Source organism: Carcharodon carcharias, chromosome 2 (assembly GCF_017639515.1).
Source record: "Carcharodon carcharias isolate sCarCar2 chromosome 2, sCarCar2.pri, whole genome shotgun sequence".
NCBI lineage: Eukaryota > Metazoa > Chordata > Chondrichthyes > Lamniformes > Lamnidae > Carcharodon > Carcharodon carcharias.
The window spans coordinates 44945737-45234094 of NC_054468.1; the positions used below are offsets into that span (position 1 = coordinate 44945737).

At 42.6% G+C, this 288358-nt stretch overlaps 4 protein-coding genes across 11 annotated transcripts; 3 read left to right on the forward strand and 1 right to left on the reverse strand.

Annotated features, from left to right (window-relative positions):
• The first annotated feature begins 15707 nt into the window (after positions 1 to 15707).
• On the forward strand, positions 15708 to 146399 carry LOC121269648 (probable cation-transporting ATPase 13A4). Of its 4 annotated transcripts, none has more exons than XM_041174413.1 (30): positions 15727 to 15824; positions 37912 to 38085; positions 42529 to 42675; positions 43097 to 43167; positions 43273 to 43353; positions 47952 to 48021; positions 48113 to 48247; positions 48516 to 48588; positions 56151 to 56282; positions 59767 to 59934; positions 60734 to 60891; positions 62981 to 63169; positions 69788 to 69849; positions 78523 to 78673; positions 80774 to 80857; positions 81464 to 81620; positions 90153 to 90270; positions 94427 to 94551; positions 95177 to 95343; positions 95901 to 96008; positions 96156 to 96235; positions 97254 to 97296; positions 100540 to 100649; positions 119497 to 119593; positions 121005 to 121077; positions 123788 to 123962; positions 134368 to 134576; positions 137478 to 137566; positions 144155 to 144235; positions 145935 to 146399. In XM_041174413.1, exons 1-30 carry the CDS (start codon positions 15762 to 15764, stop codon positions 146223 to 146225), a joined length of 3681 nt encoding a protein of 1226 aa, XP_041030347.1. In that variant the 5' UTR covers positions 15727 to 15761; the 3' UTR covers positions 146226 to 146399. The 4 variants fall into 4 exon arrangements, with proteins under 4 accessions (XP_041030356.1, XP_041030347.1, XP_041030365.1 ...); XM_041174431.1 differs by lacking the exon at positions 145935 to 146399 and adding an exon at positions 145826 to 145915; XM_041174422.1 differs by lacking the exon at positions 37912 to 38085 and having other exon boundaries at positions 15708 to 15824.
• A 7946-nt stretch (positions 146400 to 154345) lies between these two features.
• plaat1 (phospholipase A and acyltransferase 1) lies at positions 154346 to 165138 on the reverse strand. The gene is made up of 4 exons (XM_041181969.1): positions 165028 to 165138; positions 161357 to 161495; positions 156721 to 156992; positions 154346 to 154477 (listed from the first exon to the last, which is right to left on the reverse strand). Exons 2-4 carry the CDS (start codon positions 161493 to 161495, stop codon positions 154376 to 154378), a joined length of 513 nt encoding a protein of 170 aa, XP_041037903.1. The 5' UTR covers positions 165028 to 165138; the 3' UTR covers positions 154346 to 154375.
• A 10334-nt stretch (positions 165139 to 175472) lies between these two features.
• polr2h (RNA polymerase II, I and III subunit H) lies at positions 175473 to 189546 on the forward strand. Its single transcript, XM_041177431.1, has 5 exons — positions 175473 to 175661; positions 179229 to 179312; positions 180200 to 180293; positions 185042 to 185125; positions 189106 to 189546. The coding sequence occupies exons 1-5, from the start codon at positions 175589 to 175591 to the stop codon at positions 189221 to 189223; spliced, it is 453 nt and encodes a 150-aa protein (XP_041033365.1). The 5' UTR covers positions 175473 to 175588; the 3' UTR covers positions 189224 to 189546.
• A 10351-nt stretch (positions 189547 to 199897) lies between these two features.
• On the forward strand, positions 199898 to 266735 carry LOC121289217. Of its 5 annotated transcripts, none has more exons than XM_041208432.1 (13): positions 199898 to 200182; positions 216268 to 216453; positions 217784 to 217846; positions 223689 to 223808; positions 232313 to 232392; positions 237086 to 237431; positions 239143 to 239216; positions 240478 to 240561; positions 241342 to 241471; positions 242265 to 242387; positions 246934 to 247064; positions 253786 to 253907; positions 266204 to 266735. In XM_041208432.1, the coding sequence occupies exons 1-12, from the start codon at positions 200107 to 200109 to the stop codon at positions 253873 to 253875; spliced, it is 1503 nt and encodes a 500-aa protein (XP_041064366.1). In that variant the 5' UTR covers positions 199898 to 200106; the 3' UTR covers positions 253876 to 253907; positions 266204 to 266735. The 5 variants fall into 5 exon arrangements, with proteins under 5 accessions (XP_041064366.1, XP_041064388.1, XP_041064375.1 ...); XM_041208454.1 differs by lacking the exon at positions 266204 to 266735 and adding an exon at positions 261548 to 261896; XM_041208441.1 differs by lacking the exon at positions 266204 to 266735 and adding an exon at positions 255828 to 256358.
• Positions 266736 to 288358: the final 21623 nt, after the last annotated feature.

The following is a 288358-nucleotide window of genomic DNA, read 5'->3' on the forward strand; positions in this document are numbered from 1 at the left end:
TAAAAGAAATTAGATTTGTTTTAAGCATCTAGGTCTGTGCTTATTTTTGTTTTTAAGTGAGGTACATAATGGCTTATTATGAATTACCCGAGAATGATTCGTCAGTAAAAACATTAACGACTTTGTAACTTCAGTTTATTCTCTCTTCCACCATGAATCTTGTGACACTTCTCTCTTGCGTGACCACAGTGAAGCTCAGCACAAGCTTCAGGAACAGTATCTCTTCCCCCGCAGCACTTTGCCGCCCTCTAGTCTGAACAATGATTTTAGTAACTTTGGATATTAACTTATAACCTCTATGTTCTAACTGGGAGTAGCAATGTTATTTGTGATGCAGAGTGAATGTGTGGGGGGAAGAGAGGGTGGGTTAATGTTTCGCTGTGCAACTTTAAACAGATCACTATCAATAGGGGCAGAGGACTGGTAGGACCCATATACTTTGGCAAGATTTTATTTTGTCAATTTTCCCCTCTTTTCATACATTTTGGGTTGGCCTTTTCCATTTCTCTTCACTATCTGAGTGTGTTTTCCTGTTGCAATGAATTGTTCCCAGAACTTCATCGCACTTTTAAACTCTCATGCTGGAGCTTCATAGAATGTATTTCTCAGATCATACCATGTGTGTGGACTGATACATTTAGTTTGATATACAGATTGTAGTGCAGTAGTGATTTATGTCGTACTCTGGATACCTATGTACACACACACATGAACATATAATTCCTAAATCATATTGGAAGAATACAATGGCATAAAATTCTGTCTATCAAAAAATATAATGCTGCCATATCTCAATATAACTTTCCAATCAATAACTATGTTTTTTAAAAATTATGTCTAAACTAAAAGGTCACACAGGTAGACAAGTATGTTAGCATCGCATAGAAATTGCGACCAAGAAATAGGACAAAGGATTGGAATGGCCAAAGATGCATTTCAAAAAATGAAAAAGATTATGATCAACTCAAAATGAGCCTTAAAAACAAAGCTGAGAATCTTGGAGTGCTAATCTCACTAATTTTGACATACGGAAGCCAGTGTTGGATGACCAGTGAAGCAATGCAGAGAAGATTCGAGGCTGCAGAGTTGTAGTTTTTGAGGAAAATAATGAAGAAATATTGGACAAGTGACACTACCAATCTAGGGGTGCTAGTAAAACGTGAGACCAAAAGAACTCAAGAGACTAAGATGAGGAATTTACCCAGCCTATTGGCTCCATGGCTCTGGAAATCACTTTCTTGCTTCTGATCAAAGGGTGCTTTTCAACTGGTGTACTAACTTCAACCTTCAGTGACACTGTCTTCATCTATTGGTTTACTGAGGTCAGCTGCTTTGCTTCACAACTGCTCAATTCCAGGAGAGCAGGACCATCTGTTTCAGTGACATCGAACATGCAGTTAACATCTTTTACTTTGTATGTCCTTCTGGTTTGGGTTACTCCGAGTTATCAAAGCTAGCTCCACCATATTCCTTCAGCATGATGTTGCTCAGTTTCAGAGCATCTTTCTTTGGATAATCATTCATTTCAATTTTTCAGGAAAGAGCAGGATGATGTTACTCTGTGCTGTGATATCAAGCTTCAAATTCACATTTATGGTTGAGAACTTATTTCTCACCCTCTTCCTGATGCGAATGGTTGTGTGAATTTATTTATTCTGGGAGCTGTCGCATCCAGCCATTTCATTCAGTTGTATGGTTCCTATGTCTATTGTGCCCTCAAACTCATCGTCATCTTCCAGGCTATGGATGTTTTGGTTTCTTTTCTTTCTCATTCGCTCTGTTGCTTTGTCTCAGATAACTCGTTAACCATCTTTCTTTGTTCTGCACATCTTTTTCCAGTAATCAGGCTTTTCGCAAGCTCTGCCGTTTGATCCATACACAGGACATTTCCTTCTGTCTGTGAACTCATTTGATTTTCCATAGCTCATGCACATCTTTCTCTCGATCTGGTGTGCATTCTTATGAATGGAAACAAGACAAAAGGACTTTAGGAAAAAGCCAGTTAATGAGATTATTACTGTGAGATTAATAACATGAAATAGTTATTAATTTGACTGGTATCAAAGTAGCTGATAAGTTGAATTGGAGGGAACATTGTACAGATCTGGGAGGGCAAAGGATATACACAATTATATGACCTCAGAAAATTAAATTTTTTTCGAGTAGATCCTCCAGTCATAAAACTTTTCTATACGACTGTAGTTGAGAGTGCTATCCTTTTTGGATGCCTTGCCTGGCACAGTTGTCTTAAGAAAGCAGACTCTTTGAGGGTACAAAGGTTATTGAACCAGGTTGGAAGGGTATTTGATGAGCAGATCTTTCTTGATGAAATCTGCTTTTGAAAAATTTTGTGGGGTATTAGACGGGGAGGAGAGGAATGAAGAGGTGGGGTGGGGTATGGAGGGCTAGAAGGGGCTGGGGAGGTTGGGGGTGATGATGGAAAGAGAGAGATGCAGCTGGGTTCATGGAATTAGGGAAGGGCATGGTGGAGTGTGGGCAGGGGCATGGTGGGTGTAGGCAGGTGTGAACGGGCATGGGGGGGGGGGGGAGAGGGGAAAGGGGTTCAGAGGGAGGGGTCCATGGTGTCAACTGATGAGGCATACTGGGGGAGCAAACTGAGGGAATTGTTGATAGGAAAGGATGGTGAAGGTTAAAGGGGGCAGTCGGAGCCAGAAGCGTGGAAGGCTGAGGGTCCTGTGATGATGGTTGAAGGCACACTATGGGTGGTTGGACTGGACACTGTAAAATCGGATTCTGGGGGTCAGCAGGATGAGGGGGGGGGATGTATATTGTCACAGGGGTGGGCTCCTCGGGAAGCCAGGGGAAGCGGGCATCCACCTGAATGGGACAGCAGGTAATGGGGGAGGGTGACCGTGGGAGGTCAAAAGTTACACCGGAGGGGTCAATGGTTATCGCTTGGGGGGGTGGAGGGTGTGGGTCACGGGGGGAGGTTGAAGGGTTAGACTCCATCTGGCTGCTTGCAACTCTCTAGAACCTTGAGGTGGAGATCTTGAGATGCTGTATAGGAGTTGGGTCATCAGGGGTGGGCGGAGTGGCAGGTCAGCTCAACTGGACAACTGAAGGGGAACCCCAGCTTGTAGTACTGACAATGCTAAGGCATTTCAACAGATAAGCGCGTGAAGGGCAAAGGCTCAGTGTACGCGGGAGGCTTCTTGCCAAAGGCTCGCAGGGGCCCTGGCAAAGATCCTTTCCTACCTGCACATGCATGATTCCGGGGGACATAGACCCAGCCTGGGGTGTCCCGCTGAAGACGGTGGAGGGATGGAGGGGCACAGGCTTAACGACTGTGAATTATAATTAAACTACATCAGACCTCATTGATGTGCAAGTCTACTCTATTTACAAAAGTGTAATAACATTAACAATTGTCGTGTGAAATCTTAACTTCTTAAATCTTTGTTCCCTACCACCTCTTCTAGGTACTCTCCCAACATCCACAGCAGGGGTGGAGGCAGCCTGCTGACCAGCTTTCCCGTTGTCTCAGATGACTTTGGCAGTCGTCCCCTAGAGACCCAAGGCCTGGCGACCCAAGGCCTGGAGGGCCCCAGCTTACTTTTGCTGCTCTGGTGTGGGGCAGCTGCTCTCTGTGCAGTCAGAGGATGAAGTTGAAGAGGTCACAGGCAAGGGGAATTCCAAAGGATTGGACACCCTCAGCAAGGCCTGAGTGGAGGTCTCAGGGGTGTCCAGCAGCCACTCCTCCTCTCTTTGGGTGCTCGTAGGCCCCTGCCTGACTTCTTGAGGAGAAGGGGCCTCTGGACGGAGGTCGAGGTGCCCATCCTGCTCTCATGTAGTCACGGCAAGATCTCACCCATGGCTAGAACGATGGAGTGCAGGTCTGCGCACAACTCTGTCAGAAACTTGGCGTCCTACTGGACGAAGTTCTCCATGGTATTTGCCAACCTCCCCATGGAGATCCATGCATGCACAGGTCAGAAACACCGATGTGCCATTCTGCTAAGGGCCTCCGACATCTCTGCCTGATGCTCCCCCGCCTCTCACTGCATCTCCAGTGTCTCGTTCAGGACTGATCCCAGAGGCTCATCATCTGACTCAGATGTCGCAGATGCCTCTTCCCCAGCAGCCCTCCAAGTGCCAGGGAACTTGGCTGACATTGTCTCCTCTTTCTGCGGACATGTGTCCATGTGGTGAGAACCAGAATGTGAGACCTTGCCTGATCTACATCTAGTATCCATCAAGGTGTGTGTCTCTGGGCTTGGTGGAGGATGCAGATGACTGATGTGACTGCTTTACAGGTGCACATTCTTCCTCCTCCCCAATGTCCTGGAACTCTGTGGGCTGGAGATACTGTTGGACAGGGCTTCCTCTTCTGGCCCTCCCCTCTTCTTGCTGGCAACTGTAAGTGAGAAAGGAGGAGCGAGTGACTGCATGAGCTGCCTCCACCATGAAGTAATGCATGACACTTAGATTTCTATGTGGTTACATGATGGGTGGAACCTTACTTGATGCGGGCCGCCCACCAACCCCTCCATCCACACAGGCACGGTCTGGTTCCTCCCCTGCCAGCTTGGCTGCCTGCTCCTCAAGCTCTGAGGTGCCTCAGTTCAGGCAGACCCCCTCCCATCTTCTCCCTCTCTCTTTCCTGTTGTGTCTCAACTTTTCCTGAACAAAGAGAGATGGGGTTGAGACCAATTGGGTTTCAGGTATCTTTCTCATTCTTCCACCCTTACAAATAACTCACTGGATTGTGTGCCATGTGATTGATGCACTGCAGGTTGTCCACAAGGGTTCTGGGGCAGGACCCTCCACAGCGGTGAGCCCATACAGATAGAAGGATAAGGTGCATAGAAGCATGTCATTAGCGATGCTTGCTGGTGCCCTCAATGCCTAACTCCTTTCTCACCACCCCACCCCCTGCCGAGATACCATCTGACCTCTCTTGTGGATGGGTCAGGGACCCACAGTGGCCTCTTCACCTGCAGACTAGACGAACTGCTGTGGGACTATGAGGCATCATCTTATCACATTGAGTAGTTCTTTTGTGCATGGGCTACTGGATAGTGCCCTTGCAACTGAGGCCCATGTCCCCTCTACCATTCAGTGAGGTGAATATGAGCGGTTGAGTGTTCATTTACCCTGGCGGCACGGATGAGGTTTTTCATCCATTTCTGGCACTGCAGGACCGTTCTCTGGTGGAGGCCTTGGGCACTGAACACTCTGCGACTTCCTCCCATACAGAGTTGGTCACACAGCTCGGCCTCCTCTTTCCATCCTCGGGGTACAGGATACCCCTCCTAGCCTCCACTGCGTTGAGCAGCACGTCGAGAAGAATGTCGCTGAATCTGGGGGCTGGAGCTCCCTGTGATCTGCAGGCCATCTCCTTATTCCACAGTGTGTTCGCAACAAAGAAGTTGATGATTGGGTGCTTTTTAAATATGGCACCTGAACATGATGACGGGGCATGCATCATCCAGCTCATCCTGCTGCATAAGATGTTGGGGAAACCCCAACTGCATAATTAATGGGACCAGCAACGCACAATTTGGGGCAAATTCCCACCAGGCTCCGTGGTGGGTAACATTCCCAGTTCCCACCCCCGCAACGGGACTTAGGCCCGGGATGTAAAATCCCAGCCATAGCCTGTTGTTCATTACAGCATACCTTCATGTTCAATCTTTGCATTTACCTTAAATCAATGTCAGCAGGGGAGGGATATAATTGCATGTGTGAGCACAAACAGTAAGTGTCTTTACATATCTTCCTAATGATAGATCACAATCAGAAGCAGCCACTGTGGTTGATTTTTTTTTGTTCTCTTTGTTTCTTAGCCCAAGGACATTGATGTCAGCTACAGTTCCTAAATTCTGCTGCAGCTAAGGTCAACTAAATCAACACAGGCCAAGGATCAAACTTATCTAAGAATGTTCAGTTAATTTTGTACCAACTTTGCCCCAAGACATTGCAAATCTTTTATTCATTGTTATAAGTCATATTATCTGTGCATTCAACTCTGCATGATACCAGACATTTTAACAGAGAAATTGAGGGACAAAGAGTACTTGGGCACACACTGTACATTGCTATTTTCAGTTTAGTGACAAATTGAAGAGTGTATGAAGTTTCTGTTTGGAGTTGTTATTAGCAGCTGTGGCATTGTTATTTGTATAAATATTGGCCTTAATCCAAGTCCAAACCAAATATGCATTTATCATTCATTGTTATTAAACTTCCAATGAAAGCCAAAGTGTTTACTAAATCTTCATGGAATATTATTTCTTCGCAAAGTGGAAGATTACCTTGTGGTCAACCATGCAGCCAGCATAACTTCTACATGGGAGTGATAATGAAGCAGGATTAAAATTTGAAACTAATTTGTGATTCTAGAAATACTTAAAAACAAGACTTTAAACTCCTGGCTGCATGCAACTACGTGTCTGGTTGGTACTATGGAAGTTGAGGAATAGGGCTTTCCAGTTGTGGATTCATTTCAACACAGCTCCCAGCCTCTTTTTGATGTTGGCACTTTCTCCTATTTGTCTTAAACCTCTCCTAAAACATAGCTTTTTTGGTAATTATCTCCACCCTTGCAATTCTCAAGGTTACTGTCTTTCTAATTGCACTGCATCCTTCACCATTATTACTTTACTCCAACCAAAGTTAGTTTCACCAATTGGAGAGCTTCAACATTAAAAGTCAGCCTCATAGTGGCCACATTTCTTCACCAAAACACTCACTTGGTTTAAGACAGTTGGTGTCAAGTGGATCTGGTATGCAGCATTGGATTTCAACAAGTGGAAATCAACTTTTGAGTTCAGTATTTTGCTTTCTGGATTTCAGGAAGGGATTTTTTTTTCTTGAAGAGTGAAAGCCAAAGAAGGTCCTTGGCCCAACCATCTTCAGCTGCTTCATCAATGACCTTCCTTCCATCGTAAGGTCAGAAATGGGGATGTTCGCGGATGATTGCACAATGTTTAGCACCATTCGCAACTCCTCAGATGTGTCCAAATGCAGCAGAACCTGGACAATAACCAGGCTTGGGCTGACAAATGGCAAGTAACATTCATGTCACACAAGTGCCAGGCAATGACCATCTCCAACCAGAGAAAATTTAACCATTGTCTGTTGACATTCAGTGGCATTACCATCGCTGAAACCCCCACTATCAACATCCTAGGGGTTACCATTGACCAGAACTGGACTGGACTAGCCATATAAATACTTTGGCTACAAGAGCAGATCAGAGGTTAGGAATCCTATGACGAGTAACTCACCTCCTGACTCCCCAAAGCCTGTCCACCATCTACAAGGCACAAGCCAGGAGTGTGATGGAATACTCTCTGCTTGCTTGGATGAGTGCAACTCCCACAACACTCAAGAAGCTCCACACCACCCAGGACAAGCAGCCTGCTCGATTGGTACCCCATCCACAAACATTCACTCCCTCTACCACCAACGCACAGTGACAGCAGTGTGTACCATCAACAAGATACACTGCTGGAACTTATCAAGGCTCCTCAGACAGCACCTTCTAAACCCACAACTGCTACCATGTAGAAGGACAAGGGCAGCAGATGCATGGGAACACCACCACCTGGAAGTTCCCCTCCAAGCCACACACCATCCTGACTTGGAAATGTATCGCCGTTCCTTCACTGCCACTGGGTCAAAATCCAGGAACTCCCTCCCTGATAGCACTGTGGCTGTACCTACATCACATGGACTTCAGTGGCTCAAGAAGGCAGCTTACCACCACCTTCTCAAGGACAATTAAGGATGAGAAATAAATGCTGGCCTAGCCAGCGATGCCCTCATCCCATGGATGAATTTAAAAAAATTTTCCCTTTCTGAAACCCAAAAAGCAAAATACTGAACTCAAAAGTTGACATTCCACATGTTGAAATCCAATGCCACATACCAGACTTACTTGACACCTACTGTTGTCTTAAACCATGTGAGAGTTTTGGTCAAGAAATGTGCCTACCATGAGGCTGACTCCCCTTCTTGCCAACCTGTGGGTTGGGTGAGTCCCTACAAGGGAAGACTGTGCACTTTATACCCAGCAAAAAAAACTTTAACTGTATGATTTCTCAGTAGTTTGGTTTAGAACATGATGATGGGTTTCCACAGACATCAAGCTGACTAGAAATTAAAGTTACTGTCTTCAACATTATTTGTGTTGCCTTCTTTGCAAACAATACTCTCAAACAGTTGTTAAAATTATTGTTCTTGTTACCGCTCATGCTGGTTGTTCTATAACTTACAGATTTATGTTGCCAGCACAATCAGCAGCTTAGGCAAGTTTTTTAAAAAGTATTATCGAGACAATAACTTGGAGAGTTTGTTGAAATGACTGATGTGACTTCTACCATTCAACTCCAGCTTTTAAGAAATAGAACAACCTGCCCTTTGGCACTTAGCTAAACGCCATAATGATCTTCAAAATGGACCCATTATTTGAAGTGGCAAGCACTGTCAAAATTTATGAGGAAACAATTTGGTAATTTATTATGATATGCTGCCATTCTACTTAAAAGTTGAATGTTAACAATGAATTTGCCTTTCATTGGGAAAGGAATATACTATGAAGATTAGAAAACTCCAGTTCCAGTAATTAACTTCTAGTCTTTCAATGCCCCAGAAAATTGTTATTAATGTCTGCAAAATAAAACATGTAGAATATGACAGTCATAACCCAACTTAGATTGACTAAAAAGTCAGGCCATTGGGTAAAAAAAAATGAGAATCAATAATCATAATTTTAATAATATTTACCTCATGTGGGATGACAAACCCGCTGGTGCATCCTTTTCCAGTTTTTTCCTTTCCTTTTCTCTAAAGGTGCTGACTTACACTGGGGTTTAGTTCCATGGACAATAGGTATCTGGAGCAAATGGAAACTTTTCATGTGCAAATCCAGAGAGTGAGTATTGGCAAGTTACTTAACTTTGGGTGATATTATAAAATCCAACAGCCACATCCATGTACTTTCCAGCAGAGTTCAGCTGCTAGAGCTTTGGTTGATTCCCCTTTCCTAGTTCAGGGCACTGAGTCCTCACCTGTACTTTTTTTTGCCTTTAGTCTCGACTATTCCAGTGCTTTTGTGGACAGCCTCCCGTCTTCCACCCTCTGTAAACTGAGGTACCCAAAATCCTACTGCTCATATCCTGACTTGCACCAAGTTCCATTTGCCCATCATTCCCATTGGCTTCTGCTTCTCAACTTTAAAATTCTCACCTTAGGTGCTCAAGTTACTCTATTTCTTTATGGAATATTATTTGCAGATTCAAAAACACCTCAGGCACTAAATGTGCACCTACCAGTACTGGAGTAATTGTACATGCAGATTACCACATCTCTACCTGGGCATCAGATGCGACCAATCTTCAGTATAATTATTTCCCTGCACATGCAGTGACCAAGCTATGCCATCTGTTGTAGTCTCACCTACAGACTGGGCCAACTGGGATAGTTGTCAATGCCACTGTGACATTATGTTTTATGCCACAGGATTCTACCAGTGCAGGGACATCTGGCTGAGGGTCAGTTCATCCTTGCATCCAGCAAGTGAAAGCCTATTTGACCTGGGAAATAGTTTCTGGGGAAGGAGGAGACACCAACTGGAAAGAGCTGCAGCCTTTTACTTCTGGTAGGCTTCTTGAATCCAGGAAAACCATGTAGCAATCAGAACTCTGCAATGACAACACCAAGACATAAATGGACAGAAAGGATGTCTGCTCCATTTCTGTGTTGGTGTTGGTGATTAACCAGCAAACAATGTCACCCTGCATGTTAATGCCCAATATCTAGGAGGTACCCACATTTTAGCAACACCAAGCTTCTGCGATATCGAGTCAAGAAATATGCCAATTAGGTTGATCTTTTTCAAAGTTTTATGTATTTCTTGGCCTTCTCTATAATAATCCATGCCCTGAACAGAAATAGTAAACAGCTGCTTCCCACACAATATGGCAATAGTTTTTCTGTACCTATAGCAAGCAGACAAGATTCCCTGTGGCATCGTAAATTCAGAAAATCATTCCCTATTTAATTTGCAGGAAGAAATTAAATGAAAACTCCACTGTCTCCAGGAGAATCCCTCTGAAAGCTTTTGAGTAGAGATTGTTAATATGGCAATCATAATGTTAAAACCAATTGCTAGTTAAACAGGTGATGGGCATTAATTATCCCAACTGAATAGAATAAAAAGGTACAGTTGGAACATTGTGTGGAAGCTACTAGCACTGAGGAGTTGTCTTGGAAATAAACCAGCTTTAACCAAAAGACCAGTCTGGATTAATTCTTCCACCACAACCTCTTATTGTTTGTAACAGATTTGTATGCCTTAAACAAAAACAAAAATACCTGGAAAAACTCAGCAGGTCTGAGAGCATCTGCGGAGAGGGATACAGTTGACGTTTTGAGTCCGTATGACCCTTCATCAGAACTAAGACATATAGAAATAAGATGAAATATAATCTGGTAGAAGGGGGTGAGACAGGAGAGCTCGATAGGGGGCCAGTGATAGGTGGAGGCCAAGAAGAGACTGCCAAAGATGTCATAGACAAAAGGACAAAGGGGTGTTGACAGTGGTGATATTATCTAAAGGATGTGCTAATGGGGACATTAGGGGCAGCAAGCAGGACAAGCTAGTGGCAGATGGCCCTAGTGCGGGTGGGGTGGGGGGAAGGGATCAAATGGACTAAAAGGTGGATATGAAACAATAGATCAAAATAAATTTAAAAAAGGAGGGAAAAGAAAAAAATATAGTTGTAAAAAAATTATAAATTATTGGAAAAAGGGGGATCGGAAAGGGGGTAGGGATGGAGGAGAGAGTTCATGATCTGAAATTGTTGAACTCAATATTAAGTCCGGAAGACTGTAAAGTGCCTGGACAGAAAATGAGGTGCTGTTCCTCCAGTTTGCGTTGAGCTTCACTGGAACATTGCAGCAGGCCAAGGACAGACATGTGGGCATGAGAGCAGGGTGGTGTGTTGAAATGGCAAGCAACAGGGAGGTCTGGGTCATGCTTGTGGACAGACCAAAGGTGTTGCCTTGCCCACTTCCAGTCTCCAGTTTGCCCTCTGTAACAAAGTATCCCCTGAGTCACAATAATGAATGCCATAGTAGACATGTTAATATACACAGTTTCCACATATACACTTATTTTCTAATGGACATCAGTACTTTAGGGTCTGGATTTAATGCAGCCCACCATGACGGGAATTATGGTGGCCAGGCCCATGTCATCGTTGGAGAGGCCTCATGTCAGTCTCCCAGTGGTGGCAAAACCTCCCCTGATTAATTCAGAGGGCAGAAGGGGCTGACGTGGTATTTCAGGCTGGTGGCAACAAGATGTCACTTAGGCTCATGAATGAGTCAATTGACAGCCATTATCCATGAGCCTACCACAACTTAGTGGTGGATTCAGGTTTAAATAGATGGGGCATGGCTTTCCTACGCTCTTGGAAGACCACCCAGCAAACCCTGTCGGGGTTGCCAGCGGCCCACGTGTGTGACCGCTGAAAGCCACCCCACTGTTGTTGTCTCCGACCCCTCTGCCCCCGCCTCCTGCAACCCCATCCCCTGCAACCCCACCCCACGATCCCTATTCCGTCTTCACTCACCATTGGTCTGGGATACCATGATGATCATGAGCTTCTGGTGAGTGCATTACCACTAGCAGCCACAGCTGCTGATGTGAAGAGCTGCTGGCCTATATTGGCCAGCAGTTCTTGGGCAGGACTTCTGCCACTGGGGTCCTCAACCAAGGGAAAGGCCCAACTGTGGTCATTTAAGTGCCTGAAAGGCACTTGGTTCTGTCAGGCTCCCCCAACAGAGAGTTCCTGGCCTATAAGTATCTTTTGAACTTGGTGCAATTAAAAGAATGGATTTTACTTCATTTTTGGAGGACAGCCAGCAGATATTTAAAAGAAATGTCCAAACTTGCATTCAGCGTGAATGACTGCTTTTAAAGGATTAAGCAGGCACAGTGCATAATTGTTTCAAAGCACATTTGTATCAATGTTCCAAGGATTAGCTGCTAATGTTTTACTTCTGTTAATAAAACTTGGCTTATTTTTAGCTACTAAGCGAAAAGCCACAAACAATTATTATTAAGGCGTTATTGACAATAAACAGTGTGTGTTTACCATGGCTCAGTTGGTAGCACTTTCGCCTCGGCGTTAGAAGGTTATGAGTTTTAATCCCACTCCAGGTCTTGAGCGCAAAAATCAAGGCCCTGAATGCCCTCTTGGGTGGACATAAAGAGATCCCATGGCACTATTTTGAAGAAGACATGTGGAGTTATCCTTGGTGTCCAACCCAGTATTTATTCCTCAACCAATATCTTAAAAATAGATTTTCTGGTCATATCATATTGCTGTGTGTGTGGGAGCTTCTTGTGTGCAACTTGGCTGCCATGTACCCTGCATTACAACACTGACTGGACTTCAAAAATGCTTCATTGGCTGCAAAAGCACTTTGAGGTACCTGGTGGTTGTGAAAGGCGCTATATAAATGCAAGTCAATTTTTTTTAACGGTTCTACACCTATCATTTGCCCTTACCTCCTGTTCCATTTTGGACATTCCTGAGTCAATGTGGAAATTAATTGATTCTTACCATTCCACTTCACCAGTAAGGGAGGATTGTAATTGTAAAAAGATATTCTCTTTTTTATTATTGTTACACAGAAAGGAATAATTAACACTTGAACAATAGAACTTGAATATGTCACTGCATGCCTAACCCAACTGTCTCTCATTAACCACTCTCTCCTGAATAGCAACTGTCTCAATTCATTTAAAAGGCACCTGCATCTACACCCAAAGTACTGTAACCTGCAAGGCTATGGATCAGGTGCTGGAAGGTGGGATTAAAACGGACGGCTAGTTTCTTTTTTTTTTCCTTTTTCGGTTGGTGCAGACATGATGAGCTGAATGGCCTCTTTCTGTGCTGTAACATTTCTATGGTTCTTTGGTTCTGAGATAAGATAAACATGACAAGAGGGTGACATTTTCTTAGGTTTCACAGAGTAAGGGCATTATTAAAAAAGAATAAAAGAACTATCTAATAGAATTTAGCAGTGATTTCTCCCTTCTACCCATATATGATCGTGCCTGGTCTATATTTGTTATAACCCATTGTGGCATGATTGAAGCAGGAACTCATCACATGGAATATGTAAGTTCAGAGCATGCCCCACACTTCATGTACAGTGTGCCACAGCATTCTGCAAAGTGACTTCAGCAAAACATTGGCTAAGACTGTAGCACTGAGCAAAAACATTGTGAGTGTATAACCATAAATCTCTGAAGGAATGGATGATACATACAAGAAGTTTAGAAATAAAGTAATCATATCTTATAGAACCAAATGTCCAGTACTGTTGAAAGGTCATCAACCTGAAGCGTCAACTCTGTTTCTCCCTCCACAGATGCTGCCAGACCTGCTGAGTATTTCCAGCATTTTCTGTTTTATTTTAGATTTCCAGCTACTGCATAATTTTGATTCTGCATAAGGGTCAATGTTACTGTTCTAAGCATGTAACCAACAAGTTTTAAAATGTTAAACCTGACCTAAACTCCCTTCCTTCAATAATAATTGGTGGGCACCTATGGGAAAAATAATACACAGGGCGGAATGGTCTGTGCCTGCTGGCGTCGAGCATGCTCAGTGGCGTGAGTGGACAATATGGCAGGAAGGCCAAGAATTGGTTTCACGACATCATGAAATGAGTTTCTGATTGTCCGCTCAGCCCGTCGATGGCGAGCCACATTTCCTGCCATGGGACGTTGGGAACCTCAGTGTAATATCTGTATATCATTGTAAGGCTAGCCTGCCGGACTCATCACCCCAGGGTGGATCATCCGCCACGTCAGCGTGATTGCATGCTGACGTGTTTCACAACTGCACATTAGTGACGTGCACCTGGTGAGTTGCACTTCACTCAGAACTTCGAGGTTTGTTTGCCTACCTTGCTTTGGGCAGCACTGACAGTCATCAGCGCCAGGCTTCACAGACAGCATGACAGCACTTTTAGGGGGGCTCGTGGGCAGGTTTCTACCTAACAGACCAGCCATATGGCGGGGGTGGCTTTTTAATGGCTGCAGAGTTCATGATTGCTTGAGGAAGGGGGAGAAGTGGCCTCAGGCAAGGGAAGAGGCTGCAGGTTGTGGGCTGTACTGAGGAAGGCGGGTATCCCACGGTTTGTGTGGGGGCACAAGTTTATCTGTGCAAGTGGCCTCAAGATGATGAGAGCTGAGGAGGCAGTCTCCAAAGGAGATGAGGCCAGATGGAGATGTAAGGGTGTGCATGAAAGAGTGAATGGTGATACCCCTTGAGTTGGCAGTGAGTCAGATGCCAGTGAATGTGTGATGGGCTTGAGTTTAGAGTGATGAAATGGTTGCCTTACCTGACGGCACGAATGAGATAATTTATCCTCTTTCTGCATTGGATGGCCAACCTCTTCTGTGCAGCATTTGCATTGATCAACAACACTATCGCCTACCAAGCTGGAGTGGTAATGTTGCGGCCCCTCCTGCGGTTAGAGCGTGAGTAGAGAACATCACGGTGGGACTTCACAGTGTCCAAGAGGTGTTCGAGCGTTGCATCACTAAACTTGGAGGCTGTAGTCTTCTTGCCTTTCGGGACCATGTCTTATTTGCAGCAATCCTGGGCTGGAAGCACTGAGAGGTGTATGAGTGGCTGTACTTTAAAAGTGGCACCCGGCGAGGTGACAGCATGGTGGGCAAATCGGAGCCCACCCGCCATGGAAATGGCAGGTTTCCCAGGAATGCATAATTAATGCGGTGGGTCTGGTATGATATGGCGTGAGAAGCCACCATTGCGGCAGTGGGTAAAATGTCATTTTACCCACCCGTTACTGCACTTAGTGCAAATCTGGGATGATTCCACCCACAATGTTATCCAATATTTTAGTTTCCCACACTCAGCACGATTCTGTTTGCACTCAGCTTATTTTTAAATTGTCTTCCTTTGTACTCTTCTTTAATTCAACCTCATTCTCATTCCACACCTATGATGTTTGCACATGATTTTCTTGAAGAACAAGTAAAGTTGATTACTGTGTTAAAATAGAAAATGCTGCAAACAGTCAGTGAGGCAGGCAGCTTCAGTGGAGTGAGGAAGGTGGGCTTAACATTTCAGATCTATGACCTTTCATCAGATGATTTTATTGCTGGAGATTTTATTGCTGGATGCCCAGCATCTGCATCCAACCTTTAAATGGTTAAATTAGACTTCAAAAGTGATTGAGACAATAGTATAATGAACTGTGGGAAGTACTGCATTGTAAGCCGGAATCTGGCTTGGCCTGAATAGCCAAGTGGTTATGGTACTGGGTTTGTAACCCCAAGATCAAGAGTTCAAATCTCACAATGGCAAACTATGAAACAATGTAAGCCAGAATCTGCTGTTGTTTCAGGTGTACAGCTGAAACCTAATGATTCCCTCCTAGTTTCATTCTACATAACGGCACTCATATCACTGAGTTTTCCCCAACTATCACCAAAACATTACTGTTCTCAAAGCAAGAAAGATTGAGAGAATGCTATACTGTATGGAACTATTCCAGTATTCAGCTGAATTGTTCAAACACAAGTTAAAAGGCTTATGCTAATAAGTGAGGCGTAGACAGGAAGTAGCTCTTTCAATAAAATAATTCCAATGTTTTCAGGTTATGCAAGTGCTTCTTTGAAGTCATTTCATACTGCGCAAGACAAAAAAACGTGGGCACATGAAACAGGATTGCAGTTATTTCTAATGGAAGAAAATATTCTGAAAGGTCACCATGATTTGCTTAATCCAGGAGAGGAAGGGGAACAGGTAAGTACATTTTTGAACAATATCTTTTGAAAGGTATGGAGTTTAATTCTGAGGTAACATATGTGACCTTAAATTTTCAGTAACTGTCAGCTTGCTGCCTGATTGAACAAGCTTATTATAATTGCATACAATCCTCTTAAATATTACCGTAGATGCTTAAATATTTTGTTTAGAATTGAGAATAAAGCTGAGTAGAAGAGCAAATTACAAATGTTGTAGTTCTAAATTTGAAGGAACAGATGACATCTAAAAGGAATGCTATCTGTTCTATGCTCTGTGCTGTGTGAGATAACAGGATTTCACCTGAAATATCATTTTCAGATCAGTTAATAATTCCTCCTAGACACAAGCAGGAAGAGGAAAAAAAAATTGGGAAAATAAAAAGAAATAGAGAGGCTGTCAGTTGGCTCCATGTCCTATGTATGAAACCATACAGTTCATAAAGTTCCCAGTTCAGTATATGGTCTTTTAGTAGATTTGATCCAGAACAGTAGTTAATGCTACAATTTACCTCAGAGTTGAGGAATAAAGAATTATTAGGTGGCCATTTCCTCAATGCTGTGTAGTTAGCCTTTTGAAAAGTTCATATGTGCAGATATAGGATAAGGATGATAATAATGTGCAGATATAGGATAAGGACGATAATGTATGTGATCAAACTTCACTGCCTTATACCTCCAACAGTCTTCTTATAGTCACATAGCCTTCAAATGTTAAAACCCCCACATGAGATATTGGTTGTCTGCCAGAATCTATGAAAATATATGTCACCTTCAAGAACGAAAGGAAAAAATTGGCAGGGCAGAGAGAATCAAAGTCGAGCAAAAAGAGATTATGCATTCATTAAAATGTTTAAAAATCATTTCTGTACTCACAACAAGTGCTAAAATATTGTATTCATTTACGATGGCATCCTTAGATATAGAAGGGAGAGAGAAACAATCTATCTTAATTTCTATTCTGGTGAATTGTGTGCATTAGAACAATAGTGCAAAATCAATATATCTTTAACAAATGTTAGCAATGATTTACTGTTGTAAGGATAATATTTAAGAAAAATTATCTAAATTCAACTTTGACAAACATCAGCAAAGTGGTATACAATTATTGCAAATATGAATAATTCATAACACGTAGAGCCTCATTAATGTGCCTTAATCTATCCTGCGTTGAGGCTTGCTTTTCCTGTGAAATTTTAGTCCATTTTAAATTTTGCTAATTGTTCTTATAGCAAGGATCATCTATTTTGAATTGATGCCATATAAATGATTAAAATAAATAAAATGCACATAAAGATATTTGAATGTTACCTTGCGGTTGTAAGCAACAGTGATGACAATACCATCAAGTTCTGCCAGACAGTTATAGTCAGATCTGAGGCTTAGCTTTCAGAACTTTGTTTTTTGAGAAAAGAACAAAATTGTCATTTAAGTTAAAGTCGTACAATTTGTGGCATTTCAAATTTAGAAAGATTTACATGGCAATTAAAAACTCAAAACTTTCAAGATCTGCAAGAAAGAATCCAGTATTTTCAAGAAGGTTGGGGATCAGTGTCAGGCAGGAATGCATTCAAGCTTAACTTTGTTGGAAGTATTCTTACTGTGGGACCAGAAGATTGAAGCCCATAACAGAGCTCGAGTGCATAGTCTAGGTTGGCACCCCAGTACAGCGATGACAATGCTGAGATCAAATCAGAGATTTTATTCTTTCAATGAAGCATTAAACCGAGGCCTATTTTTTGTTTGTTTTGCATGAATATTAAAGATGACATGACATTACTTTAAAAAGCGGGAAGTTGCTTGGTCAAAAAACACATTGCTTCATGGTTTGATATGCTGGTATTTGGATGATGGGGGGAGGGGTGAGTGGTGCGGATGCGCAGGTATGTGTTACCATTTGCAGGTGAACTCTACATGTGAGTCTGTGACAGGCTAGTGATCTGTTCTGCCGGATTATTGTCAAGTGATGAATTTCATTTGGGAGTTAATTGTATTTATCTGGTGAGCATTAATCTGGAACACACCTGTGCTCACATTTATAAAATCAGACTGAAAGATGTAAAGGAATGCTTATAGGTATTGTTATGAGTGGTGAGGATGTGTGTCAGGGACTCTGTCTTTCTTTCCCAATCCTCGATTGATCATAAGTGTTTTATTGTAATTTATAAGAATGAAGGTATTAATTCAGTGTCTGTACTTAACCATTGATGTGCTGATTGCAAATAATTCAGTCCAACAGGCTTTCTTGAGTTTAAACACAGTTTTTGTTGAGTTAAAAACCCACCCAGGTAAAGATATAAAAATATTTAAAAAGGTAAACCTTCATCCCAACTTTTGCAATACACTCACTCACTCACTCACACACATCACAAGCATGTAAAATTACAAGTCATACAGTAGAGTAGGTTAACTTTTAGCTAACTTTAAGAGACGGTCTCTTTTAACATGTAATTAGCTTTTTCCCCAAAAGTCAATGCTATTTTACCTTAGGTTTCCTTTGATTAAAATTTTCTTTCTATGGTGGACTCCAAAATGTATCAAAGAGATGGCCCTGAACTTGAGAGAGAAGAGAAAGAGATGGTGTTAGTAGTTCATTTGTAGGCTCATTTTCAGACTGCCAAAAGCAACCAGGGTGTTGTGTAAAAAGATATCAAAATGGTGATTCTGGTCACATGACCTTTCTCTAAATGATGAGTATTCCACAGAAGTTAATGTCTGAACAGACCTTGGCTATTGTAGTATGGCTTATGTGATAAATTTCTTTAATGTCCCTGCCATCAGACCATTCTTCCCTATGATTAATATTACACATACTCACATCACATCATCATGACAGTATATAATGACTAGGCTCCAGTCTAGTCACCACCTGGCTATCTTAGCTCTAAAAGCAAAGCTTTACATGGAATAGATAACATTAATTTAAAAGATACAGGTTGGAAGTCATATATTGTTTCCTGCTTACCCAACTGCAGGGAAAATTTGTTTTACATTTTTCAGTACCTCTGTATTTTGCAAACAGTAATTTTGTAGTTGATTGCATTAAGCAAGGCTTTGAATTTTTAAACTGCTCTGTCATCGTGGCAAAACTCTACACAAGAAAAGCAAGAAACCTCTTAATGTCCAGCATTATTAAGATGATAATGTAAAGGATATGTCAAATGACGTATTCCTGTTGTTGATTATCATCTGAATACTGCGTCCACTTGACCCTTCTGGGGCAAAATCCTGGAAGGGGTGGCAGAGGCTGGAGAACTTGCTAAACAGCTGCTTGCTACATTTCCACTCAAAATTATCAGAAAAAAAAGTGGAAAGTCCAGGCAGAATGTCACAGGATATAAGGCAATAGGACTGAATGGATTTAGGGTGAACTGGAAAGAATTGTTAAGTTAATATCGTAAAATCGTTGCTTGGAAAGATGAAGTTACATTATGTGCACTCTCAATTTCAAAAAATAAGAAAACAAAAAGATTGCATTTAAGGTATGGTTGGTCTGACAGGATTTTGTCACAAGTTTTTGTAGTTTCAGGACAAAGTATGCTGCGATTTTATATCTTTTTAAATGAAAATGTTTGCTTACTTCCTAACAAAGGTACAGGGCATTGTCTTCAGCTCACATATAATGCTTTAATTCAAGAACCTATCACATGTTTGGCAGTGACAACACAGCTAGGTTTATTTACCATTTTATGTTAATCCTTTAAACTATTAAACATCATGCAAGCTGTATTTACTGGAAGTAAGATGTCTACCTTGTTCATTTGCATTTATTTGCAAAAAATATTTGCAGTCATTAAAAGAAAGTACTTTCAAACCGTTCTACACTCCAAGGGGTCAGTGTTTATGTAATGCCCATGCCGGTCATAACCCTGAACCTGTGGTTTGAGTGGATATTAGAGATCCCAAGGCATCATTCTAAGAAAACAAGGTTGTTCTCCTCATGCATTGGCCAAATCTTAAATCAACAGCACCAAAACAGATTAACAGGTTATTCACCTAATGCTGTTTATGGAATCTTACACTGCAAAAAATGGGTGCTGCATTTGCCTCCATGACAAGTTAGTGTAAGTCTTCACTTTAAGTTGCCCTGCTAAACGACACTTAGTTTTAACGTCCTAAGGGTCTTTTTTTCCGAATTGCGTCACCATTTTTGGTTTACATAATCTGCAATCTGCATCCCTCCCCACTGACTTCTGGGCCAGACACTGCCATGTTCCGATGCTGCAGCCTCCGGCACCATCACCAGAGATCGAAGCTGTTGGGGGAGAGCAAGGCCTGTGATGTAGGAGCAGGAGTGCAGGGCAGAGTCAGGAAGCTGCTGATCACGTGAAGTGTGAGGAACCCAGATCAGGGGTGGGGTCAAGGGATCGAGCCCCTAGCTCCATTCCTGCTCACCACCCCTTCTCCATCTGTGGCTGGGCTGGAGCTGGAGTGGGGGTGAGGATGAGGAGGATGGGGGTGAGACAGAGTGGGAAAAGAGACATAGAGAGAGAGAGATGGATTGAGAAAGAAGAGAGAGAGAGAGGCTTAGTGGGAAAAGAGAGCAAGCAAAAACCTGAGCTGAGTTCCAGGAATGCTGTGGGTTAGACAAAGAAGCTGTGCTACTTAGGGCTTGTTTGGGTGATTTAATGTTATCTAATTTGAATTTATACAGTATTTCTGTTAAATTCATTGATTTCTTTTATTTTGCAAAGTACTCCAGCTAGGAATGCACAGTGCTGCACATGTAGGGTGCAGCATTTCAACTTTTACATTGTTTTTTCCTGGCAAGAAATGTCTGAAGGAACCTAACTCCAGCTTTAACAGTGAGCAGAGGATTCACTTAAAGTCATTTCACTTATAAGTCTTGACTTTCAGGATCGCAACCACAACTTTAAGTGAGGAATACCTGTACTGCAATTCAAAGCAACTTGTAGGTGAAACACTTTGGGATGTTCCTGAGAGTCATTATGTAAATACAAATCTTTTTCACTTTAATATAAATTCCCCATGGAGAATAAATATTTAACATTATCATGTGAACAATCATAAATTAGAAATGAAGAAACAGATGTATCCTCCCAATAAGTAAAGTACCATTGGAAATGTAAAGATACTTTTTAAATGGCTTTTTCAAGTAATTGCTGATTGCTGGTAATTTTATAAGCTAAATAATGCAGCAATTGTTTTCTTTCCCAATGTGACACAATTACAATTGAAGGACTTTTAATTTGGTGGCTAAGTGATCAGTGCATGTTGGATGTAGGAGTACTTTTGTTCAGCTAGTCCGTCATGTGAGATACAACATTCATCATTGTAATAAACTTGGAAAGCAGGATTAGTTTCTTGTAAGGAACAGTAAACTTTATTTACAGACTCCAGATGAGGCTACATGCTTGTTCCCCGTGCTTAGGGCAGATTCTTCAATACAGTCACACGATCCCTATAACAGTAAGAAATGATTTTATTTACAATCATTATAAATAATAAGCAGGGGCTTGAGCAGCCCCATTTAAAAGAAATCTACTCCTGGAAGAATTGCCTTGCCTTTTTAAAAAATATTACCACACTAATTCCTTAACCAAATGTAGAATTTAGTGTAAGGCATTTTTTGGATTCATTTGCATTTTTAAAATATCATTCATGGGATGTGGGCTTCACTGGCTGGGCCAGCATTTATTGCCCATCCCAAGTTGACCTTGAGAAGGTGGTGGTGTACTGTCTTCTTGAACCATTGCAGTCCATGTGGTGTAGGTACACCCACAGTGCTGTTAGGAAGGGAGTTCCAGGATTTTGACCCAGCGATAGTGGAGGAATGGTGATATATTTCCAAGTCAGGGTGGTGAGTGACTTGGAGGGGAACTTCCAGGTGGTGGCTTTCCCACCTATCTGCTGTCCTTGTCCTTCTAGACAATAGTGGTCATGGGTTTGGAAGGTGCTGCCAAGGGAACCTTGGTGAATTTCTGCAGTACATCTTGTAGACGGTACACACTGCTGTTACTGTGCGTTAGTGGTGGAGGGAGTGAATGTTTGTGGTTATGGTGCCAATCAAGTGGGTTGCTTTGTCCTGGATGGTTTCAAGCTTCTTGAGTGCTGTTGGAGCTGCACTCATCCAGGCAAGTGGGGAGTATTCCAATCTCGCTCCTGACTTGTGCCTTGTAGATGGTAGACAGGCTTGGGGAGTCAGGAGGTGATCTACTTGTCCCAGAATTCCTAGCCTCTGACCTGCTCTTGTAGCCACTGTATTTATATAGCAAGTCCAGTTCAGTTTCTGGTCAATGGTAACCCCCAGGATATTGATAGTGGGGGATTCAGCGCTGGTAATGCCATTGAACAGCAAGGGGTGATGGTTAGATTCTCTCTTGTTGGAGATGTCATTGCCTGGCATTTTTGTGTCGCAAATGTTACTTGCCACTTGTCAGCCCAACTCTGGATATTTTCCAGATCTTGTTGCATTTGGACATGGATTGCTTCAGTATCTAAGGAGTTGCAAATGGTGCTGAACATTGTGCAATCATCAGCAAATATCCCCACTTCTGACCTTATGATGGAAGGAATGTCATTGATGAAGCAGCTGAAGATGGTTGGACCGAGGACGCTACCCTGAGGAACTCCTACAGTGATGTCCTGGAATTGAGATGAATGTTCTCCAACAATCACAACCATCCTCCTTTATGCTAGGTATGACTCCAACCTGTGGAGAGTTTTCCCCCTGATTCCCATTGACTCCAGTTTTGCTAGGGTCCCTTGAGATCACATTCGGCCAAATGCTGCCTTGATGTCAAGGACAGTCACTCTCACCTCACCTCAGGAGTTCAGCTCTTTTGTCCATGTTTGAACCAAGGCTGCAATGAGGTCAGGAGTTGAGTGGCCCTGGGGGAACCCAAACTTGGTGTCACTGAGCAGGTTATTGCTAAGCAAGTGCCACTTGATAGCAATGTTGATGATCTCTTCCATTACTTTACTGATGATTAAGAGTAGACTGATGGGGCACTAATTGGCCAGTTTGGATTTGTCCTGCTTTTTGTGTACAGGATATACCTGGGCAATTTTCCACATAGGCGGGTAGATGTCAGCGTTTTAGCTGTACTGGAACAGCTGGGCTAGGGGCGCGGCAAGTTCTGGAGCACAAGTCTTCAGTACTATTCATTTAATGTAAAAAAAAGGTAACATTTTTCAGATTACAACTTGAATTCTGTGCAAAATATAAAAACAATGAAGTCTTACAAAATATTATAGAGTTGGTTTTAAAAGTCCAGATAGAATGAAGTTTGAGCAAACTTGCTAAAATGGGTTTAAATAAGGTAGTCTGCTCAATTGGAGTCTGAAATTAAACATTTTTGGTGATAAGTAAAGATGTAATAGTTTTCTCAGACCACTAACTTGTTTGGTGTGAAATTGGGATCTCTTAGGTGCTATGGGTGATGTTTGGGTATCCAAATGGCATCTGTGGTCATACACACTTTTGGGGCAAGCTGCTTTGAACCCCATACTGATGAGGGCATTAGTGCACCCATGGTGAATGGCCACTAAAAGTTTGCAGAGAAGACAGATCATGATGTCAATCACCATACAAAGCTGATTTGACATCAGGGTTCCATTTTCATATTCAAAGCTCCAGCTAATGCCCTCTCTTAACCTTGTACAGCTGAGCAAGTTTCAGGAACACACATTCAGCAGCAGAAAGGACCTCTCCACCAGCAATATTTAAAGGGTTCATCAACTGTTCACAGCTTAGTTGTTGGTTGATTTCATCCAGCAGTTAGTTTGATTTGATAATCGTTTGCTGCTTTCCATAGTTGTTTAAAATTGCAAAGGTCTAGAGGCAGTGGTCTGGCACGTTAACAAGGATTTTTTGTTGGCTTCAAGGCCACTGCACAAACCAGTTGTCCCAGACTTGAGTATGCTAGCAGCAGCGTGACTTGGATAATGAGCAGAGGTCACACAGAGCATGGCAAGCTGCTGGAAAAGAAGGAGGAGGGGCAGAAGGGCTCTCAGCAAGCAATATCTGCTCAGGGTGTTCAGGAAGCAATTCTCCTACTTGAAGCACAATATTGCAAATATGTGCAACATTTTTGCTTCAATAATGCTGTTCTTAGTGAAATCTGCTACCTGCTACAGCCACAACTGCAACCTCCAAGCAGAGTATGGGCAGCATTACCAGTGGCTGTGAAACTGACCATGGAATGAACTTTTATGTATCTGGTTTCTTCCAGGCTGGAGCTAGTGATATTTGCAACACCTCTTTGCCACCTATGGTTTCATAAGGGAGGCCAACGAAGCTCTCTAATCAATGACAACTAATTACTCTCTTTCCAGTGACTAGCAGGCAGAGTAAGCACATGGTTTCAATAAGATTGCAGGCTTCCCCATGGTATATGTTATCATTGGCTGCATCCACCTCATTTTTTGGGTGCCACATGTTAGCTTTATCTTAATTTGGAAATGAAGGGGATTCCACTCCCTCAGCATCCAGCTGGTGTATGACCATAAGCAGTGAGTCCTGCAGGTCAATACCTGGTCGTGATACCTTCATTCTGTGCAGTCCAGTATGCCAGATGCATTTGAGCTGCCACACCAAAGTGAATGATGGCTACTGGGTGTGAAAGTGTCTCTGTTGATCTCATGGCTGATGAATCTGGTGTCCAAAGCAGGCACACAAGTGTACAATGAGAATCATGGTGTCAAAAAAATATGATAGACTAGACCATTACTGCACTCAAAGAATGCTTCCACTTGCTGGCCTGCTCTGGAGGAGCTCTGCAGCACTCAGCAGAGCAGTGTCAATGCTCATGCTAGTCTGCTGCATGTTGCACAACCTCTCCAAAATGATGCCATAATCCATATCACCAGCTATACAGCAAAGAGCTACGGAGCAGGAACTAGATGAGGAGGCAACCTAGACAGCCCCTTTCTGGCTGAGTTGTCCATGAGGCACTCATCCTTGTGTGATACCAGTAATCACAGCTCCAATTCTCCATTTATCAATAGTTCCATACTTTACTCCTGTCAGTGTCTTCTTGGCTGCCATGTAAAAGTTAAATCCATCACAAAATAAACATTTGAAACAAAATTTATAAATGAAATCATTCCATTTTGCATACAAAAGCTGATGAATCACCTTGTGCATTCACTTAATGCCTGTTTTCTGCGCGCCTTTGCTTATCTTAGTGCTCCCATGCAAAGTCACCTCAGTGGCTGCAGCATGCTGCTGACTTTCAGTCAAGGAGACTGCAGGTGGCCTTGGAGGATGACATTGAGCAGATCTGGGCCTAAAAGCCCTAGCTACATGCTGCAGTATCTTGACATGAGTGGCAGCAGTCTGAGCCAGCAGACTGTGGGCATCAGAATATCCAAGGATATTCATTTAGGAAGGACAGGCAAAAAGGGAAAGGAGGTGGTGTTGTGCTGATAATAGGGATGGGATCAGTACATTAGTAAGGGAGGATCTCAGATTGGAAGAACGAAATATGGAATCTGGGTGGAACTAAGAAACAGCAAGGGGCAGCAAATATTGGTAGATGTTTATAGGCCACCAAACAGTAGTATGGGGTATGGTACTAATCTAGAGTCCATGACTGAGGAAGTGCTGAAGAAGAGTCATACGGACTCGAAACATTAACTCTGTCTTTCTCTCTGCAGATGCTCTCAGACCTGTTGAGTAGTGGTAATTAATAATCTTGCTGTAAAAGAACTTTTAGGGATGAGTGACCATAACGTGATAGAATTTTACATGATTTTTGAAAGTGAGGTAATTCAACCTGAAGTCTGAATGTTAAGTTTGAACAAAGGAAATTATGAAGATATAAGGGGCGGCAAATTGGTTGAGGTGGATTGGGAAAATACATTAAAAGGCATGATAGTACATAGGCAATGGATAGTCTTTAAAGAATTATTACATAGTTTACAGAAGGCTTGTCCAATCTTTTCGCATGAGGGGCCACATTACAACATTTTTCGCACTCAAGAGGCTGATGAGCAAATTTTGGAAAGATAAGTTTTGGCAGAACATTAAACATGAATTTCAAAAAACACCTGAGGTATGAAAAGAAACAACTTGCTGAGCAAAAAGAACAATATCAAAGCAGTGAATCGATAAAAAAAAAAGAGTAATAAATCAAGATGAGTATTAGAGTGTGATTCGGCAGTGTGTGTGTGTGTGTGTCCGGCTTATTCCCAGTCTCAAGGTGCTCACTCACTCACTTCCACCCACTGTCAGAGTGGATGAAGGTGCATTTGGCGTGTAGGGGTGAGGGTAAATAAGAACCCTGAGCCAGGCTTTTGCACACATTCTCCCCCATCACACACTCCCCATCCCCTTCCCTCTCTCCCCCTCACTCTCCCTCTCTCCTCCTCACATTCTCTCTTTCTCTCTCTCTGTCTCTCTCCCTCACATATTCTCCCTCTCTTCCCTCACACACTCCATCTCACACTCTTTCTCTCCCCCCTCACACTCTTTCTCTCCCCCTCACACTCTCGCAGTCTCCACTCACTGACTCAGACACAGGTGGGCCCCACTCTGGCTCACCTGGGCCCTGCTCTGGCTCCCTTGCACACCACTCTGGCTCGCCTGGGTCCTGCTCTGGCTCCCTTGTGCCCTGCTTGAGCTCCCTCACGCCCCACTCCCCGCCTTCATTCTCCATGTCCTGGAACTTACCTTAAAAACTTACCTTCCCACTGTTTGTTGCTCATCTAATCACAGGCTGCTTGCTCTCTGCATTGCTCTACAGCATTTTGCAAATATAGTTCAGTTGAATGTCCAACAAGTTTTGGCAGGCAGTGGCTAGAGGCCTCAGAGGCCACAATGCAGCTTGAGTCGGACAAGCCTGATATACAGCAATTATACATTCCTTCAAGGCACAAAAACCCGAAAAGAAAAGTCAGTCAACCATAGCTAACAAAGGCAATTAAGGATTGTATAAGATTAAAATAAAAGGCCTATAAAGTTGCCAGAAATGTTAGTAAACCTGAGGATTAGGAGCATTTCAGAATGCAACAAAGGAGGACCATGAAATTGATAAAGAAAGGGGGAATAGGATATGAATAGAAAGTGGCAAAAAACATAAAAATGGACTTTAAAAACTTCTATAGGTATGTATAAAGGAAATATTTGGCTAAGGCAAACGTGGATCGGTTACAGGGAGAGTCAGGAGGATTTATAATGGGGAATAGAGAAATGGCAGAGAAGCTAAATGATTACTTTGTGCCTGTCTTCACTGAGGAAGATACAATAAATCTAGAATTAGAGATCCAAGGGACTAAGGAGAATGAAGAATTGAGGGAAATCAGTATTGGTAAGAAGATTGCATTGCAGAAATTAATGGGACTGAAGATTGAAAAGTTCCTGGGACCTGATATTCTACACCCCAGAGTGTTGAAAGAGGTAGCTGTGGAGATAGTGGATGCATTGGTGATCGTCTTCCAAAATACTATAGATTCTGGAATGGTTCTTGCAAGTTGGAAGGTAGCAAATGTCACCCCATTATTTAAGGAGGGAGGGAGAGAGAAAATGAGGAACTACAGACCTGTTAGCCTTACTTTAGTTGTAGGGAAAATATTGGAATCTGTTACAAAGGATGTGATAAATGGATGTTTAGATATAATGATCTGATTGGGCATAGTCGACATGGATTTATGAATAGGAAATCATGTTTGATGAACCTGTTGGAGTTTGTTGAGGATGTTATTATCAGAATTGATAAAGGGGAGTCAGTGGACATAATGTACTTGGATTTTCAGAAGGCTTTCGTTAAAGTACCCCACAGGAGGTTGGTTAGCAAAATTGAAACACATGGGATAGGAGGTAATATACTGGCATGGATAAAGGATTGGTTAACAGGCAAAAAACAGAAAGGAGGAATAAACGGGTCATTCTTGCTTTGGCAGGCTGTGACTAGTGGGTTACCGCAAAGATCAGTACTTGGGCCCCACCTGTTCACAATTTTTATCAATGGTTTGGATGTGGGGACCAAATGTAATATTTCCAAGTTCGCAGATGACACAAAGCCAGGTGGGAATGTGTATTGTGAGGAAGATGCAAAGCGGGTTCAAGAGGATTTGGACAGACTTAGTGAATGGGCAAGAACATGGCAGATGGAATATAATATGGAAGAATGTGAGGTTATCCACTTATAAAAGGAACAGATGTGCAGAGTAATTCTTAAATGGTGAGAGATTAGAAAGTGTAGATGTACAAAGAAACCTGGGTATCCTTGCCAAAAAATTACTGAAAGCTAACATGTAGGTGCAGCAGGCAATTAGGGAGGCTAATGGAATGTAAGCCTGTATCGCAAGAGGATTTGAGTATAGGAGTGGCTAAGCCTTGCTTCAATTGTGTAGAACCTTGGTCAGACCACACCTGGAGTATTGTGTGCAGTTTTGGTCTCCTTATCTTAGGAAGGATATTATTACCATAAAGGGAATGCAACGAATGTTCACCAGACTTTTTCCCAGGATGGTGGGACTGCCCTGAGAAGGAAGATTGAGGAAACTGGGCCTGTTTTCCTTAGAGTTTCAAAGAATGAGAGGTGATCTCATTGAAGCCCACAAAATACTTAAAGAGATAGACAGGATAGGTTCAGGTAAGATGTTTCCCCTGGCAATAAAGGCTAACATTCCATTAGCCTCCCGAATTGCCTGCTGCACCTACGAGTTAGCTTTCAGTGATTTATTTGCAAGGACACCCAGGTTTCTTTGTACATTTACACTTTCTAATCTCTCACCATTTAAGAAATACTCTGCACATCTGTTCCTTCTACAAGTGGATAACCTCACATTCTTCCACATTATATTCCATCTGCCATGTTCTTGCCCATTCACTAAGTCTATCCAAATCCTCTTGAACCCGCTTTGCATCTTCCTCACATGGGCCACAATTTCAAAATAAGAGGGAATAAGCCACTTAGGATTGAGATGAGGAGAAATTTTTTTTCTCAGGGGTTGTGAATCTTTAGAATTCTCTACCCCAGAGGGCTGTGGAAACTCAGTCAATTGTGTATGTTATAGCAGAAATTAATGGTCAATTAAAGGCCAGCCATGGTGAAATGTGCGCTGCAGCGCTGCCTATGTGCCGAGCCTGTGTGGAGGAGGCCGAGCGCTGAAGTGCACACGTTAAAAAGCTCCCTGAGGGAGCAAATAATTTTGAAAAGAAAAAATAAAGAAGTTAGAAATGTTAACAACATGTCCCCTCATGCGACTCTGTTACATGAGCAGGGACATGTTAGAAATTAGTTTGAAAATTATTATTTTTTTAAATCACTGATCGATACCTCATTCCGCCCGTGGATGAGGTTTTGCAAAAAACCTTTGGGCAGCAAGACATTTCATTTAATTAGATCTTTAATGGCCTTAATATACCTGTTAATTGTTGGCGGGCACACTGCGCGAGCCCGCTGACCAAGATATTGCTCACCCAACGCCATCGCGCATCATTTTACGCTCGTATGAGTAGGGCGTGAGCCCACCTGATGAGCGCAATATTCTGCCCATTGAACTGCACGATCAGCCATGGTTATATGGAATGACAGAGCAGGCATGATAGGCTGAATGGCCTACTCCTGCTTCTATGTTCCGATGTTCCTAGAAAGAGCAAAGGTGGACTGTGGGAGAATGAATGCTGCCTTACTGAGTGAGGACTATAGATTCGTAATCCATGGAGCCACTTCCACACCCCTGGGATGGCACCTCATCAACCCAAGTTTTTTTACTTTGTTCATGGGATGCGGGCATCACTGACAAGGCCAGCGTTTATTGCCCATCTTTAATTGGTCTTGAGAAGGTAATCTATTGGAGGACAGATTGCTGGACTCCTGTGAATGTCTGCTAGGCACTTTGCACACTGTAATCCACAGTCATGATGGCAACAGTCTGAGTGTGCAAGGTAGCAAGCCGACCTTGCATGGCAGCAGACTGAGTGTCCACTCCTATAAACAGAGTTCTGGTGGAAGCTGATTGCGCTGCAATGGAAGCTGAGACATTGGCTATCAGACACTATATCATGTTTGGGACCACAAGAGTTCTGATGGAGTTGGCCACCATTTCCATACTGGAAGGAATGGGTTCCAAGCTTTTTGCCAAACCCTGTGGCAAGTTGATGCTGGTCTCCATGCTCTATAACATTGGAGGTAGGCACTTTGAAAGGCTTTCTAATGATTCAAGCGTTTTGTTGTTCATACTCATCAGTCTTTCTCTGTAGGTTGCCCCATCAAAGTGCTCATCTGAGCCCTCTGCAGCAGAACTCATGCACAACCTCACCCTCTTGCACCTGCACTAACTGTTTCCCTTGCTCTGACTGCAGGTCACTCATGCTTGGTGTCTTGCCTCCATTCTTTCCTCTAAATTGTGCACAGTTTCAGTGTGTGAACTGGTGGCTAGGATCGTGAGAGCAAATGACGGTGGGGTTTCTTCATCACTGTCCTGCGTATCTGAAAGGGGAAAGGTACAAGGGGATGCGGGAAAGTAAAGAGTGCGGGGCTTACACCTTCTGCAACTTGTAAATCAGGAGACAGTTTGAGAGGAAGGGGAAGTGGGATAAGAACATAAGAAATAGGAGCAGGAGTAGGCCATATGGCCCTACGAGCCTGCTACAACATTTAATAAGATCATGGCTGATCCTTGATCACAACTCTACTTTCTTATCTGACTTCCCTCCCCTTGGTTTCCCTAGAGACCAAAAAAGATGTATCCACTGGGTTGTGAGTTGATATTCCCACCAGTCTCAGTAGAAAAGGGTCTTCTGAATTTCCTATATAATTTCCTGGTGATTATCTTATACTGATAGCCTGTAGTTTTGTTCTTCCCTATAAGTGGAGACATTTCTTTTGTCTACCCTATCAAAGCTATTCATAATTTTGAGAATCTTTATTAAGTCACACCTAAGCCTTCTCTTTTCAAAAGAAAAGAGATTCAACCTGTTCATCTTTACCTGATACGTATAATGGGCTGGATTTTCATCCTCAAGGCGAGTAGCAGGAGTTGGGAAAATTCCCAGCTTCGCAAACCCACCTTGGGAGAAAATGGCTCTGGAGACGCAATCTTCATTTCTGGGGGGTGTGGGCTGCAGTAAGACCAGCCAGCCCGGGAAAGGGTTTGGAGGCAGCCACGGGGGCCTCAGTGCTGTGGGACTTTGTCCAAGTAAAAATAAAAACGCAAAGGCCCTCACATCCCCTCATACCCCCCACACACTCCCCATACCCCATCAATGCCACCTCATGCCTCTCCACCCCATCTCCATACCCCTCATGCCAATCTATGGCTCTTCTATGCCCATTCACCCTCCATAAACTGTATAGAGGCAATGAATTCTATAGTGACAGTAAAAGAAAAGCTTTAATAAAACAATCATTCATTAATTACTTTCTATTTTCTTTAAAAAATTCCTTTTACTACCAGCCAATAAAAGTGTCAATTATCCAGACCCTTTAAAGTATCAATAGCAGAAACTACAAGCATTTGAAACCTCCTAATCTTGTATAAATAAATATTGTGCAATTGAGAGAAGAGATCAGAGACCAAGAGCTATCAATCAAGCAATATTTTCCCTGGGGCTCAGCTGTTTTAACAGACTAAACAATTCCTTAGATCCCTGCCAAGAATGCATAATAAGGCTACCACTATAGGGTACATTGGTTCTTTCCAATGTACAGTGGGTGAATGGGCATGAAGTGCCATAGTTTGGCATGGGGATATAAGGGACTTGGGGGTGGGTAGTGGGGCATAGCCTGGCATTGGGGGCATAAGGAGGACCTTTTGAACTTAGCTTTCAAAAGGTTCCCTCATCCAGATTATAGTTCATGATACCTCTGAGGTGCTGTGAACTACAACACTTTGAAAAGTTATCCTGACTCCATGAAAATTGCGGAGGACTAGGACATGCCCTTCCCTGCAATGGAGCCAGCCAGGTTGGGAGTGGAGAGTGTGGGCTCATGACCTGAACCAGCCTGCATCCTTAAAAGGCACTCCTAAAACTCAGAAACCACAGGAATGGGGTTGGGAATCCTGGAATTGGGGACCCATGTGCTTTTTTTAAAGGGCTTCCAAGTCATCCTGACTTGGCGAAAATCTAGGCCAACCTCTCAGTTCTAATGTCTAGGGTTAAGTAGGACGATTAGCTACGACCATACCATCACCCTCAATGGTTTCAACCCCTGTTATCCTGACATAAAAAAACACTGAGACTGACATCATATCATCAGATGCCCTCTTTGAGTGTTTATCTGCAATCCTTATTGTTAGCTGAGATGTTCACCTGTTTAAATAAATGGGTATTGTCTTTACTAAAATAACAGTGTAGAACTTCAGACAAGCATCTTAAGCTGGTAGCTTATGGCATAATTCTATAACACAGCATGTACTATTCCATTGCTGACTGAGGAACAGAGTAATCAGTCACATTGAGGTTAACATTCTTATGTTTTTGGCAAGCTTTGTACTCACTGAAGTGAAATATGCATTGAGGTTGTAATTCTTTTACATTTTGTCCATTGTTAGTACTGAGTATTCCTATGTCAAGTTGATATGATTTAAATAGATAATGTTTCTTCTGCAAAAGTAAAATACGACGGATGCTGGAAACTTGAAATAAAAACAGAAAATGCTGGAAATGCTCAGCAGGTCTGGCAGCATCTGTGGAAAAAGAAATAGAAATAATGGATGGAATCTTGTGCTGCTCCCGGGAACATGAAGCAAGACAGGAGGGGGAGCTTAAATGTGCAGCAGGCCAAAACTCAGCTTCCCGACAGCGAGATGAAACTAAGGTATTAAGTTCAGGAAAGGTTGAGCTTTCCAATGGCAAGCATCATTAAGCCATTTTGCATGCATCTGGATATTATCCATGCTCATTAAAGGGCAATCTTGCCAGAATTAAGTGCACCTTTCAAATTAAGTTATTGGCAAGAAAAACGTGCCCTCACATTCATGACTGCATATAAGTTCGTGCAGCAGGCGAGGAGTTGGAGTGTGTAGCTGCTGTTTTTTTTCCACTTCGGGGAGCTCTGTTCCACAAGAGGTGATGGTTGACATTGGGTGGCGGCATTCAAAAGGCAATCGGTCAGGGCTGTCCCAGGGAGGGAGGGAGGCTGCAGCCTAAGGGGCGTGAGGCAGAGCTGTCAGAGGGAAGGAAGGAGGCGTGGAGGCAGGGAGAGAGGCTGTCTGAGGCAGGGAGGGAGGCATGGAGGCAAGAGGAGAGGCTGTCCGAGGCAGTGAGGGAGGCAGGGAGGGAAAGTGAGGGTGCAGGGAAGGGCCTAGCCTCATGCGTATGGCGGTCATGTTGTAGCAGTGGGATGGTTGGGAGGGGTTGGGGGAGGCGAGTGGTGGGTGGGGGTCTTTCTGGGCAGGGCTGGTCAAAGATATAGTCTGAAGGGGTGGGGTCAGTGCTGTCAATGGTGAGGTCCTAGGTGTTGAACTGAGGGTGCTTGGCAGTGGAAGGAGCAGTCACAGTGAGAAGGGCAAGTGGAATATGGTAAAATGGCAGGCCCAGGGTCACAGTCGGGCATTGTCTGGTCTCATGGGGGATGTCACAGAAGCAAAGATGGCATGGATAAAGGGAGGGGTCAGTGTCAGGATGGACATGGAAATGGTAATGGGTGCAGGCAGAGAGGGGAGAGAAGGCATGTGGAGAGTGGAGAGCTATATGGTCAAGGGTAAGAGAGGGGAGAGGAATTGTTATACTCGGTGGGTCAAGGGTGATGGGGGAGGCTGGTGGGTGACAAGGGGAGTGTAGAAGATGGTGGAACAAGTCTGAAATTTGACGAGCACCGTATCTAAAAGGTCTTCTTGGGAACACATTTGCTCTGAAAGTGCGATCCTTCAAAGTGGGGCTGAGAGATGTTTTAGGAGGGTGGAGTTAATGGTGAGCACAATTGGCCAACTAAAGGGACATCTTAATAATCATGAGTTAAAGGGATGAGAACTATGGTCAGGTATGTTCTCAACTGCATGGTCACCTTCTGAATAGGTAGCATTGCTGCCTGACCCCTGGGTCTCATTCAGCCGAGATCCCAGCAAGGTCAGGAGAAAGAGGAGAAGATGTGCTGAGGGACAGCTCCTGCTGACCGAGGGGGGGGGAAGGGCAGGAGGTAGTGGTAGCCCTATGATCTCTTGTAGCGGGCACAGGGAGGAAACTGGACCATGCAGGGAACCGTATGTACCTGCAGCTCACCAATCTTATTTAACTACAGTCTATACGTTCACATACATGCAAGATAAACATAATTTAGACCTTATTACATTCACCTATTACTCTGACCCCACCTGATACTTTACTATTTCCTACTCACTGCTTTCTGTCCCTCCTAATTTTTTTTTTCACCTTTCACCTTGTCTTTTTCCTTGTAATATTACCTCCTAGTTCCCTCATCCCTGCCAAATTAATTTAAATCCACCCTAAAAGCACTAGCAAATCGCCCCACAAGGACATAAGCAAAATATTGCGGTTGCTGGAAATTTGAAATAAAAACAGAAAATGCTGGAATAAACTCAGCTGATCTGTCAGCATCTGTGGAGAGAGAAACAGAGTCAACGTGTTGAGTCTGTATGAACCTTCTTCAGAGCCCCACAAGGACATTGGTCTTGATGCTGTTCAGGTGTAACATGTCCGGCCTCTACAGACACCACCTGCCCCAGAATTGGTCCCAGAAATCTAAAGCCACCGCTTCCACATCATCTTTCCAGCCATTCATCTGCTTTATTCTCCTATTGTTATACTCACCAGCACATGTAATCGGGAGATTACTACCTTTGAGATCCTGCCTACTAGGTCTTTCCTAGTCTTGTTGCAGGACCTCATCCCTGTTTCCATTTATGTTTTGTTCTAGATATAGACCACAACTGTTGGCTGTTCACCCTCCCCTCCTCAGAATGCTCTGCACCTGCTTATTAACATCTTTGACCCTGACAGCTGGGATGCGACATATCACACTGGATTCATATCTATAGCTACAGAAACACCTGCCTGTTCCTCTAACTATCGAGTTTCCTTTCACTATTGATTTCCTAATCGTGGGCTGGATTTTATGCAACCCCCTCCCCTCCACCAATGGCAGGGTGGTTTTGGGAGTGTGTGGTTAACAGGCAAGGGAGTGGACAATAAAATGCCATGGTTACTGTGTCTGCTTTGCACCTGCCCATCCCTGCACTGGCCACAATATTACCAGTGGTGGGAGAGACCGAGCCAAGTGTTCAGCCCGGCTGCTGTCACTGCACAGGCTGCTGGTGGGCAAAGTGGGTGCCTCCTTAATGGCCCCTGGGGCCTAATGGAAGCCCTCAAAAGCTCACCTCCCTCATCCCCCCCTCTCCTAGCCTGACTACCCTGGACCCCAGACCCCTCACCTCCACCACCACCCCCCCCCCACCAATCCCCCCAACTCCTGGGGGCCTCCCAACATGGTACTGGCAAGACCCCCAGTCATACCTCTGGTCCTGGTTCCAGTGCAGCATGCCATCCTGCAGACCCCACTGCACTACTGGTAGTGGCCACTGCTCCAGACAGCGCAGCTGGTACTGGAGTTACTGGCCTCTGAGGCAGGACTTCCTGTTGCTGAGGTACTCAAGTGGGCCATTAAATGGGCGTGGAAAGAGCCTGTCAAACAGTGGCAGGCTCACTGCCAGATTTTACTCATAGGAGCTGGACCACCACCCCCAGTGTAAAAGCAGCTCCTTCCACCTGCAAACCTCCACTGTCCTCACTTCAGGTGCAACCTGGTCTGGCCTGTACAGGTTCCATCCGCCGGTCCCAGCGAACCTATGAATAAGGTGATTACAGTCAGGATGTTCCATAGATGTGATTTTAAGAGAAACCTTTCCTTTGTGGGGTCTGGAGGAGCAGGAGTGATCCTCTGATACCTTGGCTCTGGGCTCCCCACCTCCTTTGCGGTAAGATTCTTGACACATCCAGCCCTCGACCCATCTCGCTGTCTGAGGATTTCTCTTGTTGCTGGTGGGCAGCTAAAGGACAAGAAAAGTTTATTTACATCAGTACAAGAAAATTTATGGGTAAAATAGCCCTTTGCCTGCTAAATTAAAGAGCTACCTATTATTCCAAATGGGTATAATGAAGTAATCAGAATGTAAATTTTACACTTTGGTGAAATGTAAGAACCGGATCTTGATATTAAAGAGCCAAGATTAAACTCCAAGCCAGAATCCAGGAGTGCGAGTCCAGATCATCCAATTTTCATCCTCCCACACTGGCCAACTGCCACTTTCATACATACGAACAAAAGAAATAGGAGCAGAAGTAGACCAATCGCCCCCTTGAGCCTTCTTTGCCATTCAATAAGATCATGGCTGGTCTTTTGTGTTTAGAATTCCACATTCCCATCTACCTCCAATAACCTTTGATTACCTTGCCTAACAAGAATCTATCTCCTTCTGCCTTAAAAATATTCAATAACCCCACCTCCACCGCCTTCGGAGGAAGAGAGTTCCAACCCTCTGAGAGAGAGAATTTCTCCTCATCTCTGTCCTATAAGGGCAATACCTAATTTTAAAACAGTGTCCCATCTTAAACTGCCAAGCAATTGGACGGTGCTAATTAAAATGAGGCCCGGTAGGTAAAACCTGCCAAGTCTTCAACTCACACTCCTGGGGCAGAATTTTCTGGTCAGTGTGTGGGGGCAGGCCTGACATGCCAATGCGCAAAATGATGTGCAATGACATCGGGCAAGCGTCCTGACGTCATTGCTCGCCATTACGATATTTCGTTCGGCAGGCATGCGCCGGAGTCAGCTGCGCGCCCGCTGAAATGCAAATGGCCTATTAAGGCCATTAAGAAATCAATTGAGCCACTTGTTAACACTGTCCATCCAACCTTAAGGTTGTCAGGCAAGCGGAAAGCTCAAGTAGCCTTCGCATTTTTCAGGAAACCTCATCCATAGGCGGGATGAGGTTTCCTGAAGCTTTTATTAAATAAATAAATTCATTTCCATAAATATAAAAACATGTCCTCACTCATGTGATACATGTCACATGAGGGGACCTGTTTAAATAAATAAATTTTTTAATCAATTCCTTAATTATTTTCATATCCATTCAATCTCCCTGAGGCATCTCCATGCATCAGGGAGATTGCTGTGCTCTTTCGGATACATGCGTGAAAGAGCGCAGGCCCTGACTCTCCCTCCTCCCCCCACACAGGGAGCGCTGCTGGGTGGGCCTTAATTGGCCCTCCCGTGTAAAATGGCGGCGTGGAGCCAATTGTGGGTGGCGATCGGCTCCGTGCACGGCCCCACCTGCTCCCACCCAGCCTACCCACCATTGGAAAAGTCCTGCCCTTGGATTCTGGATTGGAGTTTAACCTTGGCTCTTTAATTTCAAGATCCGGTTCTTACATTTCACTAAAATGTAAAATTTACATTCCGATTGCTTCTTATTCAAAACCTCTGGAATAATGGGTAGCTCTTTAATTTAGCAGGCAAAGGGCTATTTTTACCCGTAAACTTTCTTGTACTAATGTAAATAAACTTTTCTTGCCCTATTACCTCAACCTTATGTTTTTAAAACTATCTTCAATATTTTGCTTCTGTTAGCAGATTCAGTGGTTAATAATGAATAAGTAAGTCAAATTCTGTATTTACAACAAGGATTCCCAGGATGTTTTTGTGGGTATCTTGCAATTGGTTGTGGTTTATATTGTATGCCACTATGTGCAAGTTGAGTTTTTTAGAAACCTGCCTTTACCTTGTGATCATTTATGGAATTTGTTCATGATAGGTGCTTATATGTGTCCATCTCTGAATCAAGCTAACAATTTGTAACTTTCCCTCAGAGATACGAATTAAATTCTAGTTGACAACAAGCTTCTACTTATTTATCATAACTAATGGGTTTTTAAGGGACAACCAAACTTAGATACAGTTCCACTTTAGTGGCAGAGTTACATATTTCACCTTATATGTTGCAATGATCCTATCATGGCCTAGCCAGCAACACCCACATCCTGTAAATGAATTTTTAAAAACATTAGAAATCAGCAAGATATCCAACTTACCATAAGCATTACTACAGGTGAGCCATTACTCTGCCCTGAAATTTATCTTATAATACAAAATATTGCAGAGTTTCTTTACTAATAGCAAGTACTGATGAACTACTATGCTTTCTGTTCTGTAAAGGACATATTTGGTTATAAGTCCAGTCGCTGCCGCAGTGTCCTGTTTATCATAGGATCTGTCCTAACCTGTGGATTTCTGCTGCTTCTGTTTTACTGGAGGCCCGAATGGGATGTCTGGGCTAAGTGTATTCAGTGCACTCTGCAAGAAGCTGACATTGTACTGCTTAGAACAACGGTAAGTGTTACCCGTATCTGTAATAAAATAGTAGGGGTTATAGAGACCTTCCTACACTTTATGATGGGTTGGGAGAAAGGTGCTTGCACCCATTGGATGCAAGTACCCCCATTGGACATCTGAGCTTGTTTTCAGTATTCTGCCAGCTGTGGCTGTTTGACATGATGCCCATAACCCTTCCAGATTAGAGGCAGGAACATTTCTACCAAACCAGTGGTCACTTGATCAGGAAAGGCAATAACAGGCTTGAAATTCTGGCTTATTTAAGGCACTCACTGAAGATACATGAAACATCAACATCAACCATAAACCGCTATATAGAGGAGGTGACTGAAGCTCTGTACAGGAAGACAAGCATGCACTCCAGCTGTGACCACCAGCAGCAACAAAGGCAGCCATTGTTATATAAGGCTATGAAGCACCACAACATGAGGGACACATTAAACTGCACACAGATAACACAGATGTGCACAAGTTGGCCATTTTATGGGAAGCACATGGGGGTTTAAGTCCAGAAATACAGCTTAACTCATTTTTTGTTTTACTTACTATTTCCAATGATTTTTCTTTATTGATAATTTTGATGCCTTTGGGCCGATTTTTGAGTGGAGCATAAATCAAGTGGATAGGGGCAGGTTATGTGGTGCATCTGCCTGAAGGAGCTGGTGTTGTGCCCTTGCAATTTTCATGATACAGCTGAATGTTCATTAATTTTCAGAGATGCCATCAAGTAGCACACTCCCTGTGGATATTTTACTGATTAGGAGGGAGGATGCTATTTATAGGGGAGAGGAGTTTCATTATGGGGGGCAGTGACCAGCATGGTTATGCAGCACAAACAAAATGAATTCCAACAGGGTGCTGAAGTTCTCTGATGTAATGGCAGAGGTATTGATTGAACAAGTGCTCAGCAGGACAGAGGTCCTCTTCTCATCTTCCCATCAGTGATGGGTGACAAGATAAAGCAATTGACAGGCATGGAGAGAATTTGCAGAAAATTTCAATGTTAACAACATTGTACCCAGGATCTCATCTCAGTGCAGAGAAAAAAAATAATGGTCTGATTGGGAAAACTAGGGTAGGTGCCCACTTTGACATCTTTCATATTCCCTGAAAGCCTACTTTAGGACCCTACCTTAACCTCAGAATTATCAATCCTTCCCTACCCCACTTCCCATGGATCTCCTCAATGCAGCATGGAAATCTTTACTGTGCATTCTTTCTGCTTAAACTCAAATCTTCAAAGTTTGCTGCTGCTCTCACAACTACTTCTCCTTCTTAGCCTTGCTTGCTGCTTCTTCCTGTCAACATGTACAGAAGGTTGATCTGCCTCATACACCATTAACACATTTAAACAGGAACATATATATAACCCTTATAGGAGAAGCTGGCAGGCAACAGGAAATAGATTGCCAAAACACGAGGAAAACGTTGCTATCAACATCACTGGGAAGAACATTGAAACCGCATTGATGATGGCCAGGTTGGAAATCAAGCACAGGGAATATTTCCTTTCTTTTCTCTTTCTACTCTACTCTCAGTTCCATAGCACATCACACAGTTAGCATGACAACCTAGTGATACATTGTACTGCCATTCATTGTTGTCACCTAGCCATCCCATATGCTAACTCTTGTCCCTCTCCCCCTTTTCTAAGTTCGTCAGTTGACTTGGGCATTATCAGACAAACTGAAGAGGAGAGTTCTTCAGATGATCCTGTCAGTAACTCTTGTCCTTCCAAGTACTAGCATAGAAAATGGCACCTCAAGTGAAATAGATCAAAGTTGGACGGGTCTTTCATGGATGATTCACCAAACACCAAGTGAAAAGGAACAGGCGCGAGTGGAAAGAACAACAACTCTGCTAAAGAGAACAGAAATGCTGGGGTACAATTTCTGTGGGAGTTCTTCACTTTCCCATTGCAACTTGGAGGAAGAGCAGCAGAAGTCCTACAAAAATGTTGTAATTGGCTGTTACTCCAATTATTTGGGGTTTCCACATACAAGCTTCCTTCAAAATTATTACAAAATATTGGAGATTGTTTCATTGTGTGTTCAGGGTCTAGATGGGGGTTCTTTGGAGCTTGTCTATTCTCCCATAGTAAGCTGCTATGTAGTTAGTTAAAATCATTAATCTTTATTAATGGCTACATTGTATATATTGGGAACTATGCATAAGGATGGAACTTTTCCTCCCTCCAGATCTCTGTTACTCCATCATGTGATGTTACATCATCATTACACCAGCATCATATACTTCTGATGTTAACTCTTTAGTTTACATCTCTCCCAAGTCTTTATCCCTAGCATAGTTACTCCTCCTACATTTCTCCAAAAGTCTCAGACTTCACAGGATTAGTCTCTGAGTTGCCTTGACCAATCTTCCTGGTCTCATTTGATCTCCTGATCTCAATAAGATCATGGCTGATCTGACTGTATTTCGAATTCCACATTCCCACCCACCCCCAATAACATTTGATTTCCTTGACTAACAAAAGTCTATCTATCTCCACCTTAAAAATATTCAATGACCCTGCCCCCACTGCCTTCTGAGGCAGAGAGTTCCAAAGTCGTAAAACCCTCTGAGAGAATAAAGGTCTCCTCATCTCTGCCTTAATTTTAAAGCACTGCCCCCTAGTTCTGGACTCACTCACAAGAGGTCACATCCTTTCCATGCCCACCTTGTGGATACTGTTCAGGATCTTATATACTTCAATCAGGTCACCCCTCACTCTTCTTGTATGTATTAGACACCTGAGATCAAGAATATCCTGTATTCTCCCTCCTGTCAGTGTGAGCGTTCTTCTCCTGGGAAGCTGTAAAGCTTTGTCTTATTTCTTCTCCTTTCTCTTCAGGATCTGAGTAGTAAGCCCAAGTTTCTATTGGCTTCCATGGATATTAACATGCTCCCGTATTTTCTTATGAAACCCTGGTCTGTCTCAATCCTGTACGATCGCAGTTGTGGAGTTCTTTCAATAATTGTGCCTTTTCTCTGTTGTTCTCAGACCGGTACTCTCTCCCTGGGCTTTAGCACTGGTAACTCACGTGCTCTGTGCCTGTGGTTAAAGATATGAGCCTGTTTGTTTCTCTGTTCTTCCTCATGCTGTTTTATCCTCTCATGGTCATTTAAGGTGATATTGGGTTTCAATTTCTTGTTGTGTTCTCCATATCCTTCCCATCAATAACTCAGATAGTGATAAACTATTTTGTAGTGGTGAGGTTCGGTAATTCAGAAGAGTTAGGTTAAGGTCTTCATTCTTCTTCTGCAAACCTTTGATGGTTTGTACAACCTCTTCACCAGACTGAGGTTAATGAGGTGAACTAGTTACGTTTACGAATCTGTTGTCCTTTGCAAAATTTTGGAATAACTCATTAGCAAATTGTGGCCCATTTTTGGACACAGCAATGTCCAGAATGCCATGTGCTGCATGGATTTTCTGCAATGATTGAATTATTTCTTCCACTGTGATGCTGTGAAATCTGTTTACTTCAATCCACCTTGAGTAGTAATCAATGACAATAAATGTTCTCCCCTTAAAGTCAATAAGTCCATTCCCAGGTGCTCCAATGGCCTAGATGGAAAAGTAGAAGGTGATAGTGTTTTTTTTTTTGCTTTTGGCTGTTTACTGCACAGGTAAGACAATTAGAAATCATTTCTTCTATAGAACAGGTATTGCCTGGCCACCAAACAGATCGCTGGGCTCTCATGTGACATTTTGCTATCCTTAAATGACCTTGGTGAAGTCTTTGCAGAATATCAAGCCAAAGTGCTCTCAAAAGTGTTAATTATTTAAGTTGAGATTTTTCACCCTTTCTCAGGAGAAGACCTGCCTTAGACAGCTGCTGGCCAATCCGAAGGCCGGCAGCTATGTAGTCCCAGCAGCACCACCGGTAGCCATTGCTGGGACTAGCAGCCCCCAGTACTAAGAAACCCAGACTGACAAGTAAGTCCAGGATTGGTTGTTGTGGCAAAGGAGATAAGTGGGGGTGAGAGGATGAGTGGAGGAGGGGGTGGAGGGCTAGGTTCAAGAGACTGGGATGGGAAGGTTAAATGGTGGGGGGGGGATGTTCTTGAGTGGGGTGCCTCTGATGGGCCAGGGGGCCCCAAAAGGAATTAGCTCATGTGAAAAATACCAGAGGTGGCAGGATGAAGACCCTAAGTGACCATCAGGGCCTCAATAGGTGCAAGGACAGATGGGGCCACTCAACACCTTCTCCCGCCTCCTAAAATTTCAGACTGGTCTGGGGCAGGCATGTAGGTGGCAGGGAGATTACCCACATGATTTTATGTGCCCCATGGCTTCAAACCCACTGGTGGTGGGGCTTAAACTCTAGCCCATTAGCAATTTGCTCCCAGTCCATTGATGGAATTTGGATTCATGATTAGACATTTACGAAATGAACACACACTTTCAGTAATTATTTTTTTCCTTTTTTTGTTCAGGATGAATTTAAAATCTGGACTAAGAAGAAAGTAATGTGGATTCACTTGCCTTTAGTCAGTGACCCTGCAAGAGCTGAACAACAACATTCGCTTCTCTCTGATGAGACATCATTGCTGCACAGAATCATCATGAAACCTGATTTAAAAGTAAGAGTCGCCTTTCAAATTCTGCTTTCGTCTCAATAGTTTTTTTTTGTAGTTAAAAATATCTCCGCAGCAACATTTCTGAAGCTCTTAATTTAGTTGAAATGGAAGAGATTAGGAACATTTGTGGGTCTGGCAGCATCTGTGGAGAGAGAAACAGAGATAACATTTCAAGTCCATATGACTCTTCTTCAGAAGTCTTCCGAAGAAGAGTCATATGGACTCAAAACGTGAACTCTGTTTCTCTCTCCATGGATGCTGCCAGACCTGCTGAGTTTTTCCAGCAGTTTCTGTTTTTATTTCAGATTTCCAGCATCTGCAGTATTTTGCTTTTATATCAGGAAGATTTGTATTTGATATTGTCTGTTTATATGATAAAATTCATTTTTCAAAATATTTTTATTCTCTTGACTGACCTTTATAGGTACGATATATTGAAATTAAAAAGATCAGGTACATTTGGGACCTTAATGAAAAGCAGTTCGTTAGAGCTGAGTAAGTTTTTGCAAATCTCTGTTTTTCTGGAAGTTTATTAATTAATTAAATAAAGCTAATTTTAAGCTTCTTCAAATGTATTCTTTAACTCATTACTTTATGCAGAGTACTGGAAGACAGCCAGTCCTGTGCTGGTATTTGTTATACATTTGGCTCTGGATTGACAACCACAGAAGAAACTATCAGGTAGTTAGTAAAAATAATAATTTGGCTTGATAATACATTCTGTTAATGTGTGTGTAAGAGACAGAGAGAGAAAATGTTCTATTATTTGATTTAATGGTCAACTAACTTTACCTGGTTGCATATCCATTTTTAGGGCTTGTAATTATTGATTTTGCACATGTTGCCATAAATGTGAACAGTAATTTTCCTTCTTTAAATCAAGTATTTCTGAGAAGAGACTCTTCTATGTGATTTGTGCATAAATTAAGAAACTCAAATATTACACACAAATGTTCTGCTGAAGTTTTATAAACAAAATGGGTGTATGCAAAACAGAAACGAGTGAAAAACCACAAAAAGCTCCTCAGTTAAAATGCTTTCAGAACAAGCTGCAGAATTCCAAACTTCTTGGGGGTTGAATTTTCACTCCAAAATAAGCAGAATCTGGATGGATGGGTTGGAAATCAGGGTGGATCCCAGTTCCACCAGATCCCCACTTCTTTTCCACTCATCAAAATTCATTGATGATTTTGGGTGTGTGTATTGAAATGCTGTGCAAATGATGGAAGGATATCATACAATAAAATTAAGCCATACAATGTAACGTCTTCCATTTTCATAAAAGCAAGAAAATCGGGTGCATACTTGTTCAGTAATATTAAGGGTATTGGGGTTTTGAAGATTATAAAGGCCAGAGATTACCTATTGCAATTGATCACAGCTTGATTGATTGTTGTTGAGAAACCATTTCTATTAAATTGTTCTCGGAACATAGGCCGAGTTTGAAAAATAATTGTTCTCATTGCTAGCTCTCCGATACTATGGCAACGTGCCAGAGCAAGTTTCTCCTTCCCCACCTGAGGCTAGCACTCCAAGCAAGCCTCAAATGACATTGGCATCTACACTATTTATGGAAATCAGACTACTGATACCAGAACAGAACTGGAAGAAATTTGGGCACTTAATGCTTTATTTTTGGTTGTAAACATTTCACAATGCAGTACTGACAATTTATTAGGTTAGGATATTAACCTATGGGGACCCTGTGTGGCAGTGACCCAGCAGTGGTTTTCCCTAAGTTGGCCAATTAATGGCCAGAGGGCCGACTCACTGTCAAATTTAGTTCGGTAGGCGGACCCTCAAAGCTGGAGGACCAATAGGACACCCTCCAGCTTGGAAGGAACAGCAGTATGCCATTGCAGGGAAGAGAAGAAGAGCGCTTCCAGCTTGAGACTCCTTCTTAGCAACTTTTTAAGCTTATAAACTAAAAAATAGCTACAGCTGCCAGGCCACCATGGACAGCCTATGGCAGGTGGTGGGGGGGCTGGGGTGGGTGGTGCCTCAAAGCCTCCTGGAGTACTGGTTCCTCTGTCTGCCATTGGGAAACTGCTTCCAGGCAGCTGGCCTAGTGTCTGATGCCTTGAGGCACAAACAGGCCGACTGGAAAAGGCTAGTCAGTTACTGACAATTGGCCTCAATAGGCCATTTACTCACCTCAATTGCTGCCCCTTTGCTTGTGGGCTTCTGACCCCAATTCTGCCTCCAGGAAAATGGTCCAGGGTGGGATAGTACCAGCAAAGTGGCCCAATGGCCAGCGGCACAAGCTTTCATGCCTGCCCACCTCCAAACACACCACCTCATGGGAGCAAAATTCTGTTTATGTTTACAGGAACATTTACACAATATTTGGAACAATGCTGACAATAACTTGCCCATTTCATTTCAACAATCACTAAAAGTGGATTGTGTGCGAGGTGAAAAATCTGAGGTTGATTAGTAAGCCAGTGATGGGGCAGAGGAGAAGGAACTTCACTCATTACATGCTTTGACTGGTGACAAAACCTTTTTAAAAAAATGTTCTAAAGCTTGCCAGTGACATCTCTCATCTTGATGAAAGCTGAAAAATAAACAGATGTTTATTGTTTAGATATAATGGTCCCAAAAATCCATGTTGCAATTTGTGTCCCTGCTTTGTTTACTGGTATGAATGTAGTGCCAACCTGAGCTCATCAATAGTATCCCTCACTGTGGATGGGATAGAAAGCAGGGTGTGATCAAAGTCACTCTCAGTCTGCAGTTTAAAGTGCAACTCAGTAGTTGGTCCCAACATGGAAAATGGGCATAAGTGCCTGAAGCAGCTGTAAAAGGTTTATTGCCAGTGCTTAGATCAGCTGTTCACAAGCCTGTGCTTCACTTAAACAAATTCAACTGATCTTGATAGAAATGGAGTATATTATGTTTCCTTAAGCCAATCAACTCATCTGCCTGTGCATGTTGGTAAAGGGATGGGCATAGGAAAAAGGGCTTTCCACCCAAACAAGAAACTATGGCAGATTGAATAAATGGGCAAAACAGTGATAGAAATGGACCCTGCCAATAATTTTAAGACCCATGTTAAGTTGCATTTTCATTGCACACCAAACTCACACTGTAAATGCAATATTATTTATCTTCTTTTGGAAAAGTAAATTCTTAAAATTGCATTGTATGTCTTGTACATTTTTGCCCCTTGCCAAAGAAATGCAACAAAGCTTTAGACATTTCAAACACTGACATAAGATTTAAGCATTTCAGTGGTTTTGATGTGAGTGCACACCCATAGCCCAGTGACCTGACTGGTCTCCAAGTTTTCTCTGATCACGGCTATATTCGTTATTGGCTGGAATACTGATTGTGGCTTCTACAATACTAACAGAAGGAGAAGACAGATTATTTTAGCCAGTACCCAGAGGTGAAAAATTGGTGTTCCTACTCCCTGTACCATCCAATCCCCATGGACAGTTTGATTTAATTTTCAGCAAAATACTACAGATGCTGGAAAACTGAACTAAAAACATAAAACACTAGAAATACTCAACAGGTCAGGCACCATCTGTGGAGCGAGAAACAGAGCTGGGTTTTGCTGGGGGCGAAGTTTAACACACAGTAATCCTGGAGTACATGCTTCCTTCTGGTCCTGTCGAATTTAACGCTAATATCTGATTACAATATCTAGAATCCATTTCCTGGTCACAACCAGCCATGTTGACAGGCTGATGGGTGTCAGGCATGTAGGGCTGCAGAATCCATGAGGGATTGGTTATGGTTGGGTTGGGGTTCCTGGGGGAGGCTAGGAAGGATGCAGGTAGAATTGCAAAAATAATGCTGAGATATTCTGTATAAAATAAATTGTGGTGCACTGGTAATACACAGATAATCACTTTTACAGTTATAGAGAAGATTTCAGAAGGGCTGAGGAGAATTTCACAGGCCTGGCAGGACATGGGGTCGGTGGGTTGTCAGGGAGGAAATCGCAGGTCATGGAAGACATCAGAAAAGCATTTGGTGGGGGAGTGGTTGGGGACATCTGGTCACAGGGGATGCTTACAGACTAGCTTGATGGGTGGGGGCTTGGACTTTTGTTCTTCCTGGTCCACAAGCATTGTTGGAAAGGCACTCACCTCCCTTCAGCTACTGGGTTTCATGAAGCTAAGGAAAACCAGCCAGCCAACATTAAAGATGGAATGCAGATAAAATTTGGGGCATGTAGCCTTGATTAAAACAGGAAGTGGGTAGATTAGGTTTAGTTTTGAAATTTCTTACATTTTAACTTTCCACCTGATCCTTCCATTTTTTTTAATTGTTCAAGTGGATGTTGCTGGCAACAACAGCATTTATCGCCCATTACTAATAATCCAGGGACTTCCTTAGGCCATGTCAGAGGGCAGTTAAAAGCCAACACATTGTTGTGGGTCGGAGGTCGCAGTTAGGCTAGACCAGATAAGATCAACAGGTTTCCTTCCCAAAATGACATTAGTAAGCTAGATGGGTTTTTACAACAGTCCAGTAGTTTCATGGTGACCAATATTGATACTATCTTTTTAATTCCAGATTTAATTAATTAACTGAATTTTCATTCTCCAGCTGCTGTGGTGGGATTTGAACTCATGACCCTGGATTATTAGTCCAGTAACATAATTACTATGTTACTTTTGGGTTAAAATTACTCCCAATTTTTCAGGTCGATGACCTTTCATCAGAATTGGCAAAAATTAGAGATATTTCAGATCCTAACCATCGGTTCCATTTTTTCAAAGCCAGCAATGGTTCTGCTGTTTCCATTTATGCTTCCTCTAGACTCAACTTTTGTTTATTTACTTGTCCCATTACCAGCCTTTTGTCTTAACCATCATCTGTTTGTCATGTAAACATCCCAGCCTTTCATCCTGCCACAGGCTTTCCCTTTTGTTCTTTCCTCCCCACCTCTCCCTGCTTTTACCTGTCTCTGTACTTGCTTAAAGACTGTTTTAACTTTTGTAGGTCCTGTCAAAAGGCCATAGGCCTGAAATGTTAAGTCTGTTCCTCTTGCAACAGATGTTAAGCGTATTGGGCTTTTATTTATTTAACTTTTATTGGACAGAGGACAAACGTTACATTTTATTCAATTGATGGTGTTTGCTTTAATTTGGAATATTGTTTAATTTTTCACATTGTGTGAATCTATATCCCTCATTTCATAAACAAAAAGATTTAGCAATGAAGTTATTTATGTACATTTCTATCATCATTATTGCATATTTAAATGGCAGTGAAATGGAGATTGGTCCTCTTTCTAATAACCCTATAATGTTTAAATGCAGGAGGTTAATATTTGGACGTAATACAATTGAAATCCAAATTGCTCCCATTTGGAAGCTACTTTGTAAAGAGGTAAGTTTCATTTTATGTGGTTTTTAATTATTTTTCCCAATTTAAATGTAAACAGATAACTTTTTTTGGCTTTCTTTTTCTTTCTTTGTAGGTTTTAAATCCATTTTATACATTTCAAATATTTAGTGTGTGTCTGTGGCTTTCCGAGGATTACACAGAATATTCAGTTGCACTCATAATTATGTCACTCATTTCCATTGCCTTTTCTGTGTATGATGTGCGTCAGGTGAGTTTTAAAGCAGAGATAATATTTAAAGCTGTGCCTGGTGTTATCTTCATTAATATTTTACAATTCAACTGCTTGCTTTCTGATTCCAAACATGTCTGAACTTTTAAATCTTTCATTTGAAATTTGTTAAGAAAATGCATATTTAATTTGCACTTACACCTTCACTTCAGGTTCTGAGATCTAACTGATGAATTACGATTTAATTTAATTGGAAAAGGTAACAGAGTAGGCAGATTAAATTCTTATGTTACTTTACTGTTTGCAGCAATCTATAAAGTTGTACAAACTTGTGGAAACTCACAATAACATGATGGTCACCGTCTGCAGAAAAGATGGAGGTGAGCAGTTTTCAATGCCTGAAGGCACAAGTTTGCGAACATTTCAAGATTTCAAAATACAATCATTTTGATAGCTAGAGCTGTATTTGGATGTTCAAATAATGCCTCAGCCTGGTTTGCTTTTACTTCACAATGCATCATTCATTCCTTCATCTTTCTTCCTTATTTGTATATTTTTGTTCATTGTGTAGGTTACCCTCTTCCCTGGATCAGCTACTTGACCCTTGTGGTTTGTAGGTCTACTTTGGATATCAATTAATTAATATACACTTTACTTGTGCTACTAGCAACACATTTATTAACCTAAGCCCCTTAGCATTTAAATCGATATCAATGTAAAAAATTCTGATACACATACCTGCTGGTGTATACTCACAAACCTCGGTTTCTTGTGAGACAGACAAGATAGGGTGGTCAAACCATCCCGTTCTGTAGCTCATGTTGATAACTGACCAACTGCAGCCAAGAGTCTCCTGCATATTCGGTTCTTATAACTGTCTGTTGGACCTATATTTGCAGTGATGTCAATTTCTCGTTGGCACAGTGCTTTCAGCCTCAAATTACACCCCCCCCCCCACAACCCCAATGATATGATGGGTCCTTGGGGTCATCACAACTGCCCGCATCCTGATTGCAGCATTCAAACCATGCTGGGCTGGTCCTTTGTTCCAGGGTTGTGTGTGTGTGTTGATGCAGTTTGACTCATTTCTGTCTACAAGTCTGGGCATGTTCTCTCTCGTCTGGTCAGTGTCTGGGCATGTTCCATCTCTTCTGGTCGTTGTCTGTCCACAACCTAACCCTCTTCCTGTCAGCTCTTGGTTCATCAAGCAATCATTTTGTGTTATACTAAAAACACATTGCTCAATCTCTAATACTACACTCGATATGACTTTTATAAAGAAAACCAATACATAAGTTGTTTAAAAAATGTGCCTCAAAGAACCAAACTACAAAAATATCAATATCAAAATATCAACATCTGTAATAGTAAATGCTTGGCAAGTTCCATTCTGACAATTTCACCGTGATCTTGTTCTATCTCTATATTGCAAAAGTCAGTGGTTAAGTTACAGATGTTATTCTCTTCAATTACTAAATGAAACCACACTATCTGTTGTTTGACAACAATGTATAGGTTGCTGCTGTCAGGGTTATTAACACTTTCATGTACACAGTTGAAATATTGATCCTTGCAATAAACTTCTCTTGGATGTGCCAATTCTTTGCCCAGCAATATGCCCAATAAAAGCTTCCAAGTATTATCCTGCAATGCACATCCTAATTTTTATAGGATCCTTCTCAATTTAGTACTAATGTATGGGCAGAAATGTCCTGCAAACTAATACCAATTAGTTGGATCAGACTAACAAAATTAATTTCACTCTGAACCATAACAGTCTTGTAGCAGAGGAGACTTAAGACTTTCATTTATCAGATTAGAGGCAGAATCATCCCAGACTTGTACTAAGTGAGGCAGCGGGCAGGAAAAAGAATGTTTTACCTATCACCTACAATGGTGGCTTCTCACGCCATATTGTCCCAATCTTGCAGCATTAATTATGCATTCCCGGGACACACACTGTTTCAATGGTGGGCAGTCTCTCATTCACCTGCCACACCATCATCTCGCTGCTTCATCACCCTGGGCACCATATTTAAAGCACAGCCATGCACACGACTCTCAGTGTTTCTAGCCGAGGACTGCTGCATGGAAGACATGGCCCCGAAAGGCAAAAAGACTGCAGCACCCAGGTTCATTGACGTGTCCCTCCAGCACCTTTTGGATGCTATGGAAGCTTGCTGTTATGTCTTCTACCCCCGCTCTGGTCACAAGATGGGCAGCACATTACCAATCCGGTTTGGGAGGTGGTAGTAATGATGGTCAGAGCCAACACCCAGTACAAGAGGAAGAATGATCTCCTTCATTCCACCAGGGTCAACTACTCTTTTCATCACTCTCAGCTCACACACTCTCAAACTCAGCACACATCCATAGGGCCCTCACTCACTGCCAGTTCAAAGGACATCACCATTCACTCTCTCAACCACACCTTCATTGTCCTCATCCCATCCATGGGACCACTCAGCATGCAAGCATGTCAGGCATACTTATCATCTGGCCTGGCAGGTGTCCTGCTTGCACTCTCTCCATCTCTATTCATGCAGGACAAGCTGGCAAACAACAACAGGGAGAGGTCACAGACTGGTGGAGGGATGCCTGAAATTAGAGTTCTCACGGACTTTGAACCAGAGCTATCCAGCTGGCAAGCAAGAATCTGGAGCATTCCTGTACTGATGGTGAGGTTGGCGCAGCTCTACAAAGTGAGGATCCAGCAGTGCAACATCGATCAGACAACCATGCTGTGAGTGATGTGTCCTGTTTCACAAGGCACTCCCATGCACGAATCATCTCTCCTCTCCTTGCTTTTGCAGGCACATCTGGGAAACAGCTGAAGGATACCATGACCCAAGGCCTCCAATCAAGCCCAAATAAACTTCTGAAGTGGAATCTGAACGCAGCTTCATTGAAGACCCATCACAGCGCTCACTCACACACTCTACCAGTGCAGAGACACACAGCTCGGTGGGACCTAGCTTTAGAGTTGCCTTGGGATCACAATCTGGTGAGCGCATCACACTTTCTGATCCACAGCAGGTGGTAGCAGGGGTTTCCCAGGTGTCCAGCACTCAGAGGACTGCTGGAGGCCTGAAATTCACTGAGTCCAAGTCAGATAACGAACCTCTGGACTCAGTCATGTCACAGTTTCTGGAGCTGCAAAGGCAAGCTTAGAAACATCAGGAAGAGATGTCTGCTGCACTCCTCAGATTGTAAGGCATGATGGAGGAGTCCACCTGCCTTCAGACGGAGGTGATAGCATCTGCATGCCAATGCATCAAGGTCAACACTGGTCGGATGATGGCCGTCATGGAGACCATGGTCCAGGGCATTGCTCCTGCACCATTGAGTGGGCTGAACTCTATCGTCAATACCATAGTTGGCCTCCGACAGTGTATATGCGAGAGGGGTGTGGGGCAGCCCAATCTCACTCCAGCCATCCCCTCTCCTCAAGGAGTCAGCCAGGAGCCATCAAGCACCCATAGGGAGGAAGATCAATGGGTGTACCCCCCCAGGGCTACCCATCCAGATGACTCTGGGAATGTCTGGTCCATCCGAATCCCCTCGTCCTCTGACCTCAGCAGCCCCAACTCCACAGGCCAAGGAGGGTGCCACTGCCACACAGCAGGCCCCTGAAAGCAGGTGGGGCCCTCCAGGTCTCGGCCCTCCAGAGGACACCATCAAGGTCATCACAGCCAGGGTGTAGCAGTCAGCAAGCTGCCTCCACCTCCGCTGTGGATGTCCAGGGAGCACCAAGATGTAACGGCGGGGTTAGGAAATTTAAGAAGATGTAGTTGCACAGCTTGGGCATGAGTGTTAATTGTGTATAATGTTCACGATTGTGAAAAAGCTCCCAAGAATGTCTCCCTATCTATGTCACCTTGTTTTGATAAGCAATGTTCATGTCACTCAGGTGTGAAACCTTTCTGCACCAGGTAACAATGGGTGTCTCAGTCCAGGGCCTCTTGCCTGTGCCTTGTGCAGCATTCAGACCAAAGTGACACACTCCCTGGACACATTAGTGCTGACTTGGTGCTTGTCATTGCTGCCAGAATGTCGTGGGCATGCGTCACAGAGTTCTGTCATTCTCTCTCTGTGCTCTCAGCACCTTTTAAGCTGGGCATGGCCCCATCTCTTCAGCATCTGTGACCAGTGATGCTGTGCTCCCGTAGGGGTCAGGTGCTGAAGGCGGACAAAGGATCAGATGCTTTTAAAGTTTCATGGCTGCATCTCCATGAAACGACCCCGATCACAGAGCGGAAGTGACTTGCCCTCGGCCAGACAGGAGTCAGACATTCTCAGATGCGATGTGAAGGTCTATGGAGTGTCCTCACTGGACGTCGTCATCATCCTCCTGCAATTGAGCAACTGAGGGCTCCATTACATCCCCATGACAGTCTGCCATAAGCCAGACTGGAATCAAAAGCTCATAAATTCAATGTGAGGATCTATGGTGTTTCCACGTTATGAGGGCCTCCCGAGTGCACCTGCCTTGTCTGGCCAGTGAGAGGGCCTCATCGCCGTCATCATCACCTAGGACCTCCTCACCCTCATCATCATTGACGTCTTCTTCATTGGAGGAGACCCCCAGCTCCTGCATCTCCTCCTCAGCCAGCTCCTCTCCCATTTGTAGCACCAGGTTGTAAAGGGCACAGCAGGCAATGACGATGCATGAACCCTCTGTGGACTATATTGCAGGGCTCCACCAGACTGGTCCAGGGACCAGAACCTCAGTTCAGCTTCCTGATGGTTTGCTCCACCAAGTTGCAAGCTGCAGCATGAGCCTCATTACACCATCGCTCTGCTGTAGTCTGAGATGCCGCACAGGTGTCATCAGCCACAGCCTCTGCAGGTAGCCCTTGTCCCCAAGGCGCCACCCCTCCAGCCTCTGTGGGCCCTGGAAGACGTCAGGGATCTGTGACCAACTGAGAATGTAGGAGTCATGGGACATTCTCTGGAAACCGTGCGCAGACCTGCAGGATGCGTTTGTGGTGGTTGCAAACCAGCTGCACATTTAGCGAATGGAATCCTTTGCAGTTGACATAGTTGACCGTTTGTTGCAATGGAGACCTGCGAGTGCAGTCAATCGAACCTTGCACCTGTGGGAAACCTGAGATCTAGGCAAATCCAATTGCTCTTGCATCCTGACTCTCTTGGTCCCAGGCGAAATGTTCAAATTGTGTGGCATCCGTGACCTCATGGATGTATTTATGGGTGGAGGCTTGTGATATCCCACAGAGGTCACCTGTGGAGCCCTGAATAAAGCCACTGGTGTAAAAATTGAGCACCACAGTCACTTTCACAGTCACTGGCAGTGGATGCCCTCCATGTCCCGGTGGCACTAAATCCTCAGTAGCTGGTAGATGTGACTGACCAGTTACCTAGACATATGCAGTCTTCAGCAGCACTGGTTCTCGGTCATCTGCAGGAATGAAAGGCAACGTCTATTGACCATGGGTCTAGCTAGCCGCTGGCCAGCGACAGCTTTTTGTGGCTCTTCAGCAGCGTATGTGGAAGCCCCAGCCATCCCTTGTTCCTGGATGTGCTGCCCCTGCCTTGGCACAGCCAGACGCCTCCGTTGCTCTCTTCTCCATTATCTCTGCTCGCTGTATGTTATGAGGCATACAGCTAGTTCACCAAGCTCCATGCTCCTGATGTACTCCTCCTGCAGAATGAAAGATAGAGATGTGTGGGTTATTTTGGATGTTCTAAGAACCTCCCTTGGTTAAGTCTGAAGGCCCCTTAACACATCCCAGAGAGTGCTGGCCACCATTTGGCCAGAGTTTAGTGCACTGAACCCCAGAACCCCAACCACCTCTGCCCCACTTCACCTGACCGATTGGCGGCAGCTTTGCCCACTGGACTGCATGCTGTACTCTCAGCTCAGCTGCAGTCATCCTCCTAACATACACTGCAAGGCTGCACTGTTAGCTTGAGCCATGGGGGAGGCTGGTCCAAACCAGGATGATGACATTGCAAGGGGCTGTAAGCACCTCCACCAGTGACTGAAAAACACTTCAAAATAAGGTCAGTTATGAAATAAGAATCTAACTCATTTTACACCTTATAAATGAACACGCAGAATACTGTTCAGGAAAGCTCAATTTAATTCCTTTCGATACTCATAACATCAGAAGTAATAAAACATGCTGCTTTATCCCATTAACAAATGAAAATCACTTGACATACTTAGCAAAATTTTCTAGCCACAGTGACGGGTTTGGAGGCAGGGTGGGGTGGATGGAGGGTTGAGGAAAATGGAGACCAGCCACATGGATTATCTCTCCAAAGCATTCCCACTGCTGAAGAGCTTTCCAATGGGTGGCTTGGGAATTGAATTGGCTGCCCACTTTATAGATGCCAGTAGCCAATTAAAATTATTTAGGTCAAAATTAGGGGTGATTTTGCAGCCTTGCTGGCATTTTGCCACTGGCGGAATAGCAGCCCACCCTGTGCAGAAGCAGCCAGGTCAATGGAGCCGGCCCACCTATAGCAGGCCAGGGAGCCTTTGGAGCCAGACGGTCCATGGCACAAAAACGTGGCTGCGGGTCCAATAGGTCATAACTATGGCCAAAACAATTCCTCTACAGGAATTTCCCTCTTCTCCAAGAGGCCTACTGACTTCAACCCTCATCAATTTTGATTTAGATCCAAGCCCCCAAGGGTGTCTCCATATGAGGTGCCCTTGTGGTTTCCAACCTACTACAGCAGCACTCATCTTTCCCTGCTGATGCTCCATAGCTGCTGGCCCTCTGAGTCGGCAACATCAAGAATCACTCCAAGAACAGCAAGCTCTGTTGTGACCAATTATGAGGCCTCCTCCCTGAACATTGCGCTCCTGGTCTCACTGCCAACAATTCTGGGCAGGGAACCCCATTTGGCCCTGATGTCAGAATATTAAAGACTGCAGGAAAATCTAGAACACTAGTTCCATTTTCCACTCTGTTCCCATCAATCTGCAATGTTAACACCAGTATACTTGATAGCTGAAGAGGCTCCTCCTGGAGTTCAGTCAGAGCCTCATTAATAAATGTTAATCATGGTCCCACAACCTATAAGAGACACTGATAGCATTTTAACCTGCTCTAGAACCTTGCACCTACACATTCAGAAAGAGAAATTCTAGAAAAAGTAATAGAAATTAATGGACTAAATATAATGGCAGCACACTTGCAATTTCCTGATCTGTACTCCCCCAATCCAAACCTAGCCAATGAGAGTGCAGCTTTGTAGCTTATCCTTAATTTTGTGAGACAGGCAAAAAATGGAGTCTGTAGCTCAGGAATTAAACTATGTTAAATGATGCAGTGTAAGCCATGTCGCTATTTAGAATAAATTAAAGGCACAGGAAAAATGTACAACTATGCCTGTTGCACAGTTGGCTGAACAAGTTAAAATCTCCTTGGACATTGTTGTCTATTGCTGGATCATTTCAAGACCTACCTGTCTGTATCATTTACTTTAATAGCATTTTCTTTCACACCAGCAATCAGACAGTGACAAGCAGTAGATATCAATCTTCTAAGTGAGAGAGCGAGCAACTCCTCGATAATAGCTCCTTTCATTAAATAGCCTCCCATCTTCAGCCTCTATCAGTCTATTGTATTATTTCTTGATTATTTTTATTGATATTACTTTAGACATTGGTGCTCTAAACATGTTTTTCTTCTAGGCTACAATTATACCATCTTACACATTCCTTCTCCTCTCTGCATCCTCAGTATATTGAAATATATTCATTGTATGGTTTCCCATGCTAGCTCACTCTCTCCTAAGACTTCAAAAGCACAGAACATCTTACCAGATTCAGCTTTTCCTCTCTCTTACAGGTTTATATTACCAGATTTAGTACCACTAAATTAATGTTATAATTTACTCAGAAGTGTACAGAGCACATAAACCGAAGTGGATTGAATAGTTTACAAATTGTTGCTTGTACTTACAGCATATGAGAAAGTGCCATCAAGCGAGCTGGCACCTGGTGATGTTTTTTTAGTTATGGGCAATAAGCAAATATTGTCCTGTGATGCCGTACTAATCCATGGAGGCTGCATTGTCAATGAGAGCATGCTTACAGGTAAGGATCTTTTCCAAATATAAGCAAAATACTGAGGATGCTGGAAATCTGAAATAAAAACAGAAAATGATCAAAAGTCTCAGCAGGTCTGGCAGCATCTATGGAGAGATAAACAGAGTTAATGTTTTGCTTCCAAATGACTCTTGTTCAGAGCTGAAGAGAGGTGGAAGTGTGAAATAAAAGCAGAAAATGCTGAAGATGTCATACAGACTGGAAATGTTAACCCTGTTTCTCCCTGCACAGATGCTGCCAAACCTGCTGAGTTTTTCAAGCATTTCCTGTTTTTATTTCAGATTTCCAGCATCTGCAGTGTTTTGCTTTTATCTATACAGGTGGAAGTATGTTGGATTTAAACTGTTGGAGAGGATGTTTAGTGGAGCAGGTGGAGCAAAATAGAAGATCAGGGATGGGTGGGAGCTCAGGAGGGATTTGACAAAGATGTCATGGAGACAAGACAAAGGGAGTGTTAATGGTAATGTTAAAGACTAAAGAGGGTGCAAATAATGGCATAAAGGTTAGGTAGCAGAATGTGTTAATAGCAGAACAAGAGTCAGTGTTCTGTGAAAGCAAAACAAGTTATAGATAGCCCCATGGCAGGAGGGGTTTGGGGAAGAAAACATTTTAAAAGGTCAAAATGGAGGAGTGAGTTCATGGTCTGAAGTTATTGATCTCTAAGTCCGGAAGGCTATGAAGTGCCGAATCAGAAGATGAGATATTGTTCCTTCAGGTTACATTGGGCTTCACTGGAACATTGCAGCAGACCAAGGACGGAAATGTGGGCACAGGATCAAGATGGTGAATTGAATTGGCAAGTGACAGGAAGGCTGGCGTCATGCTTGCAGGCAGACCGAAGCTGTTCCGCAAAGCGGTCACACAGTCTGCGTTTAGTCTCCCCAATGTAGAGGAAACCACATTGTGAGCAGTGAACACAGCAGAAATTGAAGGAAGTGCAAGTGATTCGCTGCTTCATCTGAAAGGAGTGTTTGTTTGGTGCCTTGGACAGTGAGGAGGGAGGAGGTAAAGGGGCAGGTGTTACACCTTCTGCAATTGCATGGGAAGGTGCCGTGGAAATAGGATCTGTTGTTGGGGGTGATGGAGGAGTGGACCAGGGTGTCATGGAGGGAACAGTTCCTATGGATGCTGACAGGGGAAGCGAGGGAAGATGTGTTTGGTGGTGGCATCATGCTGGAGTTGGCAGAAATGGCGGAGAACGACCTTTTGAATGCATAGGTTGGTGGGGTGAAAAGCGAGGACAAGGCGAACCCAATCATTATTCTAGGACGGAGGGAAAAGTGTAAGAGCAGAGGTGTGAGAGATGGGTTGGAAACAGTTGAGGGCCTTGTCAACCTCAGCCAGGAGGAAAGCTTGGCACTGAAAAAAAAGGAAGACATTGTTTTGGAAGGTGGCATCATCGGAGCAGATGCAACAGAGGAGGAGAAACTGGGAGAATGGGATGGAGTCCTTACAGAAAGCAGGGTAAGAGGAGCTGTACTCAAGATAGCTGTGGGAGTTTGTGGGCCTATAATGAATATTGGTAGACAGTCTATCACAAGAAATGGAGACAGAGGAGCCAAGGAAGGGAAGGGAAGTGTTGGAGATAGACCATGTGAGAGAGGGGTGGAAATTATAAGTGAAATCGATAAATCTTTTTCACTTGTGTTCCAATCTTATCCTACTTGTTCTCTGAAAAATTAAAAGTTATGAAATTAATTGTCACTTGTACATATGCTAGTGGCCACCTCAAGAGCAATAAAGCAAAGGACATCAAATGTCCTCAGGGATAGAAAAATTGAAGCAATAGAGAAATAGAGCAATAGATTGAGTTGGAAATTCCTTTTTCTGTAAGTCAGATAATTTTTTGACTTCCAACAAGGGAATCAAGGGATATGGGGAGTGAGCAGGAAAGTGGAGTTGAGGCAAAAGATCAGTCATGATCATACAGAATGATGGTGCAGTCTCGAAAGGCTATATGGTTTACTCCCACTCCTCTTTCTTATATTCCTTCCTTCCTGGAGAACAAAAGAAATTCGAAGAATTTGAAGAAGGTGGTTATCCCTGCATCATTAAGATGTGACAGGGCTCTACCAATGGGCATACTAAGTTGACAGGAGCCTCTAACTTACCATGTGATGTTAGGATGGATTTTATTCAGTATAGCTTTAATTTTCTTTCTTTCATTCGAGAATTTTCATTCCTTTTGTTATTGATTGTGCGTGACACTAGCAAGTGAGCATTAATTGGACATCTCTGGTTTCCTCAAGGCCAATAGCAGTCAACCATTTAATGTAGGTCAGAAATCATATATGGATAAAACCATGTAGGGGTGAGGGGCCCCTTTCCTAAACTGTTAGTCATGTATTCTACTTTGGTAGATGAGCAGAGTATTTCCTAAATGGTAAGATATTGCAAAATGTAGATGTACAAAGGGTCCTGGATGTCCTTGTCCATAAGTCACTGAAGGCTAACATGCAGGTGCAGCAGGCTATTAGGAAGGCTAATAGAATGCTAGCCTTTATCGCAAGAGGATTTGAGTACAGGAGTAGTGAAGTCTTGCTTCAGTTGTATAGAAGTTTGGTTAGACCGCACCTGGAGTGCTGTGTGCAGTTATGGTCCCCTGACCTCAGAAATGATACTATTTCCATAGAGGGAGTGCAAGAAAGGTTCACCAGACTTGTTCCAAGGATGGCAGATGAATAGAGATTGGGCAAACTGGGCCTGTATTCTCTAGAGTTTTGAAGAATGAGAGGTGATCCCATTGAAACCTACAAAATACTTAAAGAGATAGACAGGGTAGATGCAGGTAAGCTGCTTTCCCTGGTTGGGTTAGCACCAGGGGACACAATTTCAAAATAAGGGGGAAGCCACTTAGAACTGAGATGAGGAGAAATTTCTTTACTCAGAGGGTTGTGAATCTTTGGAATTCTCTACTCCATAGGGCCATGGAAGTTCAGTCATTGAGTATGTTTAAGGTAGAAATTGATAGATTTCTGATTAACAATAACATAAATGGCTATGGGGATAGTGTAGGTAAAAGGCATCAAAGTGTTCGATCAACCATGATTGTATTGAATGGCGGAGCAGGTTTGATTGGCTGAATGGCCTTCTCCTGTTCCTATGTTCCTGTTGTGGTCACTTACCCTGCAATTGTAGGCTATAGCCCTTTAAGAACTGATGCAGCATACTGTCTCCCTTCCTCTTCAGCACTTTCACCCACCCACCACACCCCACCACCTCCTGCCCCACCACCACCACTGACTGTGGTGAGCTCCAGCCTGTCATTCAAAATAATTTCAGGAGCTTGCCTGCTATAGATAATGAACTGGAAAATCCAGCAGACCTGACTCTTGGGTAGTGCCAGAAACAGAAAACCTCCACATATTTTTACTGCTTGATTGCTTTATTGTGAATTCGGGGAATACAGTAATCAATTACTTTTGATTGATAACTTCGTTGATTTATTTATTATTTGATCTTACTATATAAGGTGAAAGTATTCCTGTAACAAAGACACCATTGCCAAGCATAGCTATCCCTTGCTGTTGGAAGGGCTCGACTGAAGATTACAAGCGCCACATCCTTTTCTGTGGAACCCAAGTGATTCAGTCAAAGGCAACAGGCCAGGGTGAAGTAAAAGCTGTTGTCTATCGAACAGGTATGTCTCCTATGAGATAAAAAATATAAATTATTTGGAGTGTAAATGTTCCCATTAATGTTGTGGAATATAACTTCTCCACCTGCTGCATTGCATTTCATTTCAGTTGGGATATATTTTTTTGTCCTCACCATCTATGTATTAATCATCACCTAGGTAGAATGCATAAAATAATTATTGGAAGGAAAATTGATCGGGGTTTATTCCTTACATATAATCCTAACCTGCCTGATTTTCCCTCCTGCACTCCATCTAAGTGATGCTTAATATCTGAGTGGTATACATGGAGATCTAACTCAGCATGCCTTCTTGTGTTTTTAAGATTAGGTACTAGAGTTATTGATGCTGCAGCAATGTGTTGTGTTACTGAAAGGTAAAGCTTTGATTCCTCAATTTTCACCAATGGGTTCAGCTACATGACTGGGAAGGAAGATGAGAGCAAAAGCATTGATTCTTCCTCAGCTGAAAGAAGAAAATATAGTTAGGATATCATTGAGATTTAATTTATTCACATATTAGCATTGTCAAGATCTGCAAGAGGATGGATTCTTCATCCACTAAGGAAAACTTTTACTAATAGGAGCTTAAATAGTTTACAGTATGTAATACTGTGTAGCATCTTTAGTAATGATGGAAATAGCAGTTCCTCAAACCAATGGTAATCTGTGTATATCAGAATAGAAAAGATTTGTTTTATCTTTCACAATCATATTGCTATCGAAAACAACTTGATAACTGATAATTTAATTATGTCCTTAATAGCTTCTTCTCTTTATCACCAATGAAATTGTCACTTCAGGTTTTACTACTACCAAAGGGGAGTTAGTGAGGTCCATTATGTTCCCAAAACCAATGGACTTCAAACTATATCAAGATGCCTTTCGATTCCTGGTATGCCTGACAGTTATTGCAGCAATTGGGATGATCTATTCAGTCTGTATCCTTGTGCTAAATGGGGTAAGTTAACAGCAGTTACTGTACATGATTGCACCAGAAATAAAAAATCGATGTATCATATCTGTTCTTTTCATGGATTGATTTAAAAATTGTCTTCCTCATTTTGAGCTTATAGCCTTAGGCCAGAACTTTCCAGCCCAAATGCAGCAAGAACTGGACAATATCTAGGCTTGGGCTGACTAGTTACAGGCAACATTTGCATCACACAAATGCCAGGCAATGATCATCTCCAACAAGAGTGAATCTAGGCAAGTGGTGGCATAGTGGTATTGTCGCTGGGACCCAGGGTAATGCTCTGGGGACCTGTGTTTAAATCCCACCACAGCAGATGATGAAATTTGAATTCAAGAGAGAATCTAACCATTGCCCCTTGACATTCAATGGCTTACCCATCACTGAATTCTCCACTATCAACATCCTGGAGGTTACTATTGACCAGAAATTGAACTAGACTAGCCAGAAAAATATAATGGCTACAAGAGCAGATAAGAAGCTAGGAATCTTGTGACTAGTAACTCACCTCCTGACTCCCCAAAGCCTGTCCACCGTCTACAAGGCACAAGTCAGGAGTGTAATGGAATACCCCCAGCTTGCCTGGATGAGTGCAGCTCCAACAACACTCAAGAAGCTTGACACCATCCAGGACAAAGCAGCCGCTTGATTCGCACCACATTCACAAACATTCACTCCCTCCACCACCAACGAACAGTGGCAGCAGTGTGTACCATCTACAAGATGCACTGCACAAATTCACCAAGGCTCCTTAGGCAGCACCTTATAAACCCATGATCATTACCATCTAGAAGAACCAGGGCAGCAGATACATGGGAGCACAACCACCTGGAAGTGCCCCCCCCCCCCATGTCACTCACCATCCTGACTTGGAAAATAATACCATTTCTTCACTATCGCTGGGTCAAAATTCTGGAAGTCACTGTTAGTGTACCTACATCACATGGACTGCAGCGGTTCAAGAAGGTATCTCAGCACTACCTTCTCAACGGCAATTAGGAATGGGCAATAAATGCTGGCCTAGCCAGTGATGCCCACATCCAGTAAAAAAATTTTTTTTTAATTTTTTATGTCAGAGCTTGACTCTTAATCTATACTTAAACTTGACAAAGACTTACCAGAACCTACCACCTGAACCTAATTCGCTACTCACTCGGTCTCCACCTCACTCGAGTGTAGTCTCCCAACCATACACTCCTTACTGACCAGAAGTTGCTGTCAAAAATATTCCACTTCCATGTCGGAAGCTGCTTGAAAACAGCATCTTGCTGTCTGGTTCCCAATTTAAATGTTTTAAGTGACAAGTTCCTGTACCTATATTGTCAGCACAGGCTAAACTTGCCACAAAAAGTTAGGGCATGTGTGCTTCAGCCTAAATATCTTTTTAATGGCTTGGTTAGACTTAATCATGAAAAAAGAAAAGCCAGGCACTTTTCAGAAACTCAGGATGTCCCAAAGCACAAATTAAGTGAAGTGCAGTCACTGTTGCAATGGAGGAATGTAGTTACTACCAAGCAACTTCCCTGACACTGGAAATTACCTTTTATGATGAGGAGTTTCATTCCTTCAGCTTTTAATTGTTGTTGGAGACTTTTTAAAAAACTTTTTCTTTCTAATTTTTTCTCTCACTCCTAATCCAAATTTTCTTTCTTTTCACTTTTCTTTTCGTACATGATTTGACATTAAATCCTAACTGACATTTCCTGGTTCAGATGTTGTGAGGTTTATTAACAATGATTGATTAAGGAAACAGACAGTTGCTTGAACTATTTACACAAATTCCAGATACCCCAGGGGAATCACCCTGTTTGGATCTTTGAACTTCAAGCAACTTCCTGTGCAAAAGATCATAGAAATTACGTTGGCAAGGGCAAGATTAACAAATTCATTCAGCAGCTATATATAGTAAATTCAGGCCCAAAATTATTATATCATTCAGTTGAGTTTACGTACTGTACTTATTAATCAGCCCTTAGAAATCATTAAAAGGTTTTTGTGTAGCATCTATTTTGTTTTAGAAATACTTTTGATATTCTTGATTTGCTGTAAGATGATTGACAATATTCTACTCTGGCAGGTACCAGCAGGGAAAATCGTGAGGAAAGTATTAGATGTGATAACTATTGCTGTATCTCCTGCCTTACCTGCTGCTGTGACTATAGGCATAATATACGCCCAAAAAAGACTGAAGAATAAGGGAATCTTTTGCATTAGCCCACAGAGGATCAATATTTGTGGACAGTTGAACCTTATCTGCTTTGACAAGGTGTGCTTTTGTTTAAACTTGATTATGTTAACTTGCCGTTGACTGCATAGTAATCACAAAGTAATCCTTTCATTACCACAACTGTTCATGCTGGTTTAAGCTTGTACTTCATGCTGTATCGCTGTCACTCATGTAGTGTGAATTTGAAACCATGGATGGAATGAGGAACTGGTGGACCAGATGTAACTCAATGTTTTGCTAAAACTGTATTTGTAAGCTGGAGTCTCTTCATATCTGTTTTTGTATAGTTCAGCAAACGCAGACAAAGGATAGGTGAATTAAATTAAATATCATTTTTTCCGACCCTTCAGGTGGTGTTGATTCATGCTGAATAGTCTAATGCAGCAGTATCTGCCTCAGGGAAATCTCAATGTTACTTCCAATGTCACATATATAGTGGAAGTTATAACATGGGATCAATTTGAAATTTAAGTTGGAGAAAATGGGCCGGAAGACTTAAGCCACATCCACTTAACTCTAGTTAAATCTGCTCAGACAGGTTCCTTGATCTTTTAGGAAGGCACTTGTCAAAAGTGAGCATTCCTCCGCAGCCGAGACCATGCAGCAGCTCCATTGGCATGTATGGAGTTGGGCCTCTGAAGCCTTTCTGCCCACTCAAGCAACGCAAAAGCATGAAATTGCCACCAAATGCTCCAGAACTTTTCACCCTCAGGTGCAAATTAATGTGTCTTTTAGGGGGCAGCAGAACAATTGGACGACTGGACAAGTTGTAGAAAACCCTTGCGAAACGTGGCCATGGTGCAGGCGGTGGCATTCATAGCCTCTTGCAATGTCTTTATTAAAGTTTGGACCAGTATCCCTCATGGTTCAAGCTAAAGGTGTAGCCTTGCAGTGCAGGTTATGGGGATGCCCGTGCCTGACTTCGGAGCACAGCATGCAGACCAGTGGCCAAAGTTGCTGCCAATCAGTCAGGTGGAGTGGGTAAGGCTTTGGACAGCCAATGAGTGCACTAGCAACTGCCCATCCAAGTGGGGCCAGCACACTCTAGCATGCGTGAAGGGGCCTTGAGACTTAACCAAGAGAGGTCCTTAGGACATATTTGCTAACCCACGCGTCTCTGTCTCTTTGATCCTGCAGGAGGAGAACATCAGAATCATGGAGCCTGGTGATTTAGTGGTGTGTCTCATGGCTTACAGGGAGCCAAGAACAAAGAGAACAGTGCCTGGCTCGCCACAGTGAGGAGCACCACCCTCAAGATGAAGGTGCAGCTGGCCCTCCTCTGCAGGCAGTTGAAGATCCACAGTAAGCCGTCAATCATAGGTGCCTCACTGACCCAGGGTTTATTGACTATGTTTGTCATTCCTGCAGATGACCAAGAACCAGTGTCACCAAAGACTGCGCATGTCTAGGGAACTGCTCAGTCACATATGCCACCTGCTGCAGGATTTGGTGCCATGGGGCTATGGAGGACATCCACTGCAAGTAGCCATGAAAGTGACCGGGGCACTCAACTTTTAGCCCAGTGGTTCCTTTCAGGGGTCCACAGGTGACCTGTGCGAAATCTTGCAAGCTTCCACCCATAAATATATCCAGGAAGTCAGCATCCTCACCTTGCATCTGTGAACGTTTGATTCCTGTGAGACTGGCAGGATCCATACCCTCTGTGCTAAGGCTCAAGTCATGGAGACCAAAGGAGGCCGTAATTGTTGCAAGGTTCCAGGAAGATGATGATGACATACAGTGAGGACACTCCTTAGGTCTTCACATTGTCTCTGTGAAGGTCCGACTCCTGTCTGGCTGAGGGCAGCTCACATGCGCTCCATGATCAGGATCAAATCATGGGGATGCAGCTTCATGAAGCCAGGAAGCAAGAACCCTGAGATTTGCACAGATTGGTTCAGCGGGTATGCACTGGAGTTGGCTGTGTGCCCGCTGAACTGTCAAAGACCTGTTAAGGCCATTAATAATCTAAATGAACCAATTGTCAGGGCTGCCCGTCCAACCTTAAGGTTGGCAGGCAGGCAAAGAGCCCAGGCAGTCTTCGCATTTTTCATGGAATCTCAATATTGCAACAAAATGTTTCAGCAAAATTCATAAACATGTCCCACCTCATGTGACAATGTCACATAAAGAGACATGTCTGAATAATTTTATTTATTCTTTCTTTCAATTTTTGAGAATGAAATTAATCTCCCTGAGGCAGCTCTGTGCCTCAGGGAGACTTCTGCACTCTTTCACGCATGCCCTGACTCTCCCTCCTCCCCCCGCCCACACAGATAGCACTTTGCACTTCTGGGTGCGCATCACACTGGGCGGGCCTTAATTGTCCCGCCCAAGTAAAACGGCAGCACGCAGCTGATTGCAGGTGGCGATCGCCTGCCCACCTGATGGACAGAAGATTCTCCCCCTACATCCTCTGTAGGTCTCAGGTCCCTGACATCTTCCAGGGTCTACCGAGGTTGCAGGGTTGGCTCCTCTGGGACCAGGGCTACCCACAGAGGACCTGGCTGATGACACTTGTGCATTGACCTCAGACTGCAGCAGAGAGACTTTACAACGAGCCTTATGCTGCAACCCAGACTTTAATGGAGCAAACTATAGGCATCTTGAAACTGAGACTCCAGTGCCTTAACAGGTCTGGTGGAGCACTGCAATATAGTCCACCAAGGGTGTTGTGTATCATCGTATCTTGCTGCGCACTACACAAACTGACGCTGCAATGGGGGGAAGACCTGGCTGAGGAGAAGATGGAAAAGCTGCACCTATCCTCCAATGAAGAAGACGGTGAAGGGGATGAGGATGATGAGGTCCTCCAAGGTTAGGATGCTGGCAATGAAGCCATCGCACTGGCCAGACGAGGCAGGTATGCTCGGGAGGCCCTCATACTGTAAGATTCTTAGAAGATGATGATGAGATGTAGTGATGAGATCCTTGCCTTACATTTGTGAATGTTTGACTCCTGTGTGGTTGATGATAGCAGATATAGCCTCAGTGCTCAGGCTCATGCTATGGAGATACAGCAGAAGCCCTAATAGTCGCTCAATTCCAGGAGGATGATGACAACATGCAGTGAGAGCACTCAATAGATCTTCACATAGCCTCTGAGAATGTCTGACTCCTGTCTGGCCGAAGGCAGCTAGTTTCCCTCTGTGATCAGGGTCATGTCATGGAGATACAGCCATGAAACTTTAAATGCACCTGCTCCTTTGGCACCTGTCCCCTCCAGGACTACACCAACACTGGATACAGATGCTGAAGAGATCGGTTGGGCCAGCTCCACCTCTAAGTCACTGAGAGCACACAGAGAGAATGACGGAACTCTGTGACACCTGCCCACAACATTCCGGCAGCAATGACAAGCACCATCAATAATATGCCCAGTGAGTATGAAGCCAGACCATCACTTTGCTTCGAAAATTAATACTGCACAGGGAAGAGGCCCTGGACTGAGACAACTGCCTTTATCTTGTGCAGGAACCAAAATTTTCTGAATGACATCTGATTGACATGAAAACTGCTCATCAGAACAAGGAGCCATAGGCAGGGAGACATTCTTGAGAGTTTATTTACAATAGTGAACATAATGTACAAGTGATTAACACCTGTGCCCAGGCTGTGCAACCTAAATAGCCAAGTGGTTATGGTACTAGGTTTGTAACCCCAAGATCAAGAGTTCAAATCTCACAATGGCAAACTATGAAACAATGTAACTTCATCTAAAACAGATGGAAACGGGTTTGTACTCGAAAGAGTTACATCTTCTTAACCTTTGTAACTCTGCTGCTATGTCTTTGTGCTTCCCTGACATCCTCAGTGGAGGTGGAGGTAGCCTGCTGACTGCTATGCCCTGGTGCCTGTGATGACTTTAGCAGGCATCCTCTGGAGGGCTGAGACCTGGAGGGCCCCAGCCTGCCTTGGGTATCCTGCTGTGGACCAGGTGCACCCTCCTCAGCCTTTGGAGCTGGAGATGATGGGGTCACAGGAAGAGGAGATTTGGATCGGCCAGACATTCCAAAGTCACCAGGGTGTTGAGTTGCTGGTCCTCCTCCTTATGGGTGCCCGACGGCCTGTGGTTGACTTCTTGAGGAGAAGGGGAAGCTGGAGTGAAATCGAGCTGCCCGGCACCCCCCTTGCATTGATACTTTTGGAGACCAACTATGAGTCAGCGATGGAGTGCAGCAGTGCAGGAGCGACATCTTGGACCAAAGTCTCCATGGCGGCTGCCATCCTGCCAATATTGACCTCAGTGCATCAGCATGCTGGCAGTATTACCTCAGACTGAAGGCAGATGGACTATTCCATTGTCCCTTGTAATCTGAGGAGTGCAGCGGACATCCCTTCCTGATGTTCCTGTAACTGTCTTTGCAGCTCCAACAACTGATTGAGGATGGCGTCCAGAGACTCATCATCTGACACTGGTTCAGCAGATTCTTTGCCTCCTGTAGTCCAAGTGCTGGCGACCTCAGATGTTCCTGTCTCTCCCTGCTGTGGAACAGATTGTTCATTGTGATCCCAAGGCTGCTCTACATCAAGGTCCCACCGAGGTGTGTGTCACTGTACTAGTGGAGAGTATGGGTGAGCGCCATGACTGGTCTTCAATGGTGCTGCCCTCAGGGACCTCCATCCAAGAAGCTCTCAGGACTGGAGTCAGGGTCAAGGTTGCCTGGGAGTGACGTGTTAGATGTCCTAGAAGGGGAAGTATGGATTATTGATTCTTGGCAGCCGTGTTACACACAGAACAGTGGACTCAGAGTAGCGTTGACAGAGGGATGATGTGGTGCAGGATCCTCACGTGGGTGCTTGCCGTTGAATTCACCATTGCCACAGGAATGGTCCACATCCTCCCTGGCCAGCTCCAATGCATGGCTCTCAAACAGAGTGAGAACCTTGATGTCTGGCACTCCACCCCAGTCTGAGACATCTCCTGTTGATTGTGCGTGATCTTATCCTACATAAAGACAGGTGAAGAGAGTGTGAGGAAGCCAAATGAGAAGGATGCCAGGTATGTGTCTTTGCAGAATGGAGCATTGACGGGATGAGGAGGCGATCTCCAGAGGAGAAGAGGTCAGATGGAGATGTGAGGGTGTGCGTGAGAGAGAGTGGCGATGTTCCTTGAGCTGGCAGTGAATGAAATGCCAGTGAATGTGTGATGGGCTTGTGAATTTATAAGTTGAGAGTGACGAAACGGTTGACTTACCCTGGCGGTACAGATGAGATCATTCGTCCTTTTTCTGTACTGGATGTCTGGCCTCTTGTGTGCAGCATTGGCTCTGACTACCTCTGCCATTGCCTCCCAAGCTGGAATGGTGAGACTGATGGGACTCCTGCGCTAGAGCTGGGGTAAAGACCATTGCAGCTCCATGATGTCCAGATGGCATCCCAGGGATGCATCACTGAATCGGGGGCTACACATTTCTTGGCTTTGGGGGCCATGTCTTCACCAGAGCAGTCCTGGACTGCAAGCATTGAGAAGTGCGCGCGGCTGCAGTTTAAATATGGTGCCTGGAGTGAGAAAACGGTGAGGTAATGGTGTGGTGGGAAAATTGGTGGCCGCCTGACAGTGAGACGATGTGTTTCCTGTGACTGCATAATTAATGAGGTGGGAAGGGGACGATATGATGCAAAAATCCACCATTGCGGTCAGCAGGTAAAATGTCTTTTTTCACACCTACTATCGCACTTAGTGCAAATCTGGGATGACTCTGCCCTGCGTTTTTAAAGTGGTTGTGATTTTTACCCCATTTTACTCCACTCGTTGCCCCAAAACTACCCCCAAATTGTCATTAATTCAGAGAAAAATCTAATCCTTAGTATTTCGTTCCACAAATGATGAATGACTGCTGAAATAAAGGACCAGAGTAGCTTCATGTTTGTTTTGATAATTAACTTGATCTTCATGCAGTTATTCATCTACCCATGTAATATGTAATATCAACATACCAACAGTAGAGGATGCTATCAATATTATTCAATGTTATAAGCAAAACACCTAGCTCAAACTAACAAATCTGTTATTTTATTGCTAAGTATTACAGCAAGATATTACTACCTCGACAAAAGGAAAATGAGGCAAAACTAATAACATTATTTGCAAGAAGCTATCCCATTTCAGACATATATTCCCCTTAAATAGATTGATGAGGTCTGATTGCATTCAGGGAGCCATGTAGATTGGCTAACTATACAGACTTTGAGACAGAACAAAGGATAGCTTTGAAAGATGTCCCAGACAGCTGGCTGAGTCAATTTTTAATTCAGACTTACTCCATCTAGAATCATGCAAAATAAAGATTTTAAAAAATTATGTTCATTGCACATGTTTTCTTCTCAAGTCTACTCTTCTTACAAAAATAAATGGATGGAGTAAACTATACCCTGATTGATTATGGAAAACCAATGCATTTTCAATCAATTGCTTTTAGTACAAGCATTTAATATGTTAATCTTGAAATTCTTCTCTCTACTATTTGAAAGAAATTGAATAAAGTCTTTACAAAAATTGTAGAGCAGAATTTTAGTCAAATATGTTAAACATTAGTGCACAAGTAATTCAATGCATAACACAGGGCATAATATTTTTGTACTATGAGCAGCATATTGCTTTACATCACATTATTCTCTTCAACAGAATTATTTACTATTTTGTACTTTATGCAGACTGGAACACTGACTGAAGATGGATTGGATTTGTGGGGCTTAGTATCAACAAAAGGGAAAGGGTATGTCCCCTTGAAATTATAGAACCAAAAACTTTTAAATGGTTTCATAGTTGAAGATGCACAGTGTAAGAGAATCATAGCAATATATTGTGTAAGCTGCTAAATGGATATCAGAGTCCACTTGCCAACCAGTCAGCCCCCTCTTCTCGTACAGTATGAATCTTTTTTCTCCTGACATTGGTATTTTCTTGCGGATTGTCCTGATAAGCACAAGATGAAAAGTTTTGACAAAAAAGTTTCTTTTTTCAGCAATACATATTAAATCCTCAGCAAAAGATTGTTTTTAGCATCCACACATTAGCTATTGTGGGAGGTAGTTTTCTGGTATTTCTGTTTTATCGGTTTTTCATTTTCTGTTTTTATTTCAGATTTCCAGCATCTGTTGTATTTTGCTTTTATCTTAGTGTTTAATTCACTGCCCCTTCTCTTCCAGGAGTGCTTACCTTGAAGTAGTACTGCTCTTCTCTCTGACAGGATTTCCATTTGTCTCTTTCACCCTGTTCACCTTCATTGCTTTGCGTTTCCCTCCTGAAGTTTGACAAGGTGTTTACCAAAACTTGCTTTCGCACCCTTAATTCCTTCCTCAGCAACTGTCTCCATCTCCGACTTACCCCACATGGATTCCAACTGAAGCTCTATCCCTCATGTTTCGAACCCAGCCACCCAGTACTGCAAAAGGTATCTCTGGGACATAGAACATTCCTCGAACTGCTGTTCTCACCACATCCTGAGGTCCACTCTGTGTCATGCACCGCCATATGAACACAAACGACCTCTCCCTCCAGCTGCACCGACTCACTCTATCTCAAAGCTGTCCTTGTCCCCAGTTTCATTTTATTCATCGTCTCATCCGATGCCTTAACAAGAAACGTTTTGAGCAGAATTTTCCCAGAGTTGTATGAAGTGCAGTAGCAGGTGGGTAAAATGGAGCCCTACCCACCGATGAAAATGGTGGGTTTTCACGCCACATCTTCCCGAGCCCGCCTCATTATATATTCACTCGCACAAAACACACCGTTTCCATGGCGGGTGGTCTCTCATTTGCCTGCTCACCATCACCCTGCTGTTGCATCATGCCAGCTGCCATCTTTAAAAGGCAGCTGCCAGCAAAGTGCTCAATGCCATCAGCTCACCACCACTCCCTGGGAGATGGCCATCAAAGGCAAAATGTCTGCAGCCCCCCAGCTTCAACGAAGGGTTCATCGAGTGACTGCTGGATGCTGTGGAGGCCCGCCGGGATGTGCTCTACCCCAGCTCTGACCACAGGATGAGTAGCAATGTCACCAACCCGGCTTGGGAGCAGTGGCAGCAGTAGTCAGTGCGAACGCCCTGCAGAGGAGGGCAGCCACCCAGTACTGCAAAAGGATGAATGATCTCCTCTGTACCACCAGGGCAAGTCACTCTTTTCATCACTCCCAACTCTCAAACTCACAAACCCATCACACGTCACTCCCAGGCAACCTTGACCCTGACTCCAGTCCTGAGAGCATCTTGGATGGAGGTCTCTGAGGGCAGCACCGTTGAAGACCAGTCATGGCGCTCATCCATACGCTCCACTAGTGCAGTGACACACACCTCAGTGAGACCTTGATGTAGGGCAGCCTTGGGATCACAATGAACAATCTGTTCCACAGCAGGGAGAGACAGGGACATCTGAGGTCGCCAGCACTTGGACTACAGGAGGCAAAGAATCTGCTGAACCAGTGTCAGATGATGAGTCTCTGGACACCGTCCTCAATCAGTTGTTGGAGCTGCAAAGACAATTACAGGAACATCAGGAAGGGATGTCCGCTGCACTCCTCAGATTATAAGGGACAATGGAATAATCCATCTGCCTTCAGTCTGAGGTAATAGTGCCAGCATGCTAATGCACTAAGGTCAACATTGGCAGGATGGCAGCCGCCTTGGAGACTTTGGTCCAAGACGTCGCTCCTGCACTGCTGCACTCCATCGCTGACGCATAGTTGGCCTCCAAAAGTATCAATGCAAGGGCGTGCCGGGCAGCTCGATCTCACTCCAGCTATCACTTCCTCTCACGGAGTCAGCCACGGGCACTCAGGCACCCATAAAGAGGAGGATCAGCAGCTGCACACTCTGGCCATCCATCCAGGTGACTCTGGGAGTGACTGGCCCATCTGACTCCCCTCTTCCTATGACCTCCGCAAATCCAGCTTCACAGGCTGAGGAGGGTGCCAATGCCACAAAGCAGGACTCCGAAAGCAGGCCGGGGCCCTCCAAGTCTCGGCCCTCCAGAGGACGCCTGCCAAAGTCATCACAGACAGGGCTTCACAATCAGCAGGCTGCCTCCATCTCTGCTGTAGATGCCCAGAGAGCACCAAGATGTAGCGGCAGGGTTAGGAAAGTTAGGTAAAAGTAGTTGCATAGCCTTGGCAAGGGCGTTGATCACTTGTACATACTATTCACTATTGTCAATAAACTCCTAAGAATGTCACCCTGCCTGTGGCTCCTTGTTCTGATGAGCAGTGTTCTTGTCACTCAGATTTGAAACCTTTCTGCACAAGATAAAAGGCAGGTTTCTCAGTCCATGGCATCTTCCCTATGCTCTGTGCAGCCTTCAGACCACAGTGATGATCCAGCCTCACAATCCCTGGAAACATTACTGGTAGTGCTGGTCATTGCTGCCAGAATGTAGTGGGCAGATGCCATAGGGTTCTCTCATACTCTATATATATAAAAAAATGTCCAGTGTAGAAAGGCAAAGTATTTTCCAATTTAAAAAACACACAAACACATTACAAGTAAAAGTCCAACTTGGTGGCCACTGTTTTGCAGCCTTTGTCTGAATAGATCTTTTCATTCTCGGGAAAGTACGTCATTTCCTCGGCTATTTCAGTCATGATCTGCTTGTCCACCTCGTAAACTCGGGCTTTCAGTTCTTCTCTGACGCACACCAGCATCTGTGACCAGTGATGCTGTGCACCAGCTCCTGAAGGGCTAAGGTGCTGAAGGCGGGCACAACATCAGATGTGCCTAAAGTTTCATGGTTGCATCTCTGAGATGGCCCTGATCATGGAGCGCAAGCAAGCTGCCCTTGGCCAGACAGGAGTCAGACATTCTCAGAGGCTATGTGAAGATCTAAGGAGTGTCCTCATGTTGTTATCATCCTTCTGCGATTAGGTCCTCCACTGCACCTCCATAACAGGAGCACTCTCACAGTCAAACATTCACAACTGTGTTGTGAGGATCAATGGGGACACCTCACTGCATCATCTTCCACAGATCTGGCAGATATGAGGGCCTCATCATCAGCACTGAGGACCCCCTCACCCTCATCCCCGTCGGCATCCTCCTCATCGGAAGAGACGTGCAGCTCCCCCATCTCCTCCTCAGCCAGCTCCTCACCCCGTTGCAGTGCCATGTTATAAAGGGCGCAGTAGATGACAACGATGTGTGACACCCTCTGTGGACTGTATTGCAGGGCTCCACAGACCAGTCTTGGCACCAGAACCGCATCTTCAGCATTCCGATGGTCTGCTACACCAAGTTGCGAGCTGCTTCATGAGCCTCATTATAGCGTCACTCTGCTGCAGTCTGAGGCCACTGCACAGGTGTCATCAACCACGGCTTCTGCGGGTAGTCCTTGTCCCCAAGGAGCCAACCCTGCAGCCTCTGTGAACCCTGGAATTCTGCAGGGATCTGCGAGCAACTCAGGATGTAGGCATTATGCACACTCCCTGGCAACCATGTGCATACCTGCAGGATGCGTTTCTGGTGGTCGCACACCAGCTGCACATTCAGTGAGTGGAAACCTTTGCAGTTGATGATGTCCACCGAGCGTAGCAATTGCATCCTGCACCTGTGGGAATCCCGAGATCAAGGCGAATCCAACGGCCCTTGCATCCTGGCTGCCCCGGTCCCGAGTGAAATGCACAAAGTTGTGCGTCAAGGAGAAGATACCATCCGTGACTTCATGGATGCACATATGGGTGGAGCATTGTGAAAGCCCACAGAGGTCACCTATGGAGCCCTGAAGGTTGCCACTGGCATAGAAATTGAGCACTGTGGTCACTTTCACAGCCACTGGCACTGGATGCACTCCATGTCCCCTTGGCGCTAAGTCCTGCAGTAAGTGGCAGATGTGAGCCAGCGGGTCCCTAGACATGCGCAGTCGTCGGCGACACTGGTTCTCAGTCATCTGCAGGAATGGCAGGCGGTGTCTAAAGACCCTGGGTGTTGCTAGGTGCCAACCAGCCATGGCTCACTGTCGCTCCTGGGCAGTGTGTGTGGGAGCCCCTGCTGCCCCTGCCTTTGCACGGCCAGGTGCCTCAGTCACTCTATCCTCCATCTTCTATGGTCTCTTTAGGCCATCAGGCATACAGCCAGGTCACCAGGATCCATGATCCTGATGTGGTCTTCCTGCAGCATGAAGGAGAAGAGAGATGTGGTTATCATGGCTGTACTTAGCATCTTTCCTGGCCTCTGTAACCGCCCCTTAATGCTTCCTGGATAGTGCTGGTCACCCCTCGGATGGCCAGAGATGACTGCGCTGCATGGCTGCCCTGTCAACCTGAAACATGGGGGATGGGGGACACTGGTCCAAACCAGGATGCTGAGATTGCAAGGGGCTGTGAGCACCTCCAGCAGTGACTGCTACATGGCCAGCACTGGCGAGGAGTTACAGTGCAACTCCTCCATGGTCCAATAAAGTGGTGGCAAACTCGAGGTCTGTGCTGGGAGGGTGGGGAGGCTTGGGGGGTGGGTGGGGGTTGTAGGCGTTGGGGGGTGGGGGGGGTGCAGGTAAGGTACGGAGTGCCTGGTGGTCCTTTGGTGCCTCCACGATGCTTGCATGGGTGGACAGGTTAGGAGCCTGACCCCAATCATATCACTGCGCCTGATTTGTCTTAGTTGAGGGGGAATGGTCAGTTTATACCCCGCCACCCCTCAGCAGTCGCCTGTGGGGCCAGGCATCAGTTTCCCCCACCCCACCCCTGCGGCCTGTAAACAATGGGTGAGCTGTGGAGAATGCTGCTGCTCACTCACCTTGGTTCCCCCTTGGTGAAGGCTGCCAAGTGCATGTCACCTGCGTGCTGTTGTGAAACACATCAGTGTGCTTTCCCGCCGACGTGGACGGATGATACAGCGGGGTTCCAAGAGCCTAGCAAGGTGGCCTTTTAATTATATGCTAATGTATTACAATTAGCTCCTCACCGACTGATGGTGGGAAATGTGGCCCGCTCTCAGTGGGCTGAGCGGAAGATCGCGACCTGCCTTCACGCTGTCATGAAGTGGGTCCTGCCATATTTTCTGGGCACGTCACCTAACACACCCACCACCAGTGGGCTCGGAAAATTCCGCCCTTTCTCTTCCTTTCAGATGTTAAGGAACACATGCTCCAACAAATTATTGATACCATTGCCTATCCAGATCCCTCCACCCCTTCCCGCCCCCCGACCCTATTCCTTCTTCTAACCCCAGCCCTTGCCGTGTATTCACCATACCCTCTGACCTTCCCCTCTCTGCTGAACGTTCTGTACTCAGCAAAGGACTCAGTTTCATACCCTTACGCCCTGACCCCAATGAGTTTCAGGCTCGGCACGATGCTGAAGTCTTCTTCTGCCGCCTTTGTCTCTGTGCTCACTTCTTTAGGCAGGAGCCCCCTGACATTCAATGGATCTTTCACCCACCTCCAATATTCTCCCTCCACTTGGACCCCTCCCTCTGACCTTTTACCTGCTCTTGATCTTTTCATTGAGAACTGTCAGTGTGACATCGGCCGTCTCAATTTCTCTGCTCCTCTCACCCATTCTAACCTGTCTTCTTCTGAACTTGCTGCATTCAGTTCTTTTAGGTCCAACCCTGACTTTGTTATCAAACCTGCCGACAAGAGTGGTGCAGTTGTTTGGTGTACTGACCTCTACCTTGCAGAGACTGAGTGCCGACTCTCAGACACTTCTTCCGACCTCTCCCTGGACCATAACCCCACCACCGAACATCAGGCCATTGTTTCCAGGACTGTCACTGACCTCATCTCCTCTGGCGATCTTCCCTCCATAGCTTCCAACCATAATATATAATCTCCCAATCCCAGACAGCCCACTTCCACCTCCTTCCCAAAATCCACAAACAGGACAGTCCCAGTAGACCCATCGTGTCAGCCTTTTCCTGCCCCAAGGAACTAATTTCTTCCTATCTTGACTCCATTCTCTTTCCCCTTGTCCAGTCTCTTCCCACCTACATCTGCGATTCCTCTGATGTCTTACATCATATCAACAATTTCCAGTTCCCTGGTGCTAACCACCTCCTCTTCACTATGGACGTCCAATCCCACTACACCTCCATCCCTCAACAGCATGGTCTGAGGGCTCCGCTTCTACCTCGAATTGAGACCTGAACAATCCCATCCACCACCACTCTCCTCCATCTGACTAAACTTGTTCTCTCACTGAGCAATTTCTCTGTAAACTTGTCTCACTTCCTCCAAATAAAAGGTGTGGCTATGGGTACCTGCATGGGTCCCAGTTTAGCCTGTCTCTTTATGGGGTATGTGGAACATTCCTTGTTCCAGTCCATTTAGGCCCCATCCCACAACTCTTTCTCCGGTACATCGATGACTGTTTCAGTGCCACTTCATGCTCTCATCTGGACTTCAAAAAATTTAACAATTTTGCTTTCAATTTCCACTGCTCTATCACCTTCACAGGATCCATCTCTGACACTTCCCTCCACTTCCTTGACCACTCTGTCTCCATTTCTGCTGATAGACTGTCCACCAATATTTATTACAAGCACCCTGACTCCCACAGCTACCTCGACTAAAGTTCCTCACACCCTGCTTCCTGTATGGATTCCATCCCATTCTCTCAGTTGCTTCGCCTCCGTCGCATCTGTTCTGATGATGCCGCTTTCCAAAACAGCGCTTCTGACATGTCTTCCTTCTTTCTTAACTGAGGTTTTCCACCCATAGTGGTTGACAGGGCCCTCAACTGTATCCGACCCATCTCCCGCACATCCGCCCTCACACCTTCCTCTCCCTTCCAGAACCATGATAGGGTCCCCCTTGTCCTCACTTTTCACCCCACCAGCCTCTGCATTCAAAGGATCATCCTCCACCAACTCCAGCATGATGCCACCACCAAACACATCTTCCCTTCAACCTCCTGACGGCATTCCGTAGGGACCTCTCCCTCCGGGATACCCTGGTCCACTCCCCCATCATGCCTAGCTCCTCATCTTCTTCCCATGGCACCTTCCCATGCAATCGCAGAAGGTGCAACACCTGCCCCTTTACCTCTTCCCTCCTCATCCTTCAAAGGCCCAAACGTTTCTTTCAGGTGAAGCAATGCTTCACTTGTACCTCCTTCAATTTGGTCTACTGCATTCGCTGTTCCCAATGTGGTCTCCCCTGCATTGGAGATCAAACGCAGACTGGGTGACCGCTTTGTGGGACACCTTCGGTTTGTCCGCAGGTATGACCCAGACCTTCCTGTCGCTTGCCATTTCAACACACCATCCTGTTCTCTTGTTCACATGTCCATCCTTGGCTTGCTGCAATATTCCAGTGAAGCCCAATGCAAACCGGTGGAACAACACCTCATCTTCTGATTAGGCACTGGGGCAGATCAGCTGTGATCTTATTGAATGGTGGAGCAGGCTTGAGGGGCCGAATGACCTACTTCTGGTCCTGTTTCTTAAGTTCTTCTGTTTTGCAGCCTTCTGGTCTTAACATTGAGTTCAACAACGTCAGGTCATGAACTCTGTCCTGTACCTTTTAAATCCCCTTTTTAAAAAAAAATTTATCCACTTATTTTCATTTTTGTTCATTTATTCATTGTTTTATCCCCTTTTTATCCCTTTTTCCATTCTCTTTCCCCAATCACCGCCCCCTCCCCCATTCCACCCCCAAAAGGGCCATCTGTTACTTGTTCCATGTTTTTTTTCACAGAGTGCTTACCCTTGTTCTACTATTAACACATTCTGCTTTCTTATCTTTATGCCAAGATCAGTACCTCCTTTAGCCCTTACCACTACCATTAACACTCCCGTCGTCTTTTTGTCCATGACATCTTTGTCAATCTCTCCTTTGGCCCCACTGATTGCTGGCCTTCTATCAGCTTCACCTGCTCCACCCCTTAAACAGTATAAATTTAATCACATTTCTACTTCTCTTTAGCTCTGAAGGATGATACAGACTCAAAACCTTAACTCTGTTTCTCTCTCCACAGATGCTGTCAGACCTGCTGAGTTTTTCCAGCATTTTCTGTTGTTATTATGGTAGGCTTCTCTATTGGTCATGGACTATAAGAAAAGTGTTAGATCAGAAGTCATCATACAGCAAAGATTCTAATAGTGAGCGACTTCTATGCTTTAGCTACATTGTTTGATATATTTGGCAAATGCAGTCATCCAGCCAATTCATGATTACATTGTTGGACCTCTTGTCATGCAATTCTCTTTAAGACATACAAGTCTTTCTTTGGCCCATCAATTTTAAACAAAATAAAAAGTTCCTACTTAGAATATCTTTGAGAAATATTTTCATCTTTCAAAATATTTAAATAACATTTTCTGTCATTAATGATTTTGATCGTTCGATGTGGTTTTAGAATATCTACAAAAAATGATGAGTGCTTTAAATAGTTAACCATGAATGCGCAAAAGGGCACAGATTTATGACTACTCTTGTTCGTCTAACAAAACACTTCTAATGTCCAGTTTACAGAATATATTCAAGTTTAGCAGTGGAGATATGTTACCATGGGGGCCGTTTTTGGGTGCTATGGCCAGTTGTCACTCCCTGGTCCTCTTAGACAACACTCTTCAAGGTGACCCACTGGACTTAAAAATGTTTGAGACCACTCACTGGGTAAGAGATAGATGACAAGTTTTAAAGAAATTGTACGCTTTCATTTTCACAAATTAAGACTCAAATTAATTTCTTCACTGCAATTTTTAGCATTATCATTTTCTAAAAGCATTTTTTTGATTCTATTTATTCCTATCTCTGCCCCTCATTTAGCCTTACAATCTTGTCTCCTGAACTCTGCATTCCTCTGACCACTTGTGCATACCCCACTACCTTTTGACCCACCATTGCTAACTAACTTCAGTGCCTAGCTACTATCTTTGGAATGCCCTTCCTAAATTCCTTCTCCTCCTTTAAGATTGTCCTTGAAATTAATCTGTTTGACCAAGCTTTTGATTCACCCTCCTAATATATTTTTTTCCCCCTAATACCTCAGCATCCATTTCTGACTTATGCCTGTGAAATGCTTTGGGATGTTTTTCTATGCTAAAGGTTCTATATAAATGTAAATTGTTGCTTTTGTCATTATTTCAGCATTGTGTTGTGCGAATTGCAATGTAATTGTTCCAGGGAGCCTGTAATGTCTCAGAACATACTGGTGACCTAAAAATTACTTTAACATCTTGAAAGTAATTTAACCTAACTTGCTAGGCAGAAAACTGGTGGGATTGAATTAGTTGCCACTTTTACACCATGCCTGCATTTAAGTTCCATTGAAGGTAACAAGAAGTAAAATTGGGCAGTGTGTAAATCAGTGGTCTGATCGGACCACATCAGCCGTCTATCAAGTGGATTAGGTTAGAATTCCTCCCAATCCCCATCCTCATGTTAACGTTGTCTTCTTTTGATTTTTAGCCTTATTTTCTAAAGTCTGTTCACTTCCAAGCACAAATCCTTCCCTTGTTGGGAGGACACGCTGATGGAAAATTGATTTTGACTGGGACTGCTGAGCTTGGCTGTGTTAATTATATATTCATTATGTTTAATTTTATGAAGGTAGTCAGCTTTAACTGGAGACTCACTTCTGCCCTGATAAGTAGACACAGACCGAAACAATGATTGTTGTTAGGAAGTCCACGCTTGTAATGTGAAACTTTGTAAATAAATGCTTATTAAAGTGTGCAAAAAATTGGCTTGAGTTCCATTGTTTACCAATTGGATTCCTGGAGTATAACAAGCTGTTGGGAAAGAGATCATGCTGGGGAGGAAACTGTTATGAACTTATTCTGTGTGGGAAACACATCTACAAAATATTCCCTCGTGAAACCCATGAATGTACTGATCAGCAAAACAATATGAGTAAGAAACTGCATTTAGCAAAAACGGACCTAATACGGATTTTGTAGCTTAGGTTGTGTTGTTCTGTTGGAGCTGCTGTCTTTTAGCCTGGACTTAAACTAAGGCCATATTTGCCCGAAACAGAAACAGAAAATGCAGGAAAAACTCAACAGCTCTGGCAGCTTCTGTGGAGAGAGAAACTGAGTTAACGTTTCAAATCCATATGATCTTTCATATAGACCTTCATAGGATCATACAAACTCGAAACGTTAACTCTGTTTCTCTCTCTACAGATGCTGCCAGACCTGCTGTGTTTTTCCAGCATTTTCTGTTTTTGTTTCATATTTCCGGCATCTGCAGTATTTTGCTTTCGCCATATTTGCTTGTTCCAAAGGGCCAAGTGAATATTTCAGATCCCATAGCACTGTTTGAAGAATAACAGCAAGTTCTTCCAGTTTCCTGACCACCTGACTAGCATTTTCCCTCTCAGCCGACAGCATTAAAAGCCGAATAACTGGTCATTAATCTCATTTGCTGTTTGTGAAACTTTGTTGTATGTAAATTGGCTATTGTGCCTGTCTATAGATTCACAGTGACTATAATTCCTGAGTAATCATTAGCTATGAAGAACTTTGGGATGTCTTAAGTATGTGTTTCTCTGCAAATACAAGCTCTTTCCATCTTTCCACTTCATATGCTTTGAATCTGTCAGTTTACTTGCTGTGTTAAGATTGCACATCTAGTTATTAGTGTATAAAAGGTCATCGTCCAAATTTATTCAGACTGCCTTTGCTGTTGCTGTATACAAATATGCTAAGATATATTTCAATTTAAAGCAAATTAAAAGTTTAATTAAACCATATATTTTTGAACTCATGACAGGAGTTGAAAGAAAATACAATGTTAAAGCAGCAAAATGAGGAAGCACATTCATTTATTGTCAAACCAGGACCTACAGCTAATAAGGTACATGATCTATTTTTTTTTAACCGATACACAGTGCTTTCATTCAAAACCAGGAATTCAATTCATCAGAAAATTCCTGCTTTGCACTCTTAAAGCAATGATTTTCAGCTTATCTATCTGTATGCAAGTGTTTGTATAAATTCACCAGGATGAAGCCAAGGATGGGAAGCTATATTTAAAAGGAGAGATTGGACATGTTGGAACTATTTTCACTGGAACAAAGATTGGTAAGAGGAAATAAAATAGGACTCAGTATTAAGGAGCCATCAATTTAACTTTATCGCTAAGAGAATGAGGAAACAGATTAGAAGAAATTTCCTGACACAATAGATTGTTGGAGAATGGAATGTTTTGCCACAGGAAGGTTAAGGTATCTCTCCCAGGAAAATTGGATAAATGTTTAAAGCAGAAGAAGGTATTTGGCTACATGCAGAGAGCGAGTAGTGGGTTTAGTTTTGTATTTCTTTTAACACTGATGCAAGAGACTGAATGGCCTCATACGCTGTAAAACCCTATGATCCTAATAGCAGCAAAGTGCCTAAAATATATTAAAAAGTAATTCACTTATCAAATTCCTTAACAAGACAATGTTATTGTATATTACAGGTATCAAAAGAAGGAATTATAGTCCTGAAGCAATACCCATTCTCACCAGCACTGCAGAGAATGTCAGTTGTAACCCAAGTGATTGGAAAAGAAAAACTGACTGTCTACCTTAAGGGAGCACCAGAGATGGTTATTCATCTTTGTAAACCTGAAACAGGTTTGAACGGCATGAAAATGAAAGCACTTGATGAATCATTTATTAATATTATAATGAGTAACAGCTTCAGAAGGGGCCGATGCTAATAATGGGACAATTCAATCTTTACAGTTCAACAAATCTGTCAATTTGTGGGTTGATAAGAATAATAAATTCCAGATTGGAATTGAAATGCAGTTAGTTCACTTGGTTAAGGTATCTTGACATCCTTCTAGTCTCACTCTGAGATGATTGAAGGAAGTCCACAGTCTCTACAGTCCACAGTTCATGGTTAACTCCTGTATAGAATGCTGTATAAAACTGTAAAGCTATATAGAATGCTAGTTAGGCCTCAGCTGGAGTACTGTGTGCAGTTCTGGTTGGCACACTATAGGAAGGATATGATTGCACTGGAGAGGGTGCAGAGGAGATTCACCAGATGTTGCCTGGGCTGGAGCATTTCAGTTATGAAGAGAGACTGGATAGGTTAGGGTTGCTTTCCTTGGAGCACAGCAGGCTGCGGAGGTACCTGATAGTGGTAAACAAAATTATGAGGGACGTAGATAGGGAGAAACTTTTCCCCTTAGTGATGGTGTCAATAACCAGGGAGCATAGATTTAAGGTAAGGGGCAGGAGGTTCAGAGGGGATCTGAGGAAGGATTTTTTCACCCAGAGGTTGCTTGGAATCTGGAGGGGGTGGTAGAGGCTGAAAGCTTTGCAACATTCAAGAAGTATTTAGATGAGCACATGAAATGCCATAGCATATAAGGCTACAGGCCAAGTGCTGGAAAATGGGATGAGAATAGAGAGATACTTGATGGCAGGCCCAGACACGATGGGCCCAAGGGCCTGTTTCTGTGCTGTATAAATCTATGAATCTAAAAGTCTATTATGATCAGTTCTTGAGAAAAATTAGAGTAGTAACTGAAACCCGTGATACATGTTGCTGTCAGTAAACATGTTGGGAGAAAGTCAATACTACAAGAAGTGCTTAATGATATTTCTCAGAAATACTTCTAACTGCCTCAAATACAATGAATTCCATTGAAGTACAGTAATTGTTATCATCTACAGAAATGCAACACCTATTTATACCCAGTGTGATCGAACAAACAAAGATACACAATGAGGTAATCTGTTCTGAGTGTACAGTGGTTGATGTGTTGACCAGCTGTACCATCATCATAGTGGAGATAGAGGCTTCTCAGAATGCTGATCATTCTCTGGTACCACTTCCACCAGAGATGCCATGATAATCTCATGGGCGGCAGCTGGAATAGGCATAACAGACAAGATGAATTCCTTCTGTGCTGCATCATTCTATCAGGCTACCCCTGTTCTTCTTTGAATAGTGTCATATGAACTGCAATGTTCATTATGAACCTTTGTGCTTAGCAGATGGGATCTCTGTTTAACATATCAGCCTAAAGTCACCATGTCCAACAGTGCCATATGCCTTCATTATTGTTCTATGATGTCGACATAATTTACCTGCTAAAATTCTGGAGTGGAGCTCAAACCCACAACCTGCTCACCTAGAGGTGAGAGTGCTATCAATTGATCAAAGATCAAATAAAAAGCACTATTACAGGATAACTTTTAATTTAAAAAAAAACATTGCTTTTTTGGCTGCACAATTGAGCTCTATAGCACCTCTGCTGCCAGCATAATGGAAAGGGCTCATGATGTGCTTATGGCTGCTCCCAGTGCGACCCACGTGGTGCTCTTTGTCAGGAAGGACATCAGCACAGGTAAGTCATACTTGCATGAGAAGCATCAGGAGTGTCAGACCATAACTTTAAAACAAACCTTCCGACTGATTTTCTGTATGTTTTGAAGATTGGAATGTGCAGATCAAGTGTACACATGCCAATCACAGCAAGCTAAACAGGTGCAAAGTTGCACGAGAAACCTGCACTTTGTTCTTGAAAGGAACAGGCATGCAACTTGCAACTAAGGAGCTTTTGACTCCCCAATACTGTAGCAGTATTTGTGGATGTATAGTGGCTTATTTTTGGAGGCCTTTTGGTGAGTCGACACAACCATTTAGGGAGGGCAGCAGGGTTTGTTCACCTATATATACCAAGTCTGCAAGGGTATGGAGAATGTAGTTGCAGTACCATTGGGTGTGCAAGATGACCAACAAAGGGGAGCAGAGGTTGCAGGGGGACACTCTGCAAGGAGGGAGGAGGATGAGGGCTCTTCACAGAAGGCCCTGACCATGACAGGTTTTCAGAGAGCATTTCCCATACCTCCATCTCATCCAGGAGCAATGGAGCATTTGGAAGGGGCCTTAGAACACTTACCAGAGCAGATCTCCAAGTTAACTGTGCATATGTTGTATCTTCTACAACCTTACATCATGGGGCACAGCCATTATCACCAGACATCCTGAATTCTCCATGGTGGGGTGTAGGGGTGTGGGGGTGGAGGAGGAGGAGGCAGGGTGGATACAACAGGGACCCTTCAGCTCTGATGCGTTGTCCAAGATTTCCTGTTTAGATTCCACATCCCTCAGGGAAACATCCTTTCACTGCCATAAATCCCTCATTCCTCACCTTATTATCCATGTGTAACGTCCCATCACCACATCCCCTTGGCCAGGATCTTGCAATAAAAGCAATCACTAAGAATCTTTGCATTACATCTTTATGCATAAACACTTACAAAAACAAAAATGTATCATTCATATTTATGCATTCCTTTAGTGCCTGCTTTGCCTGTCCTCATGATCCTACACAGTACTACCCATGGCTCGTGGAAGACTGCTGACTATCAATGGGCGAGACTGCAGGTGACCTTGCAGGATGACCTCATACAGCTCTGCCTTAGACGGCCCGGCTTTAGACTGCATCACCTCAGGATGGGTGACAGCAGTCCGGGCTGGCTGCCTGACAGGCAGCAGAAAACACTGATGAAGAGGCAGTGCTGGGAGGATGAATGCTGTCATCCTGAGAGAGAGCAGCAGGTTTGTACTCAATGGAGCCATTGCTACTCCCACAGGCAGCACCTCTGCAATCTTAGCAATCTGCTGTGTAATGACTTGATGTAAAGGACAGGTTTCAACAAGAAACAGAAACTTTATTACAGCGAGCTTTTCAGATGCCACATGCTTGGACCAGGTCCTTGACATGAAGCCCTGCACCCCGGATTACCTCTGTTTAGGGCTCATTGGTCGGAGCCTCCAGGAATTTCACGTGACAACTGATAGATAGTAGGAGAGACTATACCTTTATTTACTAAATCTCCTCCCCTTTAGTTTTTTTATATGTATGTATGTGTATGTATGTGTATGTGTATGTATGCATATGTATGTATATAGATGAAGTCTCTGAGGTGCTTTCCTTATTCAGTTAGAGCGGTGCAGCTCTACCACTTGAGATTCTTCCACCGGATCGACATGATTAGGAACTGCAGCACAAGACACATTATTAAAAAGTGGCAGTTCAGGGTTAGTCAACCCTACAGAGACATTGGGCATGTCTATTCTAGGTTGATCTGCCACCTCAGGGATTAATGGTTCTACATTAATTACAGGCAGAATAGTAGGTTGTTGCAATGTCTCTCTATCCTGAAGATGGTCCATGTGTTTTTGAACAATTCTGTCTTCCACATCCACCTGGAAAGATAAAGGACCAGCTTCTGGGACAATGGTTCCAGGAACCCAACAAGGTACACTTCCAAAATTCCGCACAAATGCTGTCTCCTACAATGAATCTGTGAACTTTGCTATGAATATCGTGATTCAATTTTTGATTTCTCTGTTTCCTCTCTACCTTCCCCTTTAAGTATGGAAACACCAGACTTAACCTTGCATGTAGATGGTGCTTCATCGATAATTCAGACATCGTTGAACCTGTAGTTGAATGAGGCATTGTACAATAACCGAGAAGAAAGCAGGAAAGTTTGCACAGCTCTCTCAGCTAAACCATTTGATGAGGGATAGTTTGGGGCTGGTTTAATGTGTCTGATTCCATCTAAACTCATGAATCTCTGAAACTCTGTTCCGGTAAAGACTGTACCATTATCTGAAACAATGATTTCCGAGAGGCCATGTGTGCTAAAGCAATGATGCAGCTTTTCAATCATTGTGCTCGATGTTGGTGATCTGACTTCATACACATCTATCCATTTAAAATATGAATCTACGATCAATAAAAGTATGATAACTAAGAATGGACCTACATAATCAATATGTAGTCTAACCCAGGGTCAACCAGGTCACTCTGACAGATGCAGTGGAGCTGAAACAGGCAACTTCTGTTGTTGCTGACAGTGGAGACAGTGCTTGATCATGCTTTCAATGTCACTGTCAATGTCTGGCTACTAGACATAGCTTCACGCAAGCATTTTCATCTTTGAGACGCCTGGCTGCGCACTGTAAAGCTCTGTCAAGTGTGGTTCTCCTCTTTGTGAAGGAAAGATAACTCTTAATCCCCACAATGAGATTCCATCTTGACAACTTAGCTCTGTTTTACGGGCATGGAGCAGTCTTATTTCTTCAGACACTGGTGAATTTGACCACCGTTGCAATACAAGGTCTCAGATTTTTGACAAAATTGGACCTCTCTTCATCCAATTTCTAATTTGCTTCACAAACACAGGTGAAGAGTCTAAGAAATTCAGCACAAGCACAACTTCTTGTGGCGCTGGAGCACGTACAATGCTATCTGGTAACGTGAGACGACTGAGTGCATGTGAATTTGCAATATGCAAGGCAGGGCAGTGCATAAAGATAGAGTCATACACAGATAATATCAAAGTCCAGTGTTGAATTCTTGCTGATGTTGTTAGCAGAATGGCCTTATCCTCACCGAATAAGCCCATTAGTGGATTATGGTCCTATACAATGGTGAAATGTCTTCCAGACAGAAACCGGTGGACTTTCTTCACTCCAAATATCACCGATAAATCTTCCTTTTTTAGTAGGTAATAACCCTCCTTGGCTGTGGAGAAGGTTCTCAATTTATAGTCCCCACAAACGCATCTAATTTGGTCAGGCTTAACAGCTGGAACTATGCATGCTGCCTATTCTGAGAATTGGAAAGGTTGGATGATGCCTACCTTTTCTAACTGGCACAATTCTGCATGCACCGCCTCCATCAACACATAAGATACAGGTCTGGCCTTAGAGAAACATGGTGTTGCCTGAGAATCCACATATATTTTTGCTTGCAAGCCTTTTAACTTCTCTAATTCACCCTGAAATACACTGTCATATTTCCTTAGCAGTTCAGGAACTTCTGTTCTCAAGTGAAATATTTCAGACCAGTCAAGCTTGATTTTTTTGTAACTAGTCTCAGCCAAAAGACTAAGTCCTTTTCCTGTTACTATTATCATTGGAAGCTGAGCTATCTGTTGCCTTTCAGACACTGGTACTGTGGCAATGCCTTTTACCTGTATAGATTCTTCACTGTATGTCTTTAATTTAGCGGTTGTCCGCTCCAGATTCAGTGGCTGGGTACCTTGATTTGAGTATTTAAATGCTTGCTTTCCAACCGCTGTATTTGAGGCTCCCATATCCACCTCCATTATTAGTGGCTTCCCATTAACTTGGATTGTGACTGTGGTAGGTTTGGTTTTTACAGTGGTGATATTGTATGGGGAATAGATGCTGTATTGGCAACTTAAGGTTCTGCAGTATTTTTCAATTCAGTCATGTTGGTTTGCTGCTTTATGGGCTATCTTGACTGCGGCCTGCAGTGCCTTACTATGTGACCTTTCTGATGCCATTCTGCCTCCTTGAAACTGCAGGTGTCCGATATGTAGTCACCTCCACATACCAAATTAACCTTGGAGTTGCGGTTGAAGTGTTTCTAGTAGGCCTTTCCATGTTTCTAATAGCGGACATTGCCTCTCACTTCACTGCTGTGTCTCTGGTTTACGCGCCTTGCCCGCCGGTAGATTCCTGCCCCCCATGAAGAATGGCACCATATTGCGTGTGTTGCAAAGCCTGCACAGCAATTTCCATGGCTAGTGCTATTTCCAGGGCTCACTTCAAATCAGTGTCGACCTCTGTGAATAAACAGCACTGAATGGCTTCGTCATGAACTCCACAAACTAATGGTCGCTCAGCATGTTATTTAGTGTTGCAATGTTCTGTCAACTGCTTCAACTTCGCTATATAGATTGCGATGGACTCTCCCGGGGCCCTAACTTTGGAATTAATCTTGAACCTTTGCATTATTATGGATGGCTTCAGCTGGAAATGCATTTGCACTAGGTCCACTAATTCATTAAAGGACTTAGAATTTGGCGTGTTCAGGGCTGTCAGGCTGCAGAAAAGATTGTATGTCTTGCTACTGGACACACAAAATGATTGCTTTCTGCTTTTCCTCTGCTCCGAAATAAAATCCAAGGTGCTCTGCATACTATCTTCAGTCTTTCCTAGTCACATCATAAGGGTCGATTTTGCTGAAGAGTGTTATGACTAGTGAGTAGTCTTTTCTTTTTTAAGATTTGACGTATTCACGTTAACAAGGTGAGGTGCAGCATTGGAGCTATTTTACCCTTATTGCCAAATGTAATGAATTGACATACCGGACAGGTTTCAACAAGAAACATAAACTTTATTACAGAGAGTTCTTCAGATGCTACATGCTTGAACAGGATCCTCAACAAGAATACCCGCCCCCTCAGATTACCTGTGCTCAGGGCTCATTGGTCAGAGCCCACAAGAACATCATGTGGCCCTTGATAATCAGGGCTATACCTTCAGTCACTACAGCTTGCAGACAGCATGCTGGACTGCCACGAGAGCTTGCATACCCCTTTGAGCAATGAGATCCACAGACCTGATGGCAATAGCCTGAGTCTACACGGCAGCAAGAATTGATCTCATGACCTCTGTCTGAGCTTCCATTACAGTGCTGAGGTATTGGCTGCCTTCTTCCTGTGCTGCAATAGAAGCTGAGAGAGCAAACACCAAATGCTGTAGCACTGCTGTCATGAAGTTGGCCACCATTTCCCCCGGAAAGGATGTCCTCTGCCAAATTTAAGCTGGACTCCTCCGTGCCCTTTGACTTTAACAGGAGACTGCCTGGCAGGCTAGCCAAATACACCAAACAAGTTGGTGTCCATGCTCATCAGCATTCTCCTGTATGCTGTCCATCAAAGTCTTCATCGGAGCTCCCTGCAGCAGAACTTGTGTATGATTTTATTCTCGGGGAACTGGCGATCCTTTCCTTTCACCCTTTCACTCAAGCCCAGTGACTGATGCAGATCCCATATTACCCTCCAAGGCACATGCAATGTCAGTATCTGAGCTTGTCACTGCAAGTGTCAGATCAAGTGATGGTGCTTCTTCATCAGTGATGTGGGGTTGCTTTCTCTCTCCTACCTGAGACTGATGTGGCTGGACAGCCAACAGTCCTTGGGTATCTGAAAGCAAAAAATCAATAGGGGAGGGTTGATATAAGATATCCAGTGCGTTGGAAAGCAAAAATTCACACCGTCTGCAGCTTTCAGTTCATGCCAGATAATGGGATGACGGTGAACTGAGAATTATGAATGAGCATAAGACAGGAACATACCATCATCCTCAATGCTTTTGGTAACATCAGAACTAATGCAGCCAAACCCATGATGTGGAGAGCCATCTCCTCTATAAGGTTCTGGCGATGAAGGCATTCTTGTCCTTTGTAAATTCTGTTCTGCACCCTTCTATTGTGCGCTACCATATCCTGCAAGAGAAAGGGAAGAATATCAATGATTGTTCTGTAATGTATTTGGGCACTGTGCCCGTGAGAGCTGAGTAGCTTGAAGTACATTGACACAGCTAGAGGTGTGTGTGAGGCTGGCACCATTGGGAGGGTGATGTGGATTCTCTTAATGTAGGGCCTTAGTCCTGACTGCTAGGACTGCTTGTGGATGAGTGAAGGGGGTGTGGTGTATTGAGCAGGGTGAGACATTGGTGGTTTGGCAGGTAGGAGATGTCATGTAAAAATGCACTCACTAATCCTGATCACCTGCATGAGGTCAATGGCACTGCTGCCAGGCTCAGCACCAGATTCCTTGCGTAGATCTTCCTGGCCAGTTGCACCCATTCGCTTTGGAGGGCAATCCTGGATGGCTTCCTGCAGAAACATGGCCTCTCTACTCCTGTCCATCTCCATGCCTAAAGCTTTTAGTGCCACATCCTTGAACCTGGGATTCTGCCAGGTGTTCTATTTGCTTTGTTTCCAGTTGCAGACTATTGTTGTACTGGCAGAGAGCAACAGTTTCCTTTCAGACAGCACAGTTCGCTTTAAGAGGAGCAAACTGCCTTTAAGAGTTGAGGGCTAGCTGGAACACATACTAATCTTGTTGAGCACGAAACCATCCAGCAGCATGGGTCACATGTGGCTGCACAATAAAACCAGGCAAATAAGGATGCAGCATGAAATTTGCATATTGCCTGCCTCAATGGGAATGGGTATGGGAGTTGTAATCCACATCCAAAATCAGGTGTACCTAAGTTTTTATCTCTTTATATTTGTCCTTGTCAGAGAGGGGAATATGTTGTAATAATGCTAAATTACTGTAATTTACATCATAAATTCACAAATCTTGCAGTTCCACGGAGTTTCTCAACTGAACTACAGCGTTACACGAAGCAGGGTTTTCGAGTTATTGGATTTGCATTTAAGTCTCTTTGGAATGGCAGAGACATCACAGTAGCCAATTTAAAAAGGTGAGTCAGACCAGTATACTCCAATCACTATACACTGGGATATTCCTCCTTCAGTGCATTAATCATGCCACTTTATATTTGGAACAGAACACAATTTCAAAGAAACATGTAAATTTATTAATTCAAACTTCCACAAAATGATTTAATAAATGTCAATTGTTGCTTATCCATAATCTGTTTCGATTTTGTTGCAGCATTCACACTGTTGGAGGAGTATACAACTAAACATAACAAGCAAAATTTTGAGTCTGGTGTATAGATTTAAAAGTTGGTCCCAAACAAGAGGAGGCACAAACAGTTTTCTAACATGTTTTTATTATTCAATAAGCTCCTCAGATTTTTTAAGATATTCTTTATAAAAGGTGTAGTGTTTCTGACATACACTAAACACAAAACATTTACTCATATAAATGTAAATATCAAGTCTACTCTTAAGTAAGGTATAAAATTCTTATTTAAAAAAAAACCACTAACAAAACGGTACGGCTGTGTAGCTTAGCAAAATATAGAGCTTAATTTTCCTGCCTTTTTTCCTGAGAGTTCCCATTTCCTGTATGCAAAGGCCACCAAAAGTGGCTGGAGATCGTTGGATTATTCCCCTCTTTATGATGCCCATGGTATACAGGGGTCCCTCAGAAAAGTGGTGATGGGTGTAATTGAGACCCAAGGTGACTTCATATCTTCTATTTCCATGGGTGTCCAACACCAGGCAGAGGAAAACTCAACCCTGTCCCTGACTTCTTAGAGTGCGAGCTTGCACCAGAAGTTACAAATAGATGTATTTATATGGAATATTGAATCCAAATATCAAATGTTAAAAGTTAACTCTTCAAGTTTATTACATCTGTCACTCCAATCTGATTTTCCATGTCAACAGTGCAAACAGTTCTGTTGAAACCTTCTGGGATTGTGCAGTAAGCTATCCTATACTTCTGAATGTGTGTAACACATACCCCATTGTTCTATATTATCCGTGCAGAAAGAAAGGGTGAGTTTTCCTTCCATTTGTGACTTTGATTGTTTGGATTTTTTTTAATTTGAAGTGCTGGCTGGCACCCAATCCAATTGACACCAGAATCTGTCCTAAGATATCTTCATCTGCAACTATTTGTTTGCAGTTTGAAAGGGAAGCCAGAAAATTTGAGAACTGTTCCAAGGGAGTTTACTGGAAACCAGGATAACTTTATATGCCTCAGATAAAGGCAAAATACCGCAGATACTGGAAATCTGAAACAAAAACAGAAAATGCTGGAAAAACTCAGCAGGTCTAGTAGCATCTATGGCGAGAGAAACAGGGTTAAGATTTCAAGTCTGTATGACCCTTCTTCAGAGCTGAAAAGAAGTGGAAATGTGACGAAAGTTACTTGTTTTGTGTAAGGGGAGTGGGGCAGGTGGACCTGGACAGAAGGCCAGCGATAGGTGGGGACAAAGGAGGGATTGACAAAGATGTCATGAACTAAAGGACAAAGGGAATGTTAATCGTAGTGGTTAGTGCTAAAAAGGTGGTGATAGTGGCATAAAGGCAAGAAAGCAGAACGTGATAATAGCAGAACAAGGTTAGCATTGTATGAATTTGGTCTACTGCATCTGTTGCTCCCAATGTGGTCTTCTCTACATCGTAAGACCAAAAGCAGACTGGGTGACCGTTTTGCGGAACACCTCCGCTCTGTCCGCAAGCATGACCCAGACCTTCCAGTGGCTTGCCATTTCTACACACCATCCTGCTCTCATGCCCACATGTCCATCCTTGGCCTGCTTCAATGTTCCAGTGAAGCCTAACACAAACCGGAGGAACAGCACCTCATCTTCCGATTACACACTTTACAGTCTTCCAGTCTTAACATTGAGTTCAACAACTTCAGACCATGAACTTTTTCCTCCATCCTCACTCCCTTTTTTAATCCCCCTTTTTTCTACATTCATTTTTATTTTTTATCCACTTATTTTTATTTTTATTCATTTATCCGTTGTTTTATCCCCTTTTGTATCCCATTTCTATCCTATTTTCTATACTTTTTTTCCCCACCACAGCCCCCTCACCCCTATCCCATACAGGGCCATCTGTTACTTTTTCCATGTTGTTCTTTCACAAAATGCTATCCCTGTTCTGCTCTTATCACATTCTGCTTTCTTACCTTTATGCCACTATCAGCACCTTTTTTTTTTAGCACTAACAGTACCATTAACAGTCCCTTTGTCCTTTAGTTTATGACATCTTTGTTAATCCCTCCTTTGTCCCCACCTATCATTGGCCTTCTATCCAGCTCCACCTGCCCCACCCCACTTAAACAGTGTAGATTTCATCACATTTCCACTTCTCTTCAGCTCTGAAGAAGGGTCATACAGACTCAAAACGTTAATTCTCTTTCCCTCTCCACAGATGCTGCTAGACCTGCTGAGTTTTTCCAGCATTTTCTGTTTAACTTTATATGCACATTGGGAGGAGATCAGAATTCCGGTCTAAGAGAAAATTGCACACCCTTTTCTACATACAAAGGAATGCAGAAATACCAGCATCTATCAAAATCTAGTTTTTATTTTGCATAAATATGAGAACTGTATTTTATGGATAACGTTATAGGCAACAAGAGAGATGGGATAATTTACCCCCTTTTCTCATCTCTCAGCTGAAAGGAACAAAATATATTTTTGAGCGATGTGACCCTAAAGAACAGACACGAAACAGGCTTTCTTGTAGGTTTAAAACAAAAGACAGGCCAAATCTTTATTTCTCACAATACACAAAAAGTAATCACAACAACACTCACTCTTCACAAATACTAGATACACGCACAAGAAGAATCGATTTCTAAAGATGTAACATGCATTTAGATTCCTTAATGGGTAAAAGAAGATACTTCTAATCAGTCCTCAAGATGGTAGTTAAAAATATTACAGGCCTGAAGGATTCCCTCTTGATCTACTGAAGAAAAATGAAGGTTTCTTGTGATGGATTCACACTGGTTCACCCCAAACAACAGCTAACTTCTGTTTTTTTTTTTATTCGATTATGGGGGTGTCCATGGCTAGGCCAGCATTTATTGCACATTCCCAATTGCCCTTGCTCAGAGGGCATTTTAAGAATCAACAATATTTCTGTTGATCTGGAGCCATGTGTAGGCTAGACCAGGTAAGGATGTCAGATTTCCTTCCCTAAAGGACATTAGTGAACCAGATGGGTTTTTACAACAATCAGCAATGGTTTCATGGTTGTCACCAAACTTTTAATTCCAGATTTTTATTGAATTCAAATTTCACCATCTGCCATGGTGGGATTTGAACCTGGGACCCCAGAGCATTACCTTGAGTCTCTGGAATTCTACTCCAGTGATAATAGTGATAATACCACTATGCCACAACCTCCCTGCTTTCCAGTCAAAAGTTGGGCAAACCCCTGTAGTGAAGAACTACATTCTAGCAGGTAAAATAAGTCAGCCCCAATTCTCTACCTAAGGTGACTTTTGAGGTAGGATCCTCCCTTGGGCTTCTCTCTGGTCTTTGTATAACAGATCGACTTTCCCTGACCTGTCCATGTGGATTAATAAGGTACTTACAGTATTTCTGATCACAAGCCAGTTTCTGTCACATGAAAACAGCATCAATGTTATCCATTGTCCACACAATAGGTTGATGGTTAAGCAATTTGTTGCACAATTAAGGATGTCTGCTAGCTCATCAACATTCCAACTATGATTAGCCCCTGAAATGTTGTTCTTTGAACTTCATCATCAGGGGGGCCAGCAAGTCTAACAACCATTGTCATTTTAAATCTCTTCCATTGAAATGGTGGTGAGGTCAATCAACATGTGGGATTTTCATTTGAATTTTTTGTAATTACTTCCAGCGATATGTTCAGACATGCCTGTCTCTGTACAGAAACCACAAAATAAGTCACCTGACTCTCTGGGGCTTCATTTTGTGAAGGTACAGTGTCCATATTCAATGTTGCTTTCTAGAAGTAAGATGTCTATCCCCCAATACGCTTTATAGACATATGATGTAACTGTAACGATATCTAGCACCTGAATCCTATTTTTACCGATCTATAAGCAGAGTATTGGCTCAAAGCACTTAACTGAAAAATATACAGGCTCAAATGTGCATCAGGTGCATACAAATTATAATAATTGCTTTATTTTTTCTTAATTTATCATAGGGAAGATGTGGAATCTGACCTAGTATTTCTTGGGTTACTGATTCTGGAGAACAAACTGAAACCACAGACAATTCCTGTTCTATCTGAATTGTCCAATGCCAGGATTCGAACAGTTATGATCACAGGTGCTTGGGAAATTTCTTATGTCTTATTCAATCTATTGTAAATATGCTAACATGTTACCTAATGGCTCATTCAGTTAAGGTAGTGAGCCATACAAATTAGAAAACTCCCAAATTCAGTCTGTCTGGAATTAGCCAATCCCAAACAATGGGCTATAGTGGTGTTATAATTGACCTGAGATCAAAGGAGAAAATTGGCTGACATGACCATTCCTAACTACTATCTAGTGATTGCTGTAGATGGCAGGGAAGACCACAATTGGAGTCCGTGGTCCAGTGGGTTGCTGAGACTCACAGCCTAGGTAAACACATTAGCTCCAATTTATGATGAACTGAAAACTTGCCAATTACAATGAGATAGAGTATTCCTTAAAATTAAGACTTGTCATGTTCTCCAAGTTTTGTAAGGATAAGATTCATGGCTTATTAGAGAGTGTTTTTTTTACTTGGTCTAATTTGCATATTAATACTGTGTGAAGAACTTTTTGAGAAACATATGCCACTGGTGCAAAGATTGATGAACGACTCAAAGCATGTGATTGGGCAGTGATAAAATGATTCAGTTTTCTTTTTCATTTAGCAGTGAGACTGTTACAAACCGTTTTTAAAGTGCAGTCACTTTCCACAGGCGATAACTTGCAGACAGCTGTTACAGTGGCGAGAAATGCTGGGATGATTCCATTAACTCACAAAATCATTTTAATTGAAGCCTCAAAAGCAAAGGAATCAGTTCCAGCTGTCATCAGCTGGAAGTTAATGGAAAATGGCAAGAACAATGATCAGATTTGTACTGATGTAAGCATTGAATGAATATTAGGTGCTTGTATTCCCAATAATGTTGTATTTTATGAATATCCTGCAATAATTAGTTATCAGTGAGTCACAAAATTATAATCTTCTGAGGAACGTTATAAATTTTGTGAACAATATCTAAGCAGTATACCAATAGAACCAATAGTTTGAATTTCCATCAAGTCACTCAGTCAGCCATTTCAAGTGATTATATTTGTGTATGTATGTTGGCCCATACATTGGGATATTGGGCTGTAGTTTATGGAATGATGTAACAGGTATTGTAATATTATGAGGGTTTTTGAGCACTGGGTTACTAATTTTTCAATTTTATGATGCATAAAATAAAATTAGTACTAAACTGTAAAATGAAAGCTTTCAATTCATTATTACTGTGTGAGTTATTTGTCCAAAATTACTCATAGGCCACACAAGCTTTAATTTCATTGCTATTATCAACTTTACTCTAACACACACCCAAGTGTATTATAGGAATATTATTTTTGGCTGTATAATTTTGTCTAATAATATTAAAAACAAAATGTATTTATATGTTCAAGGAAACCAAAATTCCTATAGATGGGTTTGAAAAGAAAAACTTCCATTTTGTTATGACTGGAAAATCCTATGACATTTTAATACAACACTTCTATCATTTACTACCTAAGGTAAGTTATCTAATACATTATCTAATACAAAGAATATCTGTATAATCATATTAAGTCTAATTTTCTTAAATGATGTCTTTGTGCATGTATAACAATATCATTAAGCACTACTCCAAGTAAAACTTCTCAACTGCATTTTCATTCCAGTTGCTTATAAGTGCTACAGTTTTTGCCAGAATGTCACCAAACCAGAAGGGGAGCCTGATAGAGGAGTTTCAAAAATTGGAGTAAGTTTTATAAATGCATAGTTTTGACTAAAATAAAGACATGCTAAGTCAAAGAAAAAATGGTCTCCAGTGAGCACCATTAGCTATGAGCAATAATTTACCATGATTTCAATTGTATGATTTTCAATTGATTCACCGTAAGCAAAGGCCAATTCGGATATCAAATTGTTTCATTTAAAGAGCAATAAAGCTGTAAGATGGTGTTACTCATTAAGATTGTAATCACTGGGTAAAAGCATAGTGAACACTTTATAATAGACTATTTTTAATGTCCTTATTTTCATATTGCCATCAATTAAATTTATTCACCTGTCTCTGGTAGCAGTCTGACCATAAATCTAAAATCAGAGCTAAAATAATTTATTTTCATTTATTGGTCTTATGCAAATAAGTTTCCCTTGACAATTCAACAAATCTTCTGCATTCTTTTATGCCAATAATTTCCTGTTCCTTTTCTCTACAACTGTACTGTTAAACATAGATTAAGAAAAATTTCTGCAGAATCAATATCACAAGATGGATTCAGATCCAAAAGACCATTCATTGTATGTTCATGCAGCCACCTAGAACAAACCTACCGCCCATCTTCATAGAATCAAGCTGTTTCTTAAATAATTCCTGAATACTTCCTCCATTACAGTTCCTGGAAGTATGGAAGTGTCCACTTACTGCTCAACTTTGTGTAAATTAGAACTTCAAAACATCACATTTACCCCCTAGTTATTTTTGCAGTAAATCTGAGTGAGCTTTAGGTCCTAAATGTTATTTCAGTGCATAAGTGATAGTTTAATCTTTAGGTCTATAAGCATAATTAGTATCAAATGTCTGAAGCAATGCAATGAATTAACTTTCAGCACTTTCAAACTGCACATGTAGAATTTCAAAAGAGACTTTACATGTAATTTAATAATCCAGTTAAAGAGATTATGTACATTCTTGAAGAAAAGTATCTAGAGATGGACCATTCTTCTGAGAATACTTGGACATTTCTTGGAAATTACTTTCTTTTATTTTCCAGTTATTATGTGGGAATGTGTGGAGATGGTGCAAATGACTGTGGGGTAAGTCAGAATTCTAATCAGTAGAATCCAGTTAACATCCATCTATAAAATATTATATTTTTGTTTTAGACCACATAAAATAGAATCTCTGTAAAATATCTTGTCAGATACTTTACAAGCGAGAACAGCGAGTAGCAAGAAAAAATTAAGGGTGGCTATGCTAACATTAACCCTGAGCCAGTACACTGTAATATTTAATATTAATAAATTAAATGTAAATATATGTAGCATTAACAAAACTTGAAGATTAGCGCAATATGAGTCATATCCTACTTATAGGTAGAACTAATTTAGTTTCATTAGAACTAATTTAGTTTCATTGATTTAGTACAACTATAAAATGAAGAAACCTAAGTAATTTTTGATCATAGCCTTTCAATCTTGCAGAAGAAAATGGTTTGCATTGATATGAATGGAATTAGTAGATAATCTTCTTGCACAAGTTATGTCATTCAAAGTGTGAATTGTTTCAATCGAATTTAAATGTTTATCTACAGTGCACATATCAGTTTTTTGTGTGAATAAAGAAGATATGCAAGATTATAAGAAAATGAAATCATTCACAGAACATACTAAAAACTAGTCAAGGGCAGAGTTTCGTACAGGAGACAAAGGTTCAAATTCCGCTATGGCAGCTGGTGGAATTTGAATTCAATTAATAAAAAAATTGGAATTGAAAGCTAGTCTCAGTAAAACATGACCATAACAACTAATATTGATTGTCGTTCAAAAAAAACTCCATCTGGTTCACTAATGTCCTTAAGGGAAGGAAAGCTGCCATCATCATCTGGTCTGGCCTACACGTGACTCTAGACCCACTGCAATATGATTGACTTCTAACTGCCCTCTGAAATGGCCTAGTAAGAGATTCAGTCTAAGGATAATTAGGGATGGGCAACAAAGCTGGCCTTGCCAGAGACAACCACATCCCATGAAAGAATAAAGGAAAAAAAACTCAAAAACCTGTTAATGTCTTTCAGTAAAATAAAATTAGAACCGATTCATAATAGCAATCTAGAGTGAGGCATTTAAAGGAATCAGAGAAGTAATCAAATGAAAATGTACAGAAATTGAGGTTCCTCTTTTGAATACTCTAAAGGTTTGCCTGGTGAGACCTTGAGCTGTATCTGAATCTTGTGAGATGAGCAGGTTAATAGGTAGGTGTACAGCTTAGGCTGTCTTCACTGACTGCTTGCTTTATTTGTCTAGAACTTTAATGAAACAAGCTAGAAATATCATCAGTTTAGTTGCCATTTAGTTTAAAACAGTCTTTGTGGTGTGAGCCAGATTGCAATCTTGCCTGCAGTGTCTACCATGTTACATCAAATTAAGAGGTCTGTAATCTTTCCATATAGGCAATAGATAGTAAAACTAAGTGTTTTCAGTGTGAGGGCATCATGCCAAGCTAGAATCCACTATTGCCTCAAATTATTGTGCATTTTCCAGCTGAAGGAGACTGAAGAGCAATCAAGAATGGCTATTCTTGGTAAATTCCCTTTCTGTAGTTTGAGTTGCTTAAACCAATTGTAGCACTCCAACTCAGGAATGAAACATCTGACTTCCATCTGAATAACTTAGTAACATAATATTACTTATGGCCTCTTACTAAGCTTCAGGGAATCTTCAAAGTTTTTAATGGTCATTTGCCATTATTTAGTGAACTCAGCAGATTAAGAATCTACTGAGACTTAACAATCTAATTTTAACTTCTAATTTTATTGACATTAGGATACAACAGTTTTCCAGATAACAAATTTTTGCTTCTATCTTTCATTTTTCACCAATACAATCTTGTCTAGGGAATATAACTCCATTCCAAGAATGATCAGATCCTAGTTCAGGGACAGTTGAGGGGGTTAATTCTTCACCGACAATTTCTTTGAATGCTTCCTGTGCTTTTCCAAAAATTGTACTGTTATCTCTTCTTGATTCCAGACTGGGCAGAATAACCAGGTGTAGACTTGTTTATCTGTTCGCAACTGCAGTCTTTATCTTTTCCTTTGGCTCATTTTGCAACAGCAAGCAAGTTTTGAAAAGGTTCGTCCTTGAGGCAAATAACAAAGCAGTAGTTAGTCTGCGACATTTTCCCTTTCTCACTGCAACTTCAGCAGTAAACTAGAGCCAGCACGCTCCCCGATTTTGGCTAAGCTGACAATTTTATTAATCAGAGGCCTTTGCTCATTTGATGTTTCTCGGTTGGCTATTGACCCCAAATTTGTCCAAGTGTAATTTTACTTTGATTGTATTGGCTACACATGAGTTATCCCTCTTTTGTTGTTCATACTTTTAATCAATTATACTCTTTTACCAAGTATTCACCATGCTAAACCATGATTTCAAAGTCATTCCTTCATCCACCTCATGGTCCTCCTCAAAGTCCAAAGTCTTTCAAGAGCGAGGACAAATGCTTTGTATCAGCGAACAAAGGAAAAATAGAAAGGTAGCCACTACAGGGCTATTATTGGCACAAAATCAGTATTTCTAGGAGAATAGGTAGCCTATCCAGCTGCCCTCCCAGCTGCAGGAGGTTCATACCTCAGTCGAATAAGGGCTGGAAGAAAAACACAAGGACAATGTATCACAAAATAGAATAACAGTTACTACAGCTACTACTGGTGAACCCTCAGCGCAATGGCTATTGGTAGATTTGCCATCAACTGATCTCCTACAGCAATTGTTTTCCTGATTGACTTTATGATTTTCTGCTTAGACGTTTACTGTGAAAAACATTGAGGGAAATTGAGAAATTACTTTACCAAGCGGTTCGAATGAAAAATTCAACATCATTTTACCTGTTTTATTGGTGAAAAATGAAAGATAGAAGCAAAAATTTGAGGTCAGGATCTCAAAGCCCTCATTTCCCCTGGCCTTCAAGGTCCTACCTGCAGCTAGCTCAGCCACAGAGTAGGCTAGTATTGAGCAGGTCCCGAATGGTAACATGTATTGGCCACCCTATTGCCATCTGAAGCTCACCTGTTTAATTCAAATGAGGCTCGATACTGTATTTCTATCAGATATCAGGTTGACAGGGACCAGCACTCAGAGCAACTGCTTTGCTGACTTGCTGTCCATTTTGATCACAAGTCCAATTTCTCAGCATTATTTTTGCAGTTTACTGTAAAAATTATCTCAGTGAAAATCACGACTCTAGTTTAAAAAGCACAATTTCCACAAGACTCAAAGTTAGGATTGAAAACACGAAGAGAAGCAGATATGCAAGAGTTGAAATATTTTTATTTCTAGGCTTTAAAGACGGCTCATGCAGGGATCTCACTGTCTGAACAAGAGGCCTCTGTAGCTTCACCGTTTACCTCAAAAATTCCCAATATTGACTGTGTTCCACATCTTATCAAGTAAGTCCATAAGCATCTATTCAAACACTCCAAAAATTGCAAGAATTCACAATTTGATTCTTCTTAAAAATCTTTGGGCAGAATAAACGTTTAAGAATCTAGTTCATGGTGAACCAACACCACAGAAATTAATTTATACAGCTGACAATATAAGTGCCAGGATATTACAGAATGAACATTGGCCAAGATAGTTGACAATTAACAGCATATTCAAACTTTAAGATAACTGTACAAAATTGTGTAGTGTATAATATAGTAAATTCTGCAACTAACCTTTGTGCTTCTTTCTATGAAATTTCTCAAAATACTGCATTAATCTGAAGCATACTTCATTTGTAGTAATGGAAATGAGGAGTTTGATTTGCAATCATCCCAATTGGAACATTTAGGCCAGAATTTTCTGGCCCTGTTGGCATTGGGAACAGGGGGAACAATATGGTGAGAAGGACAAAAATCGGCTTCACGCCAGGATCATCTGATGGTGTCCGCCATGGCGGAGCAAGAATCCTGCTGGAGGCAGGCGCAAACCTGCTTTGCATCCTATTAATGGGGTGCAAAGGAAGACCCAACCAGAATCGTCCCCCCATGCCAGATTTGCCATCTGAACAAGTGTCACATGCAGAAATTGTGACTTACCTTTAGGGCCTTGCTCACATCACGGACATCCAAGGAGAAGATGATGCTAGAGCCCTACAGCTACCGGACCCTGGAGGAACATGTGCATTGCATGCTGGGTGGATTCTCATGGACAGGGGTCTGCCATGAAGCAGCTCATGGAAGGTGGGAGGTCTCCGTTGATGTCTGGGGTCTGCTTAAGGACAGCACGGTCTTGGCCATGGGCTGCTATGAATGACCGGTGTGGGGAGGGAGAGGAAGGTTCAGCTCTGAGTGGGAGAGGAAGGTGTACCGGAACAGGGAGGGGTTGGGTGGGATGTGGAGGTAGGAAAGGAAGGTCTAGATGTGACTGGGAGAGGAAGGGGGGCAAGGTTGGGATGGGGGGAACAAAGGTGTCGGTGGGGGGAGGGGTGGTTTCTCATTAATTCACGGGATGTGGGCTTCGCTGGCCGGGCCAGCATTTATTGTCCATCCCTCATTTCCCTTGAGAAGGCAATGGTGAGCTGCCGCCTTGAACCTCTACAGTCCATGTGTTGTAGGTGGACCCACAGTGCTGTTAGGGAGGGATTTCCAGGATTTTGACCCAGCGACAGTGAAGGAACGGTGATATATTTCCAAGTCAGGATGATGAGTGACTTGGAGGGGAAATTAGAGGTGGTGGTGTTCCCACCTATCTGCTGCCCTTGTCCTTCTAGATGATAGTGGTCGTGGGTTTGGAAGGTGCTGTTGAAGGGGCCTTGGTGAATTCCTGCAGTGCATCTTGTAGATCGTGCACACTGCTCCCACAGTGCGTCGGTGGTGGAGGGGGTGAATGTTTGTGGATGGGGTGCCAATCAAGTGAGCTGCTTTGTCCTGGACGGTGTCCTGCTTCTTGAGTGTTGTGGGAGCTGCACTCATCCATTACACTCCTGACTTGTGCCCTGTAGATAGTGGACAGGTTTTGGGGAGTCAGGAGGTGAGTTACTCGTCGCAGGATGCCTAGCCTCTGACCTGCTCTTGTAGCCACAGTATTTATATGGTTAGTCCAGTTCAGCAAGATTGGGAGTGGGGGTGGATGGAGTATGTGAGGGGGAGGAGGGTGTAACAAGGGAGAATGCGGCAAGGGGAGAGGAAGGTGTAAGAGAAGGATTTTGGTGGGAGGAAAGTGTTCAGATGGGGCAAGGAGTCCAGGGGGAGGAGAGAGTAAGAGGGGGAAGGAGGAAGTAAGGGGTGGAGGAGGGAGTAAGTGAGGAGGAGGGATTAAGGGTGGAGAAGGGAGTAAGGATTGGGGGGTGTCCAGATGAATGTGCAAGGTAAGGGTCGTGGGGTCAAAGACTGGCTCCTAGGGAGTGAACTGAGGGTGGGTGCGGTAGGAAGGAATGGTGAGTATGAGAGGGGCAGAGAGACAAGGATAGCAGTCTGAGGGTGCAGTGGTAGAAGGAATGGCGAAGGTGGTTGGTGGGGTCTCAGAGGCAGACATGGACCTGGGAAGGGAAGGAGGTCGGGGAGGTTAATGTGGATAGGGGTGGGATTGTCAGGAAGGTAGGAAATGTGCAAGTTCACCTGGATATACTGGAAAGACAAGCGTTCGGGTTAGTAAGTGATGGTCGGGAGGTGGAAGGTGATGCCAAGGGGTCAACAGTGGTGGGGAAAAGGAGATGGGTGACTGGAGGAGGGGAAAGGACAGAGGAGTTGAGCAAAAACCTGACTATGACCATCGCTGTCAAAATCCAAAGTTGCAGAGCCACGTGATGGACGGGCACAGATGTTACATGAGAGAGCAATCAGTGGGTGGGCAGAGCTGCAGGTCAGCTCAGACGGACAACTGAAAGAGAGCCCCAGCAGACAGCACTGAAAATGTTCAAGGCAGTGAAATGAGTGTGATGGACGAAAGCTCTGCATACGTGCAAGGCTCTGACAGGCCCTGCCACGCGAACACTTTTCCCTCCAGAATCACCTGTGGTCCCGCTGCATGTAGCTGAACTGCTAGTTGGGAGAGGGAGGGGGGTGTGGGAAACAGTGGGAGGACTCACAAAGCCTGTTAATGAAGCTGAAAGGCAACATTACATGTTATTCAGTGAAAATGAATGTATTTTCAGGTTATACATGGGTTCACTGGTGCAACACTTGTTACTGGAATTTCTTAACTTTTCTAGGCCTACCACTTGTTCTAGGTGCTGCCCTGACTTCCGCAGCAAGGGTGGAGACAGCCTGTGCAATGGTTGACCCTGTTGCCTCTGATGACTTCAGCGTGCATCCTCTGGACAGCCAAGGCCTTGGGGTCTATTGAGGACTCCGGCTTGCTTTGGCTGTCCTCCAGTGGGCCAGCTGCTCCCTCTGTGGTGACAGAGTGCGTGGTTGAGAGGCTCACAGGCAAAGGGGGCTCAGAGGGAGCTGACAGCCTCTGAGATTTCTGAGTGAATAACCCAACGGGTCCGACTGCTACTCCTCCTCCCTTCGGGTGCCTGAGGCACCAGCCTGACTCCTTGGGGGGTGGGAGCACCTCGAGGGACATCAAGGTGCCCTGTTTCCCTCTCGCCTTGCCACTGCAGGCACTCATCCATGCCTACCACAATAGAATGCAGGTCTGCACACATCTCCATGTTCTGCTGGACCAGGCTCTCTATGGCAACTGCCATCCTTCCCATGGAGACCTCGATGCAGGCATGAGTGGCACCACTTCATTAGGGAGCAGGCAGACGCACTCCTTCAACTTGCATGCCACCCTGTTAAGGGCTTCTAACAGCCCTGCGTGATGTTCCCCCACCTTCTGCCGATTCTCCACGATGAGTTGGAAGGCTGAATCCAGAGGCTTGTCACCTGACTTGGTCCTCATAGATGCCTCTTCCCCAGCAGCCCACTGAGTGCTGGGGAGCTTGGCTGAACCTGCCTCCTCCTTCTGTGTACATGTTCCGTGCGGTGATCACCAGATTGTGAACCCAAGCTTGCTCTAGACCTAAGGCCCACCCGAGGTGTGTGTCTGCGCTGGTGGAGGGTGTGTAAGTGCTGTGATGGGCCTTCCAGGCTGCTTATTTCCAGCTCTTCAATGGAGGAGGTGTCCTCTTGGCTGGAGGTAATGACCTAGATGGAGCTGAGGGACTGGCAGGCTGAAGGTCTCTCTGTCTCTCTCTCTCTCTCTCTCTGTGTCTCTCTCTCTCTCTGTCTCCCTCTCTCTCCCCAGCACGCTCAATCCCTCTCTCTCTCTCTCTCTCTCTCTCCAGCACGCTCAATCCCGCTCTCTCTCCCTCTCTCTCCCCCCAGCACGCTCAATCCCTCTCTCTCTCCTCAGCACGCTCAATCCCTCCCTCTCTCTCCCTCTCTCTCCCTCTCTCTCTCTCTCTCTCTCCCTCTCCCTCTCCCTCTCCCCCTCTCTCTCTCCGTCTCTCTCGCTTGGCAGAGCTCCCTGTGAACCAAAGTAGAGATAATTAGTGCGTGGCAGCAGAGTCAAAAGCAGGAGAGAGCACTCACAGTTGTGCTGAGAGATGGATAATATGGTGCAGGATCCTCATGTGGGCACTTGCTGCCGATCTCACTGTCTTCACAGGTACGGTCCATGTCCTCACTAGTCAGCGCGATAGCACACTACTCAAACTGATTGAGGGGCCTAATATAGGCTACTCCGCCCTCGGTCTGGGACCTCTCCCTGCTGTTGAGTCAGCTTCTCCTGCATGAAAATAGATGGAGGGTGTAAGAGGACACATAGCACTAGGTGGAATGTTTGTGTGGATGAGGAGGGAGTTCCAGAGGATATGAGTCTGATGGAGATGTGAGGGTGTGTGAGACAGTTAGTGGTGTTGTCCCTTGAGATTTAAGATCCTGTGAATGTGTGATGGGTTTGTGAGTGCATGAGGTGAGAGTGATGAGCTGGTTGACTTACCCTGGTGGAACGGATGAGAGCATTCATCCTCTTCCTGCACTGGATGACTGACCTCCTCTGTGCTCTGGCAGTGCCAACTGCCACCAGCTCCGAGACTGGATTGGTGACTCTGGTGAACGTTCTGCGGCCTTCCATTGCATCCAGCAGGCACCCCAGAGAAGCATCACTAAATTCTAGGGCTGCCGTCTTCTTTCCTTTCAGGGCCATCTGTCGCCTGGAGCAGTCCTGGTCTGTAGACATGAAGTAGGCTGTGCTCTGCTGCACTTTGAATATGAGGCCCGGAGCGAGGAAGTGCTGAGGTCATGTAGGGGTGGGCAAATCCGAGCCCTCCTGCCAGTGATCCGGCGTGTTTCCGATGAATGCATTATTAATGAGGCAGGACGTGCCGGGAATGGGACGAAGGTGCAAAAACCCACCAATGCGCCCAGCGGGTAAAACTACTTTTTTCACTTTGTGCAAATCTGGAATGATTCTGCACCAAGAAACATGAGCATTGGTGCTATTTCAGTCTTCATAAATGGATCAGTCATTGGGCACATGGTGGTCACACTTAAGATGCAACAGATTTTTAAACAGTCACAAGTGTGCTAGTTTTCATCATTTTTGTGATTTCTGTAGTTTTAATGTCTAACTTCAAATGTTCATGGCAAGTAGCAAGAATGACCTTTCACCATTAAGCACTGACTCCACCCCCGGGGATAGCAGGGGTAGCACAGGGATGTTGTAGTAGTATTGACGCTGGACTAATAATCCACAGACCCAGGGTAATGCTCAGGGGACCAGGGTTCAAATCCCGCCATGGCAGATGGGGGGATTTGAATTCAATAAAAGTTTGGAATTGAGAGTCTGATGATGACTATGAAACCATTGTCGATTGTTGTAAAAACTCATCTGGTTCACTAATGTTCTTTAGGGAAGGAAATGTTTCCTCCTTACCTGGTCTGGCCTACATGTGACTCCTGACCCACAGCAATGTGGTTGACTCTTAAAATGCTCTCTGAAATGGTCTAACAAACCATTCAGTTGTAACAAACCACTACAAAGTCACAAAAAAGGAATGAAAGCGGATGGCCAACTGGCATTGACCTCGGCACCAGAAACAACAATGGCAATCTCAACCCTGACTACCCTGCAAAGTCCTCCTTACTAACATCTGGAGGCTGGTGCCAAAATTGGGACAGCTGTCTCACAGGCTAGTCATATATAGCCATCCTCATGGAATCATACCTTACAGATAATATCCCAGACACCACCATCACCATCCCTGGGTATGTCCTGTCCCACTGGCAGAACAGGCCCAGGAGAAGTGGCGGCACAGTGGTACACAGTCAGGAGGGAGTTGCCCTGGGAGTCCTCAACATCGACTCCGGGCCCCATAATATCTTATGTCATCAGGTCAAACATGGGCAAGGAAACCTCCTGCTGATTACCACGTACCGCCCACCCTCAGCTGATGAATCAGTGCTCCTCCATGTTGAACACCACTTGGAAGAAGCACTGAGGGTGGTAAGGGCACAGAATGTATTCTGGATGGGGGACTTCAAAGTCCATCACCAAGAGTGGATTGGTAGCACCATTATTGACCGAGCTGGCCGAGACCTAAAGGACATAGCTGCTAGACTGGGTCTACAACAGGTGGTGAGGGAACTAACAAGAGGGAAAACATACTTAATCTCATCCTCACCAACCTGCCTGCCGCTGATGCATCTGTCCGTGACAGTATCGGGAGGAGTGACCACCGCACAGTCATTGTGGAGACGAAGTCCCACCTTCACAATGAGGATACCCTCCATTGTGTTGTGTGGCATTAACACCATGCTAAATGGGATAGATTTCAAACAGATCTAGCGTCTCAAGACTAGGCATCCATGAGGTGCTGTGGGCCATCAGCAGCAGCAGAATTGTGTACAACCGCAATCTGTAACCTCATGACCCGGCATATCCCCCACTCTACCATTACCATCAAGCCAGGGGATCAACCCTGGTTCAATCAAGAGTGCAGGAGGGCATGCCAGGAGCAGCACAAGGCATACATAAAAATGAGGTGTCAAACTAGTGAAGCTATAACACAGGACTACTAGCATGCCAAACAGCATAAGCAGCAAGTGATAGACAGAGCTAAGCGATCCCACAACCAATGGATCAGATCTAAGCTCTGCAGTCCTGTCACATCCAGTCACGAATGGTGGTGGACAATTAAACAACTGACTGGAGAAGGAGGCTGCACAAATATCCCCATCCTCAATGATGGAGAAGCCCAGCACATCCGTGCAAAAGATAATGCTGAAGCATTTGCTACAATCTTCAGCCAGAAGTGCTGAGTGGATGATCCATCTCGGCCTCCTCCGGAGGTCCCCAAAATCACAGATGTCAGTCTTCAGCCAATTCGATTCACTCCACGTGATATCAAGAAAAGGCTGAAGGCATTGGTTATTGCAAAGGCTATGGGCCCTGACAATATTCCAGCAATAGTAATGAAGACTTGTGCTCCAGAACTTGCCACGCCCCTAGCCAAGCTGTTCCAGTACAGCTACACACTGGCATCTACTCGGCTATCTGGAAAATTGCCCAGGTATGTCCTGTGCACAAAAAGCAGGGCAAATCTAACCTGGCCAATTACCGCCCCATCATTCTACTCTCCATCATCAGTAAAGTGATGGAAGGGGTCATCAACATTGCTATCAGTGGAATTTGCTTAGGATTAATCTGCTCACTGATGCCCAGTTTGGGTTCTGCCAGGGCCACTCAGCTCCTGACCTCATTATAGCCTTAGTTCAAACATGCACAAAAGAGCTGAACTCCCGAGGTGAGGTGAGAGTGACTGTCCTTGATGTCAAGGCTGCATTTGACAGAATGTGGCATCAAGGAGCCCTAGCAAAACTGCAGTCAATGGGAATCAGGGGCAAAACTCTGCTGGCTGGAGTCATACCTAGCACAAAGGAAGATGGTTGTGGTTGTTGGAGGTCAGTCACCTCAGCTCCAGGGCATCACTGCAGAAATTCCTCAGGGTAATGTCCTCGGCCCAACCATCTTCAGCTGCTTCATCAATGACCTTCCTTCCATTATAAGGTCAGAAGTGGGGATGTTCTCTTAAATGGGAGGTGCATTGTAACTGGAGCAGGTGCTGGCCAGTCGTGCAAGAAGTGTAGCTGAACTAGAAAACTGTGAGGAATAGCACAACTTGGGAGAGCAAGGGCTGCAATCTCGTTTGGCAATTAGGAATGATGCTCCATAACAGGGAGACACAGAGGGCCAAGCCTGATGATTATACAATGTTCAGCACCAATCACAACTCCTCAGATACTGAAGCAGTCCATGTACAAATGCAGCAAGACCGGAACAATATCCAGGCCTGGGCTGACAAGTGGCAAGTATCATTCGCACCATACAAATGTCAGGCAATGACCATCTCCAACAAGAGAGAATCCAATCATCGCTCTTTGATGTTTAATGACATTACCATCACTGAATCCCCCACTATCAACATCCTGGAAGTTATCATTGACCAGAAACTGAACTGGACCAGCTATATATATAAATACTGTGGCTACAAGACCAGGTCAGAGGCTAGGAATCGTGCGACGATTAACCCACTTCCTGACTCCCCAAAGCCTATCCACCATCTACAAGGCACAAGTCAGGAATGTGATGGAATACTCCCCACTTGCCTAGATGAGTGCAGCTCCAACTCAAGAAGCTCGACACCATCCAGGTTTGGCATCACATCCATAAACATTCATTCCTTCCACCAATAACACACAATAGCAGCACCGTGTATCGTCTATAAGATGCATTGCAGGAATCCATCAAGGCTCCTTCGACAGCACCTTCCAAACCCACGACCACTACTATCTAGAAGGACAAGGGCAGCAGATAGATGGGAACACCACCTGGAAGCTCCTCTCCAAGCTACTCATTATCCTGACTTGAAAATATGTTGCTGTTCCTTCACTGTCGCTGGGTCAAAATCCTGAAACTCCCTTCCCAACAGCACTGTGGGTTTAACTACACCACATGGACTGCAGCTGTTGAAAAAGGCAGCTCACTACCACCTTCTCAAGGGCAACTAAGGATGAGCAATAAATGCTGGTCCAGTCAGCGAAGCCCATGAATACATTTTTTAAAAAATTGTAATTGTTTCCTGCCCAGATTTTGCAGACAATGGTAATGTAGTCATTGTACTTAAACATGCCTACAAACTTCTGTGGGTTTTTACACAGTGTAATTGGAGAACCAAAACAGAGAGGTACCCTCTACAGGGGACCTGAGACCAAGACTGATCAGGGCAAGCAATGGCATGTCTCCTTAACCAATCAGATTGAAGAATCCTTGCTGAGAAATGCAGTGGGTTAAATTGAATAGCATCTGAAATTCAACAATGGGCTGCATGAATAACCTTCATCTGTTGATTGAAATGCAGGCGGAAAGCCAACTTGTTGCTGTTTTGTTGTTGATTTCTCTTATGCAGTCGTGCAGTTCACTGGCTGCACACATGAACAGGGGCCCAAAATCATAACTTTAATGTACTGCTTAAAGATAGCTTGCACCTCTTAAATGGGAGGTGCATTGTAACTGGAGCAGGTGCTGGCCAGTCGTGCAAGAAGTGTATCTGAACTAGAAAACTGTGAGGAATAGCACAACTTGGGAGAGCAAGGGCTGCAATCTCGTTTGGCAATTAGGAATGATGCTCCATAACAGGGAGACACAGAGGGCCCTCCAGACAAATGGTCAAAAGGCAGTGCAAGCAGCCATGGAGATAATGTTAAGGACCCAGATGCACCACAAGAATGTATTAACATTTGAAGTTCATAACGACCTCATGTTTGGTCAAGGTCAATTAATGCATCTTCGCATATTATATCTTGCCAACTCAGATGCTGAATTAACTTACCCCATTAACTCCTCCAATCCACCAACAATCTCAAACAGGACTCATGCCTAACATTCATATGCTTCACCACATCCTCACAGCACTGCTGCAAGCCTCATACCCACATCTTACAACTTGCACACACTGCCAGCTAGTCAACCATGACAATGACATCACCCAAACAGATGTACAATACTCACTAACACACTTTTCTCTCTCTCTTGAATGACAAAGTGACACACAAATGGAGGCAACATAACTTGGTGAAAGAACACCAGGAAGAGAAAAATGATGAGGACACAGCACATTTCATACTCGCAGATGGCAGCGCAGATATTGTTTCTGCAGGTATCTTAGGGGATAATTTAGATGCAGGATTGTTATATGATGAGACACAAGGACATGTCTGCTACAGCCAGGGCAGGGAGAATGATGGCTCAAGGGCAAGCTCACCAAAGGACAAGGTTGAACACCGCTTCCACTGCAGAGAACCCAGATGAAGTCTTCAACATAAGAATGCTGGTGGACCTGCACAGTTAAGTGCTCTGAAGTAGTCATACAAACTTGAAACGTTAACTCTGTTTCTCTCTCCACAGATGCTGCCAGATCTATTGAGTTTTGCCAGCATTTTCTGCTTTTATTACAGTCAAATGCTTGGTGCATTTGGAAACCTGCCAGAAAGCTTGCGGTCAACTTCAGAGAACATGGAAGAGTTCAGTATAACTTTGTGCAAAGCCCTGTGCCGAGTTTGAAGCCCAGCCTTTCCAGCATGGAAGTTGTTGATCAACGTCGTTTGCTCACTTATGGACCCAACATGGTGTAGTATCTGAGGGCCAATGTTGCAACCTCCATTGCAACATAAACATCAGTTATCCAGCACCTGGATGCTTCAATGGAAGCTCAGACTGAAGTCACACAAGCTCTGGCTGGTTTCATTAAGGCTGTGGATTACAGTGCATGTGCAAAGAGGCTTGCAGGGTATCACAGCAGTCCCGCAATCTGTCCTCCAGCAAAATGCTAGGATTGATATGGCGCTGCTCTGAATTGAGTAGTATGGAGCACAAAGCTGCTGTCCTCTCTCAGGTTACCAGCATTTATCCTCTCACCATTGCAACTCCTCCAGTGCCCTTTCTGTTGCCTGTCAGCCAGCTAGCTAAAGTGGCTGCTGCCCATGCCAAGATGGTGTAGTCTGAAGCTGGGCCTTGTAGGGTCAGGGCTGCTTGGGGATTGTTCTCCTGGGCCATGTTACATCCATGGGGATGGCACTGAGTAAGAACACTAAGATAGGCAAGGGTACACAGAAGATAGGCATTAATGGAATGCACAAGGGTGATTAGTTTTTATTTGCATGCGCTAAAACATGCTTTCATTTATAAATTTGGTTTGGAATGCTTATTTTGTGATGGATTTTATTTTTGCATTGTAGCCGATAAGTAGATACTGTGATGGCCATTGGCAGAGAGGAGGCAAGATATGGGACTGTTGGTGAATTTGTAAATTAGGGCTATATTCAAATTAGTTGCTCACGGACAGCCACGGCAGTAAGGGCCTCTTTAAGCTTAGAGCTGCCTTCTCTGCTCCTTACTTTCACTTCCACAGAACAGAACCTTTTTCCTGATTCCTGTATTTGCCCTTTGACTGGACTGTCCTCTTGGATCTTCTCTAATCCACTCCCCCGGATTTGGGGACGTTTTTCTTTAGTTTCTGGAACCTGCTTCTGCAGTTTCCTCTCCTGCCCAGCCTCACTTGGCAGTTGGCTTCAACTTCAGTTTGATACTTGCTATCTGGCCCCTCAGCTACTTTTGCTGGCAACTGCTTCCAACTGAACTCAAACTGCTTTTATCTGAACCCAAACTGCTTTTCTTTAGTTTTCTCTGTCTCTGTGTGTCTGGGTGGAGCCTCCCTTTCTGAATCACAGAATCATAGAATTGTTACAGTATAGAAGGAGACCATTTGGCCCATCGTGTCTGCACTGGCTCTCTGTGCATTTGAAATTAGTGCCAATCTCTCCCGCCTTTTCCCCGTAATCCTGCACATTGTTTCTATTTAAATAACCATCCAATGCCCTCTTGAATGCCTCAATTGAACCTGCCTCCACCACACTTCCAGGCAGTGCATTCCAAACCTTGTTTGCTAGGCAAGAGCACAACTCTTTTTAACTTTATGTTTGTTTTACTCCCTTCAAGAGTCATAAAAATCTTATTAGAATGCAGGCACCTTTTAAAGTGGAACTGAAACTCAACTTTTTTTAAACACACAGATACAGAAATACAAATCAAACTTAAACGTTAAAACTAAATCTCATTCCTAATACCCACAAGTACAAATATAACTTACTTAAACTATCTCTATTTCTTAACAGTAGGCTGGATGTAGTAAGGAAGTAAGGAGGCAGGATGGGTGAGGTAAGTGGGTAGGTTGGGTGAAATATGCGGATAAGGGGGTAGAGCGGAGCTGGGTGTGGTGGTAGGATGGAAGGTGGGTAGGGAATAGGGTGGCAGTGGCAGCTGTGTAGTGTGGTGGGGGCGTAGGTTGGCAGGCGAGTAGGATGGCTGGTGGGTAAGGTGGTGGGGTTGCAGCTGGGTGAGGTAAGTAGGTGGTTCAAGGGGTAGCTGGGTCAGGTCTGGATGGATTGTCAGGTTGGGGGCTAGTCAGGTCAGGGGGATTCAGGTGGCAGGGTCTAGTTAGGTCAGGTCAGGAGGGATTCGGAGGGTTGGGGGAGAGCTTTGTGGTGGGGGCTAGTCGGGCCAGTCAGGGGGTAATTGGGGTGTTGGGGGGTGGTTGGGAGGTGTGGTTGGGGTGGGGGTGGGTGGTGGTTGAGGGAGCGATAGTTGTATAGTTTCCAATGAGCTAAACAAAGATTTTTATGTCTAATATTGCCTGGATAACTACTCAGATAAGTAAATCAGAACTGTCTGAAGTCTCTGACTCTAACACAGATTTAGAGACTTATACGAGGGATCTGGAGAGCAGAGGAGTTGCCCATCAGAAGTTCAAACTTCCTGGGCAACTCCTGGAACTTCTGAGGAATCCTGTAACGCATCTTCTGGGATATGTACGGTCTCCAAAGTCCCGGAATCCGGAAGATCTGGGCCAATTTTTCAACACATCACTAGACTGCTCTATTTATGGCATTTATGGCAATTCCTATAGCAGCATGGCTGTCATTGTATGCACGCTGTGCATGTGTGATGCACCAAAGTCATTAGCTGTACTGTCTGCAGATAGACCTGGTTGCCCGCTAGTCACTCTTTAGTTTGCCAAGATGGCACAAAGGGAACTGGCATGATGGACTGTGACAAAATAAAGGCACTATGACTACAACAGGAAACTGGCCTTTGTCCTGCACGATGCACTGCCAGTAAACATACAGTGGCTGAAACTTGAGGGAGTAGAATTCCTTGAAGTTATGGTATAGGTCAGAGTTGATAAGCGACACAGGTCAGAGTTGAAAAGCAGCACCTGCAAAGCAATGTGCGTGTAGCCAATAGAACTCTGCAGCATGACGGTGGTTTGAAAGGGGAATGAGTTACTGCACCCTCAACCTAAAAGATGGTTGGCACTTCACTGATGTGAAATCTGGCTCTCGTGCAATGATATTACACTGAGGCAGCAATTAGTTGAGAACGGGATTTCTGCCCAGGTCCTGGCCTAGACAGCTGCCAGCCAATCCAGCTGCGTCAGAAGGTTGTGGCCACTGCTGGGATTACAACAAGTCTCAAAGAAGAAGTAAAGATGGATATTGGACTTAAGGCAAATCATGGGATTTTGGGCGGGCAAAGCTGCGAGACCCCAGCAAAGGACTGGACTTGGGGTCGGCAGGTTGTGTTTGAGAGGCCGGGGAGGGGATGGAGAAAGGTGTAACGTGGGGGTACCGGAGTTGTCCCTAGTGGGCATAGAGGATAAAGGGAGGTACCTTCCCCAATTCCTGTCAAACTGCTGGGATGCCCGCCTTCTCTGAATGCCGAAAAACCGCGGTGTAGGTGGAACGAGGCCCTTAAGTGGCAGTTAATTGTCCACTTAATGGCCTCAATAGGCCTAAGGGTGAGCAGAATGCCTTATGCCTTACCCCTGCTCCGTAATATGGAGAACAGGTCAGGGGTGGGTGGGAAGGCAGTGGGGTGGCCACCCACTTTAGTTTATGTGCCTTCCCACCTTTAAATACACTGGCAGGCAGGGAAGAGGGGCTTCACCCCATAGAGAATCCTGCAATCCTAGCAAAACCACATGCTCGCTCTGCCTGTTGGTCTCAGGCAAGAGAGAATTAAAATCATTCGGACTCGAAACATTGGCTGTATTCCTCTCTGTAGATGCTGTCAGACCTGCTGGGTTTTTACAGGTATTTTTGTTTTTGTTTTGGGTTTCCAGCATCTGCAGTTTCTTTGCTTTTATCTGAGAATTAAATGTAGTTAGATGCCAATGAATAGAAAACCTCAATGGTCTCCCTTAGGGCCCTGATCAGCATTCAGACAGGAAGACCATCCTGAACCCTTCCATTTTGGACTTAATCAGCGAGAGTCAGGAGGGTGAAGAGATGTCTACCCTTCCCACCTCATTATACTGCTCTCCCACCTCCCAGCTTGCTTCCAGGAGAGCATTAAATTCTGCTCCCTTACTCAAGTTTGTGTGGGCAGCAAAAATGCATTGCACACCCATTGAGGAATGTTCTGTCTTTGAGATAATTGCTAGTTATATGTCAGCATTAATAGTCTTAATTGCACTTATTCCTACATTTAAAACTATTTACATGGTGAGGACATTGGTTGGGGGTTGGGGATGAGGAGTGGGGAGGGTGTGGTACACCATTCAGTAAACATGCCACCTATGTTACGACCAGGATGGGAGGAGTGCGTGAATTATCAAGCCCCACTACTCCGCAGGCCATACCATTAATTTAAATGTTTAATTTTCTCACCAAAATGGCCAGTTGTGTACCTATACCTCCAGTACCCAGAAGAAAAGAGACTCTGACCAGGCTTCTTTCAACAAATGCAGAATGATTAAACACACACACACACACACACACACACACACACACACACACAGTTAAAAAAATAATGGATAAAGTCTGGCGATACTATTGACTTGGAGATCCCCCCATAAGAAGATGGACTGCTGGTCCCGTTGGATGTCTGGAAGTTTTCACCAACTGGTTTCAGCTTGCAGGTCCAAATGCAGACTAATTACACTCAGATGAGGGTTCTGTGGCTACAGGTTGATAGTCACACAAAATTTTAGGCAAGATAGAGAGAGGCACCCAGCCAGGGTAGCCTTCCTTCCTCAGCTTGTTCCCCAATAAGAATGAAATAAAACCACAGGTTCAAACTTAAGGTTTGCCTCTGCCATGTGATTGTCTTTTGTCTTTCAGTTTTTTATTAATTAAAAACTTTGCAGTTCAAAACAAATGAACAACTCAAGTGCCATATGGGTCAGGTAATTTCTTGGAAGAGGCCTGCTTGTTGACAGTTCCAAGGTGAACATATGACTTTTTTAAAAAATTCCCAAATTAGCATCCAAATGTCCAGATCCTACCATATCCTTCCATTTTGTAAAAGAAAAATTCAGGCAGGAGAGATACGATTCTAACATCTGACATTTCTCAATTTTACCATCACATTTCCTTGAATTATGCCAGGTTTCAGCCTTTATGCCAGAAATAATTTCTAGGCTTAAAATTCTACTGATTTTAAATATGGTACATAAATAGCTCCTTAAACATTGTGGGCAGGAATTTTCACTGAGCGGGCGGGTGCGTGCCTGACCCGCACGAACGTAAAATAGCGCGTGATGACATCGGGTGAGCATCCTAATGTCATCGATTGCTTGCGTGATATTTTGGTCGATGGGCACAAGCGGGAGTTGGAGCCATGCCCACCATTAATTAAGAGGCCAGTTAAGGCCACTAAAAAGGCAACTGACACCGATTTTACATTGTCCATGCAATTTCACACTCATCACACGGGCAAAACGGGCAGACAGCCAGCCAACAATTTGCAGATAGCGTGTGACCACTGGATGCATATTCTGCAAATCTGTGCACAGTACCCTGGTAGCTCCCACGACACATACATCCCAGGTGCCAAGGCTCTTCAGTGCTCCAGCCCGACTGGATGGATGGATGCTGGATGACAAGGGCTACCCTTGAAAAGGTGGCTTACGACGCCTCTCCACCACCCAAGAACAGAGGCAGTACAGCAATATAACAGGGGCCATGTCTCCACAAGGGCGGTGATAGAGAGAACCATAGGTCTTCTGAAGATTCGCTTCTGATGCCTGGACCGCTCATGGGAGCACTACAATAACTCCAGAGCGGGTGTCACTGATCATTGTCGCATGCAATGCTCTCCACAATCTGGCACTGGCAAGGGGACCCACTGGAGGAAGAGGATCTTGACGCGGCTCCACAGACCACAGATGATGAATCCAGTAGTGAGTCCAAAGAGGAGCATGGTGAGGAGAACACTGAGGGCAGACCTCGGTAACCTCCAGAGAGGCAGGGACACCAGGGATGTCTTGATCCAATGCTCCTTCAGCTAGGCTACCAAATAAGTGCTACCATCTCATGCCAGGGCTGCCACCTCCAATCCAGATGTCTGAAATGGCCCTTTCCTTTGACCCCAAAGTCCACTCAGTGCCTGTGCAATGAGGTTTATAGCCACCCACGTCCAGCATTACATACTGGCATACCCTGCACCACATTACATAAAAAACGTGAAGCATACTCAGGCCATTATGGCAAAAGAAAATTTAGCTCATTTTGACAGTCCAAACAAATAACAGAACCTTCTCTGATCTTCAACCCAAACCAGTACACATAAACAAAATATTACACAACAGAAAATCATCTGTTATCAGTCCCTCTTGTGCTCATGGTGCTTTTAACTTACGTTTGCGAGTGCTGCGTCTTGGTGTTCCCCCTTGCTGGCAGCGGCATTGGAGGCAGCCTGCTGACTCTACTGTCCCATTGGCCTTGATGATCTTGGCAGTCCTCTGGCCAGTGGAGCCTGTGCTGGCCCCACCTGGGAGGGAGCGGCCAGTGCCACAGCTGGCATCTCCCCACTGCAGCCTCATCAGACGCCATGGTCACTGGCAGAGGGGCAAAGGAGCTGCTGCCGTCATCCAGAGTGCCCTGAGAGGAGCCTGAAGAGATGACAGGCAACTCATGAGCCAATGTGAGGTCGCTCTGGACCTCCCTGCTCGCTACTGATAAACAGGCACCTAGCTAGGATACTGGGTGCCTCATCCATCTCCCAGCTGAGGTCAGTGCCTGTGTGAGGACTTGCAGGTCCAAGCGCAACCCCAGGAACCCCTGATCCTGTCCCTGGAGTTGCCTCTCCATGAGAGTCACCACACTCTCAATGGAGGAAGCAGTGTGCTCAGCCATGAGGGTCAATGCAGTGCTCATGCTCTGCATGGACTCCTCCACAACAGAAACAATGGCACACATACCCTCATGGATCTCCACCAGATCCTCCCACACATCCCGCTGGACATCCAGCTTCTGCCACCTAATGGGTGACTCCAGAGGCTCGTCTTCTGCCTTCGACTCAGCATCGTCCTGGTCTCCAACGGTCCTCCGACTGCCGGCACCCTAGGCACTCTCTGTCGCCGCCTGTACCTCAAGCGAGTGTGAAGTGCCCTCACCACTGCGTACTGACATACTAGCTGCCGATCTAATGCCCACCAAGATGCTGAGATCTGCACTGGTGCCTGGTTCAGATAGCAGGTGTGACACAATTGCATCTGGAGCCTGGCAGTCCTCTGGCATCAGGGGTGGCTCTTTGGAGTCCTGCAATTGGGCGCACGGTGGCGAATCTAAGGGAGAACAATGACATGTCATTAGTTTAAGTCATCACACTGTCACTCTGCTTGCCAGACACCTTGGTGAGACCATGGGGAACTGCATCATGTTGCTATCATCTTTCAATGGTCAATGGGGAATCCAGTTTTGAGCTCCCATCAATGATGAGACTGCACAAGAATGTTTGCACCATCCGAAACTCTTACCTCTGCGCATTGCACTTTTGCCTTCGTCTGACATCCCAGCCTCTCCATGACCAGTTGACCATCTCCAAGGCATCCTGCTCGTAGCTCATGAGGATTAGGAGGTTTTAGGGCCTCCACCAATCTGCGACCTTTCAATGTTGTTAAGGGCCGTCTTCTCCTGAAAGGACAGAGGAGCATGGATTAGTCCACACTCTGTACCTGCAGCGCCATTGCAGTCTGGCCAACCCCACCTGAGGAGCACCTTGCAGGGCACATCTGAGTCGTGGCTTTTGAGCCGCAAGGCACTCAGTCTAAACAGCCAGGGCTCACCCCCCTTAGCCAGCTGTGGTGTGATTGACCATTGGCATGTAGGCTCTAACATCCCTGCTCCACCTAGCGGGGGAGGGGGGGTGGGGGTGGGGGGGGAGAGAAGGTGGCAATGGCCAGACCTTAACACTTCAACACACTGATCCATGTCAACACGATACTCACTCTTGAGCGCAGCAGGTCATTAAACCCCTTGCGGCACTGGACCCAGGTGCGCCACACAACATCATGGCTGCTCACCAACACTGCAACCTCCTCCCAAGCTCTTTTTGTAAGGCAGTGGCCTCCTCCTTCCATCCCTGGGGACAAGAGTGTCCCTCGTGGCAGCCACCTCCTTCAGGAGGACTGCGAGGTACTCATCGGAATATCAGGGAGCCGAGGGCCCACCCAACCTGCCCTTCCACCTGGCATCTGCAGCCACACTGGAAGCCATAATTTCCTGTTGGCAACACAGAAGGTGTCTTCTTCGCTGGCAGCCTTCCAGGGGCTGCCCGGGCCATTTTTAAACCGGCCGCTGGGTCGCCATTAGACCCAGCGGCCAACAGGGCCCCACCCCTGCTCGGCTCTTTCCAACCAGTGAGAAGCCGCGTTTCATGCTGGATGGACTTTAATTGGCCCGCCAGCATGAAATCACAGTAGGGGGTCTTTCATGGGTAGGCTGACCATGACTGCCCACTGAGCTCAAAATTCTGCCTGTATTTGTCATTCTTGCATTTGATCCAAACAGTATAACATACCTTGAAACATTAATCCAGGATCTAGCCCTACAATGCTGTCTTCCTTGCATATTCATGCATTATTCATCACTCTGCCTTAAAAATACATTCCAGAGTGATTTTTTTAAATATTGAGGAAAAGTCTCACGTCGAAATGGCTAATTTTTCAACCAAGGTTACCCAATTTCAAACTATTAAATGTAGAGTGTTTATGTTGAATTCAGCACTGTTTACATGCCTTCTTGGGCTACAATACAGTGGAAATTACATGTCATAGAACTTGCACAATGAGCACCTTATGTCGTTCAGTAATATTACATGCAGAATGGTGTAATCATATAATCACTGACTATCCCTGGTAAAGGGGATGGGTTCAGTTTAGGCAGGCAGGTTTGGGAATGAAAAGCATTAGACGTGTATAATGTTTTTACTGACAGCTTAGTGATACATGTCTTTATATTGTTTTTATCCCAACAGGGAGGGAAGGGCAGCACTGGTCTCCTCATTTTGCATATTTAAGTATATGGCTCTCTACAGCTTGATCCAGTATGTTGGGGTTTTGTGTCTGTACTGGGTATGAGTAATTTTTCAAATTTACTTTTCTTGAACTGGAAAATGTTCACATTTTAGATCACTCAGCCAAATTTTATATGTATGCGTGTGGATTCAAAAGACCTTGGTTAAAATTTAGAGCGCCATTTATAAAGTACTTCAAATCCGTTCAGATTTGAACGACTGGAATTTAAAAAAAAACACCAATTTATTTTTCTGAAACAACAGCAAAATACTGCAGATGCCGGAAATCTGAAATGAAAACAGAGAATGTTGGAAATACTCAGCATGTCAGGCTGCACCCATGCAGAAGGAAACAGAGTTAACAACCAGGATTTTATGGCCCCTCCCACCCGGCGGGATATTGCGGCCCTACCAAACTGAATGGAGGTTTAAATGGCTCCCCGCATCCGCTAGGGGGAGACATGCCACCCGCGGGACTGTAAAATCCTGGCCAACATTTCATGTTGAGATCACCGTTCATCAGATTGTTCCGAATCCTGCTCTAAAACTCACCATGAATTCACCAGTATAATGGTAGCTACTAAAAAATACATTTAAACCAAGAAAGTCTGAATCCACTTATTTAAAGCTATATTACATTGACTTTGATTTATGTTAAAATTCTAAAGTGTATTATTTATCAGGAATCTCTTTATCAAAATGCATTCATTTCACAAACCAAGTTTGATACATTTTCAAAAATCACTTTGTTATCTATTTCCTTCAACTTTATTTCTTTCTGCCTTTGAAGATGTTAGATCATTTTATGGTTCCCATTGGACGTTGTCAGTCTGTGTAATCGTGCCCAATTTCCCAGTCTTTATGTACGAGTCCAGAGATTAAATCTGAACAGGTTCAAATTTAGTCAAAATCAGTCAAAGCAAAATTCAATTCTGTCCTTACCTGATATCCACATATATATATTTTCTAGTAGGGGTGGTTGGATAGCAGTCAGGAATTGAAGCATTGGCAGACTTTTCCCTCTCCAACCAAGAATACTGAGGCTTACTAGACTGGCCATTCCAGCTGAAATCTGTTAACTAAGCAGATCTGAAGAATTGAACCAAAGGTCCATGCAGTATACAAAGTTTGCACAACATGATGTATCAGTTAGACTGTCAGGGAACCCATACTGATCCTTTGCAATTTCACAACCCCAGCTATTTTATAAAGTAGCATATATAAAAGTTTCAATCAAATTGAGGCATTATTTTGTCAGTTGAAAGGAAAGCTGTGATCTGCATGCTAATATGGTGGAGAAAGGTATTTTATGTTACTCTTACTTCTGTATTGTGTAGCCTACTTTCTGTCCCCACACTGGCAACAATCTTAGCAACTGCAGAGTCTGCAGACACTATTCTAACATTAACTATGAATTTGCAAGTTACGTATATTTAATGTATTAACATAAAATTATATTTTCAATTTAGGAAGCAAATACTTTCGGGAATTATCAATTTTTGTTTGAGGATCTGGCTATTACAACATTTATTGGTATCACAAGTAAGTATTCGTACTGCTGTGTTTCAGTGAATCATTTAGCTGATGTCAATGGCTTTTGGGTTTTGGCATAATTTGTATTTCTATTCTGGAGCAGCTGAGTAAACAACTTATAACTAAAACATTATGGCCTGGAGTTTCTTATTGTGCTGGTTTTTTTTGTGCAATTTCCTTGATTTTGGTGTACCTGACGCAAAAGCTTACAGAATTTTTAATACAAATTGCCTTCATCACAAATCAAGTCTTAACAATTTTTTCATTGCACTAGTTTCAAAAACATTCATCCTAGAAGCAGGACCTGGCCACAAAATTGGTTTCAGAGTGAAAATTAATCACCATTGGGAGTTTCATAATTGTGTTGTTTGCTGGCATCAAGGAGGCTCTAAAAACATTAAGCTGAATCTTTTGGGCAGAAAATAACTAAGTGCATTATGAATGATTTTGAACAAAATTGTTTTTTTTTAAATTTACTAAGGGTTTGACAACTATACAAGATTCTCACTAGGGGATAGTTTTTGTAGTTTTTTTTAAAAAGCCATGTTCAGCCATTTAAATTCAAGTTGCTCACGGGTAGTGGATTGACACTGATCTAAAATGCTTCTTTTTTGTGGTAAACCCATTTTCAGCTCTAGCATACAAACTTTACCAAGTTGCCATCTTAAACATATCAATGGAATATTTTTAAAACAATTCTCTTTTTAAAAGATTATGGGCAAAACATAACATTCGGCATGCGGGGTCGGGCCCAACACACCGACGCAGAAAGTGATGCGCAATGATGTCGGGCGTGCGTCCCGACATCATCGCGTGTCATTTCGGTATTTCGCTCGGCGAGCGCGCGCCAGAGGCGGCTATGCACCCACCGAACTGTCAACAGCCTGTTAAGGCCATTGAGAAAGCAATTAAAGTTGTTAACAACCTTAAGGTTGGCGGGCAGGCGGAGAGACCAAGCGGCCTTCGTGTTTTTCAGGAAAGCTCATCCACGGGCGGAATAAGGTTTCCTGAAGCTTGTATAAAATAATTAAATAAATTTTCTTGACTTAACAAACATGTCCCAGCTCATGTGACACTGTCACATGAGGGGGCATGTTTAAATAATTTTTTACTTCATTATTTGAAAACTTCTATTATCTACTTAATCTCCCTGAGGCAGCTCCATGCCTCAGGGAGATTGCTGCACTCTTTGTGCGCATGCGTGAAAGAGCGCAGGCCTTGACTCTCCCTCCTTCCCCCCACCCGCACAGGTAGCGCTGAATGCTACCGAATACATATTACCCTGGGCGGGCCTTTAAACTGGCAGCCAATCTCAGGCAGCGACCAGCTCCGCGCCCACTCGCTCCCGACCAGCCCACCTGACATAGCTAAGATTCGGCTCTATATTTTGAAGTGTTACCCAATTTTGCTCATGCAGCAGATTTTTGGGGGAGCAACTTGTTCACGTAATTGGTATTCTATGCAGACTTACCTTAATTCCTCAGGGGTTTTAGTGATAACATAGCATGGTGATGTAAAATCTTAAAAGGAATTTATTTTAACTCTGTGTAATTTATCCTGATCCCAAGCATCTAATGAACACTAATTTTTTAGTCAATTCTTGCACCACAATGTCCTATGTGGTTGGGTTGCTGGGGCTATAAAGACTTGAAGCAACTCTGTGAATTCTCTCAGTGTTGGTCAGTCTTACTGGAAAACTAGTGGTGCAATTCATGAAAAAGTACTGCTGGTCTTTCTCTCTTCGTGGCTTTTCTCTTTATATTCCAGGGAGCTCACTTCTCTCACTGGAGTCAAAGGGGGAGAAATTCAACTCCCAGACTGCCAGGGGTTGAAAGTCAATGAGCACTTTGACTACCCCATTTTCCTTTTTTTTTCAGAAATCTTTATTCTTCCCATTAACCAGTGCGATCCAATTATTATACAGAATACATACGGACGCAAGAATTAGGAACAGGAGTAGGCCAGAGTAGGAGTAGATGCAAAGGTTCAAAGTAAAACTGGGCAACTACGAAATTAATGATCAGTAGTAGGGAATCTGTCAGTTGTTGTTTCTCATCTTCCAATTCTCCCTTTGGAGGATAATGTCAAGTAGTAGATTAAAAGTCTAATAGCGATTAACATGAATACTCCTTCCACAATCATAACTATCATTATACCAACCAAAAGGGTAATTAGTCTGATACAGTGAGCAAGTTTTTGGGCTTCCTTACAATGAGGGATGAGGGGGTCACTTACACCTAGTGAGTATCCTACTGGATGTCAACCAAGAAATCAGAAACACCCGAATTGTCTGGACTAGAGTTTGAACTCTACACATTCAAATTCAGAAGTGGGAATGCTACCGCTAAACTGGAGGCTTGCCCCAATTTGGGAGTGATAGTGGAATATGTTTCAACTGGAAAATTCACAAAATTTCAAATTTGGTTTATTTGTGCTGTGAGTCAGAAAATATATATTCAATAGTATAATCAAGATTCTTTGTTCTGCCAGTTTAAAATTGTTGAGACTTTTTGAATATGTTGCAGTCTTGTGATTCAATCTTGTACATGTTATTCTTTATAAGAACCACTCTGCCAACTAGAGTTCGTTAATGTTGTTAAGGTGATGGTATATCATTTTTCATTAAATATTTAAGAATATTTGGAAGAGATCATCAGATCCAAGATATTTGTGTAAATGAGCTGATGGGAGCTAATTCAAATCTTTATTTGTATTTCAGTGAGCTTTAATCATGCACATCCACAGTTGGACCCGAATCGACCCCCTGGCCAACTTATATCTCCACCTTTGCTGCTGTCAGTTATTCTCAATGTTATCCTTAGCCTGGTTTTACATGTGTTTGGATTCATAATGGTTCAGCAACAACCTTGGTACACACAAACAGATATATACAGGTATGAAGCATTAACATCTTATGTTATTCAAGTATTTGCACCATAGAAACAGGCTATCTAGCCCAACAGTTCCATGTTGGTTTTTATGCTCCACAAATGTCTCCTCCAAGCCTCCTTCATCTAAGCTTATATCCTTCTATTCCTTTCTCCATCTAGTGCTGATTTAGCTACCCCTTTACTGCATTTATGTTATTTGCTTCAACTAGCAGACTAATTGTAGATCTGGTAATGTGCAATGAGACACAATTAATCAATAACCTCATAGTAAAGGAACAATGTAGCCAACAGCAATCATAGCATGATAGAATTTCATCTTCAGTTTGAAGGTGAGATGTGTGGGTCTCAGAGTGTTTCAAACCTAAATAAAATGTAATTACGTGGGTATGAATGCAGAGTAGGCTAAAGTGATCTGGGAAACTAGGTTAAAGATAGGACAGTAGAGATACAGTGGCAAAACATAAGAGTAAATAAAATAAGTGTTGGTCCTCTAGCGAATGAGCCTGGGGAATTAATAATGGAAAACAAAGAAATGGCGGAAGTGTTAAACAGGTACTTAATGTCATCCTTTATTGTAGAAGACCTAGAAAACTTCCTAAATATATGTGAAAATCAAGAGGTGAAAGGAAGGGAGGAATTTAAAACAACCACCATCAACAGGGAAAAGGTGCTGGGAAAACCATGAAACCTAAAGGCTGACATCCCCAGGATCTGATGGCCTGCATCCTAAAATCTTTCTAGAAGTGGCTGCAGAGATAGTAAGAGACATTGGTTACAATCTTCCAAAATTCCTTAGATTCTGCAAGGGTCCCAGCAGGATGGAAAATGGCACCTTTATTCAAGAGAGAGACAGAAAGCAGGAAACTATAAGCCAGTTAGCTGAATGTTGGTCATAGGGATAAAAATAGAAAATGCTGGAAAAACTCAGCCGGTCTGGCAGCATCTGTGGAGAGAGAAACAGAGTTAACGTTTCGAGTCCGTATGACCCTTCTTCAGAGCTCTGGAGAGTCATACAGACTTGAAACATTAACTCTGTTTCTCTCTCCACAGATGCTGAGTTTTTCCAGCATTTTCTGTTTTTATTTCAGATTTCCAGCATCCACAGTATTTTGCTTTTATATTATATCGGTCATAGGGAAATTGCTAGAATCCATTATTAAAGAAGTTATAGAAGGAGACTTAGAAAATCATAATGAGATCTGGCAGAATCAACATGGTTTTGTGAAAGGGGAATTGTGTTTAACTAATTTATTAGCATTCTTTGAGGAAGTAACAAGCAGGGTGGACAAAGGGAACTTTATTTGTGGTTTACTTGGATTTCCAAAATAAGAGCTCATGGTGTAGGGGTAATATATTAGCATGAATAAATGATTGGTTAGCCAACAGGAAGCAGAGAGTAGGGTTAAATAGGTCTTTTTTGATTGGCAAGCTGAAACTAGTGGAGTCCCATTGGGATCAGTGCTGGGGATTCAACTATTTATAATCTATAACAATGGGATGAAGGGACCGAATTATGGTTGTTAAATTTGCCAATGACACCAAGATAGGTTGGAAAGTAAGTTGTCAAGAGGAGGTAAAGAGTAAACAAAGGATATAGATAGGTTAAATGAGCGGGCAAAATTGACATGAAGTATAATGTGGGAAAATGTGAATCTGTCCACTTTTGGCAGGAAGAATAGAAAAGCAGTATACTATTTAAGTGGAAAGAGTTTGCAGAACTTGTGGTACATAGGGATCTGGGTGTCCTGACAGATGAATCACAAAAGGCTAGTATTCAGGTGCAGCAAGTGATTAGGAAAGCAAATGGAAAGTTGTCCTTTATCGCAAGGGGATGGACCATAAAAGTAGGGAAGTTTTACTGCACCTTGGTGGGCCTTGGTGAAGCCATACCTAGAGTACTGTGTACAGTTTTGGTCTCCTTATTTAAAAAAGGATATAATTGTATTAGAAGCAGTTCAGAGATGGTTCACTCGACTCATTCCTGGGAGGAAGGGCTTACCTTGAGGAAAGGTTGAACAGTTTGGGCCTATTTGAGTTCAGAAGAATGAGAAGTGATCTTATTGAAACAAATAAGATCCTGAGGGGACTTGGAAGGATGGATACCAGGAGGATATGGGGGTGATTTCTTTTTCTCTTAGAGGGTCGTTAGTCTGTGGAATTCTCTTTCCCAGAAAGCAGTGGACGATTGTAAGTTTTTGGGGGTGTTAAACCTCCAGATCTGTCGGTCTGCACTCACTCAATATTAATTTGTCCTTTTGCGACTTTAACCATTCAGGCAACAGGAGACAATCTAGCGATGTAACTCAGGAAATGTTTATTTACTGGCTCGACTTGGTTCTTTCTTCCCGATTCAACCTAGGGCGCAAGGCGGCACATGGTCTTCTCTCTCTTTCTCTCTCTCTTGTTCATTTCTGTGGTCTTCTGCTCTCACCTGGAAAGCAGTCACTTGTCTTCAGTTTCAAATGCAGCACACAGGGGTAGCTGAAGGCTGGTGCTTTTTAACTCTTTCTAAATCACAATCCACGTGCATGATCAATCATGTTTTTGAATTCTGATTGGCTCAGGCAGCACATGGTCAGTCCCTGATTGATTTAGGTGGTACATGATCAATTTCTGATTGGTTTCTCGAGGGTGACGGTCATCTATTGATGTCATTTCATGTTGTCTCCTGACTGGGCTTCTAACGTGTCATTTACTTAGGGGCCATCCCCGTCATTATAACTTTTTCTGTTATTTCATTAATTTTTATGGGCAGAATTTTTCGCTCGGTGTGCGGATGCATGCCCGACACGCCCGAGCATGAAATAAAGCACGTTGACATAGGCTGAGTGTGCTGACGTCAACGTGCACTCTCACAATAGCTCATTCGGCAGGTGCATGCCGGAGCCGGCAGCGCGACCGCTGACAATTAAAAGGCCTATTGAGGCCATTAAGTTAACAATTATGCTGAATTTTTCACTGCCCGTTCAACCTAGGTTTCCAAAATCAAATCCAAATGAAATAAAAACTTTAATTTTTAATTACAAATATGTCCCTGCTCGTGTGACAGAGTCACATGAGGGGACATGTTTCATTCTGTTTATTAATTTTTTCAATATATTCATCATCTCCCTGAGGCAGCTCTGTGCCTCAGTAAGATTATTCAGCGCTTTCACACACATTTGCAAATTGCATACTAGGCCCGCTCGCCTTCCTCCCGCCACCCACACAGGAAGCGCTCAGCACTGCCGCTCACGTATCACGCTGCGCAGACCTTAATTGGCCCGCTCACGTAAAATCGCGATGCGCTGCCAATCGCGGGTGGTGGTCAGCTTCCCGACCGACGCCGCGCACCAAGGGCAAAATTCTGCCCCATGATTTTATAGTGAGATAACATGGGCCTTAAGGTAGTTTTAGTGTCAGTTTATTTGAGATAAGAGAGCGTGTGATGTCTAGCTCTAATGATTAACATTTAGGCTCATTGTTGCAAATGTCCGATTGATGTATAGATATCAATAATGTATATCCTGTAGAACTTGCATTGTGGAAGGTGCTTATCAATATGTTTTGGTCTGAGAACAGCTTCACTATTGTATGTTTTTTCTGGTATCCGCCTGTGCTTGGTGCAAGTTAATTAAAAATAGTAAAAGAATACAGACTTCCAGAAATTAGAAAGTTCCAGAAATTACATAAAGTTTGTTTAAAATACATGTAAAATCAATGCATAAAGATGATGGGTGTGTTTAAGTTAAGGTAGCAAGATACACTCAAAATTACAGCATAATACATGACATGTTCATAAGGAATAGAAGTCACAAGAACTACATTGCTGCAAAAACTGATTACAAGACTTAACTCTAAGCTTACAGAACCAACGATGGTTACATGTTGTGAGGTGATTCATTTTGGCAGGAAGATTATGGAGAGACAGTATAAAATAAATGGAGAAACTCTAAAGGGGGTGCAGGAACAGAGTGACCTCAGCACATATGTACATAATTCATTGAAAATGGCAGGGCATGTTGACAGAGCAATTAATAAAGCAGATGGTATCTTGGGCTTTATTAATAGGCGCATTGAGAACAAGAGTAAGGAGGTCATGTTGAACTTGTACAAGACACTAGTTAGGCCTCATCTGGAGTACTGTGTCCAGTTCTGGGCGCCATAATTGAGGAAGGATGTGAAGACATTGGAGAGAGTACAGAGGTGATTCACAAGACCAATTCCCGGGATAAAGAACTGTAGCTATAAGGATAGATTGGAGAGGTTTGGAATGTTTTCCTTAGGACTGAATTTTGCCGTCGGCGAGCAGGGGGTGGGCCCAGTTGCCGACACATAAAATGATGCAGGATGACGTCGGGAGGGACCCCCAACTTCATCCCGCCCTATTTAAATCTTCAGGAAGGTGGGGGCACAGCAAAATCAGCTGTGCATCTGCCAACCTGTCAATGGCCAATTGAGGCCATTGACAGGATCATTGAAACAATTAAAGGACTTGCCTGTCCAACCCTAAGGTTGGTGGGCAGGCCAGGAGCCCCGGCGGGAATTAGAAAAAATATGAAACCTCATCCACTGGCGGGATGAGGTTTCACTTAGGGATTTTAAAAGTGTAATAAAGTTTTACTGTAATTTATGAACATGTCCCATCTCATGTGACATTGTCACATGAGGGGGACATGTTAAGGATATTTTTTTTCTATTTTAACGTTTTTAAAGCTATCAGCGGTCTCCCTCAGGCATCACTTAGCCTCAGGAAGATGTGAGCTTTGTCTTGCGCATGCACGAAAGAGCGCACTCTCACTTTTGGGGAATCCCCCCCGCCTGCACAGGGAGTGCATAGCACTTCCCGGCGGACGTCATGCTGGGTGGGCCTTAATTGGCCCGCCCACGTAAAATAGCGGCGGGGCCCACTTCTCCGGCGGGGATCGGCTCCCCGCCCACCGGAGATCGGGTTGGGCCCACCCGCCCGGGAGGCAGAAAATTCTACCCTTAGAGAAAAGAAGGCCGAGAGGAGACTTAAGATCCTGAGTGGTATGGAGAGGGTAAATAGTAAGAAACTTTTCCTCTCAAGGGAATAGCAAGAACCAGAGGGCATAGATTCAAAATAATTTTTTTTTCGCTCAGAGGGCAGTTGGAGTCTAGAACAAGCTTCTTGAGAGGGTGGTGGAGGTAGGGTTGATCAGGGTATTCAAAAAAGAATTGGATGTCTATCTGAAAAGTGAGAATGTGCAAGGTTATAAAGATAAGGCACAGGAATTCCAGACACCCACTACCCTCTGCGTAAAAAAGTTCTTCCTCATGTCCCCCTTTCTGCTACATTTTTTTACTTCAGCCTGAAATAATTTTTGAAGGCTATCTTTTGGGATGTGAGAGTGTGGTTGATTTTCCTAGTTGGTTATGTATACAGGCCAAGAGAAGACTATTAACTGACTTCACGGCCATCTATCAGTCATCCCTTTCCCACTCCTGATAGAGACAACAAAACAGAGACTTGTAACCAAATCAGGAGCTCTTTGTTAAACCATGTTAAACCATAGGTCCCTTACAGTCAGAAACAGGGGAAATTATAATGGGGAACAAAGAAATGGCAGAAGAATTGAACACATATTTTGGTTCTGTCTTCACAAAAGAGGACACAAATGCTTTCTCAGAAAATTTGGGAACCATGGGTGTAGTGAGAGGGAGGAATTGAAGAAAATCAGTATTAGTAAAAAAAATGGTATTAAAGAAATTAATGGGGTTAAAGGCTGAAAAATCCCCAGGACCTGATAATCTACATCCCAGAGTACTAAAGGAAGTGGCCCTGGAAATATTGGATGCATTGGTGGTCATCATCCAAAATTCTATAGATTCTGGAGCAGTCCTACAGATTGGAGGGTGGCAAACGTAAACCCACTAAAAAAAGGAGGGAGAGAAAAAACAGAAAATTACAGGCCAATTAGCCTCACATCAGTAGTGGGGAAAATGCTAGAGTCTATTATAAAAGACGTGGGCCAGAATTTTCTCGTCAGCGTGTGGGTGTGCATCGGAGGCGGCTGCGTGGCCGCCGAACTGTCAAAGGCCTCTTAAGGCCATTTATAAACCACTTTAGTTAATTGTCAGGACTGCCCGTACAACCTTAAGGTTGGCGGGCAGCAAAAGAGCACAAGCGGCCTTCGCATTTCTCAAGAAACCTCATCCACAGGCGGTGAGGCTTCATGAAGGTTTTGTTAAATTAATAAATTGTTCTCACTTCATAAACATGTTCCAGCTCATGCGACACTGGCACATGAGGGGCGTTATCTGAATAATTTTTTTCTCTCTTTATTTCAAAGTTTTAATATGGACTTAATTTCCCTGAGGCACGGAGCTGTCTCAGGGAGATTTCTGCGGTCTTTTGCGCACATGCGGCCCGCACAGGTAGTGTTGAGTGCTACCGGGCACATGTCACACTGGGCGGGCCTTAATTGGCCCGCCCATGTAAAATGGTGGCACACAGCCAACCGTGGGTGGCGATCAGTTCCGCACCCACTCCCGACCAGCCCACTGACAAGCAGAAGATTCTGCCCATGGGACAGAACACTTGGAAAGCATTAACGGGATTAGACAAAGTCAGCATGGGTTTATGAAAGGGAAATCATACTTAACTAATCTACTGGAGTTTTTTGAGGATGTAACTGGTAGAATAGATAAGGGAGGACCAGTGGATGTGGTGTATTTGGATTTCAAGAAAGCTTTTGATAAGGTCCCAGAGGCTAGCGGGCAAAATTAAAGCACATGGGATTGAGGGTTAGATACTGGCATGGATTGAGAATTGGTTGACAGACCGGACAGAGAGTGGGAATAAGTGGGTCTTTTTCTGGGTGGCTGCAGTGACTAGTGGTGTACCGCAGAGATCAGTGCTTGGGCCCCAGCTATTCACAATACATATAAATGACTTGGATGAGGGAACCAAATGCAATATTTCCAAGTTTGCTGATGACACAAAACTGGGTGTGGTTGTGAGAAGGATGCAAGGGGGCTTCAGGGCGATTTAGACAAGTTGTGTTTGTGGGCAAACATATGGCAGATGCAGCATAACGTGGATAAATGTGAAATCATAAGCTTCGGTGTGAAAAACAGAAAGGCAGTATTATTTAAATGGTGATATATTGGGAAATGTGGATGTACAAAAGGATCTGGGTGTCCTTGTACACCAGTCAATGAAAGCAAATAGGCAGGTGCAACAAGCAAAAAGGTAGGCAAATGGTATGTTGGCCTTCATTGCAAGAGGATTTGAATTCAGAAGTAGGGATGTCTTACTGCAGTTATACAAGGCCTTGGTGAGATCACACCTAGAGTATTACATGCACTTTTGGTCTCCCTACCTAAGAAAGGATATACTTGCCATAGAGAGAGTGCAGCAAAGGTTCATTAGGTTGATACCAGGGATGGCAGGACTGTTGTACGGGGAGAGATTAGTTCGACTGGGCCTGTATTCACTAGAGTTTAGAAAAATGAGAGGGGATCTGATTGAAACATATAAAATTCTAACAGGGCTAGATAGACTAGATGCAGGGAGGATGTTTCCCCTGGTTGGGGAGTCTAGAACCAGGGGCCACAGTCTCAGGATATGGGGCAGGCCATTTAGGACTGAGATGAGGAAAAATTTCTTCATTCAGAGGGTGGTCAACCTGTGGAATTCTCTACCACAGAAGGCAGTGGATGCCAGGTCAGTGAGCGTATTCAAGAAAGAAATTGATAATTTTTTGGATATTAGTGGCATCAAGGGAATGGAGAGAAAACGGGAATATGGTATTGAGATAGAGGATCAGCCATGATCATATTGAACAGTGGAGCAGGCTCAAAGGGCCAAATGGCCTACTCCTGCTCCCACTTTATGTCTCTATGTTTCCAACCCTTCATGGATGATTAATAAATTCCCATGAGATTCCAGATTAAAATGTTATTTTTATAGAATGATTGATTCTTATTCTCTTAATGAATACAAATTCAAGGCATCAAGAATATCTTTATAACTCAGTGCTCTCAGGCCAGGAATCATCCATTTTGCCCTCATTGCACCTTTTCCAGTATCAAATTATTCTCCTAAATTTGAAGGACAAGAAATAAATGAAGTCATACCAAGGCATTATATAACGATGTGCATTTGACGTAGTCCACTTGGACCTCAGCAAGGCTTTTGATAAGGTCCTGCATGGGAGACTGATAATGAAGGTAAGAGCCCATGGGATCCAAGGCAATTTGGCAAATCAGATCCAGAATTGGCTGAGTGGCAGGAAGCAGAGGGTGATGGTCGAGAGGTGTTTTTGTGACTGGATGCCTGTGTCCAGTGAGGTTCCACAGGGATCAGTGTTGGGTTCCTTACTGTTTCTGGTATATATAAATGATTGAATGTAGGGTGGGGGTTGATCAGTAAGTTCGCGGATGACACAAAAATTAGTGGGGTGGTAAATAGTAAGGAGAATAGGTTACAGGGGGATATAGACAGGCTGGTCAGATGGGCTGATCAGTGGCAAATGGAATTTAATCCGGATAAGTGTGAGGTGATGCACTTGGGCAGGACAAACAAGGTACGGGAATACACGATGAATACACTGGGAAGTACTGAGGATCAAAGGGACCTTGGTGTGCATTGTCCACCTGTCCCTTAAGGTAGCCGGACAGGTAGATAGGTGGTTAAGAAGGCATATGGGATACTTGACTTTATTAGCCGAGGCATAGAATAGAAGAGCAGGGAGCTTATGCTGGAACTGTATAAAACGCTGGTTAGGCCACAGATAGAGTATTGCGTGCAATTCTGGAATCCGCATTATAGGAAGGATGTGATTGCGCTAGAGAGAGTGCAGAGGAGATTTACCAGGATGCTGCCTGGGCTGGAGAGTTTTAGTTATGAGGAGAGATTGGATAGGCTGGGGTGATTTTCCTTGGAGCAGAGGAGATTGAGGGGGGACATGAGTGAGGTGTATAAAATTATGAGGAGCATAGATAGGGTAGACAGGAAGTAACTTTTCCCCTTGGTGGAGGGAGCAGTAACCAGGAGGCATAGATTTAAGGTAAGAGGCAGGAGGTTTAAAGGGGATGCGAGGAAGAAGTTTTTCACCTAGGTGGGAATCTGGAATTCACTGCCGGAAAGGCTGGTAGAGGCAGAAACCGTCATAACATTTAAGAAGTATTTGAATGTGCACTTGTGATGCTGTGGCATACAAGGCTATGGGCCTAGTGCTGGAAAATGGGATTAGAATAGATTGGTACTTGTTTGACCAGTGCAGACTCAATGGACCAGAGGGCCTTTTTCAGTGCTGTAAACCTCTATGACTCTACGATATAATTAAGGTCTTGGCTGGTAATGAATTGGCCAGGCAATATGGCCCTGTTCACACTGGCTGTGGCCTCCTCACACTGAGCTTGATGCTTGAGGGAGCAGCCAATGATCACTTCCAAGCTTTTCTCCCTTGTGTTTATCTATAATTAACAACCATTCATGTTAAATTCTTTGCCCTTATTCTAAGTATCAATGTTTATAATATCTCACTTCTGTACATTAAAGGATATTTGCCATACTTGGGACTCACTTCATCAATCTATCCATATCAATTTTCAATTTATTTTCCTTTTTATGATTTTGCCATATAATTTGGTGTCATCTGAAATTTTAGCTATCGTACTGCCCATGCCCTCTTCTTAATTATAAGGAATTTAATGAACAGAAGGGGGTCTGAACTCTCGAGTATTTCATTCATTAATTAATCTCATTGAGAATTAAGCCATCAAAAAGCTCAATTTTTATAATTCTTTTTTAAAATATAATCTTTCTATTACATTTTCTATACCACAAGATATATTATTTTCACATAATGCCTCATCTGACACTTTACTAAAGGCCTTTTGGTAATACAAGTAGCTGATGCTTACTTGGTCTCCCTAATTCTTCATTCCCATCAACTTTTCAAAACATTGGATCAGATGTGTAAAATGCGCTAAAGCTGTTTTGGGCATCCCTTATAGTTCTCATATCTTCTAAATGTTTATTCATACCATCTGTAATGCTGTTTTCTGTTAACTTCCCCAGCATAGAGATATCCCATGCAGAAAATGGGTGATTATGAATCAACAGCCTGTTTTACATTTTGCCTGATTTTCTTTCCCAGGAATTGACTTTAATGCCTTTTTGAATATTTGGACCAAGTATTCTTCTGACGCTAACCCGGCTCTAATTGGGCTATTGGCAATATATACAGACCCATCACACAAGACCTCTTACCCTGGAGTACTCAAGAAATGGCAATTAAGTCTGGTCATGTTGCTTTTTCTACCTACTCCTAATGGTTATAGGAACAGTAAAGAGGGACAGAGACATTTTGATATTTGACAACAATCCTTTGTACAATCAATAATACTAATGAATTTATAATAGTATTTAAAATTCTCTAATAATTTCTCTTTGCAGAGCTTGTAAACCCACAAACCTAACCTATGATGACATTACTACACCTAACAAGACAGCAGATGCTACTGCCATCTCCCTGGCACGAAATAAAGATAGCTATAGGAGTTATGAGAATACCACTGTGTTCCTTCTATCTCTTTTCAACTGTATAACAACAGCAATTGTATTCAGCAAAGGAAAGCCCTATCGAAAACCAATCTATACTAACTGTAAGGAAGTTTGTTATTTCTATTAGCTTCAATGAAGTTATTTGATATATATGATTTTCAGCTAAATATAGATGTAGGTATTTAATAATTGATTTGAAATGATTCCTCAGAAGCTAGCATTAATATATAGCTTTTCAATCAAAATCCAGATTACAGTATTTGATGTGCCAATTTATTATATTTTGAGTCATATCTAAGTGCACCAAGTACCACTGAAAGTATCAAATACATCTCTCCTTCTGGATCATCACCTTATGGTGGTATAGCTGGGTTACAGAGGTCTGGAAACTCTCAGGTTTGATCCCAACTCTATGCTCAGTTCGTCAATCTCATCTGCAAAAATAATAACTTGCTACAATTGGCTGCCCTGCCATTTGACTAGGGAAGAGTAGAATTTGCAAATATTCCCATCTCTGGTCATTATTCAGCATCCTCTGCTGGAAGTGTGGTAAGTGAGTGAGTGTGTGTTGACAGGATTAGGATTGGCTGTGGTATTCACATAATTAAGTAGCCTTCTGACACTCAAGAATAGATTTTCCAATCAGGGATGCCTAACGAACTGGAAGGATTAGAAGCAACTAAAATCCACCATAGTACTGGCACTGCCATTAGAAGGAATGATCAACAACTTCATTTCATTCTCTTGCTCCCTTTCTGTCCTGGAAAACTGTGGTTTTGTCCTTTAGGGAGTAGAAGCAAGTGGTCCATTCTCCTTGCTATCACATTATTCTACACAAACTCTTCTTTGCCAATCACCAAATAACGGCTACACTTATCACCATCATCCCTTAGCTTCTGACTCAGTTTCTTATCTCCATTAATAATCTGTTAATCAGTGGGTTTTGTCAGCTATGTTTCTTATAAAAACAACCCTTGCGCAGACTTCTGCTATGTTATCCCTATTCACAATCTTTAAATGGCTGCATCCTTTAATCATCCATCACCCACTGTTGAAAAAAATCAAGGCTGTGAAGATGCAATTGTTCCTTTCTCTGAAATTCCAGTGCCAAACCCAACTACACTGTGTAAATGCAACTGACTCCACAAATTAGTGCAAGCCAGCACAATGATTATACTGGTGGTAGCAACAACGTCCAAAAGGAAAATCTACCAGTCTAAACCCAAACGTTACGTATGGCCATTTGAATGAGACCATAGAAAATGGGAGCAACAGTAGGCCATTTGGCCCCTTGAACCTGCCCTGCCATTCAATAAGATCATGCCTAATCTGATTGTGGCTTTAACTCCACTTTCCTGCCTTCCCCCCATAACCCTTGACTCCTTTGTCAGTCAAAAATCTGTCTAACTCAGCCTTGAATACAATCAATGACCCAGCCTCCAATGCTCTCTGGGAAAGAGATTTCCAAACAATAACAACCCACTGAGAGAAGAAAGCCCTCTCATTCTTCTAAACTCTAATGAGCATAAGCCTAGTCTGGTCAACCTTTCCCCGTAAGACAAACCCCTCATCATAGGAATCAGCCTGGTGAACCTTCTTTCAACTGCCTCCAATGCAATTATGTCCCTCCTTAAATAAGGGCCAAAATTGTACACAGTGCTCCAGGTGCAGTATCACCAATGACCAAACAGCTGTAGCAAGACTTCCCTCTATTTTTGTACTCTATCCCCTATGCCATAAAGGACAACATTCAATTTGCCTTCCTAATGACTTGTTGTACCTGCATGCTGACCTTTTATGATTCATGTACAAGGACACCCAGATCCTTCTTTACTGCAGCTTCTGCAGTCTCTTTCTATTTAAATAATATTCTGCTTTTACATTGTTCCTCTAAAGTGGACAGCCTCACATTTTCCCACATTATACTCCATCTGTCAAATTTTGCCACTCACTCAACTCATCAATATCGCATTCCAGGCTCTTGGTATCCTCCTGTTAATGTTGAATTTGTGTTGCAATGAAATGCATGTTTTAAATTAGTAATTAAGCACAGCTGTCCCCAAGGATTGGGCAAGGATTTGTGGGAATCATTGCAAGAATATATAAACCAGTTCACTCTAAGCATTTGGAAGAGTCTGGAATGCTTTTTGGAAATAAACCTGTTTTAAGGTACAGGCTAGCTTCAGATTCAATCTTCCTCAACATACAATTATTGGAATTAACACTCACAATTTTCTTTCCTACCTATCTTTGTATCATCAGCAAATTTGGCAACAATAGGTTCCAGAAAGTATCAAATACAACAATGCTTGTAAAATAAGAACAAAAAAACTGCGGATGCTGGAAATCCAAAACAAAAACAGAATTACCTGGAAAAACTCAGCAGGTCTGGCAGCATCGGCGGAGAAGAAAAGAGTTGACGTTTCGAGTCCTCATGACCCAAAATGATTGATTATATGGCACTTCAAAAGTCCAGTTGAGCTATGGTTCCCTGCCTTGTTCTTCCATCCATGTGGTTGAGATTTATAAGGTTATATTTCAATCTCGTCTGATGACGCCACAAACTCTGGGTGGTCTATTTGCATGACAGAATGCTATTGGTGCTCAGTTGCCTCTAAATTCCTTATTTGAACCGTTTCCTTCAGATTGCACTAAGAACAAGGATTGCTAGGCATGCATGTGGTCAATTACCAATTGTATGGAATTAAAGAGGCCTTTCTCCATTCCCGATGAGGTGTGCTCTTCACCAAAGATGCTCCATGACGGCACAGCCTTTGATTTTCAGTGTGTCCATGATTTTCCACGGTGTGATCTCGACAAGGGCTGCTCTCTGCTGGGAGTATTGAATTCGCCCTAAAAAGAATTTAGCTCACTTATGCTGGAACGTCTGAAGTAAGATTCAGATACAAACTGCTAATTAATCTATGTCTGAAATAGGGAAGACAGGCTGTTAGTTTCCCAGCTTTTCTGTTCATTGGCTATTCTTTTTTCTTTCATTTCAGATATTTTTATGATTGTCCTTTTGGCTCAGGTTGGAACATGTCTGTATTTCCTTTTCGGTGAACAGGATACTTTATATGATGCACTGGATGTAAGTATACAAAGCCATCAGGTGTAAAATTCAACTTTAGCAGAAATGGAAAACAAATAGTTGCAGATTAGCCACCTGTTTTGCACCTCCACTAAAATTGTATTTTACCCTCATTGGCACAATAATTGCCAGGATTTTCATGCATTAGATTCTGCTGTGCGCAGACAAATCTGTTCAAAATAGATTTAAAAATATAAGGGTCATTAATTATAATGTTGGAATGTAATGAAACTATTGGAGTGGAACCCCTGAGCTAGGATAATATAAAACCCTTCTTTGGACTACTTTCTTTAGATTAAACTGAGAACAAGGATTGCAGGTACACAAAAAGGAACAGGAGAAAGCCATTTAGCTCCTCAAGTCTGTCCCGCCATTCAATGAGAACATGGTTCATTTGTGACCAAACTCTTTATTCCCACCTTTGCCGCATATCCCTTAAAACCTTTGGTTAACAAAAATCAATCAGTCTTGGATCTCAAATTAACAATTGATCCAGCATCAATTGTAAAGAGAATTCCAAACTTCCAGCGCTCTTTATGTGTAGAAGCGTTCTTAAATCTCACCCTTGAAAGTTTTGGCCCTAAATTTTGGGCTAAGACCCCTGGTCTGAGATTTCCTGACCAAATGAAATAATTTCTCTCTATCCACCCTAAATGTTTCCTTGAAAACTTTGATTAAATCTTTATAAATTCTAGGGAATACAACCCTATTCATGGAATCTCTCCTTGTAACTTAACACTTGAAGTCTAGTATCATTCCAGTAAACCTACGTTGTACTCCCTCCAAGGTCAATATACCCTTGCTTAGGTGTGGTGTCCAAAATTGCTTATAGTACTCCAGATGTGACCTAGCCAGAACTTTGCATAATTGAAACATGACTTCTAACCCCTTGTATTCTATTCCCTTAGCTACAAAGGCCAATATTCCATTAGCCTTCTTGATTATTTTCTGTATCTATTTATGACAATTTAATGATCGATGTACTGGGACCTCTAAGTATTTTGGATCTCCACTGCTTCCAACCTCTCGCCATTTAGAAAGTGGCCATTTCCCAATTGTGTGAGACATTTGTGCAAATAACACATGTTGCTGGCTGTACCCTATTGCCACCCAATACATCGCAGGTGACAATAAGCTTCATTTATAAAGTACCTGTGCCATGGAAAATCATTTCAAGATGATTCACAGAGATGAATAAAAAAAATCAATACCAAGCCAACCAAGGAGATATTAGATGAGGTGACAAAAATCTTGGTCAAAGAGGTGTACATTGAGGAAGGGTTTTAATAAAGAAGAGACAAAGGGGAGAGTTGGAGAGGTTTAGGGGGGGAAACTTCACAGCACGGAGCCTCAGTGACTGACAGCATTGACTCCAATGCTGGATAATGAAGACAGGTTGAAATTTACAAGAGACTAAAGTCAGAAGACCAGAGGGTTTGAGGATAGTTTTCAGGCAGGATGATGATACAGTGATAGGGAAAGGCAAATTCATGAAAAGATTTTAACATGAGGGTGAGCATTTTAAATTTGAAGTGTTATGACCACAGCTGGTGTTAATTGCTGCGCAAACCAAATCCCAGGGGGAAACTTGGCGTATGGGCCATAACCTTTTATTCTGCATTCTGAAAATGAGAAGAAGACATATGAATCTCAGCAGTGGGAGGTCCAGTAACACTTTTGGGATTTTAAAAATTAAAAGTAAATGTTTTATTAATAATAATAAAAGAAAACCTAAGCGCACAAGATTACAGTTACACAATGAAGGTTAGTCTTACAAAACACTCCCCAAAAAATCTCTACTTGGTCGAATCCACAAGTAAATGCCTTACAGGCATCACTCTCTTATAGATGTCTAACTATGAAATCCAGTAGTATTATCCAAGGCAAACTGCTGTAGCTTCAATAAAGGCATACCACATGACCTCTAACCTTATCCACTCTGCAGTGGTATCCACTTCAAAATAAAACTGCTTGTTGCAGCCCAAGACATTTCTGGATGGTTGATTCAAATGGCATCCTCTCCCAGCCCAGAGCTCCAGCTATAGTTCAACAGCTCCAGCTACCTCTTTGCTCCAATTGAACAGCTACTCCAGCTATCCACAGTAACTCTAATATACCATTTTCCCTTTTCATTGTTCTCACACTTCTTCGAAACTCAAATCCTTCCAAATATAAAATCTTTTATGTCTCTACCTTGTCTTTGCTTTCGGTTCAAGAAAGTATAATATCCCCACTACTATTTACCTATGGAATTCCTGCAAAATCCAAGCATGTTTCTTTCTACCTCTGACTCCCCTTTGATATTTAAACAAACTCTCCATTTATCTTAAAAATGCAAATATTAGATCCAACCTATTTACTTGTACCTCAAACTTAACACCTCTGTCCTTTTCATGTTTCAAGTCCCCCAGACAACCTGACTCCTATAAATCTCTTGCCCAGCTTAATTAATACACACACAACACACACACAGCCTTCTCTACAGAATAACACAATATTCCCCAAAAATATTTTTTTAAAAACATCCATTCTCACAGAAGGACGGTGAGACTGGGAGCAAATGTATATCATTGAGGACAAGGATGCTAGGTGATGGATGCATGTGATATGGGATACAAACTGAAGTTTAGAGGATGGAAGAGATTAATCCAGCCAGGAGAGCATTGGAGTGGTTCAGTTTAGAGGTGACCAAAGCATAGATGATGGCGCTGCAGCAGACGAGTGAAGGTAGGAGCAGAGAAGTTAATGATGGAATAAGGAAATGTTTCTCATGGAAAAGATGTGGTTTGGAATCTCAACTTGAAAGTATATAAGATGTTGAAGTTGCTAATAAGCTGTTTCAACCTGAGACAGTGGCTAGGATGGGAGATGGATTAGTGGCAGTTTGTGGTAGGAACCAAGGATGATGGTTTTGATTTGCCCATTGCGCTGATAGAGTAGCAAGTAACTTCTCATCACACAAGGGCCAGGTAATGACTATCTCCAACAAAAGAGAATCTAACCATCTCCCCTTGACATTCAACTGCATTAACATCACTGAAACCCCTACCATCCCCTACCATCAATATCTTAGGGATTACCATTGACCAGAAAATTAACTGGACTAACCACATAAGCACTGTGGCTACAAGAGCAGGTCAGAGGCTGGGAATTCCGTAGTGAGTAACTCACCTTCTGACTCCCCAAAGTCTGTCCACTATCTCCAAGGCACAAGCCTGGAGTGTGATGAAATACTCTCCAATTGCCTGGATGGTTGTGACTCCAGCAACAATCAAGAAGCTCGATACCGTCCAGGATAAAGCAGCCTGCTTGATCGGCATCCCATCCATCAACATTAGCATTCACTCCCTTCACCACTGATACACAGTGACAGCAGTGTGTGCCATCTACAAGATGCACTGCAGCAACTTATCCTCGCTCCTTCTACAGAACCTTCCAAAGCCAAAACCTTTACCACCTAGAAGGACAAGGGCAGCAGACGCATGGGAACACAATCATCTGCAAATTCCCCTCCAAGTCACACACTTGGAACTGACTTGAAACTATATCACTGTTCCTTCAATATCACTGGACCAAAATCCTGGAATTCCCTCCCCAGGTGTACTGACACCAGATTGTCTGCAGCAGTTTAAACAGATAGCTTCACCTTCTCAAAGGCAACTAAGGATGAGCAATTAATGCTGGTCATGCCAGCGACATTCACATCTCATGAAAGATTAAACAAAAAAACTGGAGGAGATTGTGGCCAACCAAGACTAGAATTTGGGCAAACAATCTGACAAAATAGCTAGAGGGTATTTCATGAGGTGAATATTGCAAATCATTTACCAACCCAGAATGGAAAGCTGTGTTTTAGCTTTTTAAACCTTGTAGTTTGCTTATTCTATAATGGTCGACATTCAATATAAGCATAGTGAAGGACTTTAAGTAATGAAAATTGGCTTTTCAGCTGCAAAAGCACATGTAAAACTTATAGGGGAAGGTAGCAGAAATCATGAACTTAAAAAAAGGAATTTTTCTCGGCAAGAAAAGGCAGGTTTGTGTGTGTGTCTGTTAAGTATCCTGACAACACCCTACCCTTTTCCACGTTTCTGCGAGGTGGGCTTGAAGGCAAGCAGGAAGTCCCTATGGATCTGTAGGATAAGTTATTAAAGTAATTAAAAAGACAATTAAGAACAGTTGTAATCCTCATTTATGGATGTCCCAGTCAGGGTCCTGTTTCCTGACCTGTCAGCAACTTGCCAGGATCACCAAGGTGAGTGCACAGCTGGAAGAACTTCTTTAGTAAAACTGACTAGCTGGGAAGGCTTTGATCAGTTATACTGAAGAGTTGCAACCATGGCCATTGAGATGCTGCTATGCTCAAAGCAATTCTCATCTCAGAGAGTGCTATCATTGTTTGACAAGATGAGAGGCATTGTTTGTCAGATGAGAGGCAAGAGCAGATGTCATATCACCACAGCAGCTCCAGCAGCAGAAGGAGCAATAACAATGGCAGCACCAGCTGCCTTCTCCTCAGCTATATGCCTCTCCACAGGGCAGAGGGAATGTACACAGATGTCCAGCCCCAAGGAGGTGATGTCCCCAACACAGGGTCTACAGGCAGAGAATCTGCTCTCTTGAAATGTCTGAGTACCAGTACTTCAGGACATTCGGGCCTTCATAGCAAGTCACTGCTATTTGCAGCATCCTGAAGCAAGACCCCCTTCTCAGTGGACAGTGGCACTGCATTACCAGTGGATGACAAGGTGCCTGTCATGGTAGGGCCACCACTCTCAGATCTCTGCCCCTCATTAAATTGTGTGCTTTCTTGCTTTCTTATCCTGCAAGGAGAGAAAACAGAGATGTGTGAGTGTTTGTAATGTCTTTTGTGGAGAGGAATGTAGGACAGAGCTTTGAATTGTGATTGTGAGGCATGGGTATGAGGGTAATAGGATGAGGGTGAGTTTGAATGTTGGTTATTCAGATGGGGGTGATAGATGCATGCAGAGAGAGGAATGAGTGGAGCTGCAAGATTTATTGACCTTAGTAGTGCTGTGCAGGAGAATTCTGGGAAAGTCAGAGTGTAGGGCCTAGCACCTGAAAGTGTATTACCACTCACCTGTCATGCCCTCCTGAGGTCCTGGATCCTCTTGTTGCACTGTCTCCAGGTTGGAGAGGTCACACTTCTGCTACTGATTTCCTTGGTCGCTTCCATCCATGCCTACTTGGTTGAAGAGTCTGTCCTCTTCCTCGCATCCTTGGGAGAGTTCACCTTACTGCACCTCCTCCTATACGGTAGCCAGACCTCCAGGTAAGAGTGAGGCCCAGGGAGTAGCATTCCCAGCTCCTCTCCATTCCTGTGGCCGTCGCACCCTCAAAAATCCAAGTTCTGGTGAGTTTCTCTGACACATGCCATTGTCCCTTTAATTAGAAATCCTTCCTTTGATAGAATTGACTCGTCATCCTGCCCACCCTCCCTCATTGGTTGAGTAACTTAGAGGTGGGGTAGTAATAGTGTGGCTTAGTTAAAAGAGCTCTGGCTAAGCACGCTCTATAGTAAATTGGTTTCCTGATCCAAGGTTGGCCCGCCCTTCAGAGGATTCTGCTGATAGGGAAGAATGGTGAAGGAGAATGAAGCCTAAGAATACTCTCAGATTCTCGCCTTACAATAATATCATACCCTACCCGTCCACCTCTTCAACCCTACTGGGCTCTCAGGATTCTAATCCCCGGTTATTCAGTTCCTTCCCCAGTCTTTCTGTATCATGTATCCAGCTCCTTGCTCTAATATTCCTTCATTCCTATCCACAAATTGTCCTTGAACCCAGTACCTTGTCCATTACTCTCAAACCTTATTACCCATTTCTTGTTTTTTCCCAGACACTGGAACACTACTTTTATGGTTTTATAAGCTTACAACACTATTCCTCACTGTTCCCACTCAAGGCATCTCTCATTCAGTACTCCCATGCTGAGAAAGATGCCACTCCAATTCTCCCACATCCTATGATTATTATCTGACTATCCAAAATCACGAGACTACTCTCCTACCACTTTCAACTGAGCACTAACAATGTTCGGAGAATCTAGATGGCTTCCCACCACTACTTTGAACCCCAAAGAGATTCCTTCCCAATACCTGAAGACTGTAACACCACTCCATTCTTGTACATCACATTTCCCCTTCCAGCTGCTCTAGACACTAGACCACATCCCCAATACTGCCAAACCCCATGTACTCCCCCTCCTCATTACTGCTACAAACCTCCTCCTTGTATGCAACCTGCAACATCTAACCTACCATGATCTTTTTTGTTCCTGCATTTTAAAAAAAGGTAAGACATAAAATTCATTGTTAGCACAAGTAAACAAATGTAATAAGAATCATGGTCTCAAATATAAAATTTCCACAAGTATAAAGCATAATCACATAATTTGACACAAAATGCAGCCAACTGTCTCACAATGCTTTTGTGATAAAAATCCAATGTCATTCATTCATTCACAGTAAATCAATGGAACAAAGAACCAATCAATGGAACAAAGAACCCCTATCAATTGTTTATTTTAACATTGTAATATTAAACCATTTTTTCTTTTTTTCAGCTTGTTTGCACCCCAAGAAGCTGGAGGGTTTACCTACTAGTTTTGGTTCTTGTTCATTTTTTTGTTACAATGACCGTTGAGGTATGTAGGGGTACCATTTTGCTTTTGTTTATTTATGCCACAGTTACGTATTGTTGATATTTCTGAATCTTACATAGAATTACAGAGAACTTATAGCACAGGCCATTCTGTCCAACAGGTCTATGCCAGCACTTATTCTAACACAGAGACCTCCTGCCACCCCACTTTGTCTACTCTTATAATTGCATCCTTCCATTCCTTTCTCCCCCATGTGCTTTTCTCTTTTATTTCCTTATCTATTCCTTGTGGTGGTGGCCTCCACATGCTTCCCACACTTTGGGTAAAGAAATGTTTCCTAATTTCCCAATTAGATTTGTGGTGACTTTCTTTTCTTGGTGTCTCCCACTATCGTTTCAAACCCTTTCAGAATTTTAAAGACTTTTTGTTTCATCACCCCTTAAGCCTTTTCTTTACCAGAGAAAAGAGCTCCACTCTGTTCAGTCTTTCCTGATAAGTATATTTTTTCTGATCTTCCTCCTCTCTGAAATCAGAGCCCGTTTACTCTCCGACTGCAATTATACTGCCACTTTTAGAGCAGGTAGTAGTTTCAGGTGTGCATCAGTAAAAGTGGTAGCACAAGTTGGGTGTCAGATCTCTAACAACCGAGTGCACAGAGACTAGACCAAAGCAGTTTGTTTGCACAAGCTGCAGCACAACTATAGCTCAACATAAAGTTCCATTTTAAAACCTTTTTAATGTTATGAGAGACTGAATGCTTCAGTGAACTATTTCCTCTCACTACAACTTTGCAAACTGATAACAGAGCTTTGCACATGAATCTAAGTATCTATGTGCAAAGCCTCTTTGTGGCTTGTGACTAAACTAATGGGCCAAATAAGTTATGTTGATGCTGAATTGTTTATATTGAGTGTTCACAAGATAAGAAAATTTCCAATTTAATGCTGCATTTAAATTTGCAGGACTTGGAACAGTTGTTGACTTTTTTTACTCTAAATTCCGACATCCACTTTTATTTTGGAAACTGCCTTTATGAAACTTGTCAGCCTGTGACTGCACCTTCTCCCAGTGGAGGTGTTACAGTGCCACCACTGGCCACAGGCTGTAGTTACAACATAACAAGTGTTACATGAGCAGTTCCCAATATAAGTTGTGAACATAGGAATTTGTAATGGAAACATAAAAATAAGGGTAGAATGGATGATTTAAAATTGGGCCCTGGTCCAAATTGTTGCTTAACCCTCACATGCTTCATCTCAAGGCATGACTTGGTCTTGACTTCCTACATGGAATGTCACAGAGCTTAAGATTTTATAAGTATTATAACAATAAATGTAAGTATTAACAATGGGGGCTGAGTTATGCATATATTTTATAAATATCTGTCTATATATTATTAGAAAGCTTACACCTGCAGTCCTTGATCGAATTATCCCCTGCCTTCTAATTCAGCTTTGCCTGAACACTACTCTTGGCCTTGAATTCCTTTCTGCAACACAACTGGAGACCAATTAGTTTATCGCTCCACCACAACAATGGGAAAAACAAACAAGCTACAATTTAATATATAATTGTTTTTAACTTAGGGCTTTCAGTATAATGACAGTGACATTTTTATTTAAATTGCAATAGCTACACCTTATTTTGAAAGCACAAGTTGCTTGATTCGAAAGGAAATGAAACATGCAGATCAACTGAAGAAAAATTAATTAATGAAAAAAGGCTGATATTATTTTAATAGGAAATTATAATAGAAAACAGATGCCTCTGGGTGTTCCTAAAAAAGTGTTGCAAAGTAAAATCTACACAGCATTACAAGAAGATGCAAAGAATAATAGCGAAAGAGCCAAACTGGCCCCCAGAAAGTGATACAGAATGTGCAGCATTTTGTATCATGGGTGAAGAAACACTGGAAGCATATTCTAATCAGAGTTACGAACATGACAAAATCTCTACAAAGGCATCAAATGGATTTGCAAGTTCCACTTCAAGGCAAAATGAGGATGGAAGCTACAAGAAAGATGACATTTAAAATACTTATTGATAACACTGCAGCAAATCTTAGTTTTGCATTGTGGCATATTCCACCAGTAAACCTTTCCAACTGACTAACAGTCTTTGGTAAATATGTTTTATTATGAAGTGCACTAATGAATGTGGGATTCATGTAAATGATTTTTAAAGTAATTAAATTAATTTCCATATGATATTGATACTCTGGAAATCATCTGAGGATTTTGGGCAATCTTCATTTATCCTGATACAGGGTTCTGTTTACTGCTATTACTCACATAATGTCATTCTTAGAGTCAAAATGCAACTCCATTTCATTCACAAACTATTCAATAAAAAGTAGTACACCAGAGCTTCTTGAAAAATTTATTTTGTGCTCATTGGTCTCTATTGCTTTTCTGAAGCAAAGTTACAATTTGCCTGGTACTTGAAGAAGGCAGTGTGGATTGGATGGGAAGACTGAATACACTGGCCAGGATTTTCCAGTCATTGGGTGGGCTCGGGGGGAGCGGGTGGGGGCGGTTGAAGAGCCAATCACAGCCCGCGATCAGTTCCGCACCGCGATTTCACATGGGCGGGCCAATTAAGGCCCACCCTGCATGGATCACGAGCGGTGGCAGTAAGCACTACCTGTGTGTGCGGGGGGAGGAGGGAGAGTCGGGTCCAGCGCTCTTTCGTGCATGCGTGCGAAAGAGCGCTTCAATCTCCCTGAGGCACAGAGCTGCCTCTGAGAGATTGAAGGGCTTTTTAAAAAATATATATATGGACATTAAAAATTTAATGAACATGTCCCCTCATGTGACTGTGTCACATGAGATGGGATATGTTTTTATTTTCAAAATGAAGTTTTTATTTCATCGGTATTAGCTCTAGGAATGAAATTTTCTAAAAAACGTAAAGGCCATTTTCGTCTGCCCACCAGCCGTAAGGTTGGACGGGCAGCATAAAATTCAACTTAATTACCTAGTTAGTGGCCTTAATAGGCCTTTCAATTATCAGCCAGTGCGCAGCCAACTCCAGTGTGTCTGCCGAACGAAATATCGCGTGAGTTTGCAATGAAGTCGGGACGCACGCCCAATGTCACCACGAAGTCATTTTACATTCTAGCGTGTTGGACATGTGCCCGCACACTGAATGTATAATTCTGCTCACTGTCTTTACTCTCTATTGCAATGGTGTCTTACATCATGAATAACCAACAACAAATAATCTACATAATTCATGTTCATTGCTTAACCATTCCTGATGCTCCCTATGTCAATTCATACATGTGGGAATATCCTCATCCAACACTTATCGGAGTTTTATTGACTTAGTGAAGAAAGCTACAGTCCTATTAAGTCCCTCAATTTTTAACTGTTTTCCACTTCTGAAAATTTTGAAAATCTCACTCCTTTATATTTGCATGTGCAGTGCAACATTTTATATAAAAAATGATTATCTGATTCAATGTGAATGTGGATTATTCAATTGCATTCAGATAATAGCCTAAGAAATATAAACAGTGATTTTGGTATATTAACAGTGGAATATTTTTATAAGGTAGTGATAAGAAAGATATTTGAATTTGATCTTTTGTTCTATGATCTCACTGATAATTCAGGCCATGGTTTTGCAGGAATACACTTTCATCCTCAAGGTGGGTAGTCGGAGTTGGGAAAATTTCCAGCTCAGCCCGCCTGCCTCTGGAGAAAGTGCCCGCAAAGGTGAGATCTTCATTTCTTCATTGCTGAGGATCAGGGGGAACGGGGGGTGGGGGGGGTGGGGTGTGTGTGTGTGTGTGTGTTGGGGTCTGGCCAGCTGATCCAGGAAAAAGCTCAGAGGCAATGACAGTGGTTGCCGGGTGCCATGGCGGGCTATTTAAATGGACTTCTTCCCAGTTAAAATAAAAACTCAAAGGCACTCCAGCCCTCACCCTCCAACATTCTTCCCATGCCTCCTCCATGCCATCACATGACCCCCATCCCCATGCCCCATGGCCTCCAATGCATCCTATACTAACCTATGCCACTTCAACAAACCCCATAGCCCCTCATTCCCCAATGCCAAGCTATGCCCTTCCAGCCATTCCCACTCTGGCCCCTCATATCTCCAATGCCAAGATATGTCCTTCTACCTACCCTCCATTGCTCATGCCCCAAATACCAAGCTATGCCCCCCACTTAATCCCTATGGCCCCCAGTAGCATACATAATGAAGCTTGGCTGAGACACCAGACAACTATTACTTTTTTTATTCAATTGTGGGATGTGGGCATCATTGGCTTGGCCAGCATTTATAGTGAATCCTTAATTTCCCTTGGACTCTTGTTGAAACAGCTGTGCCCCAGAAAAAGCATTGCTTGATTGACAGCTCAGGCTCTCTTATCTCCGTGATCAGTTTCACAATGTTTATTTACACAAAGTTAAGTGGTTTCAAGGCTTATGGTTTTTGTTATTGATACTTAAAGGGTCTGGATGATTGACATTCTTATTGCCTTCTAGTGAAATGATTGTTTTAACATAGTAGAAAATTATAAATGAATCACTTTTTAAAATCTTTTTGTACACATCCTGCTGTCACTATTGGGCTCCTTGGTTCTATACAGCTTGTGGTGGGTCAATGGGCATGGAAGTGCTATAGCTTGCCACTGTGAGTATGAGGGGCCTTGGTGGGTGGGTGAAGGACATAGCTTGGCATTGGGAGTAAGAGGGGCAATGGGTGGGTGAATGGAAGGGCAGAGATTGGCATTGGGATATGAGGGGCCATGGGGTTGGTGGAAGACCATTGCTTGACATGGGGGCATGAGGGGCCATAGGAGATGGGTAGGGATATACTTTGGCATTGGGAAAGAGGGGTCATGGGGGTTGGGTGAAGGCATAGCTTGGCATTAGGGGTAAGAGGGGTCATGGCAGATGAGTAGAGGCAAACCTTGGCATAGGGACCAGAGGATATATATAAGGGCGGAGCATAGAATTGGGGGCATGAGGAGTACCCTTGGAATTCACCTCATACAGACTAGAGTTCATGGCTCCCTAGAGGGACTGTGAACCACAACTCTTTAAAAACCTGGCCCAAGTCCATGAACATTGTGGAGGACTAGGACATCCCTATCTCCACAATTGAGCTGACCAGGTCAGAGTGTCAGTGCATGCTTTTGGGAGGAACCAGTTTGCATTATTTAAAGGCATTCCCAAAAATCATACAGCCTGGGAAAGGGGTCAGGAATAGGGACCCTCCCACCATTTTTAAACAGCTCCCAAATCATCCCAACTCAGTGAAAATTCAGCATGATCACTCTGTCCCACTTGCACTGGGAGTTTCCAGGTTCCACGCGGTGGGGATGTTATCCATAATAATGAATGCAGAGCTGGATAAAGAATTCTTGGGGATCTGGGCCGCTCCACACCACATACACAGCCCACACCGTGTCATCAATTCCCATCCAACCGGATCCTACTTCAAACAAATTGTTTCTTTATTATTATTGAGTTTCCTTTATGGGGTATTTTTAAATTTATTCAATTAATAAATCCGGAATAAAATGCTGGTCTCATTAATAATGATCATGAAACTACCAGATTGTCGTAAAAATCCATTTGCTTCACGATGTCCCTTCAGGGGAGGAAATCTGCCATCTTTAACTGATCTAGCCTACACATGACTCCAGATCCACAACAATGTGGTTGACTCTTTGCTGCCCTCTGAAATGGCACAGCAAGCCTCTCAGTTGTATCAAACCGCTACAGAAAAAGCTTTGTAGCTGTATCTAGACCACATGGACTACAGCAGTTCAAGAAGATGGCTCACCACCACCTACTCAAGGGCAATTAAGGATGGGCCTTGCCAGTGATGCTCACACCTCAAGAATGAAATTGAAAAAAAAAATTAATGGGATTCTTATTGCCTTTGTTTCTAAGATTCTTTGTAGCTGAATCGTTTGTAATTTGTGAACTGAAACTGCAGGTGTCAATATTTATATTGTTCCAAATCTGCTGACTCTACATTGCCCCATTCTAATGGTATTTTTAAATGCTGGAATATTTTTATCTAATGGTTTTATACAGTTCATCTGCCTCATGGTAATTTTTACAGGTTGCCCAGGTTTCTACATGGTCCCTTGACATGCCCCCTGTTAACTGGCCCTATGTTTACCATTTTAAAGCTTAATCCTTTGGGATACAAGTACAGATTTGCTGGATAAACAGTGAAAGTTAACAAATCAAGTATATTTTAAAAATGAAAAATTGTAATTTTAAAGAATAACACCTCTTTATGCTTCAAGTAATTATTAATCTTTTTCAATTTCCTGTTCGACTTTCCCTTGCATCTACATTATATCTACATTTTATTATTGTTGTGGGGTTTAAAATGCTTAAATGTAGAAAAGTCATTTTTGCACTCAAGTTATAACACAGTAGCATGAGTTACAGAGATAGAAATTAAATTATTAACAGTCCACAGATCAGAATTTTGTATGCCAATGAAATGCTATGTGTTAAATTTGATTATTCCACTTAATTAAAAATGCATTGCAGTGGTCGAGGGGAGAGGCAGAATGGTAATTTGGTAAGGAAATATTCAAATATTCTTTTAGCCTCTGGAATAGGTTGGTTCAAATTGTCCAGATTAATGGATTTAAACTCTATTATTGAAGGAATAGGCCATTCAGCCCAATCATACTATGCTAGTGTTTATGTTCCTCTCAAGCATCCTCCCATCTTTCTTCATCTAAATCTATCATCGTAACCCTCTATTACTTGCTCCCTCATATGCTTGTCCAGCTTCCCCTTAAATTCATTCTTTCATTTGTGCTCTGCCTGAAGGCAGGTCCTTGGCTCATGTTCTGCTGATGCTGTAGCCTGAGCCATTTTCTTGCCCATTTTTTTTTGTCAGTGATGGCTTGTCAGTGTCTTCTACTCTCAGGAGGAGGCTGAGGAGGCAGATCCCAAGTCTACCTCAGCCAGTACAGAAATCGAACTGACACCATTATTTTTTCATGGGATTTGAGTATTGCTGACAGTTAAGGCTAGCAATTGTTGCTCATCCCTAATTGCCTAATTGAGAAGGTGATGGTAAATTGCATTTTTGATCTGTTGCAGTCCATCTGCTGTTGATATACCTACAGTGCTGTTAGGAAGGGAGCTCCAGGATTTGACTATATGAGAGTGAAGTTTTATGACAATTACCATCACTAGTCCTAGTTTTTAGTCCAGATTTGTTCAATTAACTGAATTTAAATTTCCCAGGTACTGTGATAAGATTTGAACCCATGTTTCGGGATCAACTGATAAAGATGGTTTTGCACCATTAGTACTGTGCCCAGGCTGCCATGATACTAATCAGAACCAATATACAGGCAGTTTTTAAATTGTGTATCAAAGTTTAAAGGAAAATATCAAATGGGCTACTGCACTGGTACTGAATCCACAGGTATTGCTAGACAAAGGCTAATGATCAGTGCTTGTCCGTACATTTGAATACATCCACACAACACATCTTTATTGGGAACAAAAATAAAAATACCTGGAAAAACTCAGCAGGTCTGACAGTATCTGCGGAGAGGAACACAGTTAACATTTCAAGTTTGTATGACTCTTCAATAGAATGACTCGAAATGTTAACTGTGTCCCTCTCTGCAAATGCTGTCAGACCTGCTGAGTTTTTCCAAATAGTTTTATTTTTGTTTTGGATTTCCAGCAACCACAGTTTTTTGCTTACATCTTTATTGGGTATAACTTCAATGAATGCTATATGCTTTCACAACCTTCTTCACAGATTCCAGCTATATCTAAAGCATTATGAGTCATAATCAATATTCAAAGGCAGTCCAGTCTACTTACCCATGAAGGAGAGATGGATAGATGCAAATTTATCCCGTCTAACTGACTTTACCATGTTCCTTAGTACAGAACAGATCATTAGTTTACAAATAAGACATTTGTAAATCCTGATTATGTACAATCAGCCTTTTACAATTATTTGTTCAAATTTATAAATTATGTTAACATTTCATTTCCCATCAAGCACCAACTATGTCTTAGTGCCTACAATGCATCATCTCAACTGCAAGAGTTGCACACGTAATGTTGTACTATAAAAATAATCAAAACTCATTATAAACAATTATTGAACCGTTTTATAATTTTCTCATAACATAGCAACATTTTGGGTATTGTTTTTAACCTCTGACTCATGTCAACATTCTGGATCTTATTCTTGATTTTAGTCCTCCTTCATTTTTTGGGCCAGTGATTTCCTCAAAGGTGGACCACTTCCACCACTGTAACTTTGTCAAAAACCTCAGTTACACACAAAGTTACAATGATAGAATGAGAGCACCTCCAAGGAAATTCCTGGCCTTTGTCTCTTTCAAAGGGAAAAACTCAAACTGTCTCTCTCTATCAATGATGGTTTATATATTTCTTCCTCTTCAGTAGTCTGTTTCCCTTTTCTCATTGGTCCATCTCTTTTTCTCCCACTATCTATGTCTGCTTCCCTATCTTCTCAATTACTGTCTTACTCTTTCCCTTCATCTCGATCAATTCCTGTCTGCTTCTGTCACTCCATTGATTCCAATCTGTCTGTGTCTCTACTTTTCTATCTCTCCCCATATGACACTTGTTTTTTGTCCCACATTTCTGGTTTATATTTTTTTATTTGTTCATGGGATGTGAGCATCACTGACTAGGTCAGCATTTATTGCCCATCCCTAGTTGCCCTTGAGAAGGTGCTGGTGAGCTGCCTTCTGGAACTGCTGTAGTCCATTTATTCACATTATACAAATTATAATGGGGTTGTTTTGCAAAAGACGCTATTACATGGCAATTTTATAATCAACTTAGGTAAGTGCCAAAACTATATTTTATTTTTATTTAGTGCCTTACTGGTCATGGTCTTATTTTGTTTGTAACCAAATCAATTAGTTCCTGTCTCTCTTTCTATCCTTTTGCATAAGTCTGCCTGTATAACTTCCAGTTTTTGTCTTTTTTGGAGCATGGAGAAAATAATGCCACAAGGCAACCTCCTTTCCATACAGCTCTACTTATAAACAAGTACATTTGACATCTAGATGCTGCATATCAGCATGGCTTGCTAACTATACATAGGCCAGGAATTTTCCCTCGTTGGGCGGTCTCGGTGGGGGTGGGCGGAAGTGATCGGGAAGCCGACCACTGCTCGCGATCGGGGCCGGATCACAATTTCACAATGGCGGGCCAATTAAGGCCCAACCAGCGTGAAATGCGTGCTTCAGCGCTTAGCGCAGTCGGCGTGTGTCGGGGTGGAGGGGAGAGCACAAGTTCGCACATGCATGCAAGTGCACACTGGAAAAGCTCCCGGAGGCATAGACCTGTCTTAGGGAGATGAAGAGTTTTGTCAAATAAAAATAAAGATTTTTGAAATGTTAAAAAACATGTCCCCTTATGTGACTCTGTCGCATCAGCATGGACCTGTTAGAAATTAGGATGAAATTAAAAATTTTTTTTTTAAGGATGGATCGAAACCTCATCCTGGCCATGGATGAAGTTTCGCAAAAGATGCAAAGGCCGCTTTGCCTTTTCACCTGCCCACCAACCATAAGGTTGGTTTGGCAGTGAAACATTTAAATCAATTACATTGTTAAGAGCCTTAATAGACCTTTTAATTGTCGGCGGGCGCGCTGCCGATTTCCACGCACCCCCGCCAACTGAAGTATCGTGCAAGTGCGGGATGACGTCAGGACACTCACCCGACATCATCACACGTCATTTTGTACTCAAGCAAGTCAGGCACATGCCTGCCCGCTCAGCAAAAGATCCTGCCCATAAATTTTGCAGTTCACCTTGTAATTGAATATAAGCAGGCTATTGACTTGCATTGTATAGTTATTCCACAAGTAACATTTATTATATGTATGAAAATATTAGCTAAAATATGTACAATTAAATACATTATTGAGAAATATTTAGGATATTAATTTAATATAACATAGACAATATTCAACGTTTTCTGAATTTAAGGTCATTTAAAATTACCTAAATCATTTTTTCAGAAAAAGAAATGAACAATTTGGCTAGAGAAGGTTAAACTTAAAATTTTAAAACTGATTAAATTATAATAACAAAAGACATCAAACCATATTTTTGTTCATTTATTTTTAATTTGTCTCAGTTTTCATATACAATATACTTTCCTCTTTTCGAACATCCTTCAATAATTTCTTTGCCTTGATCTATTTTGAAATAGTCCAATAATTGAAAAGGCACCAGCGGCCGCAGTTACAAAGGAAATGGCATTGATCGCTCTGCTTGCCTGAGGAAACAAAAGTGTATTTAACAAAACTGGTCAGCAGTTTTGGGAACCTATTGATTAGATCATATGTTGGTTGATGTGAAAAATTGGTAAGTCACAAAATGTTTGTACTGGCAGTTGATCATGTTTGAATCCCTTTGAAAGATTTCTTAAAATGATGGGTTATTAATAAGTTTTTAAAAATCTTTAAAAAATTGAGTTTGTCAAATAAAATACTGGCCCAGTATTTTTGCCATGATGGAAAGCCTCTCCTTCATAGCGAAAATGGCGGAAGTGGCTGAAAATCATAAGTCCTACTCCTGAACACAGCACTTCCCGTTTTTGTGTGGGCAGGAATGGGGGCAGGTTATGTTTCATGCATACGTGTTTTACAGAGGCAGCTGGCCATTTAAATCATCAGCTCCACTGAAGTGGGATTTTGGCAGGCCAGCAGTGTAAAACTTGAAGGGTGCAGGTCAGAACATGTCTGAATTTTGACGATTCATTTGGAAAGCCAAGCTACCCCTTTGGAGAGGTAAGGTACCCCTTCGGATTTGGTCCCTGGACACCTTTGGGGGAGGTAAGGTGCCCTTTGCAATTGTTAAAAATAGGCAGAAATGTGCATTAGAAGTTTATAAATTCATTACTGTCAAGCTCAATGGAACTAACAACAGACCTGTCAAAACTGTCAGAAGCACCTGTCAAAGGGAGCTGTCAAGTTGCTGAGGCATTTAAAAATCCTGCCCTTTAGATCCCTGAAAATTGTCTGGAATGTTAAAATAATAATTATTTGCTATTTACCTCTGTCTGTTGACATATGACTGAGGGTTTCTATCAGCGGATTAGTGCTGCATGACTGATTTTACAACCATCCATTACGAAAATAGGGTGCCTGCTATTTCACAGTTTGATTGAGAGCTACAAGTGGTTACATAGACTCTTTAGTATGGGACTATGAATTCCAATGCTTGTTGTTATATGGGATTGTGCACTTGAATGGAATGTTTGTTGTTATAAGGCTTTATTTAGTTGAAGGAATGTATATGTAGTAAATGGGTTTTTATGAATTAGAGTGTTTTTTTCAAGATAGCGAAGTCTGCAAAAGATACTTAGAACTTTATTTTATAGAATTTTATTTTATCTTATCTCAGCATGGATCTTGAGGTCTGCCAATGGTGGATCTTACGTGGGTTGGCATGGTGGATGTAAGGGCAAAGGGTGCTGGGTATGGAATGGCATGATTTGGCACCTAATTTGGCACAGGGGCTTTAAAGGGCCATGGGGGTGGGTGGGGCATAGGTTGGCATGAGGGATTATGAGGTGGAATGGGTTGGCATGGGTTGGGCATGGGGAGTGTATGGGGGACGTGGGGTGAGGGGTGAGAGCTGGAGGGATGTTTCATGTTTTAATCTTTATTTTTTAACTTTGGAAACAGTGCCAGAGCCCTGAGCCAGGCCTATTGCCCAGCCCACCTCCGCCTCCGGTATCCTCCTCACTTCTTCGCATGTCACCCACCCCGACTTCTAATCTAACCCTCCCCTCTGCACCAAAAATCTGCACCTGGGCAACCATTTTTAAAGATGGGGGTTCACGGAGCTGTGAATTCTCTCATCTCTATGCACCTGACCCAGGGACGCAAATCTGGGCCTTAATGTCTCTTTGTTTTTATGGGGATGACTGTAACCAACTCATGACTTCATTGATGAAATGTTATTCACTAAGTGTTATCCTTGGAAACGAAAAAGTAGTCATCTTGAATGGCACCTGTCAAAACCGATACATAACTCTGATTAAAAAGTAGATATTAAAGAAATGTTTCAAAATATGGTGTTTCTAAAAAAGGTCTATTGATATAAACATATACTTCAAAGCTACTTAGAAATTGATAGGTACCATTTTGCAAAGTGTTTGCTGGTATTTCTCTGCAAATTGAGAAGAATTTTGTTCATACACACTTTTCACTGTGATACTCATTCAACAATACTACTATATTGATGTAGTTGACTAAGGCTGTTAACCATTCAGCAATTCTATTGTATTGATGTAGTTATCTAAGGATGTTCCTCAATGTCTGAAGAAATCTGAAGGTAGGAGAGTAAGGAACTGTTGTCATACATCACTGAGGAAATCCAAATCTGCAGTGATACTTGCATCAGTCTGAGATCTGCAGCTTACATGTGTCTTCTTACCTGAAATAAATATGTTACATTGGCCTTGTGCAAAATAATCATGCATGAGACACACTTTTGGGGCAAGCCACGTACCTGATCAGACACACCCTCACCATAACGAAGTAAAGTGACAAAATGTTCACAGTTATTTACAAGCAAATCATAGGACACTTCCTGACCAATCAGAAACTCCGCTCGCTTAACAATTTCATCCACTGGCAAAGGTGTGTGGTTGTCATCATATTTGTTGTTTATTTTGAAAGTGTCTTGCCCAACAATGTCTTTAAGTAGCTGCATTTTTGCCATTGCTTTCCTGCTGAAAACTGACTTTGCGCTCGTGAATGAAGCAGGTGGCCCTTCCTCTGCTGAATTGAAAAAAAAAACAGATTTAGTGAGAGAGTAAGAATTTTTTTTGGTTCAGGAAGACTGCCATCTTCTAAGGTCAGCAGTAATCAAATCATTTCTAATAAATTTCAAATATTTAACCATGTCTGTTCAAAGAATAGCCACACTATAAATATGATTTACTAAAACAATGTAAATTCTTCCAATGTCAATGCAGCTATTGATCTGCTTTAAATACTTGCTTTTTGTCCGTACAAATATCAACTTCTTAAAAATAAGCATGATTGTTTCAGCTGCACTTAACTCTTTGCTATCGTTTTGTGCCCTTTTTATATCAATAAGCTGGTGAGACACAGATGGTGGGATTTTCCACATCCGCCCACTGCCATGATCTTCTGGTCCCACCACAAGTCAATGGACTTCTGGCTGGGGCACTGCCTCGCCCACGGTGGGGCTGGAAAATCCCGGCCAGAGTCTTCTTTCGCCTGTTCTACCATTGAGGACTTGTTGACTTTCAATTCAGTCGCCTTTGTATCAAAACTAAACTGACCACCATAGACATAGATGATCTACAGTTTGCGGATGATTGCAGTGCTGTTGCCCACTTTGCACCAGATTTTAAAGCTGTTCTCGATCTCTTCAATTCCGCATACAAGAAACTTGGCCTGTCCTTTAATACTGGCAAAGCAAAACCCATATATCAATCCACACCTGGTTCACCAAATAATTCACCTCCCAAATATGTTGAAGGAGAGACTCTGGAATATGTTGTGCACTTCCCATACCTTGGCAGTCACCTATCTGAAAAACCTGTGTTTGCTGCCAATGCAGTGCATGTACAGTTGTACGACTTCACTGTGACATCATTGTAAGCGATGGAGATCAGAACTTTACTCATTCCCCCAACCCCAGTATAATACTTATCCTTTCCATTTAGTTTCTCATTTTGTTTATGATTTTGGAACCAGATGGGGCTATTTTATTCAGAACAAAATACAATACCCATTTTCACCTAGGTAATTTCCTTTAGCTTTATCTTTTTATATGGCATGCACCCATTTCAAACAAGCAAGCATGTATATAGAGTCTGGAAACTTCAAACTCCATTTTAAATGCAATAGAGCAAATTTTCATGTTCCTGCTTCTGAAGCTACACCTGGACACAGCCACAAATCGGGAAATGGCTGGCCCCCTTATGGGTATGTGATCCTTCTCACCTGAATTTTCTCGATGCTCTGTACCGGGATGCTCCAATATACCCAAGTTAGGAACACAAAAATTCTGTACCATTTTTTTAAAATTTCAATGAGAATACTAAATATCTAGACAATGTATGATATAACCTCAAATTCTGAGTGGCAATTTAAATTTGTGCATCTGTTTTACATTGTCAGTAAGATTCAGCTTCAGGTTTTCTGCACAGGCATGGACAAGTGCACATGTGCAGACGGGTGTCGGTGGCCATCTTGCAATGGTGAGAGAAACAGTTGGCAGAACTTTCCCCCCCCATTGGGGGGGGGGGGGAACGTTGATGGGCTGGTGCATGCGGGCGCGCTTCCAATCAGTGCCCCCAATCGGAGGCGCGGCGCCATTTTACGTAGGCAGGCGGGGGCGGAATCACTATGCGCTCCCTGTGCGGGCAGCGGGGAATCCCTAAAATCAAGATTTCGCTCTTTCGTGCACACGCACGAAAGAGTGCACTCATCTCCCTGAGGCTAAGTGCTGCCTCAGGGTTTTTGGCTCTACTATCAACAATATTAAAAATAGAAAAAAAAAATTCCCTTACATGTCCCCTCATGTGACAATGTCACATGAGTTGGGACATGTTCATAATTTCCACAACAACTTTATTAAAATTTTTAAAACTCGACATGAAACCTCATCCCGCCGGTGGATGAGGTTTCATGTTTTTTCTAGTTGCCACTGTGGCTCCTGGCCTGCCCGCCAACCTTAAGGATCCTTTAATTGCTTAATTGATCCTGTCAATGGCCTCAGTTGGCCACTGACAGGTCGGTGGGCGTGAAGCTGATTTTGCTGCGCCCCCGCCTTCCTGAAAATTTAAATGGGGCGCGGTGAAGTTGGGAGTTCCGCCCAATGTCATCCCGCGTCATTTTACCTGTCGGCGAGCGGGCCCCGTTCCCGCTCGCCGATAGTAAAATCCCGCCAGTGATTTCAAAATGCCATCATTGACGAGTAGTTCCAACACTGGATTAGCTGTGCCAGCTCAGCCTTCTACAAACTATGCCAGTGAGCACTTGACAACAAAAACCTCTGCAAGCCAACAAAAGTCCTCATGTACAGAGCAGTTGTCATCACCATATTCCTGTGCCTACTGCAGTGAGAGCTGGACTGTATATCAGCAACACATAAGAGCATGTTATGTACAGGGGAGGAGAAATTAACTGAAACTCGCAATTCCCTTCTCTTACTGTCTTCAATCAGTGGTTTTTGGAAAGGTAGATGTGTGTGTTTCTTAGGCCCCTAGGGGTGTGGTCATTTTAAAAACAGCAGTTGGTTTAAAAAAAGAGGACTATTCATTCAAACCCTCACTACAAAAATCTAAAGCTACGTCAGTCACACACCACATACTCAAAAAATTACAGATAAAGAAGACGGTCCACTTTTACAAGGGTTAAATCAAAAGAGTATTTAGGACTACAAGCAGTCCCCAGAGCCTAAGTCTTGGGAGTCCAGACCAAGTATGTTTTGGGGGTCTCAGGGCAGGGTGTGGAGGTGAGCCCTGGGGGATGGAGGGGGTGCAGAGGGGGTTGGGGATGTTGTTGGAGAGGCCGGTGTTCAGTGGGGGGAGGGAGGTGTTGGTCCTTTTGGATGGGGGGTCACCTGATGCTGAAAGGAGTCTGCTGATGGAGAAGCCCTGCTGCTGAGACCTGAAGAAGGTTACTTGTCAGGCTTCCCCTCCACCCCTGATCTCCTCCTGCCAGCCTGAAAATTGAGACTGGGAGGGAAATGGCCGTTAAGTGATAAAAAATTGGCTGCTTAAAGGCCTCAAATGGGGCAAGGGCGGGCAAACCGGCCTTGGCCTCACCTGCCTCAGCGTAAAATTGCAGAGGGGTCAGGGCGGACAGGAGCCCGATGGAAAGGCCATCCCTCGCCTCCAAACCCGTCGGTGGGGGGACGTAAAATTCTGCCCATAAGTTCTAGGTGTCTATTGATTCATTGTTTTGAGAAAACTTCAAATAATGGCAGGTGTGAAGTCCACAGAAAACATTCATTTTGGCATGTCCATTCCAGGGCGAAGTCTCCCACCCAAGGTGATTCAATTAGAAATTTCTGGAAGCTTGACAGTTTGTGTTGAATAAACGAAGGTGACCTGACCTCTTGGCAGCAATCTTAACAGTTCATCAGCATCCATTTTAAACAAAGAAAAGACAATTCCAGAAGCTTCCCCATAAAACCATAAATATGATGTGCCTTTACTGGACATGACAGGCGCGAGAGAAATTTCATCAGCGATGCTTCCACCACATCCTATATAGGCAATAAACACGTTAAATAAACACTGGTGTCCTCCGTGAAACCAAATCTAGAAGCATTCAGGCAAATCTCTGCAAAGTCAACTTTGATGGACTTTACAATGTGTCCAGATGGTTGAAAGGCATCTCTCTGCCAGGTCTTTTTTTCTCAACTCTCAAACGGCCAGCGTTCCAGAGGAGGACAAAGCACTTCAAAAACATTCTGAATCTCTCCGTGAAGCATGGCAGTATTGACAGTAATGACTGGGGGCAGCTTGCTACCAATCGTTCAAAAGGGCAATAACTTGTCCATCAAGCTGCATCACACTTTGAATCACAGCGTCTTAGTGATGAGGCAGAGCGGTGGCAGAAAAGAAAGAAAAGCCTCTACTCTGAATCCCACTACTTCGTGGCACATCTTGCCCCATGTACTCAAAGGTTTGTGGATAGAGAATTGGCCTGTTCAGTCATATGGAAACCCATGGCAGAAACTTGGGTCCCCGACTAGATGTCATCCTTGAACCAAGGGACAGCTGTTGCTGATGATATCAATGTGCTTGGTATAAGAGAACATGTGTGCGGTATGTGTGAATGAAGTCTAGGTCTTTGGTGACACTTTGAGCACAAATCTATTGAGCTAACTGGCCCTGTGTATTGGAGGTGCCACTGGCAAGAAACTGATACAAAGGCTTAAATGGAGGTTATAGTACAAGCACGGGTGGAAATGGGATATGATGTTGCTCTTTAGATTGAGCGTCTTTATTTATTAGGATTAACACAGAAGATTTAGGATTCGACACAGTAGAGGTTTAAGGGCCATTTTTAACTCAAAATTGGTTGTAAATTTTGAAAATTTAGAGCAAAAACAAAGTTTGCGCATTGCTATTTTTTTTCTTGTTGATTTATCTTACCTAACGGTGCCACATTTATAACGTAGCCATCTCCCAGGTAAAGAGCCCAATGCTGATATGCAGGTCTAAATATTTCAATTAAGTCCCCAGGGTGGGGATCCCCAGAGTATTCCACACTAATGTGGTCATTAGAAGCCATCTGAAATGGAAAACAAACATTAAAGCATTTAAAAAAAATAGTTTTAAAAATACTCTGCATAATTGATCAGAATATTCAAATTTAATGTAATTCCCAATGAGAAGGGATTGGATCACTTTGTACAAACATACAAATCTGACTGAATAACAAAAAAAATGATGCTGAAATTCTGGAACAATGGAAAATCAAACACTTAGCAGATCATTCCCATCTGTTAAGAGAACAAATAAAGTTAGTTCATGGTTTAGGGGTGGACTTGTGGTCAGAACAACTATCTGAACCACCCCTCCATCATTTTCACATGGTTCATCTCTGACACTTCCCTTTCCTTCCTTGACCTCTCTGTCTCAATTTCTGATGATAGACTGTCCACCCGTACTCATTTCAAGCCTACCGACTCCCACAGCTACCTCAACTACAGCTCCTCACACCCCACTCCCTGTAAGGACTCCATCCCATTCTCTCAGTTCCTTCACCTCTGTCGCATCATCATGCCACTTTCGAAAACAGTTCGTCTGACATACCTTCCTTCTTCCATAACCGAGGTTTTCCACCCATGGTGGTTGACAGGACCCTCAACCGTGTCCGGCCCATCTCCCGCGCATCCGCCCTCACACCTTCCTCTCCCTCCCAGAACCATGATAGGGTCCCCCTTGTCCTCACTTATCATTCCACCAGCCTCCGCATTCAAATGATCCTCCGCCATTTCCGCCAACTCTAGCATGATGCCACCACCAAACACATCTTCCCTTCACCCCCCCCGGTGGTATTCCGCAGGGATCGTTCCCTCCGGGATACCCTGGTCCACTCCTCCATCACCTCCTACACCTCAACCCCCCTCCCACAGCACCTTCCCATGCAACTGCAGAAGGTGCAACACCTCCCCCTTTACTTCCCCCCTCCTCACCATCCAAGGGCCCAAACACTCCTTTCAAGTGAAGCAGCATTTCACTTGCACTTCCCTCAATTTAGTCTACTACATTCGCTGCTCCCAATGTGGTTTCCTCTACATGGGAGAGAACAAACAGACTGGGTGACCACTTTGCGGAACACCTTCGGTCTGTCCGCAAGCATGACCCAGACTTCCCTGTCACTTGCCATTTCAACACTCCACCCTGCTCTCATGCCCTCATGTCTGTCCTTGGCCTGTTGCATTGTTCCAGTGAAGCTCAACGCAAACTGGAGGAACAGCACCTCATCTTCCGACTAGGCACTTTACAGCCTTCCAGACTGAATATTGAGTTCAACAACTTTAGATTATGAACTCTCTCCTCCATCCTCACCCCTTTTCCGATCCCCCTTTTTTCCAATAATTTATATAGATTTTTTCTTTTCCCACCTATTTCCATTATTTTTAAATGTATTTCCATCCATTGTTTTATCTCTACCTTTTAGCCTATTTCAATCCCTTCTCCCACCCCATCCCCACTAGGGCTATCTGTACCTTGCTTGTCCTGCTTTCTATACTTAATGTCTCCTATCAGCACATTTCTTAGCTAATATCACCACTGTCAACACCTCTTTGTCCTTTTGTCTATGACATCTTTTGGCAATCTCCACCAATCACTGGCCCTCTATCCAGCTCTACATTAGTTCTGTTGAAGAGTCATACGGACTCGAAACGTTAACTGTGTTCCTCTCTGCAGATGCTGTCAGACCTGCTGAGTTTTTCCAGGTGTTTTTATTTTTGTTTTTGTTTTGTATCTGAATCATTAATTACTCTATTCTGTGCACAGATACTAGCTCACTTGCTGAGTATTTGCATCATTTTCTGACTAAATAGCTGAGAAACAGAGAAAGCTAAATGCTGATGGAGATAGGAAGCTTTATGTTGATAGTTCTAAAAATATAAACCGATAGAGAGCTAGACACTGACTAACCTGGAGAGCTATACATTGAGAGCTAAACAGTGAGATGCCTTTACCTAATAAATCATCAGGGAATCAGAACAGGACAGGAATGCCTTTTTCTCAGCAAGGGAGACACACTCAAAAAGGACATCTTCTGCTGTGTTTGTGAACTTTACTTTGAATTTTAAGGCCTGATGTGGTTGTTGATCCAGTTAAGCACTGCACTTGTTAGCTGACAATTGGTTAATTAAATAGTATAAATATTATTGTAACATTCAGGTACTAATTTTATCCACTGTTACAAGCCACCTGCAGTATTTTTAAAAACTCATTCATGGGATTTGGGTATCACTGGCAAAGCCAGTATTTATTGCCTATCCCTAATTGCCCTTGAGAAGCTAAGCCACCTTCTTGACAATGGAATGGCCTGCTCGGCTATTTCAGATGACAATTAAAAGACAACCACAAAGCTGTAGTTTGGATGTCACATGTAGGCCAGGCATGGAAAAGACAAGTGAATCAGATTTTTTAAATGACAAACTGGTAGTCACATGGCCATCGTTACTGACACCAGCATTTTATCTGACATTTATGTAACTAATAGAGGGCAGAGATCCCCTGTTTACAACTTCTCCCCTTTTCTCCTCATTTCCACTATGTAAATTATTGTTGGTTGAAATATGACATAACGTTATTCAATCTTTTGATAATCAGAAACACAAATTTTCTTAACATAAGACAACTTGTAACATGATTTAGCTATAACAAATCACAAACTGAAATGTATACAAAACATACCAAGTTATCCATGACCAGCACCAGTCTATTGTATGTCTGTAATAACATTACGCAAACTGGGCTGTTATCCACAACTATCCACGTTACGCTGTACTGTATTTGTCTACTCAATCACTTAATTAGTCTACAGCTTCCTGACGTCCTCCACACTCTTCCTCACATATTCCTGTGTTCCTTAATTCGATGTAATTAGCAAATTTTGATATTAACCCCACCATGTCTCCAAATCATTTACAATGAATTATCACATTTAATTAGGCATATTTTACAGAGTGAGTTTCTAAACTTAAGAGTTAAAAGCATCCTAATGTGTCGCCATGCATTGCATATTTTAAATACGTAAGGCAGTCTAACTTTATTTAAGTAACGCAACACAATAATAAACTTGGAACAATGCAAATCTCAAACGTAAAAGCTGCAAATCTCGATGATTTTGGCACTTTCGTTTAAATTGTTTAATAACAAATACTGCTGCTTTTATAATTCATACTAAGTATTGCCGAGTCAGTACCAACTCTTTCTAATTCCAGATTCCTGTGATAGCTTCTCTCAACCCAAACGAGCGTGGCATCAAGCCGTTTCTCAGCCTTTCAGCCTGAGAGATGACATTTAATTTTTAAAAAATCGAAGGATTCCTCAAAATTAAACTCGGAATCATAATCGTTAACATTCCGAATGAATCGACTGAGGTGTAAGCTCACGGACGATACTTGCATCAAAACAAGTTATAAATACTCAGCCAAATGATCGAGGCGTCATTCATTCAGTAGTCGGCTGTCATAAAGTTTGAAAATAGCACCAGATTTAGTCCCACGTGGTAAAATGCTGGTTACATTTGCCGATTTTACTGCTGCAAAGATACATTACTGAGTAAACCGACTTACTGTTGTGATCTGAACATCCCACACAACTATTTAGTGTTGGTCCTGTTAAAGGCTGGTGTTACCGTACAAGCGCAACACTATTCATGAAGTTTTAAAGCTGCCTGAAACTTGTATGCAGATCGAGCCAAGGGTTACACCAGTCACATTGCTTTGTGCACTGAGGCTCGTCACTCCCAATATTGTAATGGTAATTTTAAATGAACGCGTGAGAAATCGTCACTTCCACCGAACTGTTATTTTCTGGAATTCAATTCATTCACCAACATAACAAACGCTGAGTCTGGGGATTTTCTAGTTCTGTTCCAATGTAAGTTAAAATGCCCTATAGGAAGTCAGATGTGTCATCAAAGCCTTCAGCAAAAGGGAGAAACTATTTTTAGCTTTCTTTTCCAAATAAGTATGTGTTTCTGTTGTTGGAGCAGCAGGGACTCTCGGTGTTGCTGTACATGGGGCAGGTTTGGCCCATTCCTTACTCCTGCGTGACAGGGATCACCCAAGTCATTTTTCGCTTTATCTGGAGGTCAAAAATGGATTGTGTCCACAGGGACGCGATGTACAAACCTCTGGATAAGGGGGGGGGGGGATGTGCCCAACATCGCCCTCATCCTGATGGCCACCTTTGTGTGCAGCTGCATCAAGCTGTGCGTAGACTCTCGGTACGCAAACACCAAGGGTCACTATGTGCTGAAGTTCTACCTGCCCCCAGTGTTGCAAAGGATGGGTCTGGCCATGCTGCCGCGGAACACTCCAAGTAGTTGGACTATGCCGTACCACCTGTCCCTCGTGGAAAAATTTATACAGAGAAACACCTTTGACCACAAGTCCATCAGGCAGTGGTTGCATGTAACGTCTTAGAGGCCTTGTGGGAAAAGGAGATGGTGGATCCTGTCAGATGGTTCCCCGAGCAGACTGTCAAAGTCATTTGGCAGGATGCCTCATCGCCAGAACTTTCCAACAAGCACCAAGTTGTAGCTTGGCTGTTGGTGAGAAAGGCCCTCCCTGTCAGATCCTTCCAACATGCCAGGAGTCTCACCCCCTCTGCACGTTCCCTCGTGGCTGTGGTGGGGACAAGACCGTTGTTCATCTCCTTGTGGATTGTGCCTTTGCAAAGAAGGTCTGGAGAGAGATGCAGTGGTTTCTGTCGAGGTTCATCCCGAGCAGTTTTGTGACACAGGACTCTGTGACACACCAAGACAAACATCAACTGCAGCTGGAGGATCATCAACTCGGTGAAAGACGCTCTTTGGTCTGCCCGAATCTTGGTGGTCTTCCAGTGCAAAGAATTGTCACCAACCGAGTGTTGTAGACTGGCACATTCCAAGGTCCAGGACTACATGTTGAGGGACGCACTAAAGCTTGGGGCAGCCACCGCAAAGGTGCAATGGGGAAAGGTCGCTGTCTGAGACCTTTCTGCCACAGTGCTCCGAGGGACTGGGAAAGATATAGACCCCTCGGGCTGTATGGCTCACAATGAATGCCTGCATTGAATACTAATTGTATTATTATTGTATTGAAGCAGCTCAGAGTGCAACATGATGTATGTTGATAACTCCAATACCATTGCACTGTCTGTCTGTAATGACCATATTGAAACGATTGTAATATTCATTGATTGTATTGAAGCATCTCGAGATCCATGTGTAAAAGTTGAAGTGATTGCACTTTTTATGATGGCGATTTAGAAATGTTTTATAATGTTCTTCCAGATATTTTATGAATAAAGTATATTTTTCAAAAAAAAAGCAGGAACGAGTTTAGATGAATTTATTGGCTAAATTAAACCAATCCCTACACGCCAAACAGATTTACTGGCTTCTTGGGCTTTCCTTCAGCTTTTCATTTTTCACCTCACAATTTTGAAGCTGAAGTAAACTAACTTTAGGGTTGATGCAAATATCAGGGTCAGCAATAAATGTAAACAATTAAAACAGACTCAAAGAATTCAAAATGTCCACACACCTTGCTTCCTTTTCCTCCTATTCTCCATCCTCTCTTTTTAATCATTTTAATTTTACTTTTCTCTAACACAAAACATTCAATGTGTATAAAGTTTTTTTTATCCAAGCATGTTCGTGCTTCCATGAGATGGGTAACAAATGCTGGCCTTGCCAGCAACACCTACATCCCATGAAAGAGTAAAAAATATGTATCAACAAAATTACACCAACAACTATCAACTCAAGATATTCTTTTGTGTACCTGACAGGGCATATTCTATATTTCTTTCACTGTTGACGAAAGTCATTTGTGCGATAGACAATGTAATCCCTTTTCTCTCAGCTGTAACTATTGTTATAAAAAATTAGCTTTTGTACAATATTAGGGTAGGAACCTCGTGGTTTCTGGAATGTGCATCTGTCAGTTAGAACACTGGCTTTCATGAATCTACAATAGAACCATCAGCAGTTATTAACAATACTGTCCTAACACGGAGAAGAATTACTGAACTGCTAGCCCACTATAGTCATATTAATCATGTTGAACTCTTCCTTGGATAAATACATTTATATAAAAATCAGATTGCTGTTAATGGAATATCTCTTTACAAAATAGATTGGTTTATTTGATCTTCACTTTTAATCATGTACCCAATGTTGCTCCTCTAGTAGGGGCCTTAAGAATGTTGGCTGCAGCTGAGACCCACAGCTAAGTGTGAATGTTGAGGGGGAAGGGAAGGTGGTTAGGAGGTAAAAGCAAAAAACTGCAGATGCTGGAAATCCAAAGCAAAAATAAAAATACCTGGAAAAACTCAGCAGGTCTGACAGCATCCGCGGAGAGGAACACAGTTAACATTTCGAGTCTGTATGACACTTCAACAGAACTAAGAAAAAATAGAAAAGAGGTGAAATATAAGCTGGTTTAAGGGGGGTGGCACCAGTAGAGCTGGATAGAGGGCCAGTGATAGGTGGAGATAGCCAAAAGATGTCATAGACAAAAGGACAAAGAGACAAAGAGGTGCTGAAGGTGGTGATATTATCTAAGGAATGTGCTAATAGGTGACATTAAGGGTAGAAAGCAGGACGGGCAAGGTACAGATAGCCCTAGTGGGGGTGGGGTGGGGTGAAGGAATCGAAATGGGCTAAAAGGTAGAGATAAAACAATGGATGGAAATACATTTAAAAATAATAGAAATAGGTGGGAAAAGAAAAATATATATAAATTATTGGAAAAGGGGGGGATCAGAAAGGGGGTGGGGATGATTAGGAGGTGAACTGGTAGTAGCTGCAGTTTTCTGTGGAGATGGAAGAGACAGGCTGCTACTTCTAACTCGGCAATAAACCAAACTACGTAAATTTTTGAACCCATTTCAAGACAACCTCTCACAATTTCTTCATGCATCACTGGTGAGGCTGTTCAAGGTGCGCAAACTGACTGGAGCAAAAAATTTTGACAGTCTTGATATGAAATGAGCACAGAAGCCTCATTTCAATATTGAAATGGGCCCTATAATTGAGTTTTTCCAGGTAATTCTGTTTTTGTTTTGGATTTCCTATAATTATGATCACCTAAATAAAGGTTTCAACCAATTTAATATTGGCCATTGACCTCTGCACTGCTAAGTTGGTTATTGCACTTATTTTTTTTTCATAAAACAGGCACAATCATGTTAAATTTAGACCCAATGTTACCAATTTTATTTGTGTGCAATGAAACAGATGAAGAACATATCAATAATTTACTGATTTATACAAATTCTCAATGACAGTAATTCAATTTATATGTAAGACTGCTTCTCTTTTTTTCCCTAACCTTTTGAGTAAATGAGAACCCTGGACACATGATACTCAGAATGATGCTTTGACTAGCACTTTAATGGCAATTGATGCTGTAGTTTCCACTTGACAGTTAATAAATTATACAAGAGATGATACAGTGAGCAGATAGTTCCACAATCAGGTTCTACATTAACAATGGAAGGAGCAAATTTTCAAACTGTTTTGTGGAACTGCGTACTGCTTCTTGTCTCTTCAGTTCCAAGGCCAATTTCTTTAAATTAAAATATGTGAAATATTTGATGATAGATGATTATTTAACTAAAAAAAAAACTAACCATAGTCAGACAAGGCTATTTTAGTCAGTGTAAGAAAAACATATTAGCCTAGATATCGTTTTGTTGAATCGCGGTCTTTCTGGTATGGCAGGCTAGGTAAAGGTTTGCCTCAGAAAAGATTTGCCAGCAGCACTCAAGTTGCCGATAATAGTTGAGACTTTTTTATTTCTTTAGCCTGTGAGCAATTGCTTGCATACTCTCATGCTTTTAAAAGTTAAATTCTACTCCGCAACTTGCTACCAAAGCAATACTGGGTGTTGGAGATGAACAAGTATTCCTGGCATGCATATAAATAGAAATATGTCATTGGATATATTACTATCATTTGAATATCCTTTCCAATATGCCTATCCTAAATGGACAGATATGTTGAACGTTATCCATCATTATTGGAAGGAAATTCAATGGGTAGGAGGTGGCCATTGGCAGTAACCACAGCCCTATTCCAATTACCCATCTGTGTCTCCCCCAGTTGTACCCGGATACCAGTGAGGCAATGGCAGATAAGCCATGTCAATGCTTTCAAATGTACAATTTGGAAACGTTATTAACAGCTTTTCAATAGATACCAAAGCTTCAAGACCTCATGAAATGCATTTCCTTCAACTAATACATCAATGATCTGCCAAATTATAGTACAGGGAGCCAGATTCAAGGGGAGATTTCTAACTGGAGAGCACATTAGGCAATTGTCAGACAGGGTGCATGTTACACCTGCCTGATGGCTCCTTGGTCATCATTAAATATTTGGATAAGCTGCTAGTTCTGAGGAAGCCAATTTTGGATCCAACATGTCATTTGCCGTTGGATCCCATGACTCCTTACTTTTCTGACCAGCCTGTCATGTGGGACCTCATCAAAAGCCTTGATAAAATCCATGTAAACAAATCAAACAGAGTGTTTGATTAGTAACATTGATCCTCCTTGTTATAACCTCATCATAAAACTCAATCAAGTTAGTCAGACACCACCTTCTTTTAACAAATCCATCCTGACAGTCCTTAATCAATCCATGCCTTTCTAAATGACAATTTATATAGACCTTGAGATTTTTTTAAGATAATATGCCCGTTGCTGGGATTAGGCTGATAGCCTGTAATTACTCAATCTATCCCTTTCCCCTTTTTAAACAACCCTACAATGATACCAGTTCTCTAGTCCTCTTGCAGCACATCTGTAGTTAGAGAGGATTGGAAAATGATGGTCAGAGCCTTCGCCATTTCCTCCCTTACTCCTCTTAGCAGCCATCTGGGCCTGGTGACTTATCCATTTTCAAAGACACTAAACCGTTAATATTTTCACTCCCACTTTGTGTATACCATCCAATATTTCACATTTCTCCTTTGCTACAACTGTCTGCGTCGTACCCCTCTTATGTGAAGACTTATGCAAAGTATTCATTAAGAACCATGCCGATATCTTCAACTCCTCGCACATTAACCTTTTGGTCTCTGACTGGCCCTACTGTTTCCATAATTATTCTCTTGCTTTTTATAAAATATCTTTGGGTTTTCCTTGATTTTATTTGCCAATATTTTTCATGCCCTCTCTTTGCTTTCCTGATGTTCCTTTTAATTTCAGTCCTGCATTTTTTATACTCCTCTAGGCTTTCTGCAGTAGTGTTGTGGGATCTTAAGCCTCCTTACAAACAGGTTGACAGTGCCTCATTTTAACATCTCATCCATAGGACAACACCTCTGGCAATGCTACACCCTCTCAGTATTGCACTAGAAGGTCAGTCTAATTTTGCATTCTGGATTTGAACCTGCAACTTTGTGAGTCAGAGGTAAAAGGGCTAGGAATTGAGCAAGCTGACTATACGATTGTCTCTAGCAGCCATTGTGCTATAATTTATTCTAGTTCATCAGAATTCTCAATCAGGGCTCTCAGTTCAATTGTATGGTTCAGTGAGATCTCAAAGCAACTCACCAATTGCCTGATCTCTTTACAAGCCCACTTAAAATAATCCTACAATTGCAACCTTTTCCTCTTTTTAAAATTTTCTTCCTTACCTTTGTCATATATGGAATTTGTATCCCAACGTGCCAACCAGGAATTATCTACTTCGCAGTTCTGGAAGGCTCCTCTTCTACTCCTGTATACATGTGATAGTTGGGAAATTAGTAGCTTTCTGGGCAGAGGCAGGGGAGGTAAATCATGGTGATCTCACCACCTGCAATGATCCTGCCAGATTTCAGGCAGGAAAGCAGAGTGGCTTCCTGGCCATTCACTGACAAACTGATTATTAATGTTGAGTGCCATTGTGTAACCAAGTTAACTTAAGAAATACAGTGGGTTTAATGGCAAAGGAAAGAGAAATTTGACAAAAATATTCAGTTGTACAATTTACTACATACCTTTATGATTCACCTAAATGAGTTGTGAGAAAAGACAGGAAAACTGTGGGCTTTCAATTTTAAAAAGAAGCATCTGGTATATGACAGGAGGTTCTTCAGATAAAGTATAATCAACACATGGAATGAACTCCTAGATAGAGCAATGGAGATGAAAACTCTGGAATCATTTAATAGCTGATGCTGCAACAGAGGAGCATTCAGGATGAATCATGAAGGGCCAAACGACTTTTCTCATCAGTAATTACTCTGACATCTTCATTCTCTCTTCCATTCATCTGGAGGGTTATTCCATATATTAACCACTCTTGGTGTGCCGAGTCTGATAGCAGACTGTTATGATCCCCATAGAGACCAATAACTTGTAAAAAGATATTTGAATTTCCAGTGACTGACTGGAAGGATCACACGACAAGATTTCAAGTTGTAAGACTTATACTGTCACAACCAAACCAAAAGACAATTCTAAATGCCATTCAGTAGTCAACATATACTCTAAACTACAGAAAAGTTTCCACCATTTAACTTATACAACAGCTGAAAATCCTCTACCACGGCTATACTTTACTCTATCCCTTAAGTAGACACCTCATTCTCCAGAACTAGAACAAAGCTATTCTCCACTCCCAATGGCCTATTTCCTTTTCTTTCCCCCAACTGGGTAACTTCCTATCCCCGAGCTAACTTTCATGTTGAGGGTTACCCTGGAGATTCCTTCCTCTAGCCAAAGCCAGGCGGATCTTCCAGTCTCATTAAATCATCATACACTTGGTCTCTTCAATCTGAGCACAAACTTCCACCTGCATTCTGGGTAGTGGATAATAGAGTGAGCATTTTCTCTGCTTCAGGTACAGGACTGGCTGTCTTTATATCTCTGCTCTCTCTCTCTCTGTCTCTCAGATTCTTGCAGATTTACCTGTCTGTGAGGTTCAGGGATATCTTAAGAAACCTGCAACCCAATATCACAATGTCCATATATTGACCCTTAATTCCTAAAGCCCATCTCCATGGCAATGTGAATCACATGGGCCTTGTATCCAGGTAGAAATGCTAATCAGTTATCCTGTAGACATCCAACTCCATTGTATCTTGGAACTAAATAGGCAGTTGAAAGTATAACCATTTATTAAAACCTAGCATTTCTAATAGCTCTCTATGAGACCTGGAGACTAACAATCTATCCACAATCAACACAGATGCGCTTGCCATTGTATACAGGTGTGAACACCTTCTTCACACCCCCTTAACCTTTAACAACCAAGACACCAAGCTTGTTGTCGGGCAGGAATCAGAGCAGTTCACAGGACCCACTTAAGTCCTCCGTTTTACCCTAAATTAAAGTGAAAGTCCCAAAACACATAAACTTTGCATTTTTAACAGTATGTAAAATTTGCATTTATTAGTTTAAATCTTTGTCATTGTCATTGCGCGTCATTTTACGCTCGGCCGGGTTGGGGGCATGCCCTGCCCGCCGAGCTCAATATTCTGCCCATTGAGTTTCTGAAGGCAGGTCACTTATGTAAATTAGAAACAGCAGTGGTCACAGCGCCGAGTCTTGGGGCACTCCATACAGTATTTCTTCCCACTCCTCATACATATATTCATTTTTACTTACTTGTTACCCAATTGTTTCAATCCAGTCTCAGGGTTTACCCTGAATCCCCAGAGTTTTGGACTTAATGAATTAGCTTTTTATTGAAAGCTTTTTGGAAGGTGAGATAAACCATATTAGATAATAAGAGGAAGTTGTTCAGGTAGGATCTTCCCTTTCTGAAGCCGTTCGACTGTGGTTATTGTCACATGGCTAATCCTACAGTTGATTCCATTATTTTATAAGGAATTCTCTTTCACTTTAGTTTCTCTCTATTAAACAGTACCTCTCTAACCTTAACATTTCAAGCTTTCCTTTTTAATCTAATCCTGCCTGTATTATTCTATAGCAAAATAGTTAGAAAGCAGCAGTGTAACTGGGAGGGGAGAGGTTTAATGTTTAAACACCAGCTGAAATATCTTTTTTAATCATTCAACCAGTTTCTTTCAAAATAACATCAGATCTTGATAGAACTTGATAGAACTGAGAAATGGTTTCACAATGTAAATCAAGTATTAGGATTTGTGCTTTCAAATCTTCACTTAGCCTTTACAGGGGACATTGGCAACATTAATTATCGACTGGTATTGCTGAAAAAAGACATTTTGTCAAAGCTTTTCTTCATCTTGAACTCATCAGGACAATCACAAGAATACCAATGTTAGGGGAAGCACAACTTTATACTGTATGAGAAGAGAGAGCTGATTGATTGGCAAGTTCAGTACTACCAAACAACTTTTTAATAATGTTTCTATTTGAAACTTATTGTGAAATTTCTATTTGAAAAATTGACCTTTGTAAGTAGTTTTGTTTGATCAGGCAAACTCATAGCCAAACAGTCCTCACAAAAATCTAGCCTTTGCTACTGTTAATGAGTTACTGGCCTAGAGGTTCCCGTGCATTTGTACCCAGAGGCACACTCAGGGGTTTCCAACCAAATATGTGGCAGAAGACATTGCAGAAATTTGGGCATAAGTGTTTTGCACCCAGGTTTCCTTGCCTGGGGGAAGCATCCACCTCAGGTACATCAGGTCCCAGCTGGTTCTTACCTCATTCCTCCTCGCCCATGTAGGCTTTTGTCAAAGTGGAAGTGCCGACAGAAACCTCACTGTTTACTGCAGTGCAACAGTCACCTGCTGCACTGAATCTCACAGTTCTAATATCACCTGTGTGATGTTGGTGCTAAGCATACTAGCAGAGTTGGAAGCCACAAGAAACTGTGGTAAAGCCCTTTCCATAGCCAACAACAGACACTTCTTCAGGCCTGCTGCCATCGGCCTCCATCACCTCAACTGTCCATGACACCTTTTATGGGTCTGTCGGAGAGGTGGCATATTTTCCACCTCATCAGAATCTCCCTATTTCTCAACGTGAATTGCAGCACTGGAAAGTTAATTTGGCATTGCGGTGATGGCTTATCCCAGTCGAATATGTCTGCACTGGTGCCCAAGAGGCAGATGACAGTGGGTGGGGAAGGCCTGAAGGTCGAGGTGAAGGTTGGAGTCCAGGCAAGAATTGAAGCAGACACTGTGGCTTTCCATTAACCCTTCAATCTGGCAGCTAAATGTAATCAAGCTGATGAAAAAGCCGGAGGCTCTATTCTCCAATTTTTTAAATTCGTTCATGGGATGAGTGTCCCTGACAAGGTCAGCATTTACTGCCCATCCAATTGCCCTTAAGAATGTGGTAATGAGCTGCCTTCTTGAACCACTGCAGTCTGTGTGCTGTCGGTATCCCCGCAGTGCTGTAAGGAGTTCCAGGAATTTGACCAAGCAACAGCAAAGGAATGGCGATATAGTTCCAAACTATTGTGGTATGTGACTTGGAGGGGAACTTGCAGGTGGTGGTAATTCCCATGTGTCTGCTTCCCTTGTTCTTCTAGTTGGGTTTGCAAATTTGGAAGATGCTGTTGAAGGAGACTTAGAGAGATGCTGCAGTTCATCTCACACTGCTGCCACTGTTTGCTGGTGGTGGAGGGAGTGAATGTTTAAACCGATGAATCTCCATGAAGGTTGCTGAGCCTGTCTCGCTGCTAGCAATTGTGTGGGCACAGGGGATGCCCAGTCGGTCCCAATGTTGGTGTAAAGAAAGCCCGCAGGAAAATCCAGCCCACGAACTCTGTTTCTTTCTTCACACATGCTGCAGACCTGCCGAGTATTCCCAGCACTTTTTATTTCCAATTTCCAGCAGCTCCAGTACTTTGCTTTATATTTGTGTTATTGTAAGTTTGTTTTGTTGCGACTTTCCATTAATGTTTAAGAAACATCGAAAAATAGGCAGACCTAAGAAAAAACTACCAGGCTGTGTTTATATACAGCAAAAAAATTCCCTTTCGTGAAGGCTTCTCAAGAGCCAAAGCAATGCCTTGATTAAAGATGGTGGGGCAGCGGCCACATGCTCACACCGCGCTGCTGCCAGTCTGCTGGGAGACACGGCTGGTCTGCCAGTATCCCGGCACGCCTTGCGAAACTGGTCGCTCCCGAACAGGGTGCCTGTTTGGTAGCCGTTGGAATTTTTCTTGTTTTCTGTTTGCTCGAAGTTAACTTCAGTTTTTCTTGCACAAGGATGGCGGGGATTTTATTTGAGGATATTTTTGATGTGAAAGATATTGACCCGGAAGGTATAAAGTTTGATAGAGGTAAGGAAAGAAGGTGAGCGGCGCCCTGCTTGAGCTTCCCCTGGTAGATGGGGCATTTTAGTGAATAGGATCAGGCAGATCAGCCCCAAACCCAGAGAAGCGAACAGCACCTTCATTCTCAGCTTGTCACTAGCATCCCTTACAATCTTCCAGTGCTTCTTTTAATGCTGTGTCTAGTTCAATAATTTTCTCTCATATCCAGCTCCTGTGATATTGCACGTGTTCTCATCTAGTTATGGAAGGTTGCAAAAGTCCCAGTTCGGACCAACCTCTATTCCAGAAAATGATTCTGATCATATTTACCTGTTCCCGAATTCCTTCATTCGCATTTTCTACATTCACCCATCCGATCTAATCCTGAATGTTGCTATCTCCCCAGCCATGAATCCTGGAAGTGAATTCCACAGCCTCACAACTAAAGATTCTCCTGCCCTCAGTTCTAAATGTTTTACATTTAGGTCCCAATTTTATTCGAGGCAGGTAGCGGCCTCAATGCATAATTCACCTGCCACAGAAAACAGACACAGGTACATTGGCCATTAAATTACTGGAAACTGCTTTTATTTATCCTGCCCCACTCTTACATAATTTTAAATTAATATCCTGTTGCCCCATAATCTGTCTTCTATCAAAACAGTGTTCATTTTTAAATATTAAGAAAAAGCAAAATACTGTGGATGCCGGAAATCTGAAATAAAAGCAGAAAATGTTGGAAAAGCTCAGCAGGTCTGACATTATCTATGGAGAGCGAAACAGAGTTAACATTTCAATATTGTATGAGTCACATGGACTCAAATCGTTAACTCTGCTTCTCTCTCCACAGAATTTTTAAAAATTCATTCATGGGATATGGGCTTCGCTGGCTGGGCCAGCATTTATTCTCCATTCCTAGTTGCCCTTGAGAAAGGGTAGTGAGCTGCCTTCTTGGACTGTTGCAGTCCATGTGGGGTAGGTACACTCACAGTGCTGTTAGGGAGGGAGTTCAAGAATTTTGACTCAGCGACAATGAAGGAACAGCGATATATTTCCAAGTCGGGATGGTGAGTGACTTGGGGTTGGGAAACTTCCAGGTGGTGGTGTTCCCACCTATGTGCTGCCCTTGTCTTTCTAGATGGTAGTGGTTGTGGGTTTGGAAGGTGCTGTCGAAGGAGCCTTGGTGAATTCCTGCAATGCAGATGCTGTCAGACCTGCTGAGTTTTTCCAGCATTTTCTGTTTTTATTTCATTTTTAATTTTTTTTTGTACTATATGTCCTCCTACCAGGCAATAATGTCTTATTATGCTTTATATAGTTACCATTACCTCTTGCCTTTTATATTCTATACATATTCCATATGTGATAGAACCTGGATTTCCATTAACTTTTTTTTTACAGGCATACCAAGCTGTTGTGCTGCTTTTAATGCACTTTAAACTCACACTCCTAAATCTCTCTGCTCTTCCTCAGCACTCAACCTACTTCTATTCTGAATATGGTTACTTTTTTGATCAAAATACATCACCTCGCACCTATTCAACACCTCCCTCAGCTCATCTGCTGTTAAAACCCTCATTCAAACCTTTACCTCTAGACTTGACTTTTTAAGTGTATTTCTGGCTGGCATCCCATTTCCTATCCTCTGTAAACTTGAGGTCAGTTCTGCTGCTCATGTCCTAAAGCGCACCAAGTCCTTTTTACCCATCATCTTTGTCCTTGCTAACCTACTTTGGCACCCAGTTCAGCAATGCCTCAATTTTAAAATTCTCATTCTTGTTTTCAAATCCCTGCATGGCCCTGTCCCTCCTGATATGTGTAATTCCAACCCTACAGCTCTCTGCAGTATTTGCACTCCTGGCCCTGTGAACTTCCCTGATTTTAATCACTTCACCATAGGTGGTTGTGCCTTCAGCCACATAGGCCCTGAGTTCTGGAATTCTCTCACTAAACCATTCCCTCCTTGTAACTTCCTTTCATCTTTTAAGGCACCCTTTTAAACCTATCTCTTTGACCAAGCTTTTTTCCATCGTCCCTAATATTTCCTTATAGGCTCAGCATTAAATTTTGCTACATCTCCTGTGAAGAGCCTTGGAATATTTTACTATATTAAAGGTTCTATATAAATACAAGTTGTGTTGAATTTCACCTGCTATTTTTTAGTTAATTCCTCAACTTGTCAACATTGCTTAATAGCTTCCTTTGGTCTATTAAAGAATTCATTATACCTCCTATTTTGATAACATCTGCAAATACTTACACTGTTCTCTCTCGGCCTATATTCAATTCATTGATACATACAGTGAAGATAAGTGACTTCAGAGTTGTACCCTGAGGGACTCCACTATGCTTTCAACAATTGTACAAAACTGCTCTAACTCCGACTGCTTTCTCCCTTTTAACCAATTTGCTATCTGCCTCCATCATTCCATTCTCCTTAATGTTCTTTAGCAATCTTCCATGTGGTATTTTATAAAATATTTTCTTAAAGTCTATGTACGCTACATACGTTTCATTTCCCCCAATTATCATGTCTATTGCTTTTCAAAGAGCCCTATGAGGTACAATTATATAGAATCAACAGCACAGGAACAAGTCATTTGGCCCTACTGGTCTATGTCGCTGTCCTCCTTTGTATAAGCCTCCTTCCACTCTAACTGTAACAATGTTTAAGGATTTTAAAATATAATGATAGAAGTATGCTCTTGCCTACTGTCATTTTTTAATTTAATTAATTTGATCTGCTTTGGATTGTTGTATTTTGTGCAATGGAGCAATAAATTGCCAGTTTTTAATGAGGGAGAATATACTATAGTATATTAACAGTTTTAACTGTTAATAAGTATGCTTTCTAATAAGATGTTACTCCTATGAATATTTACCAACATATAAACATATGAATTAGGTGCGGGAGTGGGCCGTTTAGCCCCTTCAAGCCTGCTCTGCCATTTAATAAGGTCATGGCAGATCTGATTGTGGCCTCAAATCCACAGTCCCGCCTATCCCCAATCCCTTGTAGTCAAGAATTTATCTACCTCTGCCTTAATAATATTCAATGGCCCTGCCTCCACTGCTCTCTGGAGAAGAGAGTTCGAAAGACACTCAACCCTCTATGAGAAAAAAAAAATTCTCATTTCTGTCTTAAATGGGCGACCTCTTATTTTTAAACTGTGTCCCCTAGTTCGAGTCTCTCCCAAGGGGAAACATTCTTTCAGCATTCACCTTGTCAATCCCCCTCAGAATCTTATATGTTTCAATAAGATCACCTCTCATTCTTCTAAACTCCAATGGATAGAGGCCCAGCCTGTCCAACTTTTCTTCATAAGTTAAGCCACCCATCCCAGGTATCAATCAAGTGAACATTCTCTCGAACTGCCTTGAATGCATTTATATCCTTTCTTAAATAAGGAGGCCAAAGGTGGCCTCACTAACATCTTATACAACTGTAACAAGCTGATAATACTATTTGATTGTGCATTAGATACCTGTATTTTAGTGTTAAATGGCAGTTCTGGAATCCAGACAAAATAACTAATGAATGCAATATTTAGGTATCCTTGGGGAGATAACAGGACTTTTATGTTGTCTTTACAGTTTCACGCCTACACTGTGAGAGTGAATCCTTTAAAATGGACCTGATACTTGATGTGAACATTCAGATTTACCCTGTTGAACTTGGTAAGAATTTCAATTAACATATATTTCTGAATAATTATATTTTAGACCTCAAGTTCAATTGCAGTTAAGCTGGATCAATACTGCTACAATGGAATAGTTGAAAAGTCTTTCAGTTTGACGGATGTAATACTGTGAAAGTGGTGAGTGTGGGCAACATACAGATACACTGTGTGGTTTTATTCCTTTCTGCGAATGGACACTTACAGTTGTTCACCAGGCTCTCATTGCCAGTGAATCTTTTAATGTTAGAAACGATTAAAAGATGGCTTCATTAGCAATTATAGTTATTGTGAAGTCAAAGTTATTTGAGACTACATACATCCAATACAAAATGCTGAACTGATGTTCAATTTGGTAAAACCCAATTAAATGGCTGCAAAATTACTTTCAATAATTATCTTCTTTGATCTTATGAATTGGGTTCAGTGGCATAATTTGATTTGATCATTAGGTGTGCAGAATGTAGTGGAGGTTTAAAGTATGAAATCCCACTTTCATTACATTGGACTTGTGGAAATTATTAGTTTCTCAGGAGTCAAAAGTTTCCAGTGTAATAATATAAGGACATGTAAAAGATGCTTTGTTTGGCTGTGTTTTATTTGATTACATCTGAAGGATACTATAATTGTTATGTGACTGTTTGTACTTTTTTTGTTTTACATAACTAGTGCTGTATAGATTTAGAGTGGATTTGAAGTGGAATATCAGTAAACTCATTGATGCAATTACATCATAAAATAATTATAGACACCAGGCAAGGAAAATGTGTTTTGAATTTATTCAAGTTTTGGATGATGGCACAGAATAGACCAGGGAAGGAGTTGTAAGACCCAATAGTTTTTACCCCATCATATTGAAAGCTTCTTTTTCTTACTACCTTTCTTCAGGTGATAAGTTTCGTCTTGTAATAGCGAGTACTTTGTATGAAGATGGAACGCCAGATGATGGAGAATACAACCCCACAGATGACCGGCCATCAAGGTAGCTATACAATCATAGAACCTTACAGCACAGAAAGAGGCTGCTCCACCGTCTAGAAGTCAAGGGCATGATGGAATAATTAACATTCACCTGAATGGGTACAGCCAGACTGCCACTTATATATTAAAAAAGAGCATCCAGGATTGCAATTCATTTTATCGTTGCCACTGGGCACAATATCCACTCCTCCATTACTAACTCCCTGTTGTCGCAGTAGGTACAATTCACAGAATTGCAAGAATTCATTAAGGTTACTTTCACAGTAGCACCTACCTTGTGACATCTACCATGGAGAAGGACAATGTTGTAAGAACATCACCACTTACAAACTCCCTTCTAAGTTACACACCCTTCTGACTTGCATATTTATCGCTATTCTATCATCATCACTGGGCCAATAACCTAGAATTCTCTACCTAACCTCATTAGAATATTTTGCTAAGACAGTCCATTACAAAAATGCTCTACTGTCTTGTATAAAGACCTTTGTTAGGCCTCACCTAGAATACTTTGATTAACTTTGGTTTCCTCATTTGATGGATGAAATAAAGGACCGAGAACAAATTCAAAAAACAGCTACTAGTTTAAAGATCTTTTGTTATCATGATAGGCTTAGAGAGCTGGGTATTTTTACTCCAAAAAAGCAGTTTGAAGACATTTAAACTAATGAAAGAATTAGAATTGTGGATAGGCTGTTCTGTTCTAGATCGCTTGGCATTGAAGGATGGAACTGGAGCATAATCTTTACACTCAAGCTTTTATTTACAAAGACACACATTCCAAATATGCACCTCCTAGCCCAACAACCACAATTTCAGTCTGCTCATATATACACACACATACATGAGCCCAAGTGTAAATCCTCAGTTAATGCCCACTGCCTGAATACAATTAAGTACTCACATTACTATACAGTTAACATAGGCTGTTTGAGTTAGAAATTGTTAGAGAAGGTTTGGGCAACTTGCGTGGAAGATATGTAAGCATAGACGCCAGGAGATTTTCTTTTCACTGAGGCTTGTCCACTTTTGGACCATGTTTCAGGTTATTACAGTGAGTGGACACTCTGCAAGTATTCAAAAGTGAACAGTTAGGACAAGTTCATAGTTAACGTGACAGCATATTAAAGTAGGTAGGATATTCAGCAAGGTGTCTCTTATTACCTGGAATTTGGTTGAATACTTAGGAATAGAGTGGAATTTTCCAGATTTTATTGTATTGGCCTGGGGTTTTCCTCTCCCAGGAGATTCCATGTTTGCTGCAGGTGTGGGCTGATAAGAGTCATGGCGTTAAGATATATCATGACAGGACAGGATTAATGAATCAGCCGGCCTTTTCCTACCTGTCATATTGAGGTATCAAACCTATGTCATTTTTAAGCTGGGCTGATAAAATACATTATATCTATATTCAACAGGACTTGAAGGAAGAATATTTTTATTTCATGTTCCTGAACAGCTTGTCAGAGTACAAGGTTCACTTTGCAAATTGCCGTTCAAATAGTCGTTTGGTAGTACAGAGCTTGAATATTGCTGAAAGAAGAGACATATCGAAGCTTTTCATCTTGTACTTATCAGGATACTTATCAAGATTACTGATATAAGGGGAAAATGACAATTTATACTGTTTGGCTATACTGAGCAGATCATTTCACTCTGTTTATCATGCGAACTCCTGAATGAGCCTCAGGCCATCACTTTCGGCCCTGAAAAGTGTCCAGTCTACCTCAGATCACCCTAGAAGGCCAAGGTATCTCAAAAATTTGAGCAACAGGTGAAGCTAGCTGTTTCACGCTGCTACTATGCAGTAGCAATACCAGTGGCATTTGCTGCTAACAGGATGCTGCCGTCAAACCAAAAAGACATTCTGCCTATCACACAAATGAGTAATGTTTAGCACACTGAGGATTATTTAGCAAATGTTGTCCAATCGGGCAATCGCATCTAATGTTGGACACTATGTTTTGAGTTTTGCAAGCAGGGGCCGATTGGGGACAGTCTGTACCTTGCCCATGTATGAATTTCAGTGCCAGTGTGATAAGTATGTAGGCTATACATCCCAAAGACTGCCAGATCGTATCAAACAGCATGCCCCTACCACTGTTCGCAATGAGCAGTCCACTTGCCAACCAATCAGCACTCTCCTCTCATACAGTATAAAGTTGTTGCTTCCCCTGACGTTGGTATTCTTGCGACTCTTCTGATGAGTGCAAAAAGAAAAGCTTCGACATGTCTCTTTTTTTCAGCAATACTCAAGTTCCGTTCTTTCTAGCAAAAGCATTTTTATACTTTTACTGTGCATTGTGATGTTGGTAAGCTTTGTGCAAATGTGGCCGAGTAGGATTTTATTTTCTGAGCTGGTCTTCAAAAGGCTTATGTGGGGATTAGCACGAGCAACTAGTAAAAAGGTAACTTTACCTTTCCTAAACCTCAATCATCATAATAGTCTTCTGGCAAAATTGCACAGCCAATGTTACAACTGGTCCCGGGCAAGGTCCCCCAATTTGCTCACTTCCCAAACCGGACCCCAATTTTGTTATGCTCCCAGGTGAAAAGAAACGAGTTGACTCCCCTTCTTTATTCAACAGCATGGTTAATTTAAAAGGGAAACCTCTTCCCCCCCACCCCACCAGCCCCTGCCCCGTGGGTACTGTTTCCCAGTCCAAATGTATTTACTTTTTATAAGGAGTCAATTTAACCAGGTTTTCTTGAGTCAAAGAGTAAGTTTATTAGTTACTAAAACTCGAGAAAAATAATAAAAATGCACAATAAAACATTCTCACAGATCAGAGCTGAGAAGTTAAGAGTCCAAATAAAAGTTTTTTTTTAAAGTATACGAATCAGTCTTTGGCGTGTCTGTGAGGTGTAGATGGCAGTATGTTGTGGTTTTTAAGTTGGGTGATTCAGGTAGGGTTGACGGTAGCTTCGCTGTTAGATTGGAGACACTGGGTTCTGCAGGATGTCTAAAAGGCTCTCCTATTTCCTTTAGATTGTAGCTTCTGCTGAGCTTTGCCTCCAGCAACAGAGATTGTGATCTTTTTGCCTGCAAGCTGCAGGGGGGTAACTAACTTGTTCTTCTGCTTATTGTCACACACGCAGCACATCAGGTTTTTAACCCATTTTTTCCTGTGTATTCCAGGCAAGGAAATAGTCGTCCTACATTTATATCAAAACTATTTACACATTCTGAGATCTAAATCAACTGTAGATGGATTTTTGGGTGACACTGAGATGGGCAAATCAGTCTTTTGTCTCTGCAAGCATAGGACATTAAAGTTCAGCCTTTTGCATCTTTCCTATCTTCCTTTCATGCTTGTGCTTGAAGAAGGCCATGACACTTGTTCAGATGCGACATTCCATGTTCTCTCAGGACAGGTCTGTCAGTACATCGGAATTTTCTAGAAAATGGTCACTTTACACTATCAACCATCTTTTGCTCAGTATCTTTGCTTGTATTTCTTTAAAAACACAAGTCTTCCTTAAAAAGTTCAATATGTCCGCAAGTAATTTGTGGCTGTTATCGGCTTTTCATGCCACCAATAAAATGAAAGGTAGCAGTAAAGGTTGAACTCATTTGATTTTTTAACTGCTAACTCACTGATACATTAAATCCAACTAGGAGTAAGGAAAAATGGGTTGTAGGAAAAGCCATATGTGGGCTTGAGTGTTAATTATGCACTTGAAAATCTGCCTTATGCCCTATATATAACGTTTATAGGTTCCAGAATTTACCCTAAAATGGCTGGTTTTGAGGTTTAATATGCTATATAATTACACCATTTAAGTTTTGAAGGACACTGGATCACGGTGTTTTGCATTATCCTATGCTTCTTATTGCTTTTTATGAAGCTGTAGGGGTACTGAAAGGCTGGTGCTGACAGGCTCAGCAGCACAACAATTTGGGGACAAGTTTTGAAAAGATAAAATTACAATTCTGATTGAAAATTGAGCTGTTAGTATGTTTTTTAACATAGGTATTTTAGCTTGAATAATACTTGGGGATTTTGTAGGTTATTGTAGGATCTTATTCTTGAGTATGTGTCTGATTGTTCAACATTTAAACCTCAGTTATTATTTGAATTACCCACTATTCTCTTGCTTGCTTTTGCCAATCTTTTATTTTATGTACACATTGTCTTTTTTCCTTTGCCATTTTCTTTCATTCTCTCCTAAAGGCCATGACGTGGTTGCCCAGCAGCAAATTACATCCCGGTATCTTGTTGGAATGTTCGTTACTCATATGTGAGCTGTGGTGGTGAATTTTGACATGTGATTTGACTGCAAAGATTGGCACAGCTCAATCTTGCCTTGCCCAATATTCACACATATGCACATGTGTTCTCATAAGCTTCTACTCCCAACAGAGGTTGCTGGATTATCATCAAGGGCATGAGCTCTGGCTGATTTTCACTTCCTTAAATCAAGGTTTATGCATTCCAAGACATGGTTTGTAACAAAATGCGGTTAAAATAGATCAGATGACAGTGTCAAATTACTTTTGACTTGGCTGCTCAATGTCTTATGTGAAATGAACTTATGCAGTTCAGATATCACAGTGAAAAAAAAATTGGAACACTTGTGTTCTGTAGTAAAGGACTAATTATTGCTGAGTCTAGTAATTAGTAAACATTGTTCTCCGCGGTATTTAGTCTAAGATCATCTGGGTCCAAAAACGTGAGTGTTGTTCAGTTTCCAGGAATTTATTTTCTTTCTTGACTGAAATGTTACTTCTTTTCTGTTTTGCAATAGGGCAGACCAATTTGAGTATGTCATGTATGGAAAAGTTTATAGAATAGAAGGCGATGAGAGCTCGACAGAGGCAGCCACAAGACTGTGAGTATATAAAGATGTGAATGACTGTACTGTTAAAGTTAATTGGTTTTACATTTATTAAATGTTGATTTGTATTACTTAAAAATAGATGCTGCAAATGTTCATGAAAATACTTAGGTAACCCACAATTTTTTTTTATTGGCTCATGGGATGTGGACATCACTGGCTAGACCAGCATTTATTGCCCATCCCTTGAGAAAGTGGTGGTGAGCTGCCTTCTTGAACTATTACAGTGCATGTGGTGTAAGTACACTCATAGTGCTGTTAGGGAGGGAGTTCCAGGATTTTGACCCAATGGCAGTGAAGAAATGCGATGTAGTTCCAAGTCAGGATGGCGTATGACTCGGAGGGGAACCTGCAGGTAGTAGTGTTTCAATGCATTTGCTGCCCTTGTTCTTCTAGCTGGTCGAGGCCGTGGGTTTGGAAGGTGCTATCTAAGGAGCGTTGGTGAGTTGCTGCCATGTATCTTGTAGATGGTACACACTGCTGCCACTGTGCTTCGGTGTTGGGGGGAGTGAATGTTGAAGATAGTGCCAATCAAGCAGGCTGCTTTGTCTGGGATGGTGTTGAGCTTTTTGAGTGTTGATGGAGCTGCACTCATCCAGGCAATTGGAGAGTATTCTATCACACTCCTGACTTGTATCTTGTTGATGGTGGACAGACTTTGGGGAGTCAGGAAATGAGTTACCCTCTGCAGAATTCCCAGCCTCTGACCTGCTCTTGTAGCCACAGTAGTTATATGGCCGATCCAGTTCAGTTTCTGGTCAATGGTAACTCCCAGGATGTTGATAGTGAGGAATTCAGCCATGGTACTGCCATTGGATGGCTAGATTGTATCTTGTTGGAGATGGGCATTGCCTGGCACTTGTGTGGCGTACATGTTACTTGCCACTTGTCAGTCCAGGCCTTGCTGCATATGGACATGGACTGCTTCAATATCTGAGGAGTCATAAATGCTGCTAAACATTGTGCAATCATCAGCAAACATCCCCACATCTGCCCTTATAATGGAGAGAAGCTCAATGATGAAACAGCTAAAATTGGTTGGGCCTAGGACACTACCCTGAGGAACTCCTGCAACAAAGTTCAGGGACTGATATGACTGACCTCCAGCATCTACAACCATCTTCTTTTGTGCTAGGTTTGACCAGCCAATGGAGAGTTTTCTCCCTGATTCCCAGTGACACCAGTTTTGCTAGGGTGCCTTGATACCGCACTCGGCCTTGATGTTAAGAGCTGTCACTCTTACTTCACCTCTGGAGTTCTGCTGTTTGTCCATATTTGGACCAAGGCTGTAATGAGATCAGGAACTGACTGGCCCTAGCAGAACCCAAACTGGGTGCCTGTAAGCAGGTTATTGCTGAGTAAATGCTGCTTAAAAGCACTTTCGATGACACTTTCCATCACAGTGACACTTTCCATCACTTTGCTGGAGTGGTAATTGACTGGTTGGATTTGTCCAGCTTTTTGTCTACAGGACACACTTGGGCAGTGTTGTAACTGTGCTGGAACAGCTTGACTAGGGCTTGGCATATTCTGGAGCACGTGTTCAGTACCACTACTGGTATGTTGTCAGGGCCAATAGCCTTTGCAGTATCCAGTGCTTTCAGCCATTTCTTGATATCACGTGGATGGAATCAAATTGGCTGAAGACTGATATCTCAGGTGGAGGCCGAGATGGATCATCCACCTGGCATTTCTGGCTGAAGATGGCTCTAAGTCCTTCAGCCTTGTCTTTTGAACTGATGTGCTGGCTTCCCCAACATTTGATGGCAAGGATATTTGTGGAGCCTTCTCCTCCAGTTTGTTGTTCAATTGTCCCCCACCATTCACGACTGGATGTGGCAAGACTGCAGAGCTCAGATCTGATCCATTGGTTATGGGATCACTTAGCTCTGTCTATCGCATGCTGCTTATGCTGTTTGGCACGCGAGTAATCCTGTGTTATAACTTCGCCAGGTTGACACCTCATTTTTAGGTATGCCTGGTGCTGCTCCTTGCATGCACTCCTGCATTCTTCATTGAACCAGGGTTGAGCCCCTGGCTTGATGGTAATGGTAGAGTGGGGGATATGCTGGGCCATGAGGTTGCAGATTGTGTTCAAGTACAGTTCTGCTGCTGCTAATGGCCTGCAGCACCTCATTGTTCCCCAGTCTTGAGTTGCTAGATCTGTTCAAAATCTAGCATGGTGGTAGTGCCATGCAACACAATGAAGGTTGCCCTCGGTATGAAGACGGGATTTCATCTCCACAAGGACTGTGCAGTGGTCACTCCTATCAATTCTGTCATGGACAAATGCATCTGTGGCAGGTAGACTGGTGAGAATGAGGTCAAGTAGGATTTTCCTTTTTGTTGGTTCATTCACCACCTGCCACAGACCCAGTCTAGCAGCTATGTCATTTATGACTCACCAAGCTCAATCAGTAGTGATGCAACCATGCCACGCTTGGTGATGGCCTTTGAGGTCCCCCACCCAGAGATCATTCTGTGCCCTTGCCACCCTCAGTACTTCCTCCAAGTGATGTTTGACTTGGAGGATTACTGATTCATCAGCTAAGGGAGATGGTAGGTGGTAACCAGGACAATTCCTTCCTGACTGTATACCACTGTGCTGCCAGCTTTGGTGAGCCTGTCCAGTTAGTGGGACAGGACATATCCAGAGATGGTGATGGTGGTGTCTGGGACATTGTATTTAAGTTTTGATTCTGAGAGTATGACTATATCAGGGTGTTCTCAACTCATCTGTGAGACAGTTCTCCCAATTGTGGCACAAGCCCCCGGATATTGCAGGGTTGACAGAGTTGTGCTGTTGTCATTTCCAGTACCTAGGTCTATGCCGGGTGGTCCGTCTGGATTGAATTCTTTTAGACTCCGTAGTGGTTTGATACAACTGAGTATTTCACAGAGCAGTTAAGAGTCAGCCACATTGCTGCAAGTCTGGAGGCACTTGTAGGCCAGACCAGGGCTTTTGTGAACCAGATAGGGTTTTATGACAATTGCACAGTTGGCCACCATTAGACTAGCTTTTAATTCCAGGTTTTATTAATTCAATTTAAATTCCACCAGCTGCTATGGTGGGATTTGAACCCATGTGCCCAGAGCATTAGCCTGGGCCTCTGGATTTCTAGTCCAGTGACATTACAACGATGCCACTGCTTCCACCCAAATCTGGGTTAGTACCAGGACAAACTAAGTTCTAAAACTAAATATTGTACATTGCTGTTCTGGAGCAAATCTTTATTGATTAATCTTTGATTAATATCAAATTATGTGCTGATTCTGTCGGAATTCTAGAAAAATGGGAATTTTAAAGAGAAATATATTCTAATTAAGCCACCATAATGCAAGAGCAGTTGACTTATGATGAAAAGGAAGAATCTGGACGGAAGACGACTTTGGAAATGGACCCTTCATCTCGGCTTTTGTATTTTATGTGAAGAAGTAATTTTTCTAATAGTTGTACATTTAATTATTTCTCATGATGTGGACATCACTGCAACCTGGTGTTTATTGTCCATCGCTTGTTGCCCTTGAGAAGATGGTGATCTTCTTGAACCGCTACAGTCCATGTGCACCGCATTACTGTTGAGGATGGAGTTCCAGGATTTTAGACCCTGTGATGTGATGTGATGTGCCCAAGCAAGGATAGTGGGGAACTTGCTGGCTTTGTCTTTCTAGGTCCTAGGTGATGCATGTTTTGGGGTTGTTGCTGATGAAGACTTGAAGAGTTGCTGCAATGCACCCTGTGGATCATACACATTCCTGGTGATGAAGATGGTGGACATTTAGGCCTGTGGATAATGTACTGATCAACAGACTGTAGAGAATATCTTGAATTCAAACTATTTCTGATACTAGTACCTCAGCTTGTTAATACACCTTGTATGCTTAGCGATAGTGATGGTAGAGACAATGTTTTAAATTTAAATTTTCTTGAAAATGCTGCCGAAATACTCATTGTGGATTTTCATTCCTTTCAGATCAGCCTATGTATCCTATGGTGGTCTACTTATGAGGCTTCAAGGGGATGCAAATAATTTACATGGCTTTGAGGTGGATTCCAGAGTGTACCTGCTAATGAAGAAGCTTGCTTTCTAAGATACATGGACAAAGATGATGGCAATCCTAAAGTTTCTTGGCTTATAATGAGATCAAGTTTGTTTGTTGGTATATAGCCAACAAATCATTTATCACACTGAATGTGTAATTGCCCTACATTTCCAATTTCCCTGTTTTAAAGGAGATTATGTAGGAAAGTAACCAGTTAAGGAAAATTATTCGCCTCACTATGTGAACTAAAGAAAGTTTTATTAAGTTGATATTAAGTGAAAAGAAAGTGTACTTTCTGTAATAACGAGTGTACAAAATGGACGCATCGGCTATTGAATTCTACAGTGTCCAAATAAAAATATGCTTCTTGATCAATAGTGAAAGGCTGTTTTAATGAGTCAGTGTGCCATATACAATATATACAGTTTTTTAAATAAATTTGATCTGAGAAAAGGGATCAGTTGCATTTATCAACTGTGGGTAGCCAATGGACAAACCAGAATTTCTTAGGACCATGAGAGGCGAACTGAAGAACTTGGTATTTGGCAACATGGGCAGCGGAAATATAGAGTAGGATTTTCCTTGTGGGCTTCAGGACCATGCAGTCAGGCTGAAATGGGGGTCAGAAGCCTGCACTGCCTAGGAAACAGGCACTCATCTGTAATTTTCTTCGTATTGGTCTTTTAGGGCCAGAGGGCAGCTTCGCCACTGAGATAGGGATGGCAGGTGGATTCTCAAAGTTGAAGGGCCATTAGGAGGCTCTCCGGTTTGGAAGCAGCAGCAGGATGCCTTTGCAGGTAAATGAGGGAGAGGACACCCCAATATGGAGTTTCTCGCTCCAACTTTTATAAATTTAAAACAATAAAAAAGCCCTCAGCAGCCAGGCCACCATTGTAGGAACAAGCCCTTTCACACGTCAGTTACAGCTGAAGCCAGGCAAGCAGGGAGGAGCTCAGCCAAAGTGCACACCACCCAGTCTGCTGCTGGAAGGTTGCATCCAGGCATGTGCACTGTTCCTCAACACCTCTGGGGACCTGAAGGCTTGTGGGCAGGTAGACTGCTGCCCCTCCATCCCACCTCTGTGAAAATGGCTTCAGGACGTGATGGAGCCAGGGAACCGGCACGTCATCCAGTGGCGCAAAATTTTGCACCCGCCCGTCTTCGTACCTGCTTCCATCAGGGCCTAAAAATTCAGCCCATCATTTAAAAAAAAAATTCTTTAATGGGATGTGAGTGTAGATGGTTGTTTATTCCTAATTGCCCTTGAGAAGGTAATGGTAAGCTGCCCTTTGAACTGCTGCAGTCCATCTGGTGTCAGTACACCCACAGTCCCAGGATTTTGATCCCATGACAGTGAAGGAAAGGTGATTTAGTTCCAATTCAGAATGGTGTGTGGCTTGAAGAGGAACTTGCAGGTGGTGCTGTTCCCATGCATCTGCTGCCCTTGTCCTTCTAGGTGGTAGAGGATACGGGTTTGGAAAGTGTTGTTGAAGGAGCCTTGGTGAATTGCTGTCACTACGTCAGTGATGGAGGAGTGAATGTTTAAGGTGATGGATAGTGCCAGTCAAGTGGGCTGCCTTGTCCTGGATTGTGTCCAGCTTGTTGAGTGTTGTTGGAGCTGTAGTCATCCAAGCAAGTGGAGAGTATCCCATCACACTCCTTGTGCATTGTAGATGGTGGACACAGTTTGGGCAGTAAGGAGGTCAGTTAGTCGCCACAGAATTCCTTGCCTCTGACCTGTCTTACAGCCACAATATTTATTCAGCTGGTCCAGTTCAGTTTCTGGTCAATGGTAACCTTTAGGATGTTGATAGTGGAGCTTTCAATGATGGTAATGCTATTGAATGTCAAAGGAAGGTGGTTAGATTCTCTTGTTGGGAGATTGTGGTATTTGCACATTGTCCTACTACTTTGAGATCTGGGTTGACTGACTTGATGGAACTTTGCTCTTTGTAACAGATGTGCATGCACAAATAACTAAAAACTAGTGCACAGGGACAAAAAAATAATCAAAATCAAAAATTTTATAATGTTACCCTTCATCTCGAGGCTGGAATTCAGAAGTGAGGATGTGATGCATACATTTTCTTCATTACTACATAGGATATACAACACAAAAACAGGCCGTTAGGCTCAATTAGTTAATTGCGGTGTTTATGCTTCACTTGAGCCATACCCCCATTTTCCTCATCTAACTCTAAGCATAACCTTCTATGGGTCACCATGAAATTTTGGGGTCGCAAGCTGCAAGGCTCTTTAAATGCTTGAATTTTTCTGTTTATGGGTGTGGCCTAATGGACTGCTTCCCAGCTCCCAATCGCTGTTGAAAAAAAACTGAACAAGTGGGTGTTTGTTTTCTTTTGGCGATACCCTGCCTTTTCATCAACTCCCCGCATGCTCAACTCCTGTTCCCCTACCCCCAGCCCCCGGTCATGAACTAAAGCCCCCTTCTTGCTCAACAAGTGAAGCATTCTCCCCCGCACACACACCCCCCACCCCCCCACCCTTCCTGCTCAACAACCCTTGTATCCCCCAGATTTTCACTTTGGGTTGACATGAAGTCTGAGGCATTAAAATGGGGTCACACGGGGGGAAAAGTTTGGAAAGAGCTATTTTATTCCCTTCTCCCCCATAATATGGGAATGCTGATATAAGAGTTTTCTTCCTCCTGTTGACATTCTTTACCTTGATGGATACAAAACATAGAGTAAAAAGTTGAAATGAACACTCCTGCATTGAAAAAAATAGGCATTGCAGATTGAGCTACTTTCTGATGTCCACGTGTAACTGAAAGAGTACATAGATCCAAATTATGCAATTATGCAAATAGTAAAAATAAAATGAGCAATTCAAACTGAAAGATAATGGAAAGATATTTATTCTCCACATTATCTCCAGTGATCAGCTAAAAACATCAGACAACTACTTTGAGTTCATTGTGGAGCATTCCTTTAACTTGATTGTCAAAAAGTATTCACAAAAGTTATAGTTTACTTTCTGCAAAGCTTGAATCATTTTCCGTGGATTTAGCTAGAAATTGTAAAGCCATGAACAGTATTTTTAATTTTTTTTAACATAAATCATTTAAATATATTCTCACGTTCTATTTTTTTCTGAGTAAGCGTCATCAGAAATTTAAACAAAATCTTTCTTTACTGTATTGACCTGTTAATGTAGGAAATGGGCTAAATGTTTTTTTAATGTGTGAATACAATGATTAAAATATATTCCAGTACTTTCATAATATTAAAACAAAGTAGCTGGTTTGATATTTATCACGTCATGACCATGGATCATGGCCCTGAGTTACTTACATATTGAACTTTTAAGTAAGACATGTTTTTTAAAAAAAGGACATCCAAGCAAAAGCTGGCTGTGACCATAAAGCAACGACTTCTGGAAAATTTTTATATGGATTACACTTGACCAACAAGTCCAGAGAATGGAATGTTGCACCTAAAAAGGTATCAAGGCCTGCTTTAGACAGAGACAACAATTGTCTCTGAGTTTACGTAGCCTGTGCGAATGTTCACCTGGACAAAGACGGCAGGTGGGCAGGCCATAATTTGCAAAAGCTCATTTATGGGCAGGACAAGAAGGGTCAGCAGCATTGTCAATATGAGTTGTGAAGAGTTTTGGACATCGTATGCTGCTGGTTGATTTTGTGAACTGGAGAGCTTCATCTCGCCTCAGAGCTTCTTTCTGGGCATTTCTAGGTTTCATTTCAGGGCTCATTGGTGTTTTCCAGGCCCCGGAGGATGCAGACCATGTGGGCCCTTCCAGGTATCAGATAGCCTTCCATAACCCTGGTAATGGGGATTGTGGTCTCTCCTGGTGGCACCTCCTCTGAGGAGAAAGAGAGGGGCAGAAGGGAGAGGAGGCCAGGTGACCCAAAGCAGATTCCTGGGCAGTGACCTGTGGGAGGAGAGGCACAGGCACAAGGGATGCAGGGCCAGCAGGTTGTCCAAGGCAGAAGGGGCTGTAGAAGACGGCACTATCCCGCTGCCAGGGTTTATAGGCAGTGACGCAGCTACCTCAATGTGTCCGAGGTGCAATGCCGAAGGAGGCTCTGTCTCTCAAAGGAGGCAGTGACCTCCATTTGTCAGAGGATTGGGACTGAGATCAGCTTCAACTGTATGGGTAGACACCCCATGCCAGTGGCTCTGAAGGCTACAGTGGCCCTCAACTTCTATGCCTCCGGCTCTTTCCAGGGCTCAGTGGAATCTCCCAATCAGCTGTCCATATTTGTGTCGAACTAGTGACAGAAGATCTGTTCAGGCATGTATTGACCTTCATTCATTACCGTACAGACGAGGCCTGCCAGACCGAGCGAGCCAGAGGATTTGCAGCGCTTGCTGGGTTCCCCCACGTCCAGGATGCCATCGACTGCAATCATGTTGCTATCAAGGCACCAATGGGAGGGTCGTGTGCCTTTGTCAACAGGAAGGGATTCCACTCCATGAAAGTGCAGATAAAGTGTGACCACAAAATGCAGATTCTGCAAGTCTGTGCAAGGTACCCTAGCAGCTCCCATAACACTTAAATCCTGAGATACTCCCAGGTCCCGAGGGTCTTCCGTGCTCCAGCCTGACTGGATGGATGGCTGGGGGTGACAAGGGCTATCCCCTCAAAAGGTGGCTCATGACGCCTCTCCGCCACCCAAGAACAGAGGCTGAGCAGCGGTACAACAAGAGCCACGCCTCCACAAGGGATGTGGTAGAGAGAACCATCGGTCTTCTCAAGATGCGCTTCCGATGCCTGGACTGTTCAGGGGGCGCACCGCACCAGAGCGCGTGTCACTGATAATGGTTACATACTGTGTTCTCTACAATCTACACCGACAAGGGGCGACCCAGTGGAGGAAGAGGATGTTGATGCAGCTGCGCAGGCCACAGATGATGAGTCCAGTAGTGAGTCCAAGGGCAAGCATGGTGAGGAGAACACTGAGGGCATGGATGCAGACCTGGGTAACCTCCAGGGAGGCAGGGACAGCCGGGACGCTTTGATCCAATGCTCCTTCAGCTAGCCTACCAAATAAAAACCACTACCACATGCGAGGACTGCAGGATGCATACTTGAATCCAAAGAGGACCATTTCCTTGGCCATCAGCATACGCTCTGTGCCTGTGCAATAAAGTTTCAGGAGACACATGTCCATCATTACATAATGGTTACCATGCAAATGAAGCATACAGAGGCCAATAGCACAAAGTAACATCTCATTTAATTCTGTATATGAAACACAGCTGAAATGAACATAAAGCGGTATTGCTAATCACACCATTAAAAAAGTTAAAGCAAAATGGGGGAACAAAATATCACCCGTGATAAGCCCAACTTGTGCTTAAGGTTCTTTACATTTACGTTTGCAGGTGCTACATCTATGTGCTCCCCCCCTCGCTGGCATCACTTTGGAGACAGCCTGCCGACTCTGCTGTCTTGTTGGCCTTGATGACCTTAGCAGTCGTCCTCTGGCCCGTGGAGCCTGTGCTAGCCCTGCCTGAGAGGGAATGGCCAATGCAACGGCTGGCATCTCCCAGCCGCCACAGCCTCATCAGCTGCCATGGTCACTGGCAGAGGGACGGAGGAGCTGCTGCCCTGATCCGGAGCGCCCTGAGAGGAGCCCACAGAGATGACAGGCAGCTCATGCGCCAACCTGAGGTCGCTTTGGACCTCCCTGCTCACCATTAATGGACAGGCATCTAGCTGGGATACTGGGTGCCCAATCCATCTCCCACACTGACACTGACCAGCTAAGGTCATTACCGGTGTGTGGGCTTACAGGTTTGAGTGCATCCTGGTACTCACCGTACAACACGATACTTACCCTTCCTGATCGCAACGGATAGTTGAAGCACTTCCAGCTCTGCACCCACGTGTGCCTCAAAACCTTGTGGCTGCTCACCCTGGATGCCACCTCCTCCAGGCCTTTTTGATAAGGTGCGGGGGCCTCCTCCTGTCTTTGGGGACAAGGGTTTCCCCCCTGGCTGCCACCTCCTCCAGAAGGGCAGCGAAGAAGAAGGAGAAGCATGGGACCGACTGCCGCACCGACCTGCCTTCCCATCTGCTGTGTCCAACCGCACTGGAATCCATGGAGACTTCAGCATCCTTCCACGGCAGCCTTCCAGGGGCTGTTGGGCCGCTTTTGAATCAGCCGCTGGGTCGCTATTGGACCCGGCGGACATCATGCCCCTGCTCCTGCCCACCCTTTCTCAGAGCTTCCACAGCCGCCTTTCATGTTGGGCAGGCCTTAATTGGCTCACCAGTGTGAAATCACGGTGCCGTGCTGATCGCGGGCAGCAGTCAGCTTTCCAACCACTCCCGCCTGCCCCGGCAGAGCCCGCCCGCCAAGGGCAAAATTCTGCCCCTAATCATTGACTCCATGATGTTACATGGAATTGAGGTAAGTCATGTGAGATCTACTTTGTTGCCTTTTTTGAATATAGTTACTGTGTTGGTTTGTTTTCAAACTGCTGACAGCTCCCTACAGTCTGATAACTTCTTCACAATTATTATCGGTGCCACACCCCACCTCCTTCCCAACCACCGTTTTGTTTTGGATTTGGAAAAAAGTAAGGACAGCCCCTTTAATACGTGGCAATCTAAAGTTCTGGTTCAATGTGCACAGAAATGGAAAAGAACCGGTACAGCAAGGTTTTACTTTTGGGAAAAAAAATTGCATCTGTATTTAATTAATATTGCCAGAACAACAACAACAACTTTTATTTATATAATGCCTTTATTGTAATAAAATGCCCTAAGGTGCTTCACAGGAACATATACAAAATATAGCACTGAGCCACATAAGGTGATGTCAGGACAAAAGCTCAATCAGGGAGGTAGGTTTTAAGGAGTGTCTTAAAAGAGGAAAGTGAGGTAGAGAGGTAGAGAAATGCAGGGAGGGAATTTCAGAGCTTGGGGCTCAGCAAATGAAGGCACGGCCACCAATAACATAGTGAGGATGCTCGGAGGGTTGTTGGCCTGGAGGAGATTACAAAGATAGGCAGGGGCGAGGCCATGGAGGGATTTGAAACAAGGATGCAAATTTTAAGATCAAGCCATTGATTGACAAGAAGCCAATGTAGGTCAGTGAGCATAGGGGTGATAGGTGAATGGGACTTGGTACAAGTGAGGACTCTGCAGCAGCGTTTTGAATGTCCTCTGTTTTATGGAGGGCAGAATGCGGGAGACCTGCCAGGAATGTTTTGGAATAGTCAAGAATAAAGGTAACAAAGATACAAGTGATGGTTTCAACGGCAGATGAACTGTGGCAGGGAAAAATCAGGTGATGTTATGGAGATGGGAATAGGTGGTCTTAGTGAATATGTGGTTGGAGGCTCATCTTGGGGTCAAATGTGACACCAAGGTTGCAAACACTCAGGTTTAGTCTCAAATACAAAAGCAAAATACTGCAGATGCTGAAAGTCTGAAATAACATGCTGAAAATACTCAGCAGGTGGGTGGCATCCGTGAAAAGAGGGAGTGCTCCTCTCCACAGATACTGTCTGACTTGCTGCATTTTTCCAGCATTTTTCTGTTTTTATTTCTGGTTTACCATAAATACTCAAGTAATGGTTGACCTCATGTATAAGTTGACTCCCAACTTTCAGCCAAAAATCCAAACTGTTTGAATTTACCATCCTCTCACTGCTGAAGTACAAAAGTACTCATTGGTAGAATTTCAGAATAGCACACCATTGATGGCAACTGTTCAGCTCCTCATTTCAAGTGCTGTGAAGGCTAACACCTCACTGGTGCGAGGTGCATTCCTGCCATTCCCACCCTCCAGAATGACAACATGGTACCAAGAAGAAACAGCAGATACACAGCCCAGTTCAAACTTAAAGTCATTGAGATTGCAGAGCAGTAATTGTGCAGTAGCTGGAGAATTCAAGATATCAAAGAAGAACGTTAGAGATTGGTGGAATCTCTTTACACAACTTAGCAGATGCCTAAGAATAAATGCACGAACAGAGAAAAGCCTAGAATGTGGCCACAATTGGAAAATGAAGTTGCAAAATCGCCTGAGTGGACTCTCAATTTCTTGCTAATTTATCTGAATCTTTGACCTGAAACAAGCATGAAAATTAGTCATTGCAGTTTTCAAAACCAGGACTGGATGGTGTACCAGGTTTATGAAGAGAAACAATTTTACACTGGAACAGGAGACCAAAGGATTTCACAGCATCTCCCAGCAGAACTTGAAGACAGGCTGATAGCATTTCAGCAGTTTATAATCAAACATCAACAAAAGAATGGATCCAGAATGGCCACTATTAGCAACATGGAGACTCTGATGAATTTTGACATGCCAGCCGGTCAAACAGTGAGCGAAGCTGTTGAGAAAACAGTTAGTGAAGACAATTGGCCGTGAAAAAAACTGAATGAAGTTGCATTTTTTTGTACAAATGGCTTTTTTTTGATGAATTTGATAAAGTTGATGAATTTAGTGTACACAAATTAATGTTTGTTTGCATGGATGTTATTATTTATTTATAAATAACATTTTAATAATAAAAATATTTGTTCACTTCTTTCATGCTACTTTTGGGAGCAGGGTTGGCAGGAACAGTCTCTGACCTGGCACTTCTGTGCTAGTCAAACAGTGTGAGCGGGTGGATTACAACCCCTCAAAAATATTACTTGAGTAAAAGTCAACCCCCTACTTTTTGGCTAAAAAGTTTGTCTTAGAAACTCAAGTTTTACAAAAGTATTCTCAGACTGTTACAAGGAAGAAGGATGGAGTCAGTAGCTAGGGAATGGAATTTGACATGGGGACAAAAACAATGGCTCTAATGTTCACAATATTTATTTAGAGGAAATTTCTGCTCATCCAGTACTGAATGTTGGACAAGTAGTCTGATAATTGAACAACAGTAGAGGAGTTGAGGTGGAGGTGAAGTAGAGTTGGGTGTTTATGCCCTAAGGTTAGCGTGTAGATGAGAAATAGAATGGAGTCAGATAGATCCTCGGGGATACTAGAGGTGATGGTGTGTGAACAGGAAGAGAAGCCAATGCAAGTGATTCTCTGGCACAGATAAGAATGGATCCAGGTGATAGCAGTCCTACCTAGCTGGATGACAATGGGAATGGTTCTCATGGACAAGATGATCTTGGAGAGGGCAGCAGTGAAATAACAGAGTAAGGTTGCAGGGTGGGTCCCAGTGTGTGAACGAGAAAAGTTCCTGGTGTAGATTTAAAGCCAAACAAAAGACTGCTCCACATGGAGAGGTGAGGGACCAGGAGGATGGAGTCAGCATGTGTGGAGCCTACAGGGGGCCAAGGTCAGGATGGGCAGGGTCTGTGGGGGTGTGGTAAGGATGGCTGGGTTTGCAGTGAGTGGTGTCAGGATGGGTGGGTTTATGGGGGTGGGGTCAAGATGGGCGGGGACTCCTGGAACAGGGTCAGAATGGGGGAGTTAAGGCAGAGAGGGGCTGGCCTACAGGTGGTGGAGTATTGTTTATTCATTCATGGAATGTGAGCATCGCTGGCTAGGCCAACATTCCTAATTGCCCTTTAGAAGGTGGTGGTGAACTACCTTCTTGAACCATTGCAGTCTATGTGGTTCAGATACACCCACATTCCTGTTAGGGAGGGAGTTCTAGGATTTTGACCCAGCAACAATAAAAGAACGGATAAGGTTCCAAGTCAGGATGGTGAGTAGCTTGGAAGGGAACTTGCAGGTGGTGGTGTTCCCATCTGTCTGCTGCCCTAGTCCTTCTAGCTGATACCAGTCACAAGTTTGGACAGTGCTGTCTAAGGAGCCTTGGGTTAGTTCCTGAAGTGCATCTTGTAGATTGTACACACTGTTGCCACTGTGTGTTGGCTGTGGAGAGTGAGTGTTTAAGATGGTGGATAGAGTGCCAAACAAATGGGTTCCTTTGTCCTGGAAGGTGTAAAGCTTCTTTAGTGTTGTGGGAGCTGCACTCATCCAGGCAAGTGGAGGATATTCCATTACATTCCTCTGACTTGTGCCTTGTACATGGTGGACAGGCTTTGGGGATTCAGGAGGTGAGTTCTCGCTGTAGGCTTCTGACCTGCTCTTATAGCCACAGTATTTATATGGCTAGCCCAGTTCAATTTCTGGTCAATGGTAACCCCCAAGATGTTGATAGTGGAGAATTCAGCAATAGTAACGCCATCAAATGTCAACGGCCGATGGTTTGATTCTCTCTTGTTGAAAATGGTCATTGCCTGGTACTTGTGTGGCATGAATATTACACTCCACTCGTCAACCCAAAGATAAAAACAAAAAAACTGCAGATGCTGGAAATCCAAAACAAAAACAGAATTACCTGGAAAAACTCAGCAGGTCTGGCAGCATCGGCGGAGTTGACGTTTCGAGTCCTCATGACCCTTCAGCAGAACTGATCTGAAGTAGAATCTGTTCTGTTGAAGGGTCTTGAGGACTCGAAACGTCAACTCTTTTCTTTTCCGCCGATGCTGCCAGACCCACTCGTCAACCCAATCGCGGATATTGTCCAGGTCCGTGGACTGTTCGTGGACTGCTTCAGGACCGGACGGTGCGTGTGCCGGGGGAGGCGGGGTGAGGGAACGGGGTGTCAGGATGGGCGGAGCATACAGAAGCGGGGTCAGGCACTGAGGGGCGGAGTCTGGAGGATGGAGTCAGGATGGGCGGGGCATGAAGGGGGCGGGGTCCAGGCGGGCGGGGGGGGGGGGTCAGGTGGGAAGGGGCGGGGCCAAGGCCGGTGGCGCAATCTGATCCCGGATTAACAGGCGAATGGGGCGAGCGGTGCTGGCAGGTGACTCATCGCCGTTTGAGGGATATCTATCGAATAGCGGCCCGAGCAGGCCGTGGCTGGCAGCTCAAGGTCGCCTCAGCTCAGTCCGGCACCTGGTGGGCTGGGCTGAGCGGAGCCGCTATCTGTTCGCGGGAGTCGTTGGCTCTTCCACTCGGAAGAGGCATTGCGATGGAGCAGCACACCAAGCGCAGGCTCACCAACATCACCATCGGTCTCCTCTTCCTCTTCAGCGGCATCGAGTACGGTAAGCAAGGAGCGGATCACCTCCCTCGCTCCATCCCAGCCGGGCGGCCACTGTTTACATTCTTACATGGCGGAGAGTTGTGATGAGTGAGCACCGAATGGCTGAAGAATATGTGAGCAGTCACATCTGGTTTTCACAAGCCTGCCCCGCGGCTGTTTACTGGGGCTTGCAGCCCCCCCAGCGGGGTTAGGGGAGAAAGTAAAATCCCACTCTGCAGGAAACCAAGTAATGTTTCATTAGTTCGAGATTTCAGTTTCAATAATGTCAACCTATGGGTTCAACGGTTCTGTGTAATCATCGAGGACTACTTCAGATTTTGCTTTTTATCATTTAACAAACCTATAGGATCACCTGTAAGATCACAGTTCGCAGGGACTCCGTGCAAAGGTGAGGTTTGAGGCTCCTACATTTTACTGAACAATGATATTAAACACCACTTGCTTCATCTGATGTCAGATCAGCTTGCCATCTATTTGCCAATTTATGAAGGCATTTGGATGAGTGAAAGACATGAATACAAAGGCAAAAAGCTAATGGCAGGTCGGTCTGTAATTCCACACACTGCTATATTTAATCCTTGTATTCTGTTGTTAAACTTTAGGGTCTTCTCTTATTCAGCAGCTAGGTAGTGGAACTGTCACTTGAACATTTTATGTGGTAATGTCATTAACAGCAAGTACAGTTGTGCAACTGATTACACTTGTAGCAAGAAATAAAAATTAAAATAATACTGGGAGAAATGTTTGTTCTTGAGAGTTCCTTCGGGGAAAGAATCTCACCAGGGAACAAAGCTTTACTGTCTCATAAATTGGTGAGGCCACAGCTGGAGTACTGAGTGCAGTTCTGGTTGCCACATTTTAGGAAAGATGTGATTGCATTGGAGGGGGAGCAGAGGAGATTCACCAGGATGTTGCCTGGGATGAAACATTTAAGTTATGAAGAGAGGTTGGATAGACTTGGGTTGTTTTTATTGGAGCAGAGAAGACTGAGGGGCGACCTGATCGAGGTGTACAAGATTATGAGGGGCATGGACAGGGTGGATAGGGAGCAGCTGTTCCCCTTAGTTGAAGGGTCAGTCACGAGGGGGCATAAGTTCAAGGTGAGGGGCAGGAGGTTTAGGGGGGATCTGAGGAAAAACGTTTTTACCCAGAGGGTGGTGATGGTCTGGAATGCACCTGGGAGGGTGTTGGAGGCGGGTTGCCTCACATCCTTTAAAAAGTACCTGGATGAGCACTTGGGACGTCATAACATTCAAGGCTTTGGGCCAATTGCTGGTAAATGGTAGGTCAGGTGTTTCTCATGTGGCAGTGCAGACTTGGTGGGCCGAAGTGCCTCTTCTGCACTGTGTGATTCTGTGAAATGAACTAGACAACAGAATTAAATACAAGAACCTGAGCATGCAGACAGATCATGCATCATTCATGATTGAGAGTCAGGCAGAGGCAATGGGAGGGAGATGAACACAATTGTTGAAACTTGCTGCAGAACTTTGAGCACAATTAAGAGAGGGGCTGTGGTCAGGAGCAGTCACTGACCTATGAAATACATTGAAGGGAATTAGTTTGCTGAGTTAAAGATGTGAACATTATTGTTTTGATTTACAAAATTGCGTAGGATTAGGGAAAATGACATAATTTGGACATAGATTTGAAGTCTAGAGACTATTGCAAATTGTAAACCTCTTAGGGAATTTCTTACTGAATGAAAATAAAATATTTAATATTTGATATGTATTTATAAAATGTTAAGGAATGTATTGAGATCTGTATATATTTTAGTTTGTATTTATAAATGCAGTGGATCAGTTTGGACTAACAGTTACAGGTGTCCCCCGTATAAGGTAAACTCTTGGTACTGGCATATACAGCTTCCTATGAGGGAAGGTAACCTAGGGCCAAAGTGACCAGAGATGAAGAAATGTTCCTTAGCAGCAAACTAATAAAAATATAGAAAATGTACAGCACAGAAGGCCACTTGGCCTATTGTGTCTATGCCAATTGGAAAGAAACATGTTTTCCACCTAATCTCACTTTTCAGCTTTTGGTCTGTAGTCCTGCAGGTTAGGACACTTCGAGTGTATATCCAAGTATTTTTAAATGAGCTTAAGATTTTTGCCTCTACAAACCTTTTAGACAGTGAGTTTCAGACCCCACCACCCTCTGGAAAAAAAAATTCTCCTCAACTCTCCCTAATCCTTCTACCAATTACTTAAAATCTATGCCTCCTGGTTATTGACCTCACTACTAAGGGAAATAGAACTTTCCTATCCAATCTGCTGAAGCCCCTCATTATTTTATACACTTCAATTAAACTTCCCCTCAGCCTCCTCTGTTCCAAAGGAATTAACACCAGCCTATCCAATGTTTCTTCATAGCTAAAATTCTCCATTCATGGCAACACCCTTGTAAATCTCCTCTGTACCCTCTCCAGTGCAATCGCACCCTGTAATGCAGTGACTAGAACTTAATGCAGTACCCTAACTGTGGTCTAACTAGTGTTTTATGCAGTTCTGTCCTAACCTCCCTGCTCTGTACTCTATTCCTTGACCAATAAAAGAAAATATCCCATATGCTTTCTCAACCACCACATGTAACTGCCTTGCTACCTTCAAGGATCTGTGGACATGCACTTCAAGGTCCCTCTGTTCCTCTAGACTTCTCAGTTTTCTACTATTTACTGACTATTCCCTTGCCTTTTTTTGTCCTCCCAAAATGCATTATCTCACCTATCTCTGGATTGAATTCTATTTGTAATTTTTCTGCCTGCCTGACAGTCTATTTCTATCTTCTAGTAGTGTACAGCTTCCTTCCTCACTTCATTGCGTTCCCTCAATGGCAATAATATCCTTTTTACGGTAAAGGGACCAAAACTGCACACAATACTCCATGTGTAGTCTAACCAAGGCTTTGTACAATTGAAGCAAGACTTCGCTACTCCTGTACTCAAATCCTCTTGTGACAAAGGCTAACTGCACCTGCATATTAGCTTTCAGAGACTTATTGACGAGGACACCCAGGTCCCATTGTACGTCTACACTTTCTAATCTCTTGCCATTTAAGACATATTCTGCACATCCGTTTCTCCTACCAAAGTGGATAACCTCATGTTTTTCCACGTTTATATTCCATCTGCCATGTCCTTGTCCACTCTCTAATTCTGTCCAAATCTTCTTGAAGCGGCTTTGCACCTTCCTCACAACACATATTCCCGTCTAGCTTTGTGTCATCCATGAACTTGGAAATAGTACTTTTGGTCCCCACATCCAAATCATTGATATATATTGTGAATAGCTGGGGCCCAAGTATTGATCCTTGCGGTATCCCAGTAGTCTCAGCCTGCCAACATGAGAATGACCTGTTTATTCCCACACCCTGTTTTCTGCCTGTTAGCCAATCCTTAACCCATGCCAATATATTACCTCCTATCCCATGTGTTTTAATTTTGCTAACCAACTTCCTGTGGGGGACTTTATCAAAAGCCTTCTGAAAGCCCAAATATACTACATCCACCAACTCTCCTTTGTCAATTCTGTTAGTAACATCCTCATGTTCTTAAATATGCTGCATCTAATGCATATGAGTATTAGTCAAATGGCTTGAAACTTTAATTTTCAGACTTAAAAGAAGGAATGTATAAGTTTGGTTCTTTCTTTAGCCCCAATTGTTAATGCTAATTTATGTTTGTTTACACCTAGTTTTACCTTGCTGCTATGTTAATGAAATTCACAGGAAATTTAGGTGTAAATGGATTTAATTTTGGGTGTAACATCCCATTTACATCCTCGGAAAATTCCACTGGATGACAACAGGAAATGAATTTGTGCAAGTGTAGTTATTTAAAACATAGTGTTTTACGAAAATATTTGAGAAGTGAAGAAATGTGTGAACTAATGTTTTTGTTCTGTAATTTCATATGCTTCCTAAGATATTTAGAAGTCTATATGAGGCAAGTCTGGTAGAGGTTGGTAATTTCACCCCTTCTGTTGCAAGTTTCCTTATTTGAGCAAATGAACCATACTGGATTGTAGTTCTGGATTAGAGGCAACCTTGCCTGAGTGTCCAGTCGTCATGTGAGCCTCAACTGTTGTGTTGGTAGGTTACTTCACCGCTGAAAAGGAACCTGTGCTCTACTGGCATCTACATGCATGGAGTTTATCAGATAGGTCACTGGGTCGTCATCATGATTGGAACTTGCTTTATTTCATTTTCCTGTTGATGACAAATACTTCAGCTCAGATCAGGAATTAGATAGACTAGGTATGTATCACTGTACCACAGTATGAAGCATATTCTGCAACTGATCCGTTGGTGGGATCTCTGAAAGGTATAATTCTGGTCCACTTTTCTAAGAGAGGAAGCAAGTCTGTTGATTAAGGTCAGTGTAATCATATTGGCCCAGATCTTCAGGTCTCCGTATTGTCAGAGACTGGACATATGACCCAAGATGCACATTGGGACCTTGCGGAAGTCCTGACACGCTGACATCTATAGGAATTGCTTGGGACATTTCAACTTCCGAGGGGCAATCCCCCTGCTCTCTGGGACCCTCTGTGAATATCTACAGCTCTGAGCTAGAGCCTGAGACTTTCTTACAGTTTTGTCATACCTAATTTTTTTTTGAAAAATATACTTTATTCACAAAATATCTGGAAGAACATTACAAAACATTTCAAAATCGCCATCACAAAAATACAACCGGATTCAACTTTTACACATGGATCACGAGGTGCATCAATTCAATCAATGAATATTACAATCATTTCAATATGGTCATTACAGACAATCAGACAATGGTATTGGAGTTATCAACATACATCTTGCACTCTGAGGTGCTTCAATACAATTATAATACAATTAATATTCAATGCATACATTTATTGTGAGCGGTACAGCCCGTGGGATCTATAGCTTTCCCTGCCTCTCGGTGCACTCTGGCAGAAAGGCCTTAGACAGCGACCTTTCCCCGTTGCGCCTTTTCTGCAGCTGCCCCAAGCTTTAGTGCGTCCCTCAACGCATAGTCCTGGACCTTGGAATGTGCCAGTCTGCAACACTCGGTCGGTGACAACTCTTTGTTGGAAGGCCAACAAGTTTCGGGCAGACCAAAGAGCGTCTTTCACCGAGTTGATGATCCTCCAGCTGCAGTTGATGTTTGTCTCGGTGTATGTCCCTGGGAACAGCCCATGGAGCACAGAGTCCTATGTCAGGGAACTGCTCGGGATGAACCTTGACAGAAACCACTGCATCTCACTCCAGACTTTTGTTGCAAAGGCACAATCCACAAGGAGGTGAACAATGGTCTCGCCCCCACCACAGCCACCTCGAGGGCAACGTGCCGAGGGGGTGAAACTCCTGGTGTGTTGGAAGGATCTGATGAGGAGGGCCTCTCTCACCACCAGCCAAGCTACATCTTGGTGCTTGTTGGAAAGTTCTGGCGATGAGGCATTCTGCCAAATGACTTAGACAGTCTGCTCGGGGAATCATCCCACAGGATCCATCCTCCCCTGTTCCTGCAGGGCCTCTAAGACGTTACGTGCCAACTACTGCCTGATGGACTGTGGTCAAAGGTGTTTCTCTGTGTAAATTTTTCCACGAGGGATAAGTGGTACTGCACGGTGCAACTACTTGGAGCATTCCGCGGCAGCGTGGCCAGACCCATCCTTCGCAACACTGGGGGCAGGTAGAACCTCAGCACGTAGTGACACTTGGTGTTTGCATACCGAGGGTCTACACACAGCTTGATGCAGCCGCACACAAAGGTGGCCATCAGGATGAGGGCGATGTTGGGTACGTTTTTTCCACCCCCTTATCTAGCAGTTTGTACATCGCATCCCTGCGGACAAGATCCATTTCCGACCTCCAGATAAAGCGAAAGATGGCTTGGGTGATTGCCATTGCGCAGGAGTGAAGAATGGGCCAGACCTGCGCCACGTACAGCAACAGCGAGAGAACCTGATGACCAGGTTCTTACCCGCAATGGAGAGGAAGCGTCGTTCCCACATGCTCAGTTTTCTCTCCACCATAGACACTCGCTCCTTCCAGTTTCTAACACATGCCCCGGTTCCTCCGAACCATATCCCCATATCCTTCAGGCCGTCAGCCCTGATGGTGAAGGGGACACAGGATCGGTCAACCCAGTTCCCAAAGGACATGGCCTCGCTCTTCCCATGATTTACCTTGGCTCCCGAGGCCAGTTCGAACTGGTCGCAGATGTGGATCAGTCTGCGCACTGACAGCGATTCTGAGCAGAAGAAGGTGACATCATCCATGTGATAAAAACAAAAAAACTGTGGATGCTGGAAATCCAAAACAAAAACAGAATTACCTGGAAAAACTCAGCAGGTCTGGCAGCATCGGTGGAGAAGAAAAGAGTTGACGTTTCGAGTCCTCATGACCCTTCGACAGAACTTGAGTTCAAGTCCAAGAAAGAGTTGAAATATAAGCTGGTTTAAGGTGTGTGGGGGGGTGCGGAGAGAGAAGTGGAGGGGGTTGGTGTGGTTGTAGGGACAAACAAACAGTGATAGAAGCAGATCATCAAAAGATGTCACCAACAATAGAACAAAAGAACACAAGAACATCGTTGGTGACATCTTTTGATGATCTGTCTATCACTGCTTGTTTGTCCCTACAACCACACCAACCACCTCCACTTCTCTCTCTCTCTCTCTTCTCCCCCCCCCCCCCCCCTCCACCACACACACCTTAAACCAGCTTATATTTCAACTCTTTCTTGGACTCGAACTCAAGTTCTGTCGAAGGGTCATGAGGACTCGAAACGTCAACTCTTTTCTTCTCCGTTGATGCTGCCAGACCTGCTGAGTTTTTGCAGGTAATTCTGTTTTTGTTTTTGACATCATCCATGTACAGGGAGGCTTTGACCTGAGTGCCTCCACTGCCTGAGATCGTCACACCTCTTATGCCCGGATCCTTCCTGATGGACTCAGCAAAGAGTTCTATGCAACACACAATCAGGACAGGGGAGAGCGGGCAGCCCTGCCTGACTCCAGATTTAATAGGAAAGCTATCTGATTCCCACCCATTGATTGAGAGTGTGCTACTGATGTTAGTGTAGAGCAGTTGGATCCAATTGCGAATTCCCTCCCCAAACCCCATTTTGGAGAAGGTAGATTTGCGATATTCTTTCAAAGGCCTGCTCCTGATCCAGGCTGCTGAGGCAGGTGTCCACACCCCTGTCCTGCACTCATATCCCTGAGTAGCACAAGGGCATACTCACCTAAATAGTTACCCAAAAAATGTTAGACAGATTAAAACATAGTCTAACTCCTGGGTTATTCCAGAACTGACCTCCTAATCACTCACACCGAATACACCCTGACCACTCCCGCTTCCGACCATACTACCCCTCCCGACCTTCTGACTACCTCCCCCAACCTCGCGACCACTCTCTCGACCAGACCTGACTATCCTCCACCATCCAATAACCCCGCCTGACTCAATCTGGCTAGCTCCTGTCCTGACAGCCCCGACACAGTAACCCACTCCCTCACCTCACCAACCTGCAACCTCATCCACCTGCCACCCTGTCCTCGCCTAACCCACACTCTCCACCCACCCACTTACCTCGCCCACCGACCCACCCTATCACCCCATCTATTCACTCATTTATCCACTCACTTGTTCACCCATTCACTAACGTTCATCCATTCACCCATTAACTAGCATTCACACTGGACCTTTAACCTTGTCATACAGCAGCTGGTGCCATAAAATGTGTGTACACCCTGTCTCCCCCTGACTCTGTTGTGATCCAACAGAGCTCTCCAAGGGACACTGCGTCCTGCATTTCTGGGAAAGCTAGGTCCAGAAGACCTGGCAAGAAATACAGAGCAGCATCTAAGCAGGCAAAGTTGAGTGGAGTGGTAATCTATTGTTGATTGTTTCTCGGAAGATCCGGGCTGTTAATTCACTAGATCTGAATGGAAACCAACGCCACCAGTGTAAGTGCTGCTGAAAGAAATCATCTGTCGAATGCCGAAGAAGCTGGTGAGGGTAGAAGCCCTTTTTAGTTGGCATTTTTTTGAGAACAGCTATGGCTTAGAAGCTGATCAACATAAGGTAGACCCTCCTTCAAGAGAATGTATCTGGGTGTTTCTCCAACTAGAAACACAAATTACACTTGCACATTTCAAGTGGTGTTTTATTATCATTTTGAGCTTAATTTTCAATTCTGGGTCAGGAACTCAAAGCCCAGATAATTCCTGGATGCTGACTCTGCAACACGTCTGTGTCACTAACGAATGCAGTTGTCAAATATAAATGCCCTAATTGGGCTGGAGCTGAGCTCAGCGCCCAATTAGTGGCGTCGAGTGTTATCAGGAGGTGGGAGCTGCCTGCATTGGTGTTTTGTTGACCCCTTTAATCACATTTTGATTTAAAGTTTGTAAGTTTCCTTTAAACTTTGTTCTTGGTTTTACAGCTGACCTGAATTAGGGGCTGTGCCTGATTTATCCCAATTTTGTTGATTTGGTTTTCATTTAAAAGATTATCAAGAGTTCAAGAGGCAGAGGCGGACAGCAGCCGTGATGGGGCCTGTTACTGTCTTGCTGAAGGGCTTATTGGAGGGCTAGCAGCTACACATATTAGATAGCTAACAGCTAGAGAAACGGTGACCTGAAAGTTACTGCACCCAATCCTGGAGCAAGATCCCCCAGTCCAAAAATTTTTAGCTTGGGGAAAAAACCCTCAATTTCTGCCTGCATTGAACTCCACAGCTGTGTACTAACATACATCAGACTGTTTGGTTTGGCAATTTACAAATTGAAAACTGCCTTCTTGTCCTCCCTTACCCATTAAGATGGTCCTCAAGGACCTTAACAGGCTATTAACTGAAGGCGAGCAGATTACTGACCCTTCCCTTGCCCTCACTTTGAAAATTTCATCATATCCCGAAGATGTTGGGACACTGACATGCCAAACAAGAATGCTGTTTTCAAAGCATGCCAGATCCTGTCCCAGTCCTGTCGGGCAATTGAAAATCCTGGCTTTTATTTTAAGCTTGTTGATTTGAGGGGAAGGAAAATGATAATGTTGAGGTTAAAGTAGAATAAGTAATATTACAGTGTACATATTGAAAAAGGCAGAAGGCCTTTGTAAGATAGTCAGACTGAGGGCATCTTCAATCTAAAAGTTTATTTGGTTGCCCAGTGTTATTGTAAAACTGTTATAGAAATTTAAGTCAGAAAACAATATTTTGGGTACAGTACTGTACAAATGCACCCGTATTACAGCATTCTTGTAATTTTCTCTCTGGCTAGAGGACAGCACAAGAAACTCCTTTGAAAATAAGGACAAACCAGTGGAATACAAAACAGAGGATGTTGGTTTGGGTTTGCAAAAGTCTAGGTCAGTGCCTGACCTGACTCCAAAGTGGAGTGAGATTCCCCAAAGAAGGGAGTCTCATTCTGCCTTATTCTGTTTGGGCCCTGAGTCCAGATTAGTACTACTTTAATAATTCTGATTGTTTAGCTCACTTTATCATTTTATTTGTTAGAGAAAAGCTCCAAGCTCTAAACATCCACAATATTAAATAAACATTTCTCCAATATTTAATTCTGAGCATATGCTGCATTCAGCATACCTAGTGTGAATGCATCATTGGCTGTACTTCTGTGTTATCAGATCATGATGTTCCTGATGTTCCAAGGTTGAGTAAAGTTACATGGAAAAATAGGAGTTGTGTTACAGCAGAAAGTGTTAAATTCCCAATAAGTTTTAATGGTTTCTGTTTTCTCTCCAGTGTTATTAATTGGAATTGAAGTGTTAAATTTAAAAATGCATAATTGTTTCTCTGATTATGGTGGTGGCTAATTGCCAGATAAATCAAAATGAGGTGCATGCTGGGAATCACACCCATGTTGTTTTGTTCAAATGTTGAAACATCTCTAAGAAGCTTTGAAGGCTCCTGTTTCTTTCATTCATTCACGGGAAGTGGACTTTGCTGGCTGGGCCAGCATTTATTGCTCATCCCTAGTTGCCCTTGAGAAGGTGGTGGTGAGCTGCTTTCTTGAACTGCTGCAGTCCATGTGGTGTAGGTACACTCACAGTGCTGTTGGGAAGGGAGATCCAGGATTTTGACTCAGCAACACTGAAGGAACAGTGATATATTTCCAAGTCAGGATGGTGAGTGACTTGGAGGGGAACTTCCAGGTGGTGGTGTTCCCATCTATCTGCTGCCCTTGCCCTTCTAGATGGTAGTGGTCATGGGTTTGGAAGGTGCTGTCTAAGGAGCTTTGGTGAATTCCTGCAATGCATTTTGTAGTTGGTACACACTGCTGCTACTGTGTGTTGGTGGTGGAGGGAGTGAATGTTTGTGGGTGTGGTGCCAATCAAGCGGGCTGCTTTGTCCTGGATGGTGTCAAGTTTCTTGAGTGTTGTGGGAGCTGTATTCATCCAGGCAACTGGGGAGTATTCTATCACACTCCTGTAACACATAATGGTGATACAGGCCAATGTTAACTGATTGCACCTTTTGAAGCAGTTTGAGACAGTTTTCTGTTAAAGGTGGTACACAATGCGCACACCGTTGTGTCAATTGTGCAAGTGCTTTTGCACAACTGGGACTCAAGCCAGTCTAAAAACATCACATAGTGTAATGAACAGTTCTGAATTTGGGTACCTTTAGCTGCATCACCCCGTAGATTTTATTTATTAGGCACAATTGTTTTGCACTGTATATGGCACCCTTGAGTTTAGGAGGAAGATGGAAGAAGAGTCTTGTGTGGTGAAGAAGTGGCTTATGGTACCCAAAATTACTGTTCTCTTGTTTAAACTTTTGTCACAATGTTAAAATGTGACCACATAACTTAAATAATAGTTATTGTACTTTTTACTCATGCAGTGTTCTTGGAAGCCACATCCAAGTGTGTATATTATGGACCCTAAGGAGAGTTTGGAATATGAGCACTGAAGCTGGATGTCAATTATTAGCGATAATAGGAACATTAACTTAATTGTTGGTTAATGCTAAGCCTGTTAAGTAAACCATTTGTTCTAGACTGGTAATATGGGAAAATACTTGATTTGGTTAGTAAAGCTGAAGGAGTAAATTAGCAGATGAAATCCAGTCATGCTATGGATTAATATTTTATGATGTGGTGCTTTAAATTGAGATATCTTTTTTGCTGTTTTGTTAATCCGTTCTTTACAAACCTAATCGAAACCAGCAAATCTATCAACTCTGATAAAGGATACATCAGGTTAAGGGCCAATGTAAAAACAACCATATCCTCAGACACACTTCAATGTATAAGATATTGCAGTAATAAAAGAAAAAAATCACTCTCTCTAAATGAGGAATAATATTGCATGGAGTTGTTTCTGAGCCTTTATATTCTTCATGGTGTCCATACTTCATTTCAGAAAAGTGGGAGAATAGTGTACGTATTGTGACTTCCTGACCTGAGATATTCAAGTTGGATCTTTGGAGATAAACCTGTAACTTGCGCAAATACTATATTTCCCCTTCCTCACTCCCTCATTGCTTTCCAGGTTCGTTGCTGGTGTGGATAGTAGCAAATATTAATCACATAATTGGCTTATTAATCCCTCCAATTACATCACTATTTATCTTTGGCTTGGTACTGATTAAGATGTTGTAAACTGGGGAGGTGATGGCATAGTGGTATTTTCACTGGACTAGTATTCCAGAGACCCAGGGTAATGCTTTGGGGACCAGGGTTCGAATCCTGCCATGGCAGAAGGTGAAATTTGAATTCAGTAAAAAATCTGTTATTAAAAGTCTGATGATGATCATAAAGCCATTGCCGACTGTCGTGAAAACCCATCTGGTCGGGCCCACGTGTGGCTCCAGGTCCACAACAATTTGGTTGACTCTTAAATGCCCCCTGAACAAGGGCAGTTAGGGATGAGCAGTCAATGCTGGCCTAGCCTGAAATGCCCACATCCCATGAGCGAATATATAAAAAAAAATTGTTGTGATTTTCTGCGTTTCCAGTTTGATAAAGGACTTTCTCATTGTTATCACGTGGCAAATGATTTGTGCGCACAGGCGGAGCAAATCCATGAGGAAAACTTTGGTTGCGCTATCACAATGGTTTTGCAGTTTGTATTTGTTACAAGATGTGTGTACTGAATTCAGAAGTAATAAGTCTACCAAGAGATTTTAAAAATTAAAATAAAATCTCTATTAACAAAATATAAAAGATTTCAAGCACATATGTAAGACTATAATTACTGACTACTATAATAACTTCTAAAATTCCTAATTAACCTGATCCCCAGTTACAGTTCCTTTAAGGCAACAGTCCAGAATAGTTTTTAGATTTAAAACAGAAGCAGTAAGTTAACACAATGCCCACTTGACAATGGAATTACAAATGTTTTTTTTCCCAACTTCAGTTTCGTTGTATAGCAGACTTATGCACAAATGCTGGAGGCTTCATTAAGGCTACACTCCTATTAGATCTTACATGGCCTTCTGACATACAGCCTTTTATTCTCCTTTATGTATGTTTCTCTCTTTTTAATATGTAAACTCTATTTTTGTATATGTCTTTGGGACTGTATCTTTATCATAATAAACCTTTCATGTTGCCACTATATATTGTCAGTAATCTTTGGGAAAAATAAACACATTCCTTAGCCTTGCTTGCGTGGCTAGTTGTAAACAGACTAAAATCCTTTTGAAATCCAAATGTCCCTTAATTTATCTAAAAATGCAAATTCCCTTCACACCTTACGTGTTAAGCGAGCATCCATATTTACCTATTAGCATGTCAAGCACCTAGCTTCTTTTGATGATTTGAAACTTGCAGTCTACTTGACTCCAAATGTAATTAAATCACACACAGACAGATCCAACTATACTTACCCCCATAAACCTACTTCACAATAAACCAGAAAAATATTATGAAAAGTATTTTACTTTCGTTACATCATAAATTGGTTTTATTTAGCAAAATCTGATGTAAATAGCATTCTGTAACTTGATTTGGAACCAACTAAATTTCTGAATAACTGATGCTGCTGGAGTTATTGAGGAAAAGCATTACTTTGGGATAAAACTTTAAGATTAATGGTGTTTCCACCTCGAAGGAATCCTTGAGGGTAGATTTTTTACTACTTGTTCTAGGAACCTCAGTGAAATCTTAAACATTAATTAAGTAATAACATGTGTTTTGGTAACCAGGCATGTTCTGATGTTTCCTCACTGATATTTTTATATGAATACTTTTTGAGCATGTGTAGTGAGCATGAACTGCCAGCAGTAATGACAATATTTTCTTTTCAAAAGATCGAATTGATTCATGTTGTCATTTTGTGAGCAAAGCTTAATGTTAGGGTCTTACTGGTCTACATTACAATGGACTAATTGATGATGTTGTAGGCATATGTGACATATCAGCTTTTTGTGATTTTGAAATTTAAATAAGTATTTTGCACTGTTTTAAAATTTCAATGTGTAAATAATTTTTTGCTGCATTCAATCTTTTTAAACATGTTTTGAATGTGAATTGGCATTGTAATACCTTGTACAAAATGGAGCCAAAACCAGCAAAATACGTTACAAGGCTAAGCAAACCTAATATTCTGCAGTCACTTTGGTGTTTAGTAGGAATGGTGTAGCAGCAGGCTGCTCTGTAAATATTCAGTAAAATGGATAGAAAAAGTTAAGTGAACTATTGAACCTTAGGGAGGAAGAATAACTACCACGTGACATTGAGCTTAAACTGGGCCTTTGCCGAGAGTACACTGGACAACTGCCGTAATTTTTCCAGAGCGACAGTTGGATTTTCCAGCTCATGCCATTTGTATATTTGAAATCCATCCCAATGAGCTTGCAGAAGCTACATCACTAATATGTGATAAAAATGATCCAACAGACAGCATTTTAACCAGCAAAATAGCTGTAATCATTTTAAAGCTTCTGAAGGCAAAAAACTGATTCCGAGGGTATTGCAATAATCATTAACTACTACTTTGCTACTTTGACGTAATAAAGTAACACTTTTGTAACTGTTGTTGAATGGTTTACTTCAGTTAGTGTAAATATTAATAGCTGATCTCAAAATCGATTGTTAATTTTTAAATGCAGATATTTTTGGGACCTACAAGGTGGAATTTAATTCTCTAATTTTTCACAGCCCAATGTGTATATTTGATACAATTTCTGGTCAATGAATTTTGGAGAAATGTGATCAAATAATTAAATTGAGCTCACTGCCTCACATTTGTTTTAAAACTTTTTTAAAACTTGGAACTTAAAAGCGTGTGGTCTCCCATGTCTGCACTGATGTTGATACCAACTCTTTATTTTTGCAGAAATGACATAAAGTTATATTATAAACATCATCTGGATGCTTTAATCAATAGGTTGAGGGGCTTACACAAATTCATTCTTAAAGCCTTTTTGTATAGCTATCATTCTTAGTTTACAAATTGTTTTGGTATAGAACCCACAATGCAGTACACTGTATGTGAAGCTTATATATTTCAATAAACTTGTAAAACATTTAATGTGGTAACTTAATTAACTAAATGCTTGTTTTAGTTAATGGGCTAAAATGTGAAATTGCTCTTGTTGCGATTATAAACAAAATACTGTTGCTGTCTGGCTTTGTTTGCCTCGGATTATTTTTTGTGTCTTTTCCTTTGCATGCAAGTAAGAGCCCACACGTGCCAATCATTCTCTTGAGCCCTGCTCGTGCGAGCTCCTGTCCACTCTTTCACCCTTTTTCTTTTCTCTCTGGTCCATTTGCTGTTTCTTGTGTTTGCTTTCTCTGAAGCATCCACTCTTGCTCTTGCTCACTCACTGTCTGTCTATCTGTCTCTCTTGCTCACCCACCCCTGCCCCTTTCCCGGGCTTGCTGCTTCTGTCCATCCCTCCCTCTGCCTGCCTCACACTCGCTCTGCCTGTCTGCCAGCGCCTCTCCCTCCCTCTCTGCCTCCCTGTGCCCCACTCCCTCCCTCTCTGCCTCCCTGTGCCCCACTCCCTCCCTCTCCGCCTCCCTCTCTGCCTCTTTTTCCCCTCCCCACAAAGCCATCTTGATCCTGCACCCCCCCTCCCCCCCACCTCACTGGTCTCGCACTCACTCTTGCTCCTTCCCTGTCCTGCCCACTTCTTGCAAAAGTGAACATCACTCTCACTCATGCTCTCCTTCACCCATTTGTTCTTTTTCTCTCTTTTGCCCACCTGCTTTTTCTCCTTTGGGCTCTCCCTTTCTGCTCATGCACGTATGTGCTATCTCTCTGTTCTGCTCTTCACACTCCCACCTGTCTGCTTTTTATTATTCTTTCTCTGTCTCACCAACCCCTGTTCTTTCTCATGCTCTCTCCCTAACCCACATGCCTGCTCTCACCAATTCTTTCTTGCTGTCCCTTGCCTGCCCCTGTGCTGTCTCGCTCGCTCCCTCCCACTCCCTCCCACTCCCTCCCACTCCCTCCCACTCCCTCCCACTCCCTCCCACTCCCTCCCACTCCCTCCCACTCCCTCCCACTCCCTCCCACTCCCTCCCACTCCCTCCCACTCCCTCCCACTCCCTCCCACTCCCTCCCACGCTCTCTGCCTTGCAATCTCTTGCCCTCGCCTCTGTCTGTGCGTGTTCTGTCTGTAGTCCCTGACTGAATTTAGAAACTAACCTTAGATTTAAAAGAAAAATGCTCTGAACTGCATTCTAAAGGACAATTTATCTTTGAGTTCAACCAGTGTTTACTTGGAAGCAATTAGACTTTGGACTCAAAGGGACATAACTTCACCTTGGCAACAGAGTGATACACTCACCCAAATGATGAGACTTAACATGAGCAACGTCACTGGAGGTGCATTGGTATTTCTAAATTTAAATGACTGTAGTGAAAATGAAGCAGGTTCAATCGAAGCATTCAAAAGGGAATTAGACTGCTATCTGAAAAGGAAGAATGTGCAAGGTTACGGGGAGAAGATGGAGGAATGGCATAAAGGGAATAGCTCATTCATAGAGCCAGCACAGGCACATCGGGCTGAATGGCTACCTTCTGTGCTGTTACAATTCTGTGATTCTGTAACTCATTTCTATGCAGGCATAATTTAAGGTGTTATCTAAAATGTTTTTTTTATCTTTCTTGTTTCAGCTGTAATACTTCCAACAATCTGGGCATATCTTCAGACTCTTCATGCTGAACCTTATTTTCTGGGCCTGGGGCTATCTGCATTCAGTTTTAGTGGGCTGATTGCAAGCCCCATCTTTGGACGTGTGTCAGACAGAACACGGAGGACAAAAGCCATCATATTATTTGCTAATTTATTTGAGATCGCAGGTAAGTTAACTCTACCCCACCTTTTTTGTCCATTGACGGATATAATAATAATTACAGTTGTAGCTGTTCAGGAGTGGAGAATTGTGGGTGGAATAATGGGTGGAGGGGGGAGACAAAAGTTGCATTATTTGCATTGAGGTAGTGGAAGTTTGGACAGTATTTCACCAGATATTTTAAATATATTGCTTCTTATCCCATCTCTACCCAGTTTACAAAGCAGTAACTTGTAGAACAGGCATTTCATGCTCAATCAGTTGTTATGTTCAAAAAGTATACAAAAATGTAAAGATGTGGAATTGCTGGAGAAGAGGGGATATCAGATCAAGTGGAGTGGGCTGATTTTTAGCACGCACAAAAGGGTGGGAGGGTTCAGGTTAGATGCGAATATTTTAAAAAATCTGAATCCTGACTCTAATCTGCTTGCTTCCAAATTTTCCAAGGCGGGAATTTGAATATTTTAATGAGGCTTGCAGCCTCTTATTTTAAGCTGTTTTGGAGGTTTTACAGTGGGTGGCCAGGTTTCCCAGGTCTCAGGAAACCTGACAGCAGAAGCTTCGGGGAGGAGTACATCTTTTCATAGCATTGCTTGTGGAGCAGGAGGAATGGATGCACTACCCTCCCTGGGCCCCCAAGCTCCTTTCCATCCATCAGACTCCTGCCTCCCACTGGACAGGCCCCTTTGGTCAGGAATCAACCCCCGTAATTGTGGACCCATTGGTCCTGTGGCCTGCGTTGGAGTGCTCACTGCCTGACTGAATCAAGATGATATCCAGACAGGGAAACCTGTTGGAGTCAAATGAGGCACAAGTATATGGGGACAGTGGAACTTTGAAACTCCTTATTCTGTCCATGTAACCTGCTCTTTGAATCCAGGCTTTTTGATTCTGATGAAAGATCTTTCTCCATGGGAGGTACCAGACATATTGAGTATTTCCAGGATTTTGTTTTTATTTATGCCAAAAAATACATATGGTCAATTAATTCACCACTGAAAGAGAATGACTGGTGAACAATTTTGGATGATATCAGAATACACATGGTGCAGGACTGACCCGATGGGCAGGATTTTCTGTACCTGCTTGTCGAAAGTCAATGGACTTCTGGCTGGGGCACCTCACCCACAGTGGGTGCCGCCCGCGATGGGGCTGGAAAATCCTGGCCGATGTTGCTAATTCTGAAATGATCCCGCTCAAAAAACTTCCTGCCCTTCTTCCAAAGCTAACTTACCTTGTCTGTAGCTCTTAGCTTTTTGTGAACAGCATTTTGATGAGATGTAATAAAGGTAAAAATATTAATTTTTTGAGATCAAAATAATTAATTTTGTTTTTAGGCAACTTTATGTACTTCATGGGATATTCAAAATGGTTACTACTTGGTAGTCGGCTTGTAGCAGGTAAGTTGAATCATCAACAGCTGTGTTATTGTCAAGGAAAACTTTCCTTCATCTTCCTTTACTACCTTGATTTGCTTTATACATAAGGGCACTATTATGAAAAGGTAAAATAATTGGTTAATTTTAATGCCGTTGGGTAAAATTTGGGATTCTTGATACAGATACCTATTCTGTTTCATTTGAAATAATTTGGTGATATGTGTCTTCATCTCTCCCCTTTTTTCTAAAGGAAAGCACTAATGAAGTATATTATTTCAATATCATCGATTTGGCAAGAAATCGATAGTACAATGTCATATTTAGATAAGTAGGCAGAATATGCATAGATCACAGGACCCACTGTGTATAACATCATTAATTTGGCAGTGTTTATAATGTTGACTCTTTACAACTGGTGGACTTAGTATAACTGAATACAGTCATAGTTTATGTTCAGTTATACTGTATACAATTATAGTAACTGTATTCAGTTACACTATAACTGAATTCAGAGAATGGGGATAACTGATTAACTATAACTGCAGACAGTTCCGCTAGTAATACTGTATTATTTGCTGCCACTTTTTTTTACTACAAAACTGCTTCAAGAAGAAATTCTGCATAATTTACCTGGGGAAGGTACTTTACTAGCTAACGGTCAAGCAACTGCATCTCAGTAATGTCTATATTGTTACTGGGGTTGTTTTTTGGAGGCATCTCCTGGATTTTTTTTTGGAGACTGTACTGACCGATACCAAGCTGTTGTGAAAAGTTTTTTTTTATTCATTCATGGGATGTGGGCATCGTTGGTGAGGCCAGCATTCATTGCCCATCCCTAATTGCCCTTTAGGTGGTGGTGGTGAGCTGGCCTCTTAAACCACTTGCAGTCCATGTGGTGTAGGTACACCCACAGTGCTGTTATGGGGGGAGTTCCAGGATTTTGACCCAGTGACAGTGAAGGAACTGGGATATATTTCCAAGTCAGGATCATGAATGGCTTGGAGGGGAACTTGCAGGTGGTGGTGTTCCCATGTGTCTGCTGCCCTTGTCCTTCTAGATGGTAGTGGTTATTGGCTTGGAAGGTGCTGTCTAAGGAAGCTTAGTCAGTTCTGCATCTTGTAGGTGGCACACACTGATGCCACTGTGGGTTGGTGGTGGAGGGACTGGATGGGGTGTCAATCAAACAGGCGGCTTTGCCTTGGATGATGTCAAGCTTCTTGAGTATTGTTGGAGCTGCACTTATCCAGGCAAGTGGAGGGTATTCCATTACACCCCTGACTTGTGCCTTGTAGATGGTGGACAGGCTTTGGGAAGTCAGGAGGTACATTAGTCTCCACAGGATCCCTAGCCTCTGACCTCTTGCAGCCACAGTATTTATATGACCAGTTCAGTTCGGTTTCTGGTCAATGGTAATCCCCACAATGTTGATAGTGGGGGATTCAGCAATGGTAATGCCATTGAATGTCAAGGGGCAATAGTTAAATTCTCTCTTATTGGAGATGGTCATTGCCTGCCATTTGTGTGGCGCGAATGTTACTTGCCACTTGTCAGCCCAAGCCTGGATATTGTCCAGGCCCTGCTGCATTTGGACATGGACTGCCTCAGTATCTGAGGAGTCGCAAGTGGTGCTGAACATTGTGCAATCATCAGCGAACATCCCCATTTCTGACCTTATGATGGAAGGAAGGTCATTGATAAAGCAGCTGACGGTGGCTGGGCCTGAGGAAGTCCTGCAGTGATGTCCTGGAGCTGATATGATTGACCTCCAACAACCACAGCATCTTCCTTTGTGCTAGGTATGACTCCAACCAGTGGAGAGTTTTCCCCCTGATTCTCATTGACTCCAATTCTGCTAGGGCATCTTGATGCTACACATGGTCAAATGCTGCTTTGATGTCAAGGGCAGTCACTCACCTCACCTCTGGAGTTCAGCTCTTTTGTCCATGTTTGAACCAAGACTGTACTGAGGTCAGGAGCTGAGTGGCCCTGGTGGAACCCAAACTGAGCGTCAGTGAGCAGGTTATTGCTAAGCAAGTGTCGATTGATAGCACTGTTGATGACCCCTTCCATTACTTTACTGATGATGGAGAGCAGACTGATGGGGCAGTAATTTTCCCTGCTTTTTCTGTAAAGGCATACCTGGGTAATTTTCAACATTGCTGGGTAAGATGCCTGTGTTGTAGCTGTATTGGAGCAGCTTGGCCATGGGCATGGCAAGTTCTTGAGTACAAGTCTTCAGTACTATTTCCAGAATGTTGTCAGAGTCCATAGCTTTTGCAGTGTCCAGTGCCTTCAGCTGTTCCTTGATATCACAAAGTGAATTGAATTGGCTGAAGACTGGCACCTGTGATTCTGGGGACCTCCATAGGAGACTGAGATGGATCATCCACTCTGCACTTATGGCTGAAGATTGTTATGAATACTTCAAGCTTACCTTTTTCACTGATGCTGGGCTCCCCCATCATTGAGGATGGGGATATTTGTGGAGCCTCCTCCTCCAGTAAGTTGTTTACTTGTCCACCACTATTCGCAACTGGATGTGGTAGGCCTGCAGAGATTGTGATCGAGTACAATGCTGCTGCCAATGGCCCACCACTCCTCATGTTTGCCCAGTCTTGAGTTGTTAGATCTGTTCGAAATCTATCCCACTTAGCATGTTTGTAGTGCCACACAATACGATGGAGGGCATCCTTAATGTGAAGACAGGTCTTGGTCTCACAAGGACTGTGCAGTGGTCACTCTTACCGATACTGTCACGGACAGATGCTTCTGCGGCAGGCAGGTTGGTGAGGATGAGGTCACGTATTTTCCTTGTTGGTTCCCTCGCCACCTGCCACAGATCCAGTCTAGCAGCTATGTTCTTTGGGACTTGGCCAGCTCGGTCTGTAGTGGTGCTGCTGAGCCACTCTTGGTGACAAACATTGAAGTCCCCCACCCAGAGTACATTCTGTGCTCTTGCCAATCTGTGTTTCCTCCAAGTGGTGTTTAACATGGAGGAGTACTGATTCATCAGCTGATGGCGTTGGGGGTTTGTGGGGGTGGGGGGGGTGGAGTGGCAGTACGTTGTGATCAGCAAGAGGTTTCTTGCCCATGTTTGACCTGGTACCATGAGACTTCATGGGGTCTGGAGTTGAAGTGGAGTCCTACCAGGGCAACTCCCTCATGACTGTGTACCACTGTGCTGTCACCTCTGCTGGGTCTGTCCTGCCAAGACAGGATGTAGGGATGGTAATGGTGGTCTCTGGGACATACTCAAGGAAACGTACCTTACAGAGAATGTCAGACCATTGCTTGACTAGTCAGTGAGACAGCAATTTTGCCACTAGCCCCCAGATGTTAGTAAGGAAGACTTTGCAGGGTTGGCAGGGCCAAGTTTGCTGTTGTCGTTTCTGGTGACAAGGTAGATGCTGGGTGATCCGGATGGTTCCATTCCTTTTAGACTTTATAGCAGATTGATACAAGTGAGTGGCTTGCAAGGCCACCTTGGAGGGCATTTAAGAGTCGACCACATTGCTGTGGGTCTAGAGTCACATGTAGGCCAGACCAGGTAAGGATGGCAAATTTCCTTCCCTAAAGGACGTTAGTAAACCAGATGAGTTTTTACGACAATTGACGTGGTTTCATGGTCAGCGTTTGCCTTTTAATTACAGATTTTTATTGAATTCAAATTTCACCATCTGCTGAACATTCAAATGAAGAGCAGGAGTAGGCCACTCGGCTCCTTGAGCCTGCTTTGCCATTCAATAAGATCATGGCTGATCTGATTATAACCTCAACTCCACATTCCCACCTACCCCCGATAACCTTTCACCCCCCTTGCTTATCAAAAATCTATCTAGCACTACTTTGAAAATATTTTCCACTGCCTTTTCAGGAAGAGAATTCCAAAGATGCTCAATCCTCTGAGAGAAAAAAATTCTCCTTGACTGTCTTAAATGGGCAACCACTTACTTTTAAACAGTTACTCCTAGTTCTAGATTCTCCCACAAAAGGAAACATCCTTTCCACATCCACCCTGTCAAGACCCTGCAGAATCTTATAAGTTTCAATCAAGTCGTCTCTTACTCTTCTAAACTAGACTAGAAGCCTAGTCTGTCCAACCAGTCCTCATAAGACACTCCACGTATTAGTCTAGTAAACCTACTCTGAACTGCTTCCAATGCATTTACATCCTTCCTTTAAATAAGGAGACCAGTACTCTACACAGTGCTCCAGATGTGGTTTCACCAATTCCCTGTATAACTGAAGCATTACCTCTCTACTTCTGTATTCAATTCCCCTCGCATTACATGATAGCATTCTATTAGCTTTCCTAATTACTTGTTGTACATGCAGACCAACCTTTAGTGATTCATGCATTAGGACACTCAGATCCCAATGCATCTCCGAGCTCTGCAATCTCTCACCGTACGGATAATATGCTTCTGTTTTATTCTTCCTGCCAAAATGAACAACTTCATATTTTCCCACATTATATTCCATTTGCCAGATCTTTGTCCACTCACTTACCCTATCTACATCCCTTTGTAGCCTCCTTATGTCGTCTTCACAACTTATTTGCCCGCCTATCTTTGTATCATCAGTTTGAGCTTCTGTTAACAGCAATTCAAGACAAAAGTGACATTTTGTCCTAAAGTGCTGCTGCATTCAAACCACTAAATCATACTGCAAGTATTGAGCCTAAATTATTTATTTGAGCACTATTTGTCCTTGAGATTTGTAAAGAAAACTTGGATGGGGAGCAATTACAGGGATGGTGGGTGTGTTGGATTTAGTATTGGATAGGATGTAGGCGGCAGAAGCTTGATCATTAATATTGCATGAATCTTCGAAGGTTGGTTAGGAACCCTTTGAACAGTTAAATCTGCAGAAACAAAAGTATTGGCAAGAGTGGGGTTGACAAAGAGACATAGGTGACTAATATTCTGGAAATGGTAAGTGTTCTTGATATTGGACCTGAATTTCAACCTAGAGTTGAACAAAGTTTAAACACAATTGAGTCCAGCATGAGCAAGAAATCAGGGAAAGGATAGAATTAGAGTTGGAAGTTAAGTTTCTAGGGAATGGGGAACTAAATAGTATGTAGTGCCAAATAAGCCTTTGATATATACATCCTATAATCCTGTGATTTGGAAGTGAGAGTGAAGACAAAACTGTCAAATCTTTCCAATAATTGTGAAGGGGACATTTAGGTTGCAAACAATTTAGAGTAGATATATCAGGTACAGTAGGATCTATGTAGATTGGACTTAGAAATAGTAAAAGTCTGTGTCAAAAATGCAGGGCGATAAGACTAGGAAATAAAGCATTGAATAAATGTTGAAACTATAAACTATTGATATTAGTTTTAATCATGCTACACAAGAAGAAAAGTAGACTTAATTGAAGAACAGAATATTGGATGAATTACAAAGAAGAATTTGGGTGCATTTGTGCGCACACTATTGAAACCATCTTCACTGTGTGACAGTGGTTTTTAAAAAATTAAATTGGATCTTCGGTTGTATAATGTAAAGGGTAAGATTCTTTGAAATATTTGCTTTCATTATTATCTGACCAATCGATAGAAGAAATCATGTAATTACTGTTTATCACCAATAAAGTAATCCATCAGGTCACACTTTAACCTTCAGCAAAAGAAAACATCCTAAGTTTTCAAGCCATGAAATGCTGTTAATGTCAAACTACTGTGCAAAAGACTGATTATTGCTGTCTGCCGCAAGTAATTTTGTTCTCTGTGACAAGACTCATGCACTATTAAAGATTGATTTCAGTAAATGGTGCTTTAAGTATCTTGCTCATTTCCCCTGAAAAGGCATATACCTATTACTTTACACTGAAAAGGTATATACTTACTTTACAGGCATAGGTACAGGTGCTGGTGCATGCATTTTTGGATACCTTACTCGTTCTACCACAACAGAGGAACGGGCTACAGTATTTGCTGTTGTCATGGCTGCACGACAGGCTGGGCTGCTGATTGGTTAGTAAGTATTAATGTATAGTTAGTGGTAATGCAAAAATATGAAATACCAACTACAATTTCAATGGAGAAATTGAGCTGCCGTAATCAGAACTACAAAGTTATGAGTGAACTGCATCAGTGGTCTTGTTACATACTTATCCAGGTCTTGGATGCGGACTCTTCTCCAATGGAATTTATTTGGATTGAATTCCTTGTATGAATTGTAGTTATAACGCTTTTGTCAGAGTTGATTATGCTCCACAGACTAAATGGCTAAAAATGTATTTTCAAAAATTATTTTCTGAACTACCAAGTCAATTGTGCAATTCATGATTCAGTGTTGTTCTTGAACTTTTAGTACGGCAGAAATGAGCAGTATTTGAATTAAGTGAGTACCAGGAGGGATTTAAATAAAAACACCTGATATACGCTGTAATGCATGACATATTTGAGTATAGTGGGACTGGTGGGGCAGCATCTAAGATCAAGTTGCTGTCCATTAAGTGATTCACATGACTTATTTGACATCTCAGTGCAGTATCTTCGAATGACTGCCAGATGGCACTATACTTCTATTACTTGAGCACAGCCAAAATTGTAGTAAAGAATAAGTAATTAATATTAATTAAAGGATAGGATGTTCTTTCTAACAGAAGAAAAATCAAAGAATCTCACAATATTAATGAAATGATAGCAGTAATCTTCAAACTCCCAAATTGAATGGAACTCGTGACTCTGATGGATCGCTGTCTGTCCCTTGAGCTGAAGCATAACCTGACAGACGCTAGAAGCAGCACACTCCAGATCAGTACAAACAGAAGTGCAGATAAGTTTGAAATTGATTTTGAATTAACAGAGCCAGATGAACGTCCACAAACAGAATCCACTGTTCATTGACAATGAAGCAAGATAGTCTGCATATAGCTGACGTGAGAAATTGGCAATATGATCCACTGTAGCTGTTAGTGAACTGTTCAGTGCTGTATGGGTCTTTGCAGCTGAGGAATTCATTCACATTGACTGGTTGAAAAAAAATCACTACCTCCCCAGTAAGCCCATGAATATTATAATATTTCTTTTACTCCTTCCCACCTCACCTTCTGCTCACCCTGACCTATGGTGGCTCTTTCTCAACATCAAGGCAACATTTCATGAAGTGTGGCACCAAGAAAGCATAGTAAAACTGAAGTCAACGAGGGTCAGTAGGAAGAACCTCCAGTAGCTGGTGTTGTATCTGACACACATGGTAATGGTTGTTGGATGGATTCCACTCATTACAGTCCTAGGATATCACTGCAGGAGTTCATCAGGGAAGCTTCATTTTATGCAAATTCTTAAGCTGCTTCATTGTTCACTGATTCCACAGTGTTGACTTAGCTCTGTACTTAGCTGCCCATGTAGCTTTCAGCAGGAATTGGATAATATGCGGGCTTGGGGTGATGGGCAGCAAGTAACACGTGCCACCAGTGCCAGGTAATGACCACCTTGAAGATGAGAAAGTTCAGCTAGTTTCCCATGATATTTAATGGCACCATTGTTAGCAAGTCTGTTCCCATCGATGCCTTAAAGTGCAGAGCAGAAGCTGGTACTCTGACTTGGCTCAACTGGTATTTCAAAGCTTATCAATCACCATTTACAAGGCTCGAGTCAGGATTGTGCTGAAATACTCACCATTCACCTGCATGGGTGCAACCATCACTGTTAAAGAAGCTAGATGTGATCCAGGGCAGAACAGTTCATTAGATTGGCTCCCCATGTAATCACGTTCAATCTCCCTCAGACCATTACCTGCATACAATGGTTTCAGTATATGTAATCTACCAGCTGCATTAAAGTATCATTCCAAAATTGCACCACCCTTTACCAAAGACAAGGACAAGAGCACTAATGATGTAGAAACACAACGACTTTCAGGCCGCACACCATCCTGATATAGACTTGTCTGCTGTTCCTTTAATGTTGCTATTATTAACATCCTGTAATTCTAAAAATGATCACCGCTGTGGAGCACTTTCACCACAAAAACTGCAATGATTCAAGTTAAAGGCACTGCCCTCCTAAGGCAACAAGGGATGGGCAATTAGTATGGCCTTGTCAATATTGTGAACCATCCTGAGCTTCGGTTAACCCCGATTACAGAGCTGGAAAAAAAAATGAACCCTTCCCCTCGCACAACCACTGCTGAGTATGTTTCAGATAATAAGTACACTTGCTGTGTAACGAAAAAGTTTTCCTCCTGTCCCCATTGCTTTTGCCAGTCACCTTAAATTAGTGGCTCTTGACACTTCCACCAATGGGAACAGTTTCTCCCTAACCGCTCTGTGCAGATCCTTCACGCTTTTGCACACATTTGTCAAATATTCTCCAAGGAGAACAGCTCTACTTTCTCCAATCTGTTTATGTAACTGAAGTCCCTCATCTCTGGTACCATACTTGCAAATCTTTTCTGCGCCGCCTCTAATGTCTTCACATCCTTCCTTAAAGTGTGGTACCCAGAATTGGACACAATACTTCAGTTGAGGCGGAACCAGTATTTTTAAGGTTAAAGATAATTTCATTCCTTTTGTACTCTATGCCTTTATTTATGAAGTTCAGGAGCCCATATACTTTATTAATCGCTTTCTCAACCTACCCTGTCGCTTTCAGTAATTTGTACACATATCCTGCACTGTTTAAAATTATATTGTTTATTATAAATTTCATCTCCTCATTCTTCCTATGAAAATACATCACTTCACATTTCTTTGCATTAAATTTCACCTGCTACCTGTCCGGCCATTTCACCAGCCTGCCTTTGTCCACTTGAAGTCTAACACTTACCTCCTCACAGTACAGAATGTTACTAAATTTTGTGTCATCTGAAAATTTTGACACTGTGCCCTGCACACTTGAGTCTAGGTCATTAATATAGATCAAGAAAAGCACCAGTCTTAATACTGACCCCTGTGAAACTCTACTATATACATTCCTTAAGTCTGCAAAACAACTGTTGGCCACTGTTCTCTTTTTTTTGGTTACTCGGCCAATTTACTATCCATACTGCCACTTTTTATTTTATGGGCTTTAACTTCACTGACAAGCCTGTTATGGGGCACTTTATCAAACATCTTTTGAATGTCCACCACAACTCTATTACCCTCATCAATCTTCTCTTTTATCTCATCAAAAAACTCAAGCAAGTTAGTGAAACATGATTTGCCCTAAACAAATTTGTGTGGGCTTTCCTTTAATTAATCCACATTTGTCCAAGTAACTGTTAATTTTGTCTGGGATTATCTTGTCTAAAAGCTTTTCTACCGCTGATGTTGAGCTGACTGCCCTATAGCTGCTGGACATATCCTTGCACTGCTTTTTAAACCAGGATATAACCTTTTCATTTCTCCAGTCTTTTGGTACCACCTCTGTATCTAAGGACGATTGGAAGATTATGGCCGGTGCCTCTGCAGTTTCCACCTTTTACTTCCCTCAGTATCCTTGGATACATCTCATCTGTTCCTGGTGACTTATCAAATTTGGTACAGCCAGCCAATCTAATGCCTCTTTATTAATGTTTAGCCCATTCAGTGCCTAAATTAGCCCCTCTTCCACTATGGCTTGGGCAATATCTTCTTCCATGGTGAAGACAGATGCAAAGTTTACTCATTTAGTACCTCAGCAGTGCCTTCTGCCTCCATTCATAAATCTGCTCTATGGCCCTTAATCAGCTCCACTCCTTTTACCACCCATTTACTTTTATATACCTATAGAAGATTATTGGATTTCTTTTTATGTTAGCTGCCAGTCTCTTCTCATGTTCTCTCTTTGCTTCTCTTTCTTTTTTCACTTCCCCTCTGAACTTTCTATATTCAATCTGGTTCTCACTTCTATTATCAACTTGACATCTGTCCTATGCATCCTTTTTTTGGTTCATCTCGCTCTCTGTCTCTTTCAGTACCCAGGGAGCTCTGGCTTCGGTTTCCTCATGGGAATGCATCTTGGCTGTACCTGAGCTTTCTCCTTTGTAAAGGCACCCCATTGTTCTGTTTTGCCAGCCAATCTTTGATCCAAATTTACCTGGGCCAGATCTGTTCTCGCCCAATTGAAGTTGGGTGTACAATTAATTATTTTGAACTCTTTTCCATAGCTAATCTAAACATATGATTACTATCCCCTACATGTTCCCCTACTGAAACTTGATCCATCTCATTCCCCACAACCAGATCCAGTAATGTTGCCTTACTTGTCCAGTGAGAGACATACTGATCTAGAAATTTCACCTGAGTGCACTTCCTTTTCTCTGCCCTTTACAATTACTATCCAAGTCTATATTAAGATAATTGAAGACCTCCTTTATAACTAGTATCTAATTATTGCATCTATCTAGAATTTCATTGCAAATTTGTTCCTTTTTATCTTTCCTTCTAGTTAGCAGCTGATAGAATATACCAATAGATAAATGGTTCCTCTATTGTTTCTTAGCTCTAACCAAATAGATTTGGTCCTTGAACTCTCTAGGACATCCTTTCTGCCCAGCACTGTAGCGTTTTCCTTAATCAATACTACTACTTCTCTTCCTTCGTTTTCTGAACACATTGTAGCCAATAACAATTAGTAACCACTTTTGCCCTTTTTTTGAGCATCTCCATGTTATCTCCATGACATTATAGCATGATATTTCAAACTTGGGCCAGCATTTCACCATCTTCCAAATCTGATCACCTATAGAGTGAGAAGTATTACTTCCATTGTGATCAATCCTTCTGCAGTTTGCTTTTCTCTTCTACCCCCCAATGTGTTTCCTGGTTGCATACATTCACTGTTGGATTTGTCCTTGCACTCACTTTGCTCTGTCTCGTTCTTTTTTGTTCATAGTCATGCCTGGGCTGTCTTTTTCTTACAATCATGAATCTAGTACAGAAGGAGGCCTTGTAATTTTTCACATATCTAGAAGACTTGGATTGCTTGGTGCTGACAGTGGATAAGACAAACTGGGAAAAGTGGTACAATTCTAAACTTACATCCGTCACCTTTCAGAGCTAAACTTGAGTTTGATAATTTGCATATCTTTTAAAATTATTTATTTTTCCTTAGTTGACTTTGTTTAAAAATGGGTAGTTACATTGACAGTTTAATAATTCCTTAAGAAAATTCAACTTATTAATTGAAATTAACTGCTTCAGTATGAGCTTCATGGGAATATAAGAAATAGGACCAGTAGACCATTTGGCCCCTAATGCCTGCTCTGCAATACATTATGATTATGGGCGACCTTCTGCCTCAACTCTACTTTACTGCTTGCTCCCCATATCACTTGATCCTCTGAGAAACCAAAAATCTGTTTATCATAGCCTTGAATATACTCAACGATGGTAAATGCGCAACCCTCTGGGGTAAACCATAAGACGTAGGAGCAGAAGTAGTCCATTCGGACCATCGAGTCTGTTCCACCATTCAGTGAGATCATGGCTGATCTGATAATCCTCAACTCCACTGTCCTGCCTTTTCCCCTTACTGATTAAAAATCTGTCGATCTCAGCCTTGAATATACTTAACAACCCAGCCTCTACAGCCCTCTGTGGTAAAGAATTCCACAGATTAACAACCCTCTAAGAGAAGAAATTCCTTCTCATCTCTGTCTTAAATGGACTACTCCTCACTCTGAGCTTATGCGCTCTGGCCCTAGGCTCTCCCACAAGGGGAGACAATCTCTCAGCATCTACCCTGTCAAGCCCCCTAAGAATCTTGTTTCAATAAGATTGCCTCTCATTCTTCTAAACTCCAATGCGTGCAGGCCCAACCTACTCAACCTCTCCTCATAAGGAAATTCCTCCATACCTGGGATCAACCTAGTGAACCTTCTGGACTGTTTCCAATGCCGGTACATCTTTCCTTAGATAAGGGGACCAAAATTGTTCACAGTATTCTAGGTGTAGTCTAACTAGTGCCTTGTATAGTTTTAGCAAGACTTCCTTATCTTTATACTCCATTCCCTTTGCAATAAAGCTCAATGTTCCATTTGTCATACCTATTACGTGCTGAACTTGTATGCTAGCTTTCATGCATGAGGACCCCCAAATCCCTCTGTGCTGCAGCTTTCTTCAGTCTTTTTCCATTTAAGTATTATTCAGCTCCTTTATTCTTCCTGCCAAAGTGCATAACCTCACATTTTCCCACATTATATTCCATCTGCCATGTTTTTGTCCGCTCACTTAACCTGTCTATATTGCTCTGTAGACTCTTTGGGCAGAATTTTCTGCCTGTCAGGCGGGCGGACCTGACCCAATCTCCAGAGGGTGGGGAGTCAATCCCTGCCGGAGAAGCGGGCTCCACTGCCATTTTACGTGGGCACGCTTCCTGTGCGGGTGGGGGGGATTCCCCAAAAGCAAGCGTGCGCTCTTTCGTGCATGCGCATGATAGAGCGCACATCTCCCTGAGGCTAAGTGCTGCCTCAGGGGGATCGCTGACACTTTTAAAAAAAATATTAAAATAGAATGAAATTCCTTAACATGCCTCCCTCATGTGACAATGTCACATGAGATGGGACATGTTCATAATTTACATAATAAGTTTATTAAACTTTTTTAAACCCTACGTGAAACCTCATCCCGCCGGTGGGTGAGGTTTCATGTTTTTTCTATTGCCCGCCGGGGCTCCTGGCCTGTCTGCCAACCTTAAGGTTGGACGGGCAGGTCCTCTAACTGTATAATTGATCCTGTCAATGGCCTCAATTGGCTATTGACAAGTTGGTGGGCGCGCAGCTGATTTTGCTGCATCCCTGCCTTCCTGAAAATTTAAATGGGCTGGGATGACGTCGGGAGTTTCACCCGACTTCATCCCCTGTCATTTTACAGATTGGCGAGCGGGCCCTGCCCCCTGCTCGCCGACGGCAAAATTCTGCTCTTTGTGTATCCTCACCACCTGCCTTCCCACCTATTTTTGTGTCATCCGCAAACTTGGCAATAGTGCATCATTTCCCTCATCCAAGTCATTAATACATATTGTAAATAATTGTGGCCCCAGCACTGATCCATGTGGCACTCCACTAGTAACAGGTTGTCATCCTGAAAATGCCCCCACACCCCAACTCCCTGTCTTCAATAGTTAGCCAGTCCTCTATCCATACTAATATGCTACCCCCAGCACCATGGGCTCTTATCTTATTAAGTAGCTTTATGAGTGGTAACTTATCGAAAGCCCTTTGGAAATCCAAATATATTACGTCTACTGGTTTCCCTTTATCTATCCTGCTTGTTATCTCCTCAAAGAACTCTAATAAATTTGTCAGACATGATTTCCCCTTCATGAAGCTATGATGACTCTGCTTGATTATATTATGCATTTCTAAATGCTCTGCTGTTAACATCCTTTATAATAGACTCTAACACTTTCCCAATGACGGATGTTAAGCTAATTGGCCTACAGTTACCTGTTCTTTTTCTCCCTCCCTTTTTGAATAAGGGTGTTACATTGGCAGTTTTCCAATCCTCTGGGACTTTTCCAGAATCTAAGGATTCTTGGAAGATTACTACCATTGCATCTACTATCTGTGCAGCTATTTCCTTTAATATCCTAGGACGCAACCCATCAGGTCTAGGTAACTTATCGGCCTTTAGTCCCATTAGTTTCCCTAGTACTTTTTCTCTAGTGATAATTATTGTATTTGTTTCCTCCCCCATGATTGTTTAGTATTTTTGATATGCTATTAGAATTTTCTACCATGAAGACTGATGCAAAGTATTTATTCAACTCCTCTGCCATTTCCTGGTTCCTCATTATTATTTCCCCAGCCTTATTCTCTAAGGGTCCTTTATTGACTTTTGCCCCTTTTTTTATATATATTTAAAGAAGCTCTTACTGTCCACTTTTACATTACTTGTTAGTTTATCCTCAAAGTTTATTTTCTTCCTTTTTTTTTGGTCATCTTCTATTGGTTTTTAAAACTTTCCCAGTTCTCTGGCTTACCACTAATCTTTGCCATATTATGATTTTTCTTTCACTTTGATACTATCCTTGACTTCCTTGGTTAACCATGGTTGGTTTATTCCCTTCCTACAATCCTTCCTCCATTGTTGTGAGTCATGAACTGTTTTCTTAAATGTCTGCCATTTTTCATCAAAGCTTCTTTCCCAGTCCACTCCAGCCAACTCTGCCCACACACTTCTTTTTAATTACCCTTATTTAAGTTTAGCAGTTGTTTCCGAACTAAGTTTCTCACTCTCAAACTGAATGCTAAATTCCACCATGTTATGGTCACTGTTTCCTAGGGGATCTTTTACTCTGAGATCCTATTAAACCTACCTCATTTCACATTACCAGATCCAAAATAGCCTGATCCCTGGTTGGATCCATGACATATTGTTACAGATTTCCAAAGATCCACAGTCCACTGAGTGCAGAACTTTCTGATCTCCTTTATAGGTTGAGTTCAGTAACTATTCTTCTGTCTCCGGTGAAGTCATTTTAAAATCTTCAGCACTGTTAATGGCTATTACGTTAATTTTTTAAACATTAACCCAAATTGTTTTTTTATGCATTTCCTTTAGGACCAGGATTTAATTTATTCCTAAGACTTTGCAACTTCAACCTGGGACCGTTTGAAGTGAATAAATACACATCACCTGGGGTAAGAATTACCCTGTCATCTTTTAAATTTTAGCTTTGTGAATTCAAGTGGAATTAAGAGAAATGGTAAATCAGTAGTATATTCATAATATATTAGGCTAGAGAGGTTACATAACATATAGAAATAGAGATTAAGATAATAACTACCCAAATATCAGTTTACATAATCGGGATTTTCACAGGTTTTTCTCTTCAGTGCCAACATTATTAATAATATATTAAATGAAAAGCTGGTGTTAGTTTCAGATATCTGGAAACCAGTCATACTAGATTGATTGGAATCAACATAAAGAAGCTGAGTGAAAGTCCATTAATAAAGTGTTGATACAACCTACCGTACTTTCAAAAGATTTATTTTGGTTATTAAAGGTATTTAGGCAACAAGATGGTGTTTATTTTTCAAAACTATGTATGGTATTTCATTTGATCTCATCTAATACCTTAAGCATTTTAAACCCAAACATATATTGTACTAAGAAATCCAAAAGTATTTAATTTGAGTAAGTTTTTAGAAAAAAACTGAATTGTCCTTGTGCAGATGTATTTTTGGATGCAGGGTGCTATATGCTTTACAATAAGGAGGAAAGTATTTTATTTTAATTAAAAGGGTAGGCTCTTAGTTGACGATGGTGCAGAGGGAGCAAGGAAATGTCAGTTTTAGAGGACCGTAGGATAGGTAAAAGGGCATAAGATAGAAGAAGATCATTAAGGTTGGGGGTAAGCTGAGGGCGCGGACCATTTTAAATATTATTTTCATTCATTCATGGGATGTGGGTGTCATTGACTAGGGCAGCATTTATTGCCCATCCCTAATTGCCATTGAGAAAGTGGGGGTGAGTTGCCTTCTTGAACTGCTGCGGTCCATGTAGTGTAAGTACACCCATGGTCTGTTAGGGAGGGAGTTCCAGGATTTTAACCCAGCGACATTGAAGGAACGGTAATATATTTCCAAGTCGGGATGTTGAGTGGTGTACCCATGCATCTGCTGCCCTTGTCCTTCTAGGTGGTACTAGTCGTGGGTTTGGAAGGTGCTCGCTAAGGAGCATTGGTTAGTTCCAGCAAGCTGGGAAATGTGAAGCCAGCTGAGTTTGCAGAGGAAGAGTTTGATGAAATTTATTGAGGGTTAATGTGGGTGAGGACATGGACTTTAGCATTTTCGATAAATTGTAGCTTATATGGTGTTAATTCAGAGTGTTGGAGGTGAAAGCAAAGAGAAACAACTAACAAAAATTCCAGCATAGGATAGACTTTAGGAGAGGCAGTGGCATAGCGGTATTGCAACTGGACCAGAAATCCAGGGTAATGCTCTGGGGAGCTAGAATTCGGTAAACATCTGGAATTAAAAGTCTGATGATGACCATGAAACCATTGTCGATTGCGTAAAAACTCATCTGGCTCAGTAATGTCCTTTAGGGAAGGAAATCCACCATCCTTACCTGGTCTGGTCTACATGTGACCCTAGACGCACAGCAATGTTGTTAACTCTTAAATGACCTCTGAAATGGACTTGCAAGCCACTCAATTGTGTCAAAACTGCTAAAAGGTCTAAAAGGAATGGAACCGGTTGGACTACACGGCATCGGCCTAGGTACCAGAAACGACAATGGCAAACTCAGCCCTGTTGATCTTGCAATGCCCTCCTTAGTAACATCTGGGGCTACTGCCAAAATTGGCAGCCTTACAGTCTAGTCAAGCAACAGCCTGACATGGTAATACTCACGGACTCATACCTCACAGGTAATGTCTCCAACACCACCATCACCATCCTTAGCTATGTCCTGATTCACTGCCAGCAGCAATGGCAGCGCAGTGGTATACATGCGGGAAAGAGTTGCCTTGAGAGTCCTCAACGTTAACTCCAGACCCCATGAAGTCCTATGGCATCAGATCAAACATGGGCAAGGAAATCTCTTATTGCCATGTACCAGCCGCCCATCACCCTCCCCCCACCCCAGCTGATGAATCAGTGCTCCTCCATATTGAACACCACTTGGAGGAAACACTGAGGGTGGCAAGGGTGGAGAATGTTCTCAGGGTGGGGATTTTAATATCCATCACCAAGAATGGCTCGGTAGCACCACTACAGACTGAGCTGGCCAAGTCCTAAAGAACATAGCTGATAGACTGGGCCTGCGGCAGGTAGTGAGGGAACCAACAAGATGAAAAAACAGATGACCTCATCCTAACCAACCTTCCTGCCGCAGATGTATCAATCCATAACAGTATTGGTAGGAGTGACCACCGGATAGTCCTTGTGGAGACATCTTCACATTGAGGATACCCTCCATTGTGTTGTGTGGCACTACCACCCTCCTAAATGGGATAGATTTCGAAGAGATCTAGCAACTCAAGAATGCACAATCATGAGGCGCTGTGGGCCATCAGCAGCAGCAGAATTGTACTCCACCACAACCTGTAACCTCATGGCACAGCCACTCTGCCATTACCACCAGGCCAGGGGATCAACCCTGATCGAATGAAAAGTACAGGAGAGCATGCCAGGAGCAGCACCAGGCATACCTAAAAATGAGGCGTCAACCTGGTGAAGCTATAAAACAGGACTGCCAAACAGCATTAGCAGCAAGTGATAGACAGAGCTAAGTGATTCTACAACCAACAGATCAGATCCAAGCTCTACAGTCCTGTCACATTCAGTCGTGAATGGTGGTGGACAATTAAACGACTCACTGGAGGAGGAGGCTCCACAAATACCCCCATCCTCAATGATGGGGGAGCCTTGAACATCAGTGCAAAAGGTAAGGTTGAAGCATTTGCTACAATCTTCAGCCATAAGTGCCGAGTAGATGATACATCTCGGTCTTCTCTGGATGTCCCCAGCATTGCAGATGCTGGCCTTCAGCCAATTTGATTCACTCCATATGTGCGATAATGTGGAATTCAATTTGATTCCAATGTGGAAAATTGCCCAGGTACATCCTGTACACACAAAATGGGACAAATCGAGCCCAGCCAGTTACTGCCCCATCAGTCTACTCTCGGTCATCAGCAGTGAAGGAAGGGGTCATCAACAATGCTTTAAAGTGGCACTTGTTTAGAAATAACCTGCTCACTGATGCTCAATTTGGGTTCCGCCAGGGTCACTCAGCTTCTGACCTCATTGCAGCCTTGTTTCAAACAAAGGGCAAAAGTACTGTACTGCAAAAGTGAGGTGAAAGTGACTGCCCTGGATATCAAGGCAGCTTTTGACCAAGTGTGGCATCAAGGAGCCCTAGCAAAACTGTGGTCAATGGGAATCGGGGAAAACTCTCCACAGGCTGGAGTCATGCCTAGCACAAAGGAAGATGGTTGTGGTTGTTGGAGCTCAGTCATCTCATCTTCAGGGTTTCACTGCAGGAGTCCCACAGGGTAGTGTCTTAGGCCCAACCATCTTCAGCTGCTTCATCAATGACCCTCCTTCCATCATAAGGTCAGAGGTAGGGTTGCACACTGATGATTGCACAATGTTCAGCACCATTCGCGACTCCTCAGATGCTGAAGCAGTCCGTGTCTAATTGCAGCAAAACCGGGACAATATCCAGGCTTGGGCTGTTTTACTAGGGCTCCTTGGGCTGACATGTAGCAAGTAACATTCCTGCCACACAAGTGCCAGGCAATAACCATCTCCAACAAGAGAATCTAACCATTGCCCGTTGACATTCAATGTCATTACAATTACTGAATCCCCAACTATCAACGTCTTGAGGGTTACCATTGACCAGAAACTGAATTGAATAAATACAAGAGCAGATCAGAGGCCAGGAATCCTGCAACGAGTAACTAATTTCCTGACTCCACAAAGACTGTCTACTGTCTACAATACAGTAGGAGTGCAGTGGAATACTCTCCAGTTGCCTGGATGAGTGCAGCTCCAAGAACACTCTAGAAGTTTGACACTTTTGAGGACAATGCAGCCCTCTTGATTGGCAACCCATCCACAAACATTCACTCCCTCCACCACTGACACACAGTGGCAGCAGTGTGTACCACCTGAAAGATGCACTGCAGGGACTCCCCAAAGCTCCTTAGACAGCACCTTCCAAACCCATGACCCACTACCATCCAGAAGGACAAGACAGCAGAGAGTTGGGAACACCACTGCCTGGAAGTTCCCTTCCAAGCCATTCACTATCCTGACTTGGAAATATATCGCTGTTCCTTCACTGTCGCTGGGTCAAAATTGTGGAACTCCCTTCCTAACAGCACTGAGTGTACCTACACCATATGGACTGCAGCAGTTCAAGAAGGTGACTCACCACCACCTTCTCAAGGGCAATTAGGGCTGAACAATAAATGCTGGCCTAGCTAGTGACACATCCCTGAATGAATAATAATAAAAAAAAATAGCTCTGCCAAAGAATGCAGAGAGGGATGGGGTAATGCATCATGATCAGAGTTAGAGAGGACGCAATTTGTGAATTTGTTTAGGAAATGAATTACAGATGTAAAGAAAATAAAATTTGCAAGATTGCATAAATATGTAACAATAAACTGTATCTAGAAGTCTGAATATGTTGAGGCACCAATTTTATCTGCAAGCTTTCAGCCTACTATATTAGGATGATGTAAGTCACAAGAAAGCTTTTGCATAGGTATTTTTGCCTTGTTATTGTGCCAAAATTTCAAAAATATTCAGTCTTAACTATACACAGAAGTCTCTTGTACTCCCTCATGTGTTTTTGTTCATTTTGTTGCAGCTGTTCATGTGTCTTATGTGGATCATTCTTCAAGTGATAATAATTTTTATGTATTATGACCTTCCGTTGGTTCCCAAACACAATTCTCAAAGAACACTTATTTCAGCTAAGGAGGAAGAAGAACCTTTGGTTCATGATGATGATGATGATGACGTGAACTATGCAGCTGCAGGGAACAATCGGTATGGTAGCATTAATGAAAATGAAAAATTATGTGTTCCATCAACTAATGAAATGGATGGTGAAAATAGCACAGTAGATGAGTATCAGTATATCCCTAATGGACACATTGATGAAGATTACAAAACGAATGATAATCCATTCCACAATTTTAGTGCCACTAAAGGTGGGTATAAGCAAATTATTAGCTGTAACCCATTTATAAACTTCCGCCCCGCCCAACTCATTTGTGAAATTGTTTATCCTTTTGTACATGAAAATCAATTTGTCGCAATATCTCATGAAACTTAAACATCCTTTGCTTGTTGAATATGGTTTATTTCAAAGGGGGTTGTGCTGTGGCTCATCCATGTATTTTGCTTATAGGTTGTTTGTGTTTCTATTCTTTCAGCAAAAAAAAAGTATGCATTAGATTTTAATCAAATTTCAAACATAGGTCAGACTTTTCCTAGCCCCCGTGTGGCAGGAAAATAGTGAGGAACTGTGTCAGGATGGCTATCTAATGCATTCCTGCCACTAGGGAAGTTTCCTGGGAGCAAGCCAGCATGTGGATCAGCTGCCTGCTCAATGGAGGTGGGCAGCCAATTTAAGGCTCCAGTTTGGGGCTATTGAGCCTGCTCACCAACATTATGTTGGTAGTGGAGTGGCTTTTTAGAAGGCTCAACTTTTACAAATGTTGCTGCAATATATGGAGTGCAGTAAGTGGGAATAGAATACTATTTAGCAGAGTAGGCATCATTCCAGTTTTTTTCACTCTCTTTTCTGTTTCTGCTTTCCAGTTTAGTTGGATTTGCCTCTCTTGTCCTTTAAGTCCAACTCTCATTCTCTCATCCTCTATACAATTTCATTTAAAAACTGTTGGTTGCCTAACTGGGTTATGGTATTTAAAAATTAATTGATTTGGGTCTCAACGCATGTAATTTGGTAATTAGTTTCTTGTGTTGGGAGTTCTTTGCTGGGCCTACACATATATGTCTATATGGTATGAAGAACAGAACTTCCTGAAGGTGCTGTGCCTGTTAAGGGGTCAATAAGTGACCTTAGCCTGTTTAGTTTTAAGGAGAAATGAATCAACTGTGTATTTTATTTACCTAGATGAATTACTTTAGCTATTTACAAATGTGTATGCCTTTCTACAAATGAAAGCTTAATACTAAAAGCGAGAAATCTGTATTTTTTTCACTTTTGTATAGCATCATAGCTGATTGTAGCCAGAGACTTCAAAAAGAGAAATATACTTCAATTGTCCCTGTTTGTTGAGAGTACTGAAAAAAAAAATGTACTCCAGAAAGCCGTTAGACTTAATAGTGCTTAACTGCATGTCAGTTTTGTTCTGTGTTTTTATTGATCATTGTCCGTTGTCCTTGAGGATCCTGTTTTTTTGGCAGTCTCAGTGTGCCACCTTGTGGACAAAAGATTCTTCCACTTGTATGATGTGAAATCTTCCCATAATAAATAAATAAATGGTGAACATTTGTACAAAATTTATTTTTAATTTTTATAATTTTCCACAAAATAAAGCTGTCAGACATTTTGGTCTTCACATTGTCTATTTTAAAGAAAAAGTATATTATAATTTTAAGCCAATTCTCAGGATATTTTCTTTGAAATTGTGTCTTTTCAAATGAATACAATAAGATTTTGGTCTCTAGGCCAGATGTAGTAACAGATGTGATTCTGAATTAGCTTATTAATTCTGTCCCTATAAGATGAAGCACCATGACATTGATGGTGAATTATGTAGCTGCAGATTTATAAAAGCAGTTTTATGACAGTCAGTCTAGTGAAAATGAAAATTTACTCCATTGCCTCTTATTGAAACTTCCAGTCATTTTAAATTCAGTGTATAATCATATGGTGTTATTTTCCCATTTCAGAGTACCTACGAGAGGAAGTTGTGGTTGTCCTTACTGCACAATTCATTACACTATTCAATCAGACTGCTTTAGAGGTATGTAGGTAGATTTAACCTGAACATTTAATTTTGAATTGGATGCAACTTAATTGTTAAATTTAAGGCGACGTTTACCATCTAAAGCTCTACTTAGCAGATTAAGGGTTACTCAGGGTTGGTTGCTTTAGAAAAGTAGACGTAGCTCAATGATGGATAGTATAGCAGCTGTTGAACTGACATTTAATTCTCTACACTTGTATTTATTAGCTGCCTGTGATCAATCATTTTTACTTTTTCTTTAGAAATTATCAATTTTAGTTCCATACAGCAAATTGGTGTGTGAGTGGATGACGCATTTTTAAAAAAAATTTAGTCAGTTCTGTTTTGTTGCTACTCATGTTACCTTTTTTAAAGGAGTTTTACTCTTGAGAAGGCAGTGTCTTTCTGATCTAAGACACTTGCCCTGTCCCAAAAGTCATTTTAAGCACCCAGTATGCATTGTAAAAATAAAGTTTAGCTTGGTTCTGGGGAAGATCATGCATTTGGTGCATACATGAAAATGTTATCACTATATTATAGATTAACAGTGTTGCAGGTGCTGTTCCAATCTGGCATCATATAAAACCCATTATGTTAGTTAAATTATGTTCTCTGCTCCTTATGGTATTATGGTAACCAATATGAAGTTGATATTTTCTTGGAAACTGGAGTCTTAAGTTCTTAAGTCAGTTCAACAACAGTCTTACCTTGCTCAATAGATGAGAAAAATCATACCTTTGCGTTGTTTTGAGATTGTTATATTTGAGCCAAACCAAATTAATAATGTAAAATATAGCTCTCATAGGAAAGCAAAATCTTCACATGGTTATGTTATTATAACTATATCAGCACCACCCACCATTGTCCGTCTCCCCCTGCCTCCCCTCCTTCCTCCCCACCACCATCAGCACCTTGGTTTAAACTTTGAGATTATTGTTTTATCACTCCAGTTAGAATGTTGCTGCTTACTTTTTCATCATGTAGTGTTTAATAAGCTTTGCTGTGCTATTGTGCCACCATTTGCTCCCAATGTAGTTAGCGACCACCATTATGTGATGATATTGATATTAAATGGCTAATTATTCACTGCAAAGTTATCCAAAACATTTTTAATGTAATTACTACAGTAGCAGTTGAAATGATATGCTTCTGATTTCTGTGTACAATTATTTGAAATTTTTTAGTACAGATGTTTGAAGTTTTGAGTGTTGTTTGTCTCACCTTTTGAAATCCAACATGTTAAATGTATTTAAGTTAATATGCTGAGTTTTCATTTCAGACAATGGTTACTCCTATTACACAAAAGTATTTTAACTTTGGGGAATTGGAGAACAGTTTGATGTACTGTATATGTGGTGTAGAGGTAAGTAAAAATTGTAATTCAAACTCATGATGAAGTACTGTAGATTTTGTCTTTGCCAATCAATCATCTATAGTGATTCCAATGGAGGAGATTTTAGTTGACCTGGTTCTCGAGAGAAGTGAAATGTTTCCGTGGAAGAGATGGTCTTATACCACATAATTACAATACTCTGTCAAATAGAACATTTATTAGTCCTGCCAACAACTGACTTAAATATGCGGTGAGAATGCTATCACCCAAGATTCTTAAATCAGTAGTTGCGCTATAAATCAGTCCTGGATGTAATCAAACCCTTCATTACTTGGAGCTTTATTTAACTGCATGATGCTCTACACCAGGCAGTCTTATCTGCAAGAACTCAAGGACTGAAAACTTGTAATGAGCAATAATACTGTCATTTTTTAATCTTAAAAAAGAATGTATCCAATAATTTAAATTAAGCAACACAGCTAAAACAGCAAAATGAGACGTGAGTGCTGAAACAATATTTGGGTTATATAATCTTTGAATTAAGCAACTTTGAATTAAGATTGGACCATTCTATAAAGTTTGGTAGTGGCAGGTATGTATGTCAAAAATTAAGGATCGCATCTGAATTTGGGCTAAATTACTATTTTTGCCTACTTGTTGATTGGAATTCTACTCTACAAGATGCTTGACTTAACTGGTGGAAAAAAGGAAATGAAATTACTATATAAATATGGATATTGTCTGTTTGTGTCATTTAACATTAGAATTGATAAGCATTTTAGAATTCTTTTCTGTGTTAACATTTTATAGGTAATAATTGGATTCTTTCTTGTGAGATGGCTAAGTACTAAGTTTACAGATCGAGTAATCCTGGCAGTGGGTCTTGTCATATGCAATATTTCTTGCATTTGGTGTTTAATCTTCCTGGCAAATCCAAAAGGTAAGAATTCTGTTGCATTTGTGTCTTTTTGTTTCTTGCCCATCATTAGGTTTACTAGAATGAAATGTTTTTTATACAAAGTATAATTTCTGGTATAGCAAGAAGTAATTACTCTAAGATGCCCATTGCTTCTTCCAGGTAGGTTAAAAGTTTAATTCTTGGGTGATTAACATTTAGAGACTATAGTATTTACATATGAATCAATTAATTTTGCTTAGCCCTTACAATTGAAGTGAACTCAACAAGATGAAATTAATGCTTCTGTGCTACGTGATTTTGAACAGGTAGCTTGCAGAATAAGCCACAATGATGTATCTGATGATTTTGCATGTATAATCATTTGAATTAATGAGAAATGACTAACCATTTTTGCCCTATTATTTTGATTTAAAACATCCCTGGTGAGTATATATAGGTGCTATTTCTCAGTTTTACTGCCATAAAACACAGTTTCACAATTATATATTATGGCTGCATTTAAAGTTACACGTCTCCTGATGTGAATGGCAAGGCACTGCTCCAGGTTTCCAGTGCCCTGTAGCTCTATTATGCAAATTAATCCATCTCTTGGAATAGGGACAGGGTCATCGGGACAGTGATCCCTTATGGCAGTGCAGCTCCCAGACCAATCCTTTTACTCGCAGGTTAGGCAGCCACAACTCCAGCTTCTCCCTTACTGTTTACAAGATATTCCATACTCTAATAAATTGCAACTTTGTGTCCAATTATGCATTAATTTATATTCATTTAAGTGGTTTTTAGAAGTGTGAACCTCTTGTCTTTTTTTTTGCAGGGAGCTTTGCCATCTTGCTTTCAGAGTTTGTGGTAGGTGTGTTTCTCCAAATTCTGGGGTTGCCATTTGTTGCTGTTTCTCAAGTATCGTTGTTTTCAAAAGTTACAGCAGAGAAAACACAAGGTCAGTTGGGCGTGGTTTCTCTCCCCCATACCCCATTTTTTGTGACACAAGTGTGTATATTGAAAGTAGTTTTAGTGTGTCCCATTTACTATGCAGCTTTACATAGCATTTTTAACATAACTAATTAGCTGTAGCATGGAAGTCTGGGAATTATGGGCAGAATTGTGCTATTGGCAGCGGTGGTCAGGAAGCCAACCATCGCCCATGATCTGCACCGGATCGCGAATTAGCCCGCAAGCATGAAACATGAGTGGCAGCATTGAGCGCTGCCTGTTTTTTTTTTTTGGGGGGTGGGTGGGGGGTGCGGGTGAGCGAAGTGCGAACGTCACACGTGCGCGTGTGAGCACTTTATAATCTCCGAGGCACATGGGAAATGAAGAGATATGAAAAAAAAGTTTTAAACATAGTGAAACATGTCCCATAATGTGACTCTGTCACATGAGCAGGAACATGTTATGAATGAAAAATTAAAGTTTTTTATTTTTATTTGCTTTTGGAAACCTCCTCCCACCCGTGGGTTAGGTTTCCAAAAAAAGTGCAAAGGCCACTTGGCCTTTTCACCTGCCTGCCAACTGTTAGGTTGGATGGGCAGCGAAAATTTTAATTTAATTGATTACTTAATGGCCTCAACAGGCCTTTTAATTGTCGGCAGGCACGCTGCCGGCTCTGGCATGCGCCCACCAACCAAACTATCACACGACTGCATGCTGACATCGTCACGGCCGACGTCAACGTGTATCATTTCACACTTGAGTGGATCTGGCACTGCCTATCTGATGAGTGAAAATTTCTGTCATATTATCAATTTTGCATAATTTTTATTAAGTGATTATTTCAAAAATCCTTTTGAAAACGATATCAAATACCCATGTTTAAAGGTAGTGCAATAAAACAATATAATTAGAATTTGTAAGCTACACAGTCGTTTTACTAATTAGACGAGAGAAAGGTATATATGCCAGGCCTGACATAAAGAAAGGCCATCAGAAGTAGGGCTGCTCACTGATGTTTCCAGTGTGATCATCTCCATTCCCAACTCCTCTGCTAATGTAGTAGCCCGTGCCAGTTGACAGGACCTGAAAAATATCCAATCTTCACCTGGCATCACAAGTAATATCTGTGGCACCTATAATGAAATTCTCAAATAAAAGAGAGCCTAGCGACACCCCATAACATTCAGTGACATTACCATCATTAAGTTGCTGACCTTCTACAACTTGGTGATGCCCATTGACCAAGAGCCTAACCATACCAACCATATCAAAACCATGGCTATAAGAGCAGAATAGAAGCTGGGTAGTCTGTGACAAGTGGTTCACTGCTTTCCCCTCAAAGCCTATCTTTTTGTTCATAATCTGTCATGGGATGTGGGTGTTGCTGGCTACGTCAGCATTATGATTCAGCCCTAATTGCCCTTGAGAAGGTGGTGGTGGTGAGCTTCCTTCTTGAAGCGCTGCAGTCCATGTGTTGTAGGAGCACCTACAGTGCTGTTAGGAAGGGAGTTCCAGGATTTTGACCCAGCAACAGTGAAGGAATGATGGTATAGTTCCAAGTCAGGCTGGTGTGTCACTTGGAGGGGAACTTGCAAGTGGTGTTGTTCCCATGAATCTGCTGCCCTTGTCCTTCTAGTTGCTAGAGGTTGCAGGTCTAAACATCTGTAAAGCTCAAGTCAAGAGTGTAATTGTGATTGAAAACACATTACTTGCCTGGTTGGATACAACTGTAACAACTTAATGAATCTCAACAACATCCAGGATAGAGTAATTCACTTGGCGCCCAAGTTATCAAACTCAATGATAAAAGCAAAAAACTGCAGATGCTGGAAATCCAAAACAAAAATAAAAATACCTGGAAAAACTCAGTAGGTCTGGCAGCATCTGCGGAGAGGAACACAGTTAATGTTTCGAGTCCTTATGGCTCTTCATACGGACTCGAAACGTTAACTGTATTCCTCTCCGCAGATGCTGTCAGACCCGCTGAGTTTTTCCAGGTATTTTTATTTTTGTTTTACCAAACTCAGTGTCCACCCACTTCATTACCTCGTTTACTATGACTGCAGCGTGATTGGATTTAGGCTTTGAATGTCTGCTTGTTTTGTCTGAAACATAGGCTTTAACTGAAGCAATTAGAAAAATATTTTCTCAGCCTTGCAACTAAAAAAGGATTCTGGATGTTGCCTTCCAATGGTTTGAGGCAGGAAAGCCTTTTGCTTCATATCGTTCTTTCCTACGGCCCCTGCAGTGGAGTACCATATCAATATTGTGTATGTATCTTTATAATAGAGGTGGACCAGAAGCAGGAGGAAGAGAAAATCATAGAAAGTTTAAAGCACAGAGAGAAGCCACTTGGCCCATTGTGTCTGCGCCGGCCAAAAAACAAGCTGCCACAGCCTAATCCCACTTCCCAGCATTTGGTCCTTAGCCCTGCAGGTTCCGGCACTTGAGGTGCATATCCAGATGCCTTTTAAATGAGTTGAGCGGTTTCTGCCTTTACTACTCTCTTCAGGCAGTGAGTTCCAGACCCCCACAACCCTCTGGGTGAAAAAACTTTTCCTCATCTCCTTTCTAATCCTTCTACCAATCTACCAATCTATCCCCCCTAGTCACTGACCTTTCTGCTAAAGTAAATAGGCCCTTTCCATCCATTCTATCCAGAACCTTTACAATTTTGTACATCTCGGTCAAATCTGCTCTCAGCCTCCTCTGTTCCAAAGACGACAACCCCAGCCTATCCAATCCTTCCTCATAGCTGCAATTTTCTAGCCCTGGCAGCATTTTTCTTAATTCTCTCTGTGCTTTCTCTTAAGTAATAATACCCTTTCTGTGATGAGGTGACCAGGACTGCACACTTCAAGTTGTGGCCTAACGTTTTATATAGTTCCAACATAACCTCGGCTAATAATGAAAGGATTCCATATTCCTTCTTAACCACCTTACGAACTGTCCTGCTACCTTCTGTGGACATTCACTTCAAGGTCTCCCACTTCCTCTGCACCTCTCAGTATTCTCCCATTTATTGTGTAATCCTTTGCTTTGTTTGACCTCCCCAAATGCATCACCTCACACTTCTTTGGGTTGAATTCCATTGGCCACTATTCTGCCCACCTGACCTGTCCATTGATATCTTCATGCAGTCTACAGCAATCCTCCTCACTATCCATCGCCTAGCCAATTTTTGTGTCGCCTGCAAACTTTAGATCATTCCCACTACATTTATGTCCAGTTCATTAGTACTTAGTCTTGCAGAAGCCCACTGGAAGCAGCCTTCCAGTCACAAAAACATTAATCAACAGTTACCTTGTTTCTTCCCACTCAACCAGTTTTGTATCCAGTTTGCTACATTGCCCTGGATCCCATAGGCTTTTATTTTCTTTAACCAGTCTGATGAGGTACACAGGGTAACATTGCACCAGAGCCTAGAACCTGAAAAAAGTCAGCTTAAGGAAGCAATAGTTTTTTAAGGAGTTATGGAAGGAACTCTGTACCTTGTTGCAAACTGACTTCCAAGTGTTCTTGCAAACACAAAAAAGAGCAGATTTCTCACAATAAAACCACTGTCATATGAAGTTTAATGTTATGTAAATCATGGGTATATACAGCAAATGCATTTATTACCACTGAGTCCATTCCTGGTACCTGTCAACTGTTCTTAAACCTATCCTGGTCCTGCAACAGGGTGTTACCTAAGGTCCTCCATAATTTGAATCTGAAGGCCCAAGAAATAACAACTGATCTGCATAGCTGTATTTCCCCACTAGTGGGTTTCACTTTGACTTTATGCATCATTTTCAACTAACTCCTCTTGTATCACGAGGGTAATGAAAGAAGGAGTATCGTACATATGAAGAAACTGGAAGGGGAAATATATGAACATTCTTGGTGAGGTTGTTAAATTTCCCACAATATAAGAGTTCAAGGAGCTGCCATATCAACTTTCTTCTACAAACCTGTACCTAACTCTTGTACCCAACCCAAACAAGACCCCTATCTCTGTTACAAGCACATAAAGATTCAGTCCCTGGTTTGCCACTTGTTTTTTTTGCCAAATTGGGTACCATCTTTGTGGCCCATTTGCCTGCTTGTTCCAGTGCTGCTATTGTTCCTTCAAGGGACAGTCAAGTTTATACTTCCTCTTCCAGGTATTTTCTCTCCCTGTTCTCTTTGTGGCCATTCTGAGGCATCACTGTCGCCTCAAGGTACTTGAGGGTAAAAAGCTATATTTGCGTAGTCCACATGCCTTTGCCAATGTAAATTAACAGAGGTGCTACCACACAGTGTTCTGTAGGGCCCAAAACTTTTAACTATTCTAACCCTCTTTCAGGACTATTTTTAATATAGTCACTTTTTGTGTTTGAAGGTAGGGGCTGAAACATCTTGTCAGTGAATTGTAAATAGACCATGCTTTAGCATATTTTAACAACACAGGTTTAAATTCTTAATTTTAATAGTACTTTCAAGTTATGATATGCAAACTTTGTCTGAAAATATGGTATAGGTTACTTTCATATATGGATGTCTAGCTCTGAATGCTTCCTTTTCCTTTGCAGGATTCAGTCAAGGATTCCGTCGGTCAATTGGTGGACTTGCCACTATATTGGGCCCCATGTGGGCAGGAGGATTAACTAATAATCTTTATATAATGTTAGGAGTCATGATGGGTCTACTGACGCTTCTGACTGTAAGTAAAATAAAATTAATGAATCTTAGGAATAAGAATTACAGTGCAATTTCTAATACTTTGGTGTAATTTGCGACTTATAAATTGGAAATTCAGTTGCCAAATTATACATTCTGTAGGTTCCTTAGATTGACTGTTTCATCAGTCTTGATTGTAAAACAATGAATGATAGGAAAAGACCCTCTCTGGTTCATCCAACCTATGCCTTGTGCTTCACAATATATAGACACTTATCCTACCTCAAATCCATTACATTGCCTTGCAATTTGACTGAAGTATCGGAGTCAAACTCAGTTCTGCCGTCAAACAATTTCTCTGCGCTCGAAGGAAAGCAGCTGGGAGCTTGAAGCCTTGGCTGATGATTTTGTAACATCTTCTTCTTGTCCGGTGTCATGAGTCCAATTTTAGAATTCCTACTTAGCGCAAAATAATAAAACTTGGGACCTTCCTGATTCAGTATAGATCAGCTACTTGCCTAACCATTGGAAATTTCAGTTGGTAAATTACTATCCATAATAGTACAGACCGATTAATAATTTTAAAAGGACCTGTGTTATTTTGTCAAAGGATAAATAGGATAATTTTTTCATATGTATCTTTGTGTCATTTTTTCTGTTTTTAATAAAGGATTGAAGGGTGGATAAACTAGCTCACTAACACCTGGGGGCTTGTATTAAAATTGGGAAAGCTGTCTCAGACTAGTCGAGAAACAGCCTGACATGGTCATACTCACAAAAATCATACTTTCCAGTCAAAGCCCAGATTCCTCTACCAACCATTCCTGGGTATGTCCTGTTCCAGTGGCAGGACAGACCCACCAAAATGGTGATAAAAACAAAAATCTGCGGATGCTGGAAATCCAAAACAAAAGGGTCATGAGGACTCGAAACGTCAACTCTTTTCTTCTCCGCTGATGCTGCCAGACCTGCTGAGTTTTTCCAGGTAATTCTGTTCTTGTTTTCCACCAAAATGGTGGCACATTTGGGAGGAAATGTCCCTGAAAGATCTCAATAACTCAGGACTGCATGAAGTCTCATGGCATCAGGTCAAACATGTGCAAGGAAACCTTCTACACTTCCATTCTGTGCCCCCAACCCACCCCACCAGGATGGCCTGAAAACTCTTCCTTGACCCAACCAGTTCTCATCCACCACTGCATTCTTTGGTTACCTAGCTGAAATTGTTCTTACGTTGAACAACTGCTCCTTTTGACTCTACTCACTTCCTACAAGTAAAAGGCGCTGCCACAGAAACTTAGTTGGGTCCTAGCTAGACCTGAAAGTATTTTTTTAAGCTATTCCTACTTTTTCATGAGATGCGTGGAACATTCTTTGTTCCAGTCCTAAACAAAAACAGAATTACCTGGAAAAACTCAGCAGGTCTGGCAGCATCGGCGGAGAAGAAGAGTTGACGTTTCGAGTCCTCATGACCCTTCGACAGAACTTGAGTTCTGTCGAAGGGTCATGAGGACTCGAAACGTCAACTCTTTTCTTCTCCGCCGATGCTGCCAGACCTGCTGAGTTTTTCCAGGTAATTCTGTTTTTGTTTTGGATTTCCAGCATCCGCAGTTTTTTTGTTTTTATTTTTGTTCCAGTCCTACTCAGATCCCCTCCATTGTCACTATTTCTGGCATACTGATGACTGTATTGATAGAATTTCCTGCTCTCACCCTGAACTGGAAAATTCCATTAATTTGCTTCCAATTTCCACCATTCCCTTGTCTTCACGTGATCCATCTCTGACTCTTCACTTCCCTTCCCTTCCTTGAATTCTCTATTTCTATTTCTGGGGCTAGGCTCTCAACTGGCATCCACTATGAGCCAACAGACTGCCATAGCTACCTTGACCATACTTCTCCTACCCTGCTTCTGAGAAGGGCTCTAATTCATTCTCAGTTTTCTCCATTTCTGTTGCATCTGTTTTGACGATGCTACCTTCCATACCAGTGCCTCTGAAATGTCTTCCTTTCTCCTCAACCAAGGATTTCCCTCCACCACATTTGACGGGACGCTTGATAATGCCTGTTCCATTTCCTACACTTCGCTCACCCCTTCCACTCCTTCGCAGAAGCACAATAGGGTTCTCCCTATCCTCATCTTCCACCCAAGCAGCTTCCACATTCATTGGATCATCATCCATCACTTCCAGTGTAATATCACCACAAAACATATCTTCCCCTTTCCTCCCCTTTCGGCATTCGGAAGGAACTGCTCTCTCCACAACACCCTGGTTTACTCCTAAATCAAACCCAATATCTCTCGCCTTTTCCATGGTACCAAGTGCAGGAGTTGCAACACCTGTCCGTTTTACCTCCCTCCTTCCCACCTTCCAGGGCCGCAACCACTCCTTCCAGTTGAAATAGTAATTTACTTTCAATTTAATATATTATACGCTGTGCATGACAGGGGGGTCTCTCTTACCCTTTACAATGTGTCTCTTCATTCTGCGAGCACGGACCCAGAGTTTCTGGCCACCTGCCATTTTAATTCTCCGGCCCACTCTGGCTCTGACCCCTCTGTCCTTGGCCTCCTACATTGTTTCAATGAAGCTCAGTGTGGTCTCGAGGAACAGCACCTTATCTTTCAAATAGGCACTTTACAGCTGTCTGGATTCAATATTGTGCTCAACAATTTCAGACCATAACTTTTGGCCTAATTTTTTCAGATGGGAAGTGTTGATGGTTCTGCTATTCCCATTTATACCTCGACTAGACACATTTTTTTGTTTTATTTTACTTGCCTCATTTTGTTTTGCACTATCTTTCATTTTGTCATTTAAACATTCCTGCCTTTCATCCTAACATAGACCTTCCTTTTTTGTTTCTTTTTCCTTTCTATCCTTTTTCCTGCCTCTGTATTTGCTTAAAACCTATTACACTTCTAACTTTTTTCCAGTTCTGGTGAATGGTCAGCAACATAAAATGATGGCCCAAATCTTCCGATGCGGGAAAGGCCTCCAACTCAACTTACATTCCCTGAGGAAATCCTGATGTATGCACATCTGTGATACTTATGTAGGAAGCTTAACATTCTAATTGCTGGTTTTACCCTGCCCAGATTGCTTTGTCATTCCAACAATAGTGCGACCAGATGGCTAGAACCGCGGAGACTTGGGCTGTTTGTGCTTTACTTACCTGGTTTTTACATGGATTTACGTAGAGTTTCTCATTGGTATAAAACCAGTATAACTCTAAGTAAATAGTAAATCAGCTGGACTGTCAAAGTGTGTGCAGATGTCCACCATGTTCAACCCATGGACAGTGTTCACCTTCCGGAATCCCTGACTCCTGTCCAACTGATGTCAGAAGAGTCAGCATTGTTGGGAGGGGGGAGTTAACGCATTTTCATGGGGTGGGTGGGGTGTGTGCTTGAACACTGTTGAGAATATGGACCGTAAAGAAGGAAATTTAAAACTGGGTAGCTTGAAGCAACACTGGATCCCATCTTGGCTTGGACCACATGGGGCAAGCTGACCTGGTTTAGAGAAAAGTTGGGTGAAGTCTTATCGAAGCATGGTGTTGCACGCCGCACAGTGTAGTAATACAGGAAAAAGTTAGTAATAAATGACAGCCTGTCCAGGAAGGGTTGCACATAATCATTTACAGCCCCTTCAATATCCCAGCAAACATCGTGGAATTCTGAATCGGGATTCCACAAACTGAAGGTGATTTCATATCCAAGACTGGATTTAAAAGCTGTCATAATGTCTGTGAAAGTATCAGTGCCAAACATTCCTGAGGGAACACAACTGGACAATGTCGTGACCGCCATGTTATCAGTGAAGGGATTATTTGCAGGATCTCTTCCACATTATTGTCAATGTGCTGAAGCATATCCTCCATACTATGCAGAGTAAGGGGGATGAACACTGTCAGGGGTTGAAGGGGTGGGGGGTGGTTGAGCACTGTTGGAGGATGAGGGAGGATTAGCACTGCCTGTGGGGTGTGGCTGTGCAGTTTGAGGTTGATAACCTCATTTAAAAACAGCGCAAGTTATTGAGCAGAAGTCAGACTTTAAGAGGTGTCTCTTCAGTTCATGATGTGAAAATAGGGTGTGGCTGCACTGGAATTACACTAGACTATTTGCCTCCCAACTCTGTACATCCCTACATCTCTGCTGGAGTCGGCATCAGGAGGTGCAAAGGCTCCAGCAAAATATGATAAGTGAGCAGATTAAATCGCAGTCAGCGTGAGATGCACCATCTCTGATGCTAATTGGAAGATCTGGGCCATTAACTCTGTTCCTCCACAAATGCTTTCTGACTTACTGATGTTTGACTTACTCAACATTTTGTGTTTTTATTTATGGGAATGGAAATCTCTTGATTGTCACTTACTGCCCAGCTGAAAATCAGTACTCAAAGAGCACAGTATATATTCTGGTTGGGGGCCTTCATGTCCATCATCAACAGTAGCACCACAACTGAACAAGATGGTTGAGTCCTGAAAAACATAGCTGTTGAACTGGGCCTGCAGATAGTGAGCAAACCAATACGAAAAACCTCCTTGACCCTGTCCTCATCAATCTGCCAGTCACAGAGGCAACTATCGATGACATCATTAGAAGGAGTTTTTATCCTTACGGGGGTAAAGAACTATCTTTGCATTGCGAGCACGCTTCTTTGTGGTTTGTGGAACTATGGCTGTGCTAAGTGGCGTAGATCCAGAACAGAACTGGCAACTCAAACCTGGACATCCTTTTGGCACTGTGGACAATCGGCAGTAGAATTGTATTCCACCACAATCTGTAAACTCATGGCCTAGCATAACCTTCATTTAGCCATTACCATCAAGCCAGGTGACCAACCTTGGTTCAACGAGGTGTGTAGAAGTGCATGCCAGGAGCAGTACCAGGCAAACTACAAATGAGGTGCCAATCTAGATGAAGCTACAGTGCAGTGCTACATGTATGCTAAACCACGGAAGTAGCATGTTACAAAAGATGATGAACAATCTCATCAATCACATCAAAGCTCTGCAGTACTGCTGTGAATGGCAGTAGGCAATGAAACAAACTAATAGGAGGAGTCTCTGTGAAGATCCCCATCCTCAATAATGTCCAGCACATAAGTGCAAAGGACAAGGCTGAAGCATTTTCAGGTATCTTCAGCCAGAAGTGCTGAGTGAACAGTCTATTTCAGCCTTCCCCTGAGGTCGTCTTCATCGCAGATGTTAGTCTTCAGCCAATTCACTCCACCTGATATCAAGAAATAGCTGAATATACTGGATGCAACAAAGGCTCTGGGCCTCAACAGCATTCCAGTGGTAGTGCTGAAGACTTGTGCTGCAGAACAGGCTTGTTCTTCTAGCAAAGCTGTACCATACAGCTACAACACTAGCATCTAGCTGACAAAGCGGAAGATTGTCCATATATGTCAAGACCACAAAAAGAACAAATTGAATCTGGCCAATTACTACCCCATCATCATCAGCAAAGTGATGGACAAAGTTGTTAATGCTTCTATCCAGTGGCACTTACTCATCAATAACTTATTTATGGATGCTGAATTTGAGTTCTGTCAGGGCTGCTAAACTTTTTTTCCCTCTTATTCATTCATGGGATGTGGCTTCGCTGGCTGGGCCAGCATTTTTTGCCCATCCCTAACTCCAGACCTCATTATAGCCTTGGTCCAAACATGTACAGAAGAACTGAATCAATAGGTGAGGTTGACTGTCTTTTGCAGCAAGATAGCATTTGACAGTATGGCATCAAGGCATCCTATTAAAAATGAAGGCAATGAGAATTAGGTGGAAATCTGTCTCGAGTCATACCTAGCACAGAGGAAGATGATTGTGGTTATTGGAGGCCTATCATTTCAGTCTCAGAACATTGCTGCAGAAGTCCCTCTTGCAGTGACCTAGGACCAACAATATTCTGTTGCTTCATCGATGACCTTCCCTCCAACATAAGGTGATAAATGGGACTGTTCAGTGATGAATGCACAGTGTTCAGTACCATTCACAATTCTTCAGGTAATGAAACTGTTCATACCTGCATGCAGGAGGATCTGGATCAAATTCGGGCTTAGGCTGATAATGGTGGTCACCATTGACCAGAAACCTAACTAGATCAACCCACAAGAGCAGGTCAGAGGCTGGATACTTTATGATAAACGACTCACCTCCTGACTCCTCAAAGCAATATTACCACATAAAAGGTACAGAGTGCGATTAAATCCTCTCCATTTGCCTGGATGAATCCAGCTCTACCACATTCAGGAAGCGGAACCACATCCAGGACAAAGCAGCCTGTTGGATTGGCACCCCATCCGTTACCTTAACTATTCACCTCTCCCATCACTGGTGCACCATCTACAAGATACACTGCAACATCTCACCTAGTCTTTTTTCACAGTACCTTCCTAACCTGTGACTTCTACCATTTTGAAAGTCGAGGGCAGCAAGCTCATGGCAAAACCACCATATCCAAATTCCCCTCCCAGTCACACACCATCTTGACTTGGAAATATATTGTCATTCCTTCACTGTTGCTGCTTCAAAATTCTGGAAGTCCCTATGCAGTTCAATAAGGCATCTCCCCACCACCACCTCAAGGGCAATAAATGCTACCCTTATCAAAAACTCCCATAATGTATGAATGAATTTTTTTTAAATGCCAAGTTTACCTACTGTCAATCCTAATTATCTTTATGCATATGATGTGCTTAAGAGATACGTGATAATGAACTGGCTGAATTCATCTGACCGTGTTTTCTACTTTAGATAATGATGATATTATCATACAGCTATTTGATTGAACCTCCCCCAACCCTGATTTCAACTGTGACCAGAAATGTGGATGATGATTGCTGAAAGTGGATATGGATCCAGCAGAAAATTACAAGGTAGAGTGACAAGAAGAAATAATTGTTTATGTGTAAAGATTAAATTTAATTCTGCTCCAAAGCTAACTTGAGAAGATAGGAATGCATAGGACCAGAAAAGTTATTTTGGCCCATCTGGCAAGTCTGAGTTCAAAAACAGAATCTACAGTTCATTACCTGTGTCTCATAGGCATTTGGCCAGATAAAAAGTAGCTTTCTATTTCTAATGTAAGCCTAAATCATCCTTGTTTGTGTGAAAGCTATATCTGATCTATTGAATCAATCCTCTTCCGAGCTGCATCCCATACCTCCTGATTCTGGTGCTTGGGGGAGAATTTTCTCCCCGTCGAGGAGGTTGGGCGGGCACGGCGAGCATGTAGCCAATCGCCGCCTGCGATCAGCTGGGCACTGCTATTTAATGTGGGCGGGCCAATTAAGGCCTGCCAAGTGTGATGCGCACCTGGAAGCGCTGAGCGCTCCCTGTGCGGGAGGGGGGAGGAGGCTGAGTCGGGGCCTGCGTATGCGCGCGAAAGAACGCAGAAATCTCCTTGACGCACTGAGCTGCCTCAGGGAGATTAGTTTGACCTTTAATAAAGAAAAAGAAATTTTAAGACATGTCCCCTCATGTGACAATGCCACATGAGCTGTGACATGTCAATGAAGTTCAATAAAAACTTTCATTCAATTTATAAACACTTCATGAAACCTTATGCCGCCCGCGGATGAGGTTTCATGATAAATGCGAAGGCCGCCTGGGCTCTTTGCCTGCCCACCAACCTTAGGATTGGATGGGCATCTCCGTTAATTGGTTTAATTGATATTTAAATGGCCTTAATAGGCCTTTGACAGTTTGGCGGGCGCGCAGCTGACTTCGGTGCGTGCCCACCGAACTGAAGATCTGAATGACGAGCAGTGAAGTCGGGATGCATGCCCGACGTCACCACGTGCCATTTTACGTGTCGGCGAGCGGGCCCTGCCCCCGCTTGCTGACCCAAAGATTCTGGCCTTTGAGAAGTCACCCTCATCCTTTTCTTGTTTTCTCTTGACAATATAACTGAGGTGATGCCTTAATCTAATTGACTGAAGTAAAGCTAGGAGGCCAAAACCATTTTGAGATTTCACCAGGTGAACAATGTCGACTCCAGCAAAGCCACATCTTAAAAATGTGCAGACATTCCACCAAAGAACTTTCCAATGTATTTCTTAGGTATTAAAAACAAAAGCAGAACTTCTGTATGTGCATCCTAACATAATTCCTTCATGCTCCTTGTCAGTGACTTCAACGTGACCCACAATGCATAGTTATAACTTGGGTCTGCCATTTGGGTGTGTGTCCATTAACTGCAATGTAAATGTATCCTTGAATGTTAAAACAATGCATTATCAAAGGAAAGGGAATCAATTGCGTTGTGATTATTGATCATTCTGTGTGGAAGTATCCAGTAAATGTGTGGAATTGTCTTTTATTTATTTAAAATGGACATTCAAGAAGTGTTAAGGTGGTGGTCAGATGACCATTACTTATTCAACACAGACTATCAAGCTCCCAGATAGTTCCAAATTGATTAACTATGAGTGGGGCCCTCTCTTTTGAATGACATACCAAGATGAATGTTACCTGTGGAATTCACATCTGCCATTGTTCAAAGCTTACTCAGAGCACCGTGAATGGACTCTGTCACAAAAACAGAAAATGCTAGAAAAACTCAGCAGGTCTAAAAGCATCTGTGGAGTTGCACAGATGCTGTTGGACCTGCTGAGTTTTTTCAGCATTTTTTGCTTTTGTTTCAGATTTCCAGCATCCGCAGTATTTTGCTTTTATGAATGGACTCTGTCTCCTGGTTTACACTTCAACAAAGGAAAACTGGCGGGACCAGTTATCCACAAGTTAATAAGTTGGAAAACCAGCATGTATCTCATTGTATATCAATGTCCTTTTAGCTTTAAGCCATTCTCGGTGGTAAATGACTGCTGATCATGTGACCGAAACAGGCTTCTGATACTGAGATCCTCCATTATCCCAAGACCCAGAAGAAACCTGGTCAGACTGCAGAAGAACACTGGCTAGACAACAGCTGCAGAGAAAGGCTGTGCCATCTTTGCCTTTTAAAAACTACCAGTAGTCAGTTTCAGAGTTTCGTTCTCAGACTGGCTAACTGAAAGCTATCAAGCAGCCAAAGTACTTGACCTAGAGCCAACCTCCTAGATATTCAACTATAAGAAACATCAACTTTCTTTGAACTCTTTATTTTATAAGACAGTCACTTCAAGTTTAAATCATTGAATTCATTCAGGATTTGTGGGAACGTGGGAAACCATAAACCATAATTCAGAGACTGAATTAACCTAATCTGTAGAAGTGCACTATCTTTATCTGTATCCAGACTTTGTATGAGTGCATGAGACGGAGTACGTTATGCTGCGTTAATTCTAAATAAGTTTTTGAGAATAAATAACCTTATTTACTTTAAACTTGAAAGCTTGCTGTTGAATTATCTAATTGGAATATATACTCCAAGGATAAGAAAAGACATACCACTTTGCATACAAAACATACTGATTACAGGCAGTAAGAAAGCAAATACATTCTGCCTGTGACAGATTTGGGGGCTGCATCCAGGATGTAACTCCATTGGAACAAATGAGCTAAATCTGACTTTAAAGGAAAATTGGAAGTAGAAGGGAAAAGTAACATAGCCTTCACTGTTGCTGGGTCAAAATCCTGGAACTCCCTCCCTAACAGCACTGTGGGTGTACCTACACCAAATGGACTGCAGTGATTCATGAAGGCAGCTCATCAACACCTTCTCCAGGGCAATTAGGGATGCACAATATATGGCCTAACCAGTGACGTCTCAACCCATGAATGAATAAATGAAAAAATCGTTGAAACAAAACGGATTATAGCAGTAAGCATTGTAAATGTTCACAATAGAAATTAAGATGGCTGACTTCAACATAAAAGCATTCATGCAACAGGTGAGTTAACTTGGGTTAAATTAGCATCACTAACCATGGAACAGCTAAAAGCCAAAGCTAAACAAGTAGAACTTAATATATGTCATAAAGCACAGAAGCCCGAGATATTAAAGATGCTGGTTGAGCATCTTGGCCTCACCCCAGACTTGGAACAGGCAGAATATATAGAACCTGAAGCAGACAGGTTTACCTGAGGCAAAATTCGCCAAGAATGCTGGAGGCTAAAGTTAAAGTTTTAGTAAAGGGCGAAAGACAGAGATAGAGAAAATTCCAGCTGGAGAAATAATTACAAGCACAAAAGGATAGGGAATTGAGGCAGATTGAAGCAGCTAGGGAGAACTTGATCTAGTGGAGATGCCCCTGGTAATTTAACTGTCCCCAGCTTAGATGCAGGTATTCTCGGCTAGTGCCCCTGTTTGTAGAAGAGGATGCAGAAACCTCCTTTACTGCATTTGAGAAGCTGGCAAATCAGTTAAAATGGCAGAGCTTTAAAGCAAAGTCAGCTGGGGTATGGAAAGTCTTCGAGGTCAACTCTGTGCTGCCTGCAGATAGCTCTGTAAGGTATGAACAGATGAAAAGTGCTATGTTGAATGCTTATGAATTAGTGCCACAAGCATAGGGCAAAAGTTTAGCATCGGGCGGATGCGGCATGTGGGCCTGGGCCAATTAACAGCCGGCCAGCATGAAACTCGCAAAGCAGCGCTCAGCACTGCCGGGGCGGGGGCGGGAGGAGGGCGAGCGCTGAAGTTCGCACGTGCACACGGGTGCGCGCAGTAAGAGCTCCTTGATGCACAGAGCTCCCCCCCAGGGAGCTGCAGATTTTTGACAAAAATAAAGATATTTAAAATAATGAAAACATGTTAAATAGGAGTGGTAAAAGTTTTTTTAAATTATTGGTCAAAACCTCATCCCGCCTGTGGATGAGGTTTCGCCAAAATGCAAAGGCCGCTTGTCCTTTTCGCACGCCCGCCAACCAAACAGTTGGATGGGCAGCGAAAAATTCAAATCAATTAATTAAGGGCCTTAATAGACCACTTAATTGTCAGCGGGCACACTGCCGACTCTTGGGCATGCCCGCCAACCCAAATATAACACGAATGCGTGATGATGTCGGGATGCCAGCCCGATGATGCCGTGCTCGTTCGGGTCGCCTGCCCGAAGAAAGAAAGAAAACTTCTGCCCATGTTGCCAAAGGTTTCAGAATTCTCTCAAAAAAGACACTCAAACCTTCCTTGAATTTGAAAGAACTAAACAGCTCACATTTTTGACCAATGGGTGTGTGTCCAAAATTGACCATATGTAAAAGGGATTAATAATAATAATCCTATTAGAGGAGTTCAAAAACTGCCTCTTGTACAACCTTAAAAGCTATGTGGACAAACAAAAGTTTTCCAAAGCCAGAGACACAGCTATCATAGCAGATAACGATCATTTGACCAACAAACCTCCAGCTCCGAATATACCTGGGTTTAGTAACTCCTACAAACTAGGGAGAGATAGAGTAAAGCAGAACAAGCTCCAGAGAGTAAGTAAGGAAAAGCAGATCAGTCTCCCAAAGAACCTGCATGGTAAACCTGTAGGAACCCGTCCTGTGTATTTTCAATGTGAGAAACCTGGTCAATTAAAGGAAATTGTTGGCATGCCAAGAAACCAACAGGGGACACTGCAGTCAGGACAGTATCTGTAACCATGAGAGTAATGAACTTGATCTCAACTGTAACCAGGGAGGATCAGGACACCTATCAGAGCTTTTCACACAAAGAGAAAATGATTCTTATTGAACCCAGGTCCTGAGAAAAAAGAGAACTATCCTCAGGGACATTGGCTGTCTTCAAACCCTACTTGTAGCCAAGGTTGCAGAGATGCCAACTGAAAACAGAACAAATACCATAGTGTTGATAAAAGGGTTTACTGACAAATGCTTGAAGGTTCCCTTAGTTAAAACTTACCTGCAGAGTAAGTTGGTTACCGGAGTAGTGATGGTTGGGGTCATTCTAAGCTTGCCAGTGCAGGGGGTTGAACTATTGTTGGGCAATGACTTACCTGGAAGTGAGTCTTGTGTCCAGTTGGTTTAGAACAGTCCACGAAGACTGAGGAAAATGATGGGAACAAGTGAAATGCTGCTCAGCTACAGAGGGTTGAGGAAACCTGAAAATCCAACAGGAGGCAATAGAACCAGCAAGGACTAAAAGCTAAAGAAAAGCCAACAGAAATTACAGGGGCTATTAAGAGTGTGTAGAATTTAAAGCAGACAAATTTGCAGAGGCCAGAGTAGCGCCTGTATCATTTAAAAGGGCTAAAATAGTGCAAGAGAAAAGTAAGTGTTGGTACAGAAGCAGCAGAGGACAAAGGGAATGCACCCAAGGTGTGGTTAGGAGAAACCTTCATCCTGGATTTAAATAGGGACTAAAAAAGTTCCCAAAAAAATGAGCAGAAAGTGAGGGAGAAGCCTCGTCCAGCTGAAGTTTCTCAGGAGAATGCAACAGAGGCAATGGTGTCCCAGAGGTAATGGGGCAGATTGGGGAAAAATCTATCCCCAAGGTAAATGGAAAAGGGAAGACGATATACCCTAAGACAAATAGCACTTGTGAAATCCACAATGGAAATACAAATGCAGTCTATGCAGAATTGCCCACTAAAATATCACATGGTCAAGTTTCAATTTCAAATCTCACTAAACCCAGCAATGCAACTTTAGAATCTACTGAAGACAAGATGCAAAGGGTGAACCTTACAGGGTCTAAAAGCAGCTCACCACCCACAGTCATCTTAGAAATAAGATGTTTCAAGGTACCAGAAACAGAATGATTTAACCCATGGGTTATAGAAATGGTGATTGACTGGTTAAGGCATGTACAAGCAGGACAACTATGCAGTAACAGAATTTTGCATAATACAAACATTGTCCTTCAGCTTGCGAAACCCAATTCTTTCCAGGGCTGCAGAATTAAACTGGACATTCGACTCACCCCACAACTCAGCTCACTGGTGGTTATAAAACTGCTGATGATAAAGTTTCCAAAGCGCTACAACCCAATGTTAATAAAAAATCCTAACCTGCTAGACAAGACATAACTGAGAATTCCATAAAGGAAAAAGGGGTATAAAAGGCTCTAAAGCCTTGAATACAAGTCTTCTTAAAGCCAGCCCCAATAACCAAAGAATTTCAATTTCACTTGAGCGTCATCCCAAGAGGAATGATGCGGAACCTAAGCTTGCAAAGAAAACTGTTACAGACAATTGCAGCATATCCATGTGTGGATAATAGAATGAGTGCAGAGTATGTGATCCTATTTTTCTTGCTTTACCAGGAAAGCAATGTTTTAAAAAAAAAGGAATCAAAATTCCACTAATTTCCCATGTGGCAGAGACATGTTATGTCCAGTAAAGATGTGTCATATTCATAGCTTTACATGTGAACTGAGCTTGTATGGAAGTTTCTCGAACTGCCTTTTATTTATTTAAAATGAACACTGAAGAACTGTTAAGATGGTTGCCAATGGGTCAGCTGACCATTGCTTATACAACATAGACCATCAAGCTTCTGCAACGCTCTGAATTGAATAACTATGGATGTCCACATCCCCCCCCCAGTTGGAATGGACATATCAAGATGAATGTTATCTGTGGAACTCACACCAGCCATTCTCCAAACGCAGCAAGACCTGGACAATATCCAGGCTTGGGCTGACAAGTGGCAAGCAATATTCGCACCACGCAAGTGCCAGGCAATGACCATCTCTGACAAGACAGAATCTAACCATCAATCCTTGACATTCAATAGCATTAGCATCACTGAATCCCCCCACTGTCAACATCCTGGGGTTACCATTTACCAGAAACTGAACTGACTAGCAATATAAATACTGTGACTACAAGAGCAGGTCAGAGGCTAGGAATTGTGCAACGAGTAAATCACCTGACTCCCCAAGGGCTATCCACCATCTACAAGGCACAAGTCAGGAATATGATGGAATAATCCCCACTTGCCTGGATGAGTGCAGCTCCCACAATATTTAAGAAGATCGACATCGTCCAGGGCAAAGCAGCCTGCTTGATTGGCATCACATTCACAAACATTCACTCCCCTCACCTCCGACGCACAGTAGCAGCAGTGTGTACCATGCACTGCAGGAATTCACCAAGGCTCCTTAAACAGCACTTGCCAAACCCATGACGACTACCATCTAGAAGGGCAGCAGATAGATGGGAATGCCACTACCAGGAAGTTTCCCTCCAAGTCACTCACCATCCTAACTTAAAAATGTATCGCTGTTCCTTCAGTGTCACTGGATCAAAATCCTAAAACACCCTTCCTAACAGCACTGTGAGTGTACCTACACCACATGGACTGCAATGGTTCAAGAAGGCAGCTCAACACCACCTTCTCAAGGGCAACTAGGGATGGGCAATAAATGCTGGCCCAGCCAGCGAAGTCCAAATCCCGTGAATGAATGAAAAAAATACGACACAATGGACTTGTACACTTTGTCTCTAGATTTGCAATTCAACAAAAGAAAACAGATGATACCAGTTATCCACAAGTTAGTTGTGGAAGACCAGCATCAATTTCCTATTGTATATCAATGGCCTTTTAGCTGTAAGCCATTTTGCTTTGATAATGACTATTGACCATCTGGCCAAAACTGGCTTCTGACACTCAGATCCTTTGTTACCCCAAGACCCAGAAGAAACCTGGCCAGATTGCAGTAGAGCACCAAGAAGATAACAGCTGTAGAGAAAGGCTGTGCCTTTGCCTTTTAAGAACCATCAGTAGTCAGCCAGTCTGAGAACCAGCCTCTGAAACTAACTGCAAGTCATCAAGTAGCCTGTTTCAGTTTCAAAGTTCATCTGAGAACAAACCCCCTGGATATTTGACTACAACAAAACATGCAACCTACTGTGAACTCTTTGATTTACCAGACCCTCAGTCCAACTTTAAATCATCAAATCCATTCAGGAAACCGCAGACCTGCCACATGGGAGACTGGAAATCATGTATCAGATATTGAATTAACTGTAATCTGTATAAGTGCACTATCTTTATTTGTACCCAATTTTTGCATGTGTGCATGAGTCCGAGTGTGTTATGTTCTGTTAATTTGCATTGTATGAGAATAAATAACCTTCTTTGTTTTAAACTCATAAAGCTTGCTGCTGAATTGTTTGATTGGAATACACACTCCAAGGGTAAGAAAAGGCACACCATTTACCACACAAAACTTACTGATTATGGGCAGATACTTCCTGCCTGTGACACACACACAATTCAAGACGCAGCTCCAAGGCATTTCATTGTAAGTCAAAAAATGTGTTAATCCTGTGTAATTTATCAGGCCACTTCTGGAACATTGCATGCCATTTTTTCCCTATCAGAAAAAACATTTCTCAGTTGAAAATAGATTAGTGTAGCAAAACTTAAAACGGACTTATGAGGACAGACTGAAATAATTGAACTCGTTTTCATTGGACAGCAAAAAATGAGATGACATTTATAGGAAGTGTTTCATTGCAATAAAAATGGAATAAATATGTTTTAACTGAATCTTTAACCTTCTTTATCAGATTATCTTGGATTAATATTTGTCCACACTACCTGTAGCTAGATATCAATCTTTGTGTAAGAAATACCTTCTGCAACTCAAGACTTTGAGCAACCTATTATTTTATTCTGTCACCAAGCGTGAATATTAAATCCATTACACGTGCAATGAATTTCTTTCTATTCACAAAGCATTACTGTACTTATATACACACACGGTTATTTTCTAATCCATGCAAATTGAGTATTTGTAATAAAACTGTTAATCTAAAGGTTAATAAACAAAATCCCTATCTCATCCAATATTATGCTAAATTCGTTCCTGTTATTAGCCTGGAGTCTCAAAAGCATGAATCTGGAGTTCTCAGAAAAGATAATTTGCACTATTTCAACCTATTCCACATCTCAAGAAAATTTATAGTTCAAAATTGAAAGTGCTTAAACTAAAACAATAAATAACAACTGACACATTTTTATGGGACTGACATTTTTATGGGATATTTCCAGGAATTTTGTAGGAAACCAGCCTTGGTTAAGGAAGTTGGATTTATTTGCTTTAGAAAAGAGGTTTCAGAATCAACGACAGATTTTTTCATAGTTATGAAGCTCATTGATAAACTAGATGCGGCGATTGTTCACTGCTAAAGGGCCCAAATACCAAGTTTTTAAAAAAATAGAAAATTGTGAATATGAAGGTAAGTCGAATAGAACTTTACGAAGTTCCAATAAGAAAGAAAATATGAAGTAGGTTTGAGACATTGTGATGTGTTTCAAGAGATGCAGTCTGGAGTGATTGAGAGGGTATCATAAGAAGGTAGATAAATGTGCTTATCTGTAAAAAGGGTTAGGTTTGATTGGGCAATGACACTTCTCTGTTTCTAGTGTTATTTCAGTCTATGGTCTTCCACGTAAATGGGGCTTAGTTCCACATATGAATTGTTTTTTACTAAGAATAGTTTCCCAGGAGAATAATGAAGTATATTTTAAAAGAATTTTGTGGCATATATACTATCAAGTTCGGGAATGTTTTATTTATCATTGCAACTCCTCTAATTAGTCTGTATGAAGTAAAATAATCTTCTTTGCATGTATATTCCAGGACTTGTTTCCTGAAACTTAGTAGCTCAAACCTTGTATTTATTCTTGACAAATCTTATCCCCACTATCATCTGCATGCAGTTCCATGTCAGCATTCGTTGACTTCATTGGGCAAGCTCCTCATTGTTACTGAAAATGTTTTCAGGTGCTGCATATTTTAAGGAAGAATTTTAGCATGAACAATACTTCCTGCCTACAGTCTGCAATGGCTAGAATCCTTTCCATTAGCAGCAGAATGGGGGAAATGGATAGAGAAGAGGGGAGAAACTGGAAGGGGTGCTTTGAGGTGGGGACGGAAGCATGAAGTTTAGAGGCTGGTAGAAGAAGAATATTGGGTGGAACCTGTTTGGGGGGAGATGGCTGAGAGTTTGAACGGGGAAAGGGAGTAGAAGAATTAGTTGAAAGGGGAAAGAGAAAAGAATGATATCATGAACTCAAAGAGTGCCTCTGAAAGAATTGGATAGAGGAGTGGGTAGAGTGATGGATGTGGGAGAGTGATGGTTGGGCTAATTTTTAGGGAAGTGATGGAACTGTTCAATCTGTAAAAAATCTAACTAACTTTGATTTCCTATTTTTTTCGTTGAAGATCTATTAATTCTGCAGTCTGAATGTACTTGGAAATTAATCAGCCTGCATAATTTGTAATGTAAGGATTTGGGTTTTCCAGGGCTGCATGCCTGTGATTCCATTTGAAGTATATAGGTTTTGTGCCATCAACATTAGGATTTCCTCCTTCAGATTTTCTTGTACTTCTAAGGTTCTATCCTCCAATATAACTAAAGAAATGGGGGCCTGAGTTATAAAGTCCAAGTATAGAGGTGACTTCCACAATTGCCAAACACCCCATTTATAAGGCATTTGGCAACTGAAAATTGTCTAGGCTCCACTGCCCTCCCCACCACACACCCCCACACACCCCTGGCATTCCCAAAGCCTGTCTGCAGGAGGCTGCTTACAGCAACTTGGTTCCAGTTGTAAGTACAAATGCATGGTACGCACTTTGCCATTTGCACAAGAGATTGCTAAAGGCCATCCAAAATTAGCTTGGAGCAATTATAATTTTGGAAGTGCTTTGCATCATGTATACAATCTCAAGCAAAGTATATTTAATGTCCATTTAATAAAATTTTCAATATTCCCATAATCCAATAAATGAATAGTAAATATTTTTGTGTGCTGTTGGCTAAGGGGTGAATGTTGACCAGAACAGAAGGAACACAGCCTGTTCTTTGAATAGTGCCATGGAATTTCTAATGTTCCTGTGAACCATCAACAGCTTAATAACTCCATTAGATAATGAAACCTCTGACAATACAACATTCCATCAGTACTGAAGTAGTATTGGACCACATTATACTGTTGAAAATGTAACCACCTTCTTCAGTCCATAAGCAATGTTTGAGATCGCTTTTATTTAACATATTGTATATGACATGACACAACACTAGTCATTATAAAACCATTAATCGCTGCTTGCCATTAATCAATGTTGCAGGAGATCATCTAATACATAGGTTTCTTCCAATCACTCCAATAATATGTCAAGGGAAAAAATTAACTTCTAACAAAGCTTACAATTTCTACCACTGAAAAAATATAAGGGTGAAAGGACTTGAGTCACTGGAATGCAATTCAACAGCATGAATGAGAATGGATTTTCCCCCCATTGGAAGAGAATGACATTTAGCCCATTGGGATTTCAGTGAGGAGTTTTCTGGGGTCAAGTGTTGGCTTCTGTCTCCCTAACAGAGCTATATCCCCTCAGTACCAGAACTCCTCAGCAGTAACTCCCAGTGAGAAATACTTCATGGGCAGGATTTTCCCCCCGGTGGGGGGGGGGCGGAGTTTAAGGCGCCTCCGATCCGCCATGTGGGTGGATTTTACATGGGTGGGCTATGCGCTCCCTGGGCGGGCGGGGGGGAGTCCCTAAACCCGAGAATGTGCTTTTTCGTGCATGTGCACTAAAGAGCGCACTCATCTTCCTGAAGCTAAGTGCTGCCTTAGGAGATCGGCTCTACAATAAAAAATGTTATAAGTAGAAAAAAATCCCTGACGTCCCCTCATCTGACACTGTCCATAACTTTTTAAAAAAAACTTTAATTAAATTTTTAAAAACCTACATGAAACTTTATCTCACCCATGGATGAGGTTTCATGCTTTTTCTGAAGCCTGCCAGGGCTCCTGGCCTGCTTGCCAACCTTAAGGTTAGATGGGTAGGTCCATTAATTAATTCAATGACTCTGTCAATGACCTCAGTTGGCCATTTTATGTGTCAGCGAGCAGGCCCCACCCCCCCGCTTGCCGACGGGAAAATCCTGCCCCATGTTTCAACATCACATGTTGGTGACCTTGATGTTGCTACACTGATATATTTCTCAGAAAGCCAGCAGCAGCACAACACCTCCACTGTCCACAAAAAATATGCACATTACTGAAAAATACAATCTGCATTTTTCAGAACATTGGATATTGAGATAGGTGCTGTACTAGTACCCTGGAATTCAGATATCATAAACCATTCAGCTTTTGTCTCTAGTTCATCATCTGAAACACTTAACTAAATTACCTCTTTGTAGTTTGCTCTCCAGTCATGACCATTCTTTGTTGCCTAGCCATGTTTTATTTCCAATGCAGGGTTGATTCTTGTTTGTAATGAAACTCTTTATTTGCACAAAAATTGTACTTTTTTTCTTTACAGATCTCCAGTCAATGTTGCTATTATGAGTCTTCAAGCATCATCTAACATGTACACTTACCATATTTAATGTGAACACTTCTGTTCAGTATATTTTTTGTATATTTTGGCAACTGTAAAAATCAAATGACTTTCTTTACAGTAATAAAGAGATCAGGTAGCCAATAGAAAAATAACATAAAATGTGAACAAATGAATGCAATGTTTGCTCCAGGTCCTAATGAATATATATAAATATTTAATGTACACATCCTAAAAATTATATTTTAAATTACAGACCATATCGTGTGTACATTTGCTAATAAATCACTGTTAAATAAGCCAAATTTTTAAGATAAAAACACATTTTCTGTATTGTCAGACTTGGACCTATAAATCAATAATTAATGTTATAAAACTAAAGAAAACATGATTGTGATGAATGTTGTCACAATGTGAAACTATATACTTTTCATAATTTATTTAGTGATGTATGTTTTGTATTGAAGCTTGGCATAGCTGTGTTAAAGCCAGTAATAAATGATTAAGTAATTTATTTCTGTTTGCATTTTTTTGAAAATAAAACTAACAATTAAGTTCTACCTAATAACAGCTTTAAACATTGTAAGAAGCATCAGAGATCTCAATTTTACCTTCTTTGCCTGTCAGAAACTTGGCTGGGGTGAGGGACAGTTGGTATGTATGGGGAATATATCTAACCCTTTCCTGCCCTGATCAGGGCCAGTCAAATTTTAAATTGTAGCTGGGAAGGACACCCACCACCCCATGCCATTGGGGGTGTCTTTCAATGTGTTGATTGGGCTCCAATGACTTAATAGAGGCCCAGTACATGATTTAAGCCCAAGTAGGGGAGCAGTGGTTGCTTTCTTCCCACCTCAGGCAATACCTGCCAAGATCTAAGATGAGGGCTAGAAAGAACCCAGAAAGTTTTTTTTCCCCTCTACAGCCTGGAGCAGCAGGATTGCTGTTCCAGATCCCCACATGGAAACCTTTGACCTCCCTTGTTCCAGGCTTCCCCCTGTCAAGTTGGAATTCTTCCCTCCTACAGTCTTATTTGAATGCTCGGGACTGGAACCATGGACTGGATCTTCCATTTTGGGAGAGGTCCCCAACTTGAAGATCAAAAGTGGGTCCTAACCCTGAAGCATGTGGGAAATAATTTTTGCAGGATTGGCCAATTAATGGCTAGAGGGGTGCTTGCTGTCCAATCAAGGGCAGCAGGCAGGCTGCTGTGACTGGAGGGTTGATATGAGACTATCCTGTGGTGACACATTGGCAGCCCCACCAGCTGTGGTGGCAGATGCCGTTTCCTACATAGAGAGAGGGGGCATCTCAAGATGGAGAAGGCCTCTGAAGACCAGTAATAAAATTTAAATTTAAAAAATATCCACAGCTGACTGGCTGTGGCCCAATGACCATGACAGGTGCATGGGTTTTCTAAGGGGATAAAGGGGGCCCCTACAAGGACCTCTTCCCACCAGGATACTGCCTGTTTCGGCCATGTTTTGGCTGCACTGTGGAGCCTGCCTTCCAATTGAAAATTTTCAGTCAGTGCAGGAAAGGGGCCTTAATAGGGTCCCACCAGCCTTGGGTTCTGCACTCATGGGTCTCGAAAATCCTGCCCCATGAGTTCCTGGCAGCTGTTTCCTATCACCTAAATTCCCACTTCCATCTGCCGGACAGGCAGTGATTCCTGCTGGGATTGAGCGGGAATTGGTTCCTGATTATGGAAATAAGTCCCAGGAGAAAAATCTCACTGGGCCTTGACATTTGAATTTGTCACTGATGTGATCAGACTTAAAATTGAAGCCGATGTTCTAGGTCATTTTGGATGTCCACATACAGTCTAACAGTCTGCTTTTGATATATGTAATTTCATAAGGCTAGAAGTAGACTAATGAGTTTTCAATATTTTTTCTATTTTCTAATGTATGTTATGATATTTTTCTTAGTTACTCCATTTTAATTTTTTTGTTCCTTCATGATTTGATGTCACAAGACAGATGGACTGTGTTCTCCTTATCAGTTTCTGAGCAGTGAATATACTGCCAACATTCTGGCAATAGATTTTTCATGTAGTGTAGGTCATCTGAATATCAAAAAAATATCCAAAATGCCATGTGATGGGCACTTAAACCTTAAAATTAGTGCTAGGGTATTCTGGGGTGTTGTCAGGAAATGCTTCACAAGGGTAGGGATGATCTGGAAATCTCTCCAGCAAAAAGCTGGTTAGGTCAATTGAAAATTTCAGAACTGAAATTGATATATTTCTATTGGGTAAGGTTTTTAAAAGATATTGAACTGACGTGAATAAATGTAATTAAGATTTAGATCAGTCACGATCAAGTTGATGAAGCAGGCTTGAGAGGCTGAATGGCCTTCTATTCATATGATTCTGTCTCTGTTTGATTTCCAGTAGGCTAATGGTTAATTGGGCAACCGTGATTTGAGCAGAACAGTATGATGTTTAATCCCAAGTAGACTAAAATAGCAGCAACAATGTTTTTTTTTTAACAACTTGAGATGTAAATTTGAAGTTGTTTCTCAACCCCCCATTTTGTTCTCTAGCATAAGCATTTAGAACGGTGATGCAATTGATGTGGAATCCAGTAGAGAAAGCATTTTTAGAATCGGGCTTTCTAATGTGGTCTGAAGTTTTTAATGCAAACTATAAGCTTCAGGTTGATGAATTTGGCCTGACTTAAGAACATTCCGCAAATCATTTGTGAAGCATCATGAATGCTCAGCAGCATTGCAAGATCAGGGAATGGGAACAATTAAACACGGGATATTTTTTGCTGCTCATGGGTATAAATTTACTATTGCATAAATTACATGGTGCCTGTACTTGGCATCAAATGCTTTTTTGCAAGCTTCTAGTGAGACAGAGAATCCCCTCAACAGGGATGCTGTTCAGCTAGTTTTGTGCTTTAAATATTCACCACTGGATAGCTGTGTAGAGGAATACCGTATGCAGTTGAAGAATAATTAAGTCACAATTTGGCAAACTAATAAATTGTAGGTGTTCTCCCTTTTCCCAGAATGTTTAACCAATAATGCTTCCTTCTGGCATTTAAGATGTAGGCATAATTATGCTCTGAGAAAATTAAAATTCTTTTTGAGGCGAAGAAAAGTGAACGTATTACTCCTACTACATCATATCTAATTAGTTAGGAATATCCATTGCAACAGAATTCCTTGAGGTCAAGCTGTCAACTTTTAGTCAATATAAGATGGAGGTGCCAGGAATTTCTACAGATGGTCAATTAGTTCCAATCAGTTACATAACTTTGGTGATAGATTGGCAGTAGCCTAATTTAGTTTCCACCAAACCAAACCAGTCAGTTGAGGATATTTCCAGCAATGGTGTGACTGGCTTTGTGCCATGCAGCTGAAAAATGCACAGTTTTGTATGTATTTATAATTTAATATAGGTTCATCTCTCTCTCGCTTCATTTAAAAACAAAATATTTAGACAATATGGTGTTCAGGTTAAGAGGCAAAATCTTCCGTTTTACCAATTTAAATTCCACACATTTAATAGTGGCAGTCAATTTTAATGTTTTTTTAGTTGTCATCAAGTTACAATTATTCAACTTGAAAGCTACAATATTTTCCTTGGCTAAATCACTATCTACTGTTTTACAGTATTTGAAATAAATGATTTTTGGCCTTAAATTTAACTAATTTGAGCTTTCTTATTCATAAAACTTATTTCCCAGGTACAAATGTGAGGAAAAGAAATAGGAACTTGTGGTTTTCACTCATGTTATGTTGCCCAAAGATTTCTATTTTTGTAAAAAAGAAAATGCTGAAAATACTTAGCAGGTCAGAAAGCATCCGTGAAGGTAAACAGAGTTAATATTTCAGGTCAATGACCTTTCATCAGACCCCTCAGTGGTGTTGCTGGGACTATGCCACCAGCTAAGGCAGGACTCCTAAGAGAAGGGCAGTAGTCCTGCCCCCAACCAATTAACACTGCTGCTAACATTAAATGGCAGCAGGGCACCCGTCGGTATTGTCGGCTGGCTCCCCTCTGACCTTTTAGCCAGGGGGTGTAGTGGGGGCTATGGCACTCTGTTAAATTCACCCCAGTGCATCTTCACTTACAGCTCTCTATTCCTTCATCCAAGTCCTTGGTGTGTACAGTGAAAAGTTGAGCCCTCAGTATAGATCTCTGGGGAAATGCCGCTTGCCATAAATTAAAAAACAAAATCTCACCTCCCAAACCTGCAACCTCCACCACTTAGGATAGAGGCAGTAGATACATTGGGGACATTATCATCTCCTAGTTCCCCTCCAAGTCACATATCACCCTGACTTGGATGTATGTTACTTTACAGTCACTGGGTCAAATAACTGGAATTCCCTACCTAAAACCTGGGGGAGCACCTTCACTAAACACTTCAGTGGTTCAAGAAGGAGACCCGCCACCATCTCAGGGCAACTAGGGATGGGCAATGAATGCCTAGTCAGTGACAGTAGCCAGAAGATTGGGAAAAAATCCTGCCCCATGTTTCAAGAAGAAGGAACTTAAAACAATCGCTATCACTAGGTTAGGAGCCTACAACACATGGATTGCAGAGGTTCGAAAAAGCAGCTCACCACCACCTTTTCAAGGGCACTTAGGAATGGACAATAGATGCTGGCCTAGCCAGTGACTCCCACATCCTGTGAAAGAATAAAAAAAGTTAGAGAAAAAAGTACTTGGTAAACTAATGGGATTAAGGGCTGACAAATCCCCTGGACCTGATGGCCTACATCCTAGGATAATAAAATAAGTAGCTTCATAGATATTGGATGCATTGGTTGTAATCTTCCAAAAATCCCTGGATTCTAGAAAGGAACTGGACTGGAAAATCACAAATGTAACACCTCTATTCGAGAAAGGATGGAGACAAGGCAGGAAATTAAAGGCCAGTTAGCCTAACATTTGCTTCTAGGAGAATGTTGGAATCCATTAATAAGGAAAAAGTAGCAGGGCATCTAGAAAATCAATACAATCAAGCAGAGCCAACATGGCAACATGGTTTTATAAAGGAAAACAGTGTTTGACAAATGTATTAGAGCTCTTTGAGCAGGATGGATGAAGGGCAACCAGTAGATATAGTGTATCTGGATTTCCAAAAGTCGTTCGATAAGATGCCATATAAAAGGTTACTACATAAGAGCTCATGATATTGAGGGTAACATATTAGCATTGATAAAGCATTGGCTAAGTGACAGGCAACATAGAGTCAGGATAAATGGATAATGTTGAGGTTAGAAAACTGTAACTAGTGGGGTGCCACAGGGGTCAGTGCTGAGGCCTCAACTATTTACAATCCATATTAATGATATGAAGGGACTGAGTGTATTGTAGCCAAATCTGCTGACTATACATAAATAGGAAAGCAAGTTAGGAGGAGGGCACGGAGTTTACAGAGGGATATCAATAGGTGAAATGAGTGGGAAAGAATTTGGCCATTTGAGTATAATATGGGAGAATGTGAGGTTGTCCTCTTTGGCATGAAGAGTAGAAAAGCAGAATATTATTTAAATGGGGAGAAAGACTGCAGAATTCTGTGGTACAAGAGGAATCTGGATTTCCTCGTACATGAATCACCAGAAGTTAGAATGCAAGTATAGCAAGTAATTAAGGCAAAATGGAATGTTGGCCGTTATTGCAAGAGGGTATGGAGAATAAAAGTAGAGAAGTCTTGTTACAATTATGGGACATTGGTGAGACCACACCTGGACTACTGAGTAACGTTTTGGTCACCTTATTTAAGGACGGATATACTTGCATTGAAGGCAGTTCAGAAAAGGTCCACAGGGATGATTCTTGGAATGAAGGAGTTATCTTATGAGGAAAGGTTGAGCAGGTTGGGTCTGTACTCTTTGGAGTATAGAAGAATGAGAGGTGATCTTACTGAAAAATACACTGTGTATACGTGTGTAAAAGTCAAATTTCTGAGACCAGTTCTTTAGGCCAAAAGTCATAGGGCAGTATTTTTCAGATGGCGGGCAGGCTTGGCGGGAGTGGGAGGGGGCGGTCGCAGAGCCGATCGTCACCCGTGATCAGCTCTGGGCCACCATTTTATGCGAGCGGGCCAATTAAGGCCCGCCCAGCATAATACGCAGCCGATAGCACTCAGCATTACCTGTGTGGATGGGGGAAGGAGGGAGAGTCGGGGCCAGCGCCCTTGCGCACAAGCGCGCGAAATAGCACGGAGCTGTCTCAGGGAGATTGAATCAATATTAAAATGATTAATAAAAGGTTTATAAATTTATTTAAACATGTCCCCTCATGTGACTGTGCCTCATGAGATGGGACATGTTTTTATATTTATGAGAAAAGTTTTATTTATTGAATAAAAGCTTTAGGAAACCTCATCCCGCTTGTGGATGAGGTTTCCTAAAAAATGTAAATGCCATTGGCCTTTTCACCTGCCCGCCAACTGTAAGGTTGGACGGGCAGTGTTAACAAGTACTTCAATTAATTTCTTAATGGCCTTAATAGGCCATTTACTTATCAGCGGGTGTGCAGCTGAGTCCGGCATGCACCCACTGACCAAAATATCGCGGGATTGCAGGATGACGAAGGGATGCACGCCCAGTGTCATCACGCATCATTTTACGCATTGACGTGTCAAGCCCACCTCCCCGCCGACTGAAAAATTCTGCCCATGGGGTCGAATTTTACATGGTGTTCTCAAGGGGTTGACATATGTGCTTGATTTGAACCACATTGAAAGGACAAGGTGACCTCTAGTGGCTAGGAAAGTGAGATATTGCATCAGAACCCCATGCAAATCTTGATGCACGTGCGTGCACTGGAATCGCCTGGGAAATTTAAACTTCTGATGGGTTCATTTCCATTGCCTGGGTCCCTCCGTGGATGTTTCCGACCCTGAGCCAGATACATGGGGCTTAGCTGCATACTTAACCAGGAAATGTTAGACAGTTTATTTAATACCTGGTCTAGCTCAGTGGTTAGCAAGTGTAAATCAACTGAGCTACACCATCGACTTCTCCCCTCCAGACACCTTCCCAACCCCTGACTATCCCTAGATCACCCAAGTACCCTCCTGACCACCTGAGTACCCCATGACCCATCTACCCACTGACCACCTGATTACCCAATTGCCCACCTCATCCATGTACCCACTCGTCTATTCACTAATTCACTCACTTACTGAAAGACTTAGACCATTACTGTCGTGAAAAGGGGGTGTGATCTCCCTTCCTCCATCTCTTCTTGCATCCAACGATCTTACCCTGGAGGGACTGCACTGTCCTTTCAACCAGGCTTGGAAGTTATGACTGAAAATACAGTTTTCAAACTTTCAACTGACTGGAAATTCTGTAATTTGAAATGAGACGGAACAAACTACTTAAAAGGGAGAGGTGATGATGTAGTGGCAGTGTCGCTGGACTAGTGATCTAGAGACCTGAGGTAATGCTCTGTAGACCTGGGTTCGAATCCCACCATGGCAGATGGTGGAATTTGAATTCAGTAACAATCTGGTATTAAAAGCACAATGATGACCAGTGTAAAAACCCATCTGGTTCACTAATGCCTGTAAGGGGAAGGAAATCTGTTGTCCTTGCCTGGCCTACATGTGACTCCAGACCCACAGCAATGTGGTTGGCTCTTTAATGCCCTCTGAAATGGCCTGGCAAGAAACTCAGTTGTAACAAACTGCTACAAAGTCACAAAAAAGCAATGAAACCGGATGGATCACCCGGCATCGACCTAGGCACCGGAAACGACAATGGCAACTGCAGCTCTGTCGACTCTGAAAAGCCCTTCTTGCTAACATCTGGGGGCTAGTGGCAAAATTGGTAGAACTGTCTCACAGACTAGTCAAGCAACAGCCTGACATAGTCATCCTCACGGAATCATACCTTACAGATGATGTCCCAGACTCCACATATCACATTCCTTGGGTATGTCCTGTCCCACAAGCAGAACAGATCCAACAGAGATGGTGGCACACTGGTATAGAGGCGGGAAGGAGTTGCCCTGGGAGTCCTCAACATTGACTCTGGACCCCATGAAGTCTCATGGCATCAGGTCAAGCATAGGCAAGGAAACCTCCTGCTGATTACCGCATATCACCCTCCCTCAGATGATGAATCATCATTCCTCCATGTTGAACATCACTTGGAGGAAGCACTGAGGGGGGCATGGGCGTAGAATGTTCTCTGGGTGGGGGACTTCAATGTCCATCACCAAGAGTGGCTTGGTAGCACCACAGGTGGCCAAGTCCTAAAGGACATAGCTTCTAGACTGGGTCTGCAGCAGCTGGTGAGGGAACCAACAAGAGGGAAAAACATACTTGACCTCATCCTCACCAGCCTGCCTGTCGCAGATGCATCTGTCCATGACAGTATTGGTAGCCATGTCCACCGCAGTCATTGTGGAGACGAAGCCCCGCCTTCACATTGAGGATACCCTCCATCGTGTTGTGTGGCACTACCACCATGCTAAATGGTTTTGAACAGATCTAGCAACTTGAAACACTAGGCATCCATGAGGCGCTGTGCACCATCAGCAGCAGCAAAATTGTACTTGAGCACAATCTGTAACCTCATGGCCCGGCATTCCCCCACTCTACCATTACCATCAAGCCAAGGGATCAACCCTGGTTCAATGAAGAGTGTAGGAAGGCATGTCAGGAACAGCACCAGGCATACCTAAAAACAAGGTGCCAACCTGGCGAAGCTATGAAACAGGACTACTTATGTGCCAAACAGCATAAGCAGCAAGTGATGGACAGAGCTAAGTGATCCCACAACCAACGGATCAGATCTAAGCTCTGCAGCCTGCCACATCCAATTGTGAATGGTGGTCGACAATTAAATAACTCACTGGAGGAGGTGGCTCCACAAATATCCCCATCCTCAATGATGGAGGAGCCCAGCACATCAGTGCAAAAGATAAGGCTGAAGCATTCGCAACAATCTTCAGCCAGAAGTGCCGAGTAGATGATCCATCTCAGCCTCCTCCAGAGGCCCCCAGCATTACAGATGCCAGTTTTCAGCCAATTCGATTCACTCCACGTGATATCAAGAAATGGCTGAAGGCACTGGATAATGCAAAGGCTATGGGCCCTGACAACATTCCGGCAATGGTACTGAAGACTTTTACCCCAGAACTTGCCATGCCCCTAGCCAAGTTGTTCCAATATAACTATAACACTGGCATCTACCCGGCTATGTGGAAAATTGCCCAGGTTTGTCCTGTACACAAAAAGCAGGACAAATCCAACCCGGCCAATTACCGCCCCATCACTCTACTCTCCGCATCATCAGTAAAGTAACAGAAGGGGTCCATCAATAGCACCAATAAGTGGCACTTGCTTAACAATAATCTGCTCACTGATGCCCAGTTTGGGTTCCGCCAGGGCCACTCAGCTCCTGACCTCATTACAGCCTTGGTTCAAACATGCATAAAAGAGCTGAACTCCGGAGGTGAGGTGAGAGTGACTGCCCTTGACATCAAGGCAGCATTTGATCGAGTGTGGCATCAAGGAGCCCTAGCAAAACTGGAGTCAGTGGGAATAGGGGAAAACTCTCTGCTGGTTGGAGTCATACCTAGCACAAAGGAAGATGGTCGTGGTTGTTGGAGGTCAGTCATCTCAGCTCCAGGGCACCACTGCAGGAGTTCTTCAGGGTTGAATCCTAGGCCCAACCATCTTCAGCTGCTTCATCAATGACCATCCTTCCTTATAAGGTCAGAAGTGAGGATGTTCGCTGATAATTGCACAGTATTCAGCACCAGTCGCGATTCCTCGGATACTGAAGTAGTCCATGTCCAAATGCAGCAAGACCTGCAACAAGAGAGAATCCAACCATCGCCCCTTGATGTTCAATGGCATTACCATCACTGAATCACCCACTATGAACATCCTGGGGCTTACCATTGACCAGAAACTGAACTGGACTGGCCATGTAAATACTATGGCTACAAGAGCCGGTCAGAGGCTAGGAATCGTGCAACAAGTAACTCGCCTCCTGACTCCCCAAAGCCTGCCCGCCATCTACAAGGTACAAGTCAGGAGTGTGATGGAATACTCCCCACTTACACTTACGTAGCAGCTCCTACAACACTGAACAAGCTGGACACCATCCAGGATAAAGCAGTCTGTTTGATTGGCACCACATCCACAACCATTCACTCCCTCTACCACCGACGCACAGCAGCAGCACTATGTACCATCTACAAGACACTGCAGGAATTCACCAAGGATCCTTAGACAGCACCTTCCAAACACACGACCACCACCATCTAGAAGGACAAGGGCAGCAGATAGATGGGAACACCATCGCCTGGAAGTTCCCCTCCAAGTCACTCACCATCCTGACTTGGAAATATATCGCTGTTCCTTCACTGTCGCTGTGTCAAAATCCTGGAACTCCCTCCCTAACAGCACTGTGGGTGCACCTACACCACTTGGACTGCAGCGGTTCGAGAAGGCTGCTCACCATCACCTTCTCAAGGGCAACTAGGGATGGGCAATAAATGCTGGCCCAACTAGTGAAGCCCACACCCCGTGAATGAATAAAAGAAAATATGCAAGGCCACCTTCCAACATGAAGGTAAAAAAGCAAACAAGAGACCGCAGGGAATCGTGAAGAGAGGGACATTTCCTATAATTTGGAGACCCATAAAAACTCATCACTAAAGAAAAGACATTAAAATACAAAGTGCTGGATAGTGAATGAATGGCTGCTGCAGACAGCCCTCCTCAAAATCCCTGGAAATACACAATGGGTGAATTATAACAGGCCAGGTTGCAGCCACTGTGGAGAGATTGCAGAAGAAACAGGCTGAAAGCTCTCTTCCTTTCTCTCTCCTTCTCTCTCTTTTGGAACTAGTGTATTTCCCAGTTCGAAAGGCAATCTTAATAGAAATCTACCAGCAAACTGAGATCTTGTAATAATTGCAACATCTTCCATAGCTGACCACACCCACAAAACCAGCTAATCCAAATTGTCACGCAACGTTTAAAAATCTACGACTCAAGGACAAAGGACACTTAACTGTAAGGATTGGAGGACTGCTAACGTTGTCCCATTATTAAAAAAGGGAGGAAGGGATAGACCAGGAAATTACAGGCCAGTCAGTCTAACCTTGGTGGTGGGGAAGTTACTAGAAAGAATTCTGAGGGACAGAATATATCTGCATTTGGAGAGACACGGATTAATCAGGGATAGTCAACATGGATTTGTTAAGGGGAGGTTGTGTTTTTCTGAGGAGGTAACCAGGAGTGCTGATGAGGATAGTGCATTTGATGTGGTCTACATGGACTTTAGCAAGGCTTGTGATAAAGTTCCTCATTGCAGACTGGTAAAAAAAGTAAGAGCCCGTGGGATTCAAGGCAAAGTGGCACGTTGGATCCAAAATTGGCTGAGAGGCTGGAAGCAGACTGTGATGATGGAGGGATGTTTCTGTGACTGAAAGTCTGTTCCAGTGGGGTTCCACAGGGCTCGGTGCTGGGTCCCTTGCTGTTTGTGGTGTACATAAATGACTTGGACTTAAATGTAGGAAGTATGATCAAGAAGTTCGTGGATGACACAAAAATTGGTAGGGTGGTAAATAGTGAAGAGTATAGCAGTAAACTGCAGGAGGATATCAATGGACTGGTCAGGCAGGCAGAACAGTGACAAAAGGAATTCAACCCGGAAAAATGTGAGCTAATGCATTTGGGGAGGGCCCTGGAAAATACTGAAGATCAGAGGGACCTTGGATCCACAGATCCCTGTGGGTAGCAGGGCAGGTAGATAAGGTAGTTAAGAAGGCATATGGGATACTTGCTTTTATTAGCCAAGGTAAAGAATACAAGAGCAGGGAGGTTATGCTGGAACTGTATGAAACGCTGGTTAGGCCACACCTGGCGTATTGTGTGCAGTTCTGGTCACCACATTACAGGAAGGATGTAATTGCACTGGAGAGGGTGCAGATGAGATTTACTAGGATGCTGCCTGCCCTGGAAGGTCTGAGCTATGAAGAAAGATTGGATAGGTTGAGGTTGTTTTCCTTGGAGCAGCGAAGGTTGAGAGGAGACCTGATAGAAGTGTATAAGATTATGAAGGGCATTGATAGGGTGGATAGGAAGGCACTTTTTCCATTAGTAGAGGGGTCAATAACCAGTGGCCATAGGTTGAAGGTAAGAGGTCGAAGGATAAGAGGGGAGTTGAGAAACCTTTTCAGCCAGAGGGTGGTGGGAGTCTGGAACTCATTGCTTGAAAGGGTAGTTGAGTCAGAAAGTCTCATAACATTTAAGAAGTATTTAGGTATTCACTTGCATTGCCATAGCCTCCAAGGCTATGGGCCAAGTGCTGGAAAATAGGATTAGTGTAGTCAGTTCTTTGTTAACCTGCGCAGACACGATGGGCCGAACGGCCTCCTTCTGTGCTGTAAACATCTTTGAGTCTATGTATCTTAATTTAACTTTTTTTATTGTGCTCTACCTTCCCCAATTTCTGATACCTGTGTGAGTATGTGGGCTTGAATGACTGCATGAGGGCCAAGTGTTTGAGGTTGTGTTTTTATTATTTTTTTCCCTCTGGTTTAGTGGTTAATAAATTTGCTCTTTCTTTAATTCAACTCAATTTAATTCAACTAATTTAACTCAAGAAAACTTTGTTTTATTGGCTCCTTATCGCTCACAGCTTAAATAATCAAATACATTTGGATTTGGAAAAGGTGTATCCTCATGAAAAAGAAACTTAAACCATTGTTGTGACCAACCGAGGAAGTTGAATAGAGGGGAGCCAGGTCACACCTCCTTATCTGGTCACAACACACTATGCAAAGTTTCAGACAATATTCTCTCCCTTTTTAAATATAAAATATATCAACATGTATAATCTCAGCTACTAAGTCTTCGCTGTAATTTTCTATTTATAACTTTTATGGCAACTGGGATTTAATTTTTGCTAGCGGTACCCATATTGAGAAGCATTTGAAATAAAAACAAAGTGCTGGAAAAACTCAGCAGGTCTGGCAGCATCTGTGGAGAGAGAAACAGAGTTAATGTTTCCAGTCCAATATGACTCTTTGGAATGTTAACTGTTTCTCTCTGCACAGCCGCTGCCAGACCTGCTACATTTTTCCATCACTTTCTGTTTTTATTTCCAGCATCCACAGTATTGTGCTTTTACTTGAGAAGTAATTGATTGATTTCACTCTTGCCTTTCCATTTTAGCCTGTGCATCTAAAGCAATGGCTTCTCTCTTCCCAACCTCACATGCCCTTTGGTTCTGAATTTTTGGGCTTAGATCCCTGAAAAACTAGGGTCGACTTTTACATGACATATGTGAAAAATTACAGCTTTCTAGGCCAAAAATCATGGGGCTGACTTTTACATAAGATCTTCTTTTCCACAAGTATATATGGGAAGATTCTAAGGGAGCTTGACAGGGTAGATGCTGAGAGGATGGTAAAATTTAGAACTAAGGGACACAGCTTCAAAAGAAGGAGTCCCCTATTTAAGACAGAGATGAGGAAGAACTTCCTCCCACAGAGGGTTGTTGGCCTTTGGAATTCTCTACCCCAGAGAATAGTGGAGGCTGGGTCATTGAATATATTCAAGGCTAAGTTAGACAGATTTTTGATCTATAAGGCAGTCAAGGGTTATTGGGGGCAGACAGGCATATGGAGTTAAAGCCACAATCAGATCAGCCATAATCTTATTGAACGGTTGAGCATGCTCGAGGGGACATATAACCTACTCCTGCTCCTATTTTTTGTTATGAAATTCGCATCTGCAAATGAATTCAAAAAAAGATTTTATTGCAGTATTTTACTTTAAGATGTTGAAAATTCATGCCAACTGTGTTTGACTGACTATTGAAATGACTAGTATGTGGAGCCAAGATGGCATTTTAAATTAATCCTTAGGGATTTTCAATATGGAGGCTAGCTCATGACAATAGTGGGACAATCCATGCTTATAGTGTTCATTGAAATTACAAAATACAAATGGAAAACTTTGCTAGAAGACAACACTAGTAGTATAACAATGTCCAGGTTAAGGACTACTTTCTTGAATACTCCAAAACAAAGCACATCAAACATTAGGATGAACAGGTAACTGTGCCTTCAACTTTCCACAGTGAGATTATGATCTTAACTTGCATGGTGTAGCTGGAGGCCAGTAAATTATTAATTTTCCATTGCAAGTGCTATGAGTAGCTTTGATCTCCAACTGGTTAATTATCTTAGCAAACAGAAAAAAGATACATCGTAGGAGAGGGTGTAATTCAGATTGGCACACCTTCATGGGCCATTAACAAACATCCACTGGAGAATGGTTATAAAATGACATTGCAGAGACCAAAGAGCTCATTCCTGGTAAAGATATGCCCTGTAATGACATAAAGAGCTGAAGACATGCCTTTTCAGTCAGTCTTCAGCTCAAAGGCAAGTGACAACTTTTAAACACCTCAAACACTTTTTTTCTTTATTCTTGCATGAGATGTGGGTGTTGTTGGCAAGGATTGTTGCCCATCCCTAATTGCCCTTGAACTGATTGGCTTGCTGGGTCATTTCACAGGGCACTTAAGAGTCAACCACATTTCTGTGGGTCCACAGTCACATGTAGTCCAGATTGGGTAAGGATGGAACATTTCCTTCCCTAAAGGGACCTTACTGAACCTGTTATGGTGTGGCAGGTGATATGTGCCAGGCACAGCCAATGGTAAAGGTGGAGTTGTTCAAATCCCAGAAGGAAACTTGAAACAACAGTAATATCCAATTTTGCAATTTGTACGTTGAGAGATGCAGTCTTTGAATTGTTATAGTAAGAACACCAAGTCTCAAGAGGTTTTCATAAAACTAAACATTTATTAATGAGAAGATTGTAAGCATATACATATGTCTACAAATTACTACGATAATAACTTCTAAAAAATCCCCTAATTAAACTGACTCTCAGTTACACATCCATTAAGGCAACAGTAAAGCACATAGATTTAAACAGACCCCTATCAAAGCATATCCTGGACAGCCGCATTCAAAAGCAGTTTTTTTCAGCTCTGGGTACTTGCAGACAACAGTTTGAGGCTTACAGATTGGAGGCTTTAGATCTTAAAACCTCTCTCCTTTTTACCAACAGCCTTATACATATTTTCCTCTTTGAATGCAAATTTTCATTGCATCGCAATGTCTTTTGAACTTTACCTCTTCTAATAAAAAGACCCTTTCATAGTACCCACTTTATTAGTAATCCTTGTGAAAAATAAACAAACACGCTGGGAAAAATTTCCCCCCGTTGGTTGGGTTGTGCGGGGGCGGGTGGGGGCAGGTTCGAACCTGATCGGGGCCACGCCACTATTTTACATGGGCGGGCCAATTAAGGGCAGCTTATTTAATTGCTTCAAATAGTTTTTAACAGGTCTTAATAGGCCTTTGACAGTTTGGCAGGCGCGCAGCCGAGTTGGGATGCCTGCCCTACATAACCATGTGTCATTTTACACATCGGCAAGTGAGCCCTGCCTCTGCTCACCGACCAGAGAGTTCAGCCCATTGTTTTTGATAAAAACAAAAAACTGTGGATGCTGGAAATCCAAAACAAAAACAGAATTACGTGGAAAAACTCAGCAGGTCTGGCAGCATCGGCGGAGAAGAAAAGAGTTGACGTTTCAAACTCCAGTTACTGCAACTAGACTCAATGTTATCATTTTAAGGCACACAGTCAATTACTTTTTGTGCTTGTGATAACTTTGCTGGATTTAATCTATAAGGATATTGCCTTATTGAAGATGAAATCTGTACAGAGACATCATGCATAGCTAAATCTGTCCTTCCCAACTTATTTCCACAAATAGCTTTGTGTGACTGCAATAGTTTTTCCAAATCACTTTGACACTTGTTTGGAAGGTAACTCAATATTACATTTAAATTTTCAAGTACCTCCTCATTATTTAATTTGATTGGAGGAAAAGTAATTTCAGAGTCCTGCACTTCTACCTCTTTCTCATCATCTACCACCACTAATATCTCTTTTTGTTCCTCTTCCCTGCCAAAGTACATTTTAATCACATTTATATGACACATCCTCTGCTTCTTGAAGTATTTATTAAATAATTTACTTCACTCAATTTCTTCTCAATCTTGTAAGGCCCACTAAACCTTGCCTTTAATGAGTCGCCCAATACTGGTAACCAATTTCTCATAAATCAATTTCAGTGGTCCCCTTACCTTATGACCATAAACTAGTTCATAAGGGCTAAAACCAGTTGATGCATTAGGGTCATCTCTAATTGCAAGTAACAAGAATGAAATTCCCCTATCTCCACCCTGTTGATAATGCTGACAGTACACTCTCACCATAGTTTTTAAAGTTTGATGCCATCTTTCCTCAGCCCCTTGTGACACCAGATGATAAGCTGTGGACTTAAACTATTTTATCCCCAAACTATTCATTACTTCCTTAAACAGCTGTGATATAAAATTTGACCCCTGATCTGATTGTATTTCTTTGGGTAAACCGCATCTTGTAAAAAATTTAGTTAACTCTTCCACAATCTTCTTTGCTGTAATGTTTCTTAAAGGTATCACTTCAGGAAACCAGGAATCCATTATTATCAGTAAGCATTGATTTCCACTTTTAGGATTAGGGAGGGGTCCTACACAATCAATCTTGGCCTTCGTAAAATGTTCTTCAAATGCTGGTATTGGGATTAAAGGTGCCGGCTTAATCGCTGCTTGTGGTTTCCCTATCCCTTGACATGTGTGACATGTTCTACAGAATTTGACTACATCCCTATGCAATCCTGACCAATAAAAATGCCTTTGTACTTTTGCCTGTGTCTTTCTAATTCCTAAATGTCCCCCATTGGAATTTCATGAGCAACCCTCAGAATCTCATTTCTAAACCCAACTGGGATAACAATCTGATGTACCTCCTTCCAGTTTTCATTTGCTGAGACATGATCTGGCCTCCGCTTTCTCATTAAAATATCACCCTTAAGGTAATAACATTCTGGAATACACTTTGCATCTGTTTCTGAGTAAGCTGTCTGATATAGCTGTTTTAACTGAATTTTTTTTTGCTGCAAATCAATTAACTGCCTTGATCTAAACACCTCAACAGCCTCTTCCTCTGCTGTGTCTTTCTGAACAATGTGATCAAACACAGTGCCTTTAATTGGATTTCAATACCCTCTTCCTGCTTTGATCTGGCTATCTTTCTTGTTTTTTCTTGGTTCAACCTATTAGTCTGTGAACTCATTAACACACAATCTGGAAACAATCCAGGGTGCTCCTTTTGCAACAACTATGTTGAAGACACATCTATGGCTGCTCAACTACCATAAGCATCACCCAAATCTGTGACCCAGCTATATCATTACCCAAAATAGATTGAACCCCTGCAATGGGCAATTTGTCCACTAACCCAACTGTCAACTCACCTGACTTCCATTTACTCTTTAAATTTATCTTCCGCAAGGGAACCCCACTTATTATCACCTGCTCCTGCAATACTCCCTCTGAACAACAAATGTCACTGTCCCACAACATTAAGGATTGACTAACCACGTGTCTCTTAAAATTTTAAGATCTTTACCTACTCCACCCTGTATACATGGAAAGACCATCCACACTCACACCCATAAGCTCCAACCCATAAAGTTTCATGGCAAACCAGATGGGTTTTTATGGCAATTGATAACAGTTTCATGATCACCCCTAGTGAGACTAGCTTTACAATTCCAGATTTATTAACTGAATTCAAATTCTACCAGCTACCAGTTTTGAACCCATGTCCCCAGAGCATTAGTAGGGTCTCTAGATTACTAGTCAAGCAACATTACCAGTACACCATCATCACCTCACTTTAACAAACTCAAGCTGCCCGGTGACTTTCTCTGGGGAACATCCTAGGAACGGTGCAATAGAAGAAAAGCCATTAAGAAATTTTACTGTCCCATTCAAATTTGCATGCACGGGAGCCACAGGGTGTCAGAACCCCATATATACCGTATTGTAGCAAGGAGGGTAAGTTCAGGTGCCAAGGTTTTGTGGGCAAGCTTCCATAAAGCCTTCTGGCTGCTGGCACTTGGGTGCATTGAAAGGGGTCTGAGAAAACGTGAGTTGAGTGGATGGACAAAGCATCTGGGAGCGTGGTCCATCAGGCTGACAATGCCCATCTGCCATTGGGCATTTTCTACTTAGGAGGCAGGTGTTCCAGCAAGGAGGAAAATCTAAGAGGGAGGGAGGGAGCTGCACCACCAGAAATCTGGACAGTAGCAACCTCAGAGCAACCTCATGATGGGAAGGCGGCAGAGAGAACCACAAAAAGTTGCCAACACGGAGAAGAAGACAACCTTAGCAAGAGTATAGAGACAGAGGAGAAGCTAGCTCCAGAGCAACACTGTCACCAAAAACTGCACCTCTCTCAAGAGGTGCCACAGATCCTTGCCCCATGATGGTGGACAGGTGAACCCCATTACGAACGGTGGTTATCCGATGATACTACCGATGAAGGTCATCATGGCCCCTAATTTCCACAACTCCTGTTCATTCCAGGGGTTCATTGGAGACATGTGTGGCATCCCCCAATCATTGCATCAAGATGGTGACCGTTAACCTCTTTAGGATGGCCAGTCAATCCATGCACTATCAGACAGTCAGTCTGAGAGAGCCAGAAGATTTGATACCATCACTGGATTCCCCCAGGCTCAAGGTGTGATGGACTGCACACATGTGGCCATCATGGCTCCCACAAGCCAGCCAGTGGCCTTCATTAACTGAAAGGGATTCCATTTGTTCAACATGAAACCACCGCAACCACCTGCCAACGAATCCTACAGGTATGTGATCAGTACCTTGGAAGTAATGCTGTGATCCCAGCTGATGTCACTACTGGACAAGACAAATCCCTGGATGGAACCTGGCCTGATAGATCCTAACTTTTATTTTTTGTTTAGAAACGTGGAGAGCAGTTACATAGCACCTTCACAGGAGTCTGCTGATTAACTTTTAACAAAATAATAAAACAATTATTAAACAAGAGAAAAGAACTATATTACATTACTCCTTCACCCACAACTATACCTTTACAAATGTATACAGATTCATGAGGATAACCCAAATTACAAAAATCCACCTTATACTCTAATTTCTACAGTAAGGATACAGTCCACATACTAATAGGCAAACTGTGGTTAGACACACCATACTCCGAAACCAAATGACAGATGCCACCAAAGCAATTTACATGGATCTCTCATCGACTTCCCCCAGATGCTCATCACACCATGATTCAACCGGTCTCACAGAAACTCTGTCTTTCACACGAGGGTTTCAAATCTCCATTCTCAAAGAACTTGCCTTGGAATCTTCTCCCAAACAACTGCTTTCTCTCAGACATCTTCAACAAGGATTCACCTCCAGGGTTTTGATCTCTCTTTCTGATGTTCCTCTCCCCTGGATCGCCACATGCATTCCAGCTTTGCCTTCCATGCACTCTCTCAGAGACTCAGCCATGCCAACAGAACAGCACTGTCTCACAGGTCTGTAGTAAGGAATCACCAACCTTTGGCTGTCCCCTTGGATCTTCTAGCCTCTTGCAAGCCCATTTTGTCTGAAAGACATGAGGGGCCACATAAAAGATGTAATAACATCTTGAGAGCCTTGGGGGGTGCTCATACATACACGTTTCAGGTGACTTTTCCCATATCATCCTTCCAGTTGAAATAAGGCTCACCTTTACCCTGCAGTGTTGCTGTTTACCTTGGTTGCCAGCCCAGGCTTGTGCACCCAATATCACCTGGCACTTGTGCTCCCAAACAGACATGAGGCATGCTGTGGTACTTCTGCACATCCAGACAGTCTCCAACAATAGATGAAAATGTTGAGAAAATGAATAACACCTTTATTCCAAAAATTGGCACACACAAGCAGCAGCACCTTAACTATCTATTCACCTGTGAAGCCCAAGTGCTTCCAGTGTGTTTTCTGTCTTCCTTCTCTGCAATATCCATCCAGGGTTACTTGGTAGGCAGAGAGATCTCCACCTTCTGTATCTGGGAAAGAGGACCTCCCACGTTTCCTAAGTAGGCTGGAGGAGAACATGTAAGGAGTTGTCACTGAACCATAGGGTCACCCTGGATCTTCCTTCTATCATGTCAACAAGTGCCTCTTCATGCTGGCCTTCACTATGTCTGCTTCACTGACCAGGGGGCCATCTCCCATTATCAGAGCCACTGGAGGTTGGATCTACAGGGGGACAGCTGACTGGACTGATGCAGGCCTTCAGAGGATGGTTGATTGGAACTTTAGAGGATGGCAGGGGATGGGTGATGGTGCAGGGGTCTGGGGGGCAGGGGAGAAATGGCTCAACTGCTAAAAGGATGGAAGAGACCAGGCACCTTCCAGCCAATGTCAGCAAAGTGCTATGATCCAATGACTGCATTCAGCTCTCTACTGTTTCATGAAGCTGATAATGTGGCTCTAAAATAAACCTCTGAATACTGGCCCCCACCCCACTCCCACAAGGGCCATCTGTTACTTGTTCATGTTGTTCTTCCCAGAGTGCTTACCCTTATCCTGCTATTATCATATTCTGCTTTCTTACCTTTGCCATTATCAGCACCTTTTTTAGCCCTTATCACTACCACTAACACTCCCTTTGTCCTTTGTACATGACATCTTTGTCAATCTCTCCTTTGCCCACACCTATTGCTGGCCTTCTATCCAGCTTTATCTGCTCCACCCCCCATTAAACAATATAAATTTCATCACATTTCTACTTCTCTGTACCTCTGAAGAAGGGTCATACGGACTCAAAACGTCAAATCTGTTTCTCTCTCCACAGATGCTGTCAGACATGCTGAGTGTTTCCAGCATTTTCTGTATTCATTTCAGATTTCCAGCAGCTGCAGTATTTTGCTTTTATCTTAGTGTTTAATTCACTGCCACTTTTCTTCCAGGAATGCCTACCTTGAAGAAATACTGCACTTCTCCCCGACAGGATTTCCGTTTGTCTCTTTTGCCCTCTTCACCTTCATTGCTTTCCATTTCCCTCCTGGTGTTTGCCAAAACTCACTTTCACAGCCTTATTTCCTTCCTCAGCAACTGTCTCCATTTCCCACTTACCTCACGTGGATTCCAACTGAAGTTCCATCCCTCATGGTTCGAATTCACCCAAGATTACAAGTCTCTCCAGGACATACAACGTTCCTCAGACTGCTGTTATCGCTGCATCCTTAAGTCCACACTTAAGTGCCATGTGAACACACTCAACCTCTTCCTCCAGCAGCACCGACTCATTCCATCTCAAAGCTGTCCTTGTCACCAGTTTCATTTTATTCTTTGTCTCATCTGACACCTTAAGAAACTTTTCCTTTCAGGTGTTAAGGAACACATGCTCCAACAACTTATTGATACCAACACCCATCCAGATCCCTCCACCCCTTCCCGTCCCTTTAGCCGCAACCCTTATTCTAACCCCAGCTCTTGCCATGTATTCACCATATCCTCTGACCTTCCCCTCTCTGATGCTGAATGTTCAGTACTTAGCAAAGAACTCAGTTTCATACCCTTATGTCTTCACCTCAATGAATTTCAGGCTCAGCATGATGCTGAACTCTTCTTTCACCGCCTTCGTCTCCGGGCTCACTAATTTGTGCAGGAGTCCTCCCCCTGTTCAACGGATCCATTCACCCACCTCCAGTATTCTCCCTCCACCTGGACCCCTCCCTCTGGCATCTTATCTGATCTTGATCTTTTCATTGAGAACTGTTGGCATGACATCAGCTGTCTCAATTTCTCTGCTCCTCTTACCCAGTCTAATCTGTCTTCTTCTGAACTTGCTGCATTCCATTCTCTCAGGTCCAACCCTGACTTTGTTATCAAACCTGCCGACAAGGGTGGTGCTGTTGTTGTCTGACACACTGACCTCTAACTCGCAGAGGCTAAGCACCAACTTTTACACACTTCTTCCTTCCTCCCTCAGACCATTACCCCACCACTGGACATTAAGCCATTGTTTCCAGGACTGTCACTGACCTCATCTCCTCTGAAGATCTTCCCTCCACAGCTTCCAACCTCATAGTCTCCTAATCCTGGATAGCCCGCTTCTACCTCCTTCCCAAAATCCACAAACAGGAATGTCCCGGTAGAACCATCGTATCAGCTTGTTCCTGCCCCACGGAACT

Coding starts and splice junctions, on each gene's coding strand:
- polr2h (XM_041177431.1), top strand. CDS start 175,589: ATGGCGGGGATTTTATTTGAGGATATTTTTGATGTGAAAGATATTGAC. Junction 175,662..179,228: donor AGGTATAAAGTTTGATAGAG/GTAAGGAAAGAA, acceptor TTGTCTTTACAG/TTTCACGCCTACACTGTGAG. Junction 185,126..189,105: donor ACAGAGGCAGCCACAAGACT/GTGAGTATATAA, acceptor CATTCCTTTCAG/ATCAGCCTATGTATCCTATG.
- LOC121289217 (XM_041208432.1), top strand. CDS start 200,107: ATGGAGCAGCACACCAAGCGCAGGCTCACCAACATCACCATCGGTCTC. Junction 216,454..217,783: donor TAATTTATTTGAGATCGCAG/GTAAGTTAACTC, acceptor TTTTGTTTTTAG/GCAACTTTATGTACTTCATG. Junction 239,217..240,477: donor TCAATCAGACTGCTTTAGAG/GTATGTAGGTAG, acceptor TTTTCATTTCAG/ACAATGGTTACTCCTATTAC.
- LOC121269648 (XM_041174413.1), top strand. CDS start 15,762: ATGGAAGAAAATATTCTGAAAGGTCACCATGATTTGCTTAATCCAGGA. Junction 94,552..95,176: donor TCGAACAGTTATGATCACAG/GTGCTTGGGAAA, acceptor CACTTTCCACAG/GCGATAACTTGCAGACAGCT. Junction 97,297..100,539: donor ATGGTGCAAATGACTGTGGG/GTAAGTCAGAAT, acceptor TTTTATTTCTAG/GCTTTAAAGACGGCTCATGC.
- plaat1 (XM_041181969.1), bottom strand. CDS start 161,495: ATGGCTTCTAATGACCACATTAGTGTGGAATACTCTGGGGATCCCCAC. Junction 156,993..161,356: donor TATAAATGTGGCACCGTTAG/GTAAGATAAATC, acceptor TTTTCAATTCAG/CAGAGGAAGGGCCACCTGCT. Junction 154,478..156,720: donor GTGAGGGTGTGTCTGATCAG/GTACGTGGCTTG, acceptor TTGTTTCCTCAG/GCAAGCAGAGCGATCAATGC.